At 38.1% G+C, this 233,532-nt stretch overlaps 4 protein-coding genes and 1 pseudogene across 9 annotated transcripts; 3 read left to right on the top strand and 2 right to left on the bottom strand.

Moving 5' to 3' along the window:
• Nucleotides 1-372: 372 nt before the first annotated feature.
• ZMAT3 (zinc finger matrin-type 3) lies at nt 373-26,458 on the bottom strand. 4 transcript variants are annotated; one of them, XM_070582407.1, is made up of 7 exons: nt 26,246-26,374; nt 25,982-26,071; nt 22,423-22,749; nt 7,542-7,661; nt 5,037-5,203; nt 4,821-4,921; nt 373-2,636 (listed from the first exon to the last, which is right to left on the bottom strand). In XM_070582407.1, the coding sequence occupies exons 3-7, from the start codon at nt 22,690-22,692 to the stop codon at nt 2,428-2,430; spliced, it is 867 nt and encodes a 288-aa protein (XP_070438508.1). In that variant the 5' UTR covers nt 22,693-22,749; nt 25,982-26,071; nt 26,246-26,374; the 3' UTR covers nt 373-2,427. The 4 variants fall into 4 exon arrangements, with proteins under 4 accessions (XP_070438508.1, XP_070438507.1, XP_070438509.1 ...); XM_070582406.1 differs by lacking the exon at nt 25,982-26,071 and having other exon boundaries at nt 26,246-26,458; XM_070582408.1 differs by lacking the exons at nt 25,982-26,071; nt 26,246-26,374 and adding an exon at nt 24,709-24,819.
• Nucleotides 26,459-73,544: 47,086 nt separating this feature from the next.
• On the top strand, nt 73,545-146,381 carry PIK3CA (phosphatidylinositol-4,5-bisphosphate 3-kinase catalytic subunit alpha). The gene is made up of 21 exons (XM_070583169.1): nt 73,545-73,690; nt 114,632-115,059; nt 115,833-116,042; nt 117,434-117,684; nt 119,185-119,430; nt 120,148-120,233; nt 123,920-124,025; nt 124,726-124,878; nt 124,964-125,098; nt 129,594-129,718; nt 130,601-130,682; nt 131,060-131,224; nt 131,434-131,537; nt 132,718-132,889; nt 135,061-135,167; nt 135,915-136,036; nt 136,878-136,956; nt 140,129-140,299; nt 140,839-140,956; nt 141,065-141,216; nt 142,021-146,381. The coding sequence occupies exons 2-21, from the start codon at nt 114,708-114,710 to the stop codon at nt 142,289-142,291; spliced, it is 3,207 nt and encodes a 1,068-aa protein (XP_070439270.1). The 5' UTR covers nt 73,545-73,690; nt 114,632-114,707; the 3' UTR covers nt 142,292-146,381.
• Nucleotides 103,075-103,172, top strand: LOC139077139 (U6 spliceosomal RNA; annotated as a pseudogene).
• Nucleotides 146,382-150,327: 3,946 nt separating the features above from the next.
• Nucleotides 150,328-214,745, bottom strand: KCNMB3 (potassium calcium-activated channel subfamily M regulatory beta subunit 3). The gene is given in 8 exon segments (XM_070583170.1): nt 150,328-151,798; nt 152,986-153,184; nt 156,871-156,994; nt 156,997-157,058; nt 178,427-178,527; nt 179,505-179,633; nt 192,107-192,314; nt 214,059-214,745. Coding segments are annotated over 8 exon segments (1,809 nt in total). The 5' UTR covers nt 214,646-214,745; the 3' UTR covers nt 150,328-151,399.
• Nucleotides 213,914-228,596, top strand: ZNF639 (zinc finger protein 639). 3 transcript variants are annotated; one of them, XM_070583171.1, is made up of 6 exons: nt 213,914-214,122; nt 217,398-217,460; nt 218,302-218,370; nt 219,320-219,430; nt 222,021-222,155; nt 222,294-228,596. In XM_070583171.1, the coding sequence occupies exons 3-6, from the start codon at nt 218,313-218,315 to the stop codon at nt 223,445-223,447; spliced, it is 1,458 nt and encodes a 485-aa protein (XP_070439272.1). In that variant the 5' UTR covers nt 213,914-214,122; nt 217,398-217,460; nt 218,302-218,312; the 3' UTR covers nt 223,448-228,596. The 3 variants fall into 3 exon arrangements, with proteins under 3 accessions (XP_070439272.1, XP_070439273.1, XP_008520038.1); XM_070583172.1 differs by lacking the exon at nt 213,914-214,122 and adding an exon at nt 214,213-214,350; XM_008521816.2 differs by lacking the exon at nt 213,914-214,122 and having other exon boundaries at nt 217,326-217,460.
• The last annotated feature ends 4,936 nt before the right edge of the window (nt 228,597-233,532 follow it).

The following is a 233,532-nucleotide window of genomic DNA, read 5'->3' on the forward strand; positions in this document are numbered from 1 at the left end:
TCAACTTCCTAGAGTTTGGAAATCAAGGAGCAAACCGAGTATTGTAGGCAATATGGTATCTAAAGTGTCGTATAAAACAAACACATAGCTCTCTTTTAGTGCAAAGAAATACAGCAAGTAAGAAGGAACACTATAAATCTAACTTTTTCCTTTAAAAGAAGATGCATCTATGCATTCATAACATCCATTAAGGGCACTGGGAGACTGGAAACCTGAATACACAAGGCCAGGAAAAACATCAAGGCCTTAAGTCCACTGCTTTTTGTATAAATATTATGAAATCATTAAGTGGGGAGAGTGGGGGAAACCCTTCCTTTAATTTTATTTGTAAAGCAAAAACTGAAAGTGAATGAATGCCACTTTTACAAAATGTAAATTCTTATCCACAATCTTTTACTATTTTCTGAAATAAGGATTCAATGGAATCTTCTCTATGGTATCACATAAAACTATATACACATAGTTTTATATATATATGTGTGCGTGTGTGTGTGTATATATATACATACATACATGCATACACACACATACACAGAGAGAGAGAGGGGGGAAAAAATGAGATTTTTAAATAATCATAGAACCAAGTGGCCAGCACTATAGTATTAAAATCTACCAAAAAATTATACTTAGCAGCAAAATGAGTAACCTACTAACCAACAAAATAAGCTCTAAATTGCCCTAAACTAACCAACTGTACTTTATAGATTACTGCAAAAAGAGTTTCTAGATTAAGAGTCACAGGTCTAGATAGAATCGCAACAGGACATTATTTCATTCTTCTGCGTCTAGAAGAAAAAAATTACTAAACAACTCTACTTTTCAAAAAACCACCACTTCAACAGAAGAGTAACTGTATATTGTACCAGAGGTTAATCACAAAACTGAATTTTAAGTATGGGTCTAGGTTGTTCAAAAATTGTTCAGAAGCATTAAAGGAAAGGAATGATGATTATAATTTCCCTTCTCTCCATCTCTTTGCCTACAGAATTCTCAAGGAAAAACAAGAGTTTTATATTTAATTAATAATATAAGCAATCAAATGTGAATTGACCATAGTGCAAAGATACTGCTCAATATAAACTTCCTGGTGAATGTGGCCTCTCAAAAGAAGTATGGATGAGCATCGGTCTTATCCACATAAATACAGTAAGTCGATAAAATACAGTTAGTCAAAGTTCATAGAGTGTTCCACTAGTTAATCTAGATATACACTAGAGCTTCTTATTTTAAAAACAGAAAACAAAAGTAATACTGCTGTAATTATCACATACCAAAATAATCAATAATGTATTTCTATTATCTTCATGGAAGCTGAATTATAAAGAATGAAACCAAAGTTCACGTATTTTTCTACTGGAAATGATGATACTGAAATTTGATTAACTTTTTAAAATTCCTCTCTATCTATGAAACAGTAAGGCAGTGGTATTTTTCAGGACAGCCAACAAACCAGCAAGACAGAAAAGAATGTAAGTAAAATGTAAGGATCAGTTTATCTGAAAAGTCTGCCAAAACAAATATCAAGAGATCTGAACTCATGATTGAGGCCATCATATAAATACATGTTACTATCAATGAAGTAACTCTAAACTGAAAAATCAAACACATCTTTACATTTCCTAAAATCAGTTGAAAAATATTTTTTAAAAAAATATCATATCTATCTTAAACTCACTGGATATTCAAATGTGAGGCTTGGAAACCCCACAACACAGCTGGGGCATAAAAATGAGCTTACTAGACAAGCTAATTCAACTAGGGGGAAAAAAAAGAGGAGGGAAGAAGGTGGCATTTAAACATGGGAAATCCACAACTGGAAATGAAGTTTCACTGTTTGGAAGTCCACAAGCACATTGGGAGTGTCTGAATCCAAGAAAACCTGCATTTCAATAATGGGAGGACATGATAAGGGGAAAAAGCATCCTGGGAGAGATTTTAATGCAGTTTACAACACTATATCCTACACAATCCTACAAGGCATTGAGTTGAGGTGATGGTTCTAAAGAAGCCTCAGGAAACTGAAATCTCTGCTTGTGTTTTTGTTGTGATCTGAAGTGAGAACTCAATAATATTCTTTACTTAATGGTACATAAAACTAAAATTACAAAAGATGAAATTTTCAAATAGTTAAAGCTCTAAGTAGTCAGGCTACTAGTTGACCAGATCTTGGTCAAGATAAAAAGTTATTTCTCATGGGGTAGGTAGGTCACATGCTCTAAGTAGCTCAACACAACGGACCTGCAAAAGCATCATGACCTAAGAAGCATGTTCTTTTCCTTCCCCAGTTTTGACATCTCATGGTACCACTGCAGGTTACACAACATTAAGCAGAGGAATGTACTCATATCAAAAGGACCACAAGCAGGGCACGTTGACAGAAGGCAAACAACAGGCAGGACAAGCTGCTCTATCTGGATACAACCATCACTATACATATCCCAGATTTTCCATCTCATTCCTGTACCGCTGTTCCGACACCTTGCTTTTATGTTGCTTGCTCTCCAAGTGCTGTCGGAATTCCACCTCTTCGCCAGCCCCAACATTACACATTGAGCAGTAAAACTGGCCACTGGGAGTAACGCACATGGCCAGATCACGTGGAATCCTCTGCCGAGAGCGGGGATTGAAGTAAGGACCTGGGAAAGCAAGAGATAAAAGTAATGCAGTCACTTCAAAATATTCACTAAGTGAATGATGACAGTTTGATCAATTATCACTGCAATTTGTAATTCTAAGTTCAAATTATGAAATTCACAGACTCTTAGCTTTAAATGAATGGGAAGCTAATGGATTTTTTTAAATTACAATTTTATACTAGTTCAATCTAAAAAGCTAAAATGATTCCTCTAACTATTGTCAGAAAGGTTATTCTGGAGCCAAACCCAAACTCTAAATGACAATGTCTCTAAGAAAGTGAATGCAATTTTAAAAATAATTTAATTTCCAAGCATTATATGGAAAGTTTTATAATTATACTAACTCCTTAATCCAAAAATTCTACTTCTAAGAAAATATTGAGAATTTTTGCATAGAGATTTATCAACAAGGACATTTATTTCTTTCATCAGTGTTTATAAAAGCTTTTATAGCTGGAAGTGGGGAGAGGAGAGATCAAAAAACACAATTTGAAAAATTATGGTAATAAATGCAATGGAAAATTATGCAGTCACTAAAAATAATGAAAACTCTTTAATTACATTAAAATGTGATTACAATATGCTATTAAATGAAACAAGACTATCACAAAATATGATCACATTTCTATTTAAAAAAATAGATTAAAATGACATACAAAAATGGTAAATTATTGATAATTTTTTCTTTTTATATAACTGACCTCTTAAGTTGGACCATTAGCTTATTAATTTTCTGCTTTTCTTTTCTACTATAATGTTTAAGGCTTTTCTCAAAATATTACTTTCACTGCATCCTATAAATTTTGATATATTTTTATTACTGTTTGGTTCTAGGAATTTTTAATTTCTAGTATAGTTTCTTCTTTGACCCATGAGTTGCTTCAAAGTGTTCTAAAATTTCCAAACTGGGGCCAGCCCAGTGGTGCAGTGGTTAAGTGCGCATGTTCCACGTCGGTGGCCCAGGGTTCACCGGTTCGGATCCCGGGTGTGGACATGGCACCACTTAGCGAGCCATGCTGTGGCAGGCATCCCACATATAAAGTAGAGGAAGATGGGCACAGATGTTAGCTCAGGGCCAGTCTTCCTCAGCAAAAAGAGGAGGACTGGCAGCAGTTAGCTGAGGGCTAATCTTCCTCAAAAAAAAAAAAAATTTCCAAACAAATACAAATTTTGTGGGGCTTTTTATATTTTGGTTATTGACATTTCATTTACTTGTACTCTGGTCAGAGAACATAGTCTAAACTGCCTTCTGTCCTAAAGTTTATTTTATTGAATATTAATACAGCTATCTCAGCTTCCTTCATTTCATGTAATCTTATAATCTTTGTCTTTTAACTGGGACTTTAGTAAATTTACCATTATTGTAATTACTGATATATGTTTAGAATTTTATTAATTATATTACATTGTACATATCCCTTTCTATATATCCCTGTTTTCTATCTATCCCTTTTTTCTATGCTTCTCTTGCCTTTCCAATAAACTTCGTTTTTCACTTGTTTAACTGTTCACGTGAATGACCTGTGCTGGCACGTGAATGACCTGTGCTGGCACGTGTATGCCCTGCAGGCTGGGGCAGCGGGAGGATGAGGGATGACTCAGTCCTACTCTCCCTACTGAGGATAATCAGAAAATGCAGAAAACGTTCCTATAAACTAGTAGTTCTGAACTGAAGGTGTATGTCAGAAGCCCTGAGGAAGCATTTTCAAAACACACGCTTGCGCCGCCCTGTAAATTTACCGATTAAAAACCTCTCAGTCAGGGTGCAGGCATGTGTGTTTTATAAAAACTCCCAAGGTAGTTCTTATTCACCACACTGGTTAAACACCACTGCAATAATCTTTTTATTTTCCGCAACAAACGGGAATTTAACATGGTGCAACTTTAAACCAAATATCCCATTTTTACGATGCATTTCACATTTCTCAGCTGGCAAATACCAGCAGCATAAAGGGATTATGATAAGAGATCTTAAAACATACACTATGGTTTAAAACCAAAATAGATAATATACTAAATAGGAAATAAATACAACCAGAAATAAAAAGCAGCTTGAAAAGCCACCAGACCAATTCAACAAAACAATAGCTAACCCCAAATTCTCAGGGCTATCTATAAAGGAAATCAAAATAAAGAAGACCATTTGCAGAATGCAGCTGAGGTCTGTGGGAGCCCACGGGGTACCTGCATTATTCTGCACTGCATACATATTTCTCCTATTAGGCATCATCTTATATTCATTCCCTTCTTTCCGGGTCCGCCTTTGACCAGGCTCTGAGGATTCCCTGGAAAAGAGAAATTTCAAAAGTTAGACTTCTCAGCAAGGATCCCTTTCGATTCTTTTTCTCCAAAGACAGCCTCACACAACACTTTGGCCTCAGAGAAAACGGCAATACCTACGAGAACGAGTTACTCTGAGCCTCCGCCAGCCGGAGCCTCTTGGCGTGGTTCTTCCCTCGGTAGTGAGCCTGGGCCACAGCCGGAGAACTGAAGGAGGCGTCACAGAGCTTACAGTAATCGTTCTCGGTGGCCAGGATCACTCTGCCTCCCGGCTTAAAGGAGCCCATCTGATGTGGAAGACACAGAACACAAGGTCAAAAAACGTGGAGTTTATTCCCTCCTTCACCTCAAAGTTCCTTCTAAGAAGCAAAAATAACCAAAGGTTACGGCATGACCACAAGCACTCAGCTTTAAAAGGAAAGAAAATAACTCATTGCAAAAAAAGAAAGAAAGAAAGCCAGCCTAGGAGACACTTCATCATGATTTTGCATGACAACCACCTATGTGTCAAACAGATGAATAGCTCATTGCTATCTCCATTGAAGAAATTTTTTTTAAAAAGTTTAAAAACCCAGCATGGAAGATTTTGGGCAGTAAAGGTAAGGCCTAAGGTCACATTACCAGAAAGAGTAAAGTCTGCCCAGAATCCACCAACAAACATTTGTTGAACGCCAGTTTCTCGGGCTTGCTATCTAACGCGGAAGGGATGTAGACATATATTAAGAAGTGAGCCCCTGCCCTCAGAGAGGCTACAACTTAGCTACAGATATAACAGAATTAGAAGGAAATAACCAGCAGACCCAGACCATGGTATTCAGGTTGGGAAACAACGAATTGAGAGAAACCTAACACAGTGCCTGGAAGATAGCATGCACTCAAATATTGTTGGGTTAGCAAAAAATGACAAACTAGATTTTAGCTAGAGGACGATAACACACACCAGAAAGAGTCTGGAAAGCGTATCATACGAGGACCAGCTGAAGGAAACAGCACTGTTTCAGCTGGAGGGGAAGGTTTTTCTGGGGATAAGATAGCTGTCTTCAAAAACTGCGAAGGGCCAGGCTATGAAAGAAGGCGAGGGCAGTTTGCCCAGGAGGACGGAGAGGGCTGAGAACAGTCCTGAGAAGGAGCAGCCATCCAGTTCCCGGGCAGCCTGCAGGAATCAGTACCGGGACAACTATTCTGCCCGAAGCTCGCTCTAACTATTTTCCTGCCCTCTAACTGGGTTTTTAAGACATCTCATTTACCCCACAAATCCATGAGGACAGAGGAACAGCTGGTATTGCCATCCACACTTTAAGTACTGGAAAACTGACATTCAGAAAAGTAAAATTATACTGTGGTGGTTAGGAGTAGCAGTGTACGGTAGAAAGAAATTCTTGCTCCACCACTTTACAAAACGTGTAACGCCACGTGTTACTTAGCTTACCCGAGCTTCTAACTCACTTCCAGGTGACACTCATGCTGCTGGCCGATGGACTACACTTTGAGTAAGAAAACCAATATCGCTAAGTTGTTGTGAGCTTTAAATAAGTCAGGGCCCAGGAGTACAATGAGGCACTTTCCATGCGCACAAAATTTAAGGGAGCATCCAAAAAACTCAGCAATCAAGATAAGTAATATTTTAATGGAATATTTTTACAAATCACACAACGCAAAAAAAGAAATCAATGAGGAACAAAATATCAAAATTTTAAATAAAGATAGGATCAGGAACAGTGCCATGCCAAGCTACATTGCGGCCTGACGCAAACAGAAACTCAGTAATGCTTAGCTTGTGTTTCAGTTTTTGATGTTTTGTTTACCATTGATTTTTTTCACATTAATTTTGAATTTTTAAAATATTGTATTAAAATATTTATCTTGATGGAGGACTGGGTTTTTGGCTCCCTCTTAAATTTTGTGCCTAAGTCGAGGGCATCCCTCACCTCATCCCAATCCAGCCCTGAATGAAGTAATGCATGAAAAGTGCTTAGCAGAGTGCCTGGCATAGTAAGTACTCAATTAAAGCTATTATTATTTATGACCATTGTATTGTTCTACAGACAGTTAATACTTCAAAGACAGGTTGAGGAGTAGAATGCATATTTCAGAGGCTATTAAAGTGCAGGATATCTTGCCTAAAACACCTGCTCTATCTTCCAAAGAGTGAAAGGAACTTGGCTCTCAAGTGTGCGTCATCATACCAAAGTCCAGAGAGGGTTTATGCAGGCTCTCTGCCTGTAAGAGGTAAGAATAGGGCAACCTCAAGAAACTGATCTTGCTGGAAGGCAAAATACAAGGTAAATGAAATTAACTGCAATAAAGATATAAATATTTAAAAATCTCTCTTTTCATTCAGGGCTTAGCCTAAACACTCAGGGTCACTTAACCCAGAATTCTGAGAAATGCATAAAGACTCACGAAACAAAGTGTTTCATCATTTGAGGCATCACAACCAAAGCGAATGAGAAATCTCAAGGTCCATGGATTTGGGTATGCATTAAATCCAGAATGTGAGTTCAAGGAGTGAAAAGCACCAAGTAAGATCTTGGAGGAGTGGTTACAGATGGGCCCATGGCCCACAAATTTCATCCACGACCATCTGTGCCTAGGACAGCTTCCACCCAGATACACGTGTCTCACCTGCGGAGGGACTGGAGCCGCTGGAGTAGCCACAGCTTCCACGGCACTGCTCACCCTGGCAGGAGGGGGACAGCTGTTTGCTGCATAGTAATTTCGTAGTTTCTTACCATGATTTTTACCCTAGAAGTAAAATGAAATGAGTAATCACCATGAGGAAAATTTATCAAATTGAGCGAATCAATGTACTCACTGAAAAAAAAATAGAAAAAAAAAAAACAGAAGCAATACTAACTACATTTTATTCTTTTGGATAAATGTAACACTGGGGTAAACAGACCACTAGCTAGATTTGATTACTAGATCTTCAAGGAAAAGAGTCTACTCTTTGATTCTAACAAAATGATTAAATTTCTCTGGGAAAGATAAGGGAACAAAGCCAGAAGAAATTAATTTCCTATATATTTCTAGAAAAGTATCACATTTTCCAGTGATCTGTGTCCTCCCCCAACTTGCTGTCCCTCAGATGCCACTGCCTAAATATGAATTTCATGACACTCTGATCTAATCTACTTTATACGTCAGTAATGAAATGGATAATCCAATTATTTTTACAAAAATAGCACTTACAGAGTATCTTTTTACTTACAAAGGACTCTCATGTGCATTAGCTCATTTGCTGCTCACAAAATCCTGTACGAGGAATTTGCTAATATTATCCACATAGGACTGCTGAGGAACTGTCATCCAGAGAGTGTGGGGCACCTGCCTCCGACACCTCCAGCAGGGCATCAGAGAAGCCAGAGCTTGAGGCGGGCCTTTGGAGTCCAAAGCAAGGCCTTCTTTCACTACAGCACGACGGCTTCAGGATGCACTGTGAACCTCTATGAAAATGCATTTGCCTCTCTGGTTGTGTTCTGTTTATTATTCATGTGATTATATTCTTTGAATTGATATAAACTGGTGGGAAGGGTCAGTGGCCTAAAAGCATTCTAAATGAGGGTAAAGAGTATATGATTCTTTAAATTGCAGTGTAAAATTCAAACCGGCAGCCAGACATTTATTCACCATCTACCATATGTTCAGCCCTAGAAATAAACAGGACCGCACACACTCTAGAGGAGACAGATCCATGAGCAGTTAAAGTAATGAGCTAAGTTCCACCTTCTGACCACTGGGATGCCCAAGCGGCTCTTACCATGGTCACAGGGACCTGCAGGGAGTCAAATCCAGTGGTCACGTCTGTGCCTTCGTCATATTCTAACTAAACAGTGTGATACAACTGATACTCCCTTCTGTTGTCTTCTACGACTCCCTCTTACCTCCCTACCTCTCATTCTCTAAACACTGCAGTGTCCAAAGCTCTACCCTTGGCCCTCTTCTCTCTCCATCTGCACTCAACCTCTTGGTTATTTTACTCAATCTCACAGTTTAAAAATATAATCAATAAGGTGGTGACTCCCCAAGTTATCTATCCCCATCCCTGTTATGGGATGAATATTTGCGTCCATCCAAAACTCAGATGTTGACACCTAATCCCAATGTGATGGTATTTGGAGGTGGGATCTTTAGGAGGCAATTAAGTCATGAGGGTAGAACCTAATTAGTGCTCTTTTAAGAAGAGGCCAGAGAACTCCCTCACCCTCTTTCTGCCATGTGAAGATACAAGGAGAAGTCGGCAGTCTGTAATCTGGAAGATGGCCCTCACCAGCACCCAACCATGCTGGCAGCACCCCCATCTCCAACCTCCAGCCTCCAGAACTGTGAGAAACAAAGGTTTGTTGCTTACGCCACCCAGTTTATGTTAATTTGCCATGGCAACCTAAACAGACTAAGACAATCCCTGACCTCAAGAGCTATATATCCAATTGCCTCCTTGCCATCCACACTTTACAGTCTTATGAGGTACATCCAACTTAAAATATCTAAAATCTAACTTATGATTCCTCCCCCACAGAACTTTCTCATCACTGCCACCACCACTAGGTAGCCACATGTCAGTATATGACACCACCATCCACCCAGTTACTCAAGAAAAGTCCAAGGGTCCTTTTCTTGATTCCATCCCTCCTTAAAACCAACACAATCCAATCCATCAGCAAGTCTTTCCAGCCTACCTCCAAAATATACCCAAAGTCTTTCCTCTTCTTTCCATGGACACTACAAATACCAGAGTCATCCAAGCTATCAACGCTTTTCATGTGCAGTAGGTAACAACTCCTAACTGGTCTATGTTTTCCCTCTTGTCTCCCTATAATTCTCCTCATCTCAGTCAGAGTGATAATTCTAGACTTAAATCACATCATGTCATTCTCTCACTCAAAATCTTCCAATGGCTTCCCACTGCATTTGAAATAAAAAATTGACAGAGCTTACCTAGAGGGCCCTACATGATTTGGCCCTGTCTACTTCTTTAATTTTATTTCATACAGCACCCCTTCCCTTTTCTCATTATGCTCCTGCCTCACTGGCCTTCTTTCTGTTCCATAAACACGCAAAAACCATTCTAGCTCCAGGACCTTTGTACTTTCTGTTCCTTCTGCCTGGAATGTTCTTTTTTCAGATCTCTGCATGGCTAGCTTATTGTTATCTTTCGGGTCTCAACTCAAACAACTTCTCACTCAATCTGAAGTGTCAAACCCATCTCTCAACCCCCACTCCTCCCACACATTTCCATCGCATGGTCATACTGCCTCGTTTTATTTTACCATAGTAAGACATCGCTATCTAAAACAAAACTTTGTTTACTTGTTTTTTCTCTTTCCTATCCCCTGGAGTGTAGACTCCTTGAAAATAAAGACCTTGTCTATCTTGTTTACTGTTTTATCACCAATTTCTAGAACAATTTCCAGCATATAGCAGGCAATCAATAAATATGTGTTGGATAAATGAATCAAGTATTATAATGGAGATAAAAAATAAACTGCCAGGACAACACAGAGAAGCAATTTCTCATTTCGAACACAGAGAAGCAATTTCTCATTTCTGCCTGAATGTGTCAGGGAAGACTTTCCTAAAAGAGGGACATTTGAGTCATCTTTTAAAATGAGCAAAAGTTTACCAGGCAGGTAAGCAGTGAGGGGAAAAAAAACTGTCAAGAGAGGAAAGTGTCTGAGCAAAGGTCTTGCCTGCTGGAGAGACGGTCTTCAGGACCCTCTAAAGAGGGAGGAGTTGATAGACATTATCCTTAATGGTTTTGTCCATGATACAGAACTTGGACTTTGCAGTCAGTAGGGGGCCTCTGAAGGACTTCAAGCAAAGCAGTGACATGACCAGACTGCCCCTGATAAGATCATCTTGGGACCAACATGGGGGATAAATCAGAGTAGATCAGAACTTAGAAGCTGGCACTATAGGGAAAAGAACCAAAGACAAAGCTGTGGGACACTACCATCAGAGTGCAGTAGAGAATGAAGATCTAGAAAATGAGCCTGAGAAGGCCTGGCCTGTGAAGTAAGATGAAAACCAGACAAGTATAGTATCCTGGAAGCCTAGAACAAGGTATTTCAACAGAAGAGTCTACTTAGATACATTATGACTCAGGAACTTTTACTTCCAGGTATTACTAAACAGAAACACACATAGAAGGAGACAGCTACAAGAACGTTCCTAGAAGGACTGTTTGCAACCACTGAAAACTGAAACTTAAGTGTCCAACTACAGGATAATGGATACGTTGTAGCCTAGTCATACAATGGAACACTATAGTGAAAAACATTCTAAGGCCTTGCAGTGGCAACATGAATGTTTCTCATAACAAAATGTTGAATAAAAAAAGCAAGTCACAAAAGAAGACATGTAAGAATAATCTGTTTAATGTGAGGGTTAAAAACATGGAAAAAATACTACATATGATATAGAAAAACACATATATAGCAAGAGTACAAAAAAAGTGGGATAACAATAAATACCAATTCAGCACAGCAGCTACATCTGGGAGCACGAGAGTGGAAACCATTGGGAAAGGATACTGGGGCTTCAATTGAGTTGATAATTTTCACTCTTTAAGCCAGAGGGCAAATACACAGGTTCATTATATTATTTTTAATACTTTTTTATGTCTGAAGTATTTCATAATAATTTTAAACCACCAACAACAAGAAAAGGAAACGGTTCACCAGGTCAGGACAGAGAAGTAATGCTTGGATTTGAAAAGACAAAAGTCAAGAATATCGATGGTAAGAACCATTTCAGGAAAGGAGTAGGTAATAAAAGATCCAATGGAGTGGCTTAGGGAGAGAATGGGAGACATGAAAATGGAGACAACCAGTATAGGCAACCATTTAGAAGAGTTTACTAGGACAGGGAGCAGAGAAATAGGGTAGAGAGTGAGAGGGGGAGATGAATCAAAGGAGGATTTTTTTAAAGATGGGTTTTACTTAAGCCCTGTTTGCATGACAAGGGGAGAAGTCAGTAAAAAGGGAAGAACAGATGAAGCAGGAGCTAAAGCATGGCTCCAGGAGCACAGGCGACAAAACGGCAGAAGAAGATGAGATACACAATACTGCGGGAGGGGTCAACTTTAGACAGTATCACATATTTTATTTCCAAAGCAGTATCCACAGAAGTATTCAAGCAGATATTGCATCCATACATAATGATAGTAATAGCAACTAACAATTTTTGAGCACTTATGTGACATGCAGTGTTCGCATACTTTATAAATATTATCTCCTTTAATACTCATGAAATCTCTACCAAGTAGGTATACTTATTATCCCCATTTTACATATGAGGACACTAAGCTCAGAGAGTTAAAAACTTGCCCAAGAGCTTCCAGATAGCTACGTAGTGGCTGCCTAGATTTGCATCTCCCCGTATATCTTCTACAGACAATGGAGAACAACAAGAAAAACAAATAAAACTACACAAAAACCATGCCCCCTACACAACTAGAAGCCACAAAATGCCCAGACTTCGAAATAACTGTAGGTAAAAAAGAAAAAACATCAAACCCCAGTGAGCAACCACTCATGCTCCTGCCACAAGGCTTCACAGTAAGCAAGAGCAGTCTGACAAAAACTGCAGGAAAGAGAAGACGGAGCTGGCAGCAGACCTAAAATTGCTTTATAACCACCACTTGAAAAAGTAAGTCCCCTACGGCTGTAAATACTAAAGCATGATCTGGTCACTGATTGCTGGAGAGGGGCTTAAATGTACACAAGATCTGAAGTGATTCTCTTCAAAGTGGCTTCTGGAGGAGAAAAAGGCAAAAGGAAGGGAGAAGCACCCTTTGGCAACTGGAAGGTGAAGAGGAGGAAAAGAAGCAAAACTGGAAAAGCTAGCATCCTCCGAGACAAAAACAAACAGAACAAAAACCAGAGGACATATGAACCTCCCCCTGACCACTAAAAAGGACAAAAATTATTAAAGAACTGGACTCTGCTGCAGTTATAGAAGAGGCTGCCATGGAATTAAGAATCTCATAAACCACCCAAAATCCACAAACTGAACAGATGAAAAGTTAAGCCTTTACAAAGTTACTACCAAAAAAAATCAACACATCTCAGCAAATGAACCCCCCCAAGAAAAAAACATGAAACAAAAGAAAACCATCAAGACAACACTTCAGATTGAATAAAATATATTCAAACAAGAATTTGAGGATATGAAAAAGCACCTTAAATCATGAATTCAAAACGTATACTTAAAAAATGGGCAAAACATAGTGAGAAATACAAAGAAGGGTATTTAAATTCAGGAAAGAAAAAGAGAGTCACATCAAAAATGAGAAGTAAATACAAATACCAAAGGAGAATAGACTCAAGTAAAAACATACTAAGAGGTGTTGAAGGAAGAAAACCAATCAAGAAAATAAAAATGATACAAACAAAAAATTTAAAAGGGTCAGAGAGAAGCAATAGAAAGAGAAGATAAGTAAAGAAGGAAGAACTTATGTAAAACTGCAGTCCGTGAAGAAGAAAAACAAAACAATCAAATGGAACCAATATTTGAAACTATAATTCTCCAAAATTGTCCAAAAATAACTGAAGACCTGAATCTACACACTGAAAAGGTATACCAGGTATCTGGAAAAATTAACCCAGAACAACCAATTCTGGGGTATATCTTTTAAAAGGTATGAGACTTCAACAAAAAAAGAAAAAAGTCCTCAAGCTTGCCAGGCAAAGAAATCGAGTAATTTACAAAAGCAAAAGAATTAGAACGGAGGTGGCAGCCCAGTGGTGTAGTGGTTAAGTTCACAAGTTCCATTTCACCAGCCCGGGGTTCAGAGGTTCATATCCCAGGCATGGACTTATACACCGATCATCAAGCCATGATGTGGCAGGGTCCTACATACAAAATAGAGGAAGACTGGCACAGATGTTAGCTCAGGGACAATCTTCCTCAAGCAAAAAGAGGAAGTCTGGCAACAGATATTAGCTTAGAGTCAATCTTCCTCACCAAAAAAAAGGAATTAGAATGACATCTACAATATGCAAAACAAGGCAATAATGGAGCAGCACTTTTCAAAAACTTAAAGAATGAATCAAGGATTTTGTGTCCAGCCAACTCTCCCTGGATCAAGTGTTAAGGCAATGGAAAGACATCCTCAAACACACAAGACCTTAAGAATTCAGTACTCATAAGTCCTTCTTGAGGAATCTATTAGAGCTTCATTCAACCAAGAATTGACTGGAAAATTTTCAGCAAAAGGGCTGATGGTAAGTATTTTCATATGTATAGTTGTAGATCAAAGACTAAATAAAAGGTGGAAGTGAGGGTAAAAGATTAATGTTGCACAATGGAAACAATGTAATGAAAAAGGGAAGAAGAAAGTAAAATAAGCTCATTGATTCTGCAATAGGCAAAGGCTAGGATACTATTACATTAAACAGCCAAACAGTGTAGTAAAGTCATGTAAAAATGTATAAATAATAGAGGACTGAGAATGGACTAAAAGAGATGTTTGGATGTGACACTTTTCTAAGTATACCTTTTTGTATAGTTCTGACTTTTAGAACTATATTAACATTTCAGACTTAGAAAAAGAATCAAAGCCAAAAGGACTGGGGAGGACCCAAAATAAAATACGAACAGAAACAAACCAAACTGTATGAAAAAAATGAATAACATAACCCCCTAAAGGGGGAAGGAAGAAAAAAACTATTCACATATTCACGTAGCCCCAAAGTATCTCCCCCATGATACTAACTAAACACGAGAAGAAAAATGTAACTTTACAAAGAAAAACCCTAGCAGGCAGCATCTTTGTAACCTAAGTAACTTTGTAAAACAGTATATTGTAATGCTATGCTAAAGACAAAAAGAACAATACATAAATATCATCCTCTCATGAGTAGGTTTGTTTTTCATAAGGATACAGATTATCAATCCCCAAACTATTTTATGTGTACTAAGAGTGTGTGTGTGTGTTTCGTGAAAAACAAAAGCCCAGGTTTCTTACTATCAAAGAAAGGAGTTAAACATTAAGAAAAGATGGAAAGCTAGAATGAAGACTGATATGTTGTACTGAAATTGGAAGTATCAGTCTAAACTCAGTTTTCAATATATGCACATAGATAAACATAAACATGCGTATACGTAATACATCTTACTAGCTCTGTCATGAGAGGATCCAGAAACAATAACATCCCAGTACCAAAGAGCACAGCTAGACCTCAGATTTTGGTTTCTAAATACCATTCTCCAACAAAAGAAACCTGGCTCCTTGAAGAAATAGCTGGCATGGGGAAAGTACAAGAAAATCCTAGAATATTTTGTATTGTTAGAAAGTAAGGAAGTAGGCAAAAAATTATGGGGACATGTCAAAAGGACACAAGCACCAACTTGAAGGGACTCATACTGGTCAAATGTGAGACAATTTAAACACCAAAACAAATAACGATAGTAAGAGATTATACCCCTAGAATAAAATAAGAATCCATAATCCAGTGATATAAACAAATAACTGAATAAATAAATAAGTGGGAGAAAAGGGAAAGTTCTTCCTTAAAGTAAAATTCCAACTACTAAATGTAGAAAGAATGATTAAAACAGAAAAATCACCATTTGGCAAACACCACACTAATGATCACTACGGGGAGAGTCATCAATGGATGGTAAAATCACACAGCAAAAATATGATGAGAAATAAAATATTCACATAGTCTCAAAGTATCTCCTCAACATGATACTTGTTAAGCACAAGAAGAAAAATAGTAAGTTTACAAAGGAGAACTCTGGCAGGCACTACTTTACTCAGTGATCAAAGTTAACAGTACTAGTGATCCCATATATTTACATCATCTCCTTCCTGACATGCTGCCCTGGTAAGGACACAACACAGCTTCCATGGTATTCTTGCCCAAAAAACACATAATCTGAATTTAATCATGAGAAAACACCAAAAAAAAAACAAATTGGGACACTCTACAAAGCAACTCTTCAAAAACTGCAAGACTGTAAAAAGCAAAGACAAATTAAACTTGTCCAGATTAAAGGAGACATAACAACTACATGCAAAACTTCACCCTGGATTGGATCCTGGAACCAGAAAATGTATATCAGGAGACAACTGGTGAAATGTAAATAATCTGTAAATTAGGTTACAGTATTGTTATCCGTGTTAATTTCCTCATTTTGATAACTGTACTGTAGTTATGTAAAATATTAACATTTGGGGAATCTGGGTGAGGTGCATGCAGGAATTTTTTGAGCTATTTTTAGAACTGGTTTGTAAGTTAAAAGTTAGTCAAATTAAAAAGTTAATAAAGTAAAATAAAACTTGCCCAAAGTCACAAGCAAATGTCAGATGGGGATAGTCTTGTTCCCGAGCCCGTGCCACTAGGTTCCACCGCACCCTAGGACAACTGAACTGTAGTAAGGACTATCTCAGGTACCAGGAACTGTTCCAAACGTTTCATGCACACTAACTTGAAGGGATTATCAGTATCATCATCATCTTCTTCATGAGGCATAGAGAAGTGAGGAAATATTTCCAACATCATACATCTAGTAAGTCGTAAGACTACAATTTGAACACTAGTCTGAACCCAAAGTCCATTCATGTTCTTAACCAATATCCTATAAAACAGATGCTAGAAGAGGACAATAAGAAATCAAGAAATCCTTAAAAATGAAAGATACGATTGTCAAAAAAATTCAATATATGGTTAGAATTCAAGAATACCTCTCGGAAATTAAAATAAAGAAATAAAGGAATGATAAAAGAGAGAAGAGATAAGCAATATAAAGAACCAATCCAGCTAGTCTAAGATAAGGCTAATAGGATTACCAGAAAAAGAGACAGAAAAAATATAGAGAAGAATATTATCAAGAAATAGTATCAAAGAAAATTCCCCAGAGCTCAAGAGAAACAGGAGTATGCAAACTGAAAGGACCTGCTAGTGCTGACCAGGACAAATGAAAAAAGACCCAGATATCTAAACACATCCATCACTGTGAAATTTCAGATACCAAGGGTAAAAAGCAGAACTTAAAAACTTTCAGGGGAAAAAAAAAGCCTAAAATCAAAGTAGGTCACCCACAAAAGAATAAGAATCACCATAAGACTTCTCTTCAGCAATTAGAAGACAAAAAACAAAACAAAACAAAAAAACCCACACACACAATGGAGTACAGTCTTTAACATTCTTAGGAAAAATCATTTTCAACCTGGAACTGAACTGTCAAATATGAAGACACAATACAGACATTTTTAGACATACAAGGGCTCAGAAAAATGTATTTCCCATTACTCTCTCACTTTATTTTAAATAGAGCTGTGTTGTAATATACATTTATATTTATTCTTTCTTCCTGCAAGTAATGTGAAGATGTAGTCCAACAAAACAAGATGAAAAAAAGAAAATATGTACATTTAGAAAAAAGTAGTCCAACCAGAGAGCAATGATGAGAAGTCCAAAATTGACAGCGGTGCAGCAAACCCAGAAAGCAATCAGCTGAAAGGGAGCAAGAGGATAGAGAAATCTAGGCTAAAAAGGGAATTCCACACAATACTGAGTGTGGTTGAGAGTTTGGAGGAGAAAATGAGGATATGATAATGATACATTATGTAAGGAAAAGAAGAAAAGCCATTAAAAATTCTAGGAAATACACAATGAAGTCATGATCCAATTATGAAACTAGTCCAAATTAGAAAAGGAAATCAGTAGTTTCATGAAGATAAATGAAATGTATTGTAAGCAATAAATAGAAAGATTAAGAAGCTGGTAGATGGTTTTTGAAAAAGGCATAAGATTCTTCTCCCCATATTTTTAAAAGTGTGAGAAACTCACAGAAAAGCAAAAAGCTATGTCAAAGCTATAATCCACACACAAAACAAACTAAAATGGACATGGTTTTGAGCAATTGGTGGCACTCAAGAAAGGGTTATCCATTTGAACATCTCTTGAGTAGCATGGGATCATGACACTGGAAACATCAAGAAGGAAACAGCTCTGCAGTATTCCCCTACTCATAATAATGCAAAAGTTGAATGTCAATTTTCAACAGTTGGAATCAAACTGCAAAAAGAGCATGGAAAACTTAATTTGATTATGGAATAAACAAAAATGTGACCAACCATGACAGTGTCAAAATAAAACTATAGCTAAGCCAAGATAGGAGGTAGAAAGGAGAAAGGAGAAGAAAAGGTAGAGGATGACTGAGGAAGGGAGAACAGGTGATTACTGCTTTTCAGTAGAAGTCCTTTGTTCCGTGGGCATTATTTTGAACTAAAATATCTCTAAGTTTTAAGGAGGAAGCTGTTACCAGCGGCAAATGCTACAAAGAGGTCAAGTGAGAAAGAGCTAGATTTGGCCTTTAAGATCACAGGTGACCTTGGAAAGCTTTTTAGTGAATGTCGGGATGGAAACCAGAGTGCGGTGGGCTGAGGAATGAATGGGAAATGAAGAGCCTAAGAGGACAACTACACGGGCAGAACTCTAAGGACAGGAGGGAGGAAGAGAGAGGTTGCTAACAAGGTGGATTAAAAGGAAAAGGAAGCTTGCTGTTGCTATTTTTATTTATATGGAAAACTTGAGCATGTTTTTAATTTGATCCAGGAGAAGTGATGACAGGTAATGAAATCCGGAGTGGAGGGTGAGGAATCAGCCTTGGAGAGAAGAAGGGATATATACGCTTCCGAAATAAGAAACGAGGTAGGGGTGGATTCAGAGAGGGAGACAGACGGCTGGTGAGATCCAGCTAACAGCAGGATTCTGGAGCGCTTCTGGCTCCTAATGAATAGTATTTTGACCATTCTCAGTTCACTGCAAGTCCCTTTGGAAAACGATCAGATGCGAGAATTTTGAAAACATGAAAATTAGCTGAGATTAGAGTTGCTGATCATGCCATCCAAACCTGGGTGATCAATGTTAAAATGTATGTGCCAAAATCAGTACTTTAAATTTTGGGATAACATCAATTGCATTCTCCACATTATGAATTAAGATTATTACATTTAGCATCATAATTCTAGGACTACTTTTTTTTACCTGTATTCTGTCTCTCTTTCAAACTAATCTAATTAATATGGAAGGTTATTTGGCTACTAAACACTACAAATAGAAACCTATGTTTATGATAAATTTTAGAAATATACTTTGAGTAACTAGTTCTTTTTCAAATGGAAATGCAAATTAGCAGATAAATTGGTTGACTTTATTTTAAACTGTGAATGCCTTAGGAAAATTTATCCATGCTTTTTTGGGGTCTTTTTTATTTCTGTTAATGACCTTCCATCCTAAAATGTTTCTTCCTCTGGGCATTATGCTGCTGAAACAGTGTTGTGTCACTCCCTGCCAGGCTCGCCCTAAGTAACCTGAAGCCTGCAGACGGATTTTAATAAAATGAAGACATTTTATTCCTCCAAAGATTTTATTTTAAATTAAGATATAACTAAAGCCATAATTTTGAGATTGCAAAAATAGGCAACCTCATTAAAAATAAAACAACAGCCAAGGATATTTTGAAGCAGACTGACCGGGTTAAAAAGTCCTGGGAATAAAACTAAATCTGTGGTGACCACAGACACACATGGGTCATTGATAAGGCAGCCCCAGATTAGGAACATCAGAATGTCAGGGAGAGTTGGTAGTGAGCTAAAAGGGAGGCAGTTTCCATTGTGTGTCCTGGATTACTGGAACATGATACAGCCAGACTCTAGTGTAACAGCGCTCAACCCAGACCGAGGGTTGTTTACAATACCCAAGGCAATTTGAAACTTCGCGATTTCAACAATGGCATCAACTGACTGAAATGTTTTTGAGTAATGTAATCACAGCGATTTATCACTTCACACGAATGTGTTTCTCGCCTATAAACAGGCTACCACTGACTCCTTCTAACTCACACATAACTGAAGTAATGAATTTGCCGTCTTAATATCGCTCTCTATTAAAAAGGACAAAGCAGGTTTTCAGAGTTGAAATAAAACTTTACTTCCATCATCTCATCAACCACTTTGTTTTATTAGCCTGCAATCACTGCCATTCTGCCTAGTCCTGGTTCTCGGTGAGCCGTACTCATTGTCCTACCCTTGTCTTTAGCAGCCTTTTCTAATCACTGCCTGTTTATGAACCCTTTGTGTAGCCTCTGACACATCTTTCAGGCTAACATTCCTATGCTTTCCTTCTGTGTTGGTTTGCCCCTCTCTAGGTCATGTTCACTCTCTGTTTATTACTCTGATCTACTCTTTGATCCACACTCTTCTTATTTTGACCATTTCTACCTTCTTGAGATCCAGATTTCACTTCTCAGATTAGCCTTCTTCTATACTAGCCTAATGAAATTGCTCTGTACTTTCACATATTAACTGCTTACCTTGCTTCTCTGTAAAAAACTGTCCCTCTTTAAGAATTACCACTAACATTGCTTTCATTCAAATCTTTGCTTCTAACCTCTTAGAAACATGCTCTTATTACCCCCAAACTTTTCATTTTCCATTAGGTTCTACTTTCTTAACACCTACTTGCTGCTTCTTTTCTGTCTTTCCCCTAGTTCTTGGCTACTTAAATTGTTCCCTATGACAGGCTGTCCTTCTCCAACTTTTCCACTTAAAAATCTGATTATTGAGGAATTGACCTAAATTTTACTTCCTTTTCCTTGTGTTTTCTAATTTATGTATTCACCGTCTCACTGAGGGAGCTGAAATTAAGCATAATTACTAATTTTGTCATCTAAAAAGTTCAGAGCACACGCACACACAAATGTACAAGAAAAGAAAAAACCTAAATAAATGCTGATTCTGTTTCTTATCTAGTTTAAGTCTCAGAATCCAGTGACCCTGCTCAAACTGAATTCTCTTTATGCATAAACTGGAAGCATCCATCACTGTCTAGAAACTCACAAATTAATATTAGCAGGAAAAAAGGTAGGAAGTATATGCATAATCATGCATACATATTAAAATTACACATTGCCCAAGAGTTTTCCCTCATAAAAGTAAACAACTCTTCTTTAAAGGGCGATCCTAGATGTGTATGGCACACAGGTGGGTATGCCCCCAAGTTAATGACTTACTAGGGGCTTTATACAGATAAAAATCAAAACGTTAGAACCCAGGCTTGATTTCTCAAAGTGACTAAACATTCCACAGGAATAAATGAAGAGGAAAGCTAGCACTGAGTTTTGGCTTTGAGAGTGATCCTCCCAACAGACCTGAATGGTAAAGCGGGCAATGGAAGACCCCGTACCAAACCATTACGGCAGGGAGCTATACACACAGGCAATGCGAGTGCGGGGTGGGAAAAAGGGAAACAATGGAAAAATAAAAGCAGAAGATGCCTTTCTTAACCACTGAGGACATGTGCCAAGATCTGAGAGACATAATTAACACACCTCTCTACACCTGAGGGCAAAACAAACCCAAACAAAGGGAATGCCAGGGGAGCAACATATTGTATCTTCCCCCAAATCCAAGAGAAAACAATTCACCATCGAAATACTTCTGACGGACAATCAATCACAAAGTGACCTTATCAGTCTTCCAGATCAAAACAAAACAGACCTACACCTAGTTTTTAAATAAAAACTTTAAGTTGGAGGAGTTATAGTGGCATAACAGAAGAAATACCTTTGTAAGTCATCTTTCTACCACACTATCTTATCGCAGATACTCATGCAGAGAATAAATAGTCAAATCAATTATGACCCACAAGACGGCTCTTCATTCAGTGGCATTTGGCCTCAAATTGTTTCTCAAGTCTTTCTTCTCCCAAAAAAGAAGTTATATAACTTTAGATAGAAAACAATCTAGAATAAAAAGTACTGTACCCTCTCTTTCTGGCCAAAATTCAATTTTCTATCTGTTCTTAGGTAATAATAGCTTTAAAATTGTCCTTTCCACTAGCTATTCTACGTGGAGGTGAAAGCTTTAAATCTTAGAAATAATTATCAATTCACACTAAACGGGCTAAAAAAAATCAGAGTATGATGCTTATGAATGAAGAGTAAGGCTCAATATACTCCAACGTCATTTTATTCTCATTACAAAAAGACACTTGTGTTTTCCCTAGCAGTGGCAGAATATATATGAAGAGTTACAGGTGAGAAAGAAAAAGCATAAGATTCATACAGATTACCTTGAACTGATGGAAACTGTAATAGCTGGAAGAGAATATTTATAAGAATATTTCTTCTAAACAATTTTGACACTGAACTCAGTTTGGTACGTCATGTTTCAAATACCTGTTCTCCCTCAGGATCACAGATTCGTACACCAGCACAGACGACTTACATTTGCCTTCAACAACTGGTAAGCTATGGAATGCCACACAGCTAAGTATAGGAGGCTGAGACCCCATTCTATGAAAAGTGATGCTTTCTTTTAAAGTAGGAACATTATGCTTTTGGTCAAATAAACTAATACTTGGTTTGTTCACTAAGCCATCTTGATTATTCCAGGTACAATTGGTCATACCTGGAGAGACAACTCGAAAATGGGCAGAGCCCTAAAATGTTCTCCCACTAAATGCCTAATTTTCTTTTCTTCCCTTACCTGATAATGAGCCTGGGCTTGCTGCGCTGAGTTCAAGGTGACATTACAGAGTTTGCAGTACAGGGGCTTACAGAGCTCCTCCAGGGCAGAGTCTTGCTCCCCTCCCTTAGGTAACTCTTCTTCCCCTGCCAGAGGCAAGGAAGCCTCCTGCCCAAAAGGCTTCTGCAGCGGGAGCTGCAAGGTTCCTGTAGACCTGGCGGCCACTGACATAGGAGGAGAGGATGAGGACCGCTTAGGTGGAGGGAGCCCGGCGTGTTGCAAGAGGATCATTGGGTAGGAAAGCCTTGGGCATGATCCAATGGGCGATGAGAAGTCGGGTCTTCAAATCTGAATCAACAGCAAAAAAATACTCAAAAATGTAACCTCAGCAATACAACATGCAAATGACCACACCATCTGACCCCTTCCTCTACTTCCCCAAACCATCTTTGGGACTTCTTTCTTTTTGCCTCATCTAGGTGACTTCCCCTGTCTGTTAATCCACATTGACACCATGTTCTTCCACTGAGACTGGCATTATAGATTTGGCTTTACTTTGCTTGGCGCAGCTCCAACTGCGGTCCCTCTGGCCCATGAACATTAATAGCCTTGTATCCATGGCTAATTAAATCTAAAAGTCACATGGCTGAAATGGACATCAAAGGTCACCTAGTCCAGACCCCTTCCCTCAGGCACACTTACATTTAAACACTCTTGATGATAATCATGCCTAGATAAAAACACCACCGGCTAAGAACCTTACAAATGTTTCCTTTCCATCCAAACTAGTCTTTCCATCCAACTAGTATCAAAAAGAGTGAAATAAAGAGTATCCTTCTCACAATCCTTAAAACACTTCTAGAGCTAGCTAAAATATCAAGGAACTCTAGGAAGAACTCAGAGTTACAATGTGACAAAATAAGTGTACCTTCTGATCATCTAGTAATAATTAAATAGTTGAGCCAATGATTCTTCACGGCAGAGGTTGCAAACAGACAGCCTGTAGGCCACGTAGTCACAGATGTGCTCTGTTTGGAATATATAGTGTTTGATTTTATTTTGCTTTCACTTTTTAAATTGAATTAGTCATCAACATTCACGGCTTCTCTTGATAAAAGGACGATCTGGCAATACTTGGCTGGCGGTCCAACACAGGCAATAATAAGCTGGTTAGTGCTGAGACACTGGCCCCCTTAGCCAGGCCTGCCTTCTCCAGGCCACCTCAGTCCGCACTCAGCCCGCTGCCTGTTTTCATGTTACCTGCCTGCTCCCTGTAGGCCCTTCAGTTTAGGACTCCACCTCATATAACCTTAGACTATCTTCATCAGTCCCTATAAAATCAAAATATTTTCTCTCCCTTAGAGGTAAATTACCTGCACAAAATAATGTATCAAGTAAACGTCCAATGGGTAATGGATCACACTACCAAAAGCCCCAATATAACCCCAGTTCCTCAGTCGTTAGGCTATTTCCTTTCCCCTTTTAATTAAATAACTGACTATCTCTATTCTGTTTCCCTCAGAAAAGACCCAGTTATGTTCCCATCCTTCTTCAGTTTTATCCATCATTTCTCCTGCCTCCCACCCAGATGGCATCTTCTAACCCCATCTCAAAATGAACCACAGTACAGGCTTTGAGTTCCCATCATTTTAATTAACCCAAATTAAAATCCTTATTTCAAGATTCACTATTTCTTCTACTTTCTCAGTACTATTAAAACCTCTTTTCTTGGTCAATAGGATATGGCTATTTTAAACTGCTGAAATTTTCCATCTGCAATAGAAATGTATACATTTCATGACAACATATTTACTAAAATTAACCAAGTAAATTTTGCAAAAGTAATAATCTCTTTTATCACATTTAATAAGTACACATATTGGAAACTGCAATCAAGTGACTTTTCTACTAAATTCACGGTCTGGGGGCAGCAGAGGATATCAGTGCAATGAGGAAAAAATGTAGTTAAGCACAAAGTACATAAATTATTAGTCATAGTACTAAACAATACTTCTCATTAATCACAATATTTAGAAAAACAATAATATTATTTTATTCTTAAGCAGAAGTATGCTGTCCATATCTCTGGGAAGATAAAGAAAAGCAATACAGATTTAGAACATTTAAAAAGTCAAGTTCTCTATAATCGTATTATTTCTCTCAATTAAATCAAGCAAAGACATTCAGAAAGCAAAGATGGATACGGACATTTTAAAAAGTAAAACTAAGGAGACAAAGACCACTTTTATAAAAAGTTTAAGTATCTAATTATAATAATTGATAATATTAAAAGCCTACACATTTCACCTGTACAGAGACCTACTGATACCAAATTGCCACAAACAAGCTGCCAATTCAGAAGAGAAATGGTAGATGAGGGTGTCAAGACATCTGGATAAAGGAAATCAGCAATATAACCAGAAAATCAAATGCTACCAATTGCCGAGACATGTCTGGACTTGTTTTATGAAAGCTCACTCCCACTTGAGGAAATTCCTGTATGTGTCTCCCCCAGTGTTGCCTACAGGTTTCCATCAAAATAAAGGCCCTTCTCAAAGCACAGAGGTACAAGACCCCCTTCCACAGGTGATAAAATCCCCTGAATTAAGGAAAAAAATTTCGCCAAGTACAGACTTAACCATTATCACATTTTATCTTTGTAATTTTTAAAGAATAGCCAGATATTCCAAAATTATTTCTTGTAATATTTAACAAGCAAAATGATGTCAACTCCCAAAAAGGATCTGTGCATGACAATTACACCAGCTATTACTATGCTTACAAACAAAAATTAGCATAAAATATAAATCTGAAAGAAATAAAACCAAGCCTTCAGGGAAAGCATGAATGGTGGAATATAGAGAGACCCTATGCATATGCGACTCAGATCCGTTCAACTACTGCATCAGATTAAATGAAACTAACTTGTTGGCTGATGTAAATAAAATAATCCTCAGATCTTAAAAACCATTCAATTTGATCCTTGAAGTGGCATAAATGAAAGATTTACGGTGGTTAATGTCCTGGTTTGGAAGGGCTTGAGGGGACAATAAAGGAAATCAAAGCTTCACAGTGTACCCTGTTTAAAGAAAACGAATGACCATAGCATAGTTTTCATGATTGCTCTGGGGCCTACTCTTCACATACTGTATTGAAGACAATCACTTTCCCATTTGGAGAAATCTACAGACGAAAGAGAACAGTATAAAGGAACAGGTTACTGGCACCTCAGCAAACTAGGGAAGTCTGTAATTGGAATTCTAGAAACGAGGGAAAGACGGTAAGTATTACTCAGAGGTCATCAGAACGCAACAAGCAGCAATAAGAGAGGGAAAAACAGGAAAATAATCAGCTGAGGCAACGGTGTATCATATAACGAAGACTCAAAACGCAGGAACCTGGAGGAGAAGAGGCCTTGGTGAATTGGCGAATGTTTTCCAGTCTCAGCTGTGACGGTTCCTAATTCCTAGGGAACCGTCTACATGTTTGAATCAAAGCTACATACACTTCAGCATCGCCCACATATACCTTACATTCCTAAAATGTGCGTGCATCCACACGAGCGCACCCACAGACGCACCTCAATCCCGTAGGGATGCCATCACGAAAGATGGAATCCCCGGTCTCCCACGGGGCGGGGGCCAGCGCCAGGGCCAAGGCAGCTGCACGCCTAGAGGATCCAAACGGTACACGTGAAAGGCTTAAAAACAAACAGATAAATAAAAGCCGCGCAAGTCAGTCCCGTGGAGGGCAGGTGGAAAGACCGCATCAGAGAGGAACCGCTAGTCCCCGCCGCTCCCGGGCTCGTCCTGAAGCCCAGAGGCGCCCGATCGCCCGCACTTACCGGAACCCCGGGACGCGCGGGGAGTCTGGGCGCCGCGTCCGCCCGGGCCGCCCGCCGCCGGCTGCCCTGCGCGCCCGACTCGCCCGGCTCCGCTCCGCCTCCCTCGGCGCAACTTTCTCGGCTGGCCCCCGCCGAGCCCGCCCGGCAGCCGAAGGTTGACTGTCAAAAGTCAGTCCAACCGGACCCACAGGGAAACAGCTGCAGGAAGTGACTGCGGAACCGGGAGGCGGCGGAGGAGGAGACTGAAGGCGCCGGCCCGGCGTCGCTACTGCGCATGTGCCTGGCGGAGCTCGCCCCGCGGCGGCGGCAGCGTGCCTCCAGCATCCCGCGCGGGAGGGGTGCGCGCCCGGCAGGTGCGATCGCTGCGAGCGCAGAGGCGCTGGGCGGAGATGGGGAACAAAAGCCAGAGTCAGAAGGAGGATGCTCCAGCGGCAATCTCCGCGGACAGGTCCTAAAAGCTGTTCATCCCATACCCTTGGAAAGTTGATCCAGAGCAGAAGCCTGGGCAGAGCATTTGCAACTGTCCTCTCCTGTCGTTGACATCACTCCTTTTTCATTCCAGCGCCGCCCTCCGTCTGCTGGTTGCCGGTTAAGACGGCTGAGTGGAGCTGCCAAAATGTCCAAGATACTTTTAAACTCCTGGACAGAATCTTTAAACTGCACTTTTCCCCAGCGTGGAGGAAGAAGAGAGTGGCTGGCTACTCAGTGGTCTCCAACCACACAAGAGCACGCTCACACACATACACACACTCACACACACACTCACACTTGCCCTCTCCCCTAAAGTGGGCAAGAGATAGAGATTTTCTCCTGACCCCTGGAGCCTCACCTGCAAGACAGGAAAGATCAAGAAGAGAGTGGCTCCCGCTAGAACGTCACATCCCCTCATAGTCAGCCTCAACACCTTCAGGGTTGACATTGAGAGATGAGCTGAGGAAATTCCAGCTCTAAAATTCTATTAATTTGTAAATTCTCCTATGGAAGCATTTGCCAGGGTTTTTTTTATTGTGGTAAAGTATACATAAATTTACCATTGTGATCATTTTTAAGTGTACAATTCAGTGCCATTAGGTACATTCACATTGGGGTGTGTGTGTGTGTGTGTGTGTTTTGAGGAAGATTAGCCCTGAGCTAACTACTGCCAATCCTCCTCTTTTTGCTGAGGAAGACTGGCCCTGAGCTAACATCCGTGCCCATATTCCTCTGCTTTATATGTGGGACACCTACCACAGCATGGCTTTTGCCAAGTGATGTCATGTCCGCACCCCGGATCTGAACCCGTGAACCCAGGGCCACCGAGAAGCAGAAGGTGCGAACTTAACCACTGCAACACTGGGCTGGCCCCTGTGTGCTTATTTTTTAATGATTAATTCAAATGTCAAGGAGATCTGTGTATAGCAAGATGTGCCCTAGTAGAGGCAAACTCCTGCAGGAAATGAAGGCTGTGCTTTGGCTGAAACACACCATCCGATACCATCACCAGCAAACCAGACTGACTGTTTGCCAGGAGTGGCTTCATAAAAAACAATGATTGTTTAGCAATCACTCACACACAGCTCATGTATACAGGCCATTTGGGGAGAGGAATCCATCATGCCTAGGTAGAAAACAGAGTTTTTCTGAATTCATTTTCCAACTGTTTATGTATACCTACTTTATGTGTCAAAATTTTAAATGGTCACATTGTTTTTAAAGTAATAAATGCTGCTGAATTTCCCTCTCCAGCCCTTTCTCTGCATGGTCTTTAGCCACTTCACAGTCCATGCTCTTTACTAGGACCACAGCTGGGATTTGGCTTACCTTTCCAACCTGACCTCCCATCAGTCTCTGAAACAGTGAATGAAACAGAGTCACTCACGCTTGCTCACTGGGCCCCATCCATGCCACTCACTCTCCTGCCTGTGATTTAGCTCCATCTGCATCTTGAGTACAAAATGCTTTTTCTCCCCTTTCTCTGTACTTCTAAATCCTCCCCATCCTTCGAGCCTTCTCCTTCAGTGAGCTCCCATGGTGCTTTCTCCGCACACCTTGATGACACACTTAACAGTTGTTGCCCCATATTATAGTTACTTAAAGAGATGATTAATCTGCCCTGTGAATTCCTTGAGTGCAGGAAGGATATGTGTCTTGGAGTTTTCCAATTTTATATTCTATTGTTTTTTTCAGTTTTGTATGTCAGGATAAAAATCTGAAATATTAACTGAGGTACCCCATCCTCTAGCTCTGCACACACACGTGCATTCCCATGTCCCCTACCCCTGGTCTTATACTCTTCCCAGACAGCTAGGCATTTCCTTCCCTGCCTCAGGGAGAAAAAAGAAATCAATTCTCAGATGTTTGTTTAATAGATATTTGAAGCTCATAGCAGTGACCATAGTCTCTTACGTCAGAGGTTTTGATTTGGAAGAACTGTACTTCATGAGTTTCAGCTCCTAAGGATCTGAAGGAAGAAATTAGACCACTAATTACTAAACAAAGTATTAGTCAGTTTGTTTTATGGCCAAAAATGTTTATTTCTTGCTTGTATTACAAGCTGTGGATCAGCTCCATAGGTCTTCTTTTTCCAGGTCCCAGGCTGAGGAAGCAGCCCCTGTGTAGGACTTAGTAATTCTCATGGCAGATGGCAAGGGCCAGAGAGCTGGTGGAAAGATGTAAGGACTCTTAGAGCTGCTTCTCCAATGTGTCATGACATGTCCACTCAAATGCCATTGGCCAAAGCATTTCATATGGTCAAACCCTAAGTCAATGGATAAGAGGTCCACTGTTCTTATCCATAGATTATGGATTATAATCTTCTTACAGGAGGTAGTGGGTGGTAGTTAATTGTAAACAATAATGCAATCTGCCACAAACCCAGGGGAACTGATTTTCTCACCCTGGAAGTATTGGTGTGTATCCTCAAGAAGGATCTGTACCTCCATGCCACAGTCCTAGGAATAGCTTGAAAGAAGCTATGGAGATAGACATAATAGGACCCCCGAATGTGTTTTAAGACCTAGAGACAGAGGAGATCTGAGCTAAATTCCTAGGGGGGATCAGAAAAGCAACCATAGTCTTAGGGTTTCTCTTTAATAAGCCAACAGAGAGCAGCACGTTAGCATGAAGAGTCAGAGCAATGCCCCCAAACCTGTTCTTTATTTAGAATTTATGGCATTAAAGACCATTTGAAGGGGCTGAGAGAGGACCATAGAGGGTTGAAGGGCCTAAAGGTCAGAATGAAGAAGGACAGAGCTGAGCGCATAGATCAGTGATCCAAAAGCAATGGAAAAGTGGACATCAGCTTCTCAGGCCAAAGCCAAGTGTGTTTGCATCTGAGAACCAGATGTCTCCCCTTGCCACCTGCTCACCTCCCCCCTCCCCTCCCCTCCCCCCTAAAGAATTTAGAGGCTATCCTCAGAAGAACCAGGAGGAGTCAGATCATTGTAAAGTGACTACATTTTAACCAGAAATGATTTGGGGGCAGGAGATTTGTGGGTAAGAGAAGAGCAAGTGGAATTGGCTAAATTAAGTTTTCTGTCCTTAGGAAGATCAAGATCTCAACATTGAGACTAATTTCAATTTTTTTTTTTTTTTTTTTTTTTTGGGTCTGGGAAAGATTGGCCCTGAGCTAACATTTGTTGCCAATCTTCTTGTCTTTTTTTTTCTTCCTCCCCAACATCCCAGTACATAGTTGTATATTCTAGTTGTAAGTTTAATTATTTTTAAAAACATAATTTTTTTACACTCTTGAGTGTTATGACTTGATACAGCATAACTAGTATGTTTGTATCACCATGGTTGATTGAATAAATGGATGAATGAATGAATGAATGAATGAGGTATTTCTGTTTTCTCCCCTCTATAACAGGGACTATAGAGCCTGACAATTGTACTTCATAGGAATGTTGTCTCTTTGGTATAACTGCTATGTGGGAAACTCTCTGAATTTATCAGGAGGAAATGCTTGTGTTAAAACAAGGATAATTATTTTTCATTGTGCTAGATCCCATACTAAGAAAATCTACATTTTGTGTTAGTTTATTTACCAAGAAGACGGTTCTAACAGCCTTTTGGTGTCATGGCTTGAGGCTTTGGAGAATCTAAGCCAGAAATCCTTCTGTACCTAAAATCAGAGAGGGAAGAAACACTCAGCCCTCTCCAGGGACTATGCAATTTGTCGGGTCAGATCCCTCTGGAATGTAAGCTTGCATCATCCTTTGAGACTCCACATTCTTTACTCTCATTCCCAGGCCATGAGGCATTATATCTTCCAGATCGACATCTTTCTTTAAATCATCAGAGAAAGCGTCCAAAACTCTTCGTCTCTCACACTAACCTCTGCTTTTCAACACAATCCTTCCTTTACAATCAAAACAATGCAATACAACAAAAATCTCAAATCAAGCTAAATAATCTCTCAGGCATTTTAATAACATTTTAATATATTTTAACTTAAAAATAAAACCTGGAGGAATAGTGGGAAGATGACAAGAGCAGTGGCATGATTTTTTAACCTCTGATTCAACCTCTGATTCCTGACCTTTCACCCTCGCAGTCACTTTCGTGTTTGGGAGAAATACCTATTCATTATGCAATCATATATTCTTATCTGCACCATTTTGTGGATATGCTTATCAGTGCTATTCAATCGTGAGAACAATGATACATTTATTTAATGTTGGAAAGGAAGGCCACCAACTTGTATTGAGAGCCTACCGTCTCAGGCACCGTATTAGTGGCTTTCACACTCTATCTCACATAATCCTCACAGCAACTCCAGTGAGGTAGGTATTAATTTATCCATTTTCAGGTGAGAGAAATGTTTCTGAAAATAATAAAATAACGTATATCTAGTATCCAAGACATAATAGACATGTGGTATTGATTTGCCTTTCCTTGGGAACTTAGAGTATTACTATAAGCCTTACAGGTAGTCCATATGTGTAATTCTTGGTAGCAATAACATAAACACAACTAAAACTGATCTGTGCAGAAGAAATGGAAGGATCTTGAAGATTTCCTAGCAGCCCAACTACGGGAAAGGCAACCGGGTTCCTGGAACCAAGGACCCATGTGCTCCCTGGAATCTCTTTCTCTAGGCTCTGTGTCTCTCCTGGGGCAAATGGGCTTCACCCAGTTTCACTTCAGTCTTGTTTCTCACAAGTAGGAAGACTTGAATGCCAATAGTTCTTAAGCCTTACAGCTTAAGACTTCCACCATCAGAGAAGACTGAATCTCGGGCTCTATCTTTCTATTCCAAATTTTAAAACCTTTGAGATAGAATTTACTTGGACAAGACTGGGTCAGATATCCACCCTTGGATCATCTCTGGTCAGTGGACAGAGGCTCAGAGAAGGGAATATTGCTGTGAAGCACTAGCTACTTCACTGGGTCAATTGGTGACTACTTTAGTGAAAGGTGTTTAAGTGCCAAAGGGAAGGAGTCAGGAAACCTAGTAGTTGTCCTGATTGTGACACTCATTTCCTAAGTGCCTGTAGTTAAATCACTTAATAGCTTTGGACATCGTATTCCTTATTTGCATAATAAGTGCTTTGGATCAGATGACATCTGAAGTTATATCCAAACATAAAATTTTATGAATCTGTTTATGTATGACAAACTTGTAGAATTTCTTCAAATTTAAATATTAGCTTTTTGAAAAATCTATCAATGGCACCATCTTCCATTAGTATTTTCCAAGCTAGTGAAGAATGGCAGGCATACCTGACAAGGTCCCAATGAACCATTCCAGTACTAGAGTTCTGTAACTTCAGTCATTGTAGCTTGCAAGTTATATTTGAAAGGAGAGTGTGCTTGAAGTTGATGGAAATATTCATGATTTGTTATAACTTCTCTTTGGTCTTTACAGTCAAATTAATTTTTCTTTTTGAACAAGACAATCTCACCTTCCCTCTGCTCAACAGAACAGGGGCCTGAAAAACAACAACCACAGGTAATAAAAATATATCCATGATTGAAGTTTCAGGTGGAAAGGTATGGATAGAAAAAGGTCTGCTGAAGGTTATTGTTCCTTGAGGAGAATCTGTCACCTCATTCATGTGTCCATTTATTTAACAAATATCAATTGAAGTCTGCTATCTTTCACACACTGTTCTAGGTGCTGAGGATACAGCAGAGAACAAGACAAACAATATCTCTGAATCCTTGGTGCTTGTATGCTAATTAAGAAGATAAATAATAAATGCCTAATAAAGACATGGATAAAATAATATCAGAGAGTCATAAGTGCTATGAAGAAAATGTCGTTTTAAAAAAACGTGATCAGAAAATGAGCTAATGGAAGCAACCCAAGAGAAGGTCATTAGGGAAGATATTTCTAAGGTGATAGTTGAACTGAGGCCTGAATAAGCAAAAGGATCTGATCACTTGAAAATTTAAAGAAATAGCATTATAGTCAGAAGGCAAGAACCCCAAGGCAGGAATTAGCACAACATGTTGGAGAAACAGAAAAAAAGTCCAACATGATGAAGAAGAGTGACAGGAGATGATGTTGAAGAAAGAGACAAGGTCAGATCATGGAGGCCACAGAAAAAAATTGGATTTTATTCTAAGTGCAAGGAGGTATTGAATTCTTCTGAACAGAGAGTAGCATGATCTTATTCATACTTTTATGAAGATCACTTTGTTAACTGTGTGAAAAATGGTCTGCCACATTGGATTTATTCAAGAAATGTGATACTAGTTTAACACTAGAAAACCAATTATGTAATTATGCATATTAGAAAATTAAAAGAGGAAATTAATTTTTGATGATTTCAGTAGATGCAGGAAAAGCATTTGGTCAAAAATTCAATATCTATTCATGATTAAAAATATTAGCACTTCCAGTTTCCAGTCTGGCATATAAGAAGCTTGGAAGTCATCACTTTTCCTAACAACAAGTAAAAACCTGAATAAACTGAAAAATCAACAACTCTTCTTAGAGTTGAAAAGAAGACCCTAATTTTGCTGACCCTAAAATTGGAGAGAGCAGCAAGCAAATACAGAGTCACAACCTCCTAGAGCAGAAACCCATAATCTAAAACCTCCTTGGGAACCAGTGGCCAGGGTAAGAAAACCTGACAAACTGCTGGAGGCTCAGTGTGAACAACTCTGAGGGTTAAAAACTCCAGGAGGACCCAGTCATCCAGCGGCCCCCACACTTTTGTGAGTCCTACCTCCTGGAGTTCTTACATGTTCTCACAGTGAACATCGAAGAAAAATCCCCCTCCTGCTTCTAGCAGGGGGAAGGAAAAAGGAGCTGTTTTGAAAAGCCAGAGCATTCTTAACAAGATCTGCCCTCAGGAGAAACTATTTAATCAGAAGCTTCTGGGTTTTATAAGAGCCCAACTGACCTGGGAGAAGGGAAATATCCAACTCCAGCCCACTCTAACCAACTTGTCCTTCCTAAGGAGTACAGGGGAAGCAGGGGTGACTAATAAGCATGTGTGAAGTTCACAGTCCAGAGGCAAAGGCTTACTAAAGGATTGAGATCTACTCATAGGACTATAGAATGCTTCCCTCCTCCGACACCTACCATCATATTACTAAAAGTCTATTTACAGAAGTTCCTTTTGCTCGGTACATCATGTACAGCTATCAATAAAAAATTACAAGACATACTAGAGGCAAAAAAAACACAGCTTGAAAAGACAGAGCAAGGATCAGAACAAAACTCAGATATCAGATTGGGAATTTAAAACAACTATGATTAATATACTAATGACTCTAGTAGACAAAGTAGACAACAAGCAAGAACAGATGGGCAATGTAAGCAGAGAGGTGGAAATTCTAAGAAAGAACCAAAAAGGAAATGATAGAGATCAAAAATACTATAACAGAAATGAAGAATGCCTTCACAAGTTTATTAGTAAACTGGACATATTAGAGGAAAGAATGTCTGAGCTTGAAGATATCTCAATTGAAACCTCCAAAACTGAAAAGCAAAGGGCAAAAGGACTGAAAAGGGGCCAGCCCGGTGGCGCAGCAGTTAAGTTCACATCTTCTGCTCCTCGGTGGCCCGGAGTTTACCAGTTCAGATCCTGGGTGTGGACATGGCACCACTTGGCAACAGCCATGCTGTGGTGGGCATCCCACATATAAAGTAGAGGAAGATGGGCATGTATGTTAGCTCAGCGACAGTCTTCCTCAGCAAAAAGAGGAAGATTGGCAGTAGTTAGCTCAGGGCTAGTCTTCCTCAAACAAAATAAATAAATAAAATAAAGTTAAAAAAAAAAAAGACTGAAAAGAACAAAACAGAATATCTAAGAACTGTGGAACAACTGCAAAAGGCGTAACATTCTCATAATGGGAATACCAGAAAGAACAGAAAGAGAGAAAGGAAAGAAGAAATATTTGAAACAATATAACTTGGGAGAATTTCCCCCAAGTTAATGTCAGACACCAAACCACAGATCCAGGAAGTTCAGAGAACATCAAGCAGGATAAATGCCAAATGAACCACACTAAGCATATTATTTTCAAATGATACAAAATCAAAGACAAAGAAAAAAATCCTAAAGAAACCAGAGGGAAAAAAATACCTTACCTATAGAGGAGCAAAGATAAGAATTACATTCGACTCCTCCTCAGAAACCATGCAGGCAAGAAGAGAAAGAGTGAAATATTTAAAGTGTTGAAAGGAAAAAAACACCAACCTAGAATTCTGTAGCTTGTGAAATTATTCTTCAAAAGTAAAGGAGGAATAAAGAATTTTTCAGACAAAATTTGAAGGAATTTATTGCCAATAGACTTGCCTTACAAGAAACGTTAAAAGAAGTTCTTCAGAGAGAAGGCAAATGATATAGGTCAGAAACTCAGATCTACATAAAGAAAGGAAGAGCATTGGAGGAGGAAAATTTTTCTTATTCTTAATTGATACAACAGATAATTTGTTCAAAATAATAATAGCAACAATGTGTTCAATTACGTATGCTTATGTATAAGTAAAATGAATGGCAGTGATGATACAAAAGACAAGAGGGAGGAATTAGGAATATTTTGCTATTATAAGGTACTCACAGAACCTGTGAAGCAAAATAGTGGTATTTGAAAATGGGCTTGGATTAGTTGTAAGTATATGCTGAAAACTCTAGGGCAACCGCTAAAAAAAGTAAAAGAAGTATGATTGATATGCTAAGAAAGGAGAGAAATGAAATCACATAAAATGCTCAGTTAAAACCATAAAACACAGAAAAAGAGTGAAAGACAAAAAGAGGAACGAAGAACAGCAACAAATAGAAGACAGTAGCAAATATGGTAGATATTAATCCAACTATCTCAATAATTAGTTTGAATGTCAATGATCTAAATGCACCAATTAAAAGAAAGAGATTTTCAGAATGGGTCAAAAAACAAGACCCAACAGTGTGTTGTCTAAAAGAAGCCCACGTCAAATATAAAGACGTATGTACTACGAGAGTAAATAGGTGTAGAAAGATATGCCATGCTAACGCTAATCAAAAGAAAGGACTGACTATATTATTTTCAGACTGAGCAGACTTCAGACCAACGACAGTTATCAGGGATAAAAAGGGGGATTATACAATGATAAAGGGGTCAATTTTACAAGAAGACATAATGATCCTTAACATGTATCAATATGATCCATAACAGAATGTCAAAATACATAAAGGATAAACTGACAGAACCACAAGGAGAAATAGATGAATCCACTGTTATAGCCAGAGATTTCAACACCCTCCTGTCAGAAATGGACAGACCCAGCAGGCAGAAAATCAGTAAGGACATGGCTGAACTCAACAGCAGCATCAATCAACTGGATAAAACTGACAACTATAGACTACTTCATCCGTCAACAGCAGAACACAAATTCCTCTTAATCCCACATGGAAAATTCACCAAGATAGATCACATTCTGGGCTATAAAACACACCTTAAAAAATATAAAAGAATAAAAATCACACAGTGTTTGATCTCGGATCACATTGAAATCTAACTGGAAATTACTAATAGAAAGATAGCTGGAAAATCCCAAAATACTTGGAGATTAAACAATATATTTCTAAATAATACATGGGTCAAAGAAGGAATCTCAAGAGAAATTTAAAAATATTTTGAACTAAATGAAAATGAAAACATAACTTCTCAAAATTTGTGAGAGACAGTAAAAGTAGTACTTACAGGGAAATTTATAGCATTGAAAGCCTATATTAGAAAAGAAGAAAGATCTAAAATAAGTAATCTAAGCTTCCACCTTAGGAAACTATAAAAAGAAAGGAAAATTAAATCCAAAATGAGCAGAAGAAAAGAAATAAAGAATTAGGGCAGAAATCAATGAAATTGCAAACAGGAAATCTATAGAGAAAATCAACAAAATCAAAAATGATACTTTCAAAAGATCAATAAAATTGATAAGCTTCTAGCCAGGCTAGCTGGGAAAAAAAGAGAGAGGATACAAATTACAAATACAGTCATGCGCCCCATAACGATATTTCAGTCCACGGTGGTGTCATAACATTAGTACCATATTGCTTAGGTGTGTAGTAGGCTATACCACCTAGGTTTGTATGAGTATACCCTATAATGTTTGCATAACGATGAAATCACCTAATGATGCATTTCCTCAGAACATATACCCATCGTTAAGCAATGCATGACTGTACCAGAAATGAAAGAGGAAATATCACTTCAGATCCCATGGACATTAAAAGGATAATCAAGGAATACTATGAACAGCTCTATGCCCACAAATGTGATGACCTAGATGAAATGGACCAATTCTTGGAAGGACACAATCTGCCAAAACACAGGAAGAAAGAAACAATTTGAATAGGCCTATATCTATTAAAGAAATTGAGTCAATAATTAATAAGCTTCCGAAACAGAAAGCACTATGGCAAGATGAGTTCACTGATGAATTCTACCAAACACTTAAGGAAGAAATTATACCAATTCTATACAATCTCTTTCAGAAGATACGCTTGCAGAGGGAATACTTTCTAGCTCATTCTATGAGGTTAGAATTACCTTAATGCCAAAACCAGACAAAGAAGTTACAAGAACAGAAAACCATAGAGCAATAGTTCTCGTGAACATAAATGCAGAAATTCTCAAACAAAACACTAGCAAATTGAATCCAATAATGTATAAAAAGAAGTACATACCATAACCAAGTGGGATTTATCCTGAGTATGCAAAGCTGGTTCAGCATTTGAAAATCAATATATATACTCCATCACATCAACAGGCTAAGGAAGAAAAATCACATGATCATATTAATAGATGCAGAAAAAGTATTTGACAAAATCTAACACCCATTCATACTAAAAATTCTCAGTAAACTAGGAACTTTCTATACTTGAGGAAGAATATCTATAAAAAGCCCATAGTTAATATCATACTTAATGGTGAGAAAATCAAAGCTTTCCCACTAAGTGTTTTATTAATAATATGATTCCAGTTGTTAGAACTGCTTTCTATACAATTGGTGCAATTTTTCCCATTAGTGTTGTCCCAGTGTTGTTTCTAGCTATGCATTCTCTTTCATCCCATGGCTGGTTCATGGATTTTCATTTGGGGCAAACAGGGTTTATTTTCTCTGCTTAAAAAAAAAAAATCAATGTAAGTACTTTCCAGCAATTCAAACTCTTCTTTTTGTTAGCAGGATGCCATCTGTACATACAATAACTCTCTTCCTATCGTCTTTAGAGGAGGAACATCAGCTAATTCATTAGAAACATTGATGATACTTATTTCCTTGAAAGGGGAAGAATAAGTTAAACTACATAAAGATTTATTAATGTCCTATGAGACATTATATACCTAGAGTTATCCCTGAAACAGGAGAACCATGATAGTGCAGCAAGCTTTGTGGGAAGGGGTGGAGTAGGGAGAGGTGATTAGATGTGGCTTGTATGCCCCTCCCTCAAAATAGCATGACTAGGACTCCTAGGTAAAACTCAGGGAAACCTTAGAGATATGAACTATACACAAAGTTGAACTAAGGTTCAACCTTTATTTATTCAACAAATATTTTTGAGCATCTGGTGTATGCCATCCACTCTTTAAGCACTGGGGATAGTGCAGTGAATGAAATAGACACAAATTTCTGCCTCATGTAGCTTACATCTTAATAGGAGAACATAGACAATTAATAAGATTTAAAAGTAAAAACATAATAGACGATGTGTTATTTTAAAAAGTAAACAAAGAGTTCTGGGGGTGAAAGTTTAAATGGAAGGAAGGGGCAGAAAAGATCTTGGTGAGATACCATTTGAATAAAAATCTAAAGGAGATGAGGGAGATACACCATGAAGATAGGCAGGGACAGCATTCGGGCAAAGGGAACAGCAAAAACAAAGTCCTATGCTTGGTATCTTCAAGGAATGGCAAGAAAATCAGTGTGGCTGAAGCAGAGTGAGTGAGCAGGAGAGTGATAACATGGGGCCAGGGGCTTGAGGCCAGTCTAACAACTGACAAGAGAAATCATTGGGATATTTTGAGCAGAGGAATGACATAATCTAACCTAGGTTTTAACAGGTTCATTTTGGTTGCTGTGTTAAGACTAGACTGAAAGAAAGCAAGGCAGAAATAGTATTCAAAATACTTAAAAAGCAGGATCGCACAAGCAGCTATTAACCAGAACAGACAGACTCTCCTTGGTATCGCCTGCAAGTTGTGCCAGCTAAATATCCAAAAAAGGCAAAAGCAGAGAGACCAGGTCAAAGGCGAAATCAGAGATAATGGTCGCTCAGCTCAGGATAGTATCACTGGGGATAGTGAGAAGTGGTCAGATGGTGTCTATATTTAAAGAAGAGCCAATAATATTTGCTGACTGATCAGATGTGGGGCATGTAAGAAAGAGAAATGTCTAGGATGATTCCAAAGTCTTTGGCCTGAACAACTGGAAAGATGAATTTGTTATTTCCTGAAACGTATTAGACATCCAAGCGATGTCAAGTAAGCAAATGGATTTCAGAGGAAGATCTGAGCTGGAGATATAAACCTGGGAGTCATAAGGATATAGATGACACATAAAGTCACGAGACTGGATATATCAGTTCACACCCTCCAGTAAAAAGAGATGGGCTTTGAAGTAAAAACACCTATGAGAGATAAAAGAGGAAAAAGCAGGAATTGGCAGGGAAAGCCTTCAAAAAACAGTACAGATCTAATAAGACTCATCCAACCCTATGGGAAACTCCAAGGCAGAGACTATCCAGTAGGGTCCAGTGTTGGGCAGAAGAAACCAGGCTTTAGTACCTCCACACACCCAGTCATAGACTTAGGAGTATGGCTTTGACTCAAAATGCTGCACTAGATTCTAAAGGTGCTGCAGGTGGAGGCTGTCAACTCACTGCACTCCTCAGCTGAATGAGAAGTTGAATGAGAAGTTCTTTCTTAAAGGGAGATCTGAGTGGCACACCTCCAAGGCTGCCATGGCACATCCCTTGCACCAAATGGATCCACTATTCCGCACTCATTTAGGAAGCAGCTTCTGTTCTCTTCCTAATGAAGAAACTTGAAGAGAAATGTTAGTGGGACAAACTACAGCCCCATCCCTGTAGATGATCTCAAGTCTGCAACTGGTACTCCTCCTCTAACCTCCTCCACTACCCACTTTGCATTCCCTACCCTCAACTCTCATCTCTGCAGGTCTTGATGGCTTACATTTAGTTGTGACTTATACCCTCATTCCTAGGAGTCTGAGCCCCGGGCAACCACTCACTTTTCAAGCTGTACTTCTTCATTCACAGTTCCAATTGAGCAAGGGAGAACCAAGAAGCACACAAATGGATCCCTTGAGTTGCACATTGTTCTTCCCCGCCCCACTGTAGAATAGCATTCTACTGTCAGAGATAATTACACCTGCCAAGATGATGACTCCTCTTCTCACCTGCAGATTCCTAGACACCCAAAGTCTAAAGTGCCTAGGCCACAGCCACATCTTATAGTTCACTGGGATTATAACTGTGTCCCCTGGAGAGTGTACCATTTAGGACAAGGGCCTCTATCCTACAGTTGCAGGGGGATTGCAGGGATAGGAAGTATTATTTTCTCCAATGGATCATTATGAATAACAGTAAGTGAGGCTGCTCCTATCTCAACCCCTTGCTTCCTGGACCTATGTATTCTTCCTGTTGGGAACACAGTGCCATGTAGAGGTCTCTAAATCATATACATATTAGGTATCCTGCAGGATAATGCTTTAATCTCACAGAATGCTGTGTTTGAGCTATGTGTCTATTCCTATGAAAACCAATCACTGGACCTTCCAGAATGGAAGAGGTCCAATATAGTCAACTGCCACCAACAGGTTGATTGGTCCATCAAGGAACAGAATCATATTAGAGGCTCAACATTGGTCTCTGTTGCTGGCAGTGTTGACATTCAAAGGCAGCCATAGCTAGACCAGCTTTGGTAAGTGGGGCTGTCAGGCTCATATGTAGACTCCATCTCTGCCACCATGACAATTCCATTAGTGTCATCATGCCAGTTTCAAATGGCTGATGACAAAGGCTGGCCAGAATGCCCAGTTATATTCAGTACCTCTTCTAAGGTGAATGGTTTCTTGTGGGTGTTATAAACATGCGATTCAAAGATCTTCACATTTCATGACTGCTCTCATTATGTCCATCCACATCTCTCTACTTCAGACTTTCTTTTCTCTGATCTTCCAGTGTTTTCTCTTTCCAGACTCCTGACTAGTGTGCCAAGCCATTCACCATTGTTCATGCATCTGTATATATTTCTTCCTTGGGTAGAACAGTATTTCCAGGTGTGGAATGTGATTCCTCCAGAACCAAAAGAATCCTGTCGGGCTTTGTGTTTCCTTCTTTGTGCTAAGAAATACAAGATAAAGCAGATCTTTACTTTGATGGAAATGTCTTGGGATGCTCCTGACAATTGGACCCTAAAATTTTACTGACGCGGCAAGCCCCTGAATCCTCTTAGTGATCCTAGAGTGTGTGTGTGTGTTAACAAGACTTTCATCATGCTAGCCACTTCTTGTTCACCCTGCTCAATCAGCATGATGTCAGTGATGCAACAGATAAATGTGAAATTCTATGGGATGCTAGATGATCCAGATCTCTATTGACTATATTACGACAGAGAATTTTGTTGTTAACTGCCATCGAGTCAACTCTTGCCGCTAGCAACCCTGCATACAGCAGAATGTAACCCTGCCTGGTCTTTTTGTGCCATCCTCTCATCTTCCAGCACTACATCAGACAATGCTCTGCTGCTATTCCTAGGGTTTTCATGAATGATTTTTTTGTAAGTAGGTGGCCAGGTCCTTCTTCCCGGTAACAGGGAATAGAGGAGTTAATATAACCCTGAACCCTGAAGTTGTGTTTTGTTATCCATTTCATGTGAATGCAAATTGTTCATGATCCTCTTTCCTCCCTGGGATGGAAAAGAATGCATTCACCAAATCAGTGACCACAAATTATGTGCGTGAGGCCATATTTCTCTGTTCCGGAAAAGATACTACACCCAGCATGACTGCTGCAATCAGAGTACTACTTGAGGTACTCTCCCGTTATTCTCCAGGATCTATCTGGTTTCTGCAGAGGCCAAACTGGTGAATTAAATGGAGACCTTAAAGACCATCATCTTTGCATCCTTTGGATATTTAAGCAAGGCACTAGTCTCCACTGTCGCTCCCTGGGATGCAACATTGTTTTTGATTTACTATTTTGGCTGGTGGTGAGGGTGGGAAGTTTCAAAGGCTCCCACTTGGTTTTCCCCAGTATGATAATTATTACCTCGCAAACCAGGTAGCCACTCTGGGGCTATGACATAACCAAGCATGTCACTCCAAGTTCAGAGACATGAAAATGAATACCAGGTGGCTGTGCAGTTTAATGGATCCACGGGAGGCCAGACTTTGGCCAGGAATCCATTTATTACCTGGCCCCCATGTGCCCTCACTCTAAGAGAGGGTGTTAAGGACTGAATGTTTGTGTTCCCCTCAAATTCATATGTTGAAGCCATAACCCCCAATGTGGCTGTATTTTGAGATGCGGCCTATAAGGAAGTAATTAAGGTTAAATGAGATCCTAATGTTGAGGCCTTGATCCAATAGGATTAGTGCCCTTGTAAGAAGAGACACCAGAGAGCTCACCCTTCCTCTCTTCATGCACATAGAAGAGGTCATGTGAATATGCAGTGAGATGGCCACCACCGGCAAGTCAAGAGAAGAGGCCTCAGAATGAAACCTAAGTTGACAGCACCTTGGTTTTAGACTTCCCAGCCTTTAGAACTGTGAGAAATAAATTGTTTAAGCCACTCAGTCTGTGGTATTTTGCTATGGCAGCCCACGCAGGCTAATATAGGGGGTATGATGACACTTTGGGTTTCTGGTTGTAAGTGTCAACTTATTTCCTGTGTTCAATAGTCCTCAACATGTCTGGTTAGTGCCCTTTCCTCAGTGAACAGTCCCCTGAGTAAATGGCCATAGGTCCCTTTGAGCAGGACTGAGCCTATCATCAGAGCATGTACTTGCTGTGATGTTTCAGGGTCTTTCCTCTTGGGGACCTGGCCACCTCTGCAGTCAGTGGGTTCTCGACCCCAAAGCTGACTCAGGTCTGGGCAAGGGGTCATCTCTTTTTTTAAAATTGAAATAAAATTCATATAGCATAAAATTCATCATTTTAAAGTGTACAATTCAGTGATTTTTCGCATAGTCACAATATTGTACAGCTATCATCACTATCTAATTCCAAAATGTTTTCATTACCTCTAGAAAGAAACCCTGAACCCATTAAGCAATAGAGACTATTCCCCATCCCCCTCAACAGCCCCTGACAACTTCTAATCTACTTTCTATCTCTACGGATTTGCCAATTCTAGACATTTCATATAAATGAAATCATATAATATGTTACCTTTGAGCATTGCTTTTTAATGGGAGATAATCCTCAGCCTCCTACTCATCCATTGCCACTTTCTTTTGATATGTATTAAATAGCACCTTCATTGTCTGTTTATCTATTTTGTCCCTTGGGCTGACATGCTCTGTTAACTATCTCCACAACTCTCTGTGGGTCAAGCCTCCCTGGTTGCTGCTATGAAGTGAATGTTTGTGTCCCCCCAAATCCATGCATTGTAGCTTTAATCCGCAAAGTGATGGTATTTGGAAGTGGAGCCTTTGGGAGTTTAGGTGAGATCATGAGGGTGGAGCCCCCATGACAGGCTTAGTGTCTTTGTAAGAATCAGAGGACACCAGAGACCAGAGCTTCTTCTCTGCCTTGTGAAGATACAGCAAGAAGGTGGCCATTTGTGAATCATGGAGAAAGTTCCACCCAGAAACCACCACCCATGCTGGCACCCTGACCTCTGATTTCCAGGCTCCAGAACTGTGAGAAATAAATTTATGTTGTTTTAGCCATCCTATATATGGTATTTGTTATAGCAGCCCAAGCCAACTAAGACAGCTGCCATTCAAACCTCTCTGGACATTATAATAATTGCAACCACTTGGCTTCTGGCAGATAAGCATTACTCCCTGGTCTCTATAGCTAAGGGACCTCATTGTCCCCATTGCTATTATGAGCCAAGTTCTGTGATAACCTCTCCTATCATCAGTCATAGCTTGCAAAGAAGAGCCACCACTGACCTTGTTAGTGATGCCCCTCTCACTCATGCATTTATGATGGTCTTGGTGAATGGTGTGTCCTCTGGGTCTTGGACCATAATTCTCTGGTGGGTTTTCTGGCTGCATATAATATAAACATTCTGGCATTCCCAATCCCTAATCCTTTTAATCCCTTCGTCCACCCTCAGCTGTTGTAATTCAGGCATTTCAATTTCATTCAACCTGGGTCATTGCCTTCTTCAAGCTTCCAAGACTCACCCTAGCAATGAGTTTGCACCATCCTTTGGGGTCCTTGTCAAGATGTTAAGTCTCATATCCCAATAGAGTGGCTCTAAGTCAGGAACCCCTTGCTTATCTAGTCTTAAATGTTAGCCACTTTGATCAAGAACCTCCCTTGGTTCCTGCCAGTACCTGCTGACTAATTCTTGCAGCTCCTTTGGGGTATAGACTCCTTCTTCCCGTGTCAAGTCCAGCTTGTCCTTGGACGAGTTATACTGTGACAATATTAGTTATTGGCCCAGAAGCCAGGAGATGAAGCAAGGACAGATCTTGAGGGAGCCTTTGTTACCTTACAAAGGAGACAGCTCTGTAGTGTCTTCCCCTATGGGGACTAGGAGATGGGAGTGCTCGATTTTAGTAGGGAGGGTTCGGTCACTTCTGCAGGCTCTGAGGATTCAGAGGAGTCTGGGGATTCAAAATCTTTGAGGTTATTCATACAAATGTCCTCATTTCATGTGTCAGGGACCCAAGTTTTCCAACCAGAGCACTAAACTTGGCATAGCAGTAGCAACTTAGCTGAGCAGTCAGTAGTCTTTGAAGCTTGGTGACTCAAACTATTAAGTCCTGGGTATGGTTTTCAGCAATTTCTGCTCTCCCATCGCAGAAGATAAAGGCCCTTTGTAGTTACCAAAGAGGCCCTATGACCTTGATACTTGATTTTCAAGTGTTTGTTAAAAGCCTTCAACATTTCATTATCTCTCTGTAGGGCATCAATACAACTTAATAACAGGCAGCCAATGTCACATCCTTGTATGCATTGTCTGCCCACCACCCCCCCCCCCCGCCCGAACATTTTTCAAAAGCCTGAGTTATTGTACCAGCCACAGTGTTCTCCACCACCAGAACGTTTTCCCAAAACACCACTGGTGAAAGTGTTAGCAATTTGGCTGCCATCTTGCGCTAGAAACTATCTTTGCCTCACATACCATCTGGGATGGGGCTGTGTTTGCCAGTCAAATGGTGAACGGTTCAGTCCCCAGTGTTCATTGCCAGTATCTTACTGCATCACTTCAGGTGTTTGAGTAGGCAGACACCAACGTAGTAATATGAGTGCAAGAGGTTTATTGGAGGGGGATGTCTGAAAATTAAAGGGAATGAAGCAAGATTGGGTAGGAAAAGCCTTGAAAAAACAATGCAGATCTGACAGTCTTGGCCAACCCATTGGGGAGCTCCAGGACAAAAACTGTTTATTAGAACTCTTGCATCCTACTTTATAATATGCTTGTTTGAATAAAGAAATAATGTTTTAAATCAGTTACTGCTTGGGAAAAAAATGAGTAAGAGCATGTCTTGTGGTAAATGAACAAAATGTTACAGCAGCGAATGTATCAATTTTGCCAAATTGTATTGAAGCAAGCTCCTACCAAATATGTTTTCAATTTCTTGTCAGTTTTCTCTTATCTCTTGAGGTAACAATATTTTGGAGACACCAGACTCCCACAGATGTTTGGATAGAGATGACAAGAGGTTTGCTTGTGTATTTGCTTGTTTTTGCTACACTCCAAGGTTTGAAGGGAAATCATCAGGAGGAGATTCCCAGAATGCAGCTACAAAGATAATAGGGTGCAAGCAGGAACTTCAGGCCAATGTCAGACATTCTGTGGGAATAAGTCACTAGTGACACAAGAAAACTGATAGGTTTCTTAATCCAGAGTCAGTATATTTTACAATCTTGGGATTACTTGCCAAAAGACAGGTTTGATAAAGAAAGTGAGATTTTACCATTAAAGCTATAATTTTTATCCCATATAAATTTAAAAGTCTCAAATGGTTCATGATCCTCTAGATCAACTTTCTTTGCATACCCTCAAAATTCATTTTTCATCTAAGCAATGCTGTTGTTTTCAGTAAAAACATTCACAATTTATCATTTTTACTGTCCTGTCAAACACACTAAGTAAAGAGGCAAATTTTTTCAGATGAAATATTGTCAGTAAATGGTGCAGTATTAGCTAATAAATTCAGGAGATGACCACCTCCACAGCTTTATATGTGACAGATTTCACCCCATTTATTACTTTTTTTCAGTTGCTGTTCTGTTCATTAAAAACTCACACATCTTATTGAAAATATTTTTGTTTGCACTTTGCAAATAAACATGACTTCACAAATACTCTCATTGTAAACAATAGTAAACAAAAATCAACAAAAAGATAGATCAATAATACTTATCTTCAACTTGATATGTTATGTTTATTTGAGTACATGTCTTGAGCATATGAAAATGTGTCCCTCGATGGTATAGTTTAAAAAGGTCAATTGTTTCAGTTTGGATACTAATTTTTTTTTTTTTTTTGAAAGCAAAGAGTGAGTTTTATTGATCTTTCTAGAGTTAAAAAAAAAACCTTACAAATCTGTCTACAAACAAATTTTTTTTTTTTTATTAATGTTATGATAGATTACAAGCTTGTGAGATTTCAGTTGTACATTTTTGTTAGTCATGTTGTGGGTACACCACTTCCCCCTTCGTACCCTCCCCCCACCCCCCCTTTTCCCTGGTAACCACCGATCAGATCTCCTTCTCAATATACTAATTTCCACCTATGAGTGGAGTCATATAGAGATCGTCTTTCTCTGACTGACTTATTTCACTTAACATAATGCCCTCGAGGTCCATCCACGTTGTTGTGAATGGGCCAATTTCGTCTTTTTTTATGGCTGAGTAGTATTCCATTGTGTATATATACCACATCTTCTTTATCCAGTCATCAGTTTCTGGGCATGTAGGCTGGTTCCACGTCTTGGCTATTGTAAATAATGCTGCGAGGATACTAATTTTTGAGGCAAAAAATATTTTGGCTAAATCTACAGTACCAAATCCTCACCAGTTTTTTTCCTATTCAGAAGCTTCATTGTCCACAAGAATTCTGAAATTGATTTTAAAAGGAGCTTTAATTATTTCATTTTTGTTTACATTTTTTTAGTGATTTTTCTTCATAATTTGTGTAGCTTCTTAAAAGCCACTGAAATAGGGATGGTGTTATGTAGTTACTCAGAGTTTATCCCCATAAGCCATACTAAGGTTCAAGCTATTTTGCACCTCCATAATAATAAGACTTATGCTTGAAGAAGAAGCCATTGCACAGACACAAACTGCTCACCAACCATCCATGTGCTCCTCCACATTTCCCTATACACATGCAGTTAGATAAGCCCATGTGACTAGATTTGGGGTGAAAAAGAAAATAATGTATGTCATTTCTAACACAAAGCATTTAAGAGCCAGTATGTGATCTTCCAATCTAGAAATCATGTTTTAAGATGGCAGTCCAATATGAAAGTGGACTAGATCCCTGAGTCTCTATTTGGAACAGAGCTTACCTGGAGAGTCACTGGATCCACAACAGACTAGTCAAGTGAGAAATAGCCATCATACTGTTAAGCCACTAAGATTTTGAGGTTAATTTGCTACCACATGTAATCTAGCCTCTGAGTATGTTCTACATTTTTTGATTAACTGCTGCTTCTTACTGCTGACTCTCACTGCTACGATTGGAGTAATGCTAACTCTTTTATTTCTGCCAATGAAAGGGTCTTCAGGGACACTGCCACTTGCTCACAATCTTTGATTGTTTCAGTTATCTTCTTTATTTGAGTATGAATAGTTTACATATTCATAGGTTTTAAGCATATACATCAAAATTTTCATTTGCCACCACAATTGGGTGGACCTAATTGAAACTGTAATTTTAAATGTATAATATTACATTTTTAAGAAGGCATAGAGAGGTATTACAGTAATTTTTAAAGCAGAATTTCAGGTATATTTGTATTACAAGGGAACTAACTGCCATGGGAAGTGAAGTTTCATGTTTAAACAAAAGATTTGATTATGGGAAATTACGTTAGGAAGTTGAACTGATTTGTGAGAAAATTATTTTCTATGATCAAAATCATGAATAGAGGAGCATAGGTCAGGATGGCAGTTTAGGCGGACTCTGAACTCACCTCCTCCCACAGACCAGATAAATTTACAACTACTCTGGGAACAACTACCCCTGAGAGAGAACTGAAAACTGGATAAAAAGAACACCCACAAAAAGGAACAGTCCTGACTGAGGTAGAAGAGGCAGAAATTCCTTTCCATAGAGGAAAAAAGTCCCCTTCACAAGCCATGGTGCTTCATGGCCAGTCAAGAGCAATCCTAAGGTATACAGCCTTCCCCGGAGGAGTAGGGGACCTGAGTAGGGGAGCACTACTGCTATAAGCATCCTTTGGACTCAGCACAACTGAGGTGAGTGTCAGAATATCTGGCTTTGCTGGCTACTAACAACAATAGAGAATACCCCCCAGAAAAGCTATCGGACGTAAGAGGAAAAAAGTCAGTTCTTAAAGGTCCCATGCACAAATTGACCTATTTCAAAAAGCAACCTAAAATCACCAGAAAGAAAGGTGCACAGTCCTTTCGTGAAAAGAGACTCATCTGATAGGCTCTAGGTGCATCTCGGTGTCTCTCCAGGGGCTGAGACAGTGGCAGCAGCCGTTACTGTGACCTATGGCATGCTAACACAGACACTGGCAGACGCCATTGGAGTTTTTCCCTGGCCTGTTAACCCAGGGTCTGCCCCACCCACTAGAGCACCAATTTAATCCAGCTCAGCCAGGACAGGCAGCCCACTCAAGGCAACAGTCTTGCCCAACAGCAAGCCATCAGGCAACTTGTTAGCCCAAGGCTGAGTGCCTGGATCCTGTGCAGTGGGGCGAAGGGGTCTGCCTCTGAGGGGCAGGTTGTACGTGAGGAGCAGGTGGAGTGTGTTGGCCATTTGTGGAGTGTGTGGGGCCTCTGGGGTGACTGGGTCCACTTTAGGCAGTCAGTGTGTGCGCATAGGCAGGACTGTGTTGATGGTGTGTGTGGACCTGTGGGCTGTGGGGCTTGTTAGCTGCAGAAGACTTGTGCTTCTCAAACAGCCACATAAGGGATGGGCCATATCTTTCAAAGCCTGAAACAATTGGGTACTCCCTTGCCTGGGGCCAGCCCCACTCAGCTGTAATCCTGAAAGAGCTGACAAAAGCATTGCAGGCTTGAGGCCTACAGCAATTGTAAGCCCCTGTGCCTAGCAACCAGCCACGCTGGGGACCTACTCACTTAACAGAAAAACTGCAACAGGAATGTGCTATTAGACCCTGCAGCCAGCTGTACTGGGGCTCCTCATGCCTGATAAAGTGACTGAAGGGTCCATAGCAGCCACATGCAATTGAGCATTACAACCAACTGGCCAGGGGGACAGCCTATCCTCCCTGGACACCAGCAGCAAAAGCAACCCTGCCACAACAGAAGGACACATGTGGCCCACACAGGGGTCACTCCTGGAACATTTGGAACTGCTGACAAGAGGGAAGCATACTGCTGGGCCTGATAAGGCATTTCTCACATAAGGCCACCTCTCCCAGATCAGGAGATGTAGCTAACCCACCTAACACATAGATATAAGCATAGAGAAAGAGGCAAAATGAGGAGGCAAAGGAATATGTTCCAAGCAAGGGAACAGGAGAAATTCCCAGAAAAAGAACTAAATTAAATGGAAATAAACAACCTACCTGACAAAGAGTTTAAACAAAAAGTCCTAAGGATGCTTACTGATCTTGAGAGAAGAATGGATGAACTCAGTGAGAACATCAACAAAGAAGTGGAAAATATGAAAAAGAACCAATGGGAAATGAAGAATATAACACTGGAAATGAAAAATTCACTAGAGGGACTCAAGAGCAGAGTAGACGATACAAAAGAACGAATCAGCAAGCTTGACGAAAGATGAGAAGAAATCACCCAAGCTGAACAGATGAAAGAAAAAAGAATTAAGAAGAACAAGAGCAGTCTAAGGGGCTCTGGGACAATATCAAGCACACTAACATTCATATTTTAGATGTCCCAGAAGGAGAAGAAAGAGACAAGGGGGCAGAGAATCTATTTGAAGAAATAATAGTTGAAAACTTTCCTAACCTAAGGAAGTAAACAGACATCCAGGTATAGGAAGCAGAGAGCACCAAACAAGATAAACCCAAAGAGGCCCACACCAAAACACACTATAATTAAAATGTCCAAAATTAAAGATAAAGAGAGAATCCTAAAAGCCACAAGAGAAAGGCAACAAGCAACATACAAAGGAAACCCCATAAGGTATCAGCTGACTTCCCAGCAGAAAACTTACAGCCTACAAGGGAATGGCATGAAATATTTAAAGCACTGAAAAGAAAAAACGTACAGCCAAGAATACTCTACCCAGCAAGGTTATCATTCAGAATGGAAGGAGAGAGAAAGAACATACAATGGGGAAAGGAAAGTCTCTTCAATAAATGGTGTTGGGAAAACTGGACAGCCACATGCAAAAGAATTAAAATAGACCATTATCTTACACTATAAAGAAAAATTAACTCAAAATGGATTGACGACTTGAACGTCTGAAACCATGAAACTTCTGGAAGAAAACAAGGCAGTACGCTCTTTGACATCAGTCTTAGTAGCATATTTTCAAGCACCATGTCTGACCAGGCAAGGGAAACAATAGAAACAATAAACAAATGGGACTACGTCAAACTAAAAAGCTTCTGAACAGCAAAGGAAACCATCAGCAAAATGAAAAGACAAATGAACAATTGAGAGGTGAAATTTGCAAACCATATATCTGAAAGGGTTAAGATCTGAAATACACAAATAACTCATACATCTCAACAACAAAAAAACTAACAACCCAATTAAAAAATGGGCAAAAGATCTGAACAGACATTTCTCCAAAGAAGATATACAGATGGGCTACAGGCACATGAAAGGATGTTTAAGATCACTAACTATCAGGGAAATGCAAATCAAAACTACAATGAGATGTCACCTCACTCCCGTCAGAATGGCTATAATTAACAAGGCAGGAAACAAGTGCTGCAGAGGATGTAGAGAGGAGAAAACTCTCATACACTGCTGGTGGGAGTGCAAAGTGGTGCAGCCACTATGGAAAACAGTATGGAGATTCCTCAAAAAATTAAGAATAGAACTACCATATGATTCAGCTATTCCACTGCTGGGTATTTATCCAAAGAACATGAAAACACGAATGTGTAAAGATACATGGACCCCTATGTTCATCACAGCATTACTCACAATAGCAAAGACTTGGAAACAATCTAAGTGCCCATCAATGGACAAATGGATAAAGAAAATGGGGTATACATACACCATGGAATACTACTCAGCCATAAGAAACAATGAAATCTGGCCATTTGTGACAACATGGATGGACCTTGAGGGTATTATGCTAAGCAAAATAAGTCAGAGAGAGGAAGTCAAACCCTGTGTAATCTCACTCATAAATAGAAGATAAAAACCACAACAAACAGTCACCTAGACACAGAGATTGGATTGGCGGTTACCAGAGGGGAAGGGGGTAGGGAGGAGGACGAAAGGGGTGATTAGGCACTTGTGTGTGGTGATGGATGGTGATTAGTCTTTGAGTGGTGAACATGATGTACTCTACACAGGAATCGAAATATCATGATCTACACCTGAAATTTATATGATGTTTAAACCAATGTTACGGCAATAAAAAAATAAAATAAAAATAAATTTTAAAAATCACAAATAAATAAATATATAAATAAATACACTCAGGGGTGTGAAAAGAGGCCACCTCATTCTTCAAAATGCTAAATGTGAGAGCCTCCACAGGCTGACTGAGAAATCACGTGGTCCAGCTCTAAGCACCGCTCTGGTCGTAGGGGCAGGGAGCAGGCAACAGGGAGGAAGTGGGCTGCAGCAATGACGCACCCAGTTGAGTGGGGGGAGGGGTGAATAAACTAGGCTTCCTCAATGATAGAATTCCCGGTGTATAAAAATATTAAAACATACAAAACTTTAACAAATGCAAAACATAAAATTGGTAAAAACCGTAAAAACATAAGACAAGATAACTGGTGATTTTTCTTGTGGATTCATGTGGCAAAATGTTTTAATAAAAAATATTCACAACTTTCCTCCAAATCTGCATGTAAATTTAACGCTTCAGAAAGATGGAGTATGTTAATCTTTTGTTTTTAAGTATCCTTAACACACTCATGTGCATAATCCCAGGAATAAAATTACTCCAATTTGAGAAGCATCACTCCAGTTTCCCTAAAGATTTTCCTTGTATTACACTAGTACATCTCAACACTTTGAATTTTGACTGATTGTGTAAATTTCTCATATCCACACTTTCACTTAGTGATATTTTGTTTTCATCCCTTCAGTTTGCATTAAGGGGTATCTTAGTCAGTTCAGGTTGCTATAACAGAATACCACAGACTGGGTGGCTTAAACAATAGAATTTTAGTTCCCACAGTTCTGGAGGCTGGGAAACCCAAGGTCAAGGTTCTGGCAGATTCAGTGTCTGGTGAGAGCCCTCATCCTGGTTGGCAGACGGCCATCTTCTTGCTGTATCCTCACACGGCAAAGAGAGCAAGCTCTCTGGGTTCTTCTTATAAGGACACAATTCCCATCATGAGGAACCTAGTCCCATGACCTCATCTAAACCTAATTAGCTCCCAAAAGCCTACCTCCTAATGTCATCACATTGAGGGGTTAGGACTTTGACACATGAATTTTGGGAGGGCACAACCATTCAGTTCATAAGAAAAGGTAACATGAAAAAATCCATCTATAACTCATACCAGACCTCTTCTAGGTGTATATCGTTGAGAGCATGTTCTATAATTTCATATAATGTCCCCTTTACACAGTTCCATGAATTAAGTTTCTTTCATATCTCAGTCCAGGGGGAAAAACCTATTTTTCCCATGAAGCTTCTTTTTTTTAAATCAATAACACTGAATCTTTTAATTTGATCATTTGGAACCATCCACCAAGATGGTCCCCAATGATCCCCATCTCCTGATATTCACATTCTTGTGTAGTTGCATCACACAATGCAATCGAGTTGGTCTGTGTGACCAACAGAATACTATGGAAGTGATTATATGTGATTTCCAAGACTAGATCATAAAAGGCAATAAGGCTTCCTCCATTGCCTTCTCTCTTAAATCACTCTCTGGGAAATCGAGCTGCCATGTTGTAAGGACACCCAGGCAGCCTAGTGGAGAGGCCCGGTGAGGAATTAATGCCTTCTGCCAATAGCCAGTGAGGAACTGAAGCCATCAGCCTCAGACAACAGCCATATGATGAACTATCTTGGAAGTAAATCCTGCAGCCCTAGTCAAGCCTTCAGACAACTGCAGCCCCAGTTGACATCTTAACTTCAGCCTCATGAAAGACTTGGAGCCAGAACCACCCAGCTACACCACTCCTGGATTCCTAACCCTCAGAGATGATAAAGGTTTGTTATTTTAAGCAGCTAAGTTTTGAGGTAATTTGCTCTACAGTAATAGATAATTTATCAATCTGCTTGCTTTTTTCTTTTGGCTATTAGGAATACTAGGTTCCAATATGAGTCTCACCTCTAAAATTTATACAGGACTCTCAGCAAGTATTTTTGTGTTCTAACATCATTTCCTTATTTTTTTCTCTTATTTCAATTTACTCTTATATTTATTTAATTTTATCACAATATACAGTACACACCACCTCAAATAGTTTTTTGGGAATGAGGCAAAGTGTATTTTATGACAAAATGAAGAAATATAATCAGAGGAAGATAAGATATAAGCAAAGAAATAAACACTGCAGGGAGCAGGTCCCTTGGCCAAGTGGTTAAGTTTGTGCTCCGCTTCGGCGGCCCAGGGTTTCATCAGTCCAGATCCTGGGCGCGGGCCTGGCACCGCTCATCAGGCCAAGCTGAGGTGGCATCCCACATGCCACAACCGGAAGGACCCACAACTGAAATATACACCTATGTACTGGGGGGCTTTGGGGAGAAGAAGAAGAAGAAAAAAGATTGGCAACAGATGTTAGCTCAGGTGCCAATCTTTAAAAAAATAAATAAGTAAATAAATGCTGCATATTAGACCTAGGTCTGAAGCTTTCTTAAATATTGAAGTAACAAAATATTATCTGAGGCCTTCTTAAAGTCTTTGAACATAAATTCTAAGTAGGAAAAAATAAAAATATTCACAAAATTTACAAGTTATTTGAAGTGAAGATTATGCTTTTATCCTTTGAGTAGTGATTCCAAATCACCAGTCCATAAAGATATTTTCACCAGTCTGCTAGAAAACGAGAAAAATAAGGACAGTGCAGTCAATTTTCCATTAAATTAAATTTATTCAACTTACATTTGGCTGTTTATGTTGAGATTACGTTCTTTCTAATCTTGATGTGTCTTCCTTTGGAATATGATAATGATAGTGTACTGTGGTGGGTTTTTTTAATGTTCTTAATCACACAATTTCCCCATTTTCCTCAGCATTTATGATTTTGTCTTATTAAATATTCTGTGTGTGTGAAACCACTCAGTGCAGGAACCACTGTTCCTAGAGAATTATTGAGGGATGGTAGGGGAGGTCGCAGGGCCGTGTACAAGTCTCAAGGCAGGGGGATGTTTGCGGGGGAAAAACATGTACTTTCAATATACCTTTTGTTTTCATAACACTAACTACAGAAAGGAAAGCTCAACCAACTTGCATCTCAGGTCCTCCCCTCCCCAACACAGTTGACTTTCCTTGTTCCGGAACAGTAGACAGGTTCCTACCTTTGGACCTTGGGTCCTGTACAGATAATACAAAAGATTATCTGATCCTTTCACTCACTTAACATTATTATCGTCTGAAGAGTCTTTCCAGATAATATATGCACTATGTTTCAAATGTATAGAACTGCTAGGCATAATTAATTAAATTCCATTAAAAGTGGTCTAAATTCACGGCAGGTTTTCGTATGTTGTGTCATCATCTAATTAGTAGATACAATGTCCATACTATGAGATGGGCATCTTATAAATTTTTTTATGTTTTTAAAAAGTGGCCTTTGGAATAGTGGGGAAACACTAGCACTAAATAAATGTGTTTGGATAGACTCTAGGGGCCTGAACGACGAAAGTCAAAAGGAAAGAATGAAGTGCTTGAATCTTCTTTCACACAATACAAGCCCCTGGGAGAGATTTTTAACGGTGATAGACTCTCAATCTGTCACATAACTCTTTATTTTCTTTATAAGGTTAACTCATTCCTTGCTGCTATCGCCAGATGAAGTAAAATTGTCTCACTTTTAAAGGTGAAATCCTTTCTTTTTCCAGATTATTCGAAGAATGTGCTCATTAAGTCTAATATTCTATTTATGAGACAATGATAAGACCAATTTTCATAAACCACTGCAGAAAACCAGCAATTACTTCATAAAAAAGAGTTCCAGTTTCCACAAGTAATGTAAGTAGATGGTTACAGCATGCAATTTATCAATGAGGAGTCAGGATATTCTGCATCTCCTGTGGTGTGTTGAATATTTAAAGAGGGCTCCAGTACTTTCCCATACCTTCCATTCCATTTTATGTCACCCCAGCTTTAGGTTCCCTTGTGATAAACTGCATAGTGTGACCTCCCATCTTCCCAATATTGGATATTGTATCCTTTTAGTAACAGACACACATTTTCAGACTTAATCTAACCAGTTGTTTAAATTGTGAGAGGATGAGGGACGGTCTGAAACTATTCTGCGACCTTATAGCAAACGGACCTAAAAGGAGACCAGCAGACAGTTAATCTTCCTAATTTCTCCAACAACTCTTCCGCTACTATTTCCCTCCATCTGCAGGAATTGCTTTGTAATCAAGGTTTGCATTCTCCTCAAATCTGGAGAATACATAAAGCTCAGCCAAGCAAACAGGAAGAAAAATCACTTCGTTTTAGAGATGGAAAAGATTTTTTAAAAAATCTAAATTCAATGGTTGAATTTATAAAAGAAGAAAGTGAGCCCCAGAGGGGGCCTATGTGTCTTGACTAATGTCATACCACCACTTACAATAGGAGCCAGGATTAGAATGCAGGTCTCCTGGAAACAGATCAGAGTCTTCCTAGTAGGAATTCATGGTGTTCATGGTACAACTGGATGGAGAATTGGGAAAAAGAAGAAAGACGAACTATTCTACTAAAGTGTTCCAATTCTAATTTGGGAGCTCTCGGAGGAAACTCTGAGGGGCCCGAAGCCTGGAAGGGCAGGAAGTCCTCCTTCCGGAGTGTTCCATCACAGCAAGTGCTGGCTTCAAAAACAGCTTAATTTTACATTTGCCTTGAAAGTCTCGTAATGATATCATGGCAGACCTACCCAGCCAACGTTTCCTTCACGGCCACAAGTTTTCTAAAAGTGAAATAAAAACCAAAACAGCATTTTCCTTTGCACAGAATGCAAAAAGAAAGGGGAGGGGGTGGAGGGAGAAAGAGAGAATGACATTATGACAGATACATGACAACGAAAGCCAGTGAATAAATGAAATGGTGTTTTCTGGCCTTCATTTACTTAGAGTTTTTTAAAATTATCAAGAAACGATATGATCTACCTCATTTTTTTTTTTTAAAGATTTTATTTTTTCCCTTTTTCTCCCCAAAGCCCCCCCGGTACATAGTTGTATATTCTCTGTTGTGGGTCCTTCTAGTTGTGGCATGTGGGACGCTGCCTCAGCGTGGTCTGATGAGCAGTGCCATGTCCGCGCCCAGGATTCGAACCAACGAAACACTGGGCCGTCTACAGCGGAGCGCGCGAACTTAACCACTCGGCCACGGGGCCAGCCCCTGATCTACCTCATTTTTAAACATTAAAAATCATCATTGGAAAACACTAATGAACTTTGAGCTGATGGAGTACAGAAACCCAGGAGAGAGCAAAGTGGGACAGACAGCGTTCCAAATTGCACCACATTCCATTGCATTACCTTAGAGTGTTCTTAATTTTTAAAATTACATTACTTACCTTTTCTGTATTCACCATCCCTTGAATTTTACATCAGGTTCTTCCACTGACTTAGCTTCAATACATAGACTCTAATCTGAAAAATCATCACTATACATTATTAAATAGCACCATCATTATGACACTTTGCCACTTTTTATTCAAATTTTAATTATGTCTTAAATTTTAAAATGAATTACAAAGGGCAATACTCCTAAAAAACCAACAGAGTATCATGTTAATTTAAAACAATATTACAAAGAAGATATACGAAAGGCCAACAGGTATATGAAAAGATGCTCAACATCACTAGTCATTAGGGAAATGCAAATTAAAACCACAACAAGATATTACCTCACACTTGTTAGAATGGCCATCATCAAAAAGAAAAAAGATAACAAATTCTGATGTAGATATGGAGAAAAGGGATCCCTTGTGCACTGTTGGTAGGATTGTAAATTGGTACAGCCATTAAGGAAAACAGTACGGAGGAGCCTCAAAAAATTAAAAACAGAACTAACTACTAGATGATTCAGCAATTACACTTCTCAGATTATATCCACACAAAACAAAATTACAACTTGAAAAGATGTCTGCACCCCCATTATTTACAATAGCCAAGATATGGAAACAACCTATGTGTCCCTTGACAGATGAATAGAGAAAGAAGTTTTGGTATATATAAATACAATGGAATATTATTCAGCCACAAAAAACACAAGGGAATCCTACCATTCGCAACAACATGGGTGGACCTTGAAGGCATCATGCTAAGTGAAATAAGTCAGAGAAAGACAAATACTATATGATCTCACTTAAAAGTGGAATCTTAAAAAAAAAAAAACCAACCTCATAGAAAAAGTAATCAGACTTGTGCTCACCAGAGGTGGAGGGTCGGGGGAGGAGGAAATAGAGGAAGGTGGTCAAATGAGACAAATTTCCAGGGGCTGGCCTGGTGGCGGAGTGGTTAAGTTCAAGCACTCCACTTCGGTGGCCCAGGGTTCACAGGCCTGGAACCCGGGCACAGACCTAGCACCACTTGTCAACCTACGCTGCAGCAGCATCCCACATAAAATAGAGGATGATTGGCACAGATGTTAGCTTAGAGGCAATCTTCCTCAAGCAAAAAGAGGAAAATTGGCAACAGTTGTTAGCTCAGGGCCAATCTATCTCACACAGACACACACACACACAAAGATTAAAACTTCCAGTTATAAGATAAATAAGTACTAGGGATGTAACATATAACTTAATAACTATAGCTAACATTTCTGTATGATATAGAGGAAAGTTAAGAGAGTAAATCCTGAGTTCTCATCACAAGAAGAAATTTTTTTCCTTTTTTCTTTTCTTCTTTTTTTTCTTTTAATGAACCTATATGAGAAAATGGATGTTAGCTGAACCTATTGTGTAACCATTTCACAATATATGTAAGTCAAACCATCATGCTGTACACCTTAAACTTATACAATGATGCACGTCAATTATTTTTCCATAAAACTGGGGGGGAAAACGATTGCCACATCAACTTTATTACTCTAGATGGCAGCAAATAATTCGAAGGGCCAAATAAAAGAAAATATTTGAGTACAACATAAATGTTAAAGCACTGGCATGAGTAGAGAGATAATGGTAATATTTGAGAAAGAAAAATAAAACTTCTGTCTGGCTGCCTCCTGAACATTCTTTAAGATTTATCATTTATTTATTCCTTCATTCAACAAACATTAACAAATTATTAAACAAATACTTAGACTATTACATAAGAAGTACTTCGTCTATGCTGATTTTATAATACTTAGATACCACACAAGGACCTCATTGTTGCTCTTGTACAGGCAAGAACTACGTATTGGTCTCTGAAGACTCCACGTGTACCATACAGATTTGATACAAAGTAGGTCCTCAGATTTTACATCAGTTACTTGCTAGCCTCCAATCATAACATGCACTCTCAGATCTCTGTAGTTTTCCATATGTTGATCTCTATATCTGGTTTTATGCCCAACTCCCCACCACACACACACATACACACACCCCTTTCAAAGGCTTTCTCTTCACCAAGCCTTCAGTGATCATCATAAGCACATCATAAGCATCCCACAGCATTCTGTGGATGCCTATCATAGTGGGGAGTTCTGTGTTATATTTGACTGTCTCCTCCACTAGACTGTGAGCAATGTGTCATATTTTTATACAGCCACTATCCAGCACAGTTTCTCTCATGGAGTAGGCCTTCTGTAAAATTTTGTTGTGTGATTTTGGTGTGTTACAGTAAACCAAGCTTCTGTGTTAGAGATCTGATTATGACTCACAAATGTAGGTGCTAATATCTTATAATGTGGTGTGCTGGAATATGGATAAGACTTGTGAAAGTGGCCAATAAGGCAGAAGTCCCTCCAAGACAGATTCAAGGTTCATGATAATACATTATTTATATAATACTAATACTAAGGAGAAAATGAGGAGGAGGAGAAGCAGAAAAGAAGAAGAATAATAATAAGGAGGAGAAGAAAGGAGAAAACAAGAGGAAGCAGAAGGAGAAAAAGAGGAAAAAAGATGGCAACACTGCCAGGCTCTATTCTAAGCACATTATCTCATTAAATCTTTATAACAACCCTAGGGTAGTTGCTATTTAATAATCCCATTTTACAAAAGAGACTCTTAAAATTTAAGAAACTTAGTCAAAGTCACAGATAGTAGGTGACGGATCTACAAGGATTCTGTTGACCTTTAGCTTTGTCTAAAAACTACTGTCAGACTAACTCAATACTCAATCCATTGTTATACAAACAATATGTTGGTTTTCTTAACACAGGCTTACAGTTTCTTGGTTTATCCATCACACAACCTTAGCAACAGGAGAATTCAAGTAAAACAGTTTAGAATCACCACTGAGTACTTCTAACTTACACTATATTAGAAATCTTTGCTGAACTCAAATTAAGGAATTTGAAAGCTGATGATAGTTGATGAAATCATGAGCAAAATAAACAAACAAAAGAACTTCTAGAATATATTAATAGATCTCTTTCTCCTACAAGATATTTAGTCTCTTCCTCCCACTTTACTTTTCTTGATTCCTGCAGCAGACATTTGCCATTTGTTTGCCTCCTCTCCCCCTACCTCACTCTCAGAATCTGTATCCCCTTCCATCTCTTTGGATTTTTGTCAACTATCCTGAATTAAAAACAATGCATTGAGGAAAAAAACTTAAACAAATAAAAATTATTAATGTCCTGTGAAATTACAGAAGATAGGGCATCTATGAAACAAGAACAGGATGCTATAAGAAGGAACATTCAGAGGCAAGATGTGTTTGTTATCTATTGCTGCATGAGAAATTACCCCCAAACTTAGCAACCTACAGCAAACATTTACTGTCTCACACAGTTTCTGTGGGTCAAGAATCTGGGAGCAACTTAGGTGGATGGCTCTGGCTCAGGGTCTCCTATGAAACTGCAGTTAAACTGTCAGGTGGGGATGCAGTTTTCTGAAGACTTGACAGGGGCTGGAGGATCCTCTTTAAGATAGCTCATTACGTAGCTGTTTGCAGGAGACCTCAGTTTCTCACTACATGGAACTCTCCATAATACTATTGGCTGTTCTCACAACATGGCAACTGACTTCCCCCAGAGTAAGTAATCAATAAGAAGGATTACCTCTCCCCAAGAGAAAGATCAATAAAAAAGCCACAATGTACATTATAACCTAGTATCCCAAAGTCACATGCTATCACTTGCACTTATTTTCTATTCATTAGAAGCAAGTTTTTAAGTCCAGGCCACATTCATAGGGAGGACTATTAGGCTCCACTTTTTTTTTTTTTTTTCCTTTGGTGAGGAAGATTTTTGCTGAGCTAACATCTGTTGCCAATCTTCCTCTTTTTGCTTGAGGAAGATTGTTGCTGTGCTAACATCTGTGCAAATCTTCCTCCATTTTGTATGTGGGATGCCACCACAGCATGGCTTGATGAGCAGTGTGTAGGTCTGCACCCAGGATCCGAACCTGCGAACGCCAGGTCACCAAAGCAGAGCACAGGAAAGTAACCGCTACAGGACCAGCTGACCCCTAGGCTCCACTTTTTGATAGGAACGTCAGAGAATTTGTGGACATACTTTAAACCACCACATGAGAAGGAAAATACCTCATCACAGCATGACCATCAAAATAAAAATTCAATAGAAGCATTAAAAAGTAAACTTGAGAAAAGTTGACAAACAGTCAGAGATGGTTACTAGAAGAAAAATGGTAAGAAAAATAAAGCTTTAATCCAGAAGCTCAAATTCCCAACTAATTGGAATTTTGGAAGAAAGAAATAGAAAATAAAAGGGAGGAGATAATTAAAGCAAAAATTTTCCCAGAATCAAAGGACACAAATCTCCAACTTCAAAAAAGAGCTCCCCTATTGCCTAGTACAAAATATGAATAATGACTCAAACCAAAAAATGATAACACTAGAAATAAAAAGGAGATCCTAAAAGCTTCCAGAGTGGAATATATTTTTTTAATCACAAGTTCCCAAGCACCACCCATCTGGTGTCAAATTCAACACATTTGCAGTGGGAACTAAAAATCTTTATATCTATTAAGTTCCCCAGGTGTTTCTAAAGATTAGTCAAATTTGAAAACCATTGGTTTAAAGAGTTCTGAGGAAAGTGAGACAAGCATCTTCAAATTTAAGTATCACCTTTCTCTAAAATTGTTGGACATATTTCTCCAATATTCTGCTATAAATAAATCCACCTTTTTTCATGGGTGGCAGAATTATCCTCATTTTATAGAATCGTGGTGGAGGGAGGAAAAAAGAATTTCTAAAGTACACCTTAAATGAAATTTTGGTTCCATGTAAAGTTCTTCTCAGATTTATACACAAAGAATGTAACCTGTTCTCTAATAGTACTAAAGAAAGAATAAAAGGAAATGACTTAAACTACAGCAAAATAGGTTTAGGATAAGGAAGTTTCCTGACATTGAGATTTGTAAAACACTAATAAGGGTTTCTAGAGATATTATGAAATATTCACCTTGGAGAGTTTTTAGAAAACATCGCCCATCTGTCTGAGTTTAGAGAGTAAGCCTGAAGGAAAGAAGATGGCTGGGAGACTGGATACAACATCCATTCATTCAATAAGTTCTTGCTGAGCTACTGCTAAGGGCCTGCCGCTGTGCTAGGTGTTGGGCATTTTAAGAGAGCATTTTTCACAGTTATTTGATCATGGCATACTTATCAAATGAAAGCATGTGCGATCTCTATGAAGAGGAACTTCTAACATATAAAGGTTACTTGCATAAAAAGAACATAGAGGGGCTGGCCCCATGGCCGAGTGGTTAAGTTCACTCACTCCGCTGCCGCAGCCCAGGGTTTCACCCGTTCAGATCCTGGGCACAGACATGGCACTGCTCATCAGGCCACATTGAGGTGGCATCCCACATAGCACAACTAGAAGGACCCACAACTAAAATACACAACTATGTACTGGGGGGAGGAAATGCAGGGGGAAAAAAAAGAAAGAAAGAAAGTAGAAAAAAGTCTCAGATTAACAAGGAAATAAAAAATATATTATAACAAAAACATAACATGAAACCTATTTTACTGTTTGATACATTTGTTAATATCATGATACACATTTACAAATTATGTTTATATACATTTATATAAAAGGATCAACTATACTTTTTTCAGAACTTGCAGGAATTCATCAAGGTGATCAGATACAAGATAAATATACAAATCTTTTTGATAATCAGTTAGAAAATATAATGGAGGAGTTGGAGCAGGGGTCTATTTGCCTAAAGCAATCAAAAAGATGAAATATCTATCAATAAGATTATAGGAAACATACAAGCTCTATATGAAGAACCTGATAGTCATTTACCAAGATATATCAAAGAACACTTAAATGGAGAATTCACACAATGGAAGATTCAGTATTTCATAAAGGCATTAGTGCCTCTCAAATTAAGCAAAGATTTAATGCAATTCTAAATGAATTCTCATTTATTCATTTATGTGTGAATGGGTAAGTGAGTTAGTATAATATGGAAAACTGATTGTAAGTTCATCAACAAGAATAAATACATTAAAATAGGCAGAAACATGGAACGTTGACCATAGAAGTTTAATTCCTCTCCCTCCAAAGTCCCACCTAAATGACATTAAATGGATTCTTCAAAAAGATAAATAAACTCACAAGGAAAGGAAGACAACAGGAGACACCAACTGGCAAATGATATCAACAAATTTTTGAAAGATGGAAAACATATAGAGAGATGATAACAGAAAAGAAGAGGATGCTATAAGTTAAGATGACTACCAAAGAGAAGTATGTTGACTCACCTCACTGAACCCCTGAGAGGCTCAAACTATCAATGAATCAGGTGCCCTAGTTGTGGGGATGAGAGTCAACGATGAAAATGAAGAATTAGTCAAATGTCTGTATACGAAACGACTGGAACAACAGGTCATTTCCTCTATCCTTAGTTTCTCTCTGAAGAAACTGAAATCAGAAAGGCTCTCCACTTAGACATAGCAGAGAGTAGAAGTACATTGTAAAAACCTGCATCCTGAGTGGTGAGAAGCCAGGATCATTCCTTTATCCTAGGAATTCCAGGGATCAGACACATCCCTCCCAAGGAGAATTCTAGAGGATCCTTTTTTTAAAAATACCAGATGGCCTTGGACAATTACTTATTAGTATCTAATACTAATGTCTAGGGATCCTAACAGCTGAATCAACTTACAATGAAGGCTACCACTCAGCTTTTTTAGCACCTCATTCTAAAATATAAATGGACATTTTGGGTCACCAAACATTTGAGGAAAGTCTCTAACATATAATACTGAAATAAACAAAACAAGCCTGGGGGGCAGGTGAGGGGAAAGGAAATCCAACCCAGATGCAAGAAAAAGAACAAAAGAAAACATCAGCTTTTTGTTATGCTCCTTGGCGGGAAAAGGAAAGACATTGCATATATGATATATGATAGAAGAACAGGATGATATTTTCTAAGTAACAGAGAAAAAGTAATAACTCTAGGAAATTTAAGACATAATCATAAAAATTATAAATCCAATAGAAAAGGATAAAATTCATAAATTCTAGATGGTACAGCATAGAGAAGACAAAACAGAGTGCAGATAATATTAATAAAAACAAGAAGAATGATACAGGAGATATAATATCTCACTAATAAGAATTCCAAAAAAGAAAATGAGAGGAAGAAAATAATCAAAATAATTTTTTAAAGAAGAATTTACAGATTACAATAATCTACTGAGTACCCAAGAGTATGAATAAAGAAAAACTACACCAGTATCATTAAATCTTAGTATTAAAATAATGGAATTATGGTACACTTAGAATAGAGAGTCTAGAAGCTTCCAGAGGGAAAAACAGATCACTTAAAAGTAAATGAAACAATTAATTCAGATCATTTAAAAATTATGACAATCGAGTCAGGCAAGAATCATCAAAGTATCCTAAAACTAGCAGGTGAAAGTAATTTAAGAACAGAATAATTACATAGTCAAGAATTTCCTCATATATTATTTATTAGTTATAAAAGGAAAATAGTAATTTATAGTAGGAAATTTGGCAGATACCATTTTAACTAAGTCATCAAAATTAATATCACAAATAATGGGGCAAACTGACATTATGTACCTTCTGATGGGATGTATTGAAAAGAACACGTTAACATGTATGTAATATTCCTGCCAAAAATATATAAACTGAATCTTAAGCATGAGGAAACATCAGACAACTCCAAATTGAGGGGCATTCTAAACATAACTGGCCTGTTATTTTCAAAAATGTCAGTGTGACAAAAGACAAAGTCTGAGGAATTGTTCAATATTAAAGAGACATAAAAACTTGGGAAACATTATTAGGATAATTGGTGAAATTTTAGTAAAGTTTGTAGATAAAAGTACGTAACAATATTAAATTTCCAGATTTTCATAATTGAGCTGTTGTTATTTAAATGAATGTCTTTGTTCTTATGAAATACACACTTCAATATTTAAAGGTAAAGGGATATATTCTGTGAAATTTATTCGCAAATGGTTCAGAAAAAATGGGGATTAGAATGGCATCTAATTCCATGATAGCAACATAAGAAGCTAGAAGCCAATGGAACAATGCCTCTAAAATTCATAGGGAAAATTATTTCCCTCCCAGAATTCTATACCCAGTTGTATTATCAGTTTTCTATTGCTGCATAGCAAATTACCATAATCTCAGTCATCCATTTATTATCTCATAGTATCTGCGTGTTAGAAGTCTGGACACAGAGTAGCTGGGTTCCTTGCTCAGGGTCTTATAAGGCTGTAATCAAGGTGTAGCTGAAGCTGTGTTCTCATCTGGAACTCAAAGCCCTCTTCCAATTTCATTTGAGTTGTTGACAAAAGTCAGTTCCTTGAGGTCGTTTGGCTGAAGTCCTTGTTTTCTCCCTAGCTGTTAGCCTGGGACTGCTCTCAGCTCCTAGTGGCTTCTTCTCAGGGCCTTGCCATATGGCCCCCTCCTCTCACAACATAGCAGTTTGCTTCATCTTCAAGGCCAGCAGGAGAACATCTCTCTGATGCTTTACCTTCTCTTGATGGTCTCACCCAATTAGGTTAAGACTCAACCAGAGTAATCACTCTTTTGATTAACATAGTCAACTGATTAGTAACTTATTCATGGGAATAATATCCCCTCATATGTACTAGTACCACCCACACTCAATAGAAGGGTGTTATGCAAGTCATGTACATCAGGGAGAGGAAATCTTGCGGGTCATCTTAGAATTCTGCCTGTCACATCCAGCCAAACTTTCATTTCATATTTGAGACAATCTGGTTCTCAACCCTGGTATCACATTAGAATCCCCTAAGGAATTATTAAATTCTAGTATCAGAATTCTCATTTAGTTGGTCTGAGGCAGGTCCTGAGAAAGTTTTTTTGGTCTGTTTTTGTTTTCAAGGCTTTCCCATGTAATTGCAATATGCAACCAGTTTGAAAGCCACTAGAATAGAATAAAAACCTTTTCAGATATTCAAGATCTCACAGAACTTACTTCCTAGTCACTAAAGGAGCACTCCTCTGAAATGAGGAAGTAATCAAGAAAGAGTAAAGCACAGGATCCAGGAAACAAGGACTCCAAAATAGGAAATAAGAAAGGGAAGTCCCAGACGACAGAGAGCAGGAGCCTTGAAAGCAGCCAGTCCAGACTGCAGCAGGAGAATGAAGGGCTCTGGGATGAAGTTTCTGAGGAAAACACAAGTGGAATTCATGGATTATCTGATATATCTGAGCATTGAGGGAAGAGAGCTAGTATTAGGCATATGACAGAATTGATAGGAAATTGGAAAAAAAAAGTAAAGAATGGGTACATAGAAAAGTTATACATCTAATAAATTATCTTCTTGAAGAAAAACTAAAAGCTTTTCGAGACAGAAAAGCATGCACTACTTGGCTATGCAGTTAACAATATTAATGTAGTCATCACGTAAATACTGATCCTTAACTGAAAATTATAATTATGCTGAGAGTAGAAGATGAGGGGAAGCAAGGTATAACGTGTCTACATAAAAGAGCTAAATAAAGAAATTGCAAAATAGTGCTATAATACTAATTCCTGAAATAATAGAAGAGTTTAATGTGTTTGGCTCAAAAATAGGATAAAAGGAGTGGGGAACTACTGTTTTTTATATGATCTTTTCAGTCTTCTTTTTAATTATGTGAATATGTTACTGTGTTAAAAGTAAAAAAAAAAACAAGAACCAAAGGAAACTCACTAGTAATAATGTTAAAAGAAAATAAATTGATACTGGAATGTAAGTTTTTATTCAATAGATTACCAAAAGTTAAAAGTTCTGGCATTATCAATAGTTAAGAAAGATAAAAGAAAATCCACAACTGGTTGAGGGCAAATTGGTATAGCAACTGTGGAAAGCAATTTAGCAACCTAGTAAAATCAAACATGAGAGCACACACTACTACCTAGAGATTCACATTCATGCATGAGACCTAGAAGGATATCCAATGCAGCATTGCTTGCGATGTGGAAAAAGTGAAAATAACCTAATCATCTATTGATTGGCATATCACTTCTTCAGTCAACAAATATTTATTGAATGGCTGCTACATGCCAAGAACTGTTCTGAAAACTGGACATAACGGTTAATCCAAAACAAACAGTTAAGCCAAAAATCCTTGCCTTCATGTGATTTACATTCTTGTAGAAGGAGACATATAACAACTAAAGAAGTACAATATGTTAGGTGGTAATAAGAGCTTTGGAGAAACACAAAGCTGGGAAGGGACAGCACAAACCCTGGGAGAGAAAGCGTGTATAATTTTTAAAAGGATGGTCAGGGAAATCCATACTGACATTTGAATAAAGACTTGAAAAAAAGTGAGCAAGTAGGCCAAGTAAATACAGGGGAGAAGAATGTGCCAGATGATTAAAATAAACTAGATCAACATATATCAACATGGATAGGTCTTTAAAAACATCTTGAGTAAAAAAGGCTGCAAAAGTATATACCACATGATACTATTTTAAAAAATAACTTTAAAATAACACTATTTCATGTTCCTACATATAATTGGTAAAAGTATTAAAAATGCAGGTAAAACTAAGAAGGAAAAATACCAAATTAAAAATAGTGGTTGGTTCTGGGGAAGAGGGAATTGGAACGGGACTTGGGAAGCGGGTCAAATGACACTTCAGCTTTTTTGCAACGTTTTGTTTCTTTGGTGTAAAACAATACATTTCACTCAAGCTTAACAAACTGTTAAATAATTGTTAATTCTGGGTAGTAGGAGAATGGTTGTTATAGTATTTTTTGTACTTTTCTGAATTTAAAATTTCTCCAAAAGATTAGCCAATATGTTTTTGAAGAGAATAGTGAGAGCAGAATTGACCTATCAGAAATCAAAATGAATAATAAAGCTACCATAATTCAAATACTGCCATGCTAGCATAGACAGAGAGCTTAATGGAACAGAGTAAAGTCCTGAAACAGATTCAGATGCATATAGGAATTTACTATATGATAAATATGGCATGTCAAATAAGTGAAGAGACCAGGAAAATGGCAAACAGTGAAGCTAAGTCATTTGCCAAAGAAAATGAATCTCTGGAAATTCATCCAAGTTGTTGTGTGTGTCAGTAGTTTATTCCTTTTGTTGCTGAGTAACATTCCACGGCATAACATGTACCAGTTGAACTATTCACTTATTGAAGGACATCTAAGTTGGTTGCAATTTTTGGCTATTTATTTTTATTTATATTTTTTGAGGAAGATTAGCCCTGAGCTAACATCCATGCCAATTCTCCTCTTTTTGCTGAGGAAGATTGACCCTGAGCTAACATCTATGCCCATCTTCCTCTACTTTATACGTGGGACGCCTGCCACATCATGGCTTGATAAGTGGTGCTAGGTCCATGTTTGGGATCCAAACTGGTGAACCTGGGCCGCTGAAGTGGAGCGCGTGAACTTAACCTCTATGCCACTCGCCAGCTCCTGGCTATTTGTTTTGTAAAATAATTTTTGTGTATATACACTGGGGAAAAAAGACTAGGAAGATGAATACCAAAGTAAAAATAACTATCTTTTAGGGAGACTTCCTTTTTTTTCCTTTAAACATTTCTTTATTGTTATGCATTATTTTTAAAATAATAAAAATAACATTTGAGTGAAGAAGCTTTTATAAGATTACATTTGTCAAAACCCAACATTTAAAAGAAAACAGTGGTTTCTGCCTTATCATATAACACCTACTAACTATCAGGAATTATGCTGTTGAAATAGATACTCTTACTGCAAAATTAAGTCTATTTCTATAATGTATGTTTCTTGCAGCACAATGTAAAAATTCTGTTTCACGTGAGAACGTTACACCAAAGGGAAGAAGAAAATGATATGCACATTTTTCAATATTCAGATATTCCTGAGTTAGGGTGCACTAAAAATCAGTTGACTAAATTAAAAGATTTGTTTTACTTGACATTGAAATGTCCCTTTTATCCAAACCTCATGATTCTACCCTTCTAACACAACTGGTTTGACTAACTACAAGCGGATCCAAATACAAATATTCCTGTTGTTTCTTAGATAGAAATATTTTAACAGGTTAGTGTACAAATCCTTAGACTATACACTGGCATTGCAAATATCTTTGGCAACTGCGGAACTAGTTTTAACCTTAGCTATTGAGTATAAGAAAATCGTTCTGCCCAGTGGTCAAGGTGCAAAATGAATTTTCTTATCAACATTGAATTTTTGTAAATGCAGTAAAACTGATTATTCTACCCTTAAGAGTTGCTTCTCCTCATTGAACTTTATAAAAATATCTGCAACATATATTACTAACAACGGTCTCTGAGATAAAGACAAACAAACTTAAAATGAATGGGAAAATACAAGCTCTCAACAGAGAAACAGAAACCATAAAAAAAGAGCCAATCATAAAACTAAGTATTCAAAAACATAACATCTGGAATTTAAAAATTCCCTTGGGCTCAATAGCAGAAATGGATATAAAAGAGATAAAAGTAAGTAAACTGGAAGGTAGATCAATAGAAATTATCAAATATGAACGAGAGGAAAAAAAAGATTGAAAACAATGAACAGAGCCTTAGAGATGTGTAAGACGATATCAAAATGTCTAATATTTTATCGTTGAATTCCCAGAAGAGGAGAAAGAAATTGGGGCAGGAAAATATTTGAAGAAATAATTGCTAAAAACTCCCCAAATTTAGTGAAATACACATATTTTCAAATTCAAGAACTCAGCAAATCCAAATAAAATAAACTCAAAGAAAAAAACACCAAGACACATCATAATCAAACCACTGAAATAAAAAGTGTTAAATCTTGAAATAATCTAGAGAAAAATGACAAATTGCATATAAGGGAAAAACTATTTGAAAGACCACAAATAGAGCCTGAAGAGAGTGGAACAACATCTTTAAAGTCATAGGGAAAAAACCCCATTAACCCAGAATTCTATAACCAGCTAATATATCCCTCAGGAATGAAAACATAATAAAAATATTCTCAAATGACAAAAAACTAAGAGAATTTGTTACCAGCAGACCTGCTCCAAAAGAAATGCTACAGGAAGTTCTTTAGGTTAAAGAGAAATGATACCAGAAGGAAATACGGATTTTCAGGAATGAAAGAAGAGAAATGGAAATGGATGGGTAAATACAAAAGACTATGTTTTCCACTTAAGTTCTCTGAAATATATATACCTGCTGAAAGAAAAAATTTAAAATTGTCTGATAGTGTTTCCATATATATATAAATATAATACATATACCAACCATGACATAAACATCAGGGAGTTGGGGCAGCATGGTGGGGGGAGAGGGACCTACATGATATAAGGTGTCTTTCTACATTTTACTTCAAGTGATGTAATATTAACACTCAGTAGACTGTGAAAGTTTAGGTATGTATATTGTAAGCCATAGAGCAATTACAAAAATAAAAATACAAACAGGTATATCCAAAAGGACAATATATAAATTAAAATGTAATATTAAAAAAAAATTCAGATAATCCAAAAGAAGGCAGGAAAGTAGGAAAATAAAAAACATAGGGAACAAACAGAAAACAGATAATAAAATGGTAGGCCTCAATCCAACCATATTAATAATTACATTAAATATAAATCATCTAAATACAGCAATTAAAAGAAGAGATTGTCAGATTGGATTAAAAAAAAAGACCTAACTATGTGTTGTCTACAAGTAACCCATTTTAAATATAACAACATAGACTGATGAATAGAAAGATAGGAAAAGATACATCATGCAAACACAAATCAAAAGAAAGCTGGAGCGACTCTACTACTGTCAGACAAAATAGATTTCAGAACAAGTATATTACAAGAGACAGAGATAACGCATGATAAAAAGAGTCAATTCACCCAAAACACATAATTCTAAATGTGTGTGCACCTAAGAACAGTGCTTCAAAACACAAAGCAAAGATACACAGAAGTGAAAGGAAAAACAGACAAATCCACAATTACAGTTGGAGACATCAATGCTCCTCTCCCAGAAATTGATAGAACAAGTAGAGAAAACCATTGAGGATATAGAAGACCTAATAACATTACCAATCAACGTGATAAAACTGACATTGATGTACTGATATATAGACCATTCCACCCTGCAACACACATGAAATGTTCTAACTGCACATAGGACATTCACCAAGAAATTCGGAGGCAAAACAAACCTTAACAAATTGAAAAGAACTGAAATCTTAAAAGTATGTTTTCTGACCATAACCAAATTAAAAGATGCTATATAGTAGCTCACTTTGTTATTTCTTGGTGTGTTTTCACTGTTTGACTTGACTGTTGTATACATCAAGACTATACTGCTACATAATCAAGTTGAGTCTTATTTCGAAATGACTTTGAAGCTTCATAGTCACTTAAGTGCTATTAGAGAATGTTTTGGTGCACCATGCATATTTTCAATGGAAATAAATCCAAAAGGCAAGAAATTGTTACCATATTTCCAATGTGTTAGAATGAAACAGTTTTATCTTGGACATTTCACCTCTTGACTTTAGAAAATTTAGAATGCAATTCTTTAATTCTGAAGTATTTCATTTTATTGTTTGATTTACAGTCTGAAAATCGCTATTTAAATTTTTAATTTTAAATTTTTATTTTAAATTTTAAATTTTAAATTTTTCCTTTAAAACATTCTTCTTTCAGCCACAGGTGTTGAACAATGAGTTTTGTCATACAGATGTCTAACATAGTCTAAACACTGAATAATAGTGCAAACACCTTTGGAAGCAAATAAACAACAGATCAATGGTCAAGAAATAAACCAAATGCATCAACTGTGAATTGGGCAGTAAATGCTACTCCTGCAGCAGTGAATAATCATAGCCATGTACCACGTATGGTATTTTCTGCTGTAACACATGATTTCCTAAAGGCAGATTATCACATAACAAAAATCGTGTAATTAGCATTTTCTTATTAAAAACAAATTTTAGAAGAAAAAATATAACTAGTATAATTTTTCCTCACCGAGGACTACCTAATAACACCTCACGAAACTCTCCCTGGCAACGACTTGGGAGATGCTGACAACGTTTACTTTGACTAGTAATTCAATTTTATTGCTTTAAAAAAAAATTCTCTGCTCTGGAGTAACAGTGTTCTGAAAATGCTGAAAAACACTGGTTCAAGAAAAATTTTTGGAACACGGACCCCTCGAACGTGAGATGAAAACCAGAGCTTAAGAAAGAAAACACAGGAAATACAAAAATACAGTCACATGAAACTATGATCACATAGAGGAAAGGATCTCATTTTCGACTGGGTATGGTTGTTCGAGCAAAAACTGGTTATTGGTCAGGTTTTTGCTCTGAAATGACAAGTTGGAGTGCAACATCTCTAGGGTGGGTCACATCTAAGTCCTCTATTCCTAAAAAATTCAAGGGAGAGCCGGTTTGTACCGCAGGCTTCTAGTAATCACGGTTATGCCTTCTCAAATACAAAGAAGGACCACTAGAGGGAGAAACACGCAAAAAACCGTACCCTTAACAGTAGAGATCTCAAAGGGCAATAGCTCTCATTACTCTCGAGCAAAAAGAGAGGTTTCTACGGTATGCACCACGAAAGCACCACCTTAAATCTAATCTGTAGCCAAGACCACTTTTCTGAAGTCTCCGTGGGCACTACACGAAAAAAGCCTGTCTTCTGAATAGTCAGACTTCAACCCTACAAGCTGATTCAAATCTGAAAAAAAGGGCACCGCAAAAGGTCTCCCCAGAGTGAGTCAAAGGATTGCAGATGGCTATGGCTGTGGCAGTGCACTCCTCTTTCGGGATGGGCTACAACTTAACCTGACGCTGGCAGAAAGATGCGCAGCAACGCTTTCTAAAACGCCTCCTTTCTAGAATCCATAACCACTTCTGGTTAGCCACTGATAGTGGCGGTTAGCCACCGCGCCCCCTTGTCTCGCCCCCAAAGGAGAGGAAATCTTATTTCCTCTATGGGCATAAAAGTGAATGAACTCATTTGCTCCCAATCCTCCTTTCTATATCTCTACCCTAGCCCGCCTCCTGCTCGTAGAAACAGATATACGACACATCTGCCGTCCTGGGATGACACCACACCCTCACTACCGCAAAACACGGAACATTAAACACACGCGCGCCAGAAAAACAGCCCAAACACCACCCCAACTTCGGGCGGAAAAAGACCGCGCAGGCGCACTAGCACCCTGGTGCCCCATTTGCCCACTTGCCCCTCCTGGTCTCTGCAATTTCACTTCCGCTCCTTTGCCCATCTGCTTCCGGGGCATTGTAGGCTCGGCCCCTCCTCAGCTCTTACCCTCCTCTGCCCGAGGAGGGGGGGAGTCGAGGGGGTGGGGAAGAGTTGGTTGTTTGTTTACACGATGTGAGCGGAAAAAGAGACCAATAAAGTTTATTCTGGAAACAAAAGGAAAAAAAACAGGGGTGACAGAGAACGGAGACGGGGGCGGGGGCGTGTGGCGGGGGCTAGCGAGGAGACGGAGCTAGAAGGAGAAAGCGGCAGTTCCGGTGCCGCCGCTGCGGCCGCTGAGGTCTTGGGCTGCTGGTGCCGCGGCCGCTGGGGCTGGGGCCGCCGGCGACGCAGGGCTCGGGCCCGGCCGGGCAGCTCCGGAGCGGCGGGGGAGAGGGGCCGGGAGGCGGGGGCCGTGCCGCCCGCTCTCCTCTCCCTCGGCGCCGCCGCCGCCGCCGCCGCCGCCGCCGCCCGCGGGGCTGGGACCCGATGCGGTTAGAGCCGCGGAGCCTGGAGGAGCCCCGAGCGTGAGTAAAGCGCGGTCGGGATGGGGCCGGGTGGGTGCCGGGGACTCGCGGGCGCGCCCGCCGCGTTGGGCGGGGGCCACCCGCCGGTCGTCTCTCGCGGCGTCGGCCGGCAGCGGAGTTCGCCCGCGATCGCCTCTCCCTCTCCCTAGCCTGCCGCTGGCCTCACCCAGATGCACGGGCGAGGGCTCGCCGCTCCCTCTCGCTGCTCCCCCGGCCCGCCGCCGCTCTCCGCGTTTCCTTCCTCTCCCATTTTTGGGGATGGGGCGGCTGGAGACTGAGGAAGTGAGCCCAGGGCCGCCGCCCCGCCGCGGTGGCTCGGTCCCCCGCGCCCTTGCACACCCACCCGGCCCGCGGTGGCTGGGCTGCCGGCGCCGAGCCGCGAGCCGTGCCTGCGGGGCTGTCACGCCCGAGGACTCCGGCCCCGCCGGCCCGGCGACCCTGCGTTCCCTCGTACTGGGTTTAAATCGCCCGGCTGGGGCTTGGAAGGAAAAGCGCTCCCTCCACCCCGCATTTCGCCTCCCACCCTTCCTCCCGAGGTTGTTTTTTTCCTTTCAACCGAGACAATCAAACGTGTTGGATCTTTCATTCATAGACCTGGGTCTGTGTGATTTGGGTCTTTGCTGAGGCTGTTACGCGATGCCTGTTTCATAGCTCCTCGGTGGTTCGGAAAGGCAGGGTAGCGCCCAGCATTGGGCGATGTAAACAGCAGACGTTCAGCCAGGGTGTTTTGACCGCGACTGGAGGGGTTTATTTTAGGATGCTAAAGGAAGAGTGGTGGTGGTGGCTAGTTACCAGACTTGGGAATCGAAAGCTGTTTTCTTAGATGTCGTTGACTGGGGAGCTGTTTACATAGTTAGAGAAAGGGTAAGGGGAGCGCAACCAGAGGGGGCTTTGTAGAAAAAACAGCCTTCATATTCTTTAATGAGGTGGAGTTGTGATTTCGTTTTGGTGAAGCTTCCTCATTCCAGCACTGCGCCTTTGTGCACATGCAGGACATGGTTTTGCGAGATGATGTTTTGAATCTTAGTTTGTGAGGCCTGAGAGAACCCTAGAAAACTTGGATAGGTAAACTCCTGGTAACTGAAGTCACTGGGTGATTTCTAGGGCCACATTTGAACCACTGCGGGCAATACTGGTCTCATGTTTTCCTGCTTAGAAACTAGGTTCTCTGGGTATTTACTTACATTGCACCGTACAGAATTTATGTGCTGGTTTACGTGTTGTTGGGAAAAGACCTGGAAAATGCTTAAGATATTATGTTACTAATTTAACATGTATAAATCGGAGCACTTTGTGTCTTTATTAATGGGCTCCCGAAGCAGCTACAGTGTAGGAATTTGTTAATATGTCCGTGTGTTCAAGTTTTAAGATTTTTTTAACTGAAGCATTGAATTCTGGTTGACAGCATAGATCTCTATCTAAACATCACATGTTCTGGAAAATTTTAATTATCAGATTAACTGTTCTGCAGTGTCATCAGCCAAAATTATCTGAAGAGGGCCCAGTGGGGGGGGGGGGGTGTGTGTGTTGGTGTTTTGTTTTTTAAGTTTTCTCACCTCGTGTTTTGGGATTAAAAAAAAAATTTCATCCTTGACTTTTTTCAAAAGTTTCTTATGGGTGTTTTATCATTGTAAAATAGAGTGCTTTCCTATTAAAATTACAAAATAGGTGATTGAAAGAAATGATAGCACATGATACAGAATAGTCTTTTTATATATCTAAAATTTTTTTAAATTTTAAGTAAGTTGGATATAGCGTTAAAGAGATGTCACTAAATATGAATAGTATACTTAAACTGAAAAATTACTGCATGAAAGTGTATGGTCTCATGGGGCTAGATATATCTAAAAGGGGGACTGTAAAAGAGCAGTAGCTTTGCCTCGCTCTGTGCATGGAACAGCCCTTCTGGAGGCAGAGCTTCCTTCCTGTCAGGATAAGATCCTCTCCATCCCAAATAAGTATCCCCTTAAAAAGAAAACAAAAAACTGAATTCGTAAATAAAATACTTATATAATAAGGTAGATCATAATAACTTTTTTCCTAAAACAGTTTACTTTGTGTGTAGCTTTCCTTATTAGTGCCCTTTACTGAATAAAGTATTTTTAACATTTGCTATTACCATTTAAAGGGCATTTGCTCTGCTGATCTGTTTATTTCAAAAGAGCTAACTTAATCCCATTTGATCTCTTTAGCAACTAGAGTAGCATTATAAGGATCAGTTCTCTATTTTATTATTTTAATATGTTGAATTCCAAGGTAGGGGTGGTTCTTTCAATGAAATATGTTTCTTAAGCATTATAAAAGATTTCGTCTCTGGTGAAAATGTTTATGATCTTAAAAGTTGTGCAGTTTTAGAAGCTAAGTCTTGGCATATCATGGTTTATATTAGCACAGTTATCAAGCTGTTTTATTAAGTGTTGTTTATCTTGAGCTACACAACAATCCTGTAGACAAGGCTGTATTACTACCTCTGAGAAATGACATTTTCATCTGAGGTCAGACAGGTGTCAGGTGACAGACTCATTGACAAAATCAATGTTTTCTGACTCTTTTCATTATGTCATGCTACCTCCAACCTGCTCCAGCTTGCTTTTTAATAGATAAAGAAACTGGAGTCCAGAGAAGTTTAATTACTTAAGATCACCTTTTCCCTTATTCGCAGTAATAAATATATACATTTAATTCCGTATATAGTGTAAACGGTGGTATTCAATCCTAGCTACATATTAGAATCATCCAGTTAGCTTTTTAAAAATACGAGTGCCAGCGTCTCATTCCCAGAGATTCTGATTTAATTGGTCTGAGATGGAGTCTAGACATCTGTTTGTTTGTTTTAAAGTTTGTTTTAAAGTTCCCCAGGTAATTTTAACAGACAAGATTGTAAAGCCCTTGCTTTCAAGGACCTTGCTTCTCTCTCTAGGTTCATCTCTGCTCCCTCCTCCTACAGCTCCCTTGACCTTTCCCTGCTTCATGTGCAAATGCTGTTTGCTCTTCTGAAACGTTTGCGAACTCCGCACCTCTTCCTTAACTGGCTGACTCCTACTCATCTTCCCTATTATCTCCTTTGAAAAGTCTAGTCTGGGTCAGGTGTCCCTGCTTCCTGTTCCCATAGTATCTTGTACTCCCACTGTCATAGCATTGACTCACTGCATTGTAGTTGCCTATTTATTTGTATCCTCTAAGATGTAAATTCCATGAGAAGGATAGGGACTCTCTCTTTTATATACAGTTGTATTCTTATTGCCAAGCACAGTAGTCAGTACATAATAGGCACTTATTGACTGAATAAATAAATATGTTAGCAACATACTTCTTTATAATATGTAATAATTTATAAATGCCAGTTGAGTTTTTATTCTTGCCAAATACATTTAATATTTTTGGTCACTAAAAATGTACATCCCTAAATTTGCCACACATATGAATTTCATTTGGAGACAGTTGAGATGTTATAAATCATAAATTGTATCCAGAGTGACACTCTACCCCAAACACACACACACGCAAAATTGGGGATCGTTATTATACACAGAACTGCACTGGAAATCAGGAGATGTGAGTTCCAATCCCAGTTTCACCACAAGTCTGTGTCCTTGGGCAAGTTTCCATCTCTTTGGGCCTCAGTTCCCTCATCTCTAACAGAGGAATCATACCGAGTGATTTCCATCGTACTCACTGATCTAGCCTTAAAATCCCCTGGGTACTGAAACATTGGTTTTGGAATCTGAAGCACCTTGATTCAAAACCTGGCTCTTACACTTACTGGCAGGATTGCTTTGGACATATTTCCTAATCTCTATAATGGGAGTAATTACTGCTCAATAGAGTTATTGTTGTTATTGTTGAGCTAAATGAGATAATGTAGCTCCAAGAGAGTTTTTGTCCTAGGTCAGGTGCTTGATAAATGTTCATTTCCTTTCCTATTAGGAGGTGTTAGATCTCATGAGTAGACTTACTTGAGATAACAGAAAGACACAGTTCATGTAATAAATCCTGTTTTCCACTTTGCTGACTACTAGCATTACAGGTGTGACTAGGGACCAAAAACGACTGTGGCTTTTAGTTTCGTTTTCTTAGAACCCCATTCCGCTGTCAAACACCCAGGTGTTAGTCACCCTGCCTGGGAAATAATTATACCTAGAAGTTTGAACCATGACAGGATAGCAAGTGCCAAGCTGTCGATATATCTGTAATACATGATATGGAGGAGGGGAGAGTCCAAACTGATGACGTTACAGCATCTCCAAAGATGAGTAAAATCAGACTTGACCATTCTAAAAGACAGGAACAAATTAAAGCTAAGGATGATTTATAAAAGAAGACTCAGAGATTTTGGTGAAATCTCTGTTAACCAAAGCTTAAAATTCAGAGACCATTATTTAGTAATTTCCAGGAGATATAGGAAATACATATACCTCTGGTCAAGACCAATTCCAGAAAGTAAGATTGTTCTCAACATCAGATTAGCAGTTACAGGCATCAGCATACTGAAGTTGTTGATATTTTTCTCTATTTGGGAGCCGTGTTTCTTAATTTTATATAGTTACCTTAGCCTTTATTTATTTGGTAATAAAGAGTAACCTTACACACAAAGTAGTAAGATCTCTCTGCTGAAGTTGCTTGATACTAATCTTATTTTTGTATAAATCAAATTGACTTGCCTGAGTTTTCCCTTAAGTTTATGTTTAAAGTGAATTGTATTAATTATCTTTTTAGAAAAAATACTGTAATAAAAATTAAAAACTGTGGGTAGGAGAAACTAAAGTCTTAGGGTGTGAAAAAGAAATATGAGGCAACACATAGTGAGGTCTGAGGATTCAACCTGAAGGCTCGAGATTTAAATCATTCAAAAAGGTTATTCAACTTTAGATAGACTGACAGTGTCATATAGCTATATATATTATTCACATGTAATCCTTCATTATATGGATCAATTGATCCTGGTTAAGGAATTTTTAGTGTTCTTTCTCCCTCTCCCCAACTATATAGTTTGGGGAGTTTAAAGTTAAAATGCTCCAATAAAGAGTTTGTAAGTTTGTAATAAAAGTGATGGCTTAGAGCTTTTTCTTCAAGTTTACTATTTCTTAAAGTGGACCTGTTTTTAGTATGGATTCTAGAGCTCTGGTCTAGACGGCGGAGGGACTAAACTCCGATCCCAAACCACTACTTTCTATTTGTGTGTGGAGGAGAGGAGGCAGATTTTATCTCATCTTTGACTCTCTTTCTGCATGGATACAATAGGACTAGTAATATGATGCTTGCTAAGTAACTCACATAATTAATGAGATAATTTAAATGATCCCAAATTGCATAAAATTATTTACAGAAAAATGTATACATACTAATCATTATTTTAAACTTATATCTAATACAAGAATAACATGTTTCATGTTTGGCCTGCAATTAAATACTCATTTATTCTGTGTCATTTTAGTAGTTAACTTGATAATTTATCTAAATTACACTCATTTATAAGAGGTTAAGTTTTAGTAACTTTTAGCATATGATTGTAATTGTTACAAAGGAGTCTTTGTATCAGGGCCAGCATTGCCATTTGAAATAAATGTTGGATTAAAAAAAATAGTAAGAATTCTTAGAGACCATGCTCATTTAGTACACTTCAGATTTTAAATATTTGTGTAGTAGAAGCCAAAGAAGTGAGTGTTATAGTGTGAAAAAAGCTGTATTAGGATAGAATCGTTCTGCTCTGATCATAACTGTCTTGTCAGATTAGTAAGATTGATTGGAGAGATGCATCTTATAAAGTACTATAGAAATTTAAGGCAATATTATGAAGAGAGTTTTAACCATAAGTGTTTTAACGGGAGGAGACCATGTTTGTGTTCATTCTTGTAGCTTAGCATAGTGCCTGAATGTAGGTGACCAGTAAATATTGATATTTTTTGCAGTAGAATCATAATTGGAAATCAAAATACTTAGCTTTCTATCAGTTAGTAGCTATATACTTGAAACTATATGAAAAGTAGGTCAGTTGTTTACTTGGTCATTTGTTGAGTATAGATTTGAAATATATAAGAAACACTTTTCTATAAGTTGTTAGTTAACTAGTTGCATACTTCTGTTGATATTTGGAGACATTTTTAACAAAGATTGATATGTTAAGGAGAGGCTGTGTCCTATAGTGAAAAGAACACTAGATCAGAAATCCTAAAATCTGGGGTCTGTACTGAGCTATTAACTACCTGTCGGCCTTAAATCTTGACCTTCCAGCACTTGTTTCTTCACCTGGAAAATTTCTAAGATTCTTTACAATTCCAAAATTCTGTGAGACTCCTAGTATTTGAAAGTCTCTTTCTGATTTCAGGGAAGAGTAAGTAAGCCATTTCCTAGATGGAGGAGAGTTTATCTCAGTTTGTTGTATTTTCAGAAGCTGAATCTTTTTGTCTGCCTGTTTATAAATTTGCACATATTTGAAGGCCCTTGTGTGAAATTATGTGGCAGAGAAAAACTGTCATCAGAATAGAATGGACTGGAAAGATTTTTTTCCTTCTTTCTGAAACCGTCAGTGACTGGAGAATTACTGCGGGCATGGCCATTTTGGTTACTGGCACTGAGAGAGCAGTTAAATGACTGACAGGCATTGAGAGTAGATCATCCATTGCATACCAGTTGCCAGGGTTATGAAGGCCAGCAGAGCTGTCACAGCACCCTTAATAGCCACTGGCCACCATCCTTACTTGTTAAAGACTTCTAGGAAAAAATGTTCCATAATTTCCCTTGGTAACCCATCCCACTAGATGGTTTTCAGAAAGTGTGTTCTAATCTTAGAAACATAATTCAAGAGGCATTTTTTTCTAGATGTATCCTCTGTTGCGCAGACAAGTATATGGAAAGATGACAAAAGTTATTGTCCTTGATCGGAAAGCAATGGTGTTTACGTTATTGATTTGTTCTTTCTATAAATGTCCAAATTACCTTCAACTTTTGAATATTTTTTAACCATCAAACTGTTCAGGTCATGAGATATTTAGAGTTATTTTGAGTATGTACTCATTTTTCAACAAGCTAAGCAGATTGTGGCTTCTTTTTCTTTGACAGATCGTGCTTTTCCAAGTACTTTTCTGATGGACTTATTGCAGGTCTGGACCTGAAAGTACCATTACATTTTGAAATAATTGACTGCTTTTAGCCTAAAAATGAGTGAATTGTGGTTTCTTTTTCCTTAGGAGGTTAACTTCTTGGCAAGGCCAGAAATCTTGGAGTTTTTTGCTAAGTAAGCTACTATTCTGTGATTATAGATTTATGGAGCACATCATCAAATGTAAGGCAACATCAATGGGAAGAACTGTGGGGAAAAAGATTGAAATTAGGCCCTACTATGAGGTCCAGTCTGAAATCAAGCCATACATGACAGCAAAGAGAGGAAAAATTACATATTCAAACTGCCGTTTTTATACTTATCATAAATATTACTAGTAACATCATTTTAAAGTTATTTTCCATATGATGATTCCTTAAAATCTAGTGGCTATTATTATTTGCCATTGAAACCCTGATAGGCAGCATCTTAAAATATTTATAAAAATGATATTTGTATTCTTTTTCTCTAACTACGTATCAGTTGTAAAAATTGACATGACTTTAGTAAAGCAGTTTCTGTACTTGATAATTACACAAGTATATCTTAAAGCAATTTAGAATATTAGTAATTTGTAGACTGGTTGTTTCTTTGTTTTCTCTTTACTAAAAATGACCAACTTTCAGCTTTCTTAGTGATATTATGGAACTCCAGATTTCCTCAAAGTCACTTTGAATAATTTGACTGTTTCTTTGCAATGAAAGTCAGTTCTTTTTACAGCTATTCACTGTTCATGGACACTACTAACGTACAGCAAATGTATCTGCTAGTATACAACTATTAAAGCACGTCTAAATGTATCATGCTATGGTCTTTTTTGTTGAACATAAATTTGTTGAGTACATTCCTCCTGCAAATAATTTTTTCCCAGCCAAAGTGGAGGCAAGCAATCTGACAGCAGGACAGAATATTTGAAGTCAGGACAGTCTTAGAAGAATCCACAAATGTGGTCAATGTACTTAGGCTTCTTTAACTTTCCTTCTCCTAAATGTATGTCATAATGGTTAAGAGCATATACTCTGAAACCAGACTATCAAAATTACTGATTTCCTAACTTAGGGCAAGTTATTTAACTGTCAGGGTTAAATATTCTCTGGGTTAATACATATTTCCTGATTTGTAAAAGTGGGATAATAGCAGTACCTACATCATAATATTGCCATGAGGTTTCGGTGACTAATACATGGAAGCATTTAGAACAGCGCCTAGCACATAGTATGTGCTCAGTATGTGTAAGCTCCTTGAGAGCACGAACCATGTCATATTCATCAATTTATTTGGGTGCTTTAACATTATGTAGTGAATTGAATTCTGTCCATTCTTAGGATTTACTAATGGATCCAATCTCTGGAGAGCAAACAATAAGGTTGCCTTCTAACAAGCTTCTTGACATTACCACTTGCTTTTTGTTCTATTACAACTTTTTAAGTTTCATTCTAGCTCCAGGAATCTGAATTCTATTTCATACCTCGTCCTAAGAGAAGTTAGCGTATGGAGATTTAGCTTGATAGGACTGAGGAATTCGTGGACAGAAGGTATTAAGTAAATGGATGTCCATTTTTCCCATCTATAATGAGCTTCTTACGGATTGATTTTCCCTGTCCATTCCTGGAATCAGAATCCCTGGCAGATATCTTCATAGCACTCTGCCATTGAAGCAGTGCTTGTTCATGCTGTGAGATAGTTCCTTTCCCTGTCTTTCTTTATGCACTAGATAGTAATTGTTTCATGTTGTCACAAAGTCCCTATGTTACGTGGCTTTTATAAAATTCTCATGTCATGTTTTAAAGCTGCTTGTGTCTCACTTGCCCATTACACTTGCTATGAGGTCTTTATTGAAGACAGTATTTAACTTGTTTATGTATCATTCTGTTTGTTGCCTAGTTTACACTGACTGGACATTGTGTAAACCTTAAAAGCCGTTTATGTCAAAATAGGGAGAGCAACTCTGTGTTTTGATTATTCCCATCAGTTCAGTCTCTGTTTGCCTTTAATCACTCAGGTGGCCACCTACGTCATTGATACAAGTTTCTGTGGCATCATCTACCTGGTTTCAGTACTGTTGTTGGCACCTTATATAAATGAGACTGTTAGTTCATCTTTAAGTTTTTGGTAAATATATGTGAGTTTATGTTTTCTTACATCTTACTTTTTAGCAGTTTAGACTGCTCTTGATGGTCACACGAGGTGACTTATTTTTCTCAAGATGATGATCATACAGTCTAAATTTCTCATACATCAGATTAATAATAAAACCCACACAGTTTTAAAAAACTACATATATTGTTATTAATTTATATGACGATTGCTTTAGAAAGTATCTGTAATTTTTAGCATGATTATTCACCATTTTTCATTGTTACTTGCTTTTAAAGAATTATTAAGCATACTTCCAAACATTTCTTTATGCCTGTAAAACTTTTTTTACAAAGAATAGAATTTTGCCTCTTTTTGGGGGGGTAGTATGCACAGTGAAGAAAAGATGACAGTGGGCTGCCCTTGTACCAACCAAGAATTTGTTGCCATACCATGTGGTTATGGCTAACCTAGGCAGTGAAGTGAAGAGTTTACTTATTTTAAAATAGCATCACAAAGAATTAGAGCTGACAACTTATGGGAGAAAATTTCCTTGATTTTCTAAGTGTACACATCAGTATGTATATTTTGAGTTACCCCAAACCTAAATTTTAATATTATGAATCTGGGAAAGGGGAATGTTATGAACTTTGTGTATATTATCTCCCTTAATGCCCACAATAGCACTTTAGTGCACATGTAGTCTCTCTGTGTCACAAATTAGGAAACTGGAGTTCTACATCTAATCAGTACAGTGGAGTCTTATCACATGAATTCAACTAGTATACTCAGCCAAAAGTAAAAACATAATAAAAGTAATCATTTAAATATTACAGTCACATCCTACTACTGAGCTTTTGCTCCAAAGTAGACATGAGATTAAAGATAGGAATTTGCTGTCGCCTCAACTGGTCTCAATATGCAAATGTGGGCATCTCACTGTATTGAATGTGATTCTGTTATTTAGACCTATAGAATGTTCTTAGAACATGGCCTCTATTACCAAGCGTCTAGTGCTGAACCAAAGAAACAGCAGTTTGTTCCAGTGCTGAAATAAAACAGCGATTTGTTTTAGACTTGCTGAGCAATTGTGTTGATTTCCAAGGTAGCCTGCAGGTATGGCCACAACAAACTATTATCTATGCATGTGTGCTCTCTCTGATACATGCATGCACATGCATAAACCCACACCCTTTTAAGTACTACATATATTTTATGTGTTACATATATAATTTTATTGTGTATTCTAGATTGCTGTATATATATTATATCTTTATACAAAACATTTCTGTACAAGGTGGTATACAAACAAAATGTGCACTGTAATTTATGGGTGATTTAAGACATTTTTCAAGGAGAATGTTGACTCCCTACATCCAAAGACTATGTTTGTGTTGTTTGCCACTGTATAACTGTATACCCTGGGTCTAGCACATTGCCAAGGACAAGGTTTATTGAATAAATGGAGAAAAAAATGTTTAATCACTCAGGTATTTATTTTTTTAAATGTAAATAGACATATGGCGATCATATTTTCTCAGCCCAAATTTTGAAGGCACTTTTGAAAAATCTCTTTCATTTCCCAGATGGGTTACTCTTAAGTCATATTAGAATAATATGGAAAATAGAATATTAGAAATTATAACTATTTCACAACGTCTGATCCTAACGTGACCACTGGAGGACTTACCATTATTTATGTTTGTTTCCTTTCTCCCATCTGTTGTTTTATAGGTATGTGGGTTTGCGAAAGGAAACTCATAGGCAGAATTTACTTTATGAAAACTGTGAGTGGGTTTCTGCTCTTTTGCCTAGAGAAATGGAAAGACTAGAAGATAGAAAATGTAAATAAGTAACAAATCTACATGTTACTTTCACCTCCTTATGTAGTATTCTTCCCTTTCTACAAATACTGTTTGAGTGTCCTATCTGATCTGTGTGGGGAAGTGGAAGTTCCCTTGGAGCCTTGGAAAGAGAAAAGTATACCCTGAGTTGCCATGTGCCATTCTTTCTGACTGGCCAGAAGACATGACTTCTCTCCTACAGTGGGGAGAAGGAAAGGTTTGATGCAGTGAAATGGGACATTTGCTTATAATTCCAGATCAGAACCAGATTATATAACCTGCCTGTTAACTACATGACACTGAATAAACCATTTATGTTCTATGAGCTTGAAATGTTGTTACTGTATAGCTAATAACTGAAATATATGTTTCCAGGGTGCTGTGTGCCAGAAATGAGCTTGTGCAAACAAGCTTTAAGAATGTAGAACCCCAATAAACGAGCAACTCTAAATAAAATAGGATATTATTTCAACAGTATATTAAGTGTATTTTATGATTGCCAAGTAGGAATTATTCTAAGAGTGCAAAAATGGCTTAATATGAAATTTTATAATAGGTCAATAAATCTGATGAGGGAAATAAAGATCAGATCAGTAAATATGGAAAAGAAACTAATAATTTCCTTTCGTTTCTTTAAAAACAGGAATGAAGAGAAATTTCCTTAACAAAATATATCAAACTAAAAGTTAAAGTCATATTTAATAATGAAACATTAGAGAAGTAACCATTTTTTAAAACGTGGCAACCCATTATTGCTACATTATTATATAATATTGTTTTGGAAGTTCTGGCCAATACAGTAAGACATGAGTTAGAAAGAAGAGGAGTAAATACTGAAAAAGAAGCTGCACAATCCCATTTTTGGTGTGATATGATTGCATTCCTAGGAAAACCAAGAGTCAACTGAGAAATTATTAGAATTAATAAGACTATAGAATAACTAGATAAAACAAATACTTTAAAATCAGTAGTTCTTTATGATAGCAATAATTGTTTAGAAAATATAACATAAAAATCATTTTTAACAATAACAGAAAATTTAAAATTATGTTAATAAGAAATATGTGAGCCCATGTGAAGAAACTATTGGGATATTGGGGGGCGGGGGCAGGGGACAAGGGTGCCACAGCTGGAGAACATTATGTTCCTGAGTGGGAAATCCAGCTATTACAAATATCAGTTTTTCTCAAGTTAATTTACAGGTTTAGCATAATCTTAATTTCTTAAAAGTGTGTTTGAGAAATTAATAAGATAATTCTTAATTTTGTCCAAGTGACTAAACAGCTAAAAATGAGATCACTGTTAAGTAAAAAACCAAGTACAGTGATAGAGAGCTAACCCTATAGCCCTATCAGATACCAAAATATACTGTAAAATTACAGTAAATAAAAGAGGTGGTTACTGGCATATGCATTGATAGTAAAGTCAGCGAAAAGGAGTAGAGATCCCAGAAACAGACATCCTAAATATAATCAAGGAGTCATCAGAAATCAGTAGAAAATGAAGACATTCAGTAAATGTTTTTATTAGAGTGTTAAATAGATAAACAAAGTCAGTTTGAATCTTTATCTCATCTTACATACCAAAATAAATTCTGGGTAAAGTGAAGAGTTAAGTGAGAGAGAGTAAATATCCTTATGCTAGTCTCAAGAAAGATATTTACCTGGATGGGGAGGTACCTTACAAACATGAAAGAATTGGAAGGACTCACCAGGGGAAGGTTCTTTACATTTGACTTTTAAATAAAACATTGACATTTATTCTGTCTTTTTCTTCCCCCCCCCCCCCCGGCCCCGTACAAATGAACAAATTAAAAGATGTACAAGCCAGGATTAGAAATTTGCAAGAATGTAACATATTATTTAAGGTGTTCAAATACTTTCAGAAACACCAATATCCATGTGGATGAATGAACAAAGAACTTGAGAAAACAGGTTCATTTACTAAAGAGAAAATAAAAGTATATGGGAAAATGTTTTTCCCTAGCAGGTAATCAAAGAAATGAAACTTTAACATGCAGTGATTATGTTCTTACTTTTTGAGTTAGCAAGAAGTTTTTTCTAATGTGGTGGTGTGGTGAAGGTGCCATAAAATGGGCTTGCTCGTGTATTTCTACTGGCATCTAAGTTGATTTGACCCTTTTGGAAAGCAAGTCAGGAATCTTTTTGCCTTTAAAATTAACATACCTTTTGGCCGCATAATTTCATTTGCAGCATTATATATAATGAAATTTTAAAACAGCTTAGGTATTCAACAAGTAAACTGTGCTATGTCTCCTATAGAAATAGGTAGTCATAGAAGACTATTGTTTATGAAGAATTTAAAATAATTTCAGGAAATGTTTTTGAGGTGAAAAAAGCAAGATACAAAATTATTATACTATATGAGCACAATTATATAAACCAAAGAAATCAACTAAAAATATGCATAGAAAAAAAGCTGTAGGGGAATACATCAAAAAATGGTAGTAATTGTTGTCTCAGGTGCATTTTCTGCTGTTTTGTTTTCCTCTTTCATCTGTGCACCAGCATGTTAGTAGACACTGCAGTCTATTTAAGTGAATGAATTTCTCTAATAAGCATGAGTTACTTTTACTTTGAAAGAAATATGAATACAGTCTACATCTAAGTTAAGAAGTGTGGAAAGCACTCTGGAAAGGAACCTAGTTAATAATACGTTACACTTAGATTTCCAGTTTTGAAAATGTTTTCACATTTCTATTTTATGTGATCCTTTTCTGTTAACATCACTGCTTGCGTAAGTTAGAAATTTGTCTTAACCTTGAGTCTGTCATCTCTGACCTACCAAATCCAACTGACCACCAGACCTTGAGTATTCTTTCTTAGAAATGTCTCTTGAGGGACGGCTCCGTGGCCTAGTGGTTAAGTTCACGCGCTCTGCTGCAGTGGCCCAGGGTTCGGATCCTGGCATGGACATGGCACTGCTCGTCAGGCCACGTTGAGGTGGCGTCCCACATCCCACAACTAGAAGGGCATGAAACTAAGATATACAACTGTGTACAGGGGGCTTTGGGAAGATAAAGCAGGGGGGAAAAAAAGGAAGATTGGCAACAGTTGTTAGCCCAGGTGCCAATCTTTAAAAAAAAAAAAAAAGAAATGTCTCTTGATTTCATCTCCATCTTTTCTCATAGTCACTGCCTTAGTTGATCCTTTCCTGTACTACTGAAGTATCCCAACTCGTCTCACCACTCTTCTTCTCCTTTTTTACTTTCCACGCTGCTGCCAGAATTATCAAACTTGTAAACAACTAGCAGGATTTCGTGTATGTGCTGTAATAAATAGGCTCTATGGAAGAAAGCAGGGGAGAGATCGACACTGTTCCACACTCCTGCCAAAATATCAGCCTAAAACACAAAATTGATCTGCTTAAAGCTTGGTAATTCCTTGTGACCTACATTGCTGCTTCTCAAGCTTTAGGTGTATGTGAGAATCCCCTGGGGAATCCCCTTTTGCCATGGCTGCTCCTACCCAGTAACTTGCTCACCTGGCACACTGTCTTCAGCTTCTCTGTAATCTGTGTAAAGTATTCCTGGACTCTCCTGGGCAGAGTTGATCTCTGCCTCCTCTGTGTTTCCACAGCCTCTATTTGTTACAATACATACATACTAACTTTTGCTTGGTTTTCTACATCTCTCTCTTCCTCAATAGACTATGAGCCTCTTGAGGTCAGCTATGCCATTTTATTTCTCATATACCTCTAGTATAAGTCTGGCACATAATATTTGCTTGATAAATGTTTGTCATATGATTAACAGTCCAGTAACGATGGCCGAGGAGTGTTTAGTCCCAATTTTCTAGTGAGGAAGATGAGGTCTTAAGAAGTTAAGTATTTGCTTTCAGTTACCCAGCTTATTGAGTCTAGACTTGAGACTTGTATCCAAGACACCTGGCTTCTTTTCTGTTTTTGGTCTTTCCAGAAAAGGTAAACAGACTACCACAGTAAAAGTTCACACACATCCCTTTTTAAGACTTTTTTTTTTCCTGCTTACATATTAGTTGATCTTTTATCATGTTTGGGGGAAAAGGTGTTTTAATAAACTTTTTCATCATATTCACACTTTATGAAATACTATCCATTCCTCTTGGGCAAGAACTGAATATTATATATTAAGCTATTTGTCTCTGTTTCATATCTGACCGCCTATACTTTGCTTTGTGATGCTTACGTGTATCCCTTGCAGAAACCGTACTGTATTACCTAATGGGGTGTCCACAAATACTTATTTAATTAAATTCAGCTGACATTTATGTAGGTAGCATTTTATTCTGCAACCATTAAGACAAAAAGCTATAAATATATATATGTATTCAAGTGGGTTTCCATTGTATTTTTTAAAGCTCAATTTCCAAAGTTTAAATGTGTTTAGCTTTGCCGTAGACTTCAGTCTTAAGGTGTTGATGGAAATCAACCACCAGCTGCAGAGTTCAGATCCAGTATGCCATAGAATACATCTAGCTATGGCTTAAACCAAATGTTAGCTATGAAATATTTAGTAGCAACTGTTCTTTTAAAAGAAACATTTTAGATAATTAGAGTCATCTTGTAATATCCTTACACCCAGCTGTCAGCTTTTTACTTTTTCTGCCAATATTTCTGGAACTGAAATCAAGAAAATGGAAATTAGGGTACCACACTTTGAAGTACACTAAACACTTGAAAAACTGTTCTGTGGAATAAGATTTCCAAATAGAGTTTCTCAGTCAGTCTCAAAAGAGTTTTATAAAAATCAAATATCTATAATAACCCTCTCTAATATTAAGCTGAAATACATACATTAATAAATAATAGGGGCATTTGAGAAATTGAAGAATTGCCTCTATTAATAGCATTGGACTTATCAAAGTAAATTTGAGCATTTAATACCATTTTTTAAATTTTCTGCTACTCTCTCTTAATTTTGTTACTATGTTTAATCAGCGTCACACTATCCTTCCATTCTCCCTTTCTTTTGCTTTCTTTTTGCTTTCTTCTAATATACTCAAATCTCTATTTTCTATCCCATCAACTTTCAATAGTATTCCTGATTCCCCACTATGTTAGACAATGAGAATAGTACCCTATTTTTCCTTTCAAGTCCTCTCCCACCCTTCCACAGCCCGTCATATATACAGTTACTTTTTACGTTATCAAGTAATGGTAACATTCACATTCTATTTTATAACCATACTTAAATCCTCTGATGTTTTGACTGTAGGTAGATTTTAATAGTTGAAGCTAATAGTATTTACGTTAATATGATTATGTAAAAATGTTTCATTCCACAACCAAGTAGAGTACTAGGATTGGAGTTTTTTCCTGTATGTTCAGTACACACACACATGCAAACATGCACATGCCACAATCAAATGGCATTTATTCTAGAAATACAAGGGTCATTTTAATGTTAGGAAATCTGTAACACACGTATAAGCACACATTTTCTCTCTCTCTCCCCCCCCATCTCCCTCTCTCTTTTTCTCTCTTTCTCTGTCTCACACACACACAACTATAGTAAAATAGGAATAGAAAGCTATTCCTTGACATATTAAATAATAGCTATCCCAAGCCAGAAGCTTCAGTTAGGTTTAATAATGAAAGATTCACTTTCCATTCACATTATAAATAATGCAAGGAACAATCAGTTGCTATTTTCTCACCTTTTTTGTGTTGGTGTACCATACTTGTACAGTTAGATAAGGGAAAGAAAACAAGTATAATAAGAAAGGAGGAGACAGATTATTGTTTGCAAATTTTACTTTCCATATCCATTTCTCTTTCTCCTAACTGCCCACTCATATCCTGCCTCTCAAATTGTAACCAATGTTAACAAAGTGATTAATTGTAAGGGAGAAAATGAGAGGTATATAAGAATACATGTTTATATGTACTTGTTAATCCAGATTTTTAATTTTATTAGTATAGAATTGTAATCAACACTTTTTTGCTTTAATGTCTTCTGAGTCTATGATTATATTCCCCTTTTAAATTTTTATTTAATTTTCATCATCAAAATAAATACATCTTCCAGTAATGACAGTATGAGGAAGTTAGGTGATTCCTCCTCCATAGAAAAGAAGCATAAGAATGCTGGAGTAAGTATATTAATATCAGCTAAAATATATTTTCTTTAAAAAAAAGTACTAGAGACAAAGAAGGACATTTCAAAATTATAAAGGAATGAATACAGCAGGACAATATAAACACAAATATATATGCACTTAATAACAGAGGCAAAAAATACATGAAGCAAAAACTGATAGAATTGAAAGGAGAAATAGGCAGTTCAACATTTAGAGTTGGAGATTTCAGTACTCTTCTCTCAACAATTGGTGGAATAAGTAGACGGAAAAATAGGATATAGAAGACTTGAATAAGGCAATCAACCAAGTTGACCTAATTGACCTAATTGACTTCTACAGGATACCACACCCAGCAGCACACTCACAGTGCGTTTGAAACATTCATCAGGATGAGCCATATATTGGCCCACAAACATAAAATGTGTTAATAAATATGAAACGATTGAAATTATGGACTGTGTTCTGCAACCACAAAGAAAGTCAATTAAAAATCAATACAGAAAAACTTAAAGTCCCCAAATATGAGGAAATTAAATTACATATTCTAAGTAACCCATGGATGAAACAACAATTAACAGGGGGAATTAGAAAATATTTTTAACTGAATGAAAATAAAAATACAACATATCACAAAATATTTGGTGTGTAGTTAAAGCAGTGCTAAGAAAAAAATGTATAGCTTTAAATGCTTATACTGGAAAAGAAGGAAGTTCTAAAATCAATTATGTAAGCTGCTACCTTAAGAAGTTAGAAAAGAGAGAGTAAATTAAACCCAAAGTAAATAGAAAAAAGGAAATAAGGTCACAACAGAAATCAAGGAAATAGAAAATAGAGAAAATTAATGAAATGAAAAGCTGATTCTTTAAAATGTTCAGTAAAACTGGTAAACTTTTAACTAGAATGATCAAGAAGAAAAGAGAGATGTAAATTAACAATATTAGGAATGAAAGAATGAGTATTATTACAGATACTATAGATACTTAAGATAATAAAGGAATATTATGGACAACTTTATACCAATCAATTTGACGACTTAGTTGAAATGGACAAATTCCTTCAAAACTAAAAATGACCAAAACTGACTCAAGAAGAAATAGAAAATCCAAGTAGACTTATATAGAATAAAGAAATTCAATTAGTAATTAAAAACCTTCCAACAACAACAAGAATCCACCCCCAATGGCATAGCTGGTAATTTTTTGAAACACTGAAGGAAGGAAAAATACCAGTCCTACGCAGATTTTCAGAAAACAGAGGAGTAAAGAGAATATCACAGCTTATTTTATGAGGCCAGTATTACCTGGACACCAAAGCCAAAGTCATCACAAGAAAAGAAAACTAGCAGCCAATATTTCTCATGAACATAGACACAAAAATCCTTAACAATATATTGGCATATTAAATCTAGCAATATATAAAATGGATAATATATCATGGCCATGTGAGCTTTATCCCAGCAATGAAAGGCTGGCTTAACTTCTAAATATCAGTTCCATGTAATACACCAGTGTATTAATGTTGAATGTAATAAAGTTGAAAAACCATATGATCATCTCAATAGACGCAGAAAAGATATTTGACAAAATTCAACACAAACTTAATAAAAACATTCAGCAAACTAGGAATTGAAGGCAACTTCCTCAACTCGATAAAAGATGTCTATGAAAAAAAACTAAAAGCATACTTTATGGTGTATGATTTTATGCTTTTCCAGTTAGGATCAAGAACAAGGCAAAGATGTTTGCTCTCATCACTTTTATTCAGCATTATGCCGGGAAGTTCTAGCCAGTGCAGCATGACAAGAAAAAGAAAGGACATGTAGAATAGAAAGGAAGAAGTAAAACTGTTTTATTCATGAGTGGCATGTTTGTGGAAAGTTCTAAGGAATTTGCATTTAAAAACCTAATAGAACTAATATGTGAATTTAGCAGGGCTGAAGGATACAAAATAATAAATGAGAATTACTTGTATTTCTATATAATAGCAATGAACAATCCAAAATGAAATTAGAAAACAAAACCACAATAGTATTATATACTTAGAAATAAATTTAACAAAAGATATGCAAAATCTGTACACTGAAACTACAAGATATTGCTGACAGAAATTAAAGAAGACCTAAATTAATTGAGCGATACTGCATGTTCTTGAATTGGAAGACAATATTGTTAGGATGGCAATTCTCATGAAACTGATCTATGGAGTTAGTGTAATTCCAATCAAACTCTTGTCAGTCTTCGTAGAAATTGACAAGCTGGTTCTAAAATTTATATGGAAATGCAAAGATACAAAACAGCAAAAAAGGTTTTTTAGGTACAAAATCTGAGGACTTACAGTACCTGACTTTTAGACTTGCTATAAAGCCACGCTAGTCAAAATAGTACACTATAAGCACAAGGATAGACATAGAGATGAATGAAAGAAATTTGAGAGTCTGTAAATAGAACCATACTTAATATGATAATTGACTTTTTACAAAGGCACCAAGGTAATTCAAGGGGGAAAGAATAGTCTTTTCAAAAAACGATGCTAGAATAACTAGGTATCCATATGGATGAATAAAAAAAAATCTTAATGTCTTCACACTAAACCCCAAAATTCATTCAAAATGGATCCTAGGCCTAAGCATAAATGCTAAAAACATCATGCTAAATAAAAGAAGCCAGACACAAAAGATTACAGGCTGTATCACTCCTTTGATACAAAATTCTAGAATAAGCAAAACTATAGTGACAGAAAGCAGATTAGTAGTTACCTAGAACCTGGGGTAGAAGTGGAGATTGACGATTTGACTGCAAAGGGAGAAAACTTTTGGGGGTGGGTAATTGAAGTGTTTTGAATTATCAAATTTGGTTTTATTGGTAGTCTTCACAACTGTATACATATACCAAGACTTATGAAACTGAATTTTAAATTATACCCCAAATAAAGCTGAAATAAAAATAATACAGTAATGTAGTTTTAAATTACTACTGTGAAAGGTTAATAAAAACAGCAGTGTACTACCCGCCTTTCTTCCCATCCTCTCCCCCTAACTTGTCGTGTGTCGTTCTTCAGGAAAACCACTTCTGATTATTTTAGCTACTACTCGTATGTACCACCTTGTAATAATGGGGTAACTGCTGTTTCTTGGCCCACCAATATTTAACATCCATTAATTTCCTCCTATAACGTGTGATTTTTAACTCTCTTAATACCCTCCTTCATTATCGCATCATCCCGCTATATTTAATTTTTACTGGTTAAATCTACACTTACTGTTTCCATTATTATGACCATATAAATATTGTTCAGTAGTGAAGCAAATAGTGCATATGGTTATATCTTTTCTGGTAACAGCTTTTTTGTTTTAATTAAATAATTGCCTCATGTTAGAAATTTGCCTAGTTACCATTGCATCTGAGTTTGTCTTCCCACAGGCTTCAAGCCATCTTTGTAATAACTTTCACCTGTGAGATCATTGGTTTGGTTATTTTCCTAAGATATCCTTCCTAGAGCCTTCAGTTTTTCTTATATAATGTTGACTGGTCCCTCAGTCTTTCACAGCTGTTGTCGTAAGACTCCTCTTTGCTCTCATCCTGGAAATTCCCTCCACCTGCTTCCTGTGTTGGAGCCTTGATTTCCTGTGCCCTATACCTTCATGGTTTACTGCCTCATTTACAGGAGCATATCCTCTAGTGGCTTCCTGAAAAGAGGTAACTGAGAGGTAAATTTTTTGAGATTTTGGATACCTAAATGTGTCATATTCTACTCCTACAATTATGTGGTATTTTATATGAGTGTGGAATTCTAGGTTGAAAATCATTTTTACTCAGAATTTTTGAAGTATTGCTGTATATCTTTTAGCGTCCAGTTTTGCTTTGAGTGGTCCAATGCTGTACTGGTACCTGATCTTTTATTTTTTTCTCTTTGGAAATGATGATCTTCTTTCATGCCTGGTATTCTGAAATTTTATGGAGCAGTACTTTGGTGTGGGTCTTTTTTCATTTATTGTGCTGCGCACTCAGTGGGTCCGTGCTTTCTACAGACTCACATCCTTCAATTCTTGGAAATTTTCTTGCCTTACCTTTTTGATATTTTTTCTTCTCTATTTTCATTGTTCTTTCTGGAATTCCTACAAGTCATATATTAGACTTCCTGGATTGCCTTTTCTAATTTTTTTACCTTTCCCTCCTACTACTCATCTCTTTCTTTTTATTCTGCCTTCTGGAAAATTGCCTTGACTTTAACTTCAAACCTTCACTAGTTTTTTTTTTTTCAGCTTTTATTCTCTGATTGTTCTTTTCTTGCTGGTTCCTCCTTTCGTCAATGATGCAGTATTTTCTCTTAGAATATTTTAATTAGTTTCTTTGACATTTTCTTCTGTTCTATCATTCTGTTTCTTAGCACTCCTGGTTTTTTTTTTTTTCGTTGGTGACTTTCCTCAAATGCATAAAGATCCTTGGCTGTCATTCATATTTAAAGGACATTAAAAGCTGATTAAAAGCTCTGAGTATGAAGGCAGTGCTCTTGGTCTGTTGGTGGTCTACACTCTAGAAAGTTGGTAATTGTTACAGTCTTTCTCTAGGTTAGTCAGTTTGGGGTCCTTTTCTGGAGAAAGTCTAGCATCTCCTGTATGAAGCTGCTGCTATTTCCAGAGTTTTACCAAAGAAAGAGGTTTTGGGTCTCCTTAGACTTTCACATAACCCTCCGGTTTTAGTTTTATCTACTTCTATGTCTGTTTAAGTCCAGAGTCTCTTGAGTTTAGGTTTTTTCAGAAACAATGCCTTCTGATTTCTGAAGAATGGGAAGTCATTGACTACGCTAAGTGGAGTTGGAGACCTGGAATTCTGATAGTTCCAGGTATCTTCCAGTCCTGAATCTTTCTGAGGTTCTGTGAGAATTGGCTTGCTTCTTATCTGTAATGACTTAAATTTAATATTCCTCACCTCATTTATCATTCCTTTTTCCCCTCTCTTTATGTATTATGGTTTAGGATTACAGTTTTCTAACTTCGTCAAAGAGGATGTTTGTTTTTCTTCCTATTTAGGAGTGATTGGAGGCACAAAGGTCTTTACTCTGATATTTTGATTTCAGGAGTTCCCCTCCCCCTTTAATAACCACACTGTTCTGTAGCTCTTCCGCTTCCTCCTCACTGTGTCTGCTGATCTATTCATATTGGTGCCTGCAGATCTGCATCATTCATTTTAATAGCTGTATAGTATTCACAAAATGCTTACTATAATTTATGTAATCATTCCCCTTAATGAATATTTTGGTTGTTTCTAGGTTTTGCTTTCATGAACATTGCTGTAAGGAATATTCTTTAACCTACTTTATGGTAAATTTTTACAAACATATCTCTATAATAAATTCCTAATTGTGGGATTGCATAGTCTAAAAATATGTCATTTTAAATTTTGAATCAGATTGTCAGATTGTCTTCTGGAAAGTTTACATTCCCACCAATAACCTAAGAGTGCTATCTTTGCAATAGAGGGTTTCATCAAGCTTAATTTTTTTTCAATCTGTTAAGTGAAAAATGGGAATGTATCATTGTTTTTATTTGCATTTTTAAATTATTTCCTCAAGCTTATTATCTATTTAAACTTTTTTTCTACAGACTCTGTATTTGTAATGTTTTCCTATTCATCTTTTTCTTACTGATTTGTCTGAGCTATTTGTAAATCACACACACACACGACAATTAGTCCTCTGTCAAATGTGTTGCAAATATATCTTTCCAGTTTGCCAAATCTTACAATTTGGTTTATGGTACTTCTGCCGGACCAAAATCTTTGACTTTTTAGTCATATTTATTCATCTTTTTCTGTATGGCTTCTTGGTATCATTGCAGTAATAATATAAATGAACCATAGTTTTCCTTTATGTAAACAGTAATCAATTATATAATGGAAGAGAAGAACCCATTCACAAGATTAACAAAAAGATCACTTATCTAGAAATAAACTTAATGTAACCATGGCAGAACTTACATGAAAAAATCTTCCGCAACTCTACTGAGAAGGCAAAGATTTCTTGGAGAGGACGCGAAAGCACTAATCATAAAAGAAAATTAGATAAATAGGACTTTATCAAAATTAAAATTTTTGCTCATCAAAAGACATCAGGAAAATGAATAGACATGCCAGTATTCTCAGTAATTATAAGTGACAAAAAAACTTATATCCAGAGTATATAAAGAACCTCTGAAATCAACATTAAAAAAATCAACTACCTAATATAAAAAGGGATAAAAAAGACTCAAACAGATATTTCACAGAAGATATACAAATGGCCAATAACCACATGAAAAGATTTTCAGCATTGTTAGTCATCATTAAATGCAAATTAAATGTTTGAATTTCTTTTTGCATATGCATTTTGCATAAAATGTATTAATTTGTAGAGCTCCTACTGCATACCCATTAGAACAGCTAAAATTAAAAAACTGATAGTATTAAATAGTTATGCTAAAATTAAAAAACTGATAGTGTTAAATAGTTATGAGGATATAGAGCAACTGGAACTCTTGGTTATTGTTGGTAGGAATGCAAAATTGTCAACCACTTTGCAGAACTGGTAGGCAGTTTCTTATAGAGATAAACATAACACTTAGTGAATTCAGACCAGGTTTGATGGTTTGCTAGGAAGACTCAGAAGACTCAGCATGTAGTCATACTCATGGCTGTGGTTTATTACAACTAAAGGATACAAAGCACAGTCAGCAAAGGAGAGGGTGCCTGGGGAGAAATCCAGGGGAGACTAGGCACAAGCTTCCACGGCTCCTCCCTCTCCCAGTGGAGTCACACAAGGTACACTTAATTCCTCCAGCCAGGAAAGCTCGTTAAACATTTATTGCACAAGCATTGTAGTAGAGGCTGATCCTTGTGCCCAACGCATACCCAAATCCAGAAGGAAAACAGATATTCAACATGACCCATGTTGTTTTCGTAAACAGTTTAGGCACAGTGAGCCAGTCTTATCAGTTAGGGGGTAGGAGTCTGCTCAAAATTTAAGATCCAAGTTCCCAGACACTAATCTAGGGCCAGCTTTGCAAGCAGGTCTTTTTTTTTTTTTTTTTTTTTTTTTGAGGAAGATTAGCCCTGAGCTAACTACTGCCAATCGTCCTCTTTTTGCTGAGGAAGACTGGCCCTGAGCTAACATCCGTGCCCATCTTCCTCTACTTTATATGTGGGACACCTACCACAGCATGGCCTTTGCCAAGCGGTGCCATGTCTGCACCTGGGATCCAAACTGGGGAACCCTGGACTGCTGAGAAGCAGACCGTGCGAACTTAACCACTGTGCCACCAGGCCGGCCCCAAAAGCAGACCTTTTTAAGGATAAGCAGTTAGTCTGCACAGCATACAACCCAGCATTTTACTCCTAAGTATTTACCAAGAGAAATAAAAGTGTATGTCCACTACAACAAAAGCAAAAAAAAACTGATGTAAGAATGTTCCTAGCCAAAATTGGCAACATCCCATATATTCAACAACTGGAGAAGGGATAAACAAGTTGTAATATATTTTGAAATACTACTTAGTAATTAAAAAGAACTAATTACTGATACATTAACAGCATAGATAAGTTTCAAAATAGTAAGTTAAGCAGAGAAAGCCAAACACAAAAGAGCATACACTGTGTGATTTGATTTATATGAAGTCAAGAACCAGCAAAACGAATCTACAATTACAGAAATTAGAATGTGACTAGGGGCAGAGAAAGAAGTTCATTGGAAAAGAGCATGAGGAAATGTTCTGGGATAATAGAAATGTTCTATATCTCATTTTGTGTGGTGGTTATATGGATGTAAAAAGTCAGAAGTCATCGCACTTAACACTTAAGATATGTGCAGTTCATTGTATGTTAATTATAGTTCAATTAAAAAGTAACTACTGCGGAACATTGGAAAATAGACTTAGATAAGTGGAAGTGCATACTTGGTTAGGAAGAATTTCTTGTAAAAATGTCAGTTCTCCCTAAATTAAAATACATCAAAGTGTTCTCAATCAAAATACCAACAAGTTTTGCTTTGATCTTTGTTTTTGAACTTAACAAAATGATTCTAAAGTTCATCTGGAATTATAAGCCAAGTTTAATGAGACTGAAGGTACTGTAGGGAAAGCATTCGGGCTGAATTTAAAGGAGAAGTATGATTGAAATGGCAACGAATGAGAATAGAGGTGGAAGATAGATCATGGACCCTATTTACAAAGGCAAAGAAAACTGTAAAGGGAAAAGATTGATCCAAAATAAGGTTAGAGCTTGGAGTGTGGAGGAAAAAAGAGTAAGGGCAGAGCATAGTTTTAATGGTGAGGCTTTGAGTTTGGCCTATGTTCTGTAGATAGTAGAGATTCACCATGTTATTTTAATTGAATAGGGGTGTAATTAGATGTATGTTTTAGGTAGCCATTTGTAGTGACACTGTGATAATGAATTGGGGAGGGGAGAAATGGAATAGGTGTGCTTTCAGGGCTTTTTGCCTTAGTTCATACTGCCCTTTTAACCTCCTGTGCCCTTCTCTTTATTCTGTACCTGTCAGAAATCCTTTTCATTCAGTAAGTGCCTCTCCCTTAAATACACACACACACACACACTTTCTCCTGTAATTACTACAGTCCACCTTGTAGATTGTAAAGTGATAGAGGTCGGACTCTGTCGTTCTCACCTTTGTTTATATATGTATATGAATCATTTTTGTCCTCTTTGCCATCGCCTGTTCCTTCACTTTCATTGCCAGTGTGTTACAGATGGCAGTGCTTAATGAATGCTTGTTGAATTAAGAGACAAATCAGTGTCCCGTATGAGAACTCATTAGGATCTAATGGTCGCAGAGAAGATGGCAAAAAAAAAAGAAAAAAAGTGATGAATTTGAGGTGATTTAATGAATAGTGGTGACATCATGCAAGAGGAGTTGAGAACTCCACAGGTTCTAACCTTGGAGATTGAGAGAGTGATGATGTCATGAAAAATGCCCACGTTTGACTAATAAGCAGAATAAGAGGTGCCAAGAAAAGAAGCAATTAAAAGAGGCCAGAAAAATGTCATAGAAAGATTATTCTTACTTTTTATTGGGGAAAAACTTTAAATCATTTGTAACATCAATAATTCCTTACCTTTGTAACTTTTAATTATGAAGATTTTTAAGATGAGATATAGCATATGAACCTGAGAACTTTCTAACATTTAACATTATGGAACCATCCACTTTTAGAAGGTTCTGTCTGTATATTCTAGTGATTTTGTAATAGATGCTCAAATAGTGAGGGAGAGGTAGGGGCGTATGAGCCCTTGTGTATGTGTCGATATTTTGTCCTGGGAAAATGACATCCTGACAGGACAAAAGAACAAAAGAGCAGTGCTGAAAATAGCTAGACTAAGGGTTGTTTTTCTGTCACCACATACCAGATATGGAGAGTAGTAAAAGCAGACAGATGGATGGTTCTACTAGTTTTGGAATGTTCGAATAAAGAAAAGAAACATTCTGTTCCTTTGATTCAGAAGAGGAATTTCTAGGCTAAATTACTGGTTTCAGTAATAAGTTTTATATTCTGACCAAAGAAACATTATTTTTTTACCCTGGGAGTAATGACTCATGCTTTTCTCAGAATTCTGCTTTTGTGGAAAGTAAAGTGCAGTCATAAATACAGCACTGTTATTTGAATCTTAGTGCTAATGATACTATTGCAAGTAGACTAGTGATGGGTAAGAACACTAGTATTGTTAAGCCAGTTGTAACAGAGGAACCAAGCACGTTTTAATTAGTCGATTCCTAGAGATATGAAAGCAGATTTTTAAGAAACTAGTAAGCTAATTATTGTGACTGTTAATTATGCTATAAAAATAGAACCCGTACTTCCATCTTTTTAAAAAAAAATACTTCATCATTTTGAGGGCTTTGTGACAGAATGTAAATTTCTGACTTCCAATATTGACAGTGGAGGTACTTTAAAGAATTTTTTCTGTGCCTTTTTTTCTTATACCCCTCAAAATTGGCATGAAATTGTCAAATTATTATCACATAGACCATAAAGCAACTATCAAATAATAGAGATTATTAGTATTGACTAGATGAAGTTTAAAGGTAAAACTAAAACTGAAACATAAACTTTTCTCTTGCAATTTAAGAAATAGAGATTTGAGTGTTCTCTTTATGTATCATACTAGACGCTCTCACTGGATTTTCACTACGTCAGGATTCTCCATCATGTATCCATCCCTGCGGTAACCGTTATTGGGCACATACGCAGAAGTCTCTGTTCATGTCTCTCTCCAACCTGGGAACTTTCCCTTATCTCTTCACTCTAGTCTTTGCAATTACTCCCTTTCTTGAGGTACTACTCCCTGGTGAAGGTTTAGCTTTTTAGCTCTTCAAGTTCCCTTTTTCAGACTTTCTTATAACTCCCTCTGTGCCTTTGTTTTAATTTCGGCAAAATTAGCTAATGCATCATAATGTGTGAAGCAGTGGGATAATAGTTTACTGACTTATGTTAAATAACCAGTTTAAAAGTTTCTTGTCAGTAGATACATTTTACAAGGAAGCACTTTAACTTGTTAAATTATTATAGGGTAATTTATTGTTTAACAGTATGCCTCAGGTGGTCACTGGAGGACATTTTGAGCATCGATGAATAAAAATGGAAGTATTCTACTTACCACTTCTGTTGCTGTTTTTACACAATTACACTCATTTCAGTTTGTCATTCTCATTGCTCTCATTTTAAGATATACTAATTATAATTTCCCAGATACTTAGTACATTGTACTATATCAAGTATAAGTGAACGGTAAATGTTTGAAAGGGCAAAGTAAAGACCAGCTACTAATACTTCTCTGCCATCATTAAATGGATTCTGAAGTACCTTTCACATATTGTATTGGCTAAAAAGATTGATTTTTTTTTTTTTAATATCTGTGCTTATGTAACTCCACATTGTTGTTGCTATCACTTGTAGGTCTGCTTCTCTTCCCATCTTGGCTAGGCGATGCTTATACTGAAATTCAGCCACCCTCTTGTGATTGCGCTTGTGGGAAATCTGTGTTCCTTTGCTTACCAAACAGCTATCCTGCACTACTTCAAATTTTGCTTTGGTGAAATAGGCCTTTTACCAGAGATCAAATACTGAAGTATTTTAAATCACTATTAAAGCTTGTCAATAATTACTTGCAGTGGAGTATTACACCGTTTAGTGTAATGCTAAAGTATTCTGTTATTGGCAGAAAATGGAGCAAATGGCAAGTGATTACATCAGAATATAATGTTACTGTTTGGTCTTTATCACTGAAAAAGCAGTTTTTTAAATCAGATTTCTGCTGTGTTTCATGTCTTTGATCCAGTGTTGTAACATCCCTCATGAAGTGTATTCTTACCTATGGATAGAATTGGCTATTAGTCACTGAACAAATAATACAATATCTTACATTCTTATAGTTTGAAGAAAATGGAACACATTTGCAGGTAGCTCTGTATGGGTTTATCTGATTAAAACTGGAGAATACTTGTTTTGGCCAATAAATTTGACGTATGAAATGAGCAGATAAAGAATAGACATTAAGTTGGGGCCAGCCTGGTGGTGCAGCGGTTAGGTTCACATGTTCTGCTGCGGTGGCCTGTGGTCCACCAGTTTGGGTCCCAGGTGCAGACCTACACACCACTTGGCAAGCCATGCTTTGGCAGGCATCCCACATATAAAGTAGAGGAACATGGGCACAGATGTTAGCTCACAGCCAGTCTTCTTCAGCAGAAAGAGGAGGATTGGCGGCAGATGTTAGCTCAGGGCTAATCTTCCCCCCCCCCCCAAAAAAAAAATAGACATTAAGTGATCAGCTTAAGTGAAATTTAGTGAAATAACATTTTAATGTACTGTACGTTCTATGCTTTCTATCTATTTATAAGAATACCACTAATATATCAATAGATACGGAGTAAGAGGAAGTACTTGAAATGATTACACTAAGGGCCTCTAAGAAAGAAAATCAGTTCAAGGACAAAGGGTGAGGTTGTGATATTACGGCAAAAGGATAAAAATGGCGAAGGTAGATAAATAACTAGACAAAAATGTCAGGGCCCTAAGTATTGATATGACAACCAAGAATACTCAACACATCTGGAGCCAGATTTTCCCAGTCTAATCTAATCCTGGTTGTATATTACTTTGTAAACTAAAATATGTTTTCTTGACACTGTATTACACTGGTGCTTAATTATGTAATGCATCCATTAGGGGCTTTCCCTTGGGATGAATGAAGCTAAAAGCAAAGTCTTCCTAGTATTTTTGCTAAAAGTTCCTTGGGTAGTACCTGTTCCCACAGAACATACTACTAAAATTGGAGTGACAACAGATAACATGACCCCTGTGCAAGGTTGATACACACAGTCAGAAAGTACTCTGTATTTTTAAGCTAATGTTTTTATTTGATTCACTTACCAGCAGGCTGTTTTCCTGCTACAGAGCAAATTGGTAGAGTTCATTTTTACTTCCTCCTTAGCCTGTCAGTACTGGCAGAATCACCACCACGATCACTGCAGCACAGTCTAGACCTTGTCATTCGATTTTGAAAATACTGTCCTTGCAGCGGCCAGTTACAGCAATGATATATGAATATCTGCATTGTTCATTATTTGTGCATGGTAGTATGTAATCATAGGCACAGACACTATAGCTGCAGTTTTATGACACCTGGCGTCAGGAAATAGGGAAACCTGTCGGAGACTATAGACCATAATGGAGCTTTATGATTGGCCTGCTTCCCCCAGATCAGTTTGGCCTTTTGGCAGATAACACAAATCTGTTAAGTTTGGAATGTTGAGTTGGCCAAAAATGAAAAGAATACTCTAAAGCAAAGAGACCTTCTATGAAATATATCTGCATGCAGTTAGGTGAGTATATTGTGTCTGCTAGTGCCCTCAAAGATGCTAGCTCTATCTTTATTAGACTCGACTAGATGGAAAGGTTACTATTTTGGCATTGGGGTTTTTTTTTTCTTTCTCTATGGACACAAACTACCTGTTCTGTGCAAGGAAGATAGAACTACTGGTTCCACTGAGAAACCTGTAGCTGACCCAGCTTTTGCTTTGTTTATAATGGCAGCATAAAGTTGGTATGTGAAGGTATATTTTCATCATTGTCAAGAAAGACCATAACGTTAATCAGTGATGTACTGACAAGTTCTAATGCATCTAGACACTAGAGGGGTACCACCAGAAGGAGTAATACTTGACTGAGAGTCCCAATAATAACTAAATTATGTCTTCATCCTATGACATAAAGATTAAGGTAGCTGTTCATTCTTGATGAAGAGAGAAAAAGACAAAGGGGAACAGTGTGAAGCAGGTGTTTTCCAAAAGGCCATCTACTCTCACCCATAGACGCAGGAAAACTTGAAAGAAGACTGTGAGGTATTCAAAGCCATGGAAAGGCTTATGAAGGCATTACACTATACCAGGAAGAAACAAAAATAACAGAGGGAAAGCCATCTGATAAACTTCAGGGAGATGTTGTCATTCCTCGTAGCTTATGGAAACATGTTGCCTTCTGCTTATTTATTACAGGTCTTCAAAAGAACCAAATCAAGTGAGCTGGAAGACACATGCTAGTGTTACCTTTTTCTAGATGTTCTCAATTTAATTAAGATGTTTAATCTAGATGTTCTTAAGCTCTTTAATAAATTTATCTAGCTCTGGTCCCTGGGTGATATAACATAGTCTTTTGTCTCTTCTTTCTCCTTAGATCATTAACAGCCAGGAAATAACTATTTTAGAAATCAGCTAAGTCCAGCATGGTGTTAGCTTCGTTAGGGCAAGAAGTTGTTTTTGGTGAAACCCCTAAGCTTTTGAAAGGAAAAGAGTTTTAATACTGACTTTAAGCGGAAAAGGAGAGTGCTTTTATAATTTTTTTCTTAAGTGAACCCATCAATCGAGAAAGGGACAATCAATGGTTGACATCATCTGTGTAATTCCAAGTAATAAATGGATTTTCATGAATTTCATTTGTAAAAGGGAATTACAAGGGACTGTGAGCCCTATTTTTTAGTTATCAGCAGTACTGAGTTTAATGATAAACTTTTACTTGTAAAAGGTTAAGCTTTCAGGAGCTTTTCTCTTTATGTTCCATGGGAGCTAAAATTCTTGCTTAGCAGGAAATTGGAATAACATTTCATGATCCCCTCTATACTTTGCATTTCTTTTATAGCAGGCCATGCTTTCTTGCTGGGATGGTCTTTTCATCGATCTCATATTGATTAAATTTTCATGGAGGCAATCAGGTATATAATTAGGCTTCTACTTTCACTGTATTGTTGAAGTATACTCTTGGTCCTTAAATGTAGATACAGCTGCCAAACTTAAATACCTTAGGGTTTTTTCTCTCTTTATATAAAAGATACTACTTTGTTACCATTTTATGGGGAAATTTATCTCTTTTCTCCTTAAAAAATTACCCTCCACATTATACCAAATTTACTTTAAGTATTGCTTCAGTATCTTACTAAATAAATAATGTAGTGGGGCCAGCCCGATGGCGCAGCGGTTAAGTACGCATGTTCCGCTTCTCGGCGGCCTGGGATTCGTCGGTTTGGATCCCGGGTGCAGACATGGCACCGCTTGGCAAGCCATGCTGTGGAAGGCGTCCCACATGTAAAGTGGAGGAAGATGGGCACGGATGTTAGCTCAGGACCAGGCTTCCTCAGCAAAAAAATGAGGACTGGCAGTAGTTAGCTCAGGGCTACTCTTCCTCAAAAAAAAAAATAAATAAATAAACAAACAAATAAATAAATAAATAATGTAGTATCTAAATAGTATCTTAGTAAATGTAGGAGATGAGCCGTGTCATTGGTTTTTAGCCCAAAAAGATCATTCCTGCTTATTTCCAATCAATCCAAATATGATTAAAAGGCTTTTTTTTTTTTTTTTTAATATGAAGAGAAAAATCACTAGTATGGTCTGTTTCGTTTCCCTTCACTTCTAGCTTTTTCTCACTGGTCATTATTGTTTTCAGTGCAAGAGCCAAAAATATTTGTAACCATGACTTTCCATGTTTAGTTCTGTTACTCACTGCAATTTCCCCCCTTTTTTTGAATAAGAAAACCAATGTAATCTCATGTGTAAACTTAAAGAAGTAGATTTTACAAATTATATATGGCATAATTCTAAAATAAGAATTTTTCTATGTATTTCTGTCTGCTTTTTTCTTATGTCTCTTGTTGACCTATGTTTGGTTGTTTTCTCTTGTGTTTTATCATTATTGATATATGGCAGATGTCCATTTGATGCTTACGCTCTGCTGGGAGTCCACACACTGAGTCAAACGGATATAGGCCTCATTCTTTAGGAATTTTGTGGTTCAGTAAGAATACAGAGGCAAATATAAAGATGAGGACAGAGACATCTGTACAGATATCAAATATGTAAATAAAATATTCTGCATCAAAAATATGCATAAATATTCTTAAAATAATTTCAAAATAGTAATATCTACCATCTCCTTACAACAAGCCTGAAACAGTAAAGTTCTGGCACCTTTCTGGACACATGGATTTAGAGAGCATTGATCCAATAGATAAGAGAGAGGGACCCTTTATTGAATTTCCATGCTCCAAGCACTATGCTAAGGATTTTACATGTGTATCTCATTTAATTCTTATAACCTCGCTATGAGGTAGTAACGACATTTATTCACCTTGTGCAAATAGGGAATCTGCCTGAAAATTCCCCTGCTGAGGAAGTCTTGGGAATTGCAGAGTTCTCCCTAGGGTCATTAGAACTGAGGATGAGGGAACCGTGATCTGAAGGAAAGCAAAAATACTGGTTAGACAATTTCTGCTCCACGCTTAGAACTAGATTAGCTTTGTAGATGTTGTTCTCTTTGCCACTAAATACTGAATAATACCATAGCTGAAAAGATTTGGAGGTTTCCAAAATTTTCCAGGTCACTTGCTTATTCATTTGCTACAAGTATTAAGATGTTAAAGCTCAAGTCACTGGTTAGATTCTCTTTATGAATGTTTAGCTTTGTCCTTTTCTTTGGCCAGAAGGAGAGACCCTTAATCCCATCCACATGTATTACCAATGCTTGCCATTAGTCACAAGGTGGACCGATTAATAAAGAGGAATCGAACAATTAGAGCTACTACTCTTTTCTACTACTAGAAAAACAAGGCAAAATATTAATGTATTTTTCATTTGAAGTATTAGTCATTCTTTTAGTTCTGTATTTTGAAATTTTAATTTATCAAATACTGCCACCTTGATCTGAAAAAGTAAATGGGGTTTCTAGAGTTGCCTGATTTACAGTTTACTTCTGACTGCCTGCTGCTTGTTTTATGTGAAGGTATGATAATCTGCCTTGACTCCCTCACAAACATGAGAAAAGAAGTTATTTCCTGGAAAACTCTGTGTCACTGTGGAAGCATTTCTCTTGTTAAACTGTATGATATTATGAAATACCTCTTGTATTTTCCATATTAACTACATTTACCTTTCTTCATAATCCTATTTCTTTAACCTGCACCTCTACCTATTAATATTTAGTTTCCTTTTGAGCTTAAATTTTAAGAAATTTAATTTACCCTATCACACACTAAAATTTGAATTTTTAAAATTCAAATTGGGAAAATTACTGATTACATATTTTGAGATTTGGTATACCCATGTAAAATAGAAAATTTAAATTCATAATTTATCTAACAATCTAAGACCAAATATTTGTTAATCTATACTTCATTAATGGCTCTTGTGTTTGTTTACCACATTTCTGCTACTCATACTAGATTCTTTTAGCCCACCTTAATAAAGTCCTTGTTCATATTTACGGATAAACAAAAGTCTACACTGATAGACATTACTGACCTAGACTTTACTTGTCATTATTTCATTATTTTTAAAACTCCGTTAGCACAGACCCTTTCTAAACCCATCTATGGACATCATATTAGGGAACCCTTGTCTTAAATAATGCATTAAATCTCTGAAATGTATTTTGATAACACCTTTCATAGCACTGTGAATTTAATAGTGAAAATGAATTGCATCCCCTACTAAAGGAATTTGAATTTTCTACATACTGATCATGAGAACTTGATTTTCCACCCTGGAGTTAGGGTCTGTCTGAATCACTAAAGGAATGAGTTAAATCTCTTTTCTCATGGTCAGCTTGTAAAGGTCAGTGAAGGACAGCACTTTGAAAAATAGATAATATGCATCCTTCCAGAGCTAGTGTATATTACAGCTGTCCCTTTGGACTCACTCCAACAGCTCAGTGACTCTTAGAGGAAGCAAGTTTGAGAGGCCCTAACTGGGGCTCAGGAAAATTGTACTGGAAGGCACTTGCTTCCCATGCATATCCACTGCTGTGCAGTTTGTTTAAAATGATGCTTCTCATACCTCAAGTTCATTTGGTCTCTCAGGGCTTTTGATTTTCCTTTGTAAGATGTCTTCATCCATCTCTTTCTTGCTGTTATTGTTGCTGCGTTTCTTTGTTCAGGCCTTTGTTGCATTTTCCCTGGGATAATTTCAACAATTTAGTTTTCCTACTTACACCACTATGCTCTAGGACTATAGTTACCCAGAAAAAGGCCCTATCCTAGAAAAGTTCAGTCTAGCAGGAAGTCAACTATGAATGTAGATAATTTTAATGAGTGTATTAAGGTACAATTGTAGAAATCCATCCTTTTTTGTTTACTTCCTTGTTCTGGTATTAAAATTACTGTTGAAATTTACTGTGTTTGGGCAGGAGTCACTGAAAGTCTTGTGGTTCTTAGAAAGCCTGAACCTGCATTTATTTCTTGGTGAGGGTTTGTCTGCATTAGCACTCCAAGTGGGGAATATATTGCTCAGCAGGAGTAAAGACACCTTTCAGGATGAAATAAGCAGCAGAAATGAACAGTAGAAAATAGCCTCAGCCTCTCCATTGTCGCTTGACTTATTAGTGGAAAGTTTCTTAATTCATTGGGCAGTTCAATATTTTGAAAATTTTACGTGCACTCTTTCAGTCCAAGAAGACAATGACATTTTGAGAATTTGTTTTTCAACTCTTGAATTGAAAGCCTTTCTCCACTTCTGTTAATTAGACTGGTATTTCCAGATTTCATCATTTAGGGCAAGGGTATGGCCCAAACTATGGCCCAAAGAAGATGACGGTAAACTAACTCTCTTGAATCATCGTTAAAGGAATTTGGGGTAAAAAGACCTAGGGAAAATTCCAGTAGCTGTCGAGTATGTGGAGAGATGGAGAAGGCAAAACGAATGGAATGAAGAAGTTTAGGAAGAACAATGTTTAGGGATAAATTTACAAGTGCTCCACAAAAACTTCTGTGTTAGGTAGTGAGCTCCCAACAGTGAAAATATCCAAGTAAGTGACTTCTGAGATACTTTCCTATTCATGATTTTAACTTAACTGGCTTAAAATTAGTGCTTTTTTCTTTTTAAAGGACTTAAAAGTGTAAGATTCTGATTACAAAGACAGGGTTGGGGATGACTTATTAACCAATGTGCATTTAGAAAATTCTCCAGTTGATATCAGATAATTGTGATACCGTATCAGAGGTCAGCAAACTTTTTCTGCAAAGGGCAAGATAGTAAATATTTTAGGTTTTGCAGGCCACGTGGTCTCCATAGCACCTTCTCAGTGCTGCTGCTGTAGTACGAAAGCAGCATTAACAATATGTAAACAGTTTATTGGCTGTGTTCCAATTAAATTTTATTTATGAAAGAAAGTGGTGAGCTGGATTTGGCCTGTGGGTGGGCCGTAGTTTGACTACCCTTGCCTTAAATGATGACCATCCCCCCTCCTTGGGCTGCTAATGCAGACCAACCCTCATCAAGAAATAAATGCAGGTTCAGGCCTTCTAAGAACCAAAAGACTTTCAATGCCTACTGCCCAAACACAGTAAATTTTAACAATTTTAATACCAGAACAAGGAAGTAAACAAAAATCTCTGATGAACAAGGCATCTGTTTACATATTTTGTGCTCCTAAGCTCATACGGCAGAGGTTCTCATAATATCATTGGTCTCTTGGCCCTTAGTTTACAGACTGTTATAAAATGGTGGTCAAGTGTTGTTGCTGACTACTAGAAATGAATAACAGAAGAAGAGAAGGCTGCTGTCATCAGGCAGGCTGGCCACAGCTGAGAAGTGACCACTGACTGCTAGAAAACAAGGGATGGAGCATTTTAAAAAGCACTATCTCCACCCTGGGGTCGTTGGTTTAGGGCCAGAAATACCCTCAGACTCCTCAGTAATACTCAAGAGACTTCTACATTGTGTTTTAGTATAGCACAGGATTTGGTTTTATAATGAAGGATGTAGCTCCTCAAGAAAAGGGTAAATTATGAATTATATAGACTCTTTTAAGAAAACAGCACCACCCAATTGAAATAACTTATCATTAAATATATAAAAAATTAGGGTAGGCAAAACCAACTTATTTCCTAAGACTTCTGAATAGTTGTGATTTGTCAGTATGTGAATATTTAGTCCTCCCATTCTGAACTCAGAAACACAATAGAGTAGTTCCTTGACTCTTCAAGTGTTTTATTTTTGGCAAATATATTTTTGTGACCTCAAATCTGTAAATTGCGGAGATTTGTATTTTAAATATTAACTTTATAGTGATTTATTCCCCTGTATTGCTTTTCAAATAACTTCTTTTTCTTTGTAAATAGATTATGCACTTAAGATTGGGTAATTCCACCTTCTTTATCAACATTTAATTTTTTCTCTAGTGTAAAGGCACATTTATTTAAGATGTTATGTACTCTGATTTCTTACCTTTGGGGATTTCTCCAAATTGGGGGAATTAAGAAGATATAGTTTTTATACCTTTGTTTAATGTTTGATTATATCCTGTATTTGGAAAGCAAATTTTTAAAGAAATCTGAATTTTAAAATTGAGTAAAAATGTCATGTTATTCTTTTGCTCACAATAGTTCAGACTCCCTTTTTCTTACAGTGTACTACATAAAATTTAAACTCCCTAGCATGGAGTCTGTCCACCTCTCTGGCCCCAGCCTGCCTCTCAACCTCCTTCCTTATCACACACCCTGCCTATTCCCATGTACTTCAGACTCAAGTAATAAAAGACAACTTGTGTTGCTGGTAACAGGCTGCGTTCTTTCATGGTCTGTGACTTGACACACACATTCTTGTGGCAGTCTAAACCACCCTCCTCATCTAGCTCTCCCCTGTCCAAGCTACCCCTTCTCTCTGAAATCCCGACTAATCCATAATATTCTACTTAAACTTTACCTCTCTGATGCCTTCCTTAACCTCTTCAGGCAGTTGGATATTTCCTGTGACTTTTCTAGGTTTATATTCTGTCTTGTAACAATTTTCCATTGTTAAAGTTGTTCCTGCGTCTTGTCTTTCCCCAGTTAGCTGTGAGTCCCTCAACAACTGAAGGGAAAGCATCTTATTTACCTTGTTTTCACAGCATATTCAATCTAGGGCCTGGCAGAAGCAGATATTTCTCCAAAACAAAGGATAGCAGGGGATTCTTCACACCTAAGCTGTAGGTACCTTACCATTGAAATAGGAATATTAGGAGTCTGGAGAACTAGAAGCAGCTGCAAGGGTACCAACATCCTAGCCGCTCAGTACAGTTCTAGAGTTGGTGAGCCTTGCATTACCAAGGCTACCTTCAAGTTTCAGCACTTGAAACTGGCACTTCTTTATGAAGCTCCTTATTTACTTAGCTCCCTCTATAAAAGAACCTAAACCCCTTTTTCCCATCCCTCTCTGGTGCCCGTCCTGGATAATTCATAATAGCTTGAAAAGATAATATGGGTATACTTTACAGGTTTATTATTAAAATTTAACATTTATTGAGCACTTCCGTGTGCCCGTTTCTTGGCTTACGTGTTTTTCATGTAGAAGTGTGTATATGCCATTATCTCAACTTAACAAGTGGGGGTAAAAAATGAGGTTCCCTGAGATGAATTAAACTGCTCAAGGCCACACAACTTTATGGCAGCCAGAATTTGAATCCATTCTCTTATTCACCACCAATGGATATTACCTGGCCAGATCTGAAACCCAAATAGCGACATGACTGTAATGTGCACTTTGAAATCATCTAGGCCTGGATTCAAAATCCATATCTAACATTTACTGGTAGTGAATAACTTTACTTCTTTGACCTTCAGTTTCCTCATATGTAAAATGGTAATACCTACCCCAGAAGGGTTATTGCCTGCCTAAACGCATGGTGTATGCTAAATAGCAAATGTTAGCGCCATTCGCCTCTTCTACACTTCTGTCTGTGTGAGCTCTGAAGTAGTGGTTTGTACAGAATAAGGCCTGGCATAAGGTGACGAAGAAGAAAAGGTAGCATCCTTTCTCTTTTGTATAGTACTACCATGAATGTCAACCAGTGCCTGCCTTCCAGGATCTCCAAGTATTTATGGCTATGATCATATTTAGTCTCTTAATGAGAAAGGTATATCTTGAGTGGTTGATAGTTGTTAATTGCCCATAAATATACTATAGTTGAATAAGGATTGGGATCAGTGATCTGACTACTGTACTAGACTTCTCTTTTGCTAATTCTTTGGGAACATATGAGACTCTGTGGGTTGTTATTTATTATATAAAATAGTTGCCTCCATGATTCTATAAAATAGACCTGTTAGCGCCATTCAACAAAGAAAACTGTAAACACAGCTGCTGTTTTGGTGTGGCTTGTGGTTTGGTTTTGTTTTCATTTGAACTTTTTTATGCAGGCAGATCATCATTTAAGAGTCATCATTTGGCATTTTCCCTTGCATTCTTTAAATTTTTTTGTATTTTTTTTAAAGCTTAGCTCAAGTCACTTCTATAATTATGCACACAGATTGATCCATCTGGTCTTTTTACCAGCCAATGAATTTTCTTTTAAAAGTATAGGAAATAGGATAATTATATTTTAAATCCTATAACTTCAGTAGGTCTCTTTTAGAAATTTGAAGACAAATATTTTCAACTATTAAAAAATAATTTTATATACTGTATTATCTTCCATTTGATTTCTGTATTTTCAGAGTGGAGGGAGGGCTTGAAATTTTTGCTCTTTCTGCTTCTCACCTTCTTCCTATAACTCCGAAAGCATACACTTGTTTGCAACTGAGATTTGGTACAGCAGAAATGTCTCATCAAACTAGGCCCTATTGTTCTCTGTAGGTCACACTGGCTGTGAGGTTCAAGATGAATTGCAGGGGGAAAACATAGATGCAGGGGGACCATTCAGGCCTTTGCAGTGGTCCTGACAAGAAATACCAGTGGCCTGAGCTACGGTAATGAGAATGGTAGTGAAGGAGTGTAGACAGATTCAAGAGATGGAGTTAACAAAATTTGTTGATAAATTAGATGTTGATAGGTATGACATAGGGGAGGCAGACATGGCAGGTTTCTGGATTAGATACATCGTGCTCCTTGCCTCTTTCTCATTATGTTTGTTCAACTCCTGCTTAACCTTAAAGAATTCAGTGTGTATGTTAACCCCATGTATATGTGGAAGACCTTCCCACTCCACCTTCCACTGACTTAGGTGACCACACTATGTGCTTTTATAGCACCTGGCACTTCTCCATGAGAGCATTTTTTCTGTTTTGTACCTGTGAATATAATTACCTCACATCCATCGTACACATAATCTTCACATTCTTGACTTTGTCTTGTGAGGGCAAGGGCCACGTCTGTCTTATTCATCATTATATTCCCAGCACCTAACATGGTCCTGGGAACAGCAATACACTTTTGGTGAATAAACAAAGTGTTATTTATTGCTGTTGTCCACAGTGCCTGTTAGAGTAATCAAATATAGTAAGTTATCTGGGCTTTTTTGATTCATTTCTCTAGCTTAACTTTCATTTATTTTTTATTTCCTTAATATCTTTCACTTTACCTTTTCTTATACCTTTACAGTTTAGCTTACTGAATAAAAGAAAATTTAAACATAAACAGCAAGAAATAGATTTGTGTGTTGTGGGTTTTCACAGTATCTTCTAAAAGAACCGCTAGATGGTTGACATCTAAGAAAATGAGGGCTTCAAATCATAATAGTACTTAATATATTTTAAAATATCACAAGTGCTTAACACAGTTGGTTGGAACATTGTACTGACAAAGAGAGTCAATGGGTGTGTGTTCAATTTATTTTAATCAGAAGTATTAGGACTGGGTTATTTGATGAAGTAGATGAATCATTGCAAATTCATCATATCTCAAGGAAAATGTATTGATAACACTTTATATTATAGTGAATATATACCTAAATTATATTTAAAAACAGAATGGTCTAAGATATCACTTAGTAGTCAATACAAAAAAGGAAATTGCAAAGATTGATTTAAGAAGAAAAAAAGTCTAAGCCATGTAATTTCTCATTAGCACAGGGTGGAGGTAGGGGGTGAAAAAGGAAAAGGCTCTGACTTCTCTACCCTCTGCTCATCTTTAAAATGAGAGCAATATATCTGTGATCTAAAAGATCCTTTCCAGCCCAAATTCAATTGCTGCATAAAATATAAGAGAATATATGATGGGAATTTTGCTTTCAGTTACAACTTACTGTTTATTCTTCCCAAAGCCTCAGCTGTGCCTTGGTAAGACCTGACTTAAAAAATCCACTCGAATAAAATGTTTTTTTATTCAATGACTTTATTAAACATAATTAAACACAAATGGTTTTTCTGATTTCTGCTTTGGAATCAATTCTTTCAGCCTAATTTGGAACAACAGTCTCTTTCAAAATGTTTAAGATGGATTACTATTACCTACCTTAATCAATTCAAACTACAGAAAATGAATTTTTACACTTAGTCGTGCCATAAATGTATTCTTCTATGGTTGTTTCTGTTTTAACATGTGTTTTCTTTCTTTGGTTTAGATTTCTGCTTTGGGACAGCCACACAACTAATTCCTTAAAGTAGTTTTATATGTAAAACTTGCAAAGGATCAGAACAATGCCTCCAAGACCATCATCAGGTGAACTGTGGGGCATCCACTTGATGCCCCCGAGAATCCTAGTAGAATGTTTACTACCAAATGGAATGATAGTGACTTTAGAATGCCTCCGTGAGGCCACATTAATAACTATAAAGCATGAACTATTTAAAGAAGCGAGAAAATACCCTCTCCATCAACTTCTTCAAGATGAATCTTCTTACATTTTCGTAAGTGTTACCCAAGAAGCAGAAAGGGAAGAATTTTTTGATGAAACGAGAAGACTTTGTGACCTTCGGCTTTTTCAACCCTTTTTAAAAGTTATTGAACCAGTAGGCAACCGTGAAGAAAAGATCCTCAATCGAGAAATTGGTATGATACAATTTTCAACTAAATGGCATTGTCATCCTATTCTAAATGCAAATAACTATGAAACGTAACTATTTTCTTTTTACTAAAGTATTTCTCTCTGAATCAGTTAATTACTTTTGTAATCTTACATAAATAGATTTCAAAATAAAAATCATTACAAATCAAAGTATTTTTTGACTCTTGGACCAAGGAGCTATTTTTAACACCTTGATATTATTCTATAAAGCTTTCTTTAAGAAGTGTCATTTGTAGAGATGACTTAGATTTGTTATATCCCAGTTTTTTTATTATTAAAAAATTAATTGGTATGGATAGTGTTTGGTGCCTTTGCTCCAAATTGCTGACTATGTTTTATATATTAAAAATATTTGAGTCCTTGGCAACTCTTACTATATGTATTCATCAAAAAATTTTTTTTTTTTTTAAAGATTTTATTTTTTCCTTTTTCTCCCCAAAGCCCCCTGGTACATAGTTGTGTATTCTTCATTGTGGGTTCTTCTAGTTGTGGCATGTGGGACGCTGCCTCAGCATGGTCTGATGAGCAGTGCCATGTCCGCGCCCAGGATTCGAACTAACGAAACACTGGGCCGCCTGCAGCGGAGCGCGCGAACTTAACCACTCGGCCACGGGGCCAGCCCCCTCATCAAAAATTTTTTTAACCTGGAAAAACTTATCTACTCTGTTGTGATCTTCCAAATCTACCAAGTTCCCTATTTGTAAGAAACATGTTCGTACTGTGTTTAATATAATGTTCTGTATATAATTTTTTTAAGGCTTTGCTATTGGTATGCCAGTGTGTGAATTTGATATGGTTAAAGATCCAGAAGTGCAGGACTTCCGAAGAAATATTCTCAATGTTTGTAAAGAAGCTGTGGATCTTAGGGATCTTAATTCACCTCATAGTAGAGCAATGTATGTCTACCCTCCAAATGTAGAATCTTCACCAGAACTGCCAAAGCACATATATAATAAATTAGATAAAGGTAAGAAAATTGTCAGTCTACCATAATTGGTCACTGTACTGAAAACTACTATCTGTGCTATATTTTTGTACAGTCTTTTTATCCCAGCTAGATGATAAAGCTTCTTGGAGGCAGGGACTGCTTATACTGACAAGATATAGTTGAGTGCCAAGTACACAACTTGTGTGCAATCAGTATTTATTGATTGAATGAATTGTGTACATACGGTGCTGATCTCTTGGTGAATTGTTTATCTCAGAATAAAACTAAAGAACTTTGAGTTTGAAATTCAATATTACAGAATTACAGCTGATTATCTTTATATAAATAAAAACAAATATAAATAAAAACATTTTATGAAGTTTTGGAAAAATTTTACACATTCTTGTTATATACAAAGAAAAAATAAATTTCTTTATCTTAATGTTAAATGCAGTAATCAAATCTGGTCATAATGAGTGATATAGGTTGACTTTTGACAATGTATCAATTTCTAGAATTAAGTGGACATGAAAATAAAAAACTATACTGTTTTGGAAATGAAAACATCATTGTATCAGATAAATATCTGTATTTTTCAGAATAACAGTGAAGGTTTCAATTCAAAGTTATAGAATATTATTAACTCTTACACACTATTAAATATAAAATTCCATTAGTAGAACAAGTTAAGACATCTTACTACTATTTCACTCGTATTATTCAAAGTAGTTTGATGCGGTGTAACAAAGATCTTTATTTGAAATTCTTTTCTATTCTAGCAAATTTTTAAAAGTGGAATGTTCTTTGCATTTTCTCCCAACATTCTTTATGAAAATTTTCTAGCATATAGAAAAGTTAAAAGAATTGTACTGTGAACATCAAGACCACAGTAACATAGTTTTAATCTTTTCATTTTCATCACATTTTTTATTGTCCCCTGGCTTAATTAATCTTAAAAGGGAAAAATTGGAAAATTCTTCTTCTTCCTCTTCCTCCCCCATCTTCTCTCTCATTCTGAGTCAGCATCTTTCTTTAAGTCTCCGTGATTCTTTCCCATAGTTACCAAAAACTCTTCTACTTTGGTGCTGTTGAAGCTTTGATACCATCGTGAATCTCTCTTCACAAGAGTTGTATCCATGAAGTATGTCATGCATTTTAGAATGGAAACTAGCTTGTCTCAGGTCCTTGTGACCCACTAGTCACAGTTTTGCGTGCTTGCTATAGAACATGAGATTTGAGCATAGTCTGGCAGCCCTATCAGATCTGAAGATTTGCTATTTCTACCTGATACTTACCTCTATTTAATTGGATTGATTATAAACCATTTCTGATTATGGTTAGAGTAATGGTATTGCATACTTTTTGAAATATGTCTCTTAAAAAATGAAATACATGTGATGATGGCATCTTTTATTGTTTTCCTGTTATAGGGCAAATAATAGTGGTGATTTGGGTAATAGTTTCTCCAAATAATGACAAGCAAAAGTATACTCTGAAAATCAACCATGACTGTGTGCCAGAACAAGTAATTGCTGAAGCAATCAGGAAAAAAACTCGAAGTATGTTGCTATCATCTGAACAGCTAAAACTGTGTGTTTTAGAATATCAGGGCAAGTATATTTTAAAAGTGTGTGGATGTGATGAATACTTCTTAGAAAAATATCCTCTCAGTCAATATAAGGTGAGTAAAAGTTTCAAAAATATTAATTTTAAATTTAAAAAGTAATTACATTGGGGACTAGTATCTGTATTTTTAGGACATACTTTCTGAAAATTAAATAATTAATATTAGTAATTAGCGTTTGTAAGTTTATTTTTTGTACTATATTTAATGAGAGATTGATGATGAATTTAATTTGAGAGAACAGATGCTGTTCTTCCTTGAGATTTTATATAGTTAATATTTGGGGATCTAACTGTACATATGTGGATAAGCTGATTAATGTTTTTGTAATTGTAATAATAGTTATATCATTATTCAGATACAAACATTTGATATGATGACTGTTTAATTGTGCCATGAGGTAAGAGATGATTATGTTTCAGGTATTCTGCATGCAAAAAATGCATCACATGCTTTTCTGGATAGCTCCAGTTCTATAGTGGAAACACTTTTATTAGCCCATAGGAATTTTAAATACTATAGAACTTGCACAGAAGGCTTCTCATTTGCCTAACTTTTTTAAAAGGGGGTTTTTGTATTCATTTGAATATGCAACATGCGAAATAAAGTCATTGTGCCCCTTGTCAAAAAAAAATGTTAGCAATTACACTAACCCCAAAATATGGGGTATTTCATAATTTTTATTCCGTCTCAAGCATTGGCACTAGAAGGAATTAAAATAGACATTTCAAACAATCCATGATGTACTGTTAATTAATATGTACTGTTAATACTTCCTACTGTCTATTGCTATCATTAAATAAATACTATAAGAAGTAGCTATATTTGTAGCAAGCATATGCCGAGTACTGATTTTACAATACCAAGCAAGACACGGTTCTGGCCTTTGGGTTGCTTACAGTCTAGTGGGGCTTTGGGGTAGGAAGATATGCTATTATAATACGTATACAGTAGAACTTATATTAAAAATCTCTATCCTAACTACCATTTCTAAGTTGAAACCAAGGCAGTTTAATATATTTTTTAAAATATATCATATAATTTTATGAGTCTCCTCTGTGTGTTTTGTTTTGTTTTTTAACAAAACAAATATTTCTCAAAAATCTTGGAACAGAAGAGCAAGTGGGCAGCAACCCTTGGATTTGACATCAATATGACTTAATAGATTGAATGACTTAAATGCTGTTGCTTTTCCTTTAACAAGTACAGTGTTTCCATGAGTATCCTCTGATCTTTGTTTTTAATTCCCTTTTTTTTCTTCGCTTCTAGTTAAAGGTACAACTGTAGTATCAGAAGCCAGACCCTTTTTTTTTCTTTCATGCAGTTTCTATTCCATGAGGTGCTTGGTTGATCCTGTGCTGTAACTAACTCTCAAATGTTAGTATTTTAAATGTTATAAATATAACAACTGCTAAGAAATGTGGTCTATAATGTTTGATTGTTTTTATCACCTTTGCAAATTAGTGTGTAAATTCTCTCATCATACTCATATGTTGCTTTTAAAATGAAAAACTTTACAAGAAATGGCTTCTCCCCTGCCCCCTTAATCTCTTACAGTATATAAGAAGCTGTATAATGCTTGGGAGGATGCCCAATTTGATGTTGATGGCTAAAGAAAGCCTTTACTCTCAACTGCCAATGGACTGTTTTACAATGCCATCTTATTCCAGACGCATCTCCACAGCTACACCATATATGAATGGAGAAACATCTACAAAATCCCTTTGGGTTATAAATAGTGCACTCAGAATAAAAATTCTTTGTGCAACCTATGTGAATGTAAATATTCGAGACATTGACAAGGTAAGGTCAAGTGTTGACACTCATTATTTTATATAAATTATTTTATATAAACCTTTTTTCATTGGACTATATAATAATTTGTTGACCTGTAGTATATTTTCAGATGGCTAGAAAACCACTCATCTACGTTAGCTGTTACACAGCTTACAGTCCTTTGTCTGTAATTCTAGTATCCCTAATCTAATATTCTAATAATTCTAATATCTATAATATCAGAAGTTTTACAGAATTCATTTGGCAGCAAAACCTGACCCAACCCGTAGCAAAGTTTTTTATAATCTTTATTTATCCCACTTAGTGTAAATCTTCATGTGTTTTGTTGCAGAAATTTTAACGTCTCTATGGAGTGCTACTCCAACTGCTAAGAGTATTAAGTAATATTTAGTATATGTACCAATTTTTCTTTCTAAAATATGAAAAACTCTGAATTACACACCTAGCTTAAAGGGATTGTAGAACTATATTGATCTTTAATAGTCTGATGTCCCCTTGAAGGCAACAACAAATCGTAGTGAAGAATCTTCGTCAGTGTTAACTTACTATATATGTGAAGAAAAGAACAGAAAAGCTACATCTGAACAAAAACTTTTAATTGATTCTCTCATTCATGTCAGTTACATTATTTTGATATTGTTTAATATTGGTTCTATCTAGTATGTGTGTCTGCATGTGTGTATGTATGTATATATTTTTATACACATACTTTTTATTTTTTAGATCTATGTTCGAACAGGTATCTACCATGGAGGAGAACCCTTATGTGATAATGTGAACACTCAAAGAGTACCTTGTTCCAATCCCAGGTAAAGAAGTATATGGATTTATATTCTAAAAGTTATATTAGTGTTTAGCAATGTAATCAATAAAAGTAGTATATTTTACATCATTAGTTTTATACAAGTCATATAGATTACTAGGCATTTACATATAGAACATAAAGACTTCCTGTCAAATGAGTATCAATCACAGGATGACTTTATTGATTCTCTCTAAAATTTTATTGGAAGGGTTTTTCTGATTCTCTCTTCCCATTGTATCAAGGAGAGAACAGAATGTGGTTACAGTTTTGTGCCATTGATTCCCCACATTCCATAAAATTGACTTTTTATTCTTTTATCTCCATTTTCATTTACATTTAGAAGTGAGAGTTGGCAGTCAACTGCAGAGCCGGACTACTCTGAGGCAGTTTCCTTCACATCACTCCCGAGAATAGATGTTTATGACATTCAAATGAAGAGTCTTTGGGAACAAATCAATTTCTTAGGGGGAAGGGGATTATGGGGAGCATTTAAAATTATTACTGTCTAGATACAATGAAGAAATAAAAGGTAGTATAATCCAACAAACTTGCCATCCTGCCATTTCTTTGCCTCTCTCTGTAGGATCATTTGGGAATGAGAGTCTACCCCTGAATATAATAGCAATATTTTAAGAGAATTTAAATTGGTATCAAAGACTAAAGATAGACTTCGTAGTCTAGAAATAGAGCTAACTAGTGAATCCTCCAGAAGAAAATTTCATAATGAATTTAGACTGAGTTCTAGAAGAGTCAAGAAAAAGTTCTGGTGTTGTAATTAAGTTAATTGAGGTGGCCACCCTTCTAGAGCCTGGGTGAAATTCAAAGAGAGGGTAGCCTTCTCTCCCGAGAGGAAGGGAAAGAATAGTTCCTCACCCACCTGAACTATTGTAGGTCAGAAAGTCCATCATTCAGGTTAGAAGTTATGCTGTGGCAACATACAGCCCCAGGATCTTTTGAAATTTTTGTTAGAACAACAAGTTTCTTTCGCACTCGTACTGCATATCTGTCACAGGTTGACTGGGTGGTTGTGGAAGGAACAGAAACACAATATTTGAGGAAATAATGACCAGAAATCTTCCAGAGTTGGTGAAAACTGTAAAACCAACAATCTAAGGAGTTCAACAAACCCCAAGGAAAGACCTCCAAATAATATTGGGTAGATTTATCCTAGTTGTTTGAAGTACTAAAAGTAGACTAGCTTTATAAAAGTAAAAGGTAAATTTATTTAATAATGTGAGATTAAAATGTCAAAATTTTAGTAAATTAAACCAGCTATTTAGAAAGGACTTATATTTGATTATCTTTTCAAGAATTCTCTAGTCTAAATCCCTATGGTAGTAGTGTGAAGATTTAAGTAAATTTTTGACTTTTCTGTATTTACCCCAAAAAATGAGATAAAAGAATATGAAGTTCTTAGAAAGATAAAGAAGTATTTATTTTAAAAATTCTTACTGAGATGGATTGTTCTAAATCTGTGCTTTCCATATGCTAGATAAATTAGATACATTATGATTTCTTCATAAAAATGTTGCCAGTTATTTTCCAAAATCAGAATCAATTTGGACTGTTTATATATATATACACACACACACACAAAACCATTGCCTAAAAATAAAGAACTTAATTGTGTGTGTGTGAGTGCACATGCACTTGTATAGACTTTACAAGAGAGAAACATGTTTTATTCAGTTTGCATAGTACTAAACAACTACAGTCATAGGACATAGCTTTCTCAGAAAGTGTGTAGAAAATTTCCCACCAATTAGAGCAATTCTAAAGATTTTGAACTAATAAAAAGTCCTAGGTACGTTTAAATACATTTAAGTACATGTATCTTTAATTTTTCTTAAATTACGGTGGACTTATCTAGTCCAACAGTATTTCTTCTCCCTGCATTTATTATTTCTTTCCCCTTTAGAATTCCTTCTTGCTAATAAGTTCCTCCATTTTAAATATGTCTTCCCTGTATAATTGGACCATATATTTCTGTTTATCTTTGTCTGTAATCAAGCAAAGATACTAGAATAAGTATAACTTGTTTTACTGATAAAGTTTTATACCTTAGTTAAGCTAATTAAAAATAGAATTTTTTACCATTTTATTGTTGTCTTGTTTTATTTATTATCGAAAAATAGAATTATGAAGAAGCCATTTGAAAAGTTTTCAAAGTTAGTATCTAGCACTTGAGCTTTTACTGTGGACCAATTACTTCTCTAATTACTTTATTTATTTTGTCTCATTTAATCTTCACATCAACTTTATGAGAGTAAGTGCTATTAGTAGTCCCATTTCACAGATAAGAAAACAGACAAAGCAAAGGTCACATATCTAGTAAAATAATAGAAACAAGATTCTACTCCAGGTAGTCTGACTTCTGAGTCCATATTGTTAACCATTGCTGTAATTTTTTTAAAAAACTATTTAGTGTACTTGGCTCTTTGAAAATATATCCACTGAATATAGACATAATTTCACATGTAATATGGAGTAAATTGAAGCAATTTATCATAAAAATTTTTTTATCGTCACTTTTGATAGCAACTTTTTATTCTTATTATGAATGTCAAGTTTTATTACCTCTTGTGAAGTAGTTATTCTGAAATTTAAGTACTTTCTCCTTACATATCCTTCATTTTATTTATATACTGACATTTAAATTAATGGATTCTTCTGAATAAAACTGCATCATATTTAAAAGTAATTAAATATAATTGTAATCATAATAGGAAGTGTTATTTTATCTCATTTAGTTTCCCTTTTCTGTTTGCCTTTTCTATAAGCTAATTTGTTTTAAATGTTTTTTTTACTGAAGTGTAGCACAAATGCATAAAAGTATACAAATCATAAGTGTACAGTTCAGTGAATTATCACACAGTGAATACCCGTGCAACCACTATGCTGGTCGAGAACATTTTTCAGCATTCCAAAAGCCCCTCCTCATGCCCCCTCCCAATCCATTATCCTTCTGTCCTGCCCAAAGAAGTCAGCTACCATCCTGACTTCTAACACTATTGGATAGTTTTGGCTGCTTTTGAATTTTATATAAACAGACTCAAGGAGTAGATATTATTTTGTGTCTAGCTTCTTTCATTCAATATTATGTTTGTAAGATTTCATCCATATTGTAAGTAACTAGTGTCCATTCCCATTGCTGTATAGTATTCCATTATATGAATATACAATAGTTTATCTGTTCTCCTGTTGGACGTTTGGGTTATTTGAAGTTTGGGGATAATGTAAATAATTCTATTAGCATTCTGTGCACAAATGTGCAAATATTTGTGGTTTTATACCTAGAGGTGGAACTGAGTCATGGGTCAGTTTTAGTAGATTATGCTTTTCCAAATTGGTTGTACAAATTACGCCTCCACTAGCAGTGTATGAGATTTCCTGTTACTACACATCCTTACCACTCCTGGGTATCATCAGTCTTTATAGGTTTAGCCATTCTCTTGTATAGTGATATCTCTATAAGATTTTATTTTGTGTTTTCTGGATGACAAATGATATTGACTAGTTTTTCATGTCTATTGGTCATTTGGATATGATCTTGTGAAGTATCTGTTCCATCAATCTCTGCCCTGTTTTTCATTTGATTTATCTTTTTCTTGATGATTTATAGGAGTCATTTATATCTCTAGATAAAGCTTTCTTTTGGTAAATTCTTTTTTTCTTTAAAATTTTACATAGATGGAATGAATGGCTGAATTACGATATATACATTCCTGATCTTCCTCGTGCTGCTCGACTTTGCCTTTCCATTTGTTCTGTTAAAGGCAGAAAGGGTGCTAAAGAGGTAAAGTATTTCAGAAGTAATTATATTTATCTCTAAAAACTCCCAGTTATACTGCTGATTGAATTTTTATCAAGGAAGGGATATTATTTTTCTTTTTATTTAAACAAAATTAATAGGGCCATCTCTGGTGGCCTAGTGGTTAAGTTCAGCAAGCTCCGCTTTGGTGGTGCACATTTGGTTTCCCAGGTGCAGAGTTACACCACTCATCTGTTAGCGCCCATGCTGTGGTGGCAGCTCACAGACAAAAAGAGGAAGATTGGCAGCATATGTTAGCTCAGGGCAAATCTTCCTCAGCAAAAAAAATTAATGAAACGTTTTTAAATATTTAATAAATATCATAGAAGAATACTTTGGGAGAGCTTACGGAATTTATTTCTGATGGGTGAGTAAGTATGGTCCTGAGTTCGTATTGATACAATTGATACATGCAAAGTGACTACACACAAATATCTGTTCAGTGACTCCATGCACATATCTGCCTTGCTTGATTCGGTTCATATTTCCTACTTATAATTAAAGAAAATACATGTAATTTCACATGAGAAAAAAAGAAAGTACTTTTACTTTGAAAAAATTAATGTGGTTTGTTATGGACATCATTATACAGACACTTGTTGAATTCTTTCTGGGAAAGAAAAGTGTTTTGAAATGCATTTTATAATCCATAGAGTGGTGAATATTTTTCTGTTTGTTTTTTAAGGAACATTGTCCATTGGCCTGGGGAAATATAAACTTGTTTGATTACACAGATACTCTAGTATCTGGAAAAATGGCTTTGAATCTTTGGCCAGTACCTCATGGACTAGAAGATTTGCTGAACCCTATTGGTGTTACTGGGTCAAATCCAAATAAAGTAAGCTTTTTATTATCATAAGTTAGATTTTTTTTTTATGACAGTCAAGCACAATATATATAATCACTTTTATTCCATCTCTTAGGAAACTCCATGCTTAGAGTTGGAGTTTGACTGGTTCAGCAGTGTGGTAAAGTTTCCAGATATGTCAGTGATTGAAGAGCATGCCAATTGGTCTGTATCCCGAGAAGCAGGATTTAGTTATTCCCATGCAGGACTGGTAAGGCAAATCACTGAGTTTTCTTAAGTATTAGTCATAATCAGTGGATTTGGTTACATGCTCTTTGTTTGGAAAAGGTTTCATGTGTTTTAGTTAGACTGGCATAGATACTGTAGACTCTACAACAGTATTGCCATATTATAAAATTCTCTACGTGCTGACATTTTTACTGCAGCTCTGCTTCTTTTTAGTCTATTCAGAGCCCTAGCCTGCCTTCATCTAACAAATATTTATTGAATGCTGACTATACATATGTATTTATTGTATGATAGGTACTAGGAAATAGAGTTTTGACCTAACGAGACCCCCATGAAATATACAATCTAATGATGAAAATAGATATTAAAATGGTAAAAAGCAGAAGTATAAGATTATAAATCATGATAAGTGCCATGAAGGAAAAAACAATAGTGTGCCAAGAATGACTACCTGAGGGTTGAGGGGAAAGGCTAATATATTAGGTTCTGGAAAGACCTCTCCAAGCTGGTAACCTTGAAGTTGAAACCAAAGTATAAATATGTTGTTAGTTGAGCTTGGAAGCAGAGGAAATAGGTTTACCACCATAGTCTCGATCCACTAGAAAAGAATATATGTGAAATGGAGTTTAAATATTGATCTAGTTATCTGAGCTTGACCATAACTTTGGAAGCACAATGTAACTGGGTTCAGGGACCATTAACTCTTGGTTATTTCTCAAGAGCAAAGGTGTCAATGCTAAGAGAAGAGGATATTTTTCTTCTTTGGTGTCTTTTCCCCAATTTCCAAATTTACCACTTTTTCTTTGGCCTGGTTGTAGGTTATACATAGACCATCCAATGAATGTGGGCCCAAGAGGTCCTGGAATAAGCTTACCCCAGTAACAGTAGCACCCAGGGGCATCTGGAATCCTGCATTAAGGAACTTTATTTACAGCTCAGTTTAGAACTGTGTGCTCCGTAAGGAGTTTACCAGTCCCTTTTGTAAACTGAGTAATAATAACCTTGTTTATTTACTTTCAAAGATATATAGAAGGTATTTTGATAAGTAAAAATTAATTTAAAATCATTATCAAATTCTATCAGATACTAAAAGTAGAATTAACTTTTTTGACGTTAAAAAGGGATTCTCATTCTTGAAAAATGTAGCCACTGGTCTTTAAGTTTAATTCCTTGTTGATGATATTGTTAACATTTATCAAGTGCTTACTGTGTACCAAATGCCATGCCAATCACTTTTCACATTATTTTCTCATTTAATCTTAAAAGCAGTCTCTATGAAGGTAGGTACTATTATGATCCCTATTTTATCAGTAAGGAAACAGGCTTCAGGAGTTTAAATAACTTATCTGGTGTCACTGTTTAATAAGTTTGAGCCTCTTACTTTTTACCATTCTGTTATGACTGAAGAGGAATTCCTTAATTTTGAAATTGGGATTAAAATACTGGTGAGCATGCCCATGAAATGTTCATAACCCTATCCAATTAGTTATACCTGTGAACTGAGTTACCAGACTCAAGTCACTTGAAAATTCATTTGTCTCCTATTTTATTCATACATTCACATGGAACTCAGTTTGCCATCAGAGTCTGTTGAAGCCAGTTTTAGCTTTTGAGTTTCTTTTTTGAGCTGTTCTAAATCGTTATAAGGATTGATATTTTACAACTTTTTTCTTCTTTTTCTTCCAAAATAAAAGGAAAATTTGTTTACTTTTATAATAGAATAAAACTAATTATTTCAATTACCATTGGGTCTGTTGAAAACTTTCATAAATCTAAGATACATTAAGGGATCATAGTTTTCCTGTATCTTAAAGCAATTCACTATTTTATCATTATTTATTAATTACTTCCAACTGTGCTAAAAAAAAGACTAAAGTAATATGAAAATATAAAAGGGTAGATTTATTTTATGAAATAAATCATCATTATTACATCATCCTTCAGTCTTCTTATTGCATTGCCCAGTGTCTTGCATCATCTTTCCGGAGGTATAAAGAAGCCTGCAAACAGTGTCTTTGTAGTTTTTTGTTGCTGTTATTTTTTAGGCTTCTCAACTTCAACACTGTTGCCATTTTGGGCCAAATAATTCTTTGTTTGTAGGGGCTATCCTGTGCATTACAGGATGTTTAGCAGCATCCCTGGCCTCTACCCACTAGGTTCCAGTAGCGCCACCACCCAAGTTGTGACAATCAAAAATGTGTCCAAAAAATATCAAAGGTCCCTGGGAGGTAGAGAAGACACACTCACCCTAGTTGAGAACCACTACTCCAGACTCTAATGATGATGGTGAAATTGATCATATAAGTGAAATGTCAGATGAAAATATCCTAAGTGAATTTCCTTAAACTCAAAAAACAATGAGTGGACAATATATTTCCAAGGAGAAAAAGGAAATATGGTATTCACATTCAGTTAGTCATTCAACAGGGATGACTTCATCACACAATATTTTTTTATAAGAATCTGGACCACACCTTATCTTTTGCCATATTCTTTCCATCTTGTATGATGTTGTGCACCAAAACTTACTTGATACACTTTCTAAGTGGATAAATGCTGCAGGCAGGTGTGTATAAAAGATAACTGGAAGGAAAAAGGTGATGTAGAAATTTTAAAGATCCTTGGATTGATTATTCTGATTGATATCTATAAGTATAAAAATAGAAATGTTTTGCAGTTATGAAGCAAAGAAGATGGCTATCCTCTCTTCAACAAAATTGTGAGCATGAAAGTTTTCAAAAGCATTGCATTTTGACAATGCAAGTATGAGAACAAAAACCAGAAGTAATGATAAGCTAGAACTTATTAGATATGCATTTGAAATCTGGAATCAATATTTACAAGGTGGATGTGTTTCTTGCTCATAAATGATGGTTGGTGAGCAAGCAGTTAGTTTCAGTCAAAGGATATTGCCCGTTTTGGATTATAAATTTGGTTTTACTATGTTTAAATTCTTTATTAAGATGTCTAATGAAATTGTTTTTTACCATCACTTTATTCTCTAGATTATTTTATATTACTAATATGAACAGATAAAAATAAGGAAATAATATAAAAGAATGGAGTCCATTGGACCCAGATGGTAAATGATCATGACTACTTTTTCTGGTGAATTAAGGATTAAGTATTTATTATCTCTTAGGTGAACTATAGCAGTAGTCTCCTCACTAACTGGTCTCTCTCCTTCCACAGAGGAGCCAGAATAATCTTTATGAAACAAATTACATCATGGTATTCGTCCTTTAAATACTTTTCGCTAAAAATAAAATCCAAACCTTTTACCTTGACCTGCAAATTTTACATGCCCTGCGCATGACCTCCTGTCACTCACTTCTCTCCCTCATCTGCTGGGCTTCAGACTCACTGGCCTTCCTCCTGTTCCTCCTTCCCACCAGACTTGTTCTCTCCTTGGGGCACTTTCACTGTTTCCTCTATCTCCAACAGTCTTTTCTCTGATCTTAGCGTGGAAGGTTCTTTTTGTCATTTGGGTCACAAATTAAATATTACCTTCTCAGAGGCCATTTCTGGACAGCCAGTCTAAAGTAGCCATTGAGTCATTCTCTGTCACATCACCCAGAGTATTTCTGTCAGCTCTCCCATATTTTTCTTATTTGTTCATTTAATTTTCCACTATAATGGAGGCCCTGTTAGTGCAAGATATTTTACTATTTTATGACCCCAACAGTAAGAACAGGACAAGGCACCCAGTACATGTTTTAATAAATATTTGAATGAATATGTGCCAGTAATATTTCTTTATGCTGTTGGATAAATTAACTGTTTAAATGTATAAACAGCAAGTAGCATGGATGTCTGCTTTTAGCCATTAGGGATATGTGTAACCAATTCTGAGGAGTGTGTATTTGTTTTGCATAATACATTAATATGCATTCATAATTATTCATTATACAATTAATATACCTATATTTAAAGGGAATAAATACATTACTTGGAATCTTGAATTATACTAAAAGTTATGGTGTTTGCTTTTTTAGTTTCCTAACATTCAGTCTACAGTGTTTTAATGGGGCTGTTTCCTTTCCTTTTTTCCCTTAATTTTACTTTTTAAATTTGAAAGCCTTGCAGTGATTATAAGGATATATTCAGGCAAGGATTATGAAAGAATTTACATGTTTATTTTATTATTTTACTATTTCTTATTCCAGAAACATTAGCAGATTAGTTAATAGTATACTAGGAAGGGGCCTCATCGGGAAGAAAAGTAAATTATTCTCTACTACCCCCTAGTATCCCAATCTGGTCTTATCCCTGACTAACTTTGGCGGTTACTGTTCTGTGGTTGGTGGTAATGTTAACCAAGTAAGTTATTGGATTTGTCTTAAGTTGGTTCTTCCCCATCCTGAAAATAAAGTCTTGCAGTAAGATAAACTGTTGAGTAACAGTTAAGCAATGTAAGGTTTATCGACAATTCATTTTCTTTTTTTGTAGATCACTCATGAATCCAAGGGGGAAAATATGGCAAAGAAAATCATATAAGATGTTACTTTATTTTACAGAGTAACAGACTAGCTAGAGACAATGAATTAAGAGAAAATGATAAAGAACAACTACGAGCAATTTGTACGCGAGATCCTCTATCTGAAATCACTGAGCAAGAGAAAGATTTTCTGTGGAGCCACAGGTAAGTTTTAAGGTGGAGACTCTTTCTTTCCTCTATTACAGAAGAAAGAAGTGACTTCGGCTGATCTTGCCATGTTTCTACCATACTATTAGAGTAAAGAACGCATAATTTACATGACTTTTTTTATTATTATAAACATTATCCTTTTCAAAACTGGCTATATAGATCAATATTTCTAGAAAATCATGCTTCATTGGTACTAACCTTGCACATTGAAGGCTTTTTTAAAATTCTAAATCCCTGATACAACTTTTTTTAGGATTTGGGGGTTTTTTGTTTGTTTTTTAAACACAAGATCCAAAAAAAGTACCCAGTAGCTTTAGATAGATTTAATTGGTCTAGATATTTCAATTTTTAGGCATTCCTTTCATTTTTCCTTTTTTTAATACTTCCTCAAAGTAGTAGTGTAATACCTTATTTTCACTTATGAAGAAATTATCCTACAACTTGTAGGTGTATACTAGTTTATTTAAATAAAGCAGTTGCAGTACATTTCTGCAGAAAGTTCATTAAAACAAATTTTTCCCAGTGACCACGGTAGAAGTGGTGACTGTCTTCGTGGTTCATGGTGAATAAGTAGGTGAATAATAGGAGCTATATACCATTATAACATAAATTCGTAAATTTTCCTATCTGACCTTCATTTGGATTTTCCTTTGGTCTTTCATGCCATTATAACTGTGTCTAAGTATATATGTACATATGTATGCACCTGTAGTGTTAAATGCTGATTTCTTTTGATTTTAAAGAAGGCTGGTAATGGTAAGACATTTTAAAAGTGTTTGGAACCTCTTAAAGATTGCATATTTGGAATTTTAGATATCCAGGCCTTTTGATAACACACAAGAATGTTTTTTATTTTGTTTTGTCTTTTCCACACAGACACTATTGTGTAACTATCCCTGAAATTCTGCCCAAATTGCTTCTGTCCGTTAAGTGGAATTCTAGAGATGAAGTAGCTCAGGTAAATGCGTGTTTGAGATTACTGAGTGGCTGTTGCACAAATTTGGTATGTCACTCAAATTGTTTTCTCTCAGAAAGTCTGCATAAGTATAAGAGATGAAATAGACTGTGTTTTAAATTAATTAATAATGGTAATATAGTAGAGAAGAATATTGTTCACACCACTTCCATTGATAAAATTAATTAGTTCACCCCGCCATTTTGCTCCGCCCCCTCCTGATAAAATTAATTAGAACTGAACATGTTAAGTAGTAAATTCATAAGGGGGGCTTTTATCGAAACCAATTTTAAAATAAGAAATTAAAACAGTTTCTTAGAGGGTTCATTCACAACTCTCTTTCCTTTTTAAATATGATTTATTATCTTTTTCGAACACAGATGTACTGCTTGGTAAAAGATTGGCCTCCAATCAAACCTGAACAGGCTATGGAGCTTCTGGACTGCAATTACCCAGACCCTATGGTTCGCGGTTTTGCTGTTCGATGCTTGGAAAAATATTTAACAGATGACAAACTTTCTCAGTACTTAATTCAGCTAGTGCAGGTAAAATAATGTCAAGTAAAAAAATAGTGGTTTATTTAAAATCCTGCAACTTCCAAAGCCTAGTGTATTGACTGGTTTTATGCTTTTTTAACAATCAGTCTTATTACCAGTAGTATCTTTCTTTCTAAAAAATTTCTTTAAATCCAACCATGCAGAAACTGACCCCAATTGATGTGGAGTTGTTTTTATGTTTGTTTTTGATCACATAGGTCCTAAAATATGAACAGTATTTGGATAACCTGCTTGTGAGATTTTTACTCAAGAAAGCATTGACTAATCAAAGGATTGGGCACTTTTTCTTTTGGCATTTAAAGTAAGTCAAATTATTTTCCCACTTAACTCTTTAAATATATATTACTCATTTTCTTTATAGATGTATAAATATGTTTACTTATAAGCTGTTGTTTTTATTTGGGAGTTTCCCATACTGAAAGTATATTGTACCAGTGATGTTTCCCTCAGCTTTTTTCTTTAACATTAAATAAGCAGTAAAATTCAAAACTGAATTTTATACAGGAATGAGAGCTGGAATACTTTTAAAGATTTTGAATCTACTTTAAGCAAAGTAAAATTTCCTAGGTCCAGATTAATGTTGCAGTTGATTTCACTGTGTGTGTGGATTAAAATATCCCAAAATAAAAAAAATGTCACCTTGGAATTCAGAACAGTAATGACAAAATCCCAAGTTTCCTACTAGAAAACAAGCTAATTAAGAATGAAAACTATTGGGGCCGGCCCCGTGGCCAGATGGTTAAGTTCACGCACTCCGCTTCAGTGACCCAGGGTTTCGCCGGTTCGAATCCTGGGTGCAGACATGGCACCGCTCATCAAGCCATGCTTAGGCGGCATCCCATATGCCACAACTAGAAGGACCCACAACTGAAAATACACAACTATGTACCAGGGGGCTTTGGGGAGAAAAAGGAGAAATAAAATCTTTTAAAAAAAGAAAAGAATAAAAAGTATTTTTACAGAATTTGATATATATGTATTACTCACAGTTGGAGTCATAAACCATACATTTTTTCTAAATTTAGAAACAGATCTGTAATATGATTTTTTAAATGCTAAAAGAAGTCCAAAGTGGAAACTAGAAGCTAGGTTTAAATTAACTTGAATTCAGAGACAGCATAGAAAAGGGACAAGTATGCCAGGAGAGTCAAATAGTACTCACTGAGCTCTTTGCTCCCTCCCTATTCATTTTATTATTTTTTGTACCTAATTTCCTTTTTTTCATGTTCCTGTATCTTGTGCTGAGATTAGTGAATGAAAAGTAGTTGAAATAAACCTAAAAGCTAGTTTATTAAATTTACATTTCCAAGAATTACCTGAAATGTTTGATTGTTTTACTTCTAAATGATAGGTTTTAAATCATTTTGTTGTTAGTGTGATTATAACATTTATTGGATTTAGAAAATGGATTTTCTTAAAAAAGAGTGTCTGTATAACTCATTTAAGACTATTTATTTTTTAATCTTGCACTGTTCTTTTAGGTCTGAGATGCACAATAAAACAGTCAGTCAGAGGTTTGGCCTGCTTTTGGAGTCCTATTGTCGTGCATGTGGAATGTATTTAAAGCACCTGAATCGGCAAGTTGAGGCTATGGAAAAGCTCATTAACTTAACTGACATTCTCAAACAAGAGAAGAAGGATGAAACACAAAAGGTATGTGACTCTAGTTTGTTTTTGAGACTCTCTCCATTGCAGTGGGGCAGGATTTATTTGAGAGCTCAATATATTTGCTGATTATGGGCCTTAGAATCAAGCAGATTAGGATTTGAATCCAAGCTCCACTGCCTCTGAACTTTGTGATGTTAGACACATTATTTAGTCTCTTGAGATTTGTTTTCCTTACGTATAAAGTGAGAATAATACTTTCTTCGTAGGGTTACTGTGAGAATCAAATGACATGAGATACGCAGAGCGCCTGTCACAGTCCCTAGAACACAGAGGAGCCCAATCAATGTTAGCTCCCTCCTCTTTCCCTTCCTTTCTCTTTTATATAGCCCTAAGTTTTAAAAATGATTTTTCCTTATTGTGTGTCATTTATTCTTTTAGTAATGACCCTGAAATTGAGTGGAAAGAAATCAGTTTTTACATCCTAAGTTTGAATGGACTCTTAGTCACACAGTGAATATATCACGTGCTCTGGTCATCTGCAGTCTGGCTTGGTGTAACTGAGGAAGATCAGATGGAAAGGTTTCTCATGACCTTTTCCTGCTCCTGATCCTTTATTCAGTCCACCACATCCAACAGTAAAAAGTGAGATCACTCCTCACCTGTAGTGAGACGAAAAAACAAAATCCTAGTTTATTTAGTCCCCAAAGGAGGGAGAATGTAAATTAGCAGTACTGAATACATTTTTCCAACATCTTATTAATGTTGCTTGAAGAAAAGAAAAACATTTAAAAGAAAGTTACTATATTAATCTAAATGTCATACAGTATGTGAGTTGATTTTATTGAAGTTTTGATATATAAGTTCAAATATAGGTTATTAATCTGTATTTGAAAATAATCGTTCTGTTTCTGATGCTGGAATTGTGAGCAAGAGGGGGCTAGATCACTTTGAAAAAATAAAATTGATTGTATTTGTATTGTAACTGAGGTAAGAAACAAGAAAGTAGATGTTAGTTCAATTTGTAAATATAGGCATTTCTTCTAAGCTGGAATTTTCATATCACGGATTGGCTATGATACAGTGGATGAATTAGAAACATGAAATTCATTACTCAGATCACTGTTGGCTTAAATAGGATTGTGTTAGGGAACTAAACTTGCAGTCCTAGGAACAAATGTAGTTACTTTGTGTGGTTTCATGTTTTATCATAACAATGATAAAGTGCAGGAAGCCCTGTGCTAACACCAGGGTTGATAGCGATAGAAAAAGAAATGCCTTTATGTGAGCAAGAGCTGCCCTAGTCAGTGAGGACTAGATTGTCTAGCTAGTCACTTAGACATAGTAGGGAAAAAAAAATTTCATTACTCAAATTGTAGCATGAAAATTAATTCATTATGAATTCCTAGTCCCTAACCTCTTTTATTTCTCCACTCGCATTTTATGTTTTCCATAGACGGAGGTTTGCTAAAATAAAATGGCAGTTATTACATGATAGCTCAGCAGTCTGGGCTCTGGCTTGAATTGATTTAAAAAGGATGTTTTTTTACTATATACTAAAACCTGAGTATAATGTGAGACTCAGTGTATCAAATGTTTTTACAAGTCCTTTTCCCAGCAGTTTCTTTTAGCCTCACCAGATCTTAAAAGAGGTAAAAACCCAACAGAGGAAGAGTGAATGTGGTGTTTTCTGAAAAGCTTAAAAGTAAGGTTATTAAACTAAGCTAACATGATGTCTCCAAAGTTTTTCCTCTACAACAAAGGTCAGCAGACTTTTTCTTGAAAGGCCAGATAGTAAATATTTTAGACTTTGCAGGTTATGCAATCTCTGTTGTAACTACTCAACTCCACTATTCTAGTGTGAAAACAACCAGTATCTAAATGAGTGGGCGTGGTGGTATTCCAGTACAATTTGATTTACAAAAACTGGCAGCTGGCCTGCAGGCCATAGTTGACCAAGCCTTGCTCTGCAGCCAAAACATTGCCACTGTCAGCATGCACTTCTTCTCACAGGAAGGTGCACAGTGCTGTCCCTCTTGCCTCTCTGCCTGAGTGGCGCTGCTCTGTGTTACAGGAATCCTTCTGATTAGAATAGAGCCAATCCAGAATATGGATTCCAAGACTGCCCAACACTAAGCTTCCAGTGTGTAAGAGAGATTAGCAGTTAGTTTTACCTTTTATGAAATCAGTTTCTAATCACGATTCTGCTTATTTATCAGGTACAGATGAAGTTTTTAGTTGAGCAGATGCGGCGACCAGATTTCATGGATGCTCTGCAGGGCTTTCTGTCTCCTCTAAACCCTGCTCATCAACTAGGAAATCTCAGGTAAGGTACTTTATTGGAAGTTTTATTATTTAAACAAGTACTCTTTCTGGAGAAAATCTGGAGAAAAGTCAAAATGTCTATTATAATTAGAATGTCCAATCATATATGCTTCCCTCTCCCATTCTCCTACATGCAAAATTAGAGTATTAAAGTGTTCGTAAGTTCGGAACTACATTTATTCAGAATGAGTTTTTACTACTTTAATAATAGAGTTTAAAATTTTCTTTAAAGATTGTATTTTTTTCCTTTTTCTCCCCAAAGCCCCCTGGTATATAGTTGTGTATTTTTAGTTGTGGGTCCTTCTAGTTGTGGCATGTGGGATGCCACCTCAGCGTGGCTTGATGAACGGTGCCATGTCTGCATCCAGGATTCAAACCAGTGAAACCCTGGGCCACCAAAGCTAACCACTCTGTCATGGGGCTGGCCCCTAGAGTTTAAAATTTTCTATGGCCAAAACTTTTGGTATCATATGATAAGAAATGGAGCGTATTATCTGTAAAACTAATGATATGTCCCAATATTTATTGAAAATTCATATGCTGTTATGTAAAAAATTTTTAAGCTTAATGTTTATTTTTTATTTATACTCCCTTGGAGAAATGAATTCATAAATAAAACTGAGGAGAAAGTTTAAAATTTTTATAACACTTCAAAAAGCTATACTGTATATGTATATATAAAAGAAATTTGAAGGCAAAAAGAATAACAAAGCTAAGATGCCTAGTGAAGTTTTTAACTATTTTAAAGGCTTGAAGAGTGTCGAATTATGTCCTCTGCCAAGAGGCCGCTGTGGTTGAATTGGGAGAACCCAGACATCATGTCAGAGTTACTCTTTCAGAACAATGAGATCATCTTTAAAAATGGTGATGGTAAGGAAGAGTATTAATGAACTTATGATGCATGAATTTAGCTATCTTTTTATAGACAGGATATTTATGAACCACAAAGACTATTGAAAGCCATTTAAGGAATACGCATGTGGTAAAATATACAATATTAGGCAGATGTCTTAACCTTTAGAATATGTATGTATAATTATTGAAAAGAAAAGAAGTACTAGGTTTAGAATCAGGTCTGAAATCACTTTCTAACTATTATTTGCTTAGCTGTGTGAGTATCCATAAATATTTGATGTGCTAGGCCCTGGGGTTGTAAGAATACACAAAACAGAATCCCTGCCCTCTTAGAGCTTACAGTCTAGCAGGGAGAAGGGAGACATTAAACAAATAATTACAAAAGTAAAATTAGAACCGTGGTACAAAGGAAAAGTGTAGTCTGCTAAGGAATCACATAAACGAAGGTCCTAATTCACTTGGAGAACAGGCTGGGGGGAATACGTTTTTATATACTAAAAAATGTATCATTGATGGTTTTCCATTGGAAAATGACATTTTAGCACTGAATTCTGTTAATCCCAATATTTTAACATAAACATGTTCAAATGTAAGGATTCAGAAAACTGAGTACTTTAAAATTTTTAATTTAAAATTTTTGTGAAATACATGCTGGCTTATCCTACATTGTTATACGAATGTGTTTATGCAGATACTTCAGAAATGGATTAAAGAATCAGAATATTGCTTCCTTATAGATTATTTTGAAGAGTAACTATAGCTCTATTTATTTTCTGTTTAAGAACAATGTGATGACATGATAACCCAAATTTGTATTTGTGGCATTAAGTGGTGGTATATATTATTTGATTTTCAGATTTACGGCAAGATATGCTAACACTTCAGATTATTCGCATTATGGAAAATATCTGGCAAAATCAAGGTCTTGATCTTCGGTAGGTAACCTGTAAAGCAACATGTATGTTGAAAGTTATCCTGAAAATAAACTCTTAATAAATATTCATTATAAAGCATATAGAGGCATATATCTATAAAGAATGTACGGAGTAGTAATTGACACTAGTTGATTACACTGTGGTACTTTCATTTGTCCTCCTCTTCCTTGGCTGACGAGATTCAGCCAGGTCAGAAGAGCTCTCTGATAAACTGGTAACAGGGACTCTCCTGCTGCCTCCAGAGTGCCACTGTTTAGGAAGAGGACCGAGGAGACACAAAAGGCTCCTGTGTTCATTTAGAAGTTGAGAGTTTAAAAGGAAAGTTTCATAATATAAACTTTCTAATTCTAAAACTTCATAAATCCTCTAATCGTGAATCAATTTTGCAGCAAAATTTATGAAAGCAGCTAATCTTAAAGTTTTTGTCATTCTGTTGGTTTCTGCCCACCCTCCACAATTATCAGTATTATCTCCAAGTTTCCAAGTCATTTTTGTTTCTAATAGTTTTTCCCTCTCTTACTGTCTCCTTGCAAATCCAGAATTATTCAGACAAAGGCCCCTCCCTCCTAAAGTATTTTTGTTTGTAAGTGAGCATAGGAGTCGACTCTAGCTGCAGCAGCAGAGTGGATTAGGGTTTATTCGTATGCCTTTTAGAGATTAATAGCAGCTAGTATATAAAAATATATTGGTGACAAATGTTGTTGAACCCTTTTATTACAAGGAAGAAAAATGAACATCTCAAGTAACTACTAAGGCACAAAATTAAGTCATCAACTTCAAACTCTTAACTCCTAATTCTTTGCTTAATTCCTGCTGCTTTTCGAAAACAATTAAGGTTACTACAAATTGTTTTCTTTTTTGGTATAATTTCCTGTGTCATGAGAGATCATGTGCCACTACCACCACCCCTAGGAGAGTAGAGTACAAAAGAGAAGGCAGAACTAGGCAGAGTAGAGAAAATGACTTAACTGTATAACTCTGGTAATTACAATATTTAATTGTAAATCAGCGGCTGTGCAAAAAACCATCTAAAGTTTAGCTGGGTCATTGGAAAGTAAGTTGGATCTTTGGAAAGTTTTTTAAGTCTTATGATATTATCTAAATATTTTTTCTTTTAAATTTAAATAAAAAGCTTTATTTAAAGTTTAAATAAAAAGCTAATTTAAGTAAAATCATAGCATTTTTATTTGTACTTGGCAAAACTTAGATTCAGGTTTATTATAACTCTGCTTGGTTTTTTTTAAATAACAAGCCTTATAGGACTATATGACTCTTTAAACTATGAGCATGTTCAACAGTAATAAAATTAAAATGTAAAATAAGAGAGAATGGGCAGGAATATAACCTTAAGAAATTCCTGTATTTACCAGGGCAGGTAGAAGAAAAGATTCCGTTAAGAGAAATGTTCAAAGGGTAGGAGGACCGGAGTAAGTGATGCACAGGACCCAAGAGGGGAGAGATTCACAAACAATTTATAGTGTCTGGTGCTTCAGGGGGTTTAAGAGCATAAGGACTGTGGAAAAGCCCTTGGGTTTGATGATTCATGATTAGCTTTAAGAACTGAGTCAGTAGAGTGGTAGACATAGAAGTTAGGCTACAAGGAATTACGTGAGGAAATGAAACCAAGTGTAGGCTATCACTCTTAGGAATTTAAGAAGTAAAGGAAAGGTGGAAAGAATGTACAGTAGCTTATGAGAACAACAGACCGTGACAGACCATACCTTAGTATTTCCGTGCCAGTTGGAGTGTTAGGTTCTTTTTTTATTGTCTCTAAATCCTCACATCTCCACCAGTGACTACATCATTTTTAATATTCTGTGATGAATAGAAAGTACCCATAAAGCACTTCTGCTGTTTATCAAAGTATGGTTGTGTCAAGGAAGAACATTTGTGTGTTATTTGAGTTGTGAGATGAACTAACTGCTTTTTTCAGAGAACACCCTTTTTTACTTAATAAATAATAGACAAGCTCTAGTTAACCAGACATGGGTATTTGGCAGCATTTTCTTGAAAATGAACAATATGAGCTTCTCTCTTCAAGTAGAATAACTGACAATATTTGTTTTCAGTGATAAAATTTGACCTTTCACGCAAAAATTAGAATTTTGCAAAACTTGTATCCACTGCTGTGAGCATAACAGCTTGCCCCCAAAGGAAAGACTTTTCTGATGAGATCAGTGGTAATATTAATAATTGTGATTTTTTCATTGGTATAATGAAAAGTATCAACATTTGAAACATCTCCATAACTCAGTGAACTAATACCATCTGGATGACCAATACAAGATGTTATAAAGTCATGGAGAGGTAAAAGTTCTATTCAGAGGCAAGATAGACAAATCTATTTTAATGTAACAGAGTATGAAAAGTTTATTGATATGGTTTCATATTTGATATTGCAACTTGAGAAATTCTCTCATCAACTTTTGGAATAGTATCAAGGAAAATATCTACAATTAACTGAAAAGGCTGTTACAATACTCCTCCTTTTTCAACTACGGATTTGTGTGGGGCCAGATTTTCTTCATATGCTTCAATTAAAACATTGCATTAGTATGAATATAGAAGCATATATGAGAATCCAGCTCAGTACTATTAAGCCAGACATCTATGTTTTTGTTAATATAGAGTTTTTTGTTTCATAAAAGATGTTATTTATTTACTATATGAGTTTATCTTTAAATGAATTAATATTTTAATTTTTTATTTTCTCAGTTTTAATTTCTAATATCAATAGATGTGACTCACATAAATAAAAGCTCTTTGGTGTCTTCAGTAATTTTTAAAAGAGCAAAAGGAGTCCTGAGACCAGAAATTTGAGAACTGCTGCCCTAAAGCATTAGTTAAATGTCAGTTAAACATCTTTAAATTCACCTGTATTTTTAAAGTCATAAATGTTTATAAAATTTTAATTGCCACAATAATTTTCATAATGCTTTTCTGATACATAAATAGTTTTTCAATTGAAGGTTATAATAAATGATGGCAGATAATTTTGAGGATTTTTCTAGGAATGTTTGTCATTATAATAAGAGGAAATTAAAATTAGGTTAAGGGGGTAAATGTCACGCATGGCAGATTTGCAAATAGAATATTCCTGTATTAGCCTATTAAAATATTTGCTATTTCAAAGTTCCATCATTTAATTGCAAATATCTTGATCCTTTTTTAGAATGTTACCTTACGGTTGTCTGTCAATTGGTGACTGCGTGGGACTTATTGAGGTGGTGAGAAATTCTCACACTATTATGCAAATTCAGTGCAAAGGCGGCTTGAAGGGTGCACTTCAGTTCAACAGCCACACGCTACACCAGTGGCTCAAAGACAAGAACAAAGGAGAAATGTGAGTTTTCTGCCTATGTTAATCTAAGTTTTTGTTAGTGTTTTAGTGGTTGTGTATATTTCTCTGAGTTAAACCAGGGAAGACAATTGTACCTACTTTGGAAAAAAATACGTTCAACCTTTGAAATATTTGAGATTATTGTGTTTAAATGATCAGAATTGCTTATAATTTGGTGAAATCATGTATATTCAACTTAGGTATTCAAATGTGTTTTTCTTATTGCTTATTCTTTTTTAAAATAACATTGCACGTTCAAAATTTTACTTCACAATTAGAAAAAATTTAATGACATGTTAAGTATTTTTTCACTATATTAAGAATTATGCTTTTGTCAGAGAATATCTAGAAATTTCCTTAGAAACCCTTGAAAAGTTTACAATCTCAAAATTCCTCAGATCTTTGACAAAATTACTTCTTCCTCTTAATGTCAGTGATTGTTTTCATTGTTTTGATACAGTCTGTGACCATCTTTTCCCAGTTTGGACTGGATCACTCTTTATTTCCACACTACTTATGAGGTGTTTATTTCTTCTTTGTAGATATGATGCAGCCATTGATCTGTTTACACGTTCGTGTGCTGGATATTGTGTCGCTACCTTCATTTTGGGAATTGGAGATCGTCACAATAGTAACATCATGGTGAAAGATGATGGACAAGTAATAGCTTTCTCTTTTTAAAATGTTTTGGCGTTCTTAAATGTATTAATTCAGGATATTGTATTTCTGCATTTGTCAGATTATAACATAATTTCTTATTTCTGAAAGCTGTTTCATATAGACTTTGGACACTTTTTGGATCACAAGAAGAAAAAATTTGGTTATAAACGAGAACGTGTGCCATTTGTTTTGACACAAGATTTCTTAATAGTGATTAGTAAAGGAGCCCAGGAATGCACAAAGACAAGAGAATTTGAGAGGTAAGCTCAAGAAATTGAAAGTACAAATAGAGTTCTTACTGCTCTATCAAAAACAATTGATATTTTTCAAGCAATTTAAAATAATAGATGTTATATTAACATTGTAGCGTAAACTGAATGTTTCAGTATATTTATTTTTACTTACTTATTGTATAATGCTGCAAAGGAAATGGAAAGAAAAACCAATTTAATTTATGTAGTCAAGTAAGGCCTAAAAACAAAGTGATCCTTAAACTTCATAATACATTAAAAGTTTTTATTTAGTGCTTTTGCTGTTTGAATAGTTGGGCTCCACCTTCTCTGTAATGACAAATAATGTATAGTGCTTAAGACAACATTTTTTAATTCCAGGAATTCAGTCAACTATAATTACCATGTTTATTTGTAATTTTTCTTGCCACCTTATGGTATGTCACTAGTCTATCTTAAACTGTAGAGTACTTTTAAAAAGCTTTTATAAAATTCTGTTTTATCTATAACTCAGTCCTGGCCCTGCCTAAACCCTAAAGTCTTTAGTATGGACCAATTCATACATTTAATAAATCCTTATTAAACTCCTAAGGTACCAGGTATTAATTTAGGTGCTGGTGATAAAGCAGTAAACAAAGTCCTCATGGACTCACGGAGTTCACATCCTAGTGTGGGGTAAAGGAAAGAGAAAGTGTTGGTAAGGGGAATGGGGAGAAGATGCGATTTTTTTCTAGGTTTGTCCAGGAAGCCCTCTGTAATCGTGTGACATTTGAGCAGAGACTCAGTATGAATGCATTTGCTCCATACTGACCAAACTATTCTCATTACTTGTAGGTTTCAGGAGATGTGTTACAAGGCTTATCTAGCTATTCGGCAGCATGCCAATCTCTTCATAAATCTTTTCTCAATGATGCTTGGCTCTGGAATGCCAGAACTACAATCTTTTGATGATATTGCATACATTCGAAAGACCTTAGCTTTAGATAAAACTGAGCAAGAGGCTTTGGAATATTTCATGAAACAAATGAATGATGCACACCATGGTGGATGGACAACAAAAATGGATTGGATCTTCCACACAATTAAGCAGCATGCTTTGAACTGAAATGATAACTACGAAACGGAAAGCTCAATATCTGGATTCTCTACTGCACTGTTAATAACTGTCAACAGGCACAGACTGATTGCATAGGAATTGCACAATCCATGAACAGCATTAGAATTTACAGCAAGAACAGAAATAAAATACTATATAATTTAAATAATGTAAACGCAAACAGGGTTTGATAGCACTAAACTAGTTCATTTCAAAATTAAGCTTTAGAATAATGCGCAATTTCATGTTATGCCTTAAGTCCAAAAAGGTAAACTTTGAAGATTGTTTGTATCTTTTTTTAAAAAATGAAACAAAAAAACCCCAAAATATATAGAAATGATGGAGAAGGAAAAAGAATGATGTTCTTTTTTTGTCTTGCAAATGTTCCGTTTTGAAATGTGGACACAACAAAGTCTATTATTGCATTAGGTCCAAGTAAACTGGAGTTTACTGTTAAATTTACGTTAAGATTGGAAAAGAATGAAAATTTCTTATTTTTCCATTGCTGTTCAATTTATAGTTTGAAGTGGGTTTTTTGACTCCTTGTTTAATGAAGAAACATGCTTGGGGTGGAAGGGACTCTTAAGATTTCACCAGAGACTTTTCCTTTTAATAAATCAAACCTTTTGACAATTTGGGATCTTATCTGCAAAGTTTTGGAAGCAGTCACAAATGAGACCTGTTATAAGGTGGCATTTTTGGGTTTTTTTCTGGACAGTATTTACAAGAATCTGATTCTTATTTCCCAGGGAAATTCTGGGCTCCCACAAAGTAAAATAATCATCATAGAGAAAGAATGAGCAGGAATAGTTCTTGCTCTAGAATTGTACAGTATTCATCTTAGGTTGATTTTTTTTTTTCTCCTTTTGCAATTGAATTGAATACATTTTTCATGCATGTTTTCCAGAAAATAGAAGTGAGTATTAATGTTATTAAAAAGATTATTTTTTTTATTAAAGGCTATTTATATTATAGAACCTATCATTAATATATATTCTTTATTTACCTGATCTGTCCCATAGTCATGCATTGTTTTGCACCCCAAACTTTTTATTGTTTGTAGCAGCATGGTCAGCTTTTCTCTTGGTCTGTGGGTGAGGCTCAGGCACTGTCCCATTTATACCAATAACTAGTGTATAGCTATTTATGGAAAACAGATGAAAGTTTATCCTCTTTCCTTTCATTTCTTTCTGTTTCCACATGAATCCCCCATCTTCCATCCTCTTTTATAGTTGAGAATGCCTCCATCATATGAAATAGTTACCAAATTAACACAACTTAGAGTATCTTCCTGATTGCTCAAGCGCTCTACCGAGGTATGCTCATGAATGCTACTTTATAATATGGGGGATAGAAACCAGGAACTTGTTACCTTGTAGGCTATTTATCCAATATCTCAATAAGAAAAAGAGGACCTTAAACCATTTTAAGATCATGTCCAATTTCCAAGTGGTCAGGGCTCACTGTCCAACTTTATTAAATTGCATTTGAGCAAAGGGTACATTCTTAAACATTTTGAAAAACATTAACCCAAGCTGTAGGGGCTAATGCTAGTCATCAGTCTAGAATCAGGTATTTTACTCAGTATTTGAAATGAATCATTAATGCCCTAGGAAATAGCTTTAGCAAATGTCCAGGTGCCACACCAGGAGAAGTGCAATAATTTAATGACAGTTTTCTAGATTAGGCATATTATTGGAATTCAACTTTATAAAGAGTGCACATTGTATACTCTAGAAAAACAGCATCACTTAAAAACTCTTCATTTATGAAATCAGTTACCTATAGTAGAAGTCTTGAATAGTGAACAAGGGACTCTAATACAAATACTCTTAATATTTGGTTATTTTAGAACCCTTAAAGGGCATAATTATTGAAGATTTAGGTACTTCACTAAAGCATGTATATAATATTGCCAACAAGAAAAATAAATTTGAGGATTAGGGGAACTTCTCTAAACTGTCTTGGGGGATAGTTAAGAAGAATTTAAACTCTGTCTTAAGCAGAAAACCAGATAGATTCTTTTGCAGATATAGAAGATTTCATAACTTATTAAAAATTCATGATTAACATTTTGTGTCTTTTAGATATATTTAGTTAATACATACTAACATCCCAGTCTTTTGTATGTCAGGGATTGATTACAGAAAAACTCAGTGAAATGGTACAAATCTGAAACTTTGATGGTGGAAACTGAGAAGTTTTAACAGAGACCCGTGTTTTACCCAAGTGCCAAAAAAGCTTTGAGCTTCCTTGCACAAAATTTACACAATTCTTTGCATTTTTCGCATCAGTCCAGATAGTCCCCTTCCCTTGGGACCTCTCCACCATTAAAACACACGCCACATAGCGTATTTCATCATTTATGTTTATCTTCAAGAGTTACAACCAGATTAATTCTGTTTGAAGTATAGACAAGTTTTATAAGAATATGTATTAAATGATCTAGCTAAAAGCAAATTTTAAATAAATCCAAGCAGAGTGTAAGCAAACAACATTAAAAATAAGAAAAAAGGGACAGGTAGTGTTCAGAAGGTAAAGAATCAAAACTTGAATTAAATGCTACATGGGGTGACTAGGATATGCTTCAACTCAGTGATAATATAGCTGCTTCCAAGTATTTCCGGATCAGAGGTCAATTCCGATTGGTCAGTTTCTATGGAAAACCATCCTTGTCATTGAATATGGTATAAGTGACCATTGGCTCTACAATTTCATTTGGTCATTTGAGCAATATTTCCTTCAATGACTATTTTAGAGAAAAAAAGAAAAGCAGGTTTAAAGGAAGTAAAAAAAATTTAAACACATTCCAGCAAGAAATAATCAACTGTTTGAAAATCATGGTTTTAAGTTTTGATCATATTCTCAGCTATACAAAATCATTTATTTTGAAGACTTTTAGACTGCTGTTAATTTGAAATCTGTTAATCATATTGTGGAATTTGGTTTTTTAAAAAAGATGTTTCTAATTGGATTTTTTAAAGAAGAATGGAATTTGATTGCTATTTTATGACAGAACCTCAGCTTTTGGTGGTTCTTAGTGTCCTGTGTAAAACTTACTGTCAAAGTAATCAACTTTGAGGTTTTCCCTTCTACTCTCCTTTATATTACAAGCCCTTTAGGAAATGAGAACCTGGTGAATATACAATGAATTGTAAAATATTTTAATGTGTAACTTTTTCAACTGTGAAATTATGACTATTGGTTTTTTGATGAAAACAGCTGCTGATAAAGTATTTTGTGTAAAGTGTAGTTCTTATTAACCAGGAAAATAATCAATGACTTGATTAGAATGTATATACCATCTTGGATTTTATTTTAAATTTATTGGTGATTTTCACATAGGTAAAACAGTCCATCTGTATTCTTTTTTCCATCAAAAATTGAGTGATGTGGCATTATAAAAAAATTATGAGGAGTCTGTTTTAAAGGCACCATAGATATTTCACAGCACATAAACTGGGATTTCTTTCTTAATGATTTTGTAATCTGTTTAATTCATATTCTGACCAATAGCCCATGCTTGCCAACTCTTTGAAAGCATTTAATTTCCAGCATTATTTTAAAGCCAGCAGGTTAACTTTTTCTGAATAAGTTCCTTTTGTTTCTATGTCTGCATAAACTGCAGACCTGGGCTGGACCCACACACTCAGAATCCACCTTAGAAAAATTGATTTTGATGTCCAAGACATCACTAAAATATTTCAGTTTAAAGACCATTTGTGGCATTGATGGATTGTGGTGCTTCTACTATTTAAAAACAAATTTCATACTTAAGATGTTTTTGAGAAGAGGGGAATGTGGAGGGAGGGGACAGAACAGGGAGGAGTTGCTTGAACAAATTACATTCTTCATATCCATCCTGCTCACATGGGGCACTAACAGAAGACAAAGTTGTGAGAGTATATTGTGCATACCATGGGAGAATTCACTCTTCACCAAGAATGGGATTGTGAAGGCTGAACTATAAGATTCAGCATTGACAGGGTCCTCATATTAATTCTTGGTGACAGAGAGTAATACAGCTGGGCTGTTTTGTAAAATATAAACACAAACCATTTTTATTTTTTATTACATTAAAAATCGTAAATGTATCTTATGTGCTATGGCCTGGGAAGCCTTTTTTCTTTTCTCTTAAAAGTTATTTTGACTTTCTGAAAAGATATATAGGGTTTAGCTCAAGGTAACTATGGTCCTGATAGAATTGGATTGGTAACTCTACCTCAGAAGGTTAGTACGGAAAAAAAGAGATGTCACAATTCAATGCTTCAGGCTCTGATATTACAGAAATTTGCAGAGCACTGTATTTTAGATTTATAAAGTCAGAGTTGGCATGCCTTGTTTTTAATGGCAGTGGAGACATTAAGAAAATTCTTTGGTTAAAATTTAATCATTGCTCCAGCCATTTGGAAAAGGCTATAGTGCCAGGAGGTTCATGGTACTAGATTCTTGAATTCGGCATTTGAAATGAATTTCATTCTCTCTTCTTCCTAATTGGTAAAATAGATGTGTGTGTATTTGCACACATTTCTACCTGTATACATGCTGCTTGCTAGCCCTAGTCAAGAGGCATATTTCACAAAAGGTGTAAACATCAAGGTTCTAAAATTCACAAGAGTTTAGAATTGATTAGGAGTTTCCCAAATTGGGCTGTTAGTTTTTAAATAAGCCTCTTTCATTCAAGTATCCCACTTGATTAGGGGTCCGCACTTCCCTTTCTTGCAGCACTCTTCCTTTTGCTTGGTTTTAGAGATGTTAATATTACAGCCGCACTAGTTGGCATAAAGTGACAGGAGCCAGAAGGACATTTTCTGACTTAATTTTACGCAACTACATATAGAGTTTTAGCAGGAAGAAAAAAAGTAGAATCAGTCCGTTGTACGTTTAGTATAGTTGGGTAACTAATTTTGACTACCAACAGTAGACTCCATTCCTCGTGTTGGTAAGTATGGAATGACTTTTTTAGTGCATTTTGTAAGCCAATTAAGTCCATTTAATCTGTCACTACAATAATTTTGTGGTTATGCTAAGAACCATGTATGTTTTTAGGTGATTCTTATTTTTGTTAATCCTAGGTTAGCAAGGAGGCAGAAAACCATTGTTTTATATTTTCTCAAAATAATAAGACTAAACTCCTTAATTCTAGTATGAATTTCCAAATGTAGTCATAATCTACTGATTTTATAAGAAAAAGCCCCTTATCAGATTTAATTTATGTTCCTAAGAGTGGTTGGAGAGCTTGGCCTTTGTCTGATTTCTAGAAATGTTTTTGGCTATGGAACCTAAGTTTCAAATGCAACTAATGATTTCAATGTGATTCAGTCATCGGACTGAATTAGGTTCAATAAAATCTACAAGAATATATCCTTCTGGAACATAACATAACACTGTAATCCCTTGGGGGATGTGGCACAACCGAAAGAAGATTCCTAACACATCAAATGTTGACCTTGGAAGCTTCGAAAAGGAGCTCCCACCACCCTTTTTAGCCCCATTTATTATTGTAGCAGATCCATTTCTCTCTATTTTGTCATTCAGTGAATTGAAGTCCTGTGGTATACTGCATTAGTTAGGAGGAAAATGTCTTTCAATGTTCATTTAATGATGGCCCAAAAAAGTATTTGACACAGCAAGATGCATGTGTTACTGTAATGAGAATATAGAATAATATAGTGTCACTCAATTTAAGACCTCTTCCCAGTCTTGCTGTTCCTAGCAAGAAGTTTGGCCTGTGACTGCACTTACTGTTTGTGCTCATCAGAAACTGTCAATGTCTGCTTTTCTTTAACTTTGCAGTCTGTAACATCACGCTCTTTATTAAAAAAAAAAAAAAAAATTACTTTGACTTGTGTCCAAACAATCCTTAGTGTACTATATTTTTTTTTAAAACTATGATAATTATATTTTGTCATGAATACTTAAAAGCAAACCAGTGTTGCTAATAATCAAAATTTAGCTTAATTTGAGTACTTATTAATAATGATTAAGAATAGTTGATGGAAAATCTGAAAGTATTATGCCTTAAAAGTCAATTTTTCTGCCCCGGTAGAGTGATGAATATTAGAGAAATATCTTTAAATATTAACTTCCTTTAAGCATAGAGAATTATATGCTTGCATTTTAAGTAGAAATATATTTATACACTACTTGTATGAATGTGTATGTGTAGATGGCCTTTTATTCAAGTCTCTTGAAGACCAGAACCTAAAAGCAAAGTTAGGCTAGAAGCAAACTGGTTTTGCTTTCAGCTTTGTAATCCTTGCAGAAGGTGAGGATTTTATTGGTAGGGTTCTTATTGGACCTGTAATGCACATGGGCAATAACATGTAGTACTTCTAAGCAATTGACAGCAAATAATTACTGAAATTTCTGCCAAATGCTTTGAGTGCCTTTGAATTAACATTGTTCTCAACTGACTTTGTTCTTCAAGCATAACGTTGCCCTTTCCTGAGAGGAACCAAGTAGCCACTCTCTGAATGGAAACCTGTAGTAATTGAAACACTTTGGGTTTCACACTTTCACTCACTTCAGGTTTCCAATTAATCGTTTTGAATTTGTTAGGAGAAAACCCCCAAGAGTTGCATATTGTTAGACGGGTGTCAAACTTAATAAGAAATGGAATAGAGATGTGCTCTCTAACTTTAAGAAATCTATAGAATCTCAGTTTGTAGAATGATTTAAAATGTGTATGCATACATATATTTTATTACAGGGAAGTCTTTGCTATACAAAATAATTTACCACAACCTTTTAAACGGCACATTCTGGACCGATGCATATCATATTTAGCCAAGAAAAGGTGAGAAATCCTCTCCTGCAGCTGCCTCCCCAGCCCTGAACCAGCTGTCCAGTAAAAGGTGTGAAGCTGCCAAGGCTGACTGAATTTTTTTTAATTTTCTTAAGCATTGTATATATTTAAGGTTTACAATGTGATGATTTGATATACATAGTGAAACGAATACTACAGTCAAGCTAATTAACACATCCTTTCCTCACAGTTACTGTGTGTGTGTGTGTGTGTGTGTGTGTGATGAAAGCACCTGAAATCTACTCTTGGCAAATTTCCAGTATTCGGCACAGTAGTCAGCATGCTGTACAGTAGTATTTGTCTTGTAACTGAAAGTTTGTACCCTTTAACCAACAACTCTCCATTTCCCCTACTTTCCCACTCCTGGGAACCCCCATTTTACTCTCTGCTTCTACGTATTTGACATTTTTAGATTCCACATATAAGTGAAATGCAGTTATTTCCTTTCTGTGTCTGGCTTATTTTACTTACCTAATGCCTCCAGGTTCATCCATGTTGTTGCAAACGGCAGGATCTCCTCTTTTTTTTTTTTGCTGAGGAAGATTTTCTCTGAGCTAACGTCTGTGCCAATCTTCCTCTATTTTGTATGTGGGTCACCACCACAGTGTGGCCACTGACGAGTGGTGTAGGTCTACTGCCCGGGAACCAAACCTAGGCCATTGAAGCGAAGAGCCAAACTTAACCACTAGGCCATGGGGCCGGCCCCCAGGACCTCCTTTTTTAAGGCTGAATAATATTCCATTGTATGTATAGATATACACATTATATGTATATATACCACAATTTCTTTATTCATCTGTCGATGGCCACTTAGGTTGTTTCCATGTCTTGGCTGTTGTGAATAATGCTGCAGTGAATGTGGGAGTGTGGATATCTCTAGGAGGTACTCATTTCATTTCCTTCAGGTATACATCCAGAAGAGCCATGAGGCTGACTGAATATTAAAACTTAGAAGATTTTTTCATCTACTAACATTTTAGGGCACCTCTACTAGGTGCCAGAAACGAAGGCGTTTCACATACTCTACCTTGTTCATTCTGTAAAATAACCCATGAAAGAAGAGATTATCCCCATTTTCTGGATGAGAGAGGCTTGAACAGCTAGCTGAACTGCCCAAGGATACATAGCTGAAAAGTTAATTATGGCCTACAAATTCAAATAAATATTACTCTAAGACACATGTTCTCTCCACTATTTCACACTGGAAACAGAAAAAAACACCAAAATTGTTCATTACTACTTGAGTCAATATCGCTCTGTTTAATTATTCAGTTTAAGTAATTTGTGACAAAATTAATTGCTAAAGGCATTAAATTGACTTGGAATCAAAGTTTCTGTTTTGGTTACATATAAAAGTTGCTTCAAAAGTCTGTCTATTGCCCACGATGTACGATTTTTTAGTACAATTTTAAACATACTTTGAGGCACATTGGTTTTCAGAACAAACTCTGTTTTCACCTCATATGTTCAGCTTAATCTGGAAATCATTTGTTGGAAAAGTCTTGTGACGTTCATTATTTCATAACCTTGGCTGATTCATTGATTACAGACAATTGCTGACGATCCTTGTGGGACTTCTCTGCGATGTGGATTATCTGAGATGCAGGTTAAATTCCATCCACTACAGCTTCTCCCTACTTCGCACATTTCTAGCCATCTCTCCCACTCCCACCAGAACGTGCACAAAGAATAAAATGAGCTTACAGAAAGCATAATTAACTAGAAAAATGTTGCTGAAAGAAAAATTACTGGTACATGACGAGGTTAAGTACAAATAACTCTAAGCTTAGTGAATTTTCTAGGCAGTGGCTTCCTTCCTTTGTCATGAATGAAGGAGAACGGTGGGTCCACATTTCTGAAATTACCAGATTATCATCTTCCTTTGGTGAATGAACTCTTCTTCACTAAGAATGTTTTGGAGAAATGCCTTCATGTGAACTACATTGCATAGAACTAGGCTAGTTGTTCAGGGCTCCATAGGTTAGATACTCTCAACGTTCATTTCCACAGTGACACGTTCTAGCTAGAGCTGAAATTAGACAAAGCGCAACTATCTTGAGTTCATTTTGCCACAAAGGAACAAAGAAAATGCTTCCTTGGTTCCTGTAGAAAGAGCTTTGGAGTAGAAAAGACAGTGAATTTGTATTTATTTATAGAATAAATAGAATACACAATAAGGGGGTTTTTAAAAATTTCTTTCCCACATGAAATATCATACTTAACTTTAATTGCCTCTACGTGGTCAGTTTGCAAGCAGCTATAAGTATGTGCTCAAGTGCAGAAACTGCAGGTATGTGAAGGCCAGGACTTTAATTTGGTCCCCATCTTAAGACTTCTCTGCTCCTTCCCTTGCTCCTCCCCGCACTCCACAGTTTGAATGGATGCTGTCCCATATGAGGTACTTGGCCACCCGCCTCATCTCTGAGCGCAGCGCTGTATTTTTCACAGAGTAGGGACAGGTGCTGTGTTAACCTCACCATGCCAACAATCAGGGCGCCACCTAGTAGAGTCAGTGAAGGCCAAAATAAACAGTGGAAGATAACCATTTGGTCGTACTTTTTTATGAGAATGACATCTTTGGATTGGCTGGCTGGAATGTAGAAGCACGAAAAGGGGGTCCCATTTTTGTGATCGAAGAATTCCTTTATGTCCAGAGCCCTGCTGAGCAAATCATTCCTCTCCCGGTGGCACTTAGGTGTATGAAAGCACTAGGAATACGGAGGAGGAAGAAAGGTGAGGGCACTGTTCCCAACAGGGATCACTTAAACAACAGTTTTATTTCTGAAATACAGCTTCAAGCTATTAGGGGTTTCCGTTTCAGAAGGTGATGAAACCTATGACATAGCTTAAGGGGAAAGGATGGTAGGAGGGCACAGAGTGAGATGGCCATTTCCAGGCACTAAGCAAGGATGTGGGGAGGAATTTTTAGAATAAATACAGAAGAGGCAGGGACCAGCTTCATAAAGACCATGCTCTTCCCCACACGCAGGTCCTCAGTCTCTTTCTGGACAGTAAATCAATGAATCCATCTGTCCATTCAACGAATATTTATTGAGTTCTCTACGTGCTTTCAATACCTATTAATGCCTCCATTGTCTCTGTCGTGACTTCCTGTAGTAAGATCTTACCCTAAAGGATGGCATATTGAGGCTTTTGCCCTAGGCCCACAGAGAGGGGGCCCTACCTGGGCTCTGGTTCCTGGGAGGCAGAAACAGTGAAAAGGAGGGAGCTCTAGCAGTTGGTGACTTTCTCAAAAAAGCTTGCAGTTTATTATCATATCCACTAGACACTCAACGCATTGTAAAAGCACCTCCAAAAATGCTGAAGGCCTTAAAAATTATTCCACCCAAAGGAGAAAACAGAAGTCATCAGATTGAAATTAGTGTTTAAGTAAAGATAACAAAATGTAACGTGTCAACTAATGTAATACAGCTCAACTTTTATAGTTAGATGTAAATGTACACTTTAAATCATATGAACCAGTTGAGTAACTTACAAAAAATCAAAATTATAATTCTTTAAATTTCTTTGATACGGAAAATTACTTGCTTGATTTAAGGTGGACTGCGAGTACATTTTAACATTTTTGATAGGATGGGGGGGTGGGACCCTCAAAAGCAAGACTGCCCACAAATACTGTTTCATTGGCTCAGGCTAGAAAGTCCAGACACCCAACTGTGAAATTGGGATAATTCCTCTCTTTTCTGTGTACCCCACTTTTCCTCCAAGAATGCTTTTAGCTTCATTTATCCTGATTTGACCTCTGTCAAATCATTCACAGGAAGGAAACATTTATCCCTAGAGATGGCCCTGAGTCCTGCCCCCTGCTAGGGACAGACTGGCAAGGAAGGGTTGCTGTAATTAGAACTCTTTAATTGCATGAACTTTACATTACCTTGGAATTTATCTGGACAGCCTCTTTGTTATAACGTAGGAGAGCTTTCTGTCCTGAATGGGTGAGGTTCACCAATACCTGGAGACACGGGTACTTGCCCTGGCCTCGGCGGTCCACACCGCAGGGGAATCCACAGTCCATCCAGTCATCTGTGATATGCGTGTGGATGATGGTGCAGTTTGATTCTTCTCTCTGAGTGCTTCAATTTGAAAAAAAAATTATTTTCACCCTGTAGAAAATTTAGTTCTATAGCTCTAGTGTGGTAACCTGGGGCATTTGTCTTTTCAAGGTAATGTAGGACCGTTACAGAAGGCACAGAACGATTAGGGAGCATGGAGGACATTGAAAGGGGAGGAACAGCAGCAAACCATGAAGTTCCAGCTCAATTATGACCCTCCTGACATATTTCTGAACTACACCAGCCTTAGAACAATGGTTTTCAAACTTGAGAATCACCTGAGTGTGTTAGAATAAAGAATTTATTAAAATGCGTTATTCTATACCTTCACGCCCAGAGATTCGGGTTCGGTTGATCTGAACTGAGGCCCAGGAATCTACATTTAATAGTATTTAAGATGCAGGTATTTGGAGAACCATACTTTGAGCAATATTACCCTAAATACTATAACCACCAAGATTCACACACACTCAGAAATCTTACATCTCTCATGCATCATCATCTCAAGATGCACCATTGGCTTGTCCTGATGTCCTTTGCAAGGAGTCCACCCTTCCACAGCGCTCTTCGTCAACATAGCCTCCCAAAGCTCTGGTAACAAGGTGCAATTCCATTCACCCACTCTACTTCCCTTTAAAGAGGCAAATGCAAACCATACAAGGACAGTCTCATTAGAAAACTTACCGTGTTTTGCTATTAGTAAGTTCCTCGAGGTCAAGAGCTACATCCAGTTCATCTTTATGTTCCTCAAAGCATAAAGCACAAGGCCCCTCGCATAGTAGAGGCTCCAGAAGTGTTGTACTGAATTCAATTTTACTTGGAAAACGTTCCTGGAGAACTTGCACATGTACCACATACACAGAAAGTCAAAGATGCAATGAGAAGTGGTGGACAAACTTCCTGCCCCTGAAGACTTCGTGGTGATGTAGATAAAGGACGTACACGTATAAAGTAATTGGAGGACAAGTCCGACGTAGTCAATGAGGGTGAGAGGAAACGCTCTGACTGAATATGCAGGCCCAGCTCCTCATGTACCCTCACACGTACATCTAGGTGGGTCCCTGTGTTTATTCCCTGGTGCCCTAAACACAAGTTAGATTAGCAAATTCTAAAGTTAGAATGTTTGAAGGCATCATACTGCACTCTCATTAAGATCTTTGACCATAAGTAATCATTTTTCTTTATTAATGTAACAAACCTGAGACACGCAGTTGAGTTTATGATGATCTCAAGTCCCAGGATATAAAAAAAATCACTGGATATGGCCTTAGAAGAATAAATGTTGGGCAAGTAAAAATACAAAAGTGGGAAGGCCAGCCCCGTGGAGTAGTGGTTGAGTTCAGCATGCTCCACTTTGGAGTTCACAGGTTCAGATCCTGGGTACAGACCTAAACGTCGCTCATCAAGCCATGCTGTGGAGGCAGCCCACATACAAAATAGACGAAGACGGGCAACAGACGTTAGCTCAGGACCAATTTTCCTCAGCCAAAAAAAAAAAGTGGAAAATAAGGTTTTTCACAGGTTTAGCATTGGCCTGCTTTTTTACAAAATTAATTTCTATACTTATTTAGACTAGGCATCTTAAAATATTTAGAGCTGTCTGCTTATCTCAGTTAGAACGTAAGCTCTCTAAATCCTAACCAAGTGCCACAATGAGTATGACTTGAACCTTGAAGATTTCCAAAAGCTCCCAAGTAGAGGGTGGGGCATTCTCTCCTATGCACAAGGGCCAGGCCAGAGCCTTTCAGGTGGAACCAGGGACGTATTTAGGGCTGAAAAAATGAGCATGTTCTTTCAATACCACTGTGTATCAATTTGTCTATGAATAGACAAAATGCACCATTTGATCGTGAGATGGGGGTTTACGGGAGTGGAGATAGGTACGCACTACCCAAGCCTCTTCACTGTCATCTTCCGTGGAGCAAAACTACTCTCTGATGGCACAAGATCGCAAGGCAAGAGAGAGATGAGAACTCACCACGTCTAAGCATTCAATTACTTTAAGCAAATAATTCCCAGAAATGCCTAGAAAAGTAAATTTTAAATATGAACAAGTTTGGTGCCAGCTTGCAGAAGGTATCCTCAAAGAATATCCCACATATACCACAGTTTTTAAAACTAAACTGACCTGCACACAAACGCACACACAGAGTCACATATTTATTCAACTTATGTAGATAAGTGTAATGCAGATGTAGATATAGATATATAGATATATATGAAAATGGAGTAACAGAAAAAGGAAGATAGAAAGCTAGAATAAAGTCAAGAATGAGATACAAACATGTAACCTGTAGACCATAAGATCCCTTATAGTTATGCGAACTGGGCCGCAAATTTGGCTCTGAGCTTCCTAGCAGCCAAAGCAATGAAGGAAACACAACCAGATACAAGAGTCTTGGTGTCCATTGAATAAAAGTAAGCTGGTTGATCAGGAGCAGAACAGATTCTCCTGGTACTAGTACCCAAGAGAAAATTCCCCTGGGAGCCTTCTAATTAGTGGCACTATGTGCTGTAGTGGATGATGACCCCCCCCCCCCCCATTATTGCCCTTACAATGGTAACCCAGGAATCGTGGGAGATGAATCTGATAAATAACAAAAGCAGAGCACCCACTTCCTTTTCTATGACCCCTTTTATTCCCTGAACTCCTAGGCCTCCCTCTTCCCATTCCCCCTGGGCCTCCTGGTGCTCTTTGGCTTTCCCCCTACCCAGTCCTGCCCTCCCCCAAACTACCCCACGTTGTGTGAGCCGTCCTCCCAATTAAGCAGCTCCTCCTCACCCTAACCAAAACCCAGCCTCCTCATTGCAGCAAACTTCACCAAAGTATTAGGAGGCAAAGAGTCTTATGTCAGAATAACAGGCAGACTCTTTACTGGCTATGTGACCTTGGACAAGTTACTTGGCCTCTCTGAGCTTTCTCATTTATAAAATGAAAATTAGAATAATAAAATAATGCTTCCATCATGGGTTTGCTGTAGGTTTAAATATGATAAAATATAGTATATATTTGCAATATACTATATATTTAATAAATGTTAACTGTTTTTACATGTCTTTAATAAGGAAACTAATTAAAAGAAAAGGAAGGAAACTAATACTTATTGAGCAACCTCTATGTGCCAGGTAGGTGTTGTCAAGCTCAAAAAACTCAGACTTAAGAAACTTTTACTGGGCCAGCCTTGGTGGCCTAGTGGTTAAGTTTGATGCACTCTACTTTGGCAGCCCGGGTTCAGTTCCCAGGCAGGACCTACACCACTCGTCTGTTAGCAGCCATGCTGTGGCAGAGGCTTGCATACAAAAAGAGGAAGACTGGCAGCAGATGTTAGCTCAAGGCGAATCCTACTCAGCAAAAAAAACTTTTATTATGCCCCTATAGAAGGTTTAAATTAACCCTTCTCTGGAATATCTGCTGTTAAAGGAAGAATTTATTACCTACATGAATATTGAATTTGTGGATTAGTTGTTGGAAGTATTTTTGAGATTGGAGGGGAGGAGCAGCAAGGGACCATCTTCCACTTTCTTCCCACCTCCTCCTGCCCACCCAGCTGCCTCCCAGCACTGAGAGAGGAACAGGCGAGTCTATCGTGCGTGTCCTGGATAATGGTAAGGAAGGCCGGAGAAACCAAAGCCAGCCTCCCCCTCTCCGACTGTGCCTGTGTCTGATCTGCACTGGAAATTCTGAGTCTCCTTTCTCTGTTTCTTACCTGAGCATGAAAGGCTTTAGGATGGTTATCCCAAGCAAGAAGAACATGAGGACTGAGAAGCCCATCATTGTAAACCCCAGCAGCATGGCTCGGTCCTCTCCTGCACTGGACGGCAGCTTCTTTGCACATCTGGTGGGTCTCCATCATTGTGTATCTTTCTCTTCCTCTCTGAGGCAGAAGAGGCTGTCCTTTGGGGGAAATGGGAGGGAGATATTTCAATAAGCTCATAAGCAAGTGGGGACATTTACGAACCCATGTGGGGTGGAGGCCTGATCCTATTAACCTGAGGGTTTGGGGCAGGTTCAATGCAACACAATGAGATCCCATGTTCAGGGCTTGGTGACAAGTCCCTCTAAACAAGCTAAAACAATGTATTATAACATTTTTTCTAAAAAGTAACCAACAATATTAAGGAATGTTGCCCAATGGAAGTCATTAATCAATGACTAGAAAAGAATTACCTATAAGTAGTTTTCATTTGTTTTATATGAATACGTGTTATGAACTCACTTATCTGTCAGAGATACTGCACATTCCTCCTGAAAATATTTTCTACATTTTTTTAATGAATTCCATATAGAAAGAATGACTCAAAAAGTTCACATATGGAATTAACAGCATCCTGAAATAGTAGGTTTCACGTGTTCTTTCACATCCAGCTGTTGGAAGGCAGCATGTCTACCATGGGGCTTTCTGGCCCATGGCCCAGTCCACTCAGAATAAAGAAGGCTGCCCTGCCCTCTCCCCTTCCCGCACCCCACTTCTCCTCCCCTCTGTCCACTCACAGCTCTGCAAGAACGGCCCTCCGTTTCTTCTCCCTCTCTCTGCTCTGCTCCAGCAAAGGAGGTGATAAATTCTTTCACAATGGGGTGTCCAGTGCACAGCAAAGTCCAACACAAAGGTTGCTAACTGGTGACCCATGGACAGTATCCAGCCCACAGATATGTTTTGTTTGGCCTTCTCTGTAGTTTTTTAAAAATGTGGGATTAGTTGCTAACACTTTAAAAATCATGAAGTTTCTCATTAAAATGCTGATTGCTGACTTCTGAAAAAGTCACAAGGCCCACATTCCTGTGTACGAACAGCTGGCCAAGCCAAGGAGAGGCTGCCTCTGTGGACAGGGCTGTCTTCTCCAACTTGCCACAGTCCCACCGCTTCCTATGGTCAATGTCACTGATTGGCTCTTCCCTGCTTAGTAGGCATTAGTAGTCCCAGAGGGATTTCTATTTTAAGAGGCTTAAGAAAATCTTAAGCCAAACAAATGTAGTTGTAATGGTAGAAACTCAGGGTCCATCAAGCTGTGTGAAAAGCTTACTAAATTTTGAAGCCGAGCAAAAATCCTGTCAAGGGAATTACTAGCTGTTTTCTTCCAAAAGCATGTTTTATACTTTATCCCACATCCTTCCCCCTTCCTCTCCCTGGCTCCCTGGCAATCTCTTCGGACTCCAAAGAGAGTGAGGGGAATGTCAGGCAATCCAGGATGTTCCAGGAGTCCGCACTGGGAGGCACTGACCTCAGAAGATGGCAGCACTCCTTGGCTAATAATACTTGGGGAATTGAGGACCCGGTTTGGCAATTTTTAGTCTCCTTTGGTATTTTACTCACCCTCTATCATCCCACCCTCAGAGAATGCCAGGGAAAAAAAAATTAATGAAATTTGAACCAGTACGTTTTGTAATTTCTCAACAAATATGATAGATTAATCAAGAACAGAATTTTAGCCCTAAAGTAAGGTCTGGATATTGTGTAGGTTTCCAAGAGTCTATACCTGTAGTTTCCCTCGTGTTCTGAAACTGAACTTCAGCCGCTTCATACCGTCAGGTGTCCTGGAGTTTTATCATGAGGTATCCAGGGAGGCCATGCCTGCAGAGGCTGATTAGGAGGCATCTCTGGCATTTCCAATGTATCGATTTAACATACCCAATTATAACTCTATGATATACAAAACTAGCATAACTGGATTCTGATCTAATTTAGGATTAAGACAGACCTGGTAGTCTACTAGACTACATTTTCTCTTTCTAATTTTTTTGTTTTTTTTGAGGACGATTAGCCCTGAGCTAACTACTGCCCGTCCTCCGCCTTTTGCTGAGGAAGCCTGGCCCTGAGCTAACATCCGTGCCCATCTTCCTCTACTTTATATGTGGGACGCCTACCACAGCATGGTGTGCCAAGTGGTGCCATGTCCGCACTCGGGATCCGCACCGGTGAACCCCGGGCCGCTGAGAAGCGGAACGTGTGATCTTAACCGCTGCGCCACCCGGCTGGCCCTCTTTCCAATATTTCTGTCCACTTTGTTCCAGGGCTTTGTGAAAAGTTGAAAACCTCAAAGATCCCTTCTGAAGAAGCTATTTCACGTTTGGGGGGAAGGATAAGATAAAATAATCGCTAAAAATGAATACACAGGTATATTTTTATTATTGTGAAAGGAATAGGCTTCTGTCTCAACCACACGGTGGACTGGACACCCACTCTAACTGCAGATAATTAAAAGTTCCGGTCAAAGCTTAGGAAAAAGTTGGAAATGCTCAAAGGACAAAGAGTCTGTGAAAGTAGAAACCCAGAGGGGACAGTGGACTGACGCAAACTTTACTTGGAGGGCATTTGCAGAACTTGGTGACCTTGAGCACGTCTAGAGGGGAGGGCACAGGAACAGGAGACAGTGCCCAGGACCTATCCACGGTATGGGATTTACTATATCACTCAGCTAGAACCGGGACCACAGAGGACCTCACACTCAGCAGAAGGATGAGCTAGAAATAAGCACCTCCCACACACAGCTCCACAGGAGACCACAAGGAAAATGCCTTCCCCAAACCTCAACACTGAGGAGAGGAGGAAAATTACAATCTCCCCTGAGATTTTGTACCCTTAAGGTGATCCTCAAGAGAGTTTTAGCCTGAATTCACATGACCTGGAAAATCCAAAAACCTTAACCTAAGAATCCATTTACTGTTGTCTCAGGTACGTGGTGCTCTTGCGCAGCTGGCAGAAGCAGATGCGTATCTTCTCTGGAGGCGCTCCCTTGCAACCTCGGCCTCAAAGGAACCCTATAAAGTTTCAAGCAGTGTGTGTCTTACTCAAAAGTCATGAAATACACAATAACGGCCTTTGAGTGAGAAAAAATAGACAACAGAATCAGAGCCACAAAAAATTTCAGATATTGGACAGTATATAAAAATGTATCTATAATATGTTTGAAGACATAAAGAAAGGATTGGAAATATCAGAAAGAGCAAAAGACTCTAAAATATGACCAAGCCGATATTAAAAAGAATCAAATAGAATTTCTAGAAATTAAAAATAAAATAATTGAGATAAAAACTCAATGGACAGATTTAACAGTAGATTAGCTACATCTGAAAAGATCATTAGGAAACAGAGAGCTGGACCTGGAGAATCATCAGAGTGTAATACAGAGAGATTTCTTTAATGGAAAATACTGAAGAGAGGTTAAGAAACACGGAAGATAAATTGAAAAGGTCTAACATGAAGTCTCTTCATAGTTCCAGTAAAAGAGAGAGAAATAAGTCAGAAGCAATAGTATTTTAAAAAGATGATAAAATTTCAGAATTGAGGAGGACCCAGTCTGCAGATTCCAGAAGCCCAGTGGGATAAAATAAAAAGAAACCCACACCTAGACACACCACAGAGATACTGCACAGACAGCAAGACAAGAGAAAATCTTAAAAGCAGCAAAAGAAAAAGATAGATTAATTTCAAAGGAATGACAGTTAGGCTGAGAGCTTACTTCTTTATAAGAAGAATGGAAGCCAGAAGACAGGAATAGTGTCAATAAGCTGAGAGAAAGTAATCACAGAACTCTATACCTTGCAAAAATCTCTCAAGAATAAGGATGAAATAAAGACACTTCAGACACACACAAAACTGAGTTTGCCATCAACAGACCCTCAGTAAAGGAAAAGGTCAAGTATTTGCGTCAGGCAGAGGCAAAACAATCCAGATGAAAGAGCTGAGATTTAACCGGAAATGAAGAGCAATTACAGGGGTAAATAGGTAAGTAAAGATATCTACCTTATAAAATAATAATAATAATTAAATTTAAATAATTGAATATTTAAATATAAATTAATTTTAATTTTTAAATAATTAAAATTATTATTATAGGTTTAAAAGAAAAGATAAATACATGACAAGAGCACATAACTTAAAGAGGGTGACAGTGTTAACGTGTTCTAAATGCCTGATATTTTTCAAGGGGAAAATAAAGACACTGATTTCTCTTTGATAAGTTCAGGTCTGCATGCTCAAATTTCTGGCGTATCCACTAAAAGAGTACAAATAGGTGATATAACTTCCAAACTAGTAGAGGGAGACAGAATGCAAGGAAAAAAAAGTCAAGCAAGAAAGAAGAGGGAAAAAACTCAGAAAAGACAGGATAAACAGAAAGCACAAAAACATAACAGAATAAACCCAAGTACATCAGTAATTACAATAAATCTAAATGGATTAAATGATCCAGTTATAAGATAAAGATTGTCAGACTAGATTTAAACATATATGTTTTTACAAAAGATACATCTAAACACACAGATATAGAAAGGCTGAAATTTGTCAGGCAAAGTCTAACGAAAAGCAAGCTGATGTGAACCTTAAGGTTAAAAAGCTTTATTAGAAGTAAAGAAGGTAATAACATTGATCAAAGGTTCAATTCAACTGTGTGATCTAACAGTACTAATTTGTATGTACCTAACAGCATTGCCCTATAGGGAGAAACAGACAAAATTCACTATCAGATTATGAAATGTTTTTACACACTCCCTCCATAATTGATAGCTCAACCAAACGAATCAGTAAGGAAATAAATTTGAGCAAACCAATTGACAAGCTTTATCTAAAATTAAAATATAGAATACCATCCCCTGAAAAATATATATTCTTCTCAAATATATATGGAAGATTTGTGAGACCTACCCACAAACTGAGCCACCAAGAAAGCCTCAAAAAATGTCACAGAATTTGTGAAAGTAATATACTTTTTGTTTGCTCATTTTATGAAACTTGGAAAATATGTTAACAGTTGAGAGACGAGAACAAAAATCACCCACAATTCTACTACTTACAGATAATTACGGTTCACTTACTGGGTTAGTCCCCTCCTCTATATTCTTTTAAATAGAATGAGATCACACCGGATATAGTTTTTTTTTAGTCTTGTCTCTTTCACTTAACTTAATAAGCACTTTCCCATGTCATTAACAATTCTTTGTAACCCTTCTATTGGCTACATAATATTCCAGAAATTGGATGTGCCATAATTTCTTTAACCGTTTCCTTATTGTTGAATATTAAGTTGCTTCCAGTTTTCTGAGACCATAAACATCCCTGTAATTAACTTTGTGGTACTGTATTTAAGAGCACCTTTCATCCAAGAACCTCAAAGCACTTAAGAATGATCTAATTTTGCTCTCTAGCCAGTGAGATGGGTGAACAGCATTTTTATTCTTTTTTGCCAGCAATAAATCTCTACTTCCAACTAATGTCTTACCTGGAGATGTTTTATTCATAGTCAGGCAATACCCACCCCCTCCTTTTGCTCCCCTGCAGACACAACTGACTTTCCCACCAGCTCTGACTACCACGCATCGCTACAGGCGCCTTCTGGCTTAGCCTGAGGCAAGCTCAGTTTCAAAGAGCCTGAACACGCTCCTCTGAGTGTGTTCCTGCAGAAGCCAGCAGCCTCTCCCTCCAACACTGTACCTTGTGCAAGAAGTGTTCCTTAGAAAGATTCTGCTGCTCATCAAAGCTTGATAATTCATCTGACACTCATTTCACGTGTATGTAACTTCTAAGCATTGGGATGTTAAATTAATATTTCCCTGTAATTTGTTTGTGTTGCGGAGGAGATTTGGGTAATTATTTTTACCCTTCTATTTTTTAATTACAAAATTATTTAACAACTTCTTTTGAAACAGCAAATGAGGTTGAGTAAAGTCAACCTGGTTCATCGAGTTCGGCAAGAGGAAAGAGCAAAAATCCAATTGCGCATTTCAGAACTGAAAATGGGATACTGTGTTGCTTTGGGGAGAACACGACGGTCTCTTTACATCCAGCTAATTATGTTTTGAACGGGGCAATGAAACTCGTTCCCCAGCATGTTCGTCATTTGATCTTCTGCCATACAGTGATTCACTTTAATTGTCTTTTCACAAAAGCATTAGTTCATTTCCAGGAGAGAAGTGTTTTTGCCTCTCTTTCCTCTTTAGTCTGTCTGTTCCTTCCTCCTCCAACCCCGACCTCTGTCCAAACCCCTCTCTCTCACTCTCCATTCTTTCTCTTGAACACCCATGATTGTAGTTAAAGGAGGATGGAAGTGGGTGATGTGATGACCGCTGCGATCTTTACTGTTTCCGCTTTCTCAGCTCCCAAGTCCACCTGAGCCACTACCAATCACCAAGGTTTCCAGACCGACTGTGGAACCTGGCTGTGAAATGTCCCGGTTCTAGGAGTAAGCTGGGAGCTTTTAATATCCCATTGCTCAAACACCCTCAGGCGTTGCTCTTCTCTCAGTTTCAGCACCCACTTCTGATTGCTCCACTGCTCAAATGGCGGGTGAAGGGGGATTAGGCAGGAGTGCACTTCACTTAAGGTTCTCAGCCCCTCTGCTTTGCATTCCCCTGGGGAGAAAAGCTGTCCTCAAGATAGCCTAACTATCTCACTTCCCCTCTTAAGGAGTAGAGGTGGGTGGTTAGCAACAATAGCTAAAATGTGTAGAGTATAATGGACTAGTATAGAGAGTAGTACACAGTGAGTATGCTAAGGCATGCAGAGACTATTACAATCCCCATTTCACCAACAAAGGGATGAGGCAGAGAAAGGTTAAGTAACTCGCCCACAGTCCTACAGCTAGTTAAGTGGTGGAGCTGGGATTTGAACCCACGCCTGTGACTCCAAGGCCCAGGCAGGCTTCACCAGTGGGACCAAATGCTGGTGGTAATTTCCTCATTCCTTCATTCACCCAAGAGATGCTTATTGAGCACCAGCTGTATGTTGGGCCATGTTATAGTGCTGGGAAACCAGAGGTGAGTTTAAAAAGGTCCCTTGCCTCCAAGAACTTGCAACCTGGAGGAGGAAGCCAATAGAAAAGGATGCAACCCCCTGATCTGATGTCAGCGTTGCTGGGAAAGCTTCCAGGGGTCCCTAGGAGGCATGCCAGGTGGGCACCCTCAGAGGATGAAGACCAGACTCAACCCCAAATGCGTTATGGCCACTCTTCTTCTAGCCACCTGTTCAGCGAGATGCCCATGACAGGCTGCGAGATTCTGGTGGTGACTTACCTCCCCTGGCGGTGCCGGCCATCCTGGAGTGTAATTTGAACGGGGATGCTGAATGGCTGCATGAGACCACGGGGCTGGACAAAATGGACTCTTTTCACCTGTCATGGCCTCTGAGGGCTTGAGAAGAGTGAAGCTCAAGCATCAACGGAAGTGGCCTCCCAGAGGAAGCCACCAGTCCCCGGTACAGGCAGCCATCAAAAGCACCTGCGCCTGCAGAGCTGCCACCTGGTGGCATGCAGCGCCCGCTTTCCTGGAGAGGTGAAAAGTTGGGGCAGGCCGGGCTGGTGGCTCTGCAGATCCCTGGCAAGGCGGAGCAGTTGGTCCTAGATGCTCAAGAAGACCCTGCTTGGTTTTCTGCAGCCAGAACTTCTCCCCATGCTCGCCCAATACCTGCTGCCACCCCATCACCTGTGTTCCGCTTCAGCAACCTGGTGTATCGCCATAGAGACCTAAACCCTGGTGGAAAGTTCTAAGGCCCAAGAGACCCTGCGTAATTGGTAAGGGACGTCCTCAGTTCGAGGTTTAGAAAAAGAGGAAATGTTTTGCACTGGCCACATTTCCTTTTTCACAAATTGTCAGAGTGCAAGCTTAGAGAATGGGTTTTTCTGGTTAATTGCACGTTCCAGTTGAGAGATTTAGTTTTCAAACGCCACAAAATAACTCACCATTAAAACTATATCAAAAAATTTTTTTAAAACTATCAAATATCATTTTATCTCTCTTTCATAACCTAGAAGACATTTGGGGATCTTTCTAAACCCCCAAATCACAAACATCAATTACCAGTATATCACAGTTTACTGAAATGTGAATGACAGGATGTCAGATGGACCACTTTTGCTGTTTGTTTTTTAACAAAGGTATTAACATTTTCCAAAACGTTGGTGTGAGCAAGAATGTAAGCATAATGTCATCTATAAACATCCGTGAATATATAACTACATTAATGGTTACTTGCAGCTATTTTAATATTGTTTAATAAAAAATATATACTTATATACTTTTGATTTGTACTATTTTTCTATTAGAGTTATGGATTAGATCCTTTGTAAATGATTCGGTTTTTATGAACTGATGCAATTTGGAATAAAAACTGTTAGCAACCAGAATTTTTTTTCTCCTGCCTTCTATTTATAACTTAGCCTCATAAATATATAATAATTTTTTTTTTCAGATTTAGATGTGCTAATAAATTCCCCTGCAACTTGGGATGTAACTCTCTTTGAAGAAGTGAATAATTTGCTATTTTTATGCCTTTGATTCAATCTCAGAAATATGGGAATTTTTGAGCCTGTGAAATCCCTGCTTGGCACCCAGGATTTGCACCTGCCTCCACTGGGGCTTCCTTCATTCCCCTCTTCTAATTCTAGTTCCATTTAAGTGAAAATGCTCATGCACAATCTTTAAGAATTCATCTTAAGAGGGTATGAAAAGAGAAAGTGAGTTATTTCAGATTCCTTTTAGTCTGAATTCAAGAGTTCTGATAAACTTAGACAGATTTATTTTGGGTCCTGGACAAGCCTGGGACCGGTTATGTCTTAGGTGTAGCTGTCACCATTGGCCATCTGAGATTGATCTCAGACCCAGCCTGTGCTTTGTTTCTTCCTCCTTTTTAAATGGGGCCAAGATGACAAGGGAGAAGGAGTGACATAACCTGTTGCCCTTTGATTTTCCTCCTGGTGCCCCTTCACTTGGTAACTGACTGGCCTCTCTGCCCACCAATACCAGACGACTCTCCTCTGGCCCCTACAATAAGTCCCCTACACCCACATACCCCACTCACAGCTCACAGCCTGCCTCTCAGGAACCTAGAGGGTTGATGTGAATTGCAATCCCAATGTGTCCATTCAGGAACACAGCAGGCTGAGAGAGAAGGAGTGTGGTGGTGAGAGATGCCAGGTTCACGTGTCTTCACTGTGCAGCAGGATCTCTGGTCCCCTAGAGCCTCCCTGAGCTCCTAGCTTACTCCTTCCTCTCAGGGTTGCTGAAGACCACTTCCTGCCCCACAAAACATCAGCCATGCGTCAACTGTCAAGCCCACCATGGGCCAGAGGCTTTGGGTACTGAATTCAAATCTGAGCTTTGTAACTTCTTGTAACCTTTTAAACATTCCTTGCCCTGGTTTTCCTCAGTAAAAAGGGAGGAAATAAAACTCAGTGTGAGTTGTATGAGTATGGTGAAACTTAATTAGTGCCCATAAACTGTTGCGAGATCTGTAGATGAAAGGAGATGTTATTGCAAAATGCTGGCATCATGGATTCCTGGCTCCAGAGTCCACATTCATTTTCTTTTCCATTTAACAGATGCTTTACTCAAGGGAAAAAGAACCGTCTCTCCCTGTCACCAGATTGGAAAAACTACTTCCTCATTCTTTTTCACATTCTCTCAATCACTCACCACCTATTACAGCTAAGAATTCTTTTGTAGCTAAAATTCTCCATGTTCATAAGAACTATATCTCTCTTTTCAGATTTAGAGACACACAAATCACTTATAACAATCTAAAAACTATACAACAGCCTACGTTTTTTGTATGTCTCTGTGTATTTGTATGTAGGAGAATAAATAAAGCCCTAACTGAACCATCATCCCAGTATGAGTAGCCTTTGCTGATGCAAGCAACAATTTAAACTGTCAAAAGTAAAGCTATATCTGATCTTACATTCTCTTTGCAAGAAAAAAAACAAACAAGGGAGTATGACCTGTGCCACACACTTACAGAGTCTTAGCTTCTTTTTCCTTCAGTGTGATGACTCTCTCCAGCCATCTTTGCTAAGCAAACACTGACCCTGTGGTCCAGGTTCACGTCAGAGAAACCAGCATCACCTCTCTGCAGATGTTCCTCCTGCTCTGATGAGTAATAAAATGAATGACTAACATTTATCGAGCACTTACCGTGAGACGGGCACTGTTCTAAGGCTTTGCATGTATTAATTCATTCCTAGGGCTTTTGCAAGAGCAGAGAGCTACACTGAGTTATACAAATTCACAGGAGCTACAGAACTGGGGTATCCCGGCAGAGAGACAATTCATTGGATAATTGAAGCAGGAATTAATAGAAATGATAGCTGAAATTGTTAGATAGTTCAACAGCCCTTGACTTATGGTCCTATTTGAAATCCGCCCCTCATATGATTCTAATACAGGTGGTCCTACAGACATACTGTGGAAAACCCCGGGTCACCTTATGGGTTAACTAGGTCTTGGAGGCCTGGCCTTGGGAACCTAACCACTGTTTCTAGTCCCACATCACATGACATCCCTGGAACTCAGCTTATTCCTCTGTGCAATGCGGGGGCTGGAGCAGATGATTTAATGTACTTTCCACCTTTAAGATCCAATAAAGCATATGAAACCATAAGTTTGTTTGCAAGGAAAAGTTAGCTCCTCTCCTGAGTCACAGAATGAAAGAACTCCCCGTCTCAGCTGCCGAGTGGTGGTGCTCACCTCGAAAGAAGAGAACGCAGCCACTCGCTGTCATGGCGCTTCTCCTGGACAAGTAATAGTAGCTTAGGCACCCTGAGCGACCCTGCACCAGGCAGCGTGCTCAGTGCTTTGGGAACATTGCTTCCCTCAGTCACATACCCCGAGGAGGTAGGTACTTCACTCATTCTGCAGAGGAGGCCATGGAGGCCCAGAGCGACTGAGTAACTTGCCGTAAATCACAAAACCACAGCAGTAAGGGGCAGGTCCAGGACTCCAAGCAGATCAGATTCAAAACCCATGCTCTTACTGACAATAATAGTCTGCCCCCTCACTCAGCGGCTTGGGATATGTGTCTTATTCTCAAGATTTGCCCAGGAACACTGGTGGCCAAGTCTTCACAGAGACAGGATGTTCACAGGTTTTGATACATCTGGATGTCTTAATTCCTTTTAGATCACTTTGTGTTCCTGACTTGACCAAGTCTCCATTTCTTGGCCAGTGATATCCGGTCACTAATTTTCACGCAACCTCACAAATTATAGAATAACTCTGTTCACAAAAACTCAAATTATCAGAATTCTCATTTAATCAGAAGTTGTTTGGTTATTTTGTTTTGGTTTGTTTTTTGCTGTTTCTCTTTCTGAGGAGAAAAAGACAAAGGATAGGAAGATGAACGGATACCAGAAACAACTTTTCAAATAAAATTCCAGGAGAGTTCCTGGGTTAGTAGAGAGTCAGATAACTCTCTCGTTTCAGATAAGACAAATTTGTAGTCAGCAGTTTCCCAATGACATGGCAGACACCTTTAAGGTCAGCTCCTCCTGAGCTCAAAATTTTAGCTCCATGAGGTCCCAAATCCGCATCTGTTTTATTCATTACTGGATTGCCAGCTCCTAGAACAGTGCCTCGCATAGATGCTCAGTAACTAGTACCTGAATGATTAAATCAGCTGGACATTACCTCGAAAATTATTCTGTATATGGCATTAAGGACAGCCACTTCCAACAAATTGAGGTAGGCTTGAAAGATTAAAACATTTGACTGTCTCTGTCTAGATCTTCCATTTCTATCTACAGCCTCTCCCCAGTGTGAATTAAAGTTCAAAATGATGGTTGTGAGAACCTGCAAGATTCTTAATCATTCTATTCAACAAGCATTTAGTGAACTTCTCCTAATGTAGAGTTCAATTTCACTCACATATGTCACTACAGTGGTTCTCAAAGGGGACGGTGCCACCCCCTGGTGGGCATTTTGGAAATCAATGGGACGTTTCTTCGTTGTCACCATGATTGGCATGGACAGCCAGATACGGCAGAAAGTCCCACACAACAAAGGATTGCCTTGAGGGCCATGGAACTTTCCATGTCCCGCTGGACATTCACGTAGATGGAAGCCTTATAATGATCTGAGCTAAAAACCTAACTCTATTTTACACATAAACAGGAAATAACCTGTATTTGAGTGTCTTTTGCAGTTTTTCAATATCCATTGAACTTTCCAAAAATGCATCTACTGTGTAAATTGAGAGAAATGTCGTCTTGTTTTGTTCGGAACTTTATCAAAAGTTCTTCACATTTTAGAAAATCACATTATTATCAGCAAAGTTGTACATGGCATTTGAGTTGCCAGTATAATAAAACACTCAAATTGGCGCGTGTTTTCAGCTGTCACATCCACAGTGATTGTCCATAGAGATGTCAGCATTTGTGAACTTCATTGTACTACCGATATAGCCAGGCTCAAGAATTCACATGGAGAATTATATATGTAGCGGTAACTTAACTTTAATCTTTCCTATATAATAGAGTTTGGCCATTATACTATTTTTTAAATGTGGGTAGGTAAGTTCTATCATCTATGAATCTCATTTCAGGATAGTAAAGTATTTGCTCAGAAAGGGGCATTGAGTCCAAACAGACAGAACACTACTGTTCTCCTTGTTAAGAAAGTGGACAATTATGTTGCAGGAATTTCCTTTTTAAGTTTGACTCAACATATTCTTTTCCAGTCTTTTTGATACAGTGGGCCAGCACCTTTCTTGGACCAAATGGGACCTGTCTACTCAAGTGGATTCATAGTTCCATCTCAATTGGCTCATTTGGGGGAATAAGTCAGTTTCAATTCACTGCGCCAAGAGAAAACCACACAATTCCTGCACTGAAAACGTCCAACCTTCTCTGAGTTTCTCAATTCACACTCCGTACATAAGAGGAGGTGAGCTGTGCTTTTCCTCCCCACCCCACCTCCACCGCCCTTTACCATCCTCAGAATGTTGACCTCCCTGGTCTTCTAGGACCTGCCACACAGTTGGCTCAAAATAAAAGGTGTGAATGAATAAATGGCCCTGAAGGTACTTGTGCCAGAAGTAACACATTAAAAAAGAAGAAGCAGGGAAGTGACACAGTAGGGATACTGCCTATATTTTTATCCAGACATGAGGGCTGACATCAATTTGTTTTAACCAAAAAACATGGCTTTCATGCAGCAAATATTGTCTGTATTTGAAACATTTTATGCATTTCCCACCTAACCTCCTTCTTTGCAGAGAAGAGAAAGATATCTTCCGCATCTCCGTCAGCTGCCCTCCTCCCACCGAAATGTCTCCGTTGCCTCCTCCCCCTTTACCTGCCTGTCCTTTCCTTCCCAGAGGAAGAGGACTCTCCCCCTTTCCCAGAAACACTCTCAGCCTGCACTTTTGCTCCCCTCTCCCTCTGTCCTCTGTAGGATGTTGATCTATCTCCACTTTTATAACTTCAAGCTTCTGCTCTCCCTACAAAAATGTCCAGATCTTCCTTATCTACTTACTCTGCACCAGGCGCTATGCTAAGTGCTGGGTGTGCATGTGCCAGTATAAAACCTTCATTTACTGTTTCATTTGATTTTCCCAACCACCCTGTAAGGCAGCTAATATTAATCCTATGTTACAGGGAGGAATCCAGGGGACTGAAGAAGGTTCCCAAGTGCCCCAGCAAGCCAGCCAGTGGGTAGAGGGGTCAGCGTGCTAGCAGCGCCCCCTGCTGCTGCCCGCCAGAGAACAGCTTACAGTCTGTGGCCTCTGCTCCCCCTTTTCTGTCTCCTTAACCCCTCATGGTCCAATTCCTCTACCCCATCACGGGAAAGTTGCTTTCTTTAAGGTTAATAACCTAATGATCAAATCCATCCTAGCACATCTCACATGTAATAGAAAATTTTAATTATGTGTTTCACATTATTTTGTTTTGAATCCACTGATTAACCCTAGCAGTGGTTCTCAATCTGGGCTATATATGGATTACCCATGGAGATTTTTGCTCATTTACATATTTATTTTGTAAAAGGTATTATGTAACCATGGTTCACCACTTCACAACAAGGAGTCTTCCTCTCGTTTCTGTCGCCCAGCTACCCAGGGCCTCTCCCTGCCCAGAGGCAACCAGGCTTACTGGTTTCCTGTGTATCCAGGAACTTTTTAAAAATACAGACTGTTCTCCAGGAAACACAGATTTCATAGGTCAGTATTTTGAAAAGTGAAGATAATTTTTATTCACTGGCAAAGGTTGAGGATCCCTAAACTCTTTCTAAAGTTTCTGGCCATTTTTGAGTTACCAGGAGCACAAAGCAAATGTTCTCTGCCATTTGGAAAATTAAACTTGACAGTCTCTCTCCCCAGCTGAGAACCTTCAGTGGCTCCCCATACCCAAACCACCACAGAACTGAATGGGTGTCATGTGAAAAAAACATTCCTGTGGTCAAACCCGCTTGAGAAACGCGCTATTGCTATGTCAAACCAAGCAAATTAGCATCGTGCCCCAGTCAGCTTTGTTTAAACATAATAATGATTGTGAAGCCCTTAGTCCAATGTCAGGCTCATGACATGGGCTAAATGAATGTTAACTCTTGTTCTTATTAACCACTCTATCCTACATTCTATAACGCAGTCTCCTTTCTGGGACTTGTCTCACTTATAAACACGTAACAAATCATTGGCAGCCATTTGTGTAATTCCTACTTTCCTCGTTGGCCTGCAAGCCCCGTGAGCACAGGACAGTGTGTCTTGCTCTCCTCTGCATCCACCCTGCCTATCACAGGATGAGGCACAGTGCTCCATAAAAAGATGCCAATGGAACAGTACAGTAATACTGTCTTTGAAATCAATGTTCCCCAAATTTGGTTAACCATGAGATCCTTTTACTGTACAAGAGCAATTATCATCACACAGAACAAGTTTCCTTCAAACACGTTATGGAAAGTGCTGGTCTATAGGTTAAAATCCAAGTGCCTTACACGGCCAGCCGAGACTGCTCTGGTTTGGTCTATGCCCCTCCTGTCCACGCTCTCCTGTCTTTTGTTCTTGCTACTCCCTCCCTGCCCTCCATCCTTTGTCGGACCAGCTCGTATTCATCCCCCAAGACTTCGCCCTACCATGGCCTTCACCTAATCAGACTGTGCTCATCTGCCCTCTCGTCTTGCATTGCCCTTTAGACTATCAGCTCCTCAAAGGCCAGGAGTCTATCTTACTCATCTGTGTCCTCCACTCTCAGCACAATGCCTGCAATGTAATCCACAACTTATAAATCGTTGGTGAATAAACAACTAATTTTCTTTCACAATTAAAACTTCATCTCAGGGATGGCATTACATAAAATTACCAAATGAAGTATCTCTTTGGATCTCAAATCTGTGCTAATACAGTGGGCCAAGGGATGCACAAAATCAAACGGGCAATGAATTGAAAGTGAGTAGAATGAGCCTGAGCCCACTCTCAGGTTGTGCGTCACTACATCTCCATGTGGGCTGGATGAGGTAGGCGCCCTCCCCAGGACAGACAATTTTCTGATTAATGAGGCTTACCTCATAAGAGCCAGTGACTATAGCTCAGTTTAGATGAAAACAGCGTTGTTCAAGAGCTGAGAATGTCAGAAGCATGACTCTGGAGTTCTCCCAAGTGGGTCAGGACACATAACTCTTTAGACATCTATCCTCAGCTTGTGAATAGGAGCATGTGAATAGGAGGATGTGAATAGGAGGATGGCTCAGATGAACTTTACTTGCCACAATAATGATGACGTGAGCTCTTTTGCAGATGAATGGTCAAAGTTTCAAAGGCTTCTTTCTTCAGTGACATGGTTTTTGGATAAATGGCTATTAATCAGTTAATTTTATTATTGCATCACTAACTCAGACTTATCTCTTGCACAACAGATTCATACACCCAGTTTGCTAATGCACTCACCAACTTGTACATTCCCACACAAATAATTGTGGAATTGAATTGTAACTCTGTGTTAGACACCAGAAAGACAAACCCTACAGAATTCCTGCTGGCAAAAAGCTCACAGTCTATCTGGGGAGAAAGATAGGTAAACAAACAAGTATCCAGTGCTATGTGACAGGTGGGTAATTCAAGTTTGGAGAGAGGGGCTCTGGAGCAAAGAAGAAGGGACGCCTAGTACTGCTCCGGGGGTCAGGGCAAGGGAAAGTTTTTGAGAGGATAAGTCTGAGCTGACTCTAGCAGTTTGCTTCACAGACTAGGTACACAGTTCTGGCAGAGGGAGCAGACGGCTCCAAGTGGACAGCCCTCCAAGTCAGCCTGCACAAAATGCATTGCATCTTCTCCCTCTGGTGTAGACTAGACATGGTGTGGTCTCAGCCATCAAGAATCATGCAGCAATGTTCCATAAATAGTCTATTGAGCACCTACTTTGTAGCAGGCATTGTTCTAGACCTTCAAATATAGCAGTCAGCATAATAGGGGAGGTCCCCACCTCCTAGGAGCTTTTATTCCAGCGAGAAAACAGACAAGAAACAAGGACTCAAAAAAACTAAGTCCAAATATAATAGTGTGATGAGGAAAGAGAATGGGGTGATGATATAGAAAGAGATGGTAAGAGGGCAGGCAACACTGAATAGGAACATGGCATCTAAGCAGGAACCTGAATGGCAAGGAAAAGCCAACCGAGCCAGGGAGCAGAGCACTGCAGGCAGGTACAGCCAGTACAAAGGCTCCAGGGTGGGAAAAATTTGGTCAGCAGGGGGAACAAAAATAGACCTGACAATGGGAGAGACACTCAAGTCGGGGAGGAAGCAGGTTCTAAAAGTCTTGGAAGAGGCAAGCCCAGGGGCCCTGGTCATGTACATAGTCAAGCAGAGCAACACTCCGGGGCATCCAAGCTGTGGCCAATATTCAAGAGTCAGGATGATAGCTCATCACTGGGGGGATATTTATCCGAGTGAGGTATGGTTCCAATCAACATGCCAGAAAGCCAGACAGAAGGGGATGGCCAGAGCTGAGTAGAATACCAGGGCTCAGCCGTTGGACCAGTCCTCAAGGCAGCACTGAAGTGTTAGGACTAAGGAGGGGAAACTGAGGCAGGAAAGGAGGCTTACTGTGTGCTGCAACTCAGCCCACCCAAGCCCCAAGACTCTGTCCCAGGGTCACCAAGCCCCAGGTCCAAGCTGGCAGCAAAGGAACCTGAGTCCTGGAGGAACTCTGAGAGAAGACCTAAAGCCTAGACCACCAGACCACCATAAAAGCTAGATCCAGCTATAACACTGGGTCCCAGGGCTGGAAGAAGGAGCCCACCGGATAGCAGACGGCATAGGAAAAGGGGGTGGTTATCGTGGGGTCTCATCAGGAGAGGCTCAAGAACTGAAGTGGGAGGGGGGATGTACCTGAGAGGCTGGGAATCATCTCCGCCCGTGAGCTTTATCTTAATTAATGGCAGCAGCAGCCACCCCATCAGTCACCCAAGCTGGTTGGCTGAGTCATCTCCTGTCCTTCACCACCCCCTCCACCTCCACCCCCTGTCCGTGAGTCACTGGAGTCTGTTGGAACTCCTCTGAACCATCTCTTCAATCTGTGCCTGCTCCCGGTCACACTGGAACTGCTTCCACCGAGCCTTCTTTCTCTCTCGCAGGGCAGAGTGGGAGATGCAAGGACTCGAGTCAGACAGCCTAGGTTATGGCCGTGCTGGCTCCTCTGGTTAGAGTTGCACAGTGTGCGGTTAGTCATTTAATGTCTCTGTACCTTGGTTTCCTCACCTGGAGAATGAGAATAGTTACAAACTTCACGGAGTTGTTATAAGGGTCAGTGGAAGAACTTTGTAAAATCAAAAACACTCTATAAAGATAGATATTTGTAACCAGGGTAAACTTAAGTTTTCTTAGCTCTCACAGTGTCACAGAGAAAAGAAAACAAATCCAACCTCAGAAGGTTTAAACAATAAATGTAAAATTTATTGAAATCTCTTAATATTTTTGATTTTAGCTAACCAACTTCTACCACCCCTGCTGCCAGTGGCCCACCTTCCTTATGACACCACCCCTCCTTCACTATCAGTTCTCATCCTATGTCTCCGTCTCCAGAGGTGACACAGGTGACTCAGGCGTGGCCAATTAGAGCATCACATTCCCTTGGTCAGGTGTGTGATTCCGGGCTGGGCATGTGACTGAATGACAGCCAATTAGACATAAACGAACTTTTTCTGGGGTTCGTACCTGCCATTTCCATCACAAGGATGAGCACTCGTCCCACATTATCCAGTTCATGTGTACCATCCTCCTGGTCACAGGGACTAGTTCAGAGATGAACACATGGCTCAGGCAGAGCAAATGAGTCTTCTCTGAGGGTAATGTTGGGACAGTGGAAGGGAAACCTATTTTCACTCAGGGTTGCTAAGCTAGAGAATATGGGCCTAGGGCCATTGTCACCTATCTTGCCTACCACCTGCAAGGAATCTGCCTGTAGAACAGACAAGGAGAAACAAAAAGGTAGAGAGAGGAAAGTTGCCTGGATGATAATGTTTGAACTCCTAGATCCAGCTGTGCCTGAAGCTAATCCACTCCTGGCTGCACTTCCTTGTATATTACACGAGTCAATAAACTCACTTTTTGCTGAAGCTAGATGGAGCTGAGCTTCCCTCATTTGTCTCTGAAAAAGAGTCAATTTCTAAGCCATTTAGATAAAAGGAAGTTTTACAAAAATATTAAATTTAATCAAATTCAATAAAATCAAATTTGTTCTTTATAACAATTAGTCATAAATTGAAGCCAATAACTATCTACCAAGTATTGGCAAAGTTAAATTATCAGACATCCATTATTTTGGCAGCACGGAAACAGCCCTCTGTTTAAGAACATGTTACACCATAGTTCTTTCCAGAGCACACAATTAGGTGCCTGGCTTTGCAGCCACACGGGCAAAAATGATCAGCAACATCATGGATTACCCCATCTAGTTCATCCAAGCTGAAATATCTACGCTATATTTCCCTGCCAAGTTAAAAAAAAAAAAAAGAAGCTACAAAGGAAACCCCAGAAATCATAATCCTGGACTGGATTCCAAGCACCAAATGCAAAGATTTATTTACCCTTTTCCAAATTGTGTTCTATAGCACGGCCTGTCAACTCTTGCTAACTCTTTATTAATAAGTTCAGCTTATTTCCATTTGCTCCTCAGGAAGAGAATTATAGCAGCTTTATTTTGCTTACCTATATGTGCCCTGCTATGCTTCCCTTTTGGGTGGGGTAACTGACATGGGTGGGGTCAGGGGTCAAGTGGAAGACGACAGCACAAGTTGCCTGGGAAATTTGAGGGGAAACCATCTTCTCATGTCCTAACAATTGGTACAGCATCTCTCTCCATCTTCTCCATGGAATGTTTTCTGTCCTCTGGGAAGCCAAGGACTTGTTGAGCCTCTTGCCTCGACATGAATTCTGTTATTACAGGAAACATTTTTAAAATATATGAATGGATTTTCCTCTTTTGCAACGCCACATGTGTCTTCCTCCTTCTTGTCAGGCGGAGAGACAAACAGCTCTCTGGGGCACTAGGCAGACAGAAGGGGGATAGGATTTTTACAACAGGAATGTCAGGAAAAAACAGACAATATTCAGTCTCTGACATCCAAATATGTGAATGTGGGGTCTGCGGCAGCACACTAGATTTTGAAAGCCAGGCTCTGTCAGGAGAAAAGGATTTTCTAATTGCCTCTGTGTTCCTTTTCAACAATCAAGAAGCAGATCAGGTGAACTTAGGTCTAGGCAGCTCAGTTTCTTCAAAATCGCACAGAGGATGTGGCTTCTTTTCCCCTAGAACACGAGCCTTGCAGAGTGAGGGGAGAGAATCTGGAGGAAGCGAAAACCCCAAAGGCCACCCAAGCCCGACCCCTGGGGAGTGCTCAGTCACTGTTTCTCCACCTGAACTGGGAAAACTCAGAGGAGAGGGCACAGCTAGGGGGCTTTCCCATCCTGGTACCATTAGCATTCTAGCCTAAATTTCTCCTCAGTGAAATGTGAATTCAAGAAATCAGAAGAATCCAAGACAAATAATCCACCCACAGCCTCACTCCTCAGCTCCATGTTCCAAATTAGAAAAATGGATGGAATTCATCCCCACTTTGTTTACATACTGTGTATCTGCTTCTGGTTGATTTTGCCGCAGCTGTGACCCAAACTCAATGCTATTATATTCTGAAGATATAAACTTGGTTTCTTTTCCAGAGCCATGTCTGTGACATTGAAAATGAGTCCAGAAGGTCAGTGAGTTGTTTCTCAGCATCAAAAGTGGGTCGAGCATGGACCAAACCAGCCCTCCAGGCCCAGCCACTGCAGCAGGCAGACCCCCAGCTCCCCCCATGTGTAAGCACTTTTCTAGAAGTTTTGCTGGATGCACAAGAAACATCAATAACATAAACCCTTTAAACCTGAAGCACTTTCCTGGATGGAAGGTGGGGGGAACCTCATCATAATAGGATAATTAACTAGATGAAAAGGTCCACAGATTAGGAAAATGGGTCAAACTAAAATAAATGGGGGGCCGGCCTTGTCGCCAAGTGGTTAAGTTCTGGCGCTCCGTTTCCGCGGCCCAGGGTTTCACCAGTTCGAATCCTGGGCGCAGACATGGCACTGCTCATCAAGCCATGCTGAGGTGGCGTCCCATATGCCACAACTAGAAGGACCCACAACTAAAAATACACAACTATGTGCCAGGGGGCTTTGAGGAAAAAAAGGAAAAATAAAATCTTTAAAAAAAAATTAAAATAAATGGGGGGCTGGCCCACTGGTTTAGTGGTTAGTGTGCTCTGCTTCGGTGGTCTAGGGTTCGCGAGTTCAGATCTCAGGCACAGACCTATGAACCACTTATCAAGCCACGCTGTGGCAGGCATCCCACATATAAAGTAGAGGAAGATGGGCACAGATGTTAGCTCAGAGCCAGTCTTTCTCAGCAAAAAGAGGAGGATTGGCGGCAGATGTTAGCTCAGGGCTAATCTTACTCAAAATAAATAAATAAATAAAATGGTAAAGCCAGTGTCATTCATTCAAAAAACATTTGGTGAGCACCTCCCACGCGCGTACCAGATGGCAGGATAAAAGATGTACAAGGCCAATCTGCTACCCACCCATGCCACCCTACCCTCAGGTAGAGCCGCCGCAGAGGGGCTGCTCAGGCTGTGCACTGCACACCTCCAGGAGGCACCATGCACACCACCTACCATGTGAATGGTGCCCCTGGGAGTCCGCAACACTGCCAGAGGTGTTCCTGCTGGTGAGAGAGCTATAAAGGAATAGTTATGCCTGACAGGTGCAGGAAGAAAGGTATGTGTGAGGGGTCGTGGGAACCTGATCAAGTAATGAAACGGCTCTATCCATCCTGCTTGACATCCACAGCTTCCCCCAGGTCATGGAGCAGCAGGCCCGGGGCTCAGCTGCTCTGGCATTTCTGCATGCCGCATTCCTGTGCATCAGGAAGCGCTTTTGGGAAGCAATTAATACGAGATCAAAGGAGGATCGCTTGGCTTCCAGATCCGCCCCCAAAGCACAGATCCTGGGCAGTAAAGAAGTGTGGCGCTGACCTTCGATGCTCCACAGCCCATGGAGCAGGTGACTCCAGAGTCCACAAGGGCTGATGATTATTCCTCTTGCCTTTTCTTCCTAGGAATTTGCAGTTGATTGGCTGGCGTCGAGGAGTAAATCCAACAGGCGATTAAATGCGTTTTTTCAATCCCTTCGGTGATTTCTCCATTTTCTAAAGGGGAAACTTTAGTACCGAGTTCATCTGAGGTGTTTGAGCATCTCTACTCTTGCCAAGGGGGCTGAGGCCATCAATGACCTCAGTTTCGGTAGTTAACTCTCATGGGATACACAGAAGAATCCCACCTCAACCTCCCACAGGGCAGCATAACTGAAAATGGTACCCTCCGAGATAAGGTCATATTTAGAGTTATAGGTCACAAGTGAGGATATTTTCTTTCTTGATTTATATTCTAATTCTTTGCTTTAAGCATCAAAGTAAATAGATTACACAGATAACAAAGAAATAAAATAACCAGAACGGAAATCAGGCAAGAGATGAAAAGGTGCTCAAAAAACCTACTTTTGTGTTTTTGTTAAATTATAATAATTGAGTAATAACTAAAGAAATAGTACGAGAACAAAATAATAGTAACTATCATTTCTTGAGCCCTCACCATGTCGCAGACACTGTACATCACCTCAGTCAATCCTTACAACCATCCTCTGAGGTAGGCGGTATTAGATGCAACCATCAGATGAGGAAATTAAGGCTCAGAGAGGTTAAGTAACTTCCCAAGAATACACAGTAGTAAGTATCACTACTAACATTCAAATCCAGGTTTTGCTGACCCCAACACTTATTCTCCTCATCACTATGAATAATCGATATTGATTAAATAAAACTTACAATGAATAAATATTGATTAAATAAACCTATAATATGCCATCAGTCTGTCACATTTAACACTCCAGATTGCCCTATTTCCTAAAGGAAGTGTTCTGTAGATCCCTTGCCTTTTTTATTTTTCATCATTCTGTCTAGGGACCTCTGTCGGGAGTTAGGGTGGAGGGGAGGACAAGAAGAACCTACACAAAGTAAGACGACACCGGCACCTGCCATGAAGCGTTTTTTCTCACCTGCCTCCTAGGAACCTCCGTGGTCCACAGTGATCCCCAGGGAGGGAGAGGCACACGTTTTCTTTCCCAAACAGTCTGAATTATGTCTCTCAACATTCCTACATCCTCAAAGCAGGAAGCTTCAAAAGCCTGATATATAAGGAAATAGAAAGACTGTCAGGGCAAAAAGGAAAGAGAAAAAGGAGAGCGAGATATGAGTGTGCACAGCCAGAAACTGGGCACCAGGATCACAAAAATCAAAGCTGACTATAGCTGATTCCTGTTAACAGAGCGCACGTGTCTCATGAGCGCTACACCTCTTCTCGCCTTGGCTCTTTATAAGAACCACTGCTTATGCTAAAACCCTCAGGTCCTGGTTTCCCCTTTTGGTTCTCACTCACAGGTATTAAGAATTACAATCATGGGGCCTGGCCCAGTGGCTGGTGGTTAAGTTCGTGGGTTCCCTTTTGGTGGCCCAGTGTTCACAGGTTCAGATCCTGAGTGTGGACCTACACACTGCTCATCGAGCCATGCTGTGGTGGTGTCCCACATACAAAATAGAGGAAGACTGGCACAGATGTTAGCTCAGCCACAATCTTCCTCAAGCAAAAAGAGGAAGATTGGCAACAGATGTTAGCTCAGGGCCAATCTTCCTCACACACACACGCACACACAAAATTATCATCAGAGAGATAAGAAGATTAGGGAGAATTATTTCAACATGGTTACAGGCACTGTGCTTGGCACCTTATGTATACTATTTCATTTAACTCTTATGACAGGTCTGTCAGGTAGATGTGTTTCTCTCTGTTCCTCAGATGAGGAAACTGAGGCCCAGTGAGGTTAAGTAACTTGACCAAAATCACACAGCTAGCAAGTGGGGCTTATAACTCACATTCTCTACTTTGAAATTCATGCTCCATGCCACTCAAAGCAGAACTTTCACAATAGCTACCTAGAACAACAGGCTTCATTGTTGGAAGATGTGATTGAGATCATCCAGCCATCACTATCTGGTAGACTTCAATGTCAGCCATGTATGTAATTCAAATTTTTCTAGTAGCCACATTTAAAGAAGTTAAAAAGGAGATGGGTGAAATTAATTTTAATAATACATTTTAGGGGCTGGCCCCATGGCCGAGTGGTTAAGTTCACAGGCTCCGCTTCAGCAGCCCGGGGTTTCACCATTTCAGATCCTGGGTGTGGACATGGCACCACTCGTCAGGCCATGCTGAGGGGGGGTCCCACACAGCAGAGCCAGAAGGACCTACAACTGGGATACACAACTATGTACTGGGGAGCTTTGGGAGACAGAAAAAGGAAAAAAAAAATGAAGATTGGCAACAGATGCTAGCTCAGGTGCCAATATTCAAAAAAAAAAAAACCATTTTATTTAACCCAATATATCCAAAATATTATCATTTCAACATGTAACCAATGCAAAAAAAAAACTATTAATGAGATATTTTCATCTTTTTCATCCTGTCTTTGAAATACGGAGTAAATTTTACATTTCCAACACATCTCAATAAGGATGCTAAATTTTCAATGGTTAAAGTGAAATGTAATGTAGCCTAGCAAGGTTATCAACTTATGTTTAAATGAAAAATATTTACACTGCTTCAGTTTCCTAATTTAAATTCAAATTCATTAAAATTCAATTAAATTAAAAATTCAGTTCCTCCTCAATGGCTTTAGCCACCTTTCAAGAGTTCAATAGCCACGCGTGGCTGGTGGCTACTATTTGGGACAGTGTAGATCTAGTCCAAAGCCCTAGACTTACCAAGAAACGCAAGCCCAGAGAGGTTCAGGGACTTGCTCAGGATTGTTGCCAGGTGTAGCTGAGCCAGAACTAACCCAAGCTTCCTAACACTGACCTTTCTACGTCATGGGTAGTGAGGCACTGTTGAACTGATGGCCTGCTGTGGTTGATTGGCTGGCACTTTTTAGGTCATCCCTCAAACTAACCACATTCCCATCCCAGCCCTTTCCATCCTTTACGAGTTCACCATGGTGATCCCGCGTCCTCACCATGATTCACTCTAAACCTCAGCCACTGAGTGCCCTGAAGTCAGGTCCCACACAGCCCTGTTCATAAAGAAAGCTGGAAGTATGAATAAAGATTTTTTTTTTTTAAATATGACCTAACGACTTGAAGTTAGTCACTTTTACGCTATTTATTTTCAGGGACAATTTAATATTACATGCCTGGAATTTTTAAGCATACCTCCATCCTTCAACAGGAAGAATATAGTCAATTCTCTTGCTAACATTATTTATGGGTAGAAAAATGAGATGCTAAGAAGTTGGGTAATTTACCTAAGATTATATAAGGATTCTGAAGGAGACTTCAGGTTGAAACACTTTCTACTCCTGCTCTGGGTCTCTAAGTTACAGCACTTTTCTTAAATTACTCGCATTTTCTAAGCAGAGGATGAGGTCTGGATTTAAAGTAGAAAAGATTGATGTGTAATAGCCCAATAATTGAGATTTTTATCATCCAAACGAAAACCAAGGTAATATTTTTAATCCAAGATACCACACATATTAATAACAATGTAATGCACCAATAATACCAAGGGCAACAGACACAGCGCTGTCTATAGAGACTAACTTATCATGTTGATTTGTGAGGAGTCCTTAGCAATATGACATTCACCAGGAACGATGCTGTGAAGGTTTAGGTAGCTCTGAAATTGACTTATGTCTTACCACGTGTCTTAGATCTCATCTTTGGAGACAAAAGTAGAACTGTATATCACTCTCAACCGATGTAGCCACAGAATCCTAAGAAAGCCAGAAAGAATCATCATTCCCCAGGAAGCAGCTATAGTGATGGAGAGCTGGAGTTTTCCTAGTGAATCAGGGACTCATACATTGAACCTTGGAGAAAACAAGGGAATGAATAATAGGGAGAAATAAGGTGCCGCATAAAAATGCCTTGGACAAAATAAAACCAGAAAAAGAATGCAACTTTTTCTCTTCTGGGTTTTGGTTTTATGATCAAGTTGTTCCTCTGCTGATGTGTGACACATAAAAATCTGCCTATTGGAAGCAGCCACATAGTGTTCTCATTCAGCTCTCCTTCTGCCACAGGTTAGGCCTTGAAACATCCAAAGATAGCAATCCTGTCTCCTCTTCAAAGACGACTTCTCCAGCTTAATTATCCTCAGTTCCTGCAAGTCTCCTTTTAGGATTGAGTCACACATTCAACCAACATGACTGAGTCCTATCGTATCCCAAGTGGTGTGCACTGAGAACACAAAGACGAATAGGATCTGCCCCACCTGTGCCCTTCCCCCCTCAGTGTTTATTTCCAACAGGCAAAAAATGCTGCAAAGGATGTGGTGATTTGCAATGAATTAAATTACAATTCCAGATAAACTGTGTTGAAATGATGTTTACCCTTTGCATACTTTTTTGAGGACCTTCTGTATACAGAGCCTATATTACGCATTTCTTTTGTTGTTGTTCTTCTGTATTTTTTTTTTTTTGAGGAAGATTAGCCCTTAGCTAACTACTGCCAATCTTCCCTTTGCTGAGGAAGAGTGTCCCTGAGCTAACATCCATGCCCATCTTCCTCTATTTTATATGTGGGATGCCTACCACAGCATGGCTTTTTGCCAAGCGGTGCCATGTCTGCACCCAGGCATCCGAACCCGTGAACCCCGGGCCATCAAGAAGTGGAACGTGCGAACTTAACCACTGTGCCACCTGGCTGGCCCCTCTTTTTTTTTTTAATTGAGGTAATATTCATTTAAAATATAATATGAATTTTGGTGTACATTATTATATTTCAATTTCAGTGTAGATTACATCATGCTCATCACCCAAAGACTAATTATAATCCGTCACCACACACATGTTCCTAATCACTCCTTTTGCCCTCCTCCCTCCCCCTTCCCCTCAGATAACCAAAATCCATTCTCTGTTGTTGTTTCTATCTCCTATTTATGAATGAGATCATGTGGTATTTGACTTTCTCTCTCTGACTTAATTCACTTAGCATAATACCCTCAAGGTCCATCCATGTCATCACAAATGGCAAGATTTCATCCTTTTTTATGACTGAGTAGTATTCCTTTGTGTGAATATGTATATGTGTATATATATATACACACATACCACATCTTTATCCATTCATCCCTTAATGGGCACCTAGGTTGCTTCCAACCCTTGGCTATTGTGAATAATGCTGCCATGAACATAGGGTTGCACACATCCTTACAGATTTATGTCTTTGGATAAATAGCCAGCAGTGGAATAGCTGAATCATATGGTAGTTCTATTCTTAATTTTTTGAGGAATCTCCATACTGTTTTCCATAGTGGCTGCACCACTTTGCACTCCCACCAGCAGTGTATGAGAGTTCCCTTCTCTCCACATCCTTTCCAACACTTCTTGTTTCCTGTCTTGTTAATTGTAGCCATTCTAACCAGAGTGAGGTGATATCTCATTGTAGTTTTGATTTGCATTTCCCTGATAGTTAATGATATTGAACACCCTTTCCATGTGACTTTTGGCCATCTGTATATCTTCTTTGGAGAAATGTCTGTTCAGATCTTTTGCCCATTTTTTTAATTGGATTGTTAGTTTTTTTGTTGTTTAAATGTATGAGTCCTTTATATATTTTGGAAATTACCTCCTTATCAGATATATGGTTTGCAAATATCTTCTCCCAGTTATTAGGTTGTCTTTTCATTTCGTTGATGGTTTCCTTTGCTGTGCAGAAGCTTTTTAGTTTGATGTAGTCTCATTCATTTATTTTTTCTATTGTTTCCCTTGCCTGGTCAGACACGGTGCTTGAAAATATGTTAAGACCAATGTGGAAGAGTGTATTAGGCATTTCTAAGTCAGAGGATCCTTAAGAAATAGAATAGGGGAAAAGGAGTTTTGCTCATTAGTTATTTAAATGCACTGTCTTCTAAAGGGCAGAAATTTTGCATCTTTTTCCATGGAAAGTCATAAACATGGGCAAATTGAAGTAGTGAGTGTGTGTGTGCGTGTGTTCACATGATAATAGGCATTGTCTTTGTTTCCTTGTATTATTAGGCTATTAACTTTCAATACCCATCAGTGTCAAAAAATCATTTGTTCATTCACTTATTCAATAAATAAGCACCAGGCACTGCTGGAGGCTCTGGAAAAACAATGTGAATACAAGAGACCCACATCCCTACCTTTTTGAAGCTTATCAAATGCTGTAATGGCATTTGTGTTTGAGAAATAACGCTCTGCAAAATTCTACCCAGCTCAACCATTATTAAAAAACAACAACAAAAACTCTTAATAAGATTAATCCTCTAAGTAGAAAAATGTTGAAATGGAGAAATTACCAGTCATTATATTGCAGAGTCAGCCCAGCGGCTCTTTTAAAATGATGTTTAAGATGTACAGAAATGCTCCAGCAGCTTATTTATTAGAAACTGCAATTAACTTTCTCCTACTTTCCTCTCTATCCTCCACTTTATCTTTACCTTATTTGTCTTATTTAAGGGGAGGGAGGACACATTCCTCCAGGGGATTGTTTCAGAGAACCTCTTCCTATTTGCCTCATTTCCGAGTAAACATTAGTTTCCAGATGAACTAATGGGTCTAATGGGAATTTAAGTGTCTTCAACGCCCTGATTAAAGCGGAGTCACCAGTTTAGGGGATTGATTAGACCATGCTCTGCTCTCTGCTTCTAGGTAATAAGTAACTGGAGCCCTTCCCCAAGCAGGGGACATCCTTTGATGTCCTCCGTTAAATGATCTCCTGATGGCAGGGGGAGGTTCCTTCCTGTGCCCTCCCTTGATGGCACTTACTCAAGTTTTACCAAGAGCTGCTTGCCCAGACTCAAGGGCAGAAAACTCATGAACTGCCTGGAGGTGCCAATGAAAAAGAGAACTGACTGAAAACAACCCTCTCCCCCATAACTTAAACTGCATGCGGCAGCTTTCTAAAAGGTTGGACATGACCACAGAACTCCGCTCTCTATCAACATCCACCTATTTTTTACTCATGAAAAGAAAGGCCAAATTTATTGAGAAAAAAAGCCTACAAACCAATTTAAAAAATGAGTAAGACTGAACAGATGCTTCATAAAACAGGAAATCCAAATTGCCAGTGAAGTGGTGCTAAATCTCATTAGTCATCATGGAAATGCAAATTCCAACCACAATGATTTATACTATACCAGCACCAGAATTGCCACAGAAAAAAAGAAAAAGAAAATATCAGTGTTGATAAAGATGCAAAGCCACTGGAACTCTCATACATTGCTAGTGAGGTCGTCAACTGGTACAACCACTTTGGAAAACAACTTGGTAGTGTCCAGTGAAGATGCAGATATACACACCCTGTGATGTAGCAATTATGTTCCTGGGCCTATATCCTAGAAAAACGTGTGTACATATGAACCAAAATACACACATGAAAATGTACATAGGAAGCAATCCATTTCCAATAGAATAGATAAAAAATTGAAGTATATTTCTGCAGGAATATCACTCAGCAACAAAATTAATGAATTTCAACTACATGCAACCATATGGGTGACGTGCAACAAAATGTTGAGCAAAGAGAAAAAAGCAAGATAGGAAAGAATATATACAATTATATAAAATTCTAAAACGGGCAAAAACAACACAATATTGGTTAAGGATATTGCACACATTGCACACATATGTGGTATAACCATAAAGAAAAGCAAGAAAATGATTAACATAAGAGAAGAATGACTGTTACCTCTGGGGAGACGATAGAGTTGAGACCAGAAATTGATGCATAGATTAGGATGAAGTGTCACACTGTTTCATTTCTTAACCTGAGTACCAGTTATGTCATAAATATTTATTAAGGTGTACAAATAAGTTGATGCATGTTTCTGAACAAATGTGTAATATTTTACAACAAAAATGTTTTAAAAGTTGGGGGGAGCGAGCTAAATAACACCATCGATCATCTCCATCAGCCTTTCACATAGATCGTTTATTTTGATGTTTCTTATTTGGAATACCATTTCTCTCTGAGAAGTGCTTTCTTTGAGAAGAAATAAGAATTTTAGAGGTGATTTTTACCTAATAGATTCCCTCTACATGAATAGAAAAGCAGAAGAAAAGAGGGCTTAGCATAACGAAAAAAAGAATGAATTCTACCACTGTGAACCTAAACATTCTAATGCTAATTTCACTGCAAGATCTGTGGCATATAAATCCCTGTGTTCTCTGAGTGTCCATCACTCAGCAGTAAGGAAAAATACTAATTGCCTTCCCTCACTGATGTGGGGAGGGAACACTTGCATGTGAAGCAGGCAGATTATATAAAGCTTCATTCAAATCTTATACGAAAACAAACAAGCAAAGTGACCTCAGAAAAAAGGAAACCACGCAGGAAAAAAATATGCAAACAAAATCTCACTGCTGAAAAATTTATTCCTCACTTCTATCAGGGACTCCAATAAACCATCACTCACTCATTCACTCAAAAAACACTTATTGAGCCTCTACTCCTGTTAGGCATTGTGGGAACTGAATAAGACACGGGTGCTGTCCTGGAAGGGCTTGTACTTGAGTAAAGAAGAGAACATCTGTACGCACTTCTCTCCTTAGCTCTCACTTACTGAAATTTAATCAAGTGCCAAACACTACATGCTAAATCATGAATCATTAGTATCTCATTTAATCCTCATAAACAGTCCTTTCAGGAGAATTGCAGATGTGGAAATAGACTCAGAAAGATTAAGTCATTTACCCAAGGGAAAACATCCTGTAATCTAGAGTCTGGACTTGTCTATCTGACCCCAAAGACCACGCTCTTTACACATGGTACAGTGCTTCTCCGTTTCCAGAACACAAGAGAGGATAAGCTAAATGCATAACATACAAACCAGATATTGAAGGTTGTTTGCTTCCTTAATGCTACAATTTGTTACTACAGCAAGTATTACTTAAGTAATTTTTAATGGGAAAAAAACTGTAATGCTTGGGGATGTTGGGCAAACGTCAGTTTATATTTCCTTAACCTGCGACATAAGTTTCCACAATCTTAATTTAGGAATATTTAGAGTGGGGAGATAAATTCAACCAAAACCATTCTTGAATTCTCAAGTTTTCATAAAAGATAAAATTTGGGACCTTAAAATTGCAGACTTGAGGGGCCAGCCTGGTGGCGTAGCGGTTAAGTTTGCACATTCTGCTTCTCGGGGGCCCAGGGTTCACTGGTTCGGATCCCGGGTGCAGACATGGCACCACTTAGCATGCCATGCTGTGGTAGGCGTCCCACATAAAAAAAAGTAGAGGAAGATGGGCACCGATGTTAGCTCAGGGCCAGGATTCCTCAGCAAAAAGAGAAGGACTGGCAGTAGTTAGCTCAGGGCTAATCTTCCTCAAAAAATAAAATAAAATAAAATAAAAAGAATTTAAAAAAAAGAATTAATTAAAAAAATTGCAGACTTGACATACTTCAAGTTTTCTGTCTGATTCCTGACTAGGGTTTTGTATTCCTGCTTCCCCTCTTATATTTCTAATTTCGAAACTAACCCGTGTCATTAGGACAAACAATTAGGTGCCTCTTGTACTTTAAGAACACCACCTGGATAGCACCCTTCAAGCCCTGAGCGAAGGAAGAGGAGGTCACTCCAGGAGACACACCAAGGGGCCGTCCGCCTGTTCCTTTCTCATGCCTGGGAGCTGCCCACAGCCTCCTCTGACCAGGCGCACGGGGCCACGGCCTGAGCCCTGCAGCAGATGTTGTGGGAGAACTCCCAGCTCACGAGTGGTCTCTGTGTGCCTGCCGTCCCACTCACTCGAAAAAGGGGGAGCTTTTACTAGCTGACATCTGGAATCTTGTCTCACTCACCCCCAGCTTTCTCTCACCCCAGATGTGTTCTGGTTGGGGCAACCTGACCTTGCTGGTCAGATGCTAGATACACGCTATCCAACAACAGCTGAATATTCTCACAAACAGCACAAGCAAAATGAAAAATACAATGTACTTCCAACTCTTCCCCTCCTCCCAAAAAGGTCATTTTGACCATTTTTCTCACATAGTTTGCAAGAATTAAGAAGAGAGGATGAGGGGCCGGCCCGCTGGCGCAGCGGTTAAGTGCGCACATTCCACTTTGGCGGCCAGGGGTTCACTGGTTTGGATCCCGGGTGTGGACATGGCACTGCTTGGCAAGCCATGCTGTGGTAGGCGTCCCACATATAAAGTAGAGGAAGATGGGCACAGATGTTAGCTCAGGGCCAGTCTTCCTCAGCAAAAAGAGGAGGATTGGCAGCAGACGTTAGCTCAGGGCTAATCTTCCTCAAAAAGAAAAAAAAAAGAAGAGAGACTGAAAGCAATTAAATGGAGGCACCTGGGGAATAAGAAGGTTGGGCAGAGTCAGGGTTTCCCCCAAATTCTATCAGAGCTGAGCATTGAGAAGACTGAGGAAAAATATGAGGGAATTGAGAGGGCAGAGCTGGGCTTTTGAAGATTAGGTATGGCAAGTAGAAGGGGGCAGGTGGGGCATTACAATAAGAAAGAAGAGGGCAAGGCCCGTTGGAGAAACCTTGAGAAGTCCAGCTTGGCTGTCACTATGTACAGGGAGGAGAATAAAAGGAGATATGACAAAAGTTTGAACAAAGGAGAAGCCCTAATGGTAGGCAGTTGTGAAAACCAGGTAAGGCCCTCAAAAAACTCACAAGGTCATTTTTTTAAGTGTAAATCCAAAGGCTTTTAGTATATTTAGAGTTGGGTATCTATCACTATATTCAATTTCAGAACATTTTCATTACCCTTAAAAGAAACCCCACACTTCTAACCATCACCCCCTCAATATCCTTCCCCCTCCAGCCCTAGACAACCACTAATATACTTTCTGTTTCTATAGCTTTGCCTATTTTGGACATTTCATATGAATGAAATGATACAATATATGGTCATTTGGAACTGGGGTCTTTCACTTAGCCTAGTGTTTTCAAAGTTCATCCATGTAGTAGCATGTATAGGCACGTCATTTCTTTTTACTGATGAATCACATTCCATTGTGTGGTTGTGCCACATTCTATTTACTCATCAGCTGATGGACATTTGGATTGTTTCCACATTTTGACTATTACTAATAATGCTGCTCTGAACACTTGCGTACAACTTTTTGTGCAGATGCAGGTCTTCAAGTCTCTTGGGTCTATACACCCAGGAGTAGAATTGCTGGGTCATATGGCTCCATGTTTAACTTTTTGAGGAACTGCCAGACCATTTTCTAAAGCTATTGCACTGTTTTACATTCCCGGCAGCAATGTGTAAGTGTTCGAATTTCTCCATATCCTTACCAACACTTGGCATTATCTGTCTTTTTGATCACAGCCGTTCTGGTGGGTGTGATGTGGTATCTCATTGTGGTTTTGATTTGCATTTCCCTGATGACTAATGATGTCGAGCATCTTATCATGTGCTTATTGGCCGTGGTCTGTCTTCTTTGGAGAAATGCCTCGTCCTTTGCCCATTTTAAATTGGGGGCTGGCCGTGTTGCCGAGTGGTTGGGTTGGGTTTGCGCACTCCGCTTCGGTGGCCAGGGGTTTCACCGGTTCAAATCCTGGGCCTGGACATGGCACTGCTTGTCGGGCCATGCTGAGGCAGCATCCTGCATGCCGCAGCTGGAGGGACCCACAACTAAAAATACAGGACTATGTACCAGGGGGCTTTGGGAGAAAAAGGGAAAAAAAAAGAAAAAGAAATAAATTGGGTTCTTTTTATTATTAAATTGTAATGGTTCCTTATACAGTCTAGATACAAGTCTCTTATCAGAGGTGAATTTGCAAAAATTTTCTTCCAATCTGTCAGAAATGGAGTGTCCTTTGAGGCACAAACATTTTTAATTTTAATAATGCTCAATTTATCTATTCTTTATTTTATTCCTTGTGCTGTTGGTGTTATATCTAAGAAACCATTATCTAATCCAAGGTGACAAAGTTCACACTTATGTTTTCTCCTAAGAATTTAGTAATTTTAGATCTTACTTTTAAGTCTTTGATCCATTTTGAGTAAATTTTTGTACACAGTGTGAAGAGGAAGAAGTTCATTTTTAACCTTTAATGTTTTAAACTTATCAAGATGGGTTTTAGAAAGATTAACCTTTCAGAAATATGAAGGATGGATTAGGTGCAGAAGCTACTGTAGAAGTCCAAATATGTGGTAAGGAAATTAAACTCCTGGAGGCAAGGGGCCTAAGGCATCAATATATATTTTTTTAAAGCTCACAGATGATTTTCTTTTTTTCCTGAGGAAGACCTGCCCTGAGCTAACATTTGCACCAATCTTCCTCTATTTTGCATGTGGGTCACCACCACAGCATGGCCTCAGACGAATGATGTAGGTCCACGCCCAGGAACTGAACCTGGGCCACTGAAGCAGAGTGTGCTCAACTTAACTACTAGGCTGCAGGGCCAGCCCAACTCACAGGTGATTCTCATGTGCAGTCAGCTTTTAGAGGAAGAGGTGGGAAAAGACATTGCAGAATAATGAATGACAAGCAAATGAAAGAGGTTCCTTCTATGAGGCTGTGTCTAAGCATGGTTAGTTCTGGGGTTGTTCTGGTCTAGACAGACTATAAACACAGGAAAAAGAAGAGGTGCGGCAGGACCTCTTAGAGGAGGGCTGGAAATGCCCATTGGTGAGTAAGCACAGGCTGCTAAAATTTTAGAAAAAGTACCTCAGAATTTAATAAGTTTGAGTCCCTATTTTAAATTCCCTACAAAGCAGGTAATTTTCTCTTTAGTAATAAGTAAAAGTGCTCATGTTTTGGACACTCTTTTTGTTTCATAAACTTACAGGTGACCATCTCCACATGTTCCCATTCTCTCACCACTCTAAGTGATTCTCATCTTGGGGGACCTGGTCACGGAAATTCGCCTAACGAGACAAGACGTTTAATTCGGAAGTTCAATCGCAAAGGAAAGAACTGTCTTTTGGGAAATGCTTTCTCCATTCAAAAGCAGGAGACTAATTATAAGAAAACACCTTAGCAGATTGAACTGAGGCATTAACATATTGGGTTAATTAGCATTTACAGCCTGAGGAAGCTCAAAGAAATTCCAGCTGACCTTTCTGAACTAGGTTAACCAAGCATAGACTTTAATCCTAGGAAGTCCAATTTAAAGGTTGCTCAGAACACACTGTAGACTGAGTGATCCTCAACCCTAGCCTCTCATTAGAATACTTGTTGAGTTGAATTTATTTTCTTTTTAATGCTCATGCCCTGGCCCTTATCCCAGAGTTCCTTGATGAGACATATCGGGGTGGTTCCCAGGTGTCTGTATTTTTAGAAAGTTCCACAGGTGATTCCTATGCTAATCAGGATTTAGAATCAGAGAACTGAACTGGAATGAAGAAATCTGGTTCTAACCTAAGTCTTCTATAACAAGCTACTTTAATCTTGAGCAATTCTCTGAAATCTATCTGAGCCTCATTGAGGTTCCTCATTAAGAAAAGAGGGACAATAATGACCACAACTACCTCCTCCTATTCCATGTGAGAGAAAAAACTGACATTTTAGATTCTATAAAAGTGCCCCAAAATGTATCATATAAACACTGAGTTATTGTTATCAAATCCATTGACCACCTGATTTTACTCAACAGCTTACCAGCAGTAGACTCACTTGGCCTCTCCCTTCTTGAAATAGTCTTCTCGTACCTTCTATGATGGACACTCCTCTGGTTCTCTCCTGCCTCCTCTCCCATCTTCTTTTCCGGTTTCCCCTGCTCTGTTGCAGTTCTAAATGTTGGGTCATCCGGGGCTCAGTCTTGGTTCCCTTCATTTTCTCTATATATTCTCTCCTTTGGTGATCCCATCCAATTTCATGAGATCTATGGTTTAAAATAAGCATCTCTGTAGTCATGACTCCCAAATTTATGTCTCTAGCCCTCATGTTTATTAGCCATCTAAGTGCCTACCTGACCTCTCCATTTGGAGGTCTAAATCATCACAAATGGAACATGTCAAAAGAGAATTCTTGATTCTCACTCCCAAACATGTTCCTCCCACTAATCCTTTCCATTTCGGTGTATGTGCTTGTGTGCATGTGTGTGTGTGTGTGTATGTGAATTAGCTTATTCGGTTATGAGGGCTGTCTAAGCAAGTCCAAAATCCATAGGACAGGCAGTCAGGAAGGGAAGATCAGGCAGACTCAAACTTCAAACGTCACAGTTACAGGCTGAAGCCGTTATTCTCAATTCTCGCTCTCTCTCTCTCTGTGCCTGTCAAAGGCCATCTGACAATGGGCCAACAATCAAGCTATTCAATGGATATTCCATGCTCCCTACCATCCCTGGCATTTGTATTGTCAAGCACTGGAATAGCCTCCTCAAAAACTCTACTCAAAGAGATTTCTGATCTATCTCCCTCACTTCCTTCTGGTCTACACCCTTGAGTAAGGTAGCTTGGTCAATGAATGTGGCTGTCCCTAGACAGAGATCATTTTTTCCCACATATCGTTTTTCTTTTTTTTCTTAGGCACATTAGCCCTGAGCTAACTGCTGCTAATCCTCCTCTTTGCTAAGGAAGACTGGCCCTGAGCTAATATCCATGCCCATCTTCCTCTACTTTATATGTGGGATGCCTACCACAGCATGGCATGCCAAGTGGTGCTGTGTCCACATCCAGGATCCGAACCGGTGAACCCTGGGCCGCCAAAGTGGAATGCGTGTACTTAAGTGCTGTGCCACCGGGCCAGCCCCTCCACATATCACTTGAGTTGCAACGATATAGAGGACCATACTAGACCAACATTTTTCCTATTGCAGTTAATTTGCCTCTCTGAACTATTCACATGGTAATTAACTTCACTTGGCTCCTAATTGTATAAGATATTGTTTTAAACACAAAACTCCTTTTTGTTTATAATGCGTGAGTTGTGGGATTTTTTTCCTCTGTAAGATACTTTGAAGTATTATCCTAAAACACTTTGTTGATTTAAAATAAGAAAAGAAAACATCTAATAAAATTTTTTCTCTTGAACCACAATTAATTTAAGATATGGGATGCTTAACAGATATCTCTAAGGAAAAGATGGTTTTATTATTTTTATTTAGACATAATCGACATATAACATTATATTAATTTCAGGTGTACAATGATTTGATACATGTATATATTGTGAAATGGTTACCACAATAAGTCTAGTTAACATCCATCACCTCACATAGTTACAAATTTTTTTCTTATGAAGAAAACTTTTAAGATCTACTCTCTTAGCAACTTTCAAATATACAATACAGTATTACTAACTATAGTCACCATGCTGTACATTACATCCCCAGGACTTATTTATTTCATAACAGGAAGTTTATACCTTTTTACCACCTTCACTCATTTTGTCCACCCCTCGGTCTTCTCAGATGAGAAGGGAGAATAGTAATATATATCCCAAAGGCTTATTAAGAGCTTTAAATGAGTACAATGCCTAGCATCTTGTAGGTGCATAATAAGTATAACTGTTACTAATAAATGATTTTTGCAGATGTCTAAAACCTACTTTGGTTTTAGAAATCCTTGATACACATGAGAATTTTTTGGGAAACTTTAAAAAAAATGTTGATGTCTGGGCTTCACTCCTGAGATCCTGATTTACTTAGTCTGGAGCCTGGGCTTTTTTTTTCTTTTTACACAATTTTTGTACATGATTGTTCATAGTAGATTTCTTTGTAATAGCCCCAAACTGGAAACAAGCAAAACATCCTACAATGAATGAATGATTAAACAAACTGTGGTACCTCCACACCACGAAATACAACTCTGCAATAGAAAGGAACCATCTATTGATACACGCAACCACTTGGACGGATCTGAAGGGGATTATGCTGAGCGAAAAAAAGTCAATCTCAAAAGGTTACATATGCACAATTTCACTTATATGACATTCTTGAAATGACAAAATTATAGAGATAGAGAAGAAATTAATGGTTGGCAGGAAAGAGGGAAGGGGAATGGACATGACTGTAAAGGGGTAACATGGGGATCTTTGTGGTGATGGAATAGTTCTGAATCTTCATTGTGGTGTTGGCCACATGAATCTACACGTGTTAAAATTGCACAGAACTACACACAGACACAAACACACACAAATGAGTCCACGCAAAAGTGCTGAAACCTGAATAAGGTCTGTGACTTGCACCAGTGTCAGTTTTCTGATTTTGATACTGTACTACAGTTATCTAAGATGGTACCATTGGGAAAAACTGAGTGAAAGGTACACAGGGCTTCTCTGTACTGTTTTTGCAATATCCTGTGAATCTATAATAATTTCAAAATAAAAGTTTTTAAAAACAAACTACTAATCCATGCAACCACTTGTCTAGATCTCAAGGGCATTATGTGGAGTGAGAAAAGCCAATCTCAAAAGGCCACATACTGTATGATTCCATTTATATAACATTCTCAAAATGACAAAAGTATAGAGCTGGAACACAGATTAGTGGTTGTCAGAGGTTAAATGGTAAGTGGGGGAACGGAGTATGTGTAATTACAAAGGGGTGGCATAAAGGAGATCTTTGTGGTAATGGAATAGTTCTGTATTTCGATTGCAGTTATGGTTACAGGAATCTCCGCAGGTGATAAAACGGCATAGGACTATACAAACGCATTGTGCCAATGTCAATTTCCTGGTTGTGGGAGGTTTTTTTAAGGAAGATTAGCCCTGAGCTAACATCCATCACCAATCCTCCTCTTTTTGCTGAGGAAGACTGGCACTGAGCTGACATCCATGCCCATCTTCCTCTATTTTATATGTGGGATGCCTGCCACAGCATGGCTTGCCAAGCAGCGCGTAGGTCCGAGCCCAGGATCAAAACTGGCAAAAAAAAAATCCAAATCCAGGCCACCAAAGTGGAGCGCACAAACTTAACTGCTACACCCCCAGGGTGGCTCCTCAATTTCCTGGTTTTGATACCATACTAAGGTTACACAAAATGTAACCACTGGGAGAAACTGGGTGAAGGGTACACAGGAGCTCTCTGTATTGTCTTTGCAGCTTCCTGTGAATCTATAACTATTTCAAAATAAAAAGTTTAAAAAAATAAGACCCCCAGGTGATTTGTATGCACACAAATTTTTGAGAAATACTGACTCAGTTTGTTAACTGTCACAAGTATTAAATAAGCTGAAATAGAATTATGATGTGCTCAGATTGTTAGTTAACAAGCTAGTCACCTGGCAAGCTTAAAAAAAAGTCCAGGTTCCAGACTAACTCAGACTCTGACACAATGATCCTCAGATTCTGGGGCCTGAGCTTCTGCACTTCTCACAAGATCTCAGGTGAATAGCAAAGACCAACCCCTGTCAAGAAGGGAATGCCACAAGATTGAAAAGATGTGGTACCACATGAGTAGGTGCTTTTGTTAACATGTATAAGAAAACTAGTCACTAATCTACTTGTTCTCTTTTTTATCTCCTCACCAAAATAGTAGTGGCAACTGTAAATACTGGAAGCATTATGAGGCTCCAAGTCGTTCTGAAAAATGAAATAGATTTGCAAATACTAGCAAATAAAATCTTCACTTACAAATATTTCCATAATCACCAAGTCCATCTACATTGGGAGGAAGGGTCCAGAAGACATTAAAATAGGCTTCACAGCTATAGAAGAGAGCCATGGAGAGAAAAGTGTAAGTCATTCTTATACTGACTGGATTTGGGAGGAAGAATCCTGTGCTCTCAATCAGCAAAGCTATAAAAATAATGAGTCCAGAACTGCCAGAAGCCATTCCTAGCTATGATGTGTCTGGTAGCAGCCACACGCCTCCTGAGTCCCTCCATCCCCAGCGAGCATCAACAACTGTGATCCACAGCGAGGGAAAATGAACCAGATGTACAGAGACAGACACGAGAGAACGCACGTGTGAGAGGGAGACCGTGTGAAATTGTTTCATGGGTCCAGTTATTTCCACCCTCCACGTTCCCTTCTCAGTTATTATGATTTTTAAAATAATGTTTACTTTTATCAAAGTAATATATGTACATATTTTTAAGTTAAATCATTTTATTAGGCTTCTAATGTACAACAGCAGTACCTTCCTCCACTGCTCCCCATAGCCAGTTTCGGCCCCGGAAGGCAATCACATTCAACCCTTTTGGCTCTAACACTTCCCTCTGTATTTCCAAACAGCATGATTATCAGGGAACTTCATTTTTCAAGTTCAGATATCTTCTATTGACATCCTACTCTTGATCAAAAGTGTTTAGATCTCTTGTACTTCCATCTATTTCTGGGGAACACCCTCCCTCCACCACACACACACACTCATTCTCCCTCCCTATTTAGTTTCCTTGGTTAAATAAATATTTAGTATTTATATGACAACAACTTTGTAAATACATATTACTCTCACCTGAGCCATTTCCTTTCTCGTGCATTTTTAATTTTCCCTGGAGTTAAGAAGTGCCTCATTTGTCTTAATTTTCTAATTCATTTCAAGGTCTACTCCAGAAGTGTAAATCTCTTGATGCTTTAAAAATATCCCGTACTCTACCAGTCTGTTCACTTACTTACACACTTACTTTTAAATGTAGACATATCTGGAGCCCTCCACCTTCTGGCTCTAACCTGGGCTGTTTGCATTCTAGGCCTGTTACCCAACTGTGTTCTGGGAATTCTCTCTCCCATCATCCTGGGAATTCACGCCTTCCTCTTATGTTGTGTCCCCTATTTACCGCAGCCCCCATGTTCCTTCTTCAGTTCACTTCCTTGTTTTAATGGATTACATTCTCCAGAGCTTCCTGAAAAGGAGCACACAGGAGTAAGGATTTTGAAGTCTTGCTTACCTTTATGCTATGCTCACGTCTCATTGATAGTAATAGTAGCTATAGAATTCTAGACTGGATTTCATTTTTCCTTGGAATGTTGAAGCCATTGCTTTATTGTGGTCCAGCTTTCCTTTCCATCATATGTGATCTGTTCCCCTCCCTACCCCTAGAGTTTTAGAATCTTCTCTTTCACCCTGACATTCTAAAATCTCGCAACGCTTTGTCTTTGTGTGGGATTTTTTTTCATTCGTTTTGCTGGACACTCAGTGGATGCTTTCAATCTGGAGACTCAGGCATTTCCATTCTGAGAAGTTTTCTTGTACTTTTTTCCTTGATTAGTTCCTCCTCTCTTTTCTATGTTCTGTCTTTTTAGAACGCCTTTATTTGAACATGGGACCTGCTCAAATGGTCCTATTTCCTTATATTTCTCTCTTTTTTTTTCTACTTTGAAGATGTCTTCAACTTTAATTTACAAAGCTTCTATTAATTTTTTAGTTTAGCTTATGCATTTTTAATTTCCAAAAACTATTCATTGACTGCTGAATATTCACTTTTGGAGCATCCTTTTCTTATTTCTTGGATTCAATATCATCTTCTGCTCCTTGGATTGTCTCTTATCTTCTAAATTTTTTAATGTTTGTTTTATTTCCCTTACATGTTAAATGCTTTTCTCAAATATCTCATGGTCCTTCAGTGCTGTCCAGATTTAACAGTAAGCCATGTTGGGGCCAGCCTGGTGGCGTAGCAGTTAAGTGCACAAGTTCTGCTTCTTGGTGGCCCGGGGTTTGCCGGTTTGGATCCCGGGTGCGGACATGGCACCACTTGGCACACCGTACTGTGGTAGGCATCCCACGTATAAAGTAGAGGAAGATGGGCATGGATGTTAGCTCAGGGCCAGTCTTCCTCAGCAAAAAGAGGAGGATTGGCAGTAGTTAGCTCAGGGTTAATCTTCCTAAAAAAAAAAAAAAGAGTAAGGCACAAGAAAGCTAGTTTGAAGCTAAGCATGGGCTTCACTGTAGGGTGATCAGGTTGGGACCCAGCTGTTTCCCTTGGGGCCCACCTTCCCTCCTGCCAATATCCGTAAGATTAACTGGTTTCCCAAAAGAAGAATCCTTCCATTTCTAAGGCTGAAAAATCAGTCTTCTGACAGCTGAGTCAGAGAAGAAGGCTGGCGTCTAAGCAAACTTTCGCTCAGTTCCCATTCTCAGTAGGACCTCCCTTCCCTTTGCTATTTCGCATATTCCCAGATCCAGTCTCTCTGATTCAACCTCTCTAGAGAGGAAACTTTCAACCTTCTGCAGGGGTCGTGAGTTGGAGCCTGGCTATGTAGAACAGAGAGAAAGCTCTAGAGGTTTGTCTTAGTCCGTTCAGGCTACCCTAACAGCAATACCACAGACGGAGCACTTTCAACAACAAACATTTATTTCTCACAGTTCTGGAGGCTGGGAAGTCTAAGATCAAGATGCCAGCAGAGGGGCCAGCCCAGTGGCGCAGCGGTTAAGTTCGCACGTTCTGCTTCAGCAGCCCGGGGTTCGCCAGCCCCGATCCCAGGGGCAGACCTATGCACTGCTTGTCAAGCCATGCCGTGGTAGGTGCCCCACATATAAAGTAGAGGAAGATGGGCACGGATGTTAGCTCAGGGCCAGTCTTCCTCAGCAAAAGGAGGAGGATTGGCAGCAGATATTAGCTCAGGGCTAATCTTTCTCAAAAAATAAAGAAGAAAAAATCAAATTAAAAAAAAAGATGCAGGTGTCTGGTGAGAGTCTACTTTCTGGTTTCACACGTGGTAGAAGGGACAAAAGAGCTCTCTGGTGTCTCTTTTATAAGAGCACAAATGCCAAATATGAGGGCTTCACCCTCACGACCTAATCACCTCCCAAAGGCCCCACCTCCTAATAACATCACATTGGGGGCTAGGATTTCTACATACAAATTTTGCAAGGACACGAACATTTAGTCCATAACAAGGCCTAACTGCTTTCTTATGCAGACTTTCATTTTCATATACTTTCTCAGGTTTTCAGTTCCACTCATACCCATGCCCGTTGCGTCTAATTTGAGCCTTTCCAGGATACTGCTGTGAAAATTGGCCTGCTTCTTGGAGTTACCCTCTTGCTGGCAGTTAGATTTGAGAAAATGAAAATCAGCCGTGCTGGTAATCAGACTGTGATATTCCTAAGAGAACATAAACAATGTTTCCAAGGGACACGGACAAGATCACATAAACAGTATTTCTATACAAGGCCATACCACAGCTGCAAAAATGACTAACAATCTTTTCTTCTAAGTGATTGCTGCTTTGTTACCAATGACATCTCAGTCTGCTTATTTCTTTAGTCTCCTGAAAAAAGATTTCTGAGATAGCCAATTGCTGAAAATGCCCCATTTCTCAAGCATATTCCATCCAGAGATGGCACCCCACCTCCCTAATCCCTCCTTAGAATTATGCAGCACAATCCCAGCTCCTATAAGAATTCCTTCCCAATTCTCCCTTAGTGAGATGCTTCCAAGATTCCCCTGGGCGTTCTCCTTTGCTGCAGAAACTAAATAAACATAACTTTGGTTAACTCCACCTGTGTTCCTGGTGATCTCTGACTGGTGAATGTCGACAGAATTCAGCTTTCTGTGGTCTGCTAAGTTACTCTTTTTTTTTTAAGACAGGAAGTTTTTTTTTCTTCTCCCCAAATCCCCCCAGTACATAGTTGTATATTTTAGTTGTGGGTCCTTCTAGTTGTGGCATGTGGGATGCCACCTCAACATGGCCTAATGAATGGTGCCATGTCTGCACCCAGGATCTGAACCCTGGGCCGCCAAAGCGGAGCGCACGAACTTAACCACTCGGCCACGGGGCCAGCCCCAAAGTTAGTTAACTCTTGTGTATGTACTTTCCAGGTTCCAAAATATCGTTGACCTCTCTCTCTGAGGTTGCCACAAGTTGCATTCTCTCTTTCCCACTTGTTGTGAACCAATACTCAATTGCCTAAAATTCTTCAAACTGGATTTCTATCACTTGCAACAGATCCCTGATAGTGTTAATGGCAGGAAATACCCTGGAACAGGAATCAGTGAATGAATAAATCTACACAGCATCTCCCATGCTAGTCATATAAGCCATGACATTGAATCCTCGTCACATATGTAAATCCTCACACCCAGTCCTTCGACAAAGTGTTAGACCCACCTATCAAACTCCAATTATGTGTCAGATCAACAGGACTGAAACTTAATTCATCTTCTTTTGGCATCAGATTTGCTCCCCTTCCTGCATTCCCTATGTCAGTTAATCTACCATTCAATCAGTCACACAAGCCAGACACTGGGAATTCATTCTATACTGTTCTCTCTTCCTCAGCCGAAACATCCTATTGTCACCAAGTTCTGACACTTCTACCTCCTAAATACTTCTTGAACTTGTTATGTTCCTCTATCCCTAATACTACTGCCCTGTTTCAAAGTGTTTACCATCTGTCACCTAGAACAATGCAATAGCTTCTAACTCTTCTCTCTACCTCCAGGGAAGCAATCCCTATTCCATACTGTTGTTGCTAGAAGTCACCATTAATATATAAAGCTGATGTTTATGCTACCGCTTATCAATGACTTTCTATTGGCTATAAGATAAAGTCCAAGCTTCTTAGTAAGACAAACTAAACCCTCCCAGACCTGGTCCCTTTCCCTTTCTCCAGTCTAAAAACACAGCCAACTTCAAAATTAACCCCTTCTTCCAGAAATACCAAAACATGTTGTCTGTTTGTTTCTTGTTTCCTTTGTATATGCATTCCTTCTGGCCAACAAACTTCCCGCTCTTTGTAACATGGCTGATTCCTACTAATCTTTCAAGAAGACTTTCCTACCCTGCACTCCCCAGCCCAGGTAACATGTGTCTAACCCAGAAGGCTATCTGATTTCATGGGTAGGAGCTTTCTTTTATTAAACTTTGTATTCCCCAGTGAGGAATATAAACACAGGCACAAAATAGACATTCTATAAATAATTGTTATCAGCTTAGAATAGGAAGATACAACTATATGATATTTTACATAAGCCTCATGATAACCACAAAGGAAAAACCTGTAGTAGATACACAAAAGATTATGATAAAGGTGTCAAAGCATACTTCCACAAAAACTCATCAAATCAAAAAGGAAGACAGCAAGACAGGGAGCAAGGAACAAAGGATCTACAAAATAGTCAGAAAACAATTAACAAAAAGCAAATAGTAAATCCTTACTTTTCAATAATTACTTTAAACATAAATGGATTAAATTCTCCAATCAAAAGACACAGAATGGATGGATGGATTTAAAAAACTAGATCCAACAATAGACTGCCTACAAGAGATTCACTTTAGCTTTAAGGATGCACAGAGGCTGAGTGTGAAGAGATGGAAAAAGATATTCTGAGCAAATGGTAACCAAAGGAAGGCAAGGATAGACTTTAGCTACAATAGACTTTAAGCTAAAAATGGTCAAAAGAAACAAAGGTGATCATTATATAATGATAAAGGGGTCAATTCATCAAGAAGATACAACAATTGTAAATATTTATGCACCCAGCATCAGACCACCTAAACACAGAAGCAAATACTAACTAAACTAAAATGAGAAATAAACAGCAACACAGTAATAGTTGGGGACTTTAATACCTAACTCTCAACGATGGATAGATCATCCAGACAGAGAATAAATAAGGAAACAGTAGATTTAAACAACACTATAAACCAAATGGACTTAACAAACATATACAGAACATTGCATCCAACAGCAGCAGAACACACATTCTTCCCAAGTGCACATGGCACATTTCCTAGGATAGATCATGTCTTAGGCCACAAAACAAGTCCCAAAAAATTCAAGAAGATAAAAATTATGTCAACTATCTTTTCTGACCACAATGATATGAAACTAGAAATCAATAACAGGAGGAAAAGCTGGAAAATTCAGAAATATGTGGAAATTAACACATTCTTGAACAACTAAGGGATCAAAGAAGAAACCAAAAAATATCTTGAGACAAACAAAAATGGAAACACAACAAACCAAACCTTATAGGATGCAACAAAAGCAGTTCTAAGAGGGAAGTTTATAGCTATAAATGCCTACATTAAGAAAGATCTCTGGGGGCCGGCGTGGTGGCACAGCAGTTAAGTTCACACGTTCCACTTCTCAGTGGCCCAGGGTTCACTGGTTCAGATCCCGGGTGCGGACATGGCACCACTTGGCAAAAGCCATGTTGTGGTAGGCGTCCCACATATAAAGTAGAGGAAGATGGGCATGGATGTTAGCTCAGGGCTAGTCTTCCTCAGCAAAAAGAGGAGGATTGGCAGTAGTTAGCTCAGGGCTAATCTTCCTCAAAGAAAGAAAAAGAAAGATCTCAAATAAACAACCTAACATTAAACCTCAAGGAACTAGAAAAAGAAGAACAAACTAAGCCCAAAATCAGCAAAAGGAAGGAGATGACAAAAATCAGAGCAGAAATAAATGAAATAGAGAATAGGAAAACAATAGAAAAGATTAACAAAACTAAGAGTTGGTTCTTTGAAAAGATAAACAAAATTGACAAGTCTTTAGCTAGACTATACACTAACAATGAACTACCTGAAAAACAAATAAAGAAAACAATCCCATTTACAATAGCATCAAAAATAATAAAATACTTAATAAATTTAAACCTAGGTGAAAGATCTGTACACTGAAAACTATAAGGCATGGATGAAAAGAATTAAAGAAGATAAAAATAAATGGAAAGATATCCTATGTTCATGGACCAGAACAATTGATACTGTTAAAGTGTCCATACTGCCCAAAGCCATCTATAGATTCAATATAATCTCTATCAAAATTCTAATGGCAGTTTTTTTTACAGAAAGAGGAAAAACAATCCTAAAATTTGTATGGAACCACAAAAGACCCTGAATAGCCAAAGCAATCTGCAGAGAGAAGAACAAAGCTGGAGGCATTACACTTCCTGATTTCAAACTATATTACAAAGCTATAATAATCAAAACAGTATGCTATTGGCATAAAAACAGACACATAGACCAATGGAACACAATTGAGAGCCCAGAAATAAATCAACTCATTTATGGGCACCTTGTACTTGATGAGGTAGCTAAGAACACTCATCAGGGAAAAGACAGTCTCTTCAATAAATAGCGCTGGGAAAACTGAACAACCACATGCAAAAGAATGCAACTGGACACTTATCTTACATCACTCACAAAAATTAACTTGAATGAATTAAAGCTCAAATGTAAGACCTGAAACCAAAAAACCCCCAGAAGAAAACACAGGGAAAAGACTCTTTGATATTGATCTTGGCAATGATTTTTTAAAATATGATACCAAAAGCTAAGCAAGAAAAGCAAAAATAAAGAAGTGGGACTACATCAAACTAAAAAGCTTCTGCACAGCAAAAGAAACGATCAAAAAAAAAGAAAAGGCAACCTATGGAATAGAAGACAATACTTGCAAACCATCTATCTGATAAGGGGTTAATAACTGAAATATATAAGGAACTCATACATCTCAATAGCAAAAAACCAAATAATCCGATTAAAAAATGGGCAAAGGAACTCAACAGGTACTTTTCCAAAGAAGATACACACATGGTCAATAGATACATGAAAAGGTGCTCAGCATCCCTAATCACCAGAGAAATGTAAATCAAAACCACAATGAGGGGCCAGCCTGGTGGTGCAGCCGTTAAGTGTGCACATTCCGCTTCGGTGGCCCGGGGTTTGCCAGTTCAGATCCCAGGTGCAGAAGTGGCATGGCTTCACAAGCCATGCTGTAGGAGGTGTCCCACATATAAAGTAGAGGAAGATGGCACGGACGTTAGCTCAGGGCCAGTCTTCCTCAGCAAAAAGAGGAGGATTGGCAGCAGATGTTAGCTCAGGGCTAATCTTCCTCAAAAAAAAAACACAAAACCACAATGAGCTATCACTTAACAACTGTTAGGATGGCTATTATCAAAAAGAGAAGAGATAACAAGTGCTAGAGAGTATGTGGAAAAATGGGAACCTTTGTACACTGTTGGTGGGAGTGAAAACTGGTACTGTCACTATGGAAAATAGTATGGAGTTTCCTCAAAAAATTAAAAATAGAACTACTATATGATCCAGCAATTCCACTTCTGGGTATATATCTGAAGGAAGTGAAATCATTCTCTAAAAGATATCCACACCACTATGTTCACTGCAGCATTCTTTATAATAGCCAAGACACAGAAACAACTTAAGTGTCCATCCATGGATAAATAGACAAAGAATTTGTGGCATCTATACACAAAATGGAATATTATTCAGCCATAAAAAGGAAACCATGTTATTTGCAACAACATGGATGAACTTTGTGTTATGCTAAATGAAATAAGTTAGACAGAGAAAGACAAATATACATGATCTCACTTATATGGGAATCTAAAACAACCAAACTCATAGAAACAGAGAAGAGATGGGTGGTTTCCAGGCACCAGTGGGAAGGTGAGGAGGGAAATGGGTGAAGGTGGTCAAAGGGTACAAACTTCCATTTGTGTGACTAATAAGTTCTCGGGATCTAATGTACAGCATGTTACTACAGTTAACTACTAACTACAGTTAACAATACTGTATTGTATACTTGAAAGTTGCTAAAAGAGTAGATCTTAAAAGTTCTCACTACAGGGGGCTGGCCCCGTGGCTGAGTGGTTAAGTTCGCACGCTCTGCTGCAGGCGGCCCAGTGTTTCGTTAGTTCGAATCCTGGGCGCGGACATGGCACTGCTCATCAGACCACGCTGAGGCAGCGTCCCACATGCCACAACTAGAAGAACCCACAATGAAGAATACACAACTATGTACCGGGGGGTTTTGGGGAGAAAAAGGAAAAAAATAAATAAATAAATAAAATCTTTAAAAAAAAAAAAAAAAGTTCTCACTACACTCACAAAAAAAATAGTAACTATGAGAGGTGATAGATGACTTAGCCTTATCCTGGTAACCATTTCATGATGCATACATGTATCAAATCACCATGTTGTATATCTTAAACTTACACATTACTATATGTCAATTATATCTTAATAAAGCTGGAAAAATAAATAAATAAGAGAATTTTAAAACACACCAAGGGCTTTAGCAGAAAATAAAAACAATTTTGAGTTTGCACTCTCCACAGATATTTGGTAAGAAATGTCACTCACTATAAATAATGTTAGCGAAAGCTTACAAAAAATCACATAGAAATCAATTTGGCTATTTTACTTGTTCTTTCCTTTCATTTTCAGCCTACCTATGCCATTGAATTTGAATTGAGTTTCTTGTAAGCAGCATATTGTTGGATCAAAAGGTTTTTATCCACACTGCCGATCTCTGTCTTTTAATGATGTATTTAAACCACTTACATTTGAAGTAATTATGGATATGTTAGGGCTTAAGTATGTCATCGTATTATTTGTTTTCTGTTTGTTTCCTCTGTTTTTCATTCTGTTTCTCTTTTCTCACCTTCCTGCAGATTATTTGGACACTTTGGATTCCCCTTGATTTCTTTGAAGTGTTTTTCAGAACGCTGTATTGTATAGTTTTCTTAGTGTTTGCTCTGCGTATTAGAATATACATATGCAATTTACCATAGCCTACTGGTTTGAATGTTTTGCCACTTCAAGGGAAATGTAAAAACCTCACTTCATTTAGGTCTCTTTACCCTCTCCACTTTCTAAATACAATAATCTTGTGTATTTCCTCTACATACAATGAGCACGACATTAGATAACGTTATAATTTTTGCTTCAACAATCATATGATTTAAGAAACTCAAGAAAAGGCTAAAACACATGCACATACACAAACCTTGTGCATATGTGACTTCATATTTGTGCTGGTATGTTTTAAGGTTAAACTTCTACAAGTGGGATTTATCAATTAAATGGTAAGTTTATCTGTAATTCTGCTCATATTGTCCAAATCTTCTCGCAGGGGCTGTATCATTTTGAATTCATGAAATTGCCTATTTTCCTGCAACCTCTCCAAAAGAGTTTGTCATCAAAATTCTGGATTTATGCCAATCTGACAGTGAGAAATGATAGCTCACGGTAGTTTTAATTTGTATTTGCATTGCTATGAATTAATCTGAGCACTTTTTTCATATGTTTGAGGGCCATCTCTATTTCTTTCTGTAAAGTGTTTTGTCTCCATTTTTAAAGGAGCTTTCTTTGTATCCCCTCACAACCTCTGCCTACATCTCACTGGTCAGTCCTGTGTCTTAATACAATCTCTATCTTCAAGAAAGGCTGGAAAATGTAGTTTTTAAGTTGGACACATTTCAGTCTCCAGTCAAGTCAGGATTTAGTTTGTAAGAAGGCAAGATAGAGAACTGAAGGTCTCAGTCTCAATTCATCTTGATTTTCATTTAACCTTCAATTTTCAGAGGTCCTTACAGAGATAAAAATGAAGCAGCCAAAGAAGCAAGAAGTGTTGATAGTGATAAGCTAGGAAAATGTGACTGAGTTACTTATGATGTACTCAATATTGTTTAGTCTCTCCTTGGAATATGAGACCTCTGAATCTGCTTAATATTATGAAGCCAAATAAATTAATAAAAATAGAGTAATTTCCCCCTTTCCCCCTCAGGGCTGGTTATTTTGTTTTGAAACTGCCTGCTTTTTATAAACTGGCAAAGACTAAGAGATGCAAAGATTTCTTAAAGTGCGAATCTTCGGAGATCTGTTTGCAACAAAATTTAAAACATTTGAAAGCAAAAAATGTAAATTCATCTTCCACAAATCAATAATATGAAAAAAGTGGGAAAAGAGTGTTTCTCCGCTTAATTGAAACTAAAGAGACATGACAACTAGGTTAGATTATGGACCTTGTTTGGATCTTGTTTTTGAACAAACCAACTGAAAAAGACATTTCTGAGACAGACAGAGAAATTTATATCTTTGATGATATCAAGGAACCGATGTTCTCTTCGTTAAGTGTGAAAATGACATTGTGTTCATGTAAGAAAATGTCTACACTTTATACAGAATTATGTGGAAGTGAAATGACTTGGGGTTTTCTTAAAATGCTTGAGAAAAGAGAGAAAAAGAAGAAAGGAAAGACAGAAGGAAGGAGAGAGGGTGAGAGAGCAAAAGGGAAAAAAGAGAAGATAAAGCAAGTATGGCCTGATAACTATTGAAAATGGAGTGCTGAGTATAGGAGGGTTCATTTATTATTCTCTCGATTCTTGCGTATGTTTGAAAAAGTTTATAAAAGCCATGAAAAATAGGCCAAAAGAATGCACGTTAAAAAGGGAAACAATAAATTTAATGAGACTATTGTCCAAATAAACTACCCTTTGAAAATACCAAACCTCATCATTTTTATGGGCAAATCAATGACACACAATCCATTTAAAAACTGTTAAACAAAGGGATTTTAGTCAGTGAAGGGCAGAAAAATCAAGACCTGCATTCATTATGATGTTCCTCCTTAAATCTTTTTTTCTTTTAATGGCTTCAAAATACATGAAAATCTTGTAGCTTTAAGGGTAACTAAGCTAAACTTGCTTTGATGTTACCCTTCCCCTTAAGACTCCACATCAATTTTCCTATTTCAAAATAGATTTTACATTTCACAACATATTTTGGAAGAAAATTAACAATGAGAAGGAATGCCTACTAAGTAAATCTTTCCTATTAAACATACTTTGAACACATAAAATGGGCTGAACATTGTATAAATATTTACACTGTGGAATGGATTTCACGCATCCTTTCTTTTGCCCTTCATTCATACAATAAATACGAGACGATTACACTGTGTCAGCACTGTGCTAGGCTTGGGGGATTAGCAGTCAACCAGGCAGACTCATTCCTTACCTTTGTAAAGCATACAGTTTCCTGGCGAAGACAGCACAGAGCCCCTATCCACCCGCTCAAGGAAGTGGTGTTTTATTGTGATTGTCAAGTGCTACAAATAATTACGCATTTCAGTTTTTTTGTTATTTTTTTTTTTTTTTGCTAGGAAATATTTTCCCTGAGCTAACATCTATTGCCAATCTTCCTTTTTTTTTATCCCCTCCCCAAAGCCCCAGTACATAGTTGTATATTCTAGTTGTAGGTCCTTCTACTTCTTTTACATGAGCCACCGCCACAGCATGGCTACTGACAGACAAGTGGTGTGGTCCCTGCCCAGGAACCAAACCTGGGCCCCTGAAGCAGAACGTGCCAAACTTTAACTGCTAGGCCATCACTGTTGGCTCACCTTTCAGTTTTTTGACTCCCATGGCCAACAACAGGAGAAGCAACACTACTCAGTTTGGGCTAGTCAAAGTTTGGAATAGGAAAACTGCATATTCCTGATCATCAAAAGCAGCTCCTATGGTTACCATTTAGTATGTGGCACTTGGTGTAAGATGTGAGAACTGCTACATGACAATACTCCAAGGAAATTACAGTTCTAACAGATTTACATGGATTTTCAGTGTAGCCTGACAAGACTGCCATAAAAGTAACTAAGCACATATTTTTGTATTGTCCTCTCCATAGTGGCTATCACAGTTATGTTGTAAATAGTAGGCTTTGATAAAGGCTTTTTAGGGGCCGGCCCCATGACTGAGTGGTTAAGTTCGCGCCCTCTGCTTCAGTGGCCCAGGGTTTTGCTGGTTTGGATCCTAGGCACGGACATGGCACCACTTGTCAAGCCATGCTGAGGTGGCGTCCCAAATGCCACAACTAGAAGGACCCACTACCAAAATATAGAACTATGTACTGGGGGGGTTTGGGGAAAAAAAGCAGAAAAAAAAAAGAAGATTGGCAACAGCTGTTAGCTCAGGTGCCAATCTTTAAAACTAAAATAAAATAAAAAATAAATGCTTTTTAAATGAATAATTGAACTTAAAATCCAAAGGCACATTAATGGAATATAGATTTTAATAGATTCTGTTCTTTAGCCTCAGACCCTGGATGAAGGAACGTATAAATTTAGCCCTTATATTGGTCAGTGATGACTGAAGAAATAGTGAGCCTTCAGTACTAATCCCCAAAGCTTATCAACTTAACAAAAGTGTTTCTTGCTCATGTTGTGTCTGCTATGGGTCCTGATAGCTGTTCAAACAGAGAAGAGGACTAGAGATGCAAGAAGCAGCACCTAACACTTCTACTGACATTTCTAGGGCCAAAGAAAGTCACATGGCTCCACCTACCTTCAAATGGGAAAGGGAGTATGATTTCCTGTATGCCCGAAAGTAGAGAGCACCAGAAATTGGATATTGTTGAACCGTAGTAATGCTGACCGCAGACTGAAACGGTCAGTGAGTTTTCTCCCAGGGATAAAAAATATACCTATTCACTGAGGAAATACTTCCTTTTCGTCATCTATTAACCTCAATCACCCTTGACATGGTTCAGCCTTCGGATCTTCACAGGTATGTGTGTGCAAGTTCAAATCCATTTATGGAACACTTGACCTTCATTCCCAGATGCTGTAAATAAAGTCAGTACTCTAGAAAATGAAAAGTGCTAAACCCTGGAGAAGGCATCATCATTAATATTCTAATAAGGAAGTCTAGTCAGATTTTATTCATTCATTTGTCCATTTACTCGAAAAATTAAAGATTAATAGCAATTGAAAATTGAGCACCGAGCGAAAAAGCTTTATAGCCAGCAAACTTGATCCGGGACAGAGTGTAGGTAGGCTCTCAGAGATGAGGTTCACGGAGGGAGAAATGGAGTGAGTCTTCTAAAGCTGGAAGACTGTCTGTCCCTTTTGAAGAAAGCAAAGTGTCTGAGTGGGTTGACTGGCTGCCTAGATCTAGGCTTGCTGGTTTTGAAAGCACGGGGCTGGCTGCTTGGAGGACCTCAGCTGTGTAGGTGGCTCAGAATTGTGGAGTCCAGGTGTCTCGGTTGGGGATGTGAGGTCTCTGGCAGGAGACTACGGCACGCAGCTGCCTCACGTCTGAGTCAGGAGTCTATGCCCGGTCAGGTCTGCACTAGTGTCAGCAGGCTAGGGAGCCAGGACAGTTTATCAATTCACTCAACAAGTTTAATTCCTAGACGCTTTACCTGCCCCAACCTCCTTAGACCAAGCTAGGCTGTCTGTCATGTGCTCCCATAACACTCTTCACTTACCTTACGTAAGTGTAGTCGTCACATTCCAGTGCTGTTTAATTGCCTACCTTCTCTAGTCTCCTGTAAGAACCAGCAGGGCAAGGACCATGTCTATCTTGCTCACACTATATCTCCAGTACCTAGTACAGGGCTGGACATAAGGTAGATATGCAAGGAATACTTTGTTAAAAAACAAATGAGACTCTATGCAAGACACTATGCTAAGCAGGGAGATGGAGCAGAATGGAATATAACAAAACTGGAATTCAAAGTCTGTGAAGACATAATATGCTAAACAGGGGTGGAGCCAAATTTTGTGAGAACACAAGCCTATGCAAATTGGGGGGAACAACTTAGGAAAAAGAATATAAAATTGTAAATACAAAATTAAGTACTTCATCTTGGAAGAGGTTCATGCAACTGCGGGGACTTGAAGCTTAAGTTTCATTGTTTTCACAGTAATTGCCTCTCTGGTGACAAGGAGACTAACGTACCAAATACTGTGGAATCTCTAAAGAGTGATCAGAGATCTCTGATAGGGTAAATCACAGATTTCATAGAAGAGAAATTATGAGCTTGATCTTAGAGACAGAAACAAAGCAAAGGGTTGACAGGTGGAAGAAACAAGCTGTAACACACAGGTGAGAAAGAGCGAGAGCCCATCTGTGAAACAGCGAGAAGCACCACCTGGCTAATGTGGGGTTGGGTGGGGAAAGCCTTAGGATAGTGGTTCTCAAAGTGTGATCCTGGGCCAGCAGCATCAGCATCAGCATCACCTGGGAATTTGTTAGAAACGCAGCCACTCAGGTTCCAGCCCAAACTTACTCAATTAGAAACTCTGAGGATACAGCACAGAAATCTAGACCTTAACAAGAAATTTGAAAACCCAGGGGTTGGCCCCGTGGCCAAGTGGTTAAGTTCGCACACTCCGCTGCAGGCGGCCCAGTGTTTCGTTGGTTCGTAATCCTGGGCGCGGACATGGCACTGCTCATCAAACCACGCTGAGGCAGCGTCCCACATGCCACAACTAGAAGGACCCACCACGAAGAATATACAACTATGTACTGGGGGCCTTTGGGGAGAAAAAGGAAAAAAATAAAATCTTTAAATAAAAAAAAAGATCTGTAGATCTTCATTTAAAAAAAAAAAATTGAAAACCCAATGCCTTAAGAAGTGACTTGAGCGTCGGATGAAGCTATCTCATACTTACAAATTTAATTTCAGGCTGTTATACAAGATGGAGAGAAATAAAAAGGATTATGACAGAGAGAGAAAGAGAGAGTTATCTTCATCTCATACTCCAAAATAAATTACAGATAAACTAAAAAGTTAAATTAAAAAAATGCAGCCAGATCTTGGCTAGAACATGATTTCAGCATAAAGCCAATAATAGAGCCTATAAAGGAAAAGATTAATAGACTTGATTTCACAACAATTTAAAACGTTGGTACCATTAACAAAATTAAAAAGCAAACAAACTAGAAAGAAATATACACAACATATATCTCAGATAAAAAGCTAAAAAGTTTATTTTCTTTAAAAAAGATAACTAGCCTGTCGAAAAATGGGCAAAGGACATAAACTGAAAATTCACAAAAGAAATACAAATGGCCAATAAGCACATGAGAAAATATTCAAGTTCACAAAAAATAAAAAATGCAAATTAAAATGGAATACTATATTTTACTCACCAAATTGGCAGAGCATGTTTTAAGATGGAAACAACTTAATCATCCACTATTTAACAGTATGGTCATTTATAGTAGAATTCTAAGGCACCATTAACATTAATAGTATAAGGAATGTTCATGCTATAATACATGGAAAAAAAGCTGTTACAAAATACTGTAAATAACAATATTCTAATTTTGAAAAAATTTCTATATGGATATAGATATAAAAATATGAAAAGATAGTGAGCAAAATGTTACCTCTGGGCTGTGGGATTATGATAAATTTTTCTTTTGCTCTTCGTACATTTCTATTGTCTCCATTATGCGACAAACATGTATCCCTTTTCTAATCAGGAAAAAATTAAGCTACGCTCCAAGTGTGGCAAACAGTTGGAAGAATGACGATTCAACACCCTCAGTCAAAGGTATAATAGAATATAACAAACTTTACAACTCGGTACTCTTTTGAGATTTGAGCGGTTTATCCCCGCCGCCACCGCCCTCCCTTAACAGTAAGGACAGGAAAGGAAGACGCAAAGATGAAACTGGAAATCGTACTCCAGCTAATCGAAGAATATCAAATTGCCTGATTTGTGATTAGGTTCAATGGCGTGTACGTAAACATTGTGATGTTCTTATTCACTTCGTTGGGTAAGTGCAAATAGTGTGGGTTGGTTTGTTTGCTCAAGTAATGTACTGGGGTTGGGACGTTTCCTCTCACTACAAAATGTTTTGGAATAAAACTTCAGCCTAGAATGTAAAGATTTTGTTTGGCACAAGGCTACGCGTGAGCAAAACAGTAACTTAAAATGGTCCCATAACACCCCCTTGTGGCTTCCAGTATAACAGATTGGGAAACAGCACAACCAGCCAAGAGGAGAGAACGATACATACTGTTCTTTATAAATTCAACAAACGTGTGTCAATTCCCTATTCCGTGCCAGATACTAACTATACTAGGATTGAAAGATGCCGCTAAATCTCTTAGTACTTTATTCAAGCCATGCCGGCATTTGTAAACATTCGTTCCTTTGGGCTGAGCATACACATTAAAGTTATGAGGTCATAAAAATGGAGCCTCACAAACTTGAAAGAAATACGGCTTTACCTCCTGGGAGATAGCTGAAGGGAACAGAGTAAGGTCTGTGATGGTTGCCATCCAGCGGTTGGTTGGGTAGCACGTGGTAATCAGCAAAAGCACAGTGGACGTGGATTAAAAGACACAGATTGCAGCGCTGACTATCCGAGTGACCTTGGACTCGTGATAATCCACATGGGCCTCATTCATCCACTTAAACTATTTGAACCCAGGTGCTGAGGCTGCAACAATGAATAAGACCTAGTCTCTGGCCCGTCACAAGCTCACTTTTCTGATTTGTAAATTGGGGCTAACAACCTCAACTCGTTATCAAAGAGACCACATACGACCACACTGTACAGAGATCTTCATTTTTGAAACCGGGTTCACAAGTTTATTTATGCTTATTTAATTTAATCCTTTCTACATTTGTTCATAGAAATTCAAGGTCGGAAAAGGAATGAGATCATCTAATCCAGTTCCCTGTAATTTCATGCATTCCACCAAGATTTCTTGAGTCAAGGAATCCGGCTGAAGCCTAAGAATGACTCAGGGCGGAGAGCATCCCAGCCCTGTGTGTTTCTTTGGCGGGGCCTCAGTAACACCAGGACCTGGTCGCTGCCCTTTTCGTCGCCAGGAGCCTGTGGCCACTCTGGGGTTTGAAATGCCATATGCCTTGCCTAACCCAAGCAAGACCATTCTCGCACGTGCCCGGGAGGAGCAGGCTGGGCACAAGGCTGCGGGCGCGGTGCGCTTCTCCCGGTTCTCCGGGGGCGGGAGCCCGGGCTGGGAGGGGGCGTGGGGAGTGCCCCGGGCGGCCTCGCCTGGAGGCCGGTGGAATCGCCCGTCGGCTCGGGAGGGGCCTGCGGCGGCGCAGAGATGCCGGCAGGGGGCGCGGGCCGCCGGGCCACCCCCGGGGCTGGAGGCCGGTGGTCCCTCCCAGGCCGCCCGTGCGGCGAGGCCGCGCCGCCCGTTCCCCTGCCCCCACTCTTACCTCGTCACCTCCCCGCCCTGTCGGCGGGCCCCTGAGGTGCGCGGCGCAGGCGCGGAGCGGGCCGGTGAGTGCAGCCGCCGAGCCGGGGCCTGGGGCCTGGCGGGCAGGGCGTGGGGCGCGCGGGAGGGAGCGGGGCCGGCCCGGCGGAGCGCCCGGGAGCGCGAGGGCCGCAGCGGCGCCGCCCGCCGCCGTGTGCCCGCAGGCAGGGCCGCGCGGTCCCTCCGCTCGCGCTCCGGCGCCGCGGCCGCCGCCTCGGAGCTGCGCCTGGCTGGCCGGGCGGGCCCGGGGACGGGTGAGTGCGCGACGCGCGGGCCGCGGGCGCCGCTGGCAGCAGGAGAGGGCAGGGAAGAGCGGATGGCGGCTTTTAAACCGAAACCCTGCCTGCGTGTGATGGCGGGATGGCGGTCCCCTCCCCCATCCCGAGGGCAGTCCCACCCCCTGCGGAGGACGCCTCGGTGCGGGCTCGCCTCGGCCCCTGCTGCTGCTTCCCTCATGGCGCCTTTGGAGTCGGGCTGGCGAGTCCCCGCTAGTCGCCGGCCCTGGCGCGGGGGTGGAGGCGGCTGGGCCCGGGCCCCTCCGATCGGCATGTCCCGCGGCGGCTGGGCTCCGGACGCCCGGCGGTGCCACGCTGGCCTCTGGCCCTGCCGCGCGGCATCGGGACCCCCGGCAGCGCATCCCGGGGCTCTCGCCGCAGTGGCAGCCAGTGGGCGTCGGTCCTGGCGCCGAGTCTCCAGCCAGCCGTCGAAGCCCCTCGTTAGGGTGCTTACAAACCCCTTTTGGTTTGTTTTTCTGTACAACCTAGGGACACAAGTCATTTGAAGCAGTTTCTCTCTTTGCAAAGAGAGAACGATGGTACTTCAACAAAGACTGACGCTAAGTTGGACATATAGTGGGTTTCTAGTTCAAGCCCAATTCTTTTAATTCTAGAAAGTTTATACTTATTTTAAAATGAGGGTGAAGAAACGTGCTTTTAAAACCCTTTAGCATAAAAATATAGCTTTTTATTGTAAATGTGTTTTAATACTTATTAGGAAGAGAATATTTACATTGCATGAAAAGCCTTTTAAAAGACTCATCTATTTGATATAAGAGCTACCTATTATGTGTACTAGTGTGTTTTGTACATGGACATTCCTATTGAAAAAAATGACAAGTGAAAAGATACATATTTTCTAAGTTGCTATTTTTTAAAAAAATGTTTCGTTTGACATGATCTCATTTTTATAAGTGTAAAATATATATGTATACCTTAGCATAGGAGAACGTTTAGGTGTCTGTGCACCAAAAAGTTAACAGTGGTTTTTCTGGGTGAATAGATTCTAGATTACTTAATTAATTTAAAAAATGTTTTTCTAATTTTCCTGCAATGGCATGTATTACGTCTGGAGTTTGTTTAGTGGGGAAGGGAGAATGAATGATAAGTTACATGTGATTCCGGATCTTCGCGGTGAGACGAAGACTAGTGAGCAAATGTCCATGACATCCCGGAATAAAAAGCCGAACTTCGTCGTCAGGGCAGTTATGCATACAAAAGGCACATAAAACGTTTGCTGACATGAAGGACCGTTAGCATTTTTGGTCTTGAGCGAGCATCTTATCATCATGCTGAAAGGAGGTCTGATAAACGGTGGGATATTGTTCAGCCCTAAGGAGGAGTCAGCCGGTTTCTGACCAGGGTGACCCTGTTCGTCTCACCTGACAGTCTGAATCCAGGCCAGCTTGCAACATTAATTTTGATGCTATGCTTGGTTTCCTTTTCTTACTTTTATGTTCTTCGAGTTGGAAATGATTTGAAGTGTATTCTGAAATAACAAAAGGCTACTTTAAAATGTCTGGCTGACATTTTCCATTGTTCTCCCTGATACTTTTAGAGCATTTAGAACATGAAGTGTAAAGCTTTTGGCTGTATACATTCTAGAAGTGTACAAAAGAGGTATTAGGAATAAGTCTTTAAATTTTAGTTTATTACCTAAATGTGAAAATTGCTTTTCTTTTTTTGATTTTTGAATACACTTGATTGGGATGAGTTCAAGGAATGCTATTTGTGTTGTCAGACAAGGCATTATATATATTGGTATCATTTCTCTAAATCTCATGGTTGTCAGTCTCTTTGGGTGATTCCTTTCTCCTCCCAAGTGGTGGCTGAGTAAGAATTGGAAGCAGTATGTAACTTGCTGGTAGCAGTGATTAGCAGTGAAGATTTACTCATATACAGTTAGTTCCAAACCCAGGAGTCAGAAGATATGTGTTTTCATCTCTGGTTCTGCCACTGAGGTGACTTGACTTTCACTAAGTCTGTTTCCTCATCAGCAAGATTGAGATGGGTTTGACAGTAGCTCCTCTATGTACCTCAGGATTGTTGTGAAGGTCAAATAAAATAAGGGTTAGGAAAATACTCAACAACCTGACAAGTGCTGTCTTATTACCCTGTGATCGCATCACCTGGCCTGCTGATACACCCAGAACTTGGTGAAGGAGCAAAAACAGTGTGTGCACCCGAAGTGCCTTACTAGAAATGAGATGGTCTTAGTAATGATGCCAAGTTCTACCTGCTGTGTGTATCACCTTGGTAATAAGAAAAGCAGCATATAAACCTGGGTGGAGAAAACTTCACGGTGCGTTTCTTTTTCTGACATTCCTTACCTGTGCAGTGCTACAATGGAAGGAACACTAATCGGAAATGGAAGAGAGAGTTCTAGTTCTGACACTCCTCTATTGTTTGAATTGGGGTGATCACTTTATCTCCCTATTTGTTTCCAAAACTGAAATAAAGGGATTGAAGGCATGAGCTTTAAAATCAGTTAGATCTTTTTCAAATCCCAACCCTACCACTTATTAAGTATCCCCCTTGTCTCAGCTTTGCTATACCTCAGTTTCCTCGTCAGTGATAAGGGGGGAATAGTAATAGTTGGTGCTCAATAAATGATCGTTATTATTCTTCTATTGTTAAATCTGTAAGGACCTAAACAGGTTAAAGTCTGATTTGATGTTTGTTTTCATTATATTTGCTTTCATTGTGGCTGAATAAATTAGTGCAGATTTAATTCCTGTTTTGGAGTAAGACATTGCTGTAGCTTTAGAAGGTAAATTCATTTCAAAGAATATGATACATACTAACTTATTTACATAGTTCAGATAAATACGTATTTATCAATATATACAATTTTTAGTAATACGGCATATTCAAAAGAATATGATACTTGAATTAATTCTTTCCAGTTGTATAACTGGAGTTGCACAACTTTCCAGTTGATTAAAGATCTAGTGCCACTGTATTCTTGAATCTCAGAAATGAGCTGCGTTTTTGCTTATGTGACTTTTGTCATGTTTTTCCTACAGGCATTTTTTACCATCTGTGAAAACTTCCCTGTAATTCATTTTTCCTCACTCCAGTTACACCAAGTAAGTGAAGTGAAGTAAAACTAATTAGTCAATTTTATAACAGTTGGTGGGAATTTAATCATATAGTGGTTGCCATACCTGTTCTTTTCTCAAGAGAATGTTAAATGTGACCTCATAAGTAAGAAAAAGGTTTTTTCTTGAAAGTTATATTGTGAGCTTCTATGTGATGAGTATTTTTTCTGAAAGCCAGGAGATCAATACAAATTTGTGACAATATTTTTTAAGGGAATGTGTCTACCTTTAGCTTAAATACTGTATCAAAATATTCCCAATTGTAAATGTACCTGTAAAACTCTTAAAATGGTGCCACAGGCACAATTTTTTTTAATAAGAAATAATTTAAGGATCAGGCTCATTGTAATTATCCAGTTCTCACAGTTACATCAACATTTGAAAAAGAGTTCTCAACCTCACTAAGAAAGAAACCAGAAAACAGTGTCCTGCCTTTAAACTTGATCAGCAGAGTAAATCCAAAATATAAACAGAGGCATTGTTTAACATTTCCCTTATGAAGTAGATTTTCACATGACACACACATTTCTTATTGCTAATAAATTCTTTGGTTAGAAATAATTTTTGGTTTTTTTGGTGTGGAAGATTGTCCCCGAGCTAACATCTGTGCCAATCCTCCTCTACTTTGTATGTGGGATGCCATCATAGCATGGCTTGGTGAGCGGTGTGTAGGTCCACGCCCGGGATCCAAACCCGTGAACCCTGGGCCACCAAAGCGGAGCATGCCAACTTAACCACTACACCCCCAGGCTGGCCCCTGGTTAGAAATAATTTTTATAACAATATTAACAATCATTATTTGTGACTGACTTGTTAAATTTTTTTTTAGATTGAAAAGATATGAATGAATATCCTAAGAAAAGAAAAAGGAAGACTTTACACCCTTCTCGTTATTCAGGTCAGTGTATAATTTAGTTATTTTAAAGTTGGGCTTTGGATTAATTCTCATGCCATTGTATTCCATCCATTTTCTCAGAAATGTTAGGATAAGAGTTAAATATCTGGGTCAATTTTTGGGTAAGAGAAAACTTTAAATAAATGCTCTGCCTATATTCCTCCTTCTCTACCATGTGCTAGGCACATATCAGAACTTTACAAACATTATTTTATTTTATCCTCCCAACTTTATGGTTTATAGATATTTAAAATTAGATATCCAAGGTTACATACTTACACAGCATAATTGAGATTTGCCTGTGTGATTGCCAAGCTTGTCCTTCAGGCACAGTGATAGCCTTGGTGGAAGATATTTTGCATCATTGGGAAAAAAGTCTTTGTCCTGTACGTTATTCTCAGAAATGTGAACTTTGATTTTGACTGTGTAATTTTAGATTCTCTGGTTGAGGTTGGCTCTCCTGTTTTGGCGGTATAAGAAGAGAGGTCTTTGTGGCCATCTCTAACTAATACACCCCACATACATGTACTTGGGACAGTCTGGGGCATGCCTGTTAGCCCACCCAACTGACACAGTCTTCATAGCTGAGGAAATTAAGCCTGGTTTACTATGTACTGGGCCCTCCCAGGCAAGACTTGAAATGACTTTTTTTCAGTGTTTTTTGCAGTTAATGCATTTATCACATATTTACGTTTTGTGGGATTCTGACTGTAAGGCAAACATATCTTTGTGTGCTTCAAAGTATTATATTTTAGGTTGTATAATTTGTGGTTCTTTCAAAGCTCAATGTCCATATCAGATCTGAAATATAAAAGCTTTCAGAATTGAGGGAAATATTAATAGTTTATGATAAATACTATGAAAATTTATGTATGTTGGATAAAGGGATGGCTGTCATGAAATTTATATATGTTTTCCATGCTTGACATTTTTTCAATTCTTTTATATTAAGATTCCTCTGGAATAAGCAGAATTGCAGATGGATTCAATGGAATTTTTTCTGACCATTGTTATAGTGTCTGTTCTATGAGACAACCAGACTTAAAATATTTTGACAACAAAGGTATATCTAATATTTTCTAAAATATTTTTTTAAATTGCTTTTATGTGTTTTCATTTGTTCCTTATTTGAAAATGTGCATGAAAGTCATGATTTCAAAATGAGCAAGTGTTCGAATTTATTATAATGTAAGAAAACAAAATGATTTGGGGGAGAAGAAAGAGAGTAAGTGAATTTTAATTTTTAACATTATTTCAGGTGTGTAAATAAAAAGCACATTCTCCTAAATCCATTTTAGTTGGCTAGGAATTGGTGGGAAAGCCGGAGTGAGCCAAGTTGGGAGCATTTATGGTGAAAGGTTGAGAATAGTATTCTACACGGTTCTTCCGCTCAACTATACCTTTAAGTCTGGGGGCCAATGGAAGGAAAGAACAGAGGGTGAGGGATATGGTCTTTTTTGATCTTGCTTCTTCTATTGACTCCTCTTTTCTGGAGCATTAGGGGGATGATAACAACTTACGTTTGTTCTCTGCAACCACTGAAACACCAGTTCACTTGAGCTCCTGTCACAGGCACTAAAACAAATTATAAAAAAACATGTAGAGTCAGAGACATCAGTGTGAACTCATATTTGGCTCAATATAGATTGGGGCCAGCCCCGTGGCCGAGTGATTAAGTTCGCGTGCTCTGCTTTGGCAGCCCGGGGTTTCACCGGTTCAAATCCTCGGCGCAGACATGGCACCACTCATCAAGCCATGCTGAGGTGGCGTCCCACATGCCACAACTAGAAGGAACCACAACTAAGAATACATGACTATGTACCAGGGGGCTTTGGGGAGAAAAAGGAAAAGTAAAATCTTTAAAAAAAAAAAAAAGATATATATGGTTACATACAGAAATGTTTATAGATATGTCTGTATGTACATCGTAGTGTACACACACCTATCTTCTGCTGTGTTAGCTGAGAGGGCCTAAAAGAAATGACACCTCGGTAGCAGTGACCACATCTAGTGCCCAGACCTTGGTTTCTGATACCAGTCTCCAATAAAAGGTACTAGTGCTTCTTAGAGAAACAGCTGATTCTACCGGAAATTTACAAGATGAGCCTGGAGCATGTTGTGCCAGAAAATAAGTACTCAAAACACACACACCCACGTTTGATACAGGAATGCCAGAGGAGCACAGGAGTCAACTGAAAGAGCTCTCAATAGCCAAAGCTGAAATAATGCGAGGGAAAAAATTTAATTATAACCCAAAGTATAAAATAAATATCCCTGAGTTCATACTGATATAAATAAATGATTGAATAAATAATAAATGGAGAGAAGAGACAAATCTTCTGTACAGAAGAATTTCAAATTGTTTATGTAAGTACCCCTGCCTCAAGGAGGTGGACCATCACCCCCAACTCCGTAAGTGTGGGCTGCACATAGTGACTTCCTTCCAAAGTATGGAAAGTGAGAGAGTGACTTTACAGTGGAGAAACCTGGGAAATGCTACCTCAACCAGGTGATCAAGGTCAACATCAGCAGTAATAAATCATGTTAATAGTACGTACCCTTGGTATGATGCTATGAAAATGACAGTTTGCCTCTGTGGTCTACCTGCCAGTAAACCATAATCCCAGTCTAGTCATGAAAAAAACAACAGACATTTGTGGGGCATCCTAGAAAATACCTGACCAGTACTCCTCAAAACTTGGTCATCAAAACAAGGAAAGCCTGAGAAACTGCCACAGCTACCAATAGCCTAGAGAGACATGACAACTAAATGTCATGTGGTCTTCTGGATGGGATCCTGGAACAGAAAAAGAACATTAGGTAAAAACTAAGGAAATCTGGAAGAAGTATGGACTTCAGTTAATAACAATTTATCAATATTGGTCATTAATTGTAACAAATGTACCATAGTAATGTAAAATGTTAATAGTGGAGAAACTGAATGCAGGATATATGGAAATTCCTGTATTCTCAATTTTTCCTGTAAATCTAAAACTTCTGAAAATAAAGTCAGTTAACAACAACGATGTGATGTGAAACCCATTTTATTCTACTGACCTTATTTCAGTTTCCCCGTGATGACTTTAAAACGTTGGGACTGGGCTGAGGGAATAAAGCGTTATTCAAACTCAGTAGTTCACACTGAAAATTCCTAAGTAGGGGGCAGGTCTGATGGCGCAGAAGTTAAGTTCACACGTTCCGCTTCTCAGCGGCCCCGGGTTCGCCTGTTCAGATCCTGGGTGCGGACACAGCACCGCTTGGCAAAAGCCATGCTGTGGCAGGCATCCCACATATAAAGTAGAGGAAGGTGGGCATGGATGTTAGCTCAGGGCCAGTCTTCCTCAGCAAAAAAGAGGATTGGCAGTAGCTAGCTCAGGGCTAATCTTTCTTTAAAAAAAAAAAAAAAAACTTAAGTAAATTTAAGAAGTGTATTCTAGTCCAGACGGGGCAGGGAAGCAAAGGCAGTAACTGTTTGGACAGATCTTCTGTGTGTCTTTGGTACATAGATAACATCTCTTTTTATGGCTAAATGTAAGTCCTTAGTTCCTGTTGGAATTCAAAATTATTTAAAACATTTGGTGCTTTGTTTTATAGTAATTGATGTTTCATGCTTTGATATGAATAATAAGTATTTTTCCAAATCCCTTTTCCAGATGATGATTCTGACACAGAGCCATCAAATGACTTGCCAAAATTTGCAGATGGAATCAAGGCCAGAAACAGAAATCAGAATTACCTGGTCCCCAGTCCTGTACTTAGGATTCTAGACCACACTGCCTTTTCTACAGGTAGGGAAACTAATTAATAGCATTTGCATGTTTTGTGTAGATCACTGAAAAAATAATGCATAAAATAAATTTCTTTTTGCCAGTTATTTAATAGGTCTTATTTAGTAATAGTAATATTAGGCTTGTTTTATTTTTCAGAAAAATCTGCTGATATTGAAATTTGCGATGAAGAGTGTGACTCTCCTGAATCGGTCAGCCAGCAGACTCAAGAGGAGAGCCCTCTGGAGGTTCACGCTGCCGAGGACGTTCCGATTGCTGCAGAAGTGCATGCCATTTCCGAAGACTATGATATAGAGACAGAAAACAACTCCTCTGAGAGTCTCCAAGACCAGACTGATGAAGAGCCCCCGGCTAAACTCTGCAAAGTCCTCGACAAGAGCCAGGCCTTGAATGTGACTGCCCAGCAGAAATGGCCTTTACTGAGAGCTAATAGCAGCGGCCTCTATAAATGTGAACTGTGCGAGTTCAACAGCAAATATTTTTCCGATTTAAAGCAGCATATGATCCTGAAGCATAAGCGCACTGATTCAAATGTGTGTCGAGTGTGCAAGGAAAGTTTCTCTACCAACATGCTTCTGATCGAGCACGCCAAACTGCACGAAGAGGATCCCTACATTTGTAAATACTGCGATTATAAGACGGTGATCTTTGAGAACCTCAGCCAGCACATTGCAGACACCCATTTTAGTGACCACCTTTATTGGTGCGAGCAGTGCGATGTGCAGTTCTCCTCAAGCAGTGAACTCTATCTCCATTTCCAGGAGCACAGCTGTGACGAACAGTACTTGTGTCAGTTCTGTGAACATGAGACGAATGACCCAGAAGACTTGCATAGCCATGTGGTAAATGAACATGCATGTAAATTAATAGAGTTAAGTGATAAGTATAACAATGGAGAACACGGACAGTACAGCCTCTTAAGCAAAATTACCTTTGATAAATGTAAAAACTTCTTTGTCTGTCAAGTGTGTGGTTTTCGGAGTAGACTTCATACCAATGTTAACAGGCATGTTGCTATTGAACATACTAAAATTTTTCCTCATGTTTGTGATGACTGTGGGAAAGGCTTTTCAAGTATGCTAGAATATTGCAAACATTTAAATTCACATTTATCTGAAGGCATTTATTTATGTCAATACTGTGAATATTCAACAGGACAAATTGAAGATCTTAAAATTCATCTAGATTTCAAGCATTCGGCTGACTTACCTCATAAATGTAGTGACTGCTTGATGAGGTTTGGAAATGAAAGGGAGTTAATAAGTCACCTTCCAGTCCATGAGACAACTTGATTGTTCTCCTTAACTTCCATAATGTTAATGTAAAATAATAAATTTGACTTTTTTGGAGATGTTAAAATGGATGATTTTAAACACAGCTTATGAGAATTACCTTTAACAAATAAGATTTTTTTAATTGTCCAATTTTCTTGGCATTGCTGCATTTTTTAGTAAATAATTGTATCCTAAATGTGGTATTTTCAATGCATGGTAGTTCATAGTTTGAACCACTCTTGGTGGCTATCTTATTTCTTGCATGTGCTCTGATTTCATGAATTGATAAGAAACAGACAGACTAAAGAAACTAGACTACAGTTTTCCTTCATGACCAAAGGTGCTATTAACTTTTTCTGTTTTAAACTCAAGATTAGCTCAGTTTTTCGTGTATGAAGTCATTAAAATACTGCACTACCAGAACTAAAAGGCAATATAATGTACAATTAGTCCACCAATACTCCCATTCCTAAGAGCCCAGACCCTGCTTTCGCAGTCACCATCAGTGATTATCCTCAGGGTCATCAGTAGACTCTCCATCAGTCTGATTCTTTTAATAACACTAGGAGTCCAGTGTTATCGTAGGAAGGAAAGATCCAGTTTTCTTGGTAGTCTGTTTTTTTTTTGATTCTTACTTTATTTTAGCTCTTCTCTATGAGTTAAATAATTTAAGATGAGGGTAGGGAGGACGGGTAAGGGGTTATGCAATAAAGTAACTTTTCATAACTCATTCATAACCTGTTCACATTTCATTTTCAGTTATGCAACTGCAAAGTCATGCCCCAACTTTTTTTTTTTTCTTCTTCTTCTCCCCAAAGCTCCCTAGTACATAGTTGTATATTCTAGCTGTAGGTCCTTCTGGTTGTGCTATGTGTGACGCCGCCTCAACACGGCTTGATGAGTGGTGCCATGTCTGTGCCCAGGATCCAAACTGGCAAAACCTTGGGCCACCAAAGTGGAGCACGCAAACTTAACCACTCGGCTGTGGGGCCGGCCCCTCATGCCCCAACTTCTCATGTCAAATCTTTTATCGACTGAGAAAACCTACTGAAGTATTAATGTAGAATTAGGAAAATCTGGGAGATAAGGGACTGCTGGCATGATAATGTCTAAATCTTAGCTTCTATATTAGTTTCGTGTGACTGCCATAACAAATTACCACAAACTGAATGGCTTAAACAACAGATTTGTTACCTCACAGTTCTAGAGGCTAAAAGTTCAAAATTGGGCAATGAAGGCATAGTTGTTCCCTCTGAGGGCTGTCAGGGAAAGATCTGTTCCCATCCTTTCTCTTTGGCTTGTGGATAGCAGTCTTCATGTTGACATCATGTGCTCCTTGTATGCAAGTCTGTCACCAAATTTCCCCTTTTTACAAGGACCCCAGTCATGTTGGAGTAGGGCTCCCCCTAATACCTCATTTTAACGTGGTAAAAACCCTATCCCCAAATAAGGTCACGTCTTGAGGTACTGGGGCCTAGGACTGCAACATATGAATTGGGGGGAGGGGAAGACACAACTACACAATTTAATAGCAACTTCTTAAATAGTGTCAAGAAGATAGAATTTTGTATATGATTGGCCTCATTTAATAAACACTGCTGCTAACAAACAATATGGTTGTTGAGGAATATTGTTACAGTTGAAAAGACCAATTTATGACCTATGATTTTGCCACTTCAAGAACCGTTGGAATTTAGTATATTTTGAGAATGGTGGCAGCAACAAGTATTTTCAAAACGAATCATTTTTATCTCTACTATTTTGTCATACGTGCCTACCTGTGTTCCTCGACTTCATTCCATCTGATTGTAACATTCCAGGTAGGGCGGTCTGAAACAGATGTTTCTTAGAAGACAAAATTATGAGAGTTTAAATGGAGGAGAACCTTAGAAACCATCTGGTCTAAACCCTCTAGTTTTCTAAGTTTCTTGTAGAAATAGAAACTTAGGTTGTTATTAAGCCAAAGTCACAAAACTAGTTGTAGCAGACAGGAGTGGAATCCAAGTTCTTTGGCTTCCATTCTGGTGATGTTCCCATGACGCCATGTTACATGAAAATCTAAGCTGTGTCCTTGGGGTGTTTTTCTTGGCTCCATAACCCAGCCATTCACCTACCTTCTTGGTAATTCTGTTTTTGTACTTTTTTGATATACCTCCAGCTCCAGGAATTTGATTTTCAGGAAGCAAGTAATACCTTGATTTAATTCTGCATTTTACGGCTTTACATTTGATCTGGTGTTAGTAATCAAAGAGGTTGTAATGAAATTACTCGAGACATTAAATCCAAGTTTTAGAACCACATAATTTTGTACTTTTTGATGAATCTGCAGCTTAAGGCCACATCTCACTGACAGGTTGGCCAATAAAAACTTCTTTTTGCTTTGACTCAGCTCTCCAAGAAGTATGACTGACCATAAATTGCTGAGGTAGCTGGTCTATATTTTTAGCTTAACAAACTTCTTTGGAAAAACAAACTATCTAAAAAGAAATTTTTCTAACTACTTTTGGATTTTTTCCCATCAAAGACAGACATTTCCACTGAACTCTGGTAACCTGAACCACGGTTCAGTTCTGAGAGTACACACCTGATAGTGGTGTCCATCAGCACTACAGCTGAATTCTGGGCAGCCGTGAAGCGTAGTGGTGGGTCCTTCTTTCGCTTGCTTTTATATGTTCACCTTGCAATGAGTTACTACTTTTGAAATTCCAAAACGTTTGCCCTGTACTCCAAAACATGAAAGTCACTGTGCTCTGCTCAAAACCTCTCCCCTTCCTGCTTGTAAATTTGCTGGGTTTACCATTTTAAGTCACCTTTCTTAGATTTCTCTGAATGTGTGTCATCACATATTAACCAGTTTCTCAGTCTCACCGGGCCTCTTGTTTGGTGATTGCTCAACTGTTGGCAGGTGTAGTATATGTAGGTATTTTTCTTTCCATACACTCTGTTCCTCATTTTTGAATCTGATTTACAAAGCATTGACTGACTTAATTTCTGGCACTTTACCATAAACCTTACTTTGCTTGTTTTGTCAGACTTACTGCCTTTTGCAAGCAGTTTAATATATTTCCCAAACTACTGTGATTAATTTTTTAAAGGAATTTTAATACCTAAAAATTAGCACAAGTTATGTAAATTTGAAAAAGCTGATAAAAATCAAATGGCTTCAGTCCTCCTGGGAAGCAGATTGGTTTACCGAAAAGTCAATACTCATTAAGAATTTAAATGAAAATAAATAGTTAAGACCAAATGTTAATCCCAATGGAGAAGCAAATTAGGTGAGTCAGGTTTACCCTATAATTAACACAGCAGCATCCCTATAAATTAAAAATGAAATTTTGGGATGTATATTCCTTTTCCTGTAACTTTTGGCTCTGTTGACTGAAGATACAAGTATCCACAAGAGAGAATTTTTATTCATGGCATTGAGTTTATGGATTTACATATACTCCTTATATTGATGTAGCTTTCCATAAATTAATCTTTTAAGACAACATTCAAATCTAAGAGAAAGAAATGTGTACACTTGTGGCTTAAAGTATAAATTCACAAAGCTGAAAGTTGTCACATATAATTTACATGTTTATATAAAGCTATGTATTCAATTTGTAAGTTTAAAAACTAAAAATTTTAAGAGCCTGTCAGAGTCGTTTCGAGTCTCCTTCATACTAGTGACTTGAGAAATAATTTTCTGGATAAAGACTTTCCATATGAGACCACCAGTCACTTCACCCTCCTTCTTAAGTTCATTCTCTTTAGTCAGCTGGGTGTTAAAGTGGTAGCTGCCTGAACCCAAAATAAATCACATTCGTGAAAAGTAATTTCTTCATTCTAAAAAGAAATAATTTTCTCACATTGCTAAATAGGAATATTGTATTATCTACTAGACTTATTCCCATACTTTGAGCGGTGATTATTTGGGCAGCTTTTAAAGGGAATTTTTGCAATCACGACCTTTAAAAGTTTGTTGTTGTTTATTTTTGGTTTTAAATAGGCAAATGAATATAACCTGGATAATCTTTTTTCTTGCTAAAAATTTTGAGCTGAATGAATTATATCCTTAAAAATTTAATGAAAAGTATGTTTTGAATGAAAACTCAAAGTTTTCTAGTTTTTAATATTTTCTCTAGAAAGTGTCCACTACCGAAAAACATTGCAGTTGAAATAATTGAGAGTTTTGCCCTTACTCATCAGGAATTGGAATCATACGCATCGAATGTAACTTCTGGTAGGGCATTTTTTTTTTCCCTGCCTAAAAGCCATTCACCGTGCCATTCTGAATTTTGGCATGACATTTGAGAATACAGCAGTGCCCCCTTATCCTTGAGTTCACTTCTAAAGTTTCAGTTACCCGCAGTCAACAATGGTCCAAAAATATTACATGGAAAATTCCAGAAATAAACATGAATTCGTAAGTTTTAAATTGTGTGCCGTTCTGCATAATGTGGTGAAATCTCACATCATCCTGCTCTGTCCCCTCCAGGACGTGAATCATCCCTTTGTCCAGTGTGTCCACGCTGTAGGCACTACCCAGCCATTAGTCTCTTAGAAACTATCTCAGTTCTCAGATCGACTACTGAGGTATCGCAGTGCTTATGTTCAAGTAACTTGTTTTACTTAATGATGGCCCCAAAGCACAAGAGTAGGGATGCTGGCAATTCCGATATGCCAAAGAGAAGCCGTAAAGTGCTTCCTTTAAGTGATAAGGTGAAAGTTCCCATTTAATAAGGAAATAAAATCATATGCTGAGGTTGCTAAGGTCGACCGTAACTTTCATTCCAGTATATTGTTGTAATTGTTCTATTTTATTGTTATTAATCTCTCACTGTGTGTCATTTATAAATTAAACTTAGTCATAGGTATGTACGTGTAGGAAAAAACTTTGTACATGTAGGGTTCAGTCCTATCCACAGTTTCAGGCATCCACTGAGGGTCTTGGAACATATCCCCTGCAGTTAAGGGGGGACTTTTGTATTGAATTCTCTTTTCCTGCCTACCCTGTTCATTCGATTTAGGGTTACCTTTTCTCTTTATGGCATCATTCATACTTCCAAAACATATTCCTCAAACTATATTCTGTGGCTGATTACCCTCATCTTTGCAACTCTTCTTCACTTCATTTGGGTTTTCAGACAGTCTCGAAAAATTAAAGTTTTCCCAATTAACAAAATGAGAGTGAATTTGTTTTTTTTATTCTTCCTTCTCTCTATTCTCAGAACTGCATTAAAATTAGTTACTCCCTTCACATCATATACCACATCACTCACTTTTATACCCTACAAATATTTTATATATTCCTGTCTAACAGCAATTTGTGTTGAATTTATAAATTTCACTGTCTATTTTGGATTTTAAGAAGCAGAATATCATGGCGCAGATCTTAATAAATACTTCTCTATGGTTACAAGGTTATGGTTAAGTTCCTTACAGCACTGATCCAGTGTTCTTTAGTGAACAAGTGAAATGCTGAAGTGGAGGAACTAACCTAGGATGACAGAATGTTAGCCGGGAGGGACCTCAGAGATCACCTATTCTACACTCACAAAGTGTACAACATGTAAAAATAATTGTATATGGTACACGTTTTTATTGTAAAATTTAACTAGCACATCAAATCTGATTCATGAATATTTTTACTTAGGACAAAACTAATTTTTTAAGAAAAACAAATTGATTTAAAGAAAAACACAAAGTAAATAATAATGATACATGGACATAGAAAAACATTGGGTAGGTGGTGCATGAATGACTGAAATTTGAGAATACAAAATTCTGATCTAAACTTCTTTTTTAAAAAATATTTTGCATAGTTTATTTTTTTATTTGTTTTTTGAGGAAGATTAGCCCTGAGCTAACCTCTGCCACCAATCCTCCTCTTTTTGCTGAGGAAGACTGGCCCTGAGCTAACATCGGTGCCCATCTCCCTCTACTTAATATGTGGGATGCCTACCACAGCATGGCTTGCCAAGCAGTGCTATGTCCGCACCCAGGATCTGAACCCTGGCCGCCAAAGTGGAACGTGCAGACTTAACCGCTGCACCACCAGGCTGGCCCCTGATCTAAACTTCTTGTTTATAGCTTAGAAAAATGGTTCTCTAACATCATTAGTCAAATGCTTTTTAAGCTAGAATAGGACTTCTAACTCCCTGCCACTCTTTAAAGAATTTTCCCTAGAAAAAGGTAAAATATGCCATGTTTTTTCAGGGAATGTCATCCCAGACACCTGAAGACAGAGAAAATGACATATTAGAGAGTACTGGACCAAAGGATATGACTGATTTCTAATCCCTGATCGCTAACTATAAATTGTACGACTATAACCACAGACAATGGATGTCATGTTACGAAATTTTTCCCAAATAGTCCATGGACTCTCTGCAACTCCTTAAAAACTTCTATTTCGCTACTCTTCAATTTCACAAACAGCTACGGAATATCTGCTATCAAGCCGTGTCTTCAGGGATACAAGAATAAATACACTATGGTTCTTGTCCTCAAAGAGATTTACGGTAGAAGGGGGGAAACTCTTCTCTGTCACCTTTCTGAACTCCAATTCAATTAAGTATCAAATTGAGTGCCTCTTGTGTTTCTAAATGTTTTCTTTATGTACAATGCTACTGTAAACATTTGTATCTGTTGAGGTGTTTTGGGTTTTCATTTTGTTTTTTTTTTGCGGGGGTGGGGAAGTGGTGTATATTTTTTTTGTATATTTGTGATTAAATACTTTCAAAATATTATCCAGGATGGCTAAAGTTTATACTCTCATCTGCAGATTATGTTTCCCCAAGTCCTTATCAACAATTACTATCATAGAACTTTTTAATTTTGTGCAAATATGAGGGGCGTTGTTATTGTACATTATTATTGCTTGAATTTGCATTCTCTGATTACTAACAAGGTTGAAAAATATCTTATATGTTTATGAGTCACTTTGGTTTCTCATTTTGTGGACTGCCTCCCCATATCATTTATTCACTTTTCTCCTAGGTTTTCTGTTTAATTTTCAGAAGTTCTTTATAAGTTTTTAAATATTGGTCTTTTGTTGACTATGTACACTGCAAAAATAGATTCCCAGGTTGTCCTCTATCTGTTACTGTCTTTTGTTGCACAAAAATCTTTAAATTTAATGAAAATGGATCCATGACATTTTCCCTTTACCAGGTTATGCTTTCTGCATCTTGTTTACAGAATCCTCTCTAACCCCAACGTCACAAAACTGTTTTCCTACATTTTCTTCTAATAATTTTCTGGATGTACCTTTAGTATTTAGATCAGAGTATCTCTTTTTTTTTTAAGATTTTTTTTTCCTTTTTCTCCCCAAAGCCCCTGTACATAGTTGTGTATTTTTAGTTGTGGGTCCTTCTAGTTGTGGCATGTGGGACGCCACCTCAGCATGGCTTAATGAGCAGTGCCATGTCCGTGCCCAGGATTCGAACCAGCGAAACCCTGGGCTGCCGAAGTGGAGCGAGCAAACTTAACCACTCGGCCAAGGGGCTGGCCCCAAGATCACAGTATCTGTGTGTGTAGGTATAATTCAAGTTTTATTTTTGTTCGTTCAAGTGAGCCAATTTCCCCGATGCTATTTGTTAAATAAGGCACCTTCTCCCAGTGATCCACGATACCAATTTTATCATATATCAACTCCCATGGGCAGAATTGGCATATGGGTCTGTGTCTGTACTCACCATATTTCTCTGTTCCTGCAACAGTATCACAGGCTTTAACAGTAACATAACATAATGCTTTAAATATTGTGGCTTTACAATATGTCTTAATAGCAGGTAGTGTGAATTTATTCTCTCTGCTCTTTTTGAGAACTGTTTTAGTTATTAGTGGACTTTGTCTTCTTCCATGTAAATTTAGAATTAGTTCCAATTCCATCTAAAGTCTTGTTGGAACTGCATTAAAATTAGAGATCATTTTAGAGGGAACTGACATCTTGACAATGTTAAATTTTTCATTGTGTAAAATTGTATATTTCTCCATTTACTTAGGTCTCTTTTTAATTTTTTTCATAAAGGCAGTATGCAGTTTTTGTTAAATCCATTCCTAGATTCTTTACTGTGTTGGTTGCTTTGACACCCTGTCTTAGTTTCTATTTGGTTATTACAGTATATAGGAAGGCTTCTGAGTTTTTAAACATTGATTTTATATACAGAAACCTTATTCAGATTTTAGTCATTTTAGTTCTAATATCTGTCTTTGTTCAATTTTTAATGTAAATAATCATATCATCTGCTATAAATGACATATTTGTCACTTCTTCCAGTCTGCCAATCCTTAACTCTAGCAACTTCTGCACCTATTGAGATAGACATGTGGGTTTTCTCTTTAGTCTGCTAATATTATAAATTACATTGGTTGATTTTGAGATGTTGCATTATCTTTGTATTCCTAGGAAAACCCTACTTGGATGAAAATTTTTTTCTAATACAATGATGGGTTCAATTAGGTAATATTTCATAGAGGATGTTTGCCTCTATCCATAAGTGTGATTTTCCTTATACCTCCTATCTAGTGTGATATCAAGGTTATTCTAGTCTTTTTGGTGAATTGGGATGTTTCCCCTCTTGTCCTTGCTTAGCAAAAACCTGTATGAGATAAAATTTATCTTTTCTTTTCTTTAAAGATTTGGTAAAAAGTTACTTCTAAAATCATCTAGGCCTGACTTTTTTGCTATATGAAATGGGAAATTGCCATTTCAATTTTTTGAATATTTTTAGCTCTTTCAAGTTTTCTATTTTTTCTTGGGCTAATTTTGGTCTTTGATTATTTCCCAGAAATTTTACACTTCGTCTAAGTTTTCAAATTTACTGACATTTATGATATTATATATCTGGAGTTATTTCTCCTTTGGTTTGTGTCTTCTCTTGTTTTTACATTTTTGAAAACAGTTGAGGGGCCAGCCCCATGGCCAAGTGGTTAAGTTCACATGCTCCGCTGCAGCAGCCCAGGGTTCGGATTCTGGGCGCGGACATGGCACTGCTCATCAGGCCACGTTGAGGCGGCATCCCATATGCCACAACTAGAAGGATCTGCAACTAAGATATACAACTATGTACCGGGGGGATTTGGGGAGATAAAGCAGAAAGAAAAAAAAAAAAAAAGATTGGCCACAGTTGTTAGCTCAGATGCCAATCTTTAAAAAAAAAACCAGTTGGTAGTGGTATGTCAAATTTATAAATTAGATTTTAGTTTTTGTTAATCTCTATTTAGTTTAGCCTTTACATTTTACTTTTTTTCTTCTTTCTTCTTTATGTTTACTCTGCTGGTTTTTGTCTATGAGTCTGTTCCATAAAAGAAAAGCTATGGATTAAATTATTTATTATATTAAAACTTTCTTTTTTTTTTTTTTTTTTTTGAGGAAGGTTAGCCCTGAGCTAACGTCTGCTGCCAATCCTCCTCTTTTTGCTGTGGAAGCCTGACCCTGAGCTAACATCCGTGCCCATCTTCCTCTACTTTATGTGTGGGGACGCCTACCACAGCATGGCTAGCCAAGCAGTGCCATGTCCACACCCAGGATCCGACCCAGCACACCCCGGGCTGCCGAAGTGAAACGTGCGCACTTAACCTCTGTGCCACTGGGCTGGCCCCAAAACTTCCGTTATTGTAATATAATTTATAACATGCAATGTCACTTTTACTTTAAAATACAATAATTATATTAAACATGTAATTAATTCTTATTTGCAGAGCTAATGAAGGGATACCATCATGATTTTCTTTTCTTTTCTTTTCTTTTTGAGGAAGATTAGCCCTGAGCTAACTACTGCCAATCCTCCTCTCTTTGCTGAGAAAGACTAGCCCTGAGCTAACATCCATGCCCATCTTCCTCTACCTTATACATGGGATGCCTACCACAGCCTGGCTTTTTGCCAAGCAGTGCCACATCCATAGCTGGCATCCGAACCGGCAAACCCCGGCCCCTGAGAAAGCAGAACATGTGAACTTAACTGCTGCGCCACTGGGCTGGCCCCTCTCTTCTTTTTTTGTGAGAAAGATTGGCCCTGAGCTAATATCTATTGCCAATCTTCCTCTTTTTGCTTGAGAAAAATTGTTGCTAAGCTAATATCTGTGCCAATATTCCCCTATTTTATGTGGGATGC

Source organism: Equus przewalskii, chromosome 18 (genome assembly GCF_037783145.1).
Source record: "Equus przewalskii isolate Varuska chromosome 18, EquPr2, whole genome shotgun sequence".
Lineage (NCBI taxonomy): Eukaryota > Metazoa > Chordata > Mammalia > Perissodactyla > Equidae > Equus > Equus przewalskii.

Excerpts from the sequence above, each read along its gene's own strand:
- PIK3CA (XM_070583169.1), top strand. The coding sequence starts at position 114,708 with ATGCCTCCAAGACCATCATCAGGTGAACTGTGGGGCATCCACTTGATG. Across the intron at positions 132,890-135,060 it reads AGAAGGATGAAACACAAAAG|GTACAGATGAAGTTTTTAGT; the intron begins GTATGTGACTCT and ends CTTATTTATCAG. Across the intron at positions 135,168-135,914 it reads CATCAACTAGGAAATCTCAG|GCTTGAAGAGTGTCGAATTA; the intron begins GTAAGGTACTTT and ends ACTATTTTAAAG.
- ZMAT3 (XM_070582406.1), bottom strand. The coding sequence starts at position 22,692 with ATGATCCTCTTGCAACACGCCGGGCTCCCTCCACCTAAGCGGTCCTCA. Across the intron at positions 5,204-7,541 it reads CGGCTCCAGTCCCTCCGCAG|ATGGGCTCCTTTAAGCCGGG; the intron begins GTGAGACACGTG and ends CTTCCACATCAG. Across the intron at positions 4,922-5,036 it reads GCTCAGAGTAACTCGTTCTC|GGAATCCTCAGAGCCTGGTC; the intron begins GTAGGTATTGCC and ends TCTCTTTTCCAG.
- ZNF639 (XM_070583171.1), top strand. The coding sequence starts at position 218,313 with ATGAATGAATATCCTAAGAAAAGAAAAAGGAAGACTTTACACCCTTCT. Across the intron at positions 218,371-219,319 it reads ACACCCTTCTCGTTATTCAG|ATTCCTCTGGAATAAGCAGA; the intron begins GTCAGTGTATAA and ends TTTTATATTAAG. Across the intron at positions 222,156-222,293 it reads CCACACTGCCTTTTCTACAG|AAAAATCTGCTGATATTGAA; the intron begins GTAGGGAAACTA and ends TTTATTTTTCAG.